General features: G+C 42.6%; 8 protein-coding genes across 19 annotated transcripts in view; 4 read left to right on the forward strand and 4 right to left on the reverse strand.

The window, feature by feature from the left end:
- Positions 1 to 10,515, forward strand: part of NKRF (NFKB repressing factor) — an 11,145-nt gene extending 630 nt beyond the window's left edge. The window contains exons 2-4 of one of the 2 annotated variants that reach the window (XM_032767032.2): positions 5,222 to 5,317; positions 5,679 to 5,815; positions 8,092 to 10,515. In XM_032767032.2, the coding sequence (XP_032622923.1) occupies positions 5,695 to 5,815; positions 8,092 to 10,073 (2,103 nt within the window). In that variant the 5' untranslated portion in view covers positions 5,222 to 5,317; positions 5,679 to 5,694 and the 3' untranslated portion in view covers positions 10,074 to 10,515. The remainder of the gene's footprint in view (positions 1 to 5,221; positions 5,318 to 5,678; positions 5,816 to 8,091) is intronic. The other variant, XM_032767034.2, reaches the window with a different exon arrangement.
- Positions 10,516 to 13,408: 2,893 nt separating this feature from the next.
- On the reverse strand, positions 13,409 to 24,825 carry UBE2A (ubiquitin conjugating enzyme E2 A). Its single transcript, XM_032767051.2, has 6 exons — positions 24,517 to 24,825; positions 24,109 to 24,189; positions 23,488 to 23,513; positions 17,376 to 17,465; positions 15,700 to 15,788; positions 13,409 to 14,794 (listed from the first exon to the last, which is right to left on the reverse strand). The coding sequence occupies exons 1-6, from the start codon at positions 24,558 to 24,560 to the stop codon at positions 14,666 to 14,668; spliced, it is 459 nt and encodes a 152-aa protein (XP_032622942.1). The 5' UTR covers positions 24,561 to 24,825; the 3' UTR covers positions 13,409 to 14,665.
- Positions 24,826 to 31,913: 7,088 nt separating this feature from the next.
- STEEP1 (STING1 ER exit protein 1) lies at positions 31,914 to 38,552 on the forward strand. Its single transcript, XM_032767047.2, has 7 exons — positions 31,914 to 32,086; positions 32,762 to 32,879; positions 34,306 to 34,347; positions 34,962 to 35,100; positions 35,640 to 35,729; positions 36,929 to 37,021; positions 38,044 to 38,552. Exons 1-7 carry the CDS (start codon positions 31,963 to 31,965, stop codon positions 38,104 to 38,106), a joined length of 669 nt encoding a protein of 222 aa, XP_032622938.1. The 5' UTR covers positions 31,914 to 31,962; the 3' UTR covers positions 38,107 to 38,552.
- A 25,679-nt stretch (positions 38,553 to 64,231) lies between these two features.
- On the reverse strand, positions 64,232 to 68,624 carry SLC25A5 (solute carrier family 25 member 5). The gene is made up of 4 exons (XM_032767046.1): positions 68,413 to 68,624; positions 65,735 to 66,221; positions 65,461 to 65,601; positions 64,232 to 64,637 (listed from the first exon to the last, which is right to left on the reverse strand). The coding sequence occupies exons 1-4, from the start codon at positions 68,521 to 68,523 to the stop codon at positions 64,480 to 64,482; spliced, it is 897 nt and encodes a 298-aa protein (XP_032622937.1). The 5' UTR covers positions 68,524 to 68,624; the 3' UTR covers positions 64,232 to 64,479.
- A 2,931-nt stretch (positions 68,625 to 71,555) lies between these two features.
- Positions 71,556 to 94,392, reverse strand: SLC25A43 (solute carrier family 25 member 43). The gene is made up of 5 exons (XM_032767045.2): positions 94,012 to 94,392; positions 90,276 to 90,517; positions 89,062 to 89,234; positions 73,465 to 73,599; positions 71,556 to 72,706 (listed from the first exon to the last, which is right to left on the reverse strand). The coding sequence occupies exons 1-5, from the start codon at positions 94,281 to 94,283 to the stop codon at positions 72,503 to 72,505; spliced, it is 1,026 nt and encodes a 341-aa protein (XP_032622936.1). The 5' UTR covers positions 94,284 to 94,392; the 3' UTR covers positions 71,556 to 72,502.
- A 9,644-nt stretch (positions 94,393 to 104,036) lies between these two features.
- LOC116817177 (A-kinase anchor protein 17B) lies at positions 104,037 to 128,274 on the forward strand. Its single transcript, XM_032767031.2, has 5 exons — positions 104,037 to 104,108; positions 115,524 to 116,304; positions 120,079 to 120,209; positions 121,877 to 122,114; positions 125,436 to 128,274. The coding sequence occupies exons 2-5, from the start codon at positions 115,537 to 115,539 to the stop codon at positions 126,957 to 126,959; spliced, it is 2,661 nt and encodes an 886-aa protein (XP_032622922.1). The 5' UTR covers positions 104,037 to 104,108; positions 115,524 to 115,536; the 3' UTR covers positions 126,960 to 128,274.
- A 7,861-nt stretch (positions 128,275 to 136,135) lies between these two features.
- Positions 136,136 to 145,982, reverse strand: PGRMC1 (progesterone receptor membrane component 1). Its single transcript, XM_075068423.1, is given in 5 exon segments — positions 136,136 to 139,136; positions 142,595 to 142,748; positions 145,351 to 145,587; positions 145,589 to 145,689; positions 145,949 to 145,982. Coding segments are annotated over 5 exon segments (630 nt in total). The 3' UTR covers positions 136,136 to 139,032.
- Positions 145,983 to 155,304: 9,322 nt separating this feature from the next.
- Positions 155,305 to 243,539, forward strand: KIAA1210 (KIAA1210 ortholog). Of its 11 annotated transcripts, none has more exons than XM_032767079.2 (13): positions 155,433 to 155,510; positions 174,228 to 174,296; positions 204,442 to 204,518; positions 212,218 to 212,386; positions 217,374 to 217,503; positions 221,534 to 221,692; positions 225,009 to 225,074; positions 231,214 to 231,423; positions 233,232 to 233,328; positions 234,583 to 236,184; positions 236,891 to 237,042; positions 237,939 to 238,044; positions 241,247 to 243,539. In XM_032767079.2, the coding sequence occupies exons 2-13, from the start codon at positions 174,250 to 174,252 to the stop codon at positions 241,294 to 241,296; spliced, it is 2,865 nt and encodes a 954-aa protein (XP_032622970.1). In that variant the 5' UTR covers positions 155,433 to 155,510; positions 174,228 to 174,249; the 3' UTR covers positions 241,297 to 243,539. The 11 variants fall into 11 exon arrangements, with proteins under 11 accessions (XP_074924952.1, XP_032622970.1, XP_032622962.1 ...); XM_032767071.2 differs by having other exon boundaries at positions 241,339 to 243,539; XM_075068849.1 differs by lacking the exon at positions 155,433 to 155,510 and adding an exon at positions 176,205 to 176,244 and having other exon boundaries at positions 174,224 to 174,296; positions 241,339 to 243,539.
- The last annotated feature ends 17,849 nt before the right edge of the window (positions 243,540 to 261,388 follow it).

Raw genomic sequence — 261,388 nt, forward strand, 5'->3', positions numbered from 1 at the left:
CTTAACCCGCTCTCAGACAATGGAGTTATATATACCCCTCTAGACATGAATGGAAAAGGCGGGGGTGGCTATGTTATTATTTTATAACACCCTTGCAAAGTAACTGCCCACTGGAAATTCTTCAGAGTCCATTGGGGAGAGTTTCTTGCAACATCAGCAATTCTGAGTAGAGCAAGCTAAGCTTCAAATATAAGAAGATGATGATGGACACGTTTTAAGGATGCCACCAACACGACTTCTAGGGCAAGTGATAATATGGACACCACCTGGAAAGAGAAAAAGAGAGCGACCTAGAGAAATGTTATACAGAAAAATAATATACAGAAAAATAAAGAAGTGAAATCCTTCAGCATGACACCCAGAAGCCTGGAAAGACCAGCACAGGACTGAAATTAATGATGGAAATTGGGAGATGCTCTATATACCTGAGGGTGCGGGAGAATAAAGAAAAATAAACGGATGAGGCACTCAGACAGAAGGAACTCTCATCATCTAAAGCCTTTTTCCTACTATGAGCACTGCATGGGTCCAGATCTCCACCTGAACAGAACTCGTAGCACAGACTGTGGGATATGAGCCACATGTGGCTCTTTTATGGTTAAAGTGCAGCTCACTGAGCTCCCCAGGCTGCTCCCCTCCCATTGTCTTCCTAGCAGACTGTGGGATTGGAGCACAGGACCTCTGCCTTGCAGGTGGATGGTGGGGTAGGGGCGTCTGCCCAGCGGGAGGGGAGACTTGGGGCTTCCATCCTGCTGGGCACACCTGCTGGGGCTTGGGGCTTCAGCAGGAGCAGGGCTGAAGCCGTGTCAGGTGCCTCTCTTGGGGCTGAGGCCCTGATCCCCAGCAGGTGTGCCTTGGTTCTTGAACTTCTGAAGATTGTCGTGTGTGGCTCAGAGGGCCAGTAATTTTGGCTGCCCTGTCATAGGAGGATGAGGGCTGAAATGGTCGACTTGATAGTGGAGATATAACGTACACCTGAGGCAACGGCATCGGTTGTAGATGCGCAATTACTCTCTTTGGGCAGACTTGGTGGTTCCTTGGTGGGTTATATAATTAGTGTGAACCCATTCATTTTTTGTAAGTGATGCTGCAGAAGTGCATTTTTAGGAGTGACGTTGAATGAGTGTGGAGCCCTCAGGAATAGATTTTGGAAGCGGCAAAGCCATAAGGGGCAGCACAGAAGAAGGCATGGAGAGATTTGTGAAAGTGTCATCAAGGTAACCATCATATGAAGAGCAGAAAGGAATTGGGGGAATGCAAAAGGAAATCATATCAGAAGAGTAGTTGGGGCCTGCGTAATGAAAGGCCTTGAAAGCAAAGAAGAGAAATTTAAATAGAACATAATAGGGAGGTAATACCAGTTGATTCCGAAGTCTGAATATTCCTCTCTTGACTATTAATTTACAGATGCTTTCTTTTTTAGTTATTCCTTTTGGTGCATCCCACTCTCCGGGCCCTAGCATAATGCTGCATACTTGAATGTAAATGCTAAGAGCAAACTGAATATTTCCTTGCTGTTTTTTTTATTGAATACTAAACAGAATCAGTTTTTAACACATCACCTCCCGCAATGTAGGAACTCAATGTAGTACAGTGTTTCTCAGCCTTTTTGATACCAAGTACCTGCTTTCTGCCTTCCTAATCTGTATCAGATCAATCTCAGGGACCGGCGCTGGTCCGCGGAGGGATGGTTAAGAAACATCAGTATAGTGAGAACCTGAAACTGACCTGAAAATAAAAGTGAAAATGGTCGATTTCCCTTGTTCAAGATGAGAAAAATGCAAAAAGTAAGCTATATAAATAGTGAAAAGTAAGCACCTAAAACTGAATTTTCTGGCTATGTTAAAACAGACTTCAGTAATGGAAGAGCTATGTAGTTGCTATCCCTAGACACAGCAATCATTAACTTGTGGAAACCACAATATAGTAACTAGGATCCTGTTTTAGATTTCCATATACCTGCTAGTCAGAATGAAAGGGCTGTTTTCCCTGTGTACTTTGACATTTCTAAAGTTAATGATTTTTTGGGGTGGGGGGTATAAAGAAATTAAAGAAAAACAGGAACTTGCTGATGACTTAAAAGTATAGTGACTAACTTCAGCGAGGCAGGTTAAGACTTAAGCAAAGCTCTGAAATACTAAAAGATAATTTAGACTTTAAAATTTAAGATTTGTTAAGTCTTCTTATGAGCAGGGGTGGCTCTAGCCATTTCGCTGCCTCAAGCACGGTGGCACGCTGCGGGGGGCGCTCTGCCGGTTGCTGGTCCCGCGGCTCCGGTGGACCTCCCGCAGGCGTGCCTGCGGAGGGTCCGCTGGAGCTGCCTGCTGCCCTCCCAGGGACTGGCAGAGCGCCCCCTGTGGCATGCCGCCCCAAGCACACACTTGGCGTGCTGGGGCCTGGAGCCGCCCCTGCTTATGAGCCCTGACTTTAGTAGACACTTCTCATAGTTTGTCTGAATTTCAATTAACCATCTTAGTTTGGATCTAAACATCCCCTGCAGTGTTCACAATCCAAATGTTTCATTGTGCTAGTGTGAGACAGCCAGAAAGTGAAACTGGTTACGGTTTTTATCATTTAATCCATGTGCAAATAACATGAATGGCACATTGTATTTTAATATTTAACACTTAGACTGGAAGCTCTTTGAGGCAGAGACTTTTTATTCTGTATCTGTACACCACCTAACATAAATGGAATCCTGATCCTTGACCGGGGACCCTACCACAGCACAAATAATCATAGCCTCACGCTGTGTTGACAGCAGATGTAAAGAAGCACTTCATAGTATATAAAAAAACCCATGGTATTTAATCTGATGGATGTCCCATTATAACCCATTTTCAACCGTGGTTGCATGTTCACCATCTCTTTAAAAACTGCTAGGCCTAAAGTTGCATATGGAGCTAGGGTACTGATTATTGTTATTAATGAAATGCATGCAGACTGACTCCTGCACTTGTATGGAACCCCGCTGTGATGCTGCTGCATGCAGGTGCAGGTCCATGGACGGATGGATGGTTAAGAAATATTGGTGTAGGGAGAACCTGAAACTGACCTGAAAACAAAAGTGAAACTGCATGCATCTCAATGCAGGGCACTATCTGTCATGTGACTGGTGCCAAAGAAAACCTAGTTACTGAGGAATTACTTGTGGATTACAGAATGGGCAACCTTTATTATTTCTTTGGCATTTTTACTGCCGTCTTACAAGGCGGAATAGGCATATTTAAATCAGTTACATGAGACTAAAATGTCCCCTGTCTGTACTGGAGATTTCTTTATTCATTTCTTCTACCTTGGCCCGACACAGGCATTAGGAAGGCTGTCATATCTTGAATAATGATGTTACTGAACTCTCTCAATGCGTAAACAGTGCTGCACAGAACCCACAAAAAATAGGGTTACTTTCCCTGCAGAGCTTACAAACTCACAGATGATGCGCAAGGGAATAGTTCAGACATGAAATGGTGCAGACACTGTCAGTCAAGAGATTTGTGCAGGAAGACTGTACTGTGGTGAGGTGCAAAATTAACATGCCATACAGTGGTTGAATGGACAGAGGAGGAGAATGGCATGTGACTCTATTATGAAATATAGCTGTATTTATGTGTTATGAAAAAAATTTCTAATCTAAAATGGTCTTTGCTGCCAGGCAAAGTGGAGGGGGAAGTTTGCTGTTTAAATTATATTAACTAATAATTTGTTCAAGCCCTGATTGTTAATGTTTCCCAGACACCTGCTAGTGAGAGGATTGACCCATTAGCTAGAAGTAGTTCTTGGACCCTTGTGGTTGGGTGCCATTTTCCATATCATCCTCTAGCTGAAAGGGGATAAAGTTTAAATTCCAACCCTCTCTTTGGTCCTGTTGGTAGAGAAAAAGGGCTTCCATTTTTCCACCTCCTGGCTGTTGTGGGGGCTCTGTGTCTCCCCCTGCTGCCATTTTTGGGTCCCTCTGTGCCTGCCATTGCTGCTGAGGCTGCTTCTAATTTTCTCAAGCAGCAGCATGAAATCGACCTGTTTCTTGACAGTTTTAATTGCTGCTCACAGGGTTCTGAATAGTAGCAGCTTGGAAGAGTGATGAGCAGCAGTGTAGGTATTGCAGTGTCTCTGCAGGCTCAGGAAGAAGTTACTGTCTCAGTTTGCATTCAGAGAGCTTGCTCTTAATATTCGTTACCTAATATTTAAACGCAAGCTTAAATTCTGGTTAGGTCTCCATCATTGCAAGGAAAGCTGCTCACATACCACCAGTGAGTAGACTTTCCATACACATGTAGCACCAGTTTTGAAAAGCTAATCAAAGGCAATTTGCTTATAAAAAGTACCTCTGGCTTTTGTTCTCAGAACCTAATTATAACTTTAGTTTTTGTCTGCCTTGATAGACATAAGATGCTGACTGAGCCTCTGCTTAATTTAAATACCATCCCTGTGGTAGAACAGTGTATCCTTTCTATACTGTGATGGAATATCTACAGCACACGGCTTTATGCAGTGTTTTCAGGCCATCATCCCTTGTTAGAGATTTTTTAGTTCAGCTTTTTTCATCTAAATATACTGAAAAGATTTAGTAAATTACAGGAGCTGGAATTCTGTAACACTGATGAATTCTGCTAGATTAGAACTGCAAATGATTTTTGCAGTTCTAATGCAACATTCTTTTGCAGCAGTAACCAGACTTCAAGTAATGCAGGACTCCTTATGAAATAACACTATCATACCATCACTTTTGTGGCAGTGGGATTTGAAATGTTACAGCGACATCAATGCTAATTTAGAAATAAAACTGTTGTTTAAAGTAATAATTGTTAGTAAAAAGCAGCTGAGTTCCTACAGTAAAAACTGAAGCGTTCCTTAGCTGCTGTCTGACATCAGTGATGGCAAATGTCTGGTGACATGTCACAGATTGTCACTAAGTTTTTTGTCTAGGCTAGCAGCAATGAGTCACTGTTTCAATACTGTTCTGACTCCACTAAATTAAAACCCAGTACATTAACCTATGTTTCTTTTCTACTGCCACTTATGTTTTCCTCGTTGCTGTATTAAGTGGTATGTTTCAATAGCAAATCCTACAAAGGGAGCTTCAGTTTACTAATTCAAAACTCCATTCATTTAATGACTTGCGATGAATGATTGGCAGAATATTTGATGCTAAGATATGTGAGTTTTGTTCAGAATCTGTATGAAAAGTAGTGACCTGTTGCCTTATTACAGATATCTTCCACAGGGCCCCAGTTCTGCAAGGAGAGCCACACAGAGAGTCTCCCAATTCTTTGGGGTTCCACACAGCCACATAAATCTGCCTGCATGGAACTGATGACAGGTTCAACATAAACTTTCACCATCATTTATTAGAGCCTGCTCCAATGCCAGTAAATGTTGACTTTAATGGGTATTGGATCAGGCCAGATTTGACCAGAGTTGTGCTTGTAATGTCACAGGCAGCTTTCTAGTCCCAATTTAACTTAATTAGGAAGTATCCACAAGCTACGCTATATTGTATAACATATTTCACACAGGCATATTTTTCCTTGTGTGAGATGGTGAGGTCTTGCTGTCTGCATGGTTGCAAATACTGAAATCTTGGTTGTAAAGACACCAGGAGTTTGGTACTGGAAGTGGGAGAGGTCTGATAAAAACCTGGCAGCATGTTCTAATGCGATCTGTCCTTGAATGAAACACAGGTATGGCTCACAAGTTATGGAGAAAGTCCTCAAGATGGCTGAAGGTATCGATATTGGGGAGATGCCATCATTCGAGCTGGTACCTCCTGCTAAGCCACCAAAAAGACCCTACTCTCCACCTTCCTGTCCTTATGCCAGTGAGTATATTTGCTTGCATAACAAAGGGGACCTCATTCTCTGTTGCTGCTTCAGATATGATTTTCAGATCACGGGAACTGCAACTGCAGAACAGACCAGTGTCTGCCTCTGACTGTAGCCAGTAGTGGATGCTTCAGGGGGGAGATGGCAGCAGGCCAGATAAGCAGTGGACAACTTAGTGCACAGAGGTACACCACAGGCAGGCTGGATTTCTCCTTCACCGCAGCTGGTGGCTGGCTTCTGGTAGAAGTAATCAGAGTTGTGGTGGCTGGGGAACTTGCAAAACTTTTAAAGCTTAAGGATCTGACTTAGATGTCAAGGTGTTTTTTCCACTGATCTCAGATGAACTGGGTTATGATAAATATGCTGCAACAGAGGTGTCTAGATGTACATGGCAGCCTGACCCATGTTAGCATGACAGGTTAGCATTGGATCAGATTGTTCTTTCTAAGTGCTTGAGATGGCCTTTTGCTTCACTGGTGAAGTCACAGGCCTGGGATTTGGGGCATGGGAGTTAAATCTTTTACAGTCGTTTGAACAGAATACCACTACTGGGGTGGAGAAAGGGTGCCCTTTTACTTACTATATTTATGCATCAGATATTTAATTCTTCAGATTAGTTATACAGTGATTGTCTTCACAGTATTTGTTTTTGTAAAATTTGTGTCTTGTTTCTAATCCAGACAAATTCAAATTAGAAACGAGGCACAAACTTTTAAAGTGAGGGTGAAGTGGTGGATTCTTCCTCTCTTGAAGTCTTCAGATCGAGACTTTTTGGAGGCTATGGTTCAATATCAATTATAGAGCACTTTTCACCAGATCTTTACAAAGGAGGTCAGTACCATTGTCCCCATTTTGCAGACAGTGAAACTGAAGCACAGAGAGGTGAAGTGAGTTGCCACAGTCACTGACAGAGCTGGGGATGGCATCCAAGTCTTCTGTGTCCCAGTCCAGTGCTCTATGCAATAGCAAACACTGCCTCCCAAAATTTAGTCTCACGAGTGATTGAGCAACAAAATGGCAGATGAAATTCAATGTTGATAAATGCAAAGTAATGCACACTGGAAAACATAATCCCAACTGCACATATAAGATGATGGGGGTCTAAATTAGCTGTTGCCACTCAAGAAAGATCTTGGAGTCATTGTGGATAGTTCTCTGAAAACATCCACTCAATGTGCAGCGGCAGTCAAAAACGCTAACAGAATGTCGGGAATCACTAAGAAAGGGATAGATAAAAAGACATAAAATATCATATTGCCTCTATATAAATCCATGGTACACCCACATATTGATTATTGTGTGCAGATGTAGTCACCCCATCTCAAAAAAGATATACTGGCACTGGAAAAGTTTCAGAAAAGGGCAACAGAAATTTAGGGATGTGGAATGGCTGCTGTATGAGGAGACATTAATAGGACTGAGGCTTTTTAGCTTGGAAAAGAGATGGCAAAGGGGGGATATGATAGAGGTCTATAAAATCATGAGTGGTGTGGAGAAAGTAAATAAGGAAGTGTTATTTACTTCTTGTAACACAAGAACTAGGGGTCGCCAAATGAAATTAATAGGCGGCAGGTTTAAAACGAACGAAAGGAAGTATTTCTTCACACAAGCACAGTCAGTCTGTGGAACTCTACCAGAGGGTGTTGTGAAGGTCAAGACTATAACAGGGTTCAAAAAAGAACTTGATAAACTCATGGAGGATAGGTGCATCAATGGCTATTAGCCAGGATGGGCAGGGATGATGTCCCTAGCCTCTGTTTGCCAGCACCTGGGAATGGGTGAGGGGATTAATCACTTGATGATTAGATTACCTGTTCTGTTCATTCCCTCTGAAGCACCTGGCATTGGCCACGGTCGAAAGAGAGGATACTGGACTAGATGGACCTTTGGTCTGACTCAGGATGGCCATTTTTATGTAAGTTACTGTGCTCAATATAGGAGTAACTGGAATTGTTTACTGAGTGTTATATGGGAGATCAGACTAAATGATCTGATGGTCTTAAAATCTGTGAACCCGAGTAGTATCAAAACCACCTTTTTACATAGCAGTAGGTGAAGTGGAAATACTTCTGCAGTATCTTGCCTAGGAATGAACATTCTACTTATCTATTGCATACATCTTCAAACAGAAAATCTTGGTATCTGTGATGTGGGGAGTGGGATTTCTGTACTCAAAAACTTAACTAGTTACTGCTGGTGATCGTACTGTACATACTCCCTCCATGTTGTAGAACTTACTTTTTTAATGCTGTAAATCTCACTCATTCCGTAGATCCAGAGCCTCCCAAAAAAGTCCTCCCCAGGTTCCGCGTGAGACCTCGTTTTGAGCCTGTACACTTTGTAGCCAGTAGTGAAAAAGATGAAAGAAAAGAAGATCCTTCAGACAACCAAACACAGGAGTCAAACAAGGATGCAAACACAAACAGCACTGCCCAGTCAGTCGAAAACTATGTGGATTTTGTTTTTAACAGTTTCAGTACCCAGGAAGCAGATCCCCAGTTCCCCAACTCAGTGGGTTTTGGTTATGCAAGTAGCCAGACAACCGCCACCAGTGTGGTTTTGAACAGCATGGACACTACCCAGAGTGGTGCTCCACAACTTTCTGCTTCCTCTTCAGTTCTCCAGTCTTCATCAGATACTTTCCCCCAGTCAGTTATCACAGCAAAGCAGTATTTTATTGACAAACTCTCAGCAGCAATCTGGAAGAATCTTGCTAACCCAGATGCTAACACTGGGACTGATAAAATTAACTATACGTATTTGTTGACTCGGTCAATTCAGGCATGTAAGACAAATCCTGAATATATTTATGCTCCTCTAAAAGAAATTGCCCCTGCCGACCTCCCAAAAAATAAGAAGCTTCCAACAGATGGCTTTGCTTGTGAAGTGAGATGCCAAAATGTCTACTTAACCACAGGTTATGCTGGCAGCAAAAATGGATCCAGGGATCGAGCCACAGAATTAGCAGTCAAGCTGTTGCAAAAGTCTGTGGAAGTTAAAGTTGCTCAGCGGAAGTTCAAACATACCTATCGAGAGGACTTAATAGTGTGTGAGTCTGGCACGTGCCCGCAGGAATTGCCTCCTGCTCTCAAACAGCTTGACGACTTTCTAGCTGCCAACAAAGATTTTTCATCTGGGCAGTCTGGTTCTGATCCCTTGCAAGGTTCTAGTAGTTCAACCAAACACTGGACTAATTTTGTCCTCACGGAAAATGCTAGCGATGCTATAGGGATACTAAACAACTCAGCTTCATTTAACAAAATGTCAGTTGAATACAAATATGACTTAATGTCAAACCGTTCATGGCGCTGTAGAGTGTATTTACAAGACCACTGCCTAGCCGAGGGATATGGCAGTAAGAAAACGAGCAAACATGCAGCTGCAGATGAGGCTTTGAAAATTCTTCAAAAGATGCAGTCCAATGTGTCACCCATCAAAACAACCCAGGTTCAGAAAGTGGGCTGTTCATCCCAGAGTTCTGGCAAAAAGAAAGACCTGAAGGATCTTGTTATCTACGAGAACTCTGAGAATCCCGTGTGCACACTGAACGACACTGCTCAGTTCAACAAGATGACAGTGGAGTATGTCTTCGAAAGGATGACAGGAATGCGGTGGAAGTGCAAGGTGATGCTAGAAAACGAGTTCATTGCTGAAGCAGTTGGGGTTAAGAAATCTGTGAAGCACGAGGCGGCGGAGGAAGCTGTGAAAATCCTCAAAAAGACACAGCCGACTGTCGTCAATAACTTGAAGAAGGGCACCATCGAAGACGTCATCTCAAGAAATGAGATTCGGGGCCGCTCAGCAGAAGAGGCTTTCAAACAGAAGATTAAAGAAGACAACATAGGGAATCAGATTTTAAGAAAAATGGGCTGGACAGGTGGTGGGTTAGGGAAAGATGGTGAAGGGATACGAGAGCCTATTGCAGTGAAGGAGCAATTTAAAAGGGAAGGACTCGGGCTTGATGTGGAAAGGGTGAACAAAATTGCTAAAAGAGATATTGAGCAGATCATTCGAAATTATGCGCGCTCAGATAGTCATGTTGACTTGACTTTTTCTACAGAACTTACCAATGACGAGCGGAAGCAGATACATCAAATTGCCCAAAAATATGGTCTTAAAAGTAAATCCCATGGCCAGGGCCATGATAGATTCTTGGTGGTAAGCAGAAAGAGACGTAAGGAAGATCTATTAGACCAACTGAAGCAAGAAGGCCATGTTGGACATTATGAACTTATTATGCCTCAAGCTAACTGAGCTTCATGGTGTCCAATTTCATTGGTGAATGCATAAAGAGATGGAGTTTCCTAGATCCCTAATTAAAGAAACAGATGCTGCATTTTCTTGTTGTGGGATATATTGTTTTACTTTGCTCATTTAATTTCTAAAACTTTATTAGAGAAAGAACTTACAAAGTTCTGTCCAATTGTATTAGCACAACCCAGCAGCCAATCGTGCAGTTACTGTATGTGTCTTTGATATTACTTGTTCCTTCACATTTTAATAGTTTTGTAATAGCAAAAACACATGTCCAACCACAAAAAAATGACACCATTTAAAAGTATAGTTCCGTTATTCTTTTTGTCCCAGGAAAGAAATTTTGCCTTTTTAAAAGCAGAGGAAATGCAGTTCAGAGGGAAAAAAAATGTAAAGTTGGTATTAACTACAATAAAAATAGTTTTATTTCCAGAAAAAAAAACAGGATTTGCCACATTTTGTATGTATCTTAAATTTTGTGTGAAACCTCAAGTCTAGAAGAGTTAGCAAAGTAAAATGTCTCTACCGTGTGTGTGTGTGTGTGGTTGTGTGTGTGTTTATGTATGTGGGGAAAAGTCTTTAACCAGCTGAACAATTCAACTTTCTTTATAAATAGTGTTCCAGTTTATTCATAAATTTTCTGCTATACTAAGAATTAATGAATGCACCCTAATCAACTTTGTACTAAACTGAGTTAATGCTGGAAGGATTTTTACCTAGAAGTACTGCTTGATATGTGTAAATGCCATGGTGGCATGTAAAAACCTATTTTTACTTTGACTCTGAGCTCTTAACCCTGAGCAAAATCAAATTGTGCTTCATTATTTCTATCCACTACATTAATGTATCTGTGCTTGTGTATGTCAAGGAGAGATTCACAAGTAAAAGTCTTGTGCTGCTCCAATACGTGGTTTGAGTGTGGAGTGTCTCCAGGACTGGCCTACCTGGGCTAGAAGAGCCCTCTGCCTGAAGAACAAATAGTTGGCTGCTACAAGACACCATTTTTGGGATGTGTCCTTCCACCATTGCTGAATTTTCAGGAACCTTCCAAAAACCAGTCCCTGAGTTATGCCTTGTAAAACAGATTAAAAATCAACCTCTGGGTGAGGCAAGTGTAAATTCTCTTTAGGTGCTGCTTGTTCAGATGGGACCTACTGTGTCTTTTCCAGCTTGAATATCTGATTCACTCAGCCAGCTATGATAGATATTCCTCAGTAGCCACTCTCCTGTTTGTCCCTGTGCTTCAGTTTATCATTCCTGCCTCCCATATCTGCCTCTCCATCTGTTTACATTGCCCTCTAGGTCAGTCCATCCTCCTGTGTTGCCTTTTATACCCTTGGCTTTGAGGAGAGGGGGAGTGGCCCCAACTGGCACTGCAGAAGATCCTGGTGGCTCATGGCACAGGCGGTTTGAATCTCACAGGTGTGAAAATAGAGGCTCATCTTGAAGAACTCATTACAGGTGAGTAGCATTCACTTAGGAATGAAGAAATGCCCCTGTGCCATCCATTTTCATGAGCACAACTCAGCCCATCATCCTGGGGCTTGTTCTGCTAGCATGAACAGGTCCCCTAACTCAGCAGTGGTTCTGCAAGCATGTTCTCTCTTCAGATTCATGCCACTTGCCCACTTTCTCCTCTCCCTCTGAATTCTACTCTCAAGGACTCAGGGTTTTGGGAATTGGTACTAAAGGGGTTGGGGACTGCATGGCATTTTATAATACCTCTAGTATTGGTGTCTCGCTCCCCTAACAGTGTCTTGGGAACCTGCTGGAAAAGCAGTAACTAACTGGGGAGTATGGCAGAGGCAACACTTGCAGAACCACAGTTTCTAGTGAGCAGCCCCTTTTCCTGGAAGGTTGTGGTAGGGGTAAAGGAAGCTGGCTAAATAGAAGGGTGTTTTCACAAAGTATACATTTGGTATAATGTGCTGGAAATATTTTATCCCTGAACTCTCTCAAGTATGAGCTTAGTGAACAGGGCAGTTGCTGGGATTTCAGTTGAAACTTCAGGAGAGAGAGTCATATCCTTGAGCTAAGGAATTGAGAGCCCCAAGCTTTTGCATAGCTGTATAGATTGTAAACGTTTTTTGGAGGGCAGGAACTATACATCTTATATTTGCCCAGAATCTGTGACATTATGGAAACTGCTTGACACTTTTCCTTCCTATTGCTGTTCACCTAGTAATTTATGGGGAAGCTCACTCCTTTCTAATTTAAACACCTGTTTTAAGCTGTGATGATACTGTAGGCCTGTCTGGATCACCTTTAATTTATTTTCAACAATGTGGGAGCTTCTGCACTAAAAATACTGAGGTGCTTCAGTGAAGACAGTACATATGCTGCAGGAGGGCTTCTGGTGGCATAGGTATTCCACTTCCTCAACAGGTGCTAACTAGGTGGACTGAGAATTCTCCCATCAACTTTGTGCTGTCTACACTGGGGGTTAGATCAGTTTAACTGAGCTGGCTTAGTTGTGTGGATTTTTCACACCCTTAAATAATGTAGTTTATATAGACCAGTTATATATAAACTGACTTTCTACCTAGCTTAGTTTCCATGATACTCTCCCAAGAATCAAAATGTGAATTAAAAATTCATTTGCCAAGAGGCTTGGACTTTGATCTGGTGCTGTTACAAAAAGCACCACAATAAATGTAGCTGTTTAGTGTATTTGTAGCATGATGTACTCATCCTGATCTTGTTCAACTGTTAGTGTACACAAAGCCTAAACTTGGTGATGCTGGTCTATTAAGTAGCTGTATAGTTTAAACCATTGTGACTTCTGCTGTAGGTAGAGCCCCAGCTATCCACAGACCATTGGGGGGGGCGGGGGAGGAGGGTGTCAGGGATTGATGTGGATCCAAATTTTATAGCTAGAGCCCTGTGCATATGCAAAATTTGTATCTATAGCTACAGGTGTTTATTTTAGGACTGAAAGCTTGAAACTGCGTTACATAGATCCAGCATGGGTGACCATGCACTAGTTTAAACTGTCATTTTCAATACTCTTCCTTGAAGCGTAGATGATGCTGCCACTCTGACCTACTCTTCCAGCATGTGTAATCAAGTACACAAAACTTGAACAGGTCTGCAAGATGAAGTAGCTGTATCCTTTTTGTGAACAGAGGCCTGGATAACTTAAACTGTCAAAGAGCTCTCCAGGTCTGTTTTCTCTTTTAGCCAGAGAAGTTAGTCTCTTATTTGACTATCACATGACCCACAGATGTATACTTAGCCTGTTGAACAACAAAACACCATCTACCTCCAGGGATTTAAGCCAATAAATGTTGGCTTCCATTACCCTTGTAAAATAGATCTCTTGCTTCTTTATACAATAAGGATATAAGGTTACACTTTTATTTACAAGTTTTGAAAAATGTACAGTTTCTTACATGGGTTACTTATGCAAAGTTATACTTCAACAGACCAATGTGCACATAAGACATGGGGACAGCAGACAAGAGTTATAGGTCTCATCCCACACTGCTGTTTAAAAAGGTACTGTGTCCAAAATTTACAAACTTAGCCTTGCAAAAGAATGTAAATCCAAAGTCACTATACCTTTTCAAACTTCAAAAGATATTTTCATTAAATTGGGTGGAAACAAACAGGCACATAGCTGTTGCTCACACACACAGTACCCCCACTAGTAATTTACAAAGAGCAGGAACTGCACAGCCTCAAGTGCCCCCTCTCACCATTCTTAACTCACTTTCCACTAGAGGGTTGTATGCTGGAAGTGTTTGAACTGTTGCAAAGGAATCAAGTACTAATGAACGTGATATCCCAGCTTTGAAGCATTTTGTTTTTTCCTACTTTTTTTTATACTCAAAATAGCAAAGTTAACAAGATAAGGTCAACAGCTCACTATGGGTATATCCAGTCAGTGCCTCACTAAAGTAACCTATTTCATCAATATCCTCATAGGCATATCCTTTAAAACCCTATTTTTGTAAATAAAAAGGAGGTACTTTGCATGTCACCTCAAGTACCATAACAGTAATCATACCTTCTCTTACACCTGAAGTGCAGAAGTAGCCACTATCTCCCATTTTCCACTATTTGATTAGTTGGATCAGAATCAGTTTTGTATTTCTAAACAGTTGACAACCCAGTAAGACCAGGGAAAAAAAAGTTAATTCTTCCTGCAGTACTTACAAATGCAGTGGGGTCTAAAACCAACAGAGGTAAGTGACCAGCCTGGACAGATCAGCACTCTAGTAATATCAGTTAAAAATGTATATAAACATCCCTTTTATCAAGCTACACATAAGCATCACTGTGTATAACACAATTACAATTAAAAGCTTAGTGTACACTACAGAAATGCACAATACTGCCCTACGACTGGAGAAGAGGGACCACAAAAAATGAATTCAGTAATTTTGCAAGTAACCCAAGTACAGTACATTTGACTTCAAAATGGGTGCTTTCTGATGTCCAAGGAAGGGAAGCTTCAGCAAGGGAGAGTGGCAACAGCACAACAGCTAGTTTGCGTTCAAAGTAAATGCAATGATGCTAGGAGGAAGATGACTCAGACACTTCATATATATTTTCCTCATCACCAGAGTGTTCATTTGCATCATCCAGGGTCAACAATCACGCCAACTCTGTTCTACTATTGCAGAAACCCGTTTTTCATATTCCCGCTTATTCTCTTGGTATAGTTGAGCTGCTTGACTGTTTGCTGGACTGTTGGGATTCGGCTCATCCAACAGAGACTATTAAAAAAACACACAACAGCCTGTCAGTTTTCTAGGTAAAACATTTGAAAACTTATTTCTAGTAATTAATTCAAAAAAAAAAAAATTGTCATGTGTTCCTCCTGCTCACTCTACTCCAGCAGTGTAACCACAAGATACTGCAGTGTATTCTGGGTTATTTGGTATTATTACAGATACACCTGTACCCTGATAACACAAATTCGGGTATAATGCAGTAAAGCAGCACTCAGAGGGGTGGGGCTGCGCACTCTAGCACATCAAAGAAAGTTCAATATAATGTGGTTTCACCTATAATGCGGTAAGATTTTTTGGTTCCTGAGAACAGCATTATATCAGGCTAGAGGTATATTAAATCCTCATCTTTCACATGAGACATTTGAAATATGTGACCAGTGTTCTGTTACCGTAACACCATTCCCATTATAGGTTCTAAAGTCTCTCCTGGTTTAACCTTCCCCAATTAGATCCAAATAACCAAGCACCTAGTATAAGACCTGATGAACATAACTTTGTCAGTTGGTACTTAACACTCTCTCCCTACCAGCCCTCCCTCAAAAGACTCCCTGTAACTGATCAGAATCATTAGCAAAGGTAATCAATTATTGTGTGTCAAGGTCCAGACTCCAGGGAAAATATAACACTAAGTAAATAATCTGACATACACTAGACTCAAAAGGATCTGGTGGTCTGGATTTGGCCCACACTCCACCTATTGCCTACCCCTGCATTAGACCGTTTAAGGTTGTTGCTTGTTCTTAACATAAAAAAAGCAGAATGGTGGTAATTTGTGGTGAAAACGTTAAACTGTGCTCATAAGCAGATTTCCACCATTAACTGAAATTTGTCACAGCAACTTTACATGCATGTCTAGGATTACAATAAATGCTGGGAAGTCATTTTACCTGTATGGATGTTAAGATGGAGGACACATCATAGGTAGGACTCCAACGATTCTGAAGAATATCCAGACATATACTACCATCTGCGTAGACTAGAAGAGGTGTTAAAAAAAAAAGAATTGTTGTATAACAGCAATACAAGGTGTAATAACATTGAGGATAGGGTTTAAAAAAAAAACAAACACAGAAGTGCCACACCAAATTTTTGCCAGCATTACTCAATCTTCAGAAGCCTAAATAGTGAAACGTACATTAGAATAAGTTAATGACAATCACAAGCCTTACAGAGTTGATGATATCTGTTAACAAAAATATGATCCCCATTCTCTTGGGGGGAAAAAAAAGTCAGACTTGTTGCTAAGGAGAGTTGCTTAGAAATTATGTAATATTTTTAAATATGTATTAAAAAAAAACAAAAAAAAACACACAACCAACCAAACACCACCAAACTTTCTTCCCCCTGACTTGTCCATTGTGACCTCACAAGGGGCTATGAAGAGGTCTCTACCACACTACTTCAAGCAAGGATTAAGTAACAGAAACAAGTTTACTTTGAAGCAACAATTGTTTTCATGCAGGTGACTCTAGAAACTAAACAAGGAACAGAGAAGCAAGAAATTGTTTAAGGTGTCTTTCCACTCACTAATTTAAGGAACCCCCACCACCAATAGTGCATTTGATCCACACCTTGTTAGCAACTAAACATGCAAGTTTTATGGTGGGTCTACTTTTATTCATGTACTCAGCAAGTGTTTAATGAAAAGCCTTTGGAATTAAGAGTTATGCAGGTCACAATGCCATATTGTTAGTCAGTAGCTACAGCTGGAAGCAAGCATAGATTAAGGAATGCAATCTGACATTGAATTGAAATATCCACTCCCGAAGGCAGCCACTGAAACAGAAAAAACGATCTAGCTAGCTTTGATTGTACAAGCCACATTTCTGAATGCATCTGATGTTATAAACCACCATGGTACTGAAGCATAGACAGAGCTGTTGAGAGACACACGTTTCACAGAAAAGGTCAAATTCAGTGAAAAGTGATCAATGTAAACTTAAGAGCAAAGTTATGCCTGTAAATGTTAACATGTATTTACAAAGATTATTTTGCATGAGGGCACAAAAGGACAAAAGAGGATCCCACTGAATTCTCTCCCCCCCCCCTTTCAAAAAGGGAAATCTGTGTAGCAAAGTCATAAAATGGAATGCTGTGACCTCAAGCATTTGTGTTTTTAAAACAAGGACAATGTTCATGTACGAGTCCACTCATTCTGGTTAACTGAATTAACCAGACTTTGTGTAAACGAATACGATTCTCTTCTCTCCCCATCTCTCAGTGTGGAAGGCCTCTTTGTCCTCAAAGCCAGAGGAATTCCCTGAGCAAAAGATGTTTAACCAGAAATACAGTAGCCAAATAAGATGGGAGCCTAAGGGATTCACATGCTCCATAAGAGTTGTGAATCAAGGGAGTGTACACACACACGATTCTGAGTACTACTTGAGACATGTCCAATCCCTGCTCCCTCCTATATCAGAATGAGAGCTAGTTCACTTGTTACATAAAAACAAAGATGTTTATAAAAAGACTACACTGTCTAATTAGCAAGCATTATCCCTTACTATAAGTGCTGTAATAAGCCAGAACCCACAGAATGATTGCATCTTATATGGGTACTTACCATTTGGATGAAACATTTTAGAGACAAATCTAACGGTAGGTGGCTTATTTGGATATTCTTCTGTGAATTCTATTGTAAGTTTGAAAGTTCCTGGAGTTGAAAGAGAAAATTATAAATAACTTTGTTCAAAGACATCCATATGCTTCACAAGGGATGGGCAAGTATCCTGCATTTATAGAGAGGTCCAATGTGTTATCCCAATGTCACACACAAAGTTGGAAATAGAATTCAAGCTGTTCCACTCCACCATTCCTCTGCTCTAAATCCTAGACAATGCCTCATTTTCAGCAGCCTCTCCCGATAAGAGAAGAATGTAATATTCACCATTATTCTCTTATGCAGAACTGTCCTAGTCAGATTATTCAGAAATTTTAGGTGAGGAAGTAAGTTCATCCTCAGTATCCTTCCAAAGATCTAGTTCTCTTTATAACAACTCTTAAACATCCGGATGCATAGAAAACGGTTGTTATGCAAGTCCAGAAGATTAGGAATCTGCTTTGCAGAGAAGAGCAATGTTTCATTCCCAACAAAACATAATTGGATTTTTTTTTTTTTTTTTTTTAAAGCTTGATGCTTGTAATAGTATTTTTAAGAAATCACATTTCTAGGAGCCTAATGCATTTGTGACTTCCCTTGGACATCAAGTTGTGTGGAACCTTTCTCCAATATTACCATGGATTCCGCAAATGGACAAACTGCCTTGAGGAGCCAATATGAAAAACTTTTGGAGAGTCAATTATCTGCTAGCCATTTGGTGCAATCAGAGCAACTCTGTATGGCTTGAGACTACCAAAACTTGTGCCCCTTAAAAACGTGTTAACATGAGCCACAAGAATTGAGATGGTTAGATCCTTTGAACCCAACCACCTTAACATAAACAAAAAATAGCTTCTGCTCATACAGGCTCTCCTCTAAAGCTATGACGACCTGGGGAAATAAGTCAGTCAGCTAAGCTGTGGACAAACACAGTCCTCACCTATTGTGAGTGCTAGCAAAAATTCAAATGGGACTGAGTGAGTGATGAACTCTAGGAATGCCAATCACTTGGAAGTAAATACAAGCCTTTTTTACAGTACTGTCCTTGGTCCACCAAATCAAAAAACAGACATTGTGTAGTATACACAAAGAGGTTAAAACAGCCAAAAACAACATATGAAGCTCTTTACAACTGAAGTCTCGTGTAACTGAGATATATCTTTGTACCATCTATCAGTGAAAGGTTAGCATGTACAACCAGTTGCCATGATTAAGGGAAACACTGCAATTTTACTTTTCTTGTAATGCACTTTCTTCCCAGCTCAATGATAATCTAGTTTAGATCCAGAGAGCTTTTAAAAAAAAATTCGTGTCTGGGAGTATACGTTATACTAGTAGTTACTAGTATTAATTTGTACACATTTAAATGGTATTTGCTAAGTGGGAAGAGTGTTTTTAGCCAAATGTTAGCTGTTCTAGAAATCTTCAAGCATCAAGGGAGAGCCAAGGAGTATTTTTATGTCAGCTCCTTTCCCTTCTGTCAGAGGTCAGCAGGACTAGCATGGTAGGATACCTGTACCTTTTTCCTATAAAACAGCAGCTTCAGAACAACAGTATTAGTTGTGTTTCTAATATGCAGGTGGAAAGTGCACAGAAACCCAAAACCCTTGAAGTGCAGTGATGGAGAGAGTAATTTCCTAATCTTGCACTTTCTGTACACAGGCTGGTTATAAAAAGCAGCATCATGATTCCAATGCCATTTATGAAGACACTGAAGCTCAGATGTTAGTATGACATGATGTATTTTTAGTTTATGGAATTACATATACATTTTTACAGTTACTGGGAATCTAGGCTATACTACACAAAACTGACATCATTAGGGAATCAATTCCAACATAACCCTGTCTAGCTGTTTAGATATTGCTCATCCTAGGAAAGGAAAGTAATGAAGTCTCATTTGTGTCCACAAGCAAAAGACAGACCTTGTTAAATGGCAACATCAACACACCATGCTTTTTAGGGCTGTTCTATTCTTCATGCTCTTGATTTGAGGTTTAGGAAGGAGAATCAAGCTGGACTGCCAACTCTACTACAAGCAACACTTCTTACAGACTGGGCAGCAAACAGACCACAAAATGGATAAGCATCTGGCTGAAAACTGAGCACAAGCTACCACAAATGGTGTGTCTATGACAAACATCAAGGGGTTCTCAAAATACATCTGTAAGAAATGACTAGAATTATTGCAGAACAGTGGCTAGAATGTAAAGAGGAGAGAGTGGAGATGCCAATCAGCCAAGAAGAAACAATATCAAAACCCATTTTAAACAGATCCTACTGCCAGGCTACTGAGGAAAAGAGGCACCCTGATGTCCTGCTTAACATAGTGAGTTTAGTTACTCAAACAAGCCTGTTGTAAATCAAAAATGCATTTATTTAGTTATTGTGGGCCTCTCTCAGTGCACTCATTTATCCATGGTTCTACCTGAAAATATTTTCATAGCCTCTCATAGAAGTCTCATTGTTTGGCCTCACTAAAGACACATTACCACTCTGAAGTTTTCATGACTCAGACTGCAAGTCACTCATATTTAAAGGCTACATGAACAAAATAAACGTGGTTCTGCAGACCATACTCTGAATAATAAGGGGAAGAAACATAAAAAGAATAAGATGGTGACTTATGCAACAGTCTTATAAACATATGGTAAGGCAGATGCATGGTCCTCTTTCAAGGGCCAACAACTTAATCTTCTGAGGCAAGCAATGGACAGTGCATTGCCTAGGATGAGACTACCTTGACATGACTTCCAAGTTCATGGGTGAACTAAGGGTGGCAAAGTCAGCTACAATAACGAGCAGTGCAGACCACCACTAAACATGGTTTGTATTACCCCACATGGCAACGGGACAAAAAAACTGGATGGACCTATAAGGTTCAGTGCACCTCACATAAGCCACCAAGGACCTTTGAAGTTGGGCATCCAGAGAAGGGCCTCACCAGAGGTATATAAACACAGGAAGGATGCAGGCAGGACAACAGATCCTGTAAATGGAATTCTCACTATATTGGATGAGATCTTCCAAGATTCTTGCAGCACCAATTTAATCCACCATGTACCAGATTCTACAGAGTTAGTCACTAAACCCCAAATCTCTTACTCTGTCAACTAACACTGTCACCATGAAGTGATTGACACCAAAAATCTTGGTCTTACAAATAGTGAGTGACCCAAAAGAAATGCATCAAATTTTGTCACAACCACATTAGTCCCAGACACTCTGGTTTTTAATACAGGATTTTTAAAAGTACCAACCCCTGCATGAGCTCAGAGGAAAAAGGCTGTGGAGACACTGATATACTTTTGACTAGTTCATGAATAGCTGCCAGACAAACCTGAAGAGTTATTCAATTACTCAGGACAGGCAAAGAAGAGAGTCAGGTACTTATGTGAAGTAAACTAGTCTACATGGGCCTGCTTCCACACTTGAAATCTTGTCAATGTACAAATAAGCCATCCTGACTTCTTGAAGCTCATGTAATTAGAGACCACATGCCTATAAAGCTTCTTCTAGACAGGACCCAAAAATTCAGGTGGAGCAGCTTAAGTCTGAACAGAGTGAGGTGGCCTGGTTCTGAGTGATCACTCCTGGCCAGATTCAGACTGATGGTATCTGTAGTATAGTTAAGAACTGTACCCATCTGAACCAGTACAAGATGAACCATTTGTCTCTCTCCTTAGCATGGCCAAGATTTTTGCTGTAAGGTTCCAACACAAAGTTAAACACTTCCCTCCCTAGCAAAATGAGAAGTCTCTGGCTCAACCAGTTTTTTTCTACAATTACCAGAGTCTGTAGTTTAGGTGAAAAAAAGACATCCATTAGTGTCCCCCACCTCTTTCCTCCTTGTGGATAGCGAGACAGTGCTGTCTTCTGGGAAAAATGCATTCCTAATGAGGCATCACGTACTCCAACCAAGACAAAAACATTCAGACTGGGTTGGTGCCTAAAATTAAGTGTGGCCGTCTGCTCCTGGTAAAAGAGGTGCTGCAATGAGCTGCTACACCACTAATAGTCCAGTATTACTGAAGAAAGCATTCTTAGAGTCAGGTCTTACTAAGCCAGAATGAGTGTAAGAAACTAAACACCACTACACTAACCTTAGGTGAGAGGTAGAACACAAGATAAAGGCACCACTAAGTTACCCTAGTAGTACCTAGAGATATCAGCACCAACATTTCTGTGCTGCAGGAAGTAAATATATGCTGGTGTGTCCCAAGATATTAAATTTAAAAAGAGTATTTCCCAAACGCTGCAGTCAGGAAAAATTAGTAAAGATGCTGTTACTCCTGAAGTATGAGATGGGAATCCCAGTGGGTACCAGTGCCAGAGTACCTTCCAAGGAACAATCCAGCAGGCACCAAGGTGAAGAGACGGTGCCAAGACTATATGCTCTGCTAAAGCTCCCAAAGTGCTAGGATATCAGCATGACACTTAAAAGCACACAGAGTGAATGAGCACCAGTCCCAAATAATGCCAGAACCCACTCAGCCCCAGGTCTAGATCCAAGCACAATACTTCCAAAAAGCTGTTCTACCACCTTCAACATACCAGTGGGAGTACTGATGCCAAAAGTCCTTAGCAACTAAACTTCTCAGTTACTCTAACACTGAGCCATAGAGCTAGGAGGAGACTCCAATGTTTCAATCTGCGGGAGATACAGAGGAGAGAAACCTCCAGGTATTAACCCATTCCATTAGAGACAGTGCACCAAGAACCTGGGCCTCTGAGCAGTTCTGGTAACATTAGCGTGCCAAGGTCAAGGAGGCAAAAGGGAATTTATCTGACCTTAAACAGTTTCATAAATTGAGAGGAGATCCCTAGCAACAAGCACTGCAGAAAAAGAAAAGAAAAAAGGATATCCACCCTCCAAACTAAGGCACAATTAAAACTGAGGCAGCTCCTGGGATGAGCTTCTTGACAGATCAAGGATAAAAAGGAAATGGCTGAAATACTGTTGGGGTCTGAGGTACTGGAAAGTTAAAGCATGCTCAGTAAGACAAAGCCTCAACCCAGCCTGCAAGGTGTCCTCAGAGAGTCAGAAGCATTAAGAGCCAGAGTTTGCCATAGGCTTTCAGCATGAGAACCAAGAATAATTAGAGTCCTGCACTGATGGTACTGTTAGAGTGCACCACTGTTTTCAGTTCATTTGCTTTGCTTATTTGACAGTATTTCATGTCTAGTGAGTTTCCACTACATGTACTGGTCTTTCATACAGCATCAGTGAAGTGAAAACATTTTCATAGATGATAACCTATGCCAATTTCTGTGGCTTTCGTAGGGGTAAGTTTATTATTTGAACCTACCTTAACTCTTAAAACTGACTAAATTTCAAGTTGGTGTCCTTTTAAGTTGACTAAAGCAAGGATATTTAAAGCAAAGGGCAGAGTAGCCATTTATGAATAAAAAGCCTAGCTTTTGCATATCATGGGATGTTAAAGATCACTTCATGTATTAAAGGCATTGTGATAGAAGATCCAGTGAAGCACTGTCCTGACATACACAAGTTTGAATTTTCCTAACACCCTATAAGCTTAGAAGAGCATCCAATATGTACCCTTTTTTGTTTAACACAAACTAGGTTGACCATTTACATTTCAACCATGAAAATCACCTGAAATAACCAACCCAGGGTATGATAGAAATGCTAACAAATTATAACAGTGCTGTGACTAGACTAAGGACAAAACACAGCTAAAGACTGCATGCTGATCTGCATTTGTTTTTGTACAATGAGATGGTAATTGGATTATACATTTTCAAAAAAGTTAAAGACTTTTTTGGAAAAGGAAAGGGAAGGAGGGAACATTCCAAGGGTCAGGGATGAAACAAAGCTAAATATCAATTTTAAGAGGAAAGTTCTGCTTTCAAACCTGCCAGGTGAATCTCAACTGATAGTATGTTCTCCTGACTTGTACAGAATTATCATTAGGAGAGCAAAATATCTTATCTAAGCCTGTTGCAAGGACCCAGGAGAGTAACATTTTGAAATTTTGTCAAACTTTCATAGTTTAATCCTTTACACACACACAGAGATAAGAACAGACAAGGGCAGAATTTTAACCATACTTACCATCTTCAAAGGGGGTCCCCTCAGGCCTGGAAAATAAATTAAAAAATAGTCACTACACCACACACACACCCTTTACTTTGGTCCCTCCCCACCACAGAAACAGGCTTTAAAGTGTTTCACAAACTTACAGACAAAAAAGTGCCCTAGTAAGTGCCCTGCTTCTAAATCTGTAACAGGGGTGGGGGGAAATTATGTGCATGGCTGCAAGGGATTTCAATCATAGGGAGAGAAGTGGACCTGGACCCTCCCAATTTGTATTCCCAAAGAGTGCATAGACGCAAACGGGGGGAAAAGGAGGCACACGTGTGTAGGAAGAGGTCTCCCTTTTCCTAAGGCTACTGGGGAGGGGATCAAAGGCCCCAGCTTAACATTCACAAGTGGGGGGCGCTCCTCCAGGTAACAGATCCCATGGCTATGCACGGAGACTGTCCTGACATTCGCAGGGGACAGATAGGCACAGACACAAAACTCCCTTTTGGCGGCCACATGAGGGGCTATGGTGGAAGTCTGGGGAGCTGTGGGGCATGCGGGTCCCGTCTGCCGGACGCTGGTTCGGCCCCAGCCCCACGCTTCCTCCCCGAGCGTGCGAGCCGCCACCCCCGCCCGGCTCCCCTGCCTCACCCGAAGATGACCGCGTTCCACACCATGATGTTGTTCTCGGAAGGGGCCCCGCTCACCCCGGCCGGGGGATCCTCCTGCAACCTGCAGGGCAGAGAGACAGATCATACGTGGGACACCGCTTCACTAACCCCGCCCACGGCTTCCCCCCGCCTCGGCGTAGCCCTCCCCTCCGCGAAGGACGCAAGTAGCGTAGCGAGCGAGCAACTCCCTTCCCCCTTCCCGGTGAGCTGCGCAATTGCCGTAGCCCAGCGGGTAGCTCCACTGTCGTGAGCAAGCCGCATAACCCGCAGCCAGACAGCGTGGCCCTGCGTTACGCAATCAGCGTAGCGCTCCCTATCCCGCCGCCATGTTAGCCTGCCCCCTCCTTTCCCGTAGAGGCGCGGGCCCCTTAGCCAGCGGGCTCGTTACCTCTTGAAGTCCCGCATGAGGCGCCTCCGGGCCGGAGTTGACATGGCGGACTCAGGATTATAAGTCACTCATACACTAGCCCGCGGAGGGGAGATACGGACGAGGCACCCACGGCAACAGCAGCTGGATCCGACTGAGGCGGCGGGGGCTGCCGACAAGCGAAACTGGCCTCTACCACTGTGCCGGAGACGCGGGGGAGGCTTGGGCGGCAGCTACTACCTCTTCCTGCGTCTGCGCCTGCTGCCGGGCGATACCATTCCCGCAGAAGGGAAAGGAGCCGGATGCAGCTGAGCCAAATCAGACTCTACCACCAGGGGTGGCGGAGCGGTGGGAGCGAGGCAAGGAACCAGGGGACTGTACCACTGACACGGAAGCAGGGGAGCAGGAAGTGCTGACGCGGAGGGAGGGAATCTGGCCTCCATAATTTCTGTCTGTTAGATCGGTTCTGTGTGAGGCTCCCCCGCGCCGGATCCTCCCCTGGGCCCTGCATGTGCGGGTGGGAGAGAAGCCAGGCGGAGGGCGCTCTGACTGCTGGGCGGGAACAGGGTAGCGAGGTCATTTGCTTTACTTATGGGGGGGAAGCAAAGCGGGGTTTCCGCTTGCCGGGGGAGGGAGCAGAAACACCGCTTAGGGATCCTAATTTGGTCAGGGGGAAATCTTCAAGCACCGATGGGGATAACAGGAGAGGGGGTAAGGGGCACAGCCTGGTCATTAGGAGCAAGGAACGGTTTTGGCTGGTTTCTAGAGCAGGCTAGGCTCCCTAGCTTTGTGAAGTACCACAATGCATCTTAAAGCCGCCCTACCTCCCGGGTGTGGGGGGTATATTGCTAAATACCACGCCTGGGTTGGCCCCACTAGGAACCCCAGGCACTGGTTACTTGAATAAATGCCAACCTTTTCTGGATCAGAGAGCCAGAGGTAATCATTGCACAGACATGAGTGTTCGCTGCCTTTTGTTCGATTTGTATGTGTCTGGTAAGCATGTGTCATAAGAGAATCTGATCCTTATACATAACAACATATTGGAGTCACTAAACGATTTTCTGTTTGTGTGATGATTTGCCTATCTCATTGTTCCCCTTATTTCCTTATACTCCACCTTAAAAATCAGTTACCCAGTGAGGCAGTCATTTTACTCTTACTGGGGAGCTGAGTTGCTGTAAATAAATCACACTAGATAGTTACACTGATTGATTCAAAGTAGCTATGCAGTAGTGCTGAACAGCTGAAAGAAAAGCCCATGCTACCTGTGATGTTTTTGGGAACATATTGCCACCTTTGTATGTGCTGTGAGATTGTTTTCTATTGCTTGTATTTCTTTGAAACCAGCATCCCATTAATTCCTTTTGCCACCAATAAATTGCTTTCTATACGTGTTTTGACATTAATTACACATTCTTGTCTCCCTTTGGTTTTTGGCAGAATGATTTGCATCTGGAAAAGCCTCATTTTTCTGTGTTGGTCCCTCATGCTTAGTGGTCACTTGTCTGCCATTTGCCATCACTAATATATTTTGTTTCTCCTCAGAGAAAAGTGCTCCATATGGGGGAAAGCTATCTGCCATGTCATTTATAGATTCCCAGGCTGGAAAGGACATTATAATAATCTAGTCGGTCCTCCTCTATAATACAGGCAATAGAACTTCCCTAAAATAATTCCTAGAGCAGATCTCTTAGGAAAAACTTCCAATTGTGATTTAAAAGTTGTCTGTGATGGAGACTCCACTATGACTATTGTTTCCCAACAGAAACAGGAGCCTCTTAAAATTTCCTCTTGGCCCATCTACAATCACATTGGCTGAATGGAATTTCCTAATATTGTCCAAGACAATCAGATTTCGCCTGTCTCTTGGGACAGGACTTCAGGAGCCCAATATGCTGAGAAGAGTCCATGTGCCAGGCTCCAACTGTCACTGAACCTTCTGATCTCAACATTCCATCTCTACTGATATTATTAAATACATTTCCAACTGCAATGGCACTCGCTGACTCCAACACTCCATCCCATCTGTTAAGGGGGCATGACATCTGCTTAAGGGGGAAGGTAATGAAGGAGTTCTTACTTATGAGACAGAAGGAGGTTTTGTCCTGCTTATGGGGTATCAGACTCCTTAACTGCTTATAAAGGGAATGGGCAGCTTCTTGCTTGCTTACAGAAAGGCAGTCCTTATAGCTAGGGTGGCTTCTTAATTTATGGATGTAAGAGGTTTCTTATCTGTTTATATGCGCACCAGTGGGCTTCTTAACTGTTCATCTGAGTTTTTACACCTGTTTATAGGTGTCCAGGTTGCTTCTTAATCTTCCAAAATGGCGAGTGGTTTCTTGTAATTTTCATTGAACCATAGAAATGTAGGGCTGGGAAAGACCATGAAAAGTCATCAAGTCCAGTCTCCTGCACTGTGGGAGGACCAGGTAAACCTAGACCCTCCCTGACAGGTGATTGTCCAACTTGTTTTTAAAAGCTTCCAATGATAGGGACTCCACAGCCTCCTCTGGAAGACCATTGCAGAGCTTAACTACCCTTATAGTTACAAAGTTTTTCCTAATATCTAACCTAACTCTTCCTTGCTGCAGATTAAGCCCATTTTGTGATAGAGCAGTGAATTTCTTACTTGCCTTTAGGGTGTGAGAAGGAACCCAGAACATCTGCTTCCTACACCGATGTCTGACTTTACAAATACTTCTATGTTAGTGAGATGAGCTGACCCAGGCTCACAGAAAATACATGAGAGAGAATAATAATAATAATAACTTTTTAAAGTGCCCCTTTGCGGTCATGCATGGTAGAGATGAATAGGAAACCTGTACTGAAAACAAATGCAGGTTTGTTACTTCTGTAGGGGGAGAAAAGAGAAGAGTAAACAGAATTATAAGGGCTATTTGCTGAACTTCATATAACCTGAGGCAGAAGTGCAGCCCCTTCAGTTCTACAATATGGCCTATAGCTTCTCTTATCTTTGTAATAAGGGTGCAGTCTAGGGAGACTGCAGGCCTCAATGTGCCATGTTCTATTTTGACCTGAATGGCCTCTGTTTGCATCAGAGCAGTGTATGGTATGCTGGGCCTATTATATGCCCTGCAGATGAGTGTGGCTGCAATCTGGTCAATTTATATAAATGTGGTGAGTCCCTTGGGCTCCTAGCAAATTGCCAAGGTGACCCTTGACTGGACAAAAGTATATGCTGTGCCTGCCTCATAATTACAAAAAACCAAAAACACCTTCACCATCATTTTGTAGCTTGTACAGAGTATTTGGAAGTGTTTTGTATCATCTATATAATAAGAGTCCAGGAATCTCACTCTGTGTTATCACTTAAAGCCTATTACGTCTATATAGTCAGTGCGAAGCAACAGAAACAGCTACAAGCATAGTTGAGGCTCTATTTGTCCAGAATATCACCAGGTTAAATCATCACTGGATTTTGAAGTCTGTTACAGTCCAACTTGTACATTCTCAGCCATTTTGACTTAATGAATTATACCTGTGCAATGTACAGCAGCTACAGTAGGGCATGCATCTATGCCATGCCAGAGCCTTAGACTATTGTGATAGCAGAGGTAACTCAACCAATCACCTTACTCTACAGCTTATTTGTATGCAACAGTTTCATTGGTCATATGAGGGAGACTGCACAGATGGTTGATACTTAGCCCAGCTGCTACAGTTCTTCAAAACCACCCACACCATAACACAACCAGCACACACAGTGACCCCAAATATGCATAGCCCATCATGCAGCAAATACCCCTTATTTGCCACCCGCACAAGTCTCCCAGGATTATCACTCGGTCTGTGTGTCATTCGGACACCTGCAATGTCTGTGGAGTCAGTATGAAGTGATGGAAACAGTTATATGTATGGTTGAGAGCTCTTTTTCCTCAGCATATGCACCAGGTTCAATCATCACTAGGCCTTTTGAGAATCAGATGGACTGTTGTAATCCAAAGATTCTGTGGCAGTTTGCATGCGACTTGTAACAGTTGATCAGAAGAGACAGGAATAACAGCTATGCGGGATAACAAAGAGGGGATTGTGCCTTCAGCAAGGGGGCAGCTCTGTGCATAAACTTTGGGGAATATGTACAAACAACAACATTGCTCGCTACAACACAGTGCATGGAAACAAAAGCCCCAAAATACTACCTACCTATGTGGCTTTACTGCTGCTGTATATAATTTCCTGTTCACAAATATACTGTGGGTGGTGTTAGCATGTTTACTGCTGGGGTGTCTTGTGATTATGTTTCCTGCTATGGCGTTCAGTGATATAGTACATATACTGCTAAAGTAACTCCTCACTTAACATTGTAATTACGTTCCTGAAAAATGCTACTTTAAGCCAAATGATGTTAAGCGAATCCAATTTCCCCATAAGAATTAATGTAAATAGGGAGGTTAGATTCCAGGGAAATGTTTTTTGCCAGACAAAAGAAAGGGACTCCACTCCATATCATATGCTCAGTTCAACTGCAAGAAATCAATGTGTCTCTCTGGATGTGGGAAAAGCCATAGACTGAGCTGAATGGAACTATTTGTTATTGAATCTAAAGGGAAATGGTTCTGGCTCCAATTTTTTTTCAATTGGACCAAATTTGGCATTTTGGGTCAAATTGAGACCCAGAATAAACAAAGTGCTTCTCCACTGATTGTAGTGAATTTGCATCTAGTAACACATGATATGAATTTGGTCTTTTATGAATCAATTTTTACATAAAATCTATGTAATTGTATTATGTCCTCTTGATGTTAGAAATAGGATCTGTTTATATAGTTACTTAAATGCACAGCCCATCACTATAGTATCTGAGTGTTTCCCAAGTTTATAACAACAGCAAGTACCACAATCAATAAAAATAACTAGCTGCAGCACTAGAGACAATGTATGAAAAGTAGTCTATCAGTCCCTCTGGAGTAATCCCATTCTGTAACACTACAAAGTTTAAAAACTGCTAGGCTAAACTATTAGATAATTTTAATAGGTTACATTCCCTGACACCCAGTTTGGGCTCAACCACTCCCAGGTGCTGAGTCCCCTCAACTCACATTTGATTTCAGTGTTCTTCACAGGATCTGGTCCATTAGTATTTCCAGATTCTTAGATATTTAACTTTTGCTTGAGTCCACATGGAAGATTATTATTAAGCTGTACGATAGCTCCATACTTAGAATGTTAGTTAGGAGTTTATAAACAGGTAGTACTTATGGGAAAACATTTCCACAATGCAGGGGGATAAAATATGTGTGAAACTGACAAAACATAAAGCTTTTTTCATACCTGGACTTTTCCAGCCAGGCACTAGATTAAATTGTTTCACCTGACAACTCAGACTTACTTTCTTTGCACTGTACTACTGTAGGTTTTGTTCATACATTACTACACAGAAGTTTGCACTGCATTTATATCTTGGAGAATATGTTGAACTTGCAGTGCCAAGAACTGCCTGTTCTATTCTGTGTGTACAGGATTTCTATTGCACACAGCAGATTTGTCTATCTGGAATAAATTTGTGAGTAGTTACAATTTTTTTCTGGGTTTATTTGTGCATTTTTATATACTGTTTGCTTTTAAAACCCAACAAGAGTTACTGACAAAACAGGAGATTCAGTTGTCTAAAACATCAAGCTTGGAAATATGAATACATTATAAATCCCTGTGAGTGTTATGTCTTTATAAGCAAAAAGTCACTTTCAAATCACTTGTATATAACATGGTGTATATTACAGACCTGTGACAAAAGATAGACATTATATAACCACCATATGCAAAGGAAACATAGGAACCAAACTTAATGCTAAGACCTGTCCTTGACTTGCATTAAATTAAGTGGAGCTCTTTGCAGGATCAGGACCTTACTTTCCTGCATGTATTTTAATTTTGCTTGGGCTGGATATATTATCTGCATCCAAAATAGATTCTGTAACATTGGACTCAAAGGACAGTCCTTAGCGAAAACAGGCTTCAATATTCTTAGTTTGCAGTTTCACTATATTTATTTCATAGTATTCTGAGCCACCATAAGAATCTCTAACATTTTTAATTAAATACCTGTTTCCCTTTGATTCTCGAACATTTTGCACTTGCAGTATACGTGAGGCTCATAGGAAATGTAGAAATTGTCATACTGGATCAGATCAGCAGTCCATCTGTCCCAAGATTTTATCTCTGACAGTGGCCAGAACCAGATGCTTCAGAGGATGGCATAAGAAGCCTGCAGTAAGCATATATGGGATAATCTGTTTTGCTCTCCCCACCTACATCTCATCCTGATCTCTAATAGAGATTGGTTTAAGACCTGCAATATAAGGCTTAATATGACTTCCAAAACTTTTATTGTCACTGCTTATAACTGGATTTTTTTTGATTGGCTATTCTTATGGCTAGCTCTTTTTTAATCTTAAATTATTTGGCTCCCAAGGTGCTTTATTAATATTAATTAAATTCACAATACCCTGTGAAGAAGACAGGCAAGTAGTCTAATTCCCATTTTACAGATGTGGAAACTTACATAGATGGGGGAGGTATTAGATGAGAAAGTAATTTTCAGCACTAAAATATATACTGCTTGTAGTACACAAACGTTACAATCTGGGTTAAACCGCTCATATGCAAGATGCAAGGCAGTCTTGGGATTTTCAAAGGACCATAAGGAGTCACATGCCCATTTCCCATTGAAAATAACTGGAGTTGGTTGCCTAGTTCCCATTAGTGCCTTTAAAAATCTCCTTTTCTACAAGTGTAGAACAGAGAACCTGCAGCATCCTTCCCTACATTGGCTATGTTAATACAGGCCAGAGAAATCCAAAATACTTATGCGGCATTACCACAAGTCAAAGCAAGCAACTCCTTTAATATTCAGCGTGCTATACCAGTGAGCTACTGCCAGTATAGCCATATGTCCCCCCTCTAATACACATCATGTAGTGCCCCTTCCTGGGTGCATGTCACAACATACAAACACCCCATTATGTCATGCCAGTTCAGTAAACAATCTATGCTACTGCAGTCCCCACATATAACCCAGGACAGCCTCCCCCCCAGTGTATTCCATTTCAGGGCAGCTCCCCCTGGTCCTAGTATATAGTATCCCAGGACAACAGCCCCCACCCCACCGAGTGTATAACCTCCTAGCGCAGCCCGTCCCCCCGGATGCATCATCCCAGAGCTGCGGCCACCCCAATATACACGACCCAGAGGCCCCCCCCAGCTCAACAAGGTCCCCCCGTGTAACCACACCAGGCCAACTCCACCCGTGTTTAGCCGCTCCCCCCACCCCAAGGCAACCCCTGCCCCAGCGTACCCGCAGCGGCGCTAAGCACCACCCCTGGGGCGGCCCTTCGGGGGGGCAGGCCGAGGCCCCCGCTCTAGGCCCAGCCCCTGAAGGGGCGGCCCGGCCCGACGCAGGCCGAGGGGCAGGGCTTCCGCGGGCTGCTCTCGCTCGGCGCCGCCATGCCCAAGGTGGTGTCCCGGTCCGTGGTCTGCTCCGACACCCGGGACCGCGAGGAGTACGATGATGGCGAGAAGCCGCTGCACGTTTACTACTGTCTGTGCGGCCAGATGGTGCTGGTGCTGGGTGAGCCGGGCAGGCCGCCCGCCGCGGAGCGGCTGGGCCCGGGACCCGTGGGGAGGGGGCGGCTGGGGCCTGGGGTCAGGGCCCCCCGGGCCGCGGGACCCACGGGGGAGGGGGCGGCTAGCCTGGTGGCAGGGCGGCCCGGGCCGGACCCGGGGGAGGGGCGGCTGGGCCCTGGGGCAGGGCCCGGCCTGGCGACCGGGGGAGGGGGCGGCTGGGGCCGGGGGCAGGGCCGGCCCGGACGGCCGACGGGGGAGGGGCGGCTGGGCGCTGGGGCGGGCCCGGGCACGGTGACCGGGGGGGAGGGCGGCTGGGCCCTGGGGGCCAGGGCCCGGGACGAGGAGGCGGCTGGGCCCTGGGGCAGGGACCGGGACCCGTGGGGAGGGGTAGCTGGGCCCTGGGGACAGGGAAATCTTGCAGAAATCTAACAGAGTGGATCAATGCTTTTGTGTGGCTGTTTTTCAGTGTGTGTAGGAGGTGGGAGAAGGAGATAAAGAGGTGTTTAAAGCAAATGTGTAATGAAGAAAGTTACTAGGTGTTCACCCAAAAGAAAAAAAAGGAGGCCCTTCAAAGTTTGCGTCTTCATCTCAGATGAACACTCTTGACAATCAGAACTCCCTCAGTTAGCAATGGATCTGAATCTGCATTCTATAACAGCTTCTCTCCTCACTTCTGCAGACTGTCAGCTGGAGAAACTGCCCATGAGGCCTAGAGACAGAGCTCGGGTGATTGATGCAGCCAAACATGCCCATAAATTCTGTAACACAGAGGAGGAGGAAAATGTTTATCTCAGAAGGTAGGAAACCTTCTCTTCCTCCTTTGGCTTCCTTGACAGTTGCTGTGATACTGTCACTCTTTGTGCTCCAAATTTTTGGATGAAAATAACTCCTAAAATTGGTAACCTGAGTACTGCTTAATCTAAAGTCGTTAACACTGTCATCAGCTCATTTGCTGGTATTAAAGAGACATGGTCAAATAGTTTAGGTCCCCCTTTGGGCTACGTCAATCATATGACAGAATGCCATATGAATGCTAATTCTCTTTCCTGTTTACCAGAGGAAAAATTACTATTGATGGTAAATTAAATTTGAAAAACCAAATCTGGCCCTTATTTCATAACCACAACAAAAGCAGACATGAAGCAAAACTATTTAATCTGAAGTGAGCAGTTACCAAGAAGCTTGTACTGCCAGCACCCCTGCTGTTGCATTTCTGATAAAAGGAGGTTATTGAGTGCCTATTGTAAATCACTTTTATAAACACATTGGCCACTACAATACAGAGTTGACAGGTTAAAGTGCAGCCTATTTGGGGATGGGGACCTTGTGCTTTGTTTTCCTTTTCTCCTGGATTTCAGGTAAATTACAGCACTCCGGCTTTCTAGTCTTGCTGTGACTTTTAACTCTGTTTGGGAATATTAATATTAAAAATCTCATACGCATTTACATGGCCCTTTACAACATACCATAGACTGAGACGCATTCTCTGACCCAAAGAATGTACAGTCTGAGACAGACGACTAGAGGCTTGTCTGTCTGGACAGTTAGGTTGTGTGTGAATCTATCCACAGTAGTCAGATGTTTGCAGATTGTCCATGTGGACCCTGCTGCCATGCACTGAAAGTTCTGTAGTGTGCTTGACTCTACTCTCCTTTCAGAATGGGACAGCAGGGTCCACAGAGTCAATTTGTGCACAGCAGGCTAGTAGGGGGTAGATTTAGACCCCAGTTTGCTGTGAATTAAGTGTTTATATAGACAAGCCCTAAGACAAAACAGACCAACAGCTCAAGTAAGGAAGGATGTTAAGATTTCATTAGGGATAAAGTCAAGATAGCAAGACTTCCTTGAAGAAAAAGGAGTTTAAAAGAAAAGATGTCTTTGCCCTGGGCCTACCACTGCTCCACTACAGTCTGTTGCTGTGATGTGTCTTCCTGCCTTCCCTCCTCCTCCAGCGATTCTAGTTTTATGCCCCATTCGTGATCTCTTTTCCTCATGTCTCTTTTAGTTGGTGTCCAGAATCAGACTACGTATTACCCCTTTATGGACACCTAATGAACTGTAGATCTGTTAGGTATACACAACACCCAAGACACTATCTCATTGCTCATTTGGAATTATTTCTGTTTACTCTTAGGTGTTTCTAATGCACTCTCCTCCTTAGTATCTAGACAGCAGTAGCTGATGCCTTTCCATTTTTCTGTAAATTCTCTCTTTCTCCCCCAGACCTGAAGGTATTGAGCGGCAGTACAGGAAGAAGTGTGGGAAGTAAGTGTCAGCAGAGCAAATCATTTCAGCATAAGAAATGCTTGTTTTTTGCTTTTCATCGTGTGTCACTCCTCCTTAGAAATAACATTTCTTCTTGTAAGAGTAGCTCCTGAAGACAGGAGATTTTTGACTGGTGTGATGTGATGGGGGTATTAACATTTTGTAATCCTGATCCTGGTCAAGTAGCTGGGGCCAGAATATAAAGACCAGCCTTTTACCAGCACTCCCATTTGTCACAATTTGATTGCACTTTTCATTTTTGTTGCATTTCTCAATTTGGCAGCTCAGGAAAGCAGGGAGAGAGTTGGGTACATATCACATAATGGGAAGACAGACAAGACAGGATTATAAAATAGGCTTTTGAGACAATCTGTGGCTCTTCACCTGTTGACGTTCTAATGTTTCGTCTATGATCTGTCTCCTCCTTTGATGATCGGTTACCTGAAAAGAAGTTCCAGCCTGTACAAAAAGGCTAATTAGCTACATGGTCACTGGACTAGTTTATGGTACAGGCTGTTTTTAAAGCCTGTTTGGTAAATAAAGTACAACCAAGGCCTCTGAGCATGAGACTGAGATCTGCACTATTTCAGCAGCAGATGTGTTGTTGTTTCCAGGTGTGGACTTCTGCTCTTCTACCAGCACCAACAGAAGAATGCCCCAGTTACTTTCATTGTCGATGGAGCTGTGGTCAAGTTTGGCCAAGGCTTTGGGAAAACAAATATATATACTCAGAAACAGGAGCCTCCCAAAAAGGTAAATAGGCTTAGATGAGTTACAAAGCTATCTTTGCCTTTCGAAAGGGTGTGGATAGACAAAATGACTTAATGAGTCTGGTTGTCTCTGCTAGAATACCTGGCCCCTGTGCCATGTCATTCGAATGATCCCTTCTAGTTTACCTGAAATAGTGGTGTTGACTGCATTCAACTTCTTCCAAGGAAGACTAACATGAAGTTTTTGAAACCGGAGGACAGAGTAATAAGGGTGGGAAGGGATCCCAACACCTGTTAGATCTTTGGCCTAAGCAACCTGGAAGATCAATTTGAAAGCATCTCAGACTTGTCACCTGAATATTATCTTCTCTCCAATTCTTGGTGTTGAGTACATTAATTCCAAGACCTGGCACTTCTTGGTACCAGCAAACCCATGTGGTTAATCTTACTGTGCCTCCCATAAAAGGCAATACTTAACAGTATGGATTTACAGAAAACCCTTCACAGCTATGGAGTAGCGAAAAGTTATTGGTAACACTAATGTGCACTGAACTAAAGTAAAATCTCTTGTTCATTTCCTAGGTGATGATGACCAAACGGACAAAAGACATGGGCAAGTTCAGTTCAGTCACGGTCTCCACCATTGATGAAGAGGAGGAAGAGATTGAAGCAGTGAGTTTTCTTTGCCCTGCTAATGCCAGCAAGATACCAAGTTACACAGGGGTTTTGTTGGGACACCAAATCTAACCTCTCCAGAAGTTTCTTGTCTGAATGGCAACACTTTCGATTTAATTCCATTTTAGCCTTTCAGTCTGATCCATACATAAGGGAAGTCCATTATTCATCAAATAGAAGATTTGAATTTCCCCATGGAAATTCAGTCGGACAGAATGCTCAGTTATCCATCTAAGTATTTATGTTGTGCTCTTCACCATAGTATCTGGCTACCTGAACATTTCTCTGGCTAATAAGATTCATGCCACAACCATGGATCACCCTACTAGTACTAGTGAGATGGGTATCTTCTAGGACAAACTAACAAATAATGCTAGTGAGTTACTATGCAGTAGACATCCTCTCTGCCTCTCTATTCTAGGAGGGCTCCTTAACTTACTTTTCCTTCTGTGCAGCAATTTGAGGGGAATTGTGACCTCATTCCTGCTTCTCCTTCCTTGTAATTCTCAATTTATTTTTCATTCTGCGATGTTCTTGGTTGAAATAAATGGATGCTCTCAAGTCAGGTGTATTCAGCTTGGTTAAGACTGCATATATAAGCAGGTATTTAATATATTTAACATGCAAGTGACAGTCTCCTCGTATGGTAATATTAATAGTCTTCCATTTGGTAACACAACTCCTTTAGCTGTTTTGATCTCCCCTGAACTGCCTCTGCCATGATGTTAATGAAGAGACCTGGTCCAGAGTACACATTACATATCAACCTTCCTTGATTGCATTTTGCGTGTACCAGCCAGAACATCATGGTGATGACTAAAACTGGCCAATGACTTGTGGCCCTGATTCTTTACTTCCTGTTCTAAGCTGTTGTTACCATGCACTTTAAACACCAGGCATGCTGCACCCTAGAGGTGACTGCATTTCAGTGGCAGGAGAAATTATCACTTTATAGTTTGCCTGCCAGTCTGAAACATTTTGAAATCTTTTGGGAGGACAGAATGCTGTATAGAGATATAGCAGCACAATGGAGATCTTTTCACAGGTGCAGGCCCCACACTAAAGATGGGTAGTGCTCACATTGTCTCTAACTTTATAGTCAGCTGGAAGTTGATCCTGCCCATGTCTCTTATGAGCTCAGTGAGGCAGTGCAGTTCTGGCCCACAGTATAACACAGTGACACTATATTTTTTCAGCGAGAGATTGCAGATTCCTATGCGCAGAATGCTAAAGTGATTGAAAAGCAGCTGGAACGCAAAGGCATGAGCAAAAGGAGGCTGCAGGAACTGGTAAGTAAGTCTGTTTTCTTTTCAGTGTATTGTTGCCACAACTGTATCTTTGCGGGATGTCCAATTCCCTGGGGTCTGGTGGCAGCATATCTTAATACCCTACAGTGGGTTTACAGAGTTCACATGCAGCTTTGGGGATGGGCGGTTGTTAAGCTTAGCAGTCCAAATTATTTATGCTTTGTATTTCTAACTTGCATTGAAAAAAATATTAAAGAATATAAAGAAAATCCACACAATTATTGTAGGTTTTCCCCCAGTGGTGTAAGCTCCTGTTGTTAGACATCTCCTCAGAGGACGGGTAGGAGAGGTAAAATATGGTGAAAACTTTACAGAAATTTTCTCTAGTCCTCTAAAATTAAAGATTATAGAAAAGTATATATATAGACCTACTCAAAAAGGGTAGTTTATAAGACACTGGTGCAATCAGGGCAGCCTCTGTAGCCAGTTAGCCCATGAATGGTCAGATCAGAGCTGGGGGAAATTTACCCCAGAACTTGAGCAACAGAATGTGCCTTACATTGTGGCCTCAAGCCTGCCACGCTCAGGCTTTAGCATAGGCTACAACAGGGAGTAAGTTACAGAAAGGAGGGCCTGCCAGTGCAGTAGGTCTGCTGCTGGTCCTGTAAAGGTCAACTTAGAAACCAACAGTAAGAACATGCTTGGTGATCTTAATATGGCGACAGGCTCATAGAAATTGGAGATGCGAAAGATTTACTAGATTGTCTTGCTCACCTTCCTGCCAGTGCAGGATATAAAGTGTGAAATGGCCTCTTATGTAACTAGTACCAGACCATTTGGGGCTTCAAAGACTGTAATCCACCTTCTGATTTGCACCCAGAAGCAAAGAGGGTAGTAAATGAAGAGACTTGAAGAGTTTTGTTCTTCACTTAGATGACAGGTTGCTGCATGCTGCATTAGTAATGCTCAGATCAGAAGATCATATCTCAGAGTGCTGGAGAGAAAGTTACTCATGATGTTGTTGTTGTATAGTGTTTTCATTCTGTCCCAATTTTTCTAAACAGGCTGAGCTCGAAGCCAAGAAAGCCAAGATGAAAGGAACCCTGATAGATAATCAGTTCAAATAAGAGGAATCCACATCAGATGTGGTCAGGCAGCTGAATATTTGGAGAGGGGGGAAGACCAACAGCAATTCCTGAGACTCCTGCAGAGAATTCAGGGAACCCTGTAGACCTTAAGTACAACTTTTAAGAGCTATGCATCGAAACCAGCTTGGAAGGTGACACTATCTCTGCTACAGACTGTACTTTGATCTCATGTATTTTAATACGCTGAAGGACTTCAAAGACTCTTTTTAAATTACACTTCTGTGCACACTTGAGTGGTTTGCCTGACTTTTTGGGGTAATATCTGTTCCGGAGGAAACCCTTCTGCCAGGTGTGTGCCTGGGATTAAGACACTGGTACAAAAGATCAGTGTGTTATTTTCAGATGTACATAAAATTCCAGTAAATACCTTAGATGTGTAGGTAAAGCAATAATCTATGTACAGCAAATAAATCCTTATAAAGTAAGTTGTCCATGTTCTTATTTAAAAAACAATTCTTCAAATCATGCAGTATATACAAAGGGAATTCTCACCCTAGCACAAACTGGAATGGTAATAATCTACGCAAATCTTCAACATGTTTACTTAACTGAAAATCTTCACTGAATAAACTTGAAACAAAGTCCCATGATGCAACACTATTGGTAAGCAGTGCATCTTTATAAACTCCCAGCTGAATGCTTTTAAGATCATAGGAATTTTCTGGGTTCCCAGCACTTTTGAAAACTAGCCCATTTGGGTGCCTGACTAAAGGTACTTAAAGAGTCCTTACTTTTGAAGATCGGAAAACAGTGGTGGTCAAAAAGTTTTTTTTAAATCCAATTGTAACAACAAAGCCCATGGTACAGGTGGGGCAGGGTGAAGTCTAAACCTACCTTAAATGACTGAAAACAAAAATTGGATCTACACCACCACCAATGCCTTCTTTAAACTAAGGAATGCAAATATAAATATCCTGGGACTAATAAATGAAATCCATTGACTACCAATTTAACTTGAATAACTTCTGTCTCTAAAACGTAAGCCATCTCTTGCCTAAAATGTCATCATTACTTAGACTTATAATGAAGAATAAATGGATAGGAAGGAAAGTTAGAATGTAATTACTATTAAATATGCACTGAAAAGACAATAAGTATTCATATATATTCAAGAGTTTCAGGCTAGAAGGAACCCCTGGATTATCTAGTCTAACCACCTGTATACCACAGGCCACCAAAGCCACAGGCCACACGCACTAAAGCCAACTACTGGAATTAGACCCAGGTATCAAAGTTCACAGGAGACTAAACTATTATGCACCACAGGGAGAGAATAGGAGGAACCAAGGTGCACCAATGCCAAAGCCCCTGCAATGTCAGGGAATTGATTAGGTGAGAGAGACCCACAAAAATCCTGGCAAGTGACCTCCACCCATATGCTGTGAGGAAGATGAAAACTCTCCAAGGTCATTGCCAGTCGGACCTGGAGGAAGAATTACCACCTGACCTCAAATAGGGAGATCTGTTAGACCCTGAGCATTTGGACAAGCACCAGAGAATGCTCAGTGCTGCCTCAGAGCCCTGGCCACCCAATCCAACGTGCCATCTCCAGCCATGGCCCCCTCTGATGTGAAGAGGAAGGAGACCAACAAAAACCCCTCTGCTGGTTAGAAATCTTCTAATTTTCAGCCTGAATTTGTTCATGGCCAGATTTGTGCCAACATTGTCCTATAGTTTAAATAACTCTTCACCCTCCCTCTTGTTTATCCTCAATGTAGTTATAGAAAGCAATCATATCCCCTCTGTCTTCTTTCTGCTAGACTAAACAAGCCAAGCACTTCCCATCTCCTCTCATTAGCTAGGCCCTCCATTCCCCCTGCCATCCCAGTAGCTCCTCTCTTCCCCTGTTCCTGTTTGAATTCATCTGGCAGAACATGAGTGAGTAGAATTGTACACACTATCCCAGATGAGGTCTTACCAGTGCCTTGAACAATGGTGTTAATACTTCTCCATCATTCTGGAAATGCTTTGCCTGATACATCCAAGGATTGTGTTTGCTTTTTCCCACAGCTGTACCACATTGGGACTCAGCCAGCTTGTGAAACCCCTAACTTGTAGCAGAAATTTGTATTAGCCCCAGTGGCATGCACCAGGTGGGGGCAAGTAGGGGTCTTCCCCCTCATAATCTGCAGGGGCACAGAACTCTGGCCAGTGGCTGCAGAGGGGAAATTGAGCTCCTCTGGCCCCAGCAGCAGGAACTGACAGCTCCTCTGGTCCTGGGGCTGCAGCCAGGGCACAGAACATGCCTCTCCAAAAGGACTCACATTTTCATTCCTGTGCACATCGCTGATCTGAAGCCTGTTTCAGAGGCTTATTAGTTAGAAAACAGCAGGGTTGTGTGTAATAGATGGAGAGGGCAACAGAAGTAGTGACTGGGTGGAGCTGTACTAAAGGACATTGGTTTTACAAAAGAGTCAGAGAACTTGTCTGATTGTGGTACCACAGTCCAACCAGCAGAGGGCCTCACTGGATAGAGACAGTAAAACTGAAAGAAGGGTGTCCTAGACTAGTGACGCTCAACCAGAGGTCTGCATACCCCGGGCGTACGCAGGGGTCTTTTGGGAGTACATCAACTCATCTAGCTCTTTGCCTAGTTTTACAATAGGCTACATAAAATGCACTAGCGAAGTCAGTACAAACTAAATTTTATACAGACAATGACTTGTTTATACTGCTTTATAGACTATAGGCTGAAATGTAAGTAAATATTTATATTCCTGTTGATTTATTATATAATTATATGGTGAAAGTGACCAATTTTTCAGTAACAGTGTGGTGTGACACTTTCGTATTTTTAAGTCTGATTTTGTAAGCAAGTAGTTTTTAAATGAGGTGAAACTTGGTGCGCAAGACAAATCAGACTCCTGAAAGGGGTGTGGTAGCCTGGAAAGATTGAGAGCCACTGTCCCAGACTTTTGGCTTTAGAGTCAGTGTCCTTTCCTGACCTCAACAAGATAGAAGAGTGCAGAGTCAGAATGTCACTTACTCAAAAGAGTTCTACTGAGATAAGGAAACACACAGTTCAGTCTTTGTCCTTTGAAGATGTCTTTTATCGCATTTCTCCACTGCAGGCCTGTCCCACTCCATGTTTGGACATAGGCTACTGAAAACCAGAGAACTTTTCTTCAGCGTAGGAGCCGGGGATCGGAAATTGCTTTTAAAACTAAAAATTGTTCTTATTCAATATGATTACAGTGTGGTCAATGATGTCAGCTGGGATGCTGAATTTAATTTAGTCTATGGTTGGCACTAAACATGGAGCCTGATCCTGCTCCCAATAAAGTCAGCTATAGCCAAAGCCCTGTTAAGCAAATACAAAGAAGGAGCTCATTTCAGGACCTTTCTCTGGAAGGACATAAAATTACCGCTTATTACTTCTCTGTGTGTGTGTATATGCATGCACTGTTGTATGCACAAGTTTTCACTAATTGCATTACATCAGCTAGAATAAATAAAGTTTTGAGAAAAGATAGTGGAGTTAAAAATCAGCTGCTATTAATAGTCACTTGTGACATTTTTTTATGCGTAATTAACTTCATTCTCAGACTCTCCAGCAATATTAGCAGCACAGTACAAAGAAATGGCCTTTTCTCCTAGGTTTGGCTTTCGGAGGACTAGCCTGTGCACAGTAGCAGGTCTGATTTCCTCTTGTGAATAAAGATCTGTCTAATAGTTCTGTGATGGATCGTTATAGCTGTAATTAAAATCTCTGCCCATGCTTCTGTAATCTCAGTAGAGCTCTGCCTGGATACAAGATTTGTATCCGCATCCGATCTGCACACATGGTCCATGAATAGCTGCAGATTTGCAGGGCTCTAACCCTAGACACAGCCAGACACTAGAAAGGGGATCAGGGTATGCATCACAAATTCTGAGCCTTGCATCAGTGCAGTTCACTGATACATTGTATGGATGAAGGCGACAGGCATTCTGTTATAATACACCTTTACACGTTTTGGGGTCAAATCCCATGGCTAATTAGGTCTACTCACCCCAGAAGGATTTAAATTACTTACTTTTTTCCAAGTCTAAATGCAATAAGATATCATGGTGATGTGATCCCTGTGTCAGGGGCAGGAAATCTTGTGTTCCAATCCCAAATCTAGCACTGAAATAAAAAGTTACTGACTGTTTCCATGGAACTTCTCAGGTTCCAATAACAGTTTTCTAACGCTCATCAATCCCAAGATATTCAAATAAACAAGAATTTATTTTTCTTTCAACATGCTTGTAAAGGCTAATTTTTGTTTATGTTACACGTAAAGCTCTGTGGAGGGTGCTGTAAAAAATTGACCCGGGAATGAGCTTACGCAGTGGGGATAATACATTGACCTTTCGCTCTTGGAAACCAGCGTCCATTGATTAAGAAGAGACCTGGAAGGCAGGAAAAGCAGATTCTGTTCCCACTTCCACTGCTGACTGGCCGTGAGATCCTGGGGAATTTTCTACACTTCTTTGTGCTGCAATGTCCTTATCTGTAAAATGCTTGCCCACCTTTGTAAAGTGCTTTAGTGCTCTCTATGTCCTGAGTATAATTTTTAGTGTTACATTCTGCCTTAGGGGGTGTCTGCACACACAAATTTTCTGTTTCACCTATACTGGTATAGTGTATACCCCATAGCATAGAGACAGTTATATTGGTAGGAAGGTGCTGTACCCTGGTATAGCTACTCCTACACAGGAAGGAAAGGCCTTGTCTACGCTAGGATTTATCTGGTATAGCTCATAGCATAACCTCCACAGCAGTGTAAGCAAAGTTATATCAGTATCACTGCGTCCCCACTAAGGGTTGTGGGAACGTAAGTGTGACGTTCCCCAGGCTAGTACAAAATGTGTGTATGGATCAAGGAGAATCTGCAGGGCGGGGAGCAGGATCTAAGCTTATGTACACATCACCAAACAACAGCACAGTCCCTCTCAATGAGCAGAGCCGCAGGGGACATTTCAGGTCAGGCGTGTGAAGGCAATGTCAGTGTAACTCCTCCTCCTGCCTGGCTAATCCAGTGACTTTCAGTGGAGGGGTTAAGGTTGTAATGCTGTTGAGAAGCCACTCCCCACTGGGGAGTCAGCATTCACAGCTGGGCGGAAGGAGAGGGTGCCACTCCCTCCTCTTGCGTATGCAGCTCTGTTAAGGCATGTGCTCAGAGGAAGGATTTTGCAATGGGTGTTTCAATGAGACATTTGAAATTTCCCTGGTTGTCTCCGGCTGACAAGCCTCCAATAAACCTCAGCTCAGACACAGGACAGCCACAGGGAGCCCTGATCTCAGTCAGGACAGCTGCAGGTGTCTGAGAAAACTGTGGCTGAGCAAACCAATGCTTCTCAAGCTTGCTAGTCTCTTTGTGCATGTTTGGGAGCCCCAGGGGTGTGGCATGTTACAACTCCCACAAGAGGTAAGCAAGCCTTGCAGACACTGGGACTGCGAGAAGTGGCTGAAATGACACACAGCTGAAGGTGGAGCCCTAGCTAATATAGTGAACACTTCCTCAATTCACATGTATCCCTAAAAGGAAATCGAGCTCTGCTAGCTCCCAGCTGTGACCTTCAATCAGGTGACTTAGTAAAGATTTTGCTTTGCCTTTCCTGAAGGTCATTTGCAGAACATACAAGACAAATATCTCCATTCAGCTATTGCAGTATCCTTGCTCTGCACCCTTGACACATAATCAGCTCCTTCTGTTGATAGAGTATATTTAGGGCCTTACCAAATTCACATTCCATTTTGGTCAATTTCACCGTCATAGGATTTTAAAAAATCATAAATGTCATGATTTCAGCTATTTGAACCTGAATTTTCATTGTGTTGTAATTGTTGGGGTCCTGACCCAAAAAGGAGTTGTAGGGGGGGTTGCAGGGTTATTGTCAAGGAGGGTTGTGGTACTGATACCCTTACTTCTGCGCTGCTGCTGGCTGTGGCGGTGCTGTCTTAAGAGCTGGGCAGCTGGAGAGCGGTGGCTGCCGGCCAGTCTCCCAGCTCTGAAGGCAGAGCCCCCGCCAGCAGCAGCGCAGAAGTAAGGATGAGATGGGTTGGTATTGCCACCCTTACTTCTGCGCTGCTATTGGCTGCCCAGCTCTGAAGGCAGCACAGCAGTAAGGGTGACAATACTGCAACCCCCCTAAAATAACTTTGTGACACCTCCCCTGCAACTCCCTTTTGGGTCAGGACTCCCCCCATTTGAGAAATGCTTGTTTCCTCCATGAAATCTATATAGTATAGGGTTAAAGCACACAAACGACCAGATTTCACAGTCCATGACGTGTTTTTCATGTCTGTTAATTGGTAGGGCCCTAAGTATATTGATAAATGCACTGTAACTCTTGGTGTATGCCAGTGTGAAAGGCTCTGAAGCCAAACTGGAGGCATCAGCATATCAGAAGTTACTTAATACTTTTTCCTCTAGAGAGACACACGCTTACTGTGTCATGATGTGGCTTTATGCATCCAGACCCCATTTTAACTTGGCCACAGGACCATGGGAAGTGCCCTATCAAATCGGACCAGTGGTCTGTTTAATCCAATACAATGGTCAGTAGTAGATGCCCCCCTTGAAGGTGAAAGTAACCTCAAAAATCATCAATTATGGAATAATCTGCCATAGTGCAAATTTACACACATACACACACTCTCTCTCTCTCTGGTTTAATTCCTGACGCTAGAGAGTTTGGCTTGTTAGCTCATAGACTCATAGACGCATAGGTCAGAAGGGACCAATATGATCATCTAGTCTGACCTCCTGCACAAGGCAGGCCACAAAACCCTACCCATACACATTTATAACAACCCCGAACCCATGACTGAGTTATTGAAATCCTCAAAATTGTGATTTGAAGACCTCAAGCTGCAGAGAATCCACCAGCAAGCGACCCATGCCCCACGCTGCAGAGGAAGGCGAAAAACCTCCAGGGCCTCTGCCAATCCGCCCTGGAGGAAAAATCCTTCCCGACCCCAAATATGGCGATCAGCTAAACCCTGAGCATGTGGGCAAGACTCACCAGCCAGCACCCAAGAAAGAATTCTCTGCAGTAACTCAGTTCCCATCCCATCCAACATCCCCTCACAGACCATTGAGCAGACTTATCTGCCGATAATCCAAAATCAATTGCCCAAATTAAACTATCCCATCATAACATCCCCTCCATATACTTATCAAGCTTAGTCTTAAAGCCAGATAAGTCTTTTGCCCCCACTACTTCCCTCGGAAGGCTGTTCCAGAACTTCACTCCCCTAATGGTTAGAAACCTTCGTCTAATTTCAAGTCTAAACTTCCTAATATCCAGTTTGTACCCATTCGTCCTCGTGCCTACATTAGTACTAAACTTAAATAATTCCTCTCCCTCCCTAACGTTAATCCCCCTGATATATTTATATAGAGCAAGCATATCCCCTCGGAGCCTTCTTTTGGCCAGGCTAAACAAGCCAAGCTCTTTGAGTCTCCTTTCATAAGGCAGATTTTCCATTCCTCGGATCATCCTAGTAGCCCGTCTCTGAACCTGTTCCAGTTTGAATTCATCCTTCTTAAACATGGGACACCAGAACTGCACACAATATTCCAGGTGGGGTCTCACCAGCGCCGTATATAACGGCACTAACACCTCCTTCTCCTTGCTGGAAATACCTCGCCTGATGCATCCTAAAACCGCATTTGCTTTTTTAACAGCCATATCACATTGGCGGCTCATAGTCATCCTGCTATCAACCAATACCCCAAGGTCCTTCTCCTCCTCCGTCGTTTCCAACTGATGCGTCCCCAACGTATATCTAAAATTCTTATTATTAATCCCTAAGTGCATGACCTTGCACTTTTCACTATTATATTTCATCCTATTACTATTACTCCAGTTTACAAGGTGGTCCAGATCTTCCTGAATAGTATCCCGGTCCTTCTCCGTGTTAGCAATACCCCCCAGCTTTGTGTCATCCGCAAACTTTATTAACACATTCCCGCTCTTTGTGCCAAGGTCAGTAATAAAAAGGTTAAATAAGATCGGTCCCAAAACCGATCCTTGAGGGACTCCGCTAGTAACCTCCTTCCAGCCTGACAGTTCACCCTTCAGTACGACCCGCTGGAGTCTCCCCTTTAACCAGTTCCTTATCCACCTTACAACTTTCATATTCATCCCCATCTTTTCCAATTTAACTAACAGTTCCCCATGCGGAACCGTGTCAAACGCCTTACTGAAATCGAGGTAAATTAGATCTACCGCATTTCCTTTGTCTAAGTAATCCGTCACCTTCTCAAAGAAGGAGATCAGGTTGGTTTGGCACGATCTACCTTTAGTAAATCCATGTTGCAATTCGTCCCAATTACCATTGACCTCAATGTCCTTAACTACTTTCTCCCTTAAAATTTTTTCCAAGACCTTACACACGACAGACGTCAAGCTAACAGGCCTATAATTACCCGGATCACTTTTATTCCCTTTCTTAAAAATAGGAACTACGTTAGCAATTCTCCAGTCATACGGCACAACCCCCGAGTTTACCGATCGTTTAAAAATTCTCGCTAACGGGCTCGCAATTTCACGCGCCAGTTCCTTTAATATCCTCGGGTGGAGATTGTCCGGTCCCTCCGATTTTGTCCCATTAAGCTGTTCAAGTTTGGCCTCTACCTCAGATGCGGTAATATCCACCTCCTAGCCTGACCTCCTAGCCTGACCTACCTAGCCATCTGTAGTTCTTACAGAAAGGCCTACATCCCTGTTGAAAGGTAGAGTGAGATTTTCAAAAGGGCTCAGCCTAGGTTTAACTCTGCTGTCCCTGAAACCAACACCAATTTTACCTTAACTTCAATGGAAGCACAGTTAGGCCCAGACTGAGCTCTTGAAAATTCCACTGCAATGTTCAGGTGTTCTTTAATGATTACCTTGTTCCTGGTAAGTTAAATCAGTCCTAGATTAAAAAAAAAAAAAAAAAAGTTATTTTAAAAACATGTACGTTTCAAAGGGTACTTTCCCCAAAATATTACTTTTAATGAATTTATATGATTTTAAAGCTCTTTAATAATAATTATTAAGGTCACTGTACTAGGCATTTCCCATTATCCCTCTACTTTGTAAATGATAGATAATAGCTATTATTCACTATTAACAATGTAAGTGTAGCCTCTGTTTAACGTCTGGATATGATTACATCCTACCCTGGAAAAGGAATACATTACATAACTGAATAGATCTTTTGAATCTCTAGCTGCTATAAATGAGCCTAATACTTTTAATTGAGATGCAACCAAAAATCTGTTTTCTGACAAATGTCTGAGTTCCTACATTTTTCTCAGAATGCAAAAATCAGTGTGTGTGTGTGTGTGTGTGTGAGACACACACACACACACACACACACACAGAGTCCAGCCCAGGAGATCATGTGCTTGCCTGATCGTTTATTTTAATTGTACCAATTTGTAGTTACACAAAGTATCACTTCTTTCTTATATCAAACAGGGTTGGATTGAGGATATACTGGTGATGTTACTTATTTTATCTTGTATTTCTGCATATCACTGCTACCAGGAGAAGGCAATATTTATTTAGGAGAATATGTAGCTCCCTCAATATTATATCTGGACCAAGGCATTTGGACAGAGATCACTTTCTTCTCTGCTGGAAAGCTGGAGTGCACTTTGGGTAATATATTATTTACAACTATGTGGCCTCATTAACTGAAGTAAGAGTTAATGCACTATAGACAGCACATTACTGCTTGTAAATCAAGAATGTTTGGACATAAGGTACTATGTAATTGGCTACCAAAGCTCTGAGGTTTGGTCCAAGGTAATAATGGCTATTCATATGATTTAAACAAAATAATGTATTGTAATAACTGGTGGTGCATGTATTCCACTGCCATCAACATGTTAGGCCCTTCCCTGCTAACATTATAAGAAGTCCCTTAGGGCCTTGTGTTTTAGGAACAGAAGAATCAGTGTTCCTTCCTGATTTTGTTGTGAAGCTCCAAGCAGAGTGGATTGATTTAAATCAAAGCAATTCAATCACCAATGTTATAATGATTTAAATCACCAAGTAGGAAACCTTGATTTTGAATCTTGTTTTGCCTTTGTACTTTTTAGTTATTTTCCTAAAGAAAGGTTGACTCTCATTAGTTTGTAACTATTAAAACGTGTCCTTTAAACTAAATATACCCCTTACAGTAAATCTGGTACTTCGGTTTTGCTAATCCGGAGAATACACCACATCAATACACATTTAAGTTATTATATAACTGACCTTACATTTATTCAGATTTTTAATTTACTAGTGATAGGTGCCAAGTTCTATCTGGACGAAAATTAAAATTAAATTTAAAAAGAGCATTTTACATTTTGTTTTATTTTAAATAGAATTACCTTGAATGTGCTGGATACATAAGAAAAAATTATCAAAAAGTTTATCAAAACATGTTTTACATTTAAAACTGATTTATTAAACACAAGTCACTAATACTTCCTCTGTTTAATAAATCAGTTTTAAATGTAAAACATGTTTTGATAAACTTTTTGATAATTTTTTCTTGTGTATCCAGCACATTCAAGGTAATTCTATTTAAAATAAAACAAAATGTAAAATGCTCTTTTTAAATTTAATTTTAATTTTCGTCCAGATAGAACTTGGCACCTATCACTAGTAAATTAAAAATCTGAATAAATGTAAGGTCAGTTATATAATAACTTAAATGTGTATTGATGTGGTGTATTTTCCGGATTAGCAAAAACAGAAGTACCAAATTTACTGTAAGGGGTATATTTAGTTTAAAGGACACATTTTAATAGTTTAAATAGTTTACAAGTATTAGTGACTTGTGAACTGACTGTTTCTGGTCACCACATTTGTCAGGATTTCAGAATTAGTAGATCTCATCCTCTCTTACCTCATTTCTGTTTATAAACTGGAAGAGGAAAACAAGCTTTACTGGTTTTTTAACACCCAATTGTTTTTTATTTTTAAACTCTGAATGAACTAGGCTTTGCACTGAACTAGCTGAATAAACTGAAAAGAAGAAAATACTCTTTCTGCACCTGCCTGAGCAGCTACTGCTGTGAAAATCTAGTTTAGCACATCAAACTCTGGTTCCAGTTGCTTAGCCAGTACTTTCAACCAGTTCAGTGGTTTGTTTTTCTTTAAAATGTGGCAGTGAACATGTATTACTTAATATTATTTTTTAATCAATGTAATTATTTTAAATAGATTATAGTAAATGTAGGACTTACTTTAGGTTTTTCATAATTTAAATTTTTAATTCTAAATACATTTATTTTAGAAAATAAACCTGTATTTAAATTCAATTTTAAAAATCCATTTTAATTAAAAAAAAAAAAACACACTACAATTTTTATCCATCCTGGTGTGATGTGCAACATAGGGATAAAATTGATGGCTATGGTTTGGTTACAATAACATTTGAACGTTAGGGTCAGAAGCTTTCTACCAATCACATAAGATCAGGAAAGGCTTTAGACTGACTTAATGTATTTGGTTTGAATTGTGTGTATCTATACAAAACAGCTCCAGCTTTTTCACAGTGAGCTATCTTCACTCACTGAGAGGTTTAAACATACACCAGTATCCTCTTGCACAGGAAGGACTCTTCATTGTCTATAGCACAAATATGCAACGTTTGCTAAATCTTTGGGAAGTTCACATCCTGCTCCAACACAAACAGTCATTTGGGGGAAAGCTCTGATCCTAAACAAAATCCCTGTGGATTAACCCTTTCTGGCAATATAGACATCTCCAGATTCCACTCCCAACCCCAAACACCCACACTTCCATCCATGCACTCCTCTGCCCTGACCACTGGAAATCATAAAGCTGAACCTGGTTTCCAGTTTAGGAATACAGGAATTCCCGGGCTGGATCTATCTAGGTGCATCCAGTCCGATACATGGTCTTTGGCAGTGACCGGCACCAGATGCTTCAGAGGAAAGTGTAAGTAACAACAGTAGCAGTTGTGGGGTAATCTGCCATCCACATTAGGTCGCACTCTGATCTCTAATAGTCTGATATTGGTGTAAATCTGAAACATGAGATTTCTATCATAATTAACTATAACTCCAGTGACTCTTTTTATCCTTATAAATGTCCAATCTCTTTCTGAATCTTGAAAAATTCTTGGCCACAAATTTCCTGTGGCAATGAGTTCCACAGTCTTAGGGTTTATCTACATAGGAAAATTGACCAAAATAGCTATTTCAGAATAGCTTCCAGCATGGACACTATTCCAGAGTAATTACCCCACTTTGGAAGTGCACTAATTATTCTGGAATAAGAGTGACTTTTATTGCAAAATAGGATGTCTACACAGGGAGCTATTTTGGAATAGATCATTCTATAATTGCTATTCTAGTTAATTTCCTAAGGTAGACAATCCTGGAGTCTTAGGGCTGGTCTATACAAACAGTTACTGCACGGTAAACTGGGGTGTAAATCTATAGCACAATAGCCTGCTGTGCACAGTCTGGCCGTGTGCACTCTGCTACCATGCACTAAAAGTTCCATAGCGCCCTGTGATCATCTCTGCTTTGAAACAGGAGTCGATCGAAACAAATCACAGAATTGTTAGAGCGCAGTAGCAGACTCAGTTACTGCACAATAGGCTACTGCACTTAGATTTGCTCCCCTCTACTGTGCACTAACTGCCCAAACCCTTAGCTTGCAGTACTTGTTTACATTTGTAACAAATAAAAGGGAGCCACATATGCTTAAGTGTTTGCACAGTCAGGGCCTATGTGTGAGTAACATGTGGAACAACTGTAGGTGTTTGATTGAGAGGGGATCTGATTACAACACAAAGAGAGGAGTGGGTCACAATTTCTCTCACGGATTTCGGATTTCCGAGAAACACAATGTTGACTGATTTCTCTTTGCCCAGCAGCATGGGAAATGCATCTAAAAGAATCTGACCAGATTTGATGCTGTAACCGCTTCCTCTTACACTTAATAGTGTCATATTTTAGATTGGCTACCTAAGGGGAAAAAAGCACCACTGTTAATATAGTAATCCAAAGGGAACCTAATTACAAACACAAGGACCTGATGATCCCTTTAAACTTCAACAGGAATCCTCAATGTTATGCAAATATGCCGACAACGTACAGGCAGCAGGGACAGGGTACAGGACTCCTGGCTGCTCAAGGACGTGGCACACCTGCTTTTTCTGGTCTAAACCTGCTGTGCAACCTGTAAACGAGGTGCTTTACAAGGCAGATTGCTCTAGCAAGTACAGGTGTCTCAGTGCCTGGATTGGTCTAAAGGGAATGAGGTCAGCCATGTCACTCAGGCACTCTACGTAAACCAACAGGGTGGATTTGGTTTAATAATAGAGCTTAGGACAGACTCTGGGTGTTTTTTAAAAATTCTCTCTTTTTCTAAATGCAGTCAGACCTCACTCATTCACACTAAAGTCCAGAAGACAAACTGTGGATTTCTGAATTAGAGAAACGATTGGGAATTCAATGATCCGGCCTCACATGCTGTGGCTCATTAACTGATCGGGAAAAGTATTATTTCCTTTTAGTTTTACATGCCTAACACAGCAGGGACTATTTTGTTCTCTAGGAAGGAGCCTTAGTAACATGAGGCCTTGTTGCTGCACTTGGGTATTTATCTTTGCTGAGAAGTAGAGGGGAAGTTGCTGGGTTTTTTGTTTGTGTTTTGGTGGGTACGAGTGGGTTTGTGGAATAGTTCCTTGAGAGTTAATGAAGCTCTGATTTAAGTACTTATGTGTTTACGTAGAACTTTAAGGATGTAATTTCTATTAATCAAAGGGTGGATTATTCACGGAGACAGATCCTACTCTGGGTGCTTAGATAGCACACTAGATGGCTTACACTGTGCATATTTATCTTCCGTTGTTCACAGTGAGGAGAGTCTTGCAGCTGAGGCACCGGACTGGGGCTCTGGAGACCTCCGGTCAGGCCTTGGCTCTACCACACACTTCCTGTGTGTGAACATGGATAAGTCGCTTAGGGTATGTCAACAGTGCTCCCTGCCAGGGTAGACAGACTATTGGTAACTAGTGTGGCTCCTGCGAGCATGCTCAAAATAGCTGCGTGGATGTTACGGTATAGACAGGCTCAGGCTAGCCACCTGAGCTCAGACACAGGGGCTAGGCTGGGCTTTAGCTCAGGAGCCTAGCCCAAGCCTCTGCCAGTGCCTCAATGTCCACACCATTCTTTTTAGTGCACTAGTGCGAGCCCCACTAGCGTGAGTCTGTCTTTGTGGGCTGGAAGGCTCATTCACACCTGCTGTGTAGACATACCCTTAGGCCCAGTGATATTTACCCTCCAAACTTCCATTGGTTTCAATGGAAATTAGGAACCTAAATAGCAATGAAGATCTGGGCCTTAATCTCTCTGTACCCCAGTTGCCCATTGGTAAAATGGGCATGATAATACCCTTTTCCCCACCATTTGTCTTGTCTGTTTAGACAGTAAACTTTTCTGGGCAAGGATTGTTTCTCCTTGTCTAGCATCTAACACAAAGGATCTTTGATCTCAGTGCAGGTTTCTCAGTGCTACTTTAATAATTATAACGAGCCTTGCTGAAGTTGGATGCAAACATCTCAGTTATTTCTTTGACTCCCTTGCAGGCCGAAAGTAGAATGGCTTTGATTTAATAGAGGAACAGAATCCTTCTGTCATACATCTCAGCTCTTACACTTTGTTGCACACTACAAGCCTGTTTGAAAGGGCAACATTTGATTGTGGGTTGTTTGATTTGATTGTTGATTCACTTGTGACAGTTCATGCACAAAGCACTTCACGTTAATTAGCTCTGATGGTTTTTGTTTTGCAGGCGGACTCAGTCACTGTCCTTTGTCAGAGTAATATCTGGCACAGCCACGCATTTTTAAAATGTATTTTCCCATTTTGTCTCTTGTCTATCAAGTTCCTGTCTTTCCTAGGAGCCTGCAGACTTGCTGCTAACTAGCAAACATTGTTCTGTGTCTCTAGCTACCTGCCAACGAATAAGTTCAAGGTTAGTATATCTCCAGTACAGCTGAGCTCACCAACACTTAAAGCAGAGAAGGGAGCTGCAGTGTTTGCATTGCTTGATGAATATAACTTTCGTGCACCAAACAACTGCAGAATTAGGTCTGCCACTGTGAGGTGCTGAGCACGGGAGCTCAGAGTGCTTGACACTGTGTAGAGCCCTTAGTGAGGCCTCCACCTGCAGGAGGTGAAGCACAGAATGAGCTTAGGCCTTGGCAAGTGCATAAAAGGAGAAATGGATATTCAGCTATGTTGTTTCAAAACATCTTCTCACTTTCAGCCTTTTATAAGGATATAATGTGAATATACAATAAAGGAAAACATCATGCTTTCAAAGGTCCGCCTCCAGCAGCCAGGATCTTCAGAACGTCATTCTCCTTCCCTACAGCTATAGCTATTCTAGTATCAAGTGCCTTTATACCAATATAACTGCATCCACACTGGGGGGATTGTACCCCTTTTACCATAGGGCTATAGTTAAAGCAGTGCAACTTGTGTGTGTAGCCAAGGCCTTAGAGACCGAAGCTCCATCCCAGAGCCATTCTATCTTTCCTAGAAAAGGTGTGGCCTGATCCAGAGGCCAGTGAACTCAGAGGGAGACTTTTCATCAACCTCAGCAGGCTTTGGATCAGGCCCTTGGTTCCTGAAAGGATTCCAGGTAAACAAATCTCAGACCAGCTTGAACACAGAAATCAATTCAAGTCAGTTTCAGTTATTTAGCCTAAGTGGCACTTTCAGGCTCTCAAGGGGGCCATGTTTGGGGTGCAAGCACCACATTTGTACTGGGTTTAGGCCTTGTGAAAACAGGGTGTTTACAAAATAAATTTTGAGCCAAAGCTGAGTGACAGTCTTCCCTGAGATGGTGTATGAAACACACACTCAAACTGTGTTTCACTGCCACCCAGTTCAATGGGTTTTTATTTTCAACCCAGAACTCCAGGGCTAGCTGAGGGTTCAACTCTGCCACCTTTACTCATGTCAAGTCTCAGAGTAGCAGCCGTGTTAGTCTGTATCCACAAAAAGAACAGCAGTACTTGTGGCACCTTATGCCTGGTCTACACTGAGGGTGGGGTGGCGTCAATGTAAGATACACAACTACAGCTACGGAAATAGTGTAGCTGAAGTCGACAAATCTTATTTCGACTTCCCATGCCATGAGGATGGGAGGTATCGATAGCCATGGCTCCCCCGTTGACTCCACTTCCGCCTCTCACCCTGGTGAAGTTCCGGAGTCGACGGGAGCGCATTCGGGGATTGATTTAGACAAGATGTGATAAAGACATGATAAATTGATCCCTGATAGCTCAATTGCTGATCCAGCTGGTAGTGTGGATGTACCCTTAGAGACTAACAAATTTATTTGAGCATAAGCTTTTGTGGGCTACAGCCCACTTCATTGGCTGCAGTCGAGTCATGTCAAGTCGTGTCTTATTCCATGAGTAGTATCAATGGCAATGACAAGGAATATCTCCGGCACAGAAAACTTGCCTGCTCCTAGGGCATATTAAGCCAGGGGCAGGAGGAACCATGGTTTGAGTATTCTTATGCCCAATATTTCCCAGCTGCTGCAAGGTCAAAAAGGGCCGTGGCAGCTGCAGCACACATTAGGATAGTCCCCAAGTGTGCCATAAGAACAGCCATACTGGGTCAGACCAATGATCCATCTAGCCCAGTATCCTATCTTCTGCCAGGGGCCAATGCTTCAGAGGGAATGAACAGAACAAGCAATAATACGGTGCAAATAAGCGATGGTCACATTAACACCACCCTATATCGAAAACCTACCTACCGCTATGCCTACCTTCATGCCTCCAGCTTCCATCCCAGGCAATCACACGATCCATTGTCTATAGCCAAGCACTGAGGTACAACTGCATCTGCTCTAACCCTCAGACAGAGACCAACACTACAAAATCCCACCAAGCATTCTCAAAACTACAATACCCGCATGAGGAATTGAAACAGATCAACAGAGCCAGACGTGTACCAGGACCTCCTACTGCAAGACAAACCCAAGAAAGAACACACAGGACTCCACTGGCCATCACATACAGCCCCAGCTAAAACCCCTCCAACGCATCATCAGATATCTACAACCCATCCTGGACGATGATCCCACACTTTCACGGTCTTGGGTGGCAGGCCAATCCTTGCCCACAGACAACCTGCCAACCTGAAACGTATTCTCACCAGCAACTGCACACCGTACCATAGTAACTCTACCTCAGGAACCAATCCATGCAACAAACCTCTATGCCAACTCTGCCCACATAGCTACACAGCGACACCATCACAGGACCTAACCAGATCAGCCATACCATCACTGATTCATTCACCTGCACGTCCACCAATGTAATATACGCCATCATATGCCAGCAATGCCCCTCTGCTATGTACATCGGCCAAACTGGACATTGCTACAGAAAAGGATAAATGGACACAATCAGATATCAGGAATGGCAATATACAAAAACCTGTAGGAGAGCACTTCAACCTCCCTGGCCACACTATAGCAGACCTTAAGGTGGCCATCCTGCAGCAAAAAACTTCAGGACCAGACTTCAAAGAGAAACTGCTGAGCTTCAGTTCATCTGCAAATTTGACACCATCAGCTCTGGACTAAACAAAGACTGTGAATGGCTTGCCAATTACAGAACCAGTTTCTCCTCCCTGGCTTTCACACCTCTACTGCTAGAACAGGGCCCCATCCTCCCTGATTGAACTAACCTCGTTATCTCTAGCTTGCTTGCTAGCATATATATACCTACCCCTGGAAATTTCCACTACCTGCGTCTGACAAAGGGGTATTCACCCACGAAAGCTCACGCTCCAAAACTTATGTTAGTCTATAAGGTGCCACAGGATTCTCTGCTGCTTAAGCAATAATAATGATCCATCCTCTGTAGTCCACTCCCAGCTTCTGGCAAAGAGAGGGTAGGGACACTTGGAGCATGGGGTTGCATCCCTGCCCATCCTGGCTAATAGTCATTGATGGACCTATCCTCCATGAACTTATCTAGTCCTTTTTTTGAATCCTGTTTTGGCCTTCACAACATCTCCTGGCAATGAGTTCTACAGGTTGACTGTGTGAAAAAGTACTTCCTGTTCTGTGTTTTAAACCTGCTGCCTATTCATTTCATTGGGTGACCCCAAGTTAGTGTGTTATGTGAAGGAGTAAATAACATTTCCTTATTCACTTTCTGCATACCAGTCAAGATTTTATAGACCTCTATTATATCCCCTCTTAGTCATCTCTTCTCCAAGGTGAAAAGTCCATCTTTTTAATCTCTCGCAGACAGAAGCTGTTCCATACCCTTAATAAATTTTTGTTGCCCTTCTTTGTACCTTTTCCAATTCTAATATATCTTTTTTGAGAAGGGGTGACCATATCTGTGCTGGTTCTGAACTAGCCCGAGGTCACTTCAAGATAGGCTCCCCTCTCCCTGTGCTGGGATGATCCAAGGGCATTTAAATGGGACAACTTGCAGAGTAAGGTAGTACTCTGCCAGAGTAAGGGAGACACAGTGGAGCCCTAGTGATGTCAATGAGATTACTCACAAGAGAAAGTTCTGAGTGCCCAGAGTCTGACCTTAACTGTTTGACATGAACAAGAATGTTGTATAATCAACCCTGGCAGTTGTGGAATGAGTGTAAATCTAACAACAATGTGCAGGTGGTTTTGACACATCCAACTTGCTGAGTGAGCTGCTTGAGTTTATGAGTATAGTGCTTGCCTGTTGTTTCTGTGCCCTGCGTTACTGCAAGCAATTACAGCTGAGAAGTAATGTGGTGCCAAACACCCAGAACAACTCCTCTACTGCTGGGGCGTGTCTATGTAGCTACACAAACTTATGAGCACTCATGGGGTAGAGGGGTTTCAGGGTGATGAAAAAAGGTTTTGTTTTTTACTTCTCCCCCTTCTCTTCCCTGCACCAGGTGGCTAGGCCCAGACAAGTCATTGGTTTGACCTCCCAGCAATTCCCAGTCAGGATGTGGGTGCCCGCTCTCTTAGCCTAAATTACTGAGATGGATCCCAACTGCAAAGCGTGATCCTACATCCAAACTTCCCCAAAGCTCAGGGTTTAGGCTCCTCTTTCACCACTTCTAGAAAGTCCTTGGCTCTTTCAGTCTGTCCAACTGGGTTTTACTTTCCCGGTCGCGCCCTGTCCTGCTTTGACAGTCACAATAACGTAAAGCAGCAAAGGTGAAAGAACACTTTTAACAATCCAGGTTGATACTATTTTTGACTGCTTGTGGTTTGTAACTTTTTTTTCATTCATTTGCTCAATTGTGTTTGCTCCTGGCCATTGCTGATCCCTAGTCTAACAGCAGGAGCAAAGCAGAAAGACTGAAAAAGGAAAGGTATGAAAATCTGCCACAAAATCTTAAGCCCTTTGCTTCAAAGCCCTTTTTTAAACAAGATGGTTTGAAATCTAGTTTACCTCAGCTGAATCTAAATGCTGACTGTTTCAAGTACAAATTTGCTGCATTTATAAAATCAGTTGTGTGAATACTGTACAAATAAGGGCAGCAGATGCGTCCCGGTGCAGATACTAAAGTGAGGAGAGCTATACAAATGCGAAGAAGAATTCTTAACACATTGGCGGGCAACACCTTTCACTTAGGAGAGACAGATGGTTTGATGCCTGATCCAAAGCCCAAGGAAGTCAATGGGAGTCATTCCATTGAGTTCAAAGGGTTTTGGATCAGGCCCTCAGTAGGCTACATGGCAGATGTGGCATAGATAAACTCCCTGGTTCAAAGTCCAAGAAAGCTGAATCAGCACTTCATCCTCCCAGGGTGGGAACATGAAGTGCCAAGAGGTGTGCTGTGTGGAAGGGCTCTTTTCGAAAAACCTCTTAAATCCCAAATCCTGTCTGAATGGACTTTAAAGATCTTTGGACTCTTCTTGTAAGAGTTAAGATTTTCCCAGGATACACCTACACTGTGATAACCTCCCTTTCCCAGGGGGTCTCAGGCAGATCCAGAGCGCCAGCCTGAGCCCAAATGTGCACGCTGCAATTTTATAGTCCCACAGGCCCCAGTCAGCTGACCTGGGTCTGCCACGGCCATGCCGCAGGTCTTTTATTGCAGTGTAGCTGTACCCTCAGTGTCTTTGTTAAAGAAATTCCCCTTTCCGTGGCACTATTGCGCAGTGTACTTCCTACTAGTATCTCCTACAGAGGCTGTGTTTCAGTGCTGAAGATGTACACTGCATAGTGTAGATATGATCCCTCACTTAGACCTGGACTGAACACTCTTGAATATTGGGAAAGTTCAGAGTTGGATCGGCACTTTGTAACTGGCCCAAATCTTTATAACGGGCCAAACCAAAACCCGGGGCCCAAACACCCTGCATTTTGGAAAAGTTTGGATTTGAACTGCGCAATTCAAGCATATGGCTAGTATAAAAGTGAAACACTTTAGGATCCTAGGGGCAATGCAAAGGTCATGCAATTTTAGCTAAAATCAGATCAGTAGATTATTTTCAGAGGATGAATTCTCTTGTGGATTGGGATTTAGGAGATGGTTCAATTCTTAGCTCTGCCGCAGACTCCCTAGGTGACCTTGGTCAAGACACAATCTCTGTGCCTCAGTTCCTCTTCTGTAAAACAGGGATAATAATCCCTCCTTTTTCCCACTCTTTTTCTGACTTCTCTATTTAGGCGGGAAACTCTTCAGTTTAGGGACCGTGCTTTTGTACAGCCCCTAGCACAATGGGGCCTTGATCTTGGGTGTTACATTTAGGCACGACTATAATACTACTAGTTATTCATTTTAATCACTCAAGCTTTAGCAACCTGGAGAAATGGTCTGCATCCTACCAAAGACAATCACCAATTGAAACGTTATGCTTGGGCCTCATTCCTGCTACAAGGCTGCCTGGGATAGGAGGCTGTTTTATCTTCTCTGCCAATGGGATTGTATCCCAGTATAAATAACCTTCCTGCTACCTGCAAAAGTAAAGACCTTGTAAGGGACCATGCCGTTAAAGAGCGGCCTGCTATGCACACGCACATGTTGGCTGCTCTCCAGCTTTCAGAATAAGCCAATGAATTCACAGAACTGAAACGTTCAGTCCTATCTGCTTCCCAGACGATGTCTCCTCATACGTAGCAGTACCTGCCAGTGACTCTGGGGGTGGGTGGTGAGGTGGGATATGGGGACCCAGAAACTGACCTCAATCTGTGAGCTGGTCTCCTATGAAATGTTGCAGCTCAACCCAACTGCAGAGAGGGGGATGGGGGACTGAGATTAGAGGCCTGCTGCCACGCAATTCATTCCATGTTATAGTATTGTCAGTCCAGTTACATGGGGCTGGATTCCCTTTGTCAATTCATGTCTTTAATTAGTGGCCTAAGCGCACTCACACTTACACTTCATTCATTCAGCCTTTACAAAGGGACAAGAACAGGCTTTCATGGAGATGGAGCGTTCTAGCCCTCAGGAAAGTGAGGAGCTGGCAGAACCTACTAGACACATTGCACTACACAAGTCGCCTTGTATTCCTGAGCCCCTAAGCAGACACTGCCAATCGCTCTAATTTCCAGAGTATCCACAGGGATCCAGACTGTGATCACTACATTCATTTCTTTATAGCTGAGGCCTGCTTGTCAAACCTGAAAAGAGAGTCGCTGTAGTTACAGTGGCACCTGGCCTCATCAGCAAAATTCCTGTTGCTAGGGATGAGACTGGCCAACTCAGTTCCCCTCATTAGTAGAGGGGGAATAATACCCCCCAACCTAGTGCACAGAGATGATGTGTGTACCACTGAGTCGTGCTGAATGGAGCTGCAAAACTGGAATTGTTTTTCAAACTTTTCCAATGTTCAAATCCAGTGTTCTACAGTTAAGGCCAAGTGCGAAGTTTTGGATCAGTCCATTCCCACTCTTTGGGGAACGTTGGGATCCACAGTCACGGTTCGGGCTGTTATAGAAAGAGGGGCCAGTTGTACAGAGGTCAGGTGCAGTTTTAGTCTTGAATCACTGCTCTCTATTGGTTAATATTTGTGAAGTGCGATAGCTATTGTGATTAGAAAGGGTCCCAAACAGAGGCAGTGCTAGCCCACTGGGAGCCCTAAACAGGAATATCCCCCCCCCTACTAAAAAAGCAAGTATCTCCCCACCCTACCTTCCCTTGAGATGTTCAGGGCCCTAAGCAATTGCTTAGTCTGCTTCTGCCTAGCACTGCTCTGGTCCCCAACCAGAGTGCTAAATCCAGCCCATCCCCTGGCGTCTGGGGGACTTTGGCCCTGACTCTGAACTTTGTGACTAAGGCCCATCTCCAGTGATCATGCTGGCAATGCACAGCCCTTTGCATTCCTACACCCTTCTGCTAGATGGACTTCAAACTAGCATCCCTGATGTGACACAAGTGTGGGGCTGGTAACACCTGGTTAAATGAGAAAGTAAAGTCCAACCACACTGACCTAGCACTGGAGGCAACGATGCCTGTACTAGCTGGGCTCCTCCAGGAGGAAAGCAAGATCTAACTGAAGTCTTAGGAAGGGCTGGCTCTCCTTTAGCTCACAGCTATTCCAAGCATTTAGCACCACTATCAGCCGCCCAGAGCCACGGGCAAATATTTAATATGATCCTGTGTGTAGCCTTTCTGCGTCAACAGGTCTTTAGCGGAGGATTTACAGCAGCTGGGCTGCCAGGGGGTTGTCTCCATGCCAGCGAGGAGGATGTTGAGTAACTGGTTGGCAATGTGCACAGGGAATCCTTAATGTCAAGCAGCAGCTGAGACTGGACCAGACAGAGCTGCCACAGACATGAGAGAGGAAATGACATTGTCAATATGCCTGAGATTTTATGTAAAAACCACCATCCTAACAGACACCCTTTAGGTAACGTGCCTTAGGGCATTAGTCTGGGACCCAGGAACCTAGGTTCAAATCCTGACTCCATCGCTAGGTTGCTCGTCACTTTGGGCAAGTCATTTCCCTTCCCTGAGGGTCTGTTTTCCCCATAATGACACTGACCTCCTCTGTGGCATGCTCGAGATCTCATGCTGAAAGTGCTTGCCAAGAACTAAGTATTACTAATGCCTAATTAATTCCAGCAAAGATGCCCATGACTGGAGCTTGATTCCCTCTCAGAGGGGATTCTCTCTCCCAGTTCAGGTTGAAGTATATGGGGAGAATGATGGAGGGAAACCTGCGATTCTGCTGCCTATGCTTTCCGTTGGTGAATAGAGAACATTTACATTGCTAATCTGGGCCATGTTCCACTGGGCGCCAACACTTGGAAACGGCATGTTACAGAAATGCCATGAAGCATGCACAAAGATTTCTATCATGTACCAAATGCTTTTAACTGGTGTTCTTGAGAGAGTTTTCTTAGCTTGATTAAATCTCCCACCACCACACAAACCAAGCTCATGGCATGGAATGGATTGCTCCATCCTGGAGTGGTTTGTGAAAGTGGAATGTGACTGCAAAAAAACAAAAAGATCAAATTCTCTTCTCCATTACACTGGTTCAACCTCACCAGACGGCCCATTCACCTCCATGGCAAATGTACCAACATTCTGATTTGTACAGTCAGCATTTCTTAGGACACAGCTCTTGAGCCAAGCCTGTTTAGTGGAGCCTAGCACAAGTCAGAGTCTAGGCACCATCCTGCTCTGAGAGAACCAGGCCCATCAGCAGATCTCACACAGCAATACCACTTGCAAAAGTAGATTCAGTACTCACTCTCATCCTGAGTCTGCACAACCTTCGCAGCTGTGATTTCACAGCCTCACGTTCCCACCTCTCCCGCTATAGGGGGCTATTGGGAGGAGAGAAGTACCAGTGGCATGGACTATGTAAGCCACATGCCAGCAGGAAACCCCTTGCAATTCAGGAGTGTCTAGCAACCAGCCCCTAATTATTGAATCCAGGTGTGGCACAAGGGTTCTCCACCCAAATATCTGACCTAGGGCTGCCTGATTGGGATGAAGCATTACCGTATGTTGAGGGAAAGAGAAATGCTGTCTCTCAGTGTAACTCATACCCCTACCAGCCACTTGACTTTTAAATACCAGGCCACAATAAGCACAAGTTGCTGAGTTACTCTGCTCCTGTGGGTGGACTGATTTGTAAACAGGGTGACCAGACAGCAAATGTGAAAAACTGGGACAGGAGGTGGAAGGTAATAGGAGCCTATATAAGAAAAAGGCCCAAAAATCAGGACCGTCCCTATAAAATCAGGACATCTAGTCATCCTATTTGTAAATGACCTTCAACTGTTATATACAGGTTGGGAGGGAGAGGGTCACAGTGAAAGAATAGAAAGGCTACATAAAAAACCCAGCAAAGGCTCTTGGGTAGGTAATCTGGGGAATGCAGAGGTGCCTGCTCCCTGGTGTCATTCTATTATCAATTACCTAAAGTTCATGCTGCACCACATTCTTTGACATTCAACAGGTCTTGCTGCACCTTCATATCACGGTACAGTCACTCAGAAGCATTACTGGAGGGTGGAAGCCCTGGCAAGTAATAGCAGGCTGGTAGGAGACAATATTCCAGGTGTGAATTCAGAGTGCCAGTCATGCACAGCCAAATATAGCTGTAATCAAAGGGCAGGCATTAATTAATGAGGCTATGCCCTCTATAATTCAGAATTAATTTTCAATAGTAAAAATGACCATTGGCACTTTGCAAGTGGCAGCTGTAGGGCTGTTTGCTTGAGTCACTCCACTTCAGCTTGATGATTGAGACAAAGGGCTCTAACAATTGATTGGATTAGAGACAGATGCTCAGAAGGGTGGTTTGGGAAAAGAGCCTGTAGTGACCTTCCCTCCTTGAAGTCAGATTTAATGATGGGAGAATTACGTTCCTGCCTTTGATCAGGATAGGCGCACCAAGCATCCCACTGCCCGATATTAATGTAAGCTACACCTGCACATCTGGGTGGGGCAATACCATAGCTGCATTTCCCTTGTGGTTGTAAGGGATGAGGTAGAGGTTTATGTAGTACCAAGCAAGGTCCAGGGGCTGTTGATTTTTAGTAGGCTATGTAATCCAAAGGAAGCGAGCTCATGTTTATGAGGGCTGGTCTTCATTGCAGTTAACCCAGACTGACCCCTAACCCAGCTCCCCTCCATGCACAAAAACCTCTCCCTCACACAGAGGGCTGCTTTCTACATAAACACAGTGCTCACACTTGGGGTGTGTCACTAGACCAACTCCCTTTTGTGGGCACAGCTCTCTATTGCCTTCCCATAACTCCTCCTGGTTCCCCACATTCTCCCCTAATTCACAGGGAATAAGAGTGGCTCATTTTACTGCAGCACTAAGCAGAGGATAGTCCCCCACAAGGCCTAGTGCCTCACCTGAGCCTGGATACACTTTAGTGGACACTTCCATAAAGCCTTGCTGAGTGGCTGCTCACAGCTGGGCAAGATGACCATCCTAGGTGCTCACAATCAGGTGTGAATCACTCAAGCTAACTCTGCAGGGAGGACATACCCATACCTGACTGTTTTGGTTTTGTTCTTAAATATGGAGTCAGTAGTTTTCAGCCACTTCCTTGAAATTCTTACTCAGAGACTAGTTTTCCAAGTGAGTTACTCCCTCATGCCATTGCATACCTGTCACTTGGAGTTCTCGCTCCATCAGACATGGGTTAAACCATTTCTGGCTCCTCTTATCTGCCTAGAGAGTGGCTAGTTTAAAGCTCAAGCCTTCACCAGCACCACTGGGCAGGGGGGCACAGCCAGGCACTGCTGGCTTCTTATCACTTAACAGCTACCTTATCTATACAGGCACTGGAGTGCCACAGAGATTTGAATTAAGATGCCAGTGCAGACAAGGCCTGTACATACTAGGGATTGTTCAGAAAGTTGTAGTTTTGAAGGAGATTGTGGCTTTAAAGGAAACAGTCATATTTAGGTAGCATCCCTTTCCATACCCTCTTCAGAGAGTACATCACAAGACATATGCCCTGTTTGTGGATTAGCCAGTTATTTCAACACTTTCCTAATAGCACAAGCATTAGAATTTAGATTTACCTGGACTATGACATCCCCTTAGACCCCCTCAAAGTGCTACTATGCTTCTTCCAGCATTTTCCTCACTGCAGCTGAAGCAGAGTTTACTGAGAAGAGGTAAAGCAAGTACAACACTAGTAGAGTTGGTTCTGGATTTTTTTTTTTTTTTATTTCCCTCAGACTTGTTATTTAAACAGGAGTGCCTGAAATAAAAACATTTGAGTCCCATCATCAGGGGAATGACTTGATAAAGACAGAGGTCAGGTGAGCATGACAGCTGCCCTTTGCCAAACAGTATGGATACCAGTTGTAATTGATAGAGTTTCGACAGTCCATGAATGGTCAGAGTAAGTTACATAATACAACATGCCGGTTCACACGAGGAAGTTACTTAAGTGTACTTCTTGATTTCATCGTACAATACTAAGACAAAAGCACCACCCATTCCTCTGAGTACATTGGACCATGCACCCTTGAAGAACGCCTTGGACCCTTCATCACGGGCAATTTTTCGCCAGCAGTCAATTGTACCAGAGTACATGATTTCAGCTGTGGAAAGTACAGAGATGGTTAGTGAGCAGTCACCCGGACGAGGATTTTGGCCATGACAGTAGTGGCTCAGCAAGGCTTCCAGCTTTGAAGGAATTACATTTCTGGACTTGTGCTCTAGTGTTATTAGGCATTTAATTGTTTACCAGCATGAATGATCTTTTACTACACTTGCACCACTAACGGCATCTCATGTCTATCCTGAGATGTAATAAGCAAGAATTTGAGTTTTACTGTCTGTAGCAACTGCACTAACATCTCAAGTGCTTGTGTTTAGTAGCTGCATAAAGGCAAGTCTTCACTGCAAGTCACCCCAGGAGATATGCTGCTCTCCCATCCTCATGGCTTATACTAGGAAGCACCACAATCTGCCGTGAGTTCTCCTCCAGCTTGTTTATATTCAACAAATAGAGTGTCTGGATGTATTCTAGCAAAAGGGCTCCTTGGTCTCATGGAACAAGGAACTCTAGCTCTAATCCTGGTCCAGCCACTGATTTGCAGCACATTCTGGGAAAGATGGACTATTCCTCCTATAAATGGAGAGCATATGTCTCGCCAGAGCACTGAGAGGACTTGTACTCTGAGTGGTACAACTGCAAAAGCAATAGACAATCTGGCTAGCCAGGGCATCAAATGAAACCAACATCCATTTACAAGATCCCACTTCTTAACCATGAAGTCCTGCCTGCCCAAACCCTTCTGATCCCATGGGCCATGGAACACAGACGTAGAGTCCTCTGCACCTATCTTGCATCTGTGGACAGAGATGTTTCTTTGGGAATGCCCACCCCCATTATGTTCTACATGGGCATTAGATACATACTTGCTTTACGCCCTGACTGCATCATCATACGACGGCGGACAGTATCAAATGGATAGGAGGTCAAACCAGCAACAGCAGTAACTGTCTGAGCAATCATCCAGCTGATAACGATGTGGGTGTTCTTTGGGTCAGGAAGCATTCCTATGGGAGGGAGGAGATGCTATAACACCAAAGTAAATCTGGTTTTGCATTAGAATCTACAGTTCCTTCTAAAAGCCTTAATATTATTGTCTAGCTTCCTATGCATTTTAAGACGTTAGTTCAAAGGACCTACCCTTTGCAGTGTCATAGATGCCAAAATATGCAGCTCTGTAGATAATGATACCCTGAACAGATACATTGAAGCCTTGGTACAGGCCCTTAAGACCATCAGACTTGAAGATCTTGACCAGGCAGTCACCAAGACCTTTGAATTCTCTGTCGGCTCCAGCTTTACCCACATCAGCTGCCAGACGGGTACGGGCAAAGTCAAGAGGGTACACAAAACACAGAGATGTAGCACCAGCAGCACCACCAGATGCCAGGTTACCAGCAAAGTAACGCCAGAACTGGGTTCTTTTATCAACACCACCCAGAAAGATCTGCTTGTATTTGTCTTTGAAAGCGAAGTTGAGGGCCTGAGTAGGGAAGTATCTGATCACATTAGCCAGGTTGCCACGCCAGAAGGACAGGGCACCCTGCTCTCTGGGGATACGGACAACACAGTCAATGATGCCCTTGTATTGCTGGTCTACTGCAATCTGCTTGCTTGCATGCTGCACCTGTAAAACAGTACATCAAGATGGATTAACATCATTGTGCTGATAAAATTACAAGCCTGACTATCTGGATTTATGACATTTCATTGTTTTCACTTGGTAGAAATGTTTGCTTTAATTTGCATTTAATAATTAGTATCTGATTCCAGGATCTGGATAGACCATCTTTCCCTACAGAGATGAAGTAAATTTGAAGGATATCTGTTTAGGCTAGAAATGCTGAAAGCTTGTTATGAAATGAAATAAGCCTGGTCCTATGAAGCTAAAGGAAATATAAATAAAAATGAGACAGATTTGGTAGTGGAAACATGAATTACTAGTACACAAGAATGAGGATAAGATTAAGTGTGGATCTCTTAAATTTGGTGAAGAAACAAAGCTAGAGTGAGAGTTATTGTTGAACTCTGCTCGTCATAACTAAGTGTGGAAGGATTATATTTGTAGCAGTAAATGATGATTTCACTTCACACACACAATTAACAATCACAACTTACAGATAAAGCAACATAAGAAAAATGCTGCTTGAGACCACAGTTTGTGTTAAGGATATTTACTCCATGATATCCTAACAGTTTGTGTTCATGGTTGTAAGGCTTTAACTTTTTGAATCTCATTGACTTCTGTCATTAAATAATTGTCTGACCTCCCATAATTTCCCTACAACTGTGAAAGGCATTTTTATCAATTTAAGATTAATATAATTGGTCAAAAATCATAAATAAAAATTAAGTTTGCCAAGCCTAATTACAGCAGAGTGTCATGAAAGTCTCAGGCTACTTCAGTGACAAGCTTTACTGTCCTCTAAGCAGATGTCAGTGCAATAAACTCCTGGAATGCAGAAATGGTAAGTGCTGAATTCCAAGGTTATCACCTGCCATTCACTTGACCCAGAAACAGGAAGTGCTATCGTCTTAAGGTGGCCTGGTAATAAAGACCTTTCTGGCTCCATTTAAAAGTGGTAGGATTTTCTAGAGCAGCCCTCCTCCATGCACTTGTCACATCATTCTAATGAAAGTTTCACACTAAGGAGGATTACCTAGTGGGGGACAGTCAGAAAGAGCATCCTGAGAGCAGAACTGCATGTGAATTTCTTTTCAACAGCAAAATATGCTTTGCTACACTGGATTTTTCCATATTACCTAAAAGACAGCAATTTACCGTGATCCAGCCCAGATCAGAGTTGCATATGCTGTCTACTCTGGAGACAAGCTAAGTTAGTAGCCTGACTTTTTCTTTTTGGGGAAGTGGGGTCGCGTGGCCTGGAAGGTCACCGGGCTTCTCTATGTACCAGCGTCTTTGCTTTCCTCACACTGGGTATCGTGCCTGCCCTTGGCTGTGCGCGCTGGTTTTACCGCATGATGCTTGGACGCGGAGAGTCAACAGAGGCTCACTCGGGGGTCTGAGTCCCCATGGCTGGGCCAGGGGGCGCAGCTGGGCCCAGAGCACGAGGAGGATGCAGCCTCCAGAAGCCTCCAGCCTGGAGGGAAGGAGCCGGGGCGGAGGCTGCGCTAACCCCCCCTCCGCGCGGAGCCGGCACCGATTGCATAAGCGGAACTAGCTGGCTCCGGCAGCCGATCGAGGCAGGCGGGTGGTTTCCGGCTCTGCCCGGCTTCTCCCCGCCTGGGAACCCCACACGGGCTGGGGAGGGAGAGGCCCCAGCTCGCGCGGAGCCCGGCACACCGGGCCCGATGGGGCCCGGCCGCCCGCAGCGCCAAGAAGACCGTCTCCTTGGGCAGGGCGAGGCCGGACGGAGGGCAGCGGAGCCTCGCCCCAGGCACAGACCGGGTGGCGGAGGTCGTGCTGGCAGCGGAGCCTCGCCCCAGGCACAGACCGGGTGGCGGAGGTCGTGCTGGCAGCGGAGCCTCGCCCCCCTCGCCCAAGCCGAGGCGGCTCCTGCCCCGGGATGCCCGGGCCTTCTCTCTCCTTGCGGCGACCTTGGAAAGCGGATGCGCCCCGGCATCTCCTTGGCTCGCGGATGCACCATGTGGCCGGCTCCAGACAAAGCCGCAGCCGGGTCCCGTCCACACACCCCGGCCCCGGTATTGCCCCGAGCCCAGGACACTCGGGGCCCGCCCACCTGCACTGAGCCCTGGCAGGAGCCGGGCTTGAGCCCATTCATCCCCAGGGGCGAGACCCCAGCGCCCCGCGCATGCAAGCGCTGCCGCCCCGGGGCACGTTCCCCCCCCAAACCCACCTGCAGAAGCAGCTTCACTCTCTCGATGGGGGCGACGGCTGTTTTGGAGATGGCAGCGGCCACTCCCCCGGCCAGGAAATCCTTGGCAAAGGACAGGGCGGCGTCGGCCATGGCGACGGGGACAGGTTAATAAATTAGAACCAGGGGACAAAAGGCGGCTGCTGGGGAACCCGCGGGCTCTGAGGCCGAGCCACTGAAATGGCTGGTTTATATACAACCCCCGAGCTCCAGCAAGCGGGGATGAGGCTCTCGGAGCGACGCACGGCACCTTCCCACCCCGCTGATTGGCTTGGAGCAGAAGGGCTGGGCCGGGGAGAGACTGGCTGAGAGTGGGGGGGCATTGGGTGTCACCTCCCCCCACGTGACACGGTGGGGCCTGTCAATAGCTCAGTGGGTCGGGGTGGGGTCTGCAACATCAGGGGCGTGGGGGGCCTGGCAGGGCAAGGCTGGGCTCTGTGCCCTGGGCAGGGTTTGCAGGGGAGGGTCTGCTCTGAGTTTCAGTGCGTGACGCCAAGCGAGAGACTGTTCCTAGGCAACCCCCGGGGAAGCACAGAGCGGAGTGTATCTGCCAACGCCTGCATCAGCCTCTGACACTGTCGCCATGGAAACAGGGTTGGGCCTGGGAGCACCCCCACAAAACCCAGCATCAGGCCTGAGTCACTGATCACGCTGCCTAGGGGGCAGAGAAGAGGGTTGGGCCCCGAGGTGCACATGGTGTGGGAGATGCTTCCCAGAATCATGGTCACCTCAGAGTTCTCCAATTCTGGGGGAGAGGGCAGAAGTATAACAGCCCACTTTAAATCTTAATCTCATCCAGGAACCTTCCAGTGAAGGTCTGTTCCCTGCATATTTTTTTCAGTGTCTTTGTCCAGTCCACTTTTTCTTACATCACACTCAAGCCATCAAACGTGGTACATGACTTTAATCTCCAGTTCTAAAAAAATGTAAAAAAAAAACCCCACCTCATAAACAGGAAATAATAGAAAGCTATGAATGAACAAGACCAGCAAATAATAGCATCAGTTCTTCCTTTCACAGCTGATCAGGAGAAACTTTAAGGCTTTACTCCACACACATGCATTATGGGAATGTACTAAGTGAGCTTTCATGTCTTTCATAAAACCATCATTTCTTGCCAGAAAGCTTGGGCAAAATCAGTTTTCCTAGGGTCACAGAGGCTTAGGTTACAGTGCCAGCTTAACTGTTCAGACAAGGGGTCCATGCCCAAAAGCCTGCCCGTGACTATACAATAAAACAAGTATCAGCCTTAGGACTCTCATTTAACTGAACAACTGACGGGGTAAAGAACAAAGATAAGTGTGCCTGTGGGGTGTGGGTGTGTGATTCCAATACGCAGTTAGTGGAGTGAGCAGTCAGTACGGGGAACTGAGTGGTCAGCAGCTGGGATGTTAATACAAAGGATCAAGATCTCAGTTTTAGATGTTCCCTGATATCTTTGTTAGTGTAGGATGCTAAAGCCTGGACCTCTATCCAAATTTCACCTCAGATACATTCTGCCTACCTGTTTCCTCTCCACTTTCATGGTATTCTTCATTTCTTATATGCCATTGGACATACTTAGACAGGTTTGGCATTCTATACAAGCAGTGTTTCATTTCATTGCTGTGTGAAATACTCCCGGCATAGTCTTTAGGGGTGGTGTATGGCTTAGTGTTTGGGGTCATACTTTATAAATTAACAAAATATAACTATGTTACAATATAGATGGTTATAAGCACATCAGGAGAAGGTGTTAAAAGATGGTTACAAGTAACTGATTGACTTGCTAGGCTATCAATTGATCATTTATGAAAACAATTAATCATTTATTAACCCTCTACATTTTGTTTAAAAATGGAACATTAATATAAAGGACAAGCCTATTGGTGACCTAAATAAGGATATTAAGAATCTGATTGCTCCCCCTGTCATCTACAAATGAATAAACCTGTAGGTAAGGCACAGTGTACAGCTTTGAGTTTTGCTGAAATTAATATAATTGTTTATGAAAGTGCTCCTACCTGAGGGGAAATAATCAGATCAAGATTATTCTAGGAAAATTAAATTGGGAGAAAGTACTAAGGTAGCAGAACCCATCAACAACAGTTAGGATGGAACAGTCCTAGGGCCTAGTCAAGTCTGCCAAGCACGTCAACCAGCTTTTCATAAAAAATATGAGATAGATTAGTCTACCTTGGTCAACATTGGGCAGCCTGTCTAGGCTCGGCTCTTAACACAGTCTGACTGTCTACTCCGCTTCTTCTGATACATCTCTTTATTAGCAACTGCATGCATAAAAGTATCAATATTAAAAATATTACCATTCTAAGCTAAGGGAATATAGTGTGCTGGATTCATCAGAGGATTGGGAAGAAAGAAAGGACAAATTCCAATCCCAGCTCTTCCAGTGTCCTGCTGTGTGGTCTTTGGTAAAGTCCTGAACCTTTCTCGATCAAATTCAGCTCTGGAATAATTGGAAATAACTGCAGTTGAAAGCACTAGCGTATAGCAGGGCTGAACTTGACAAAGAAGACAAGGGAGACCCATTTGTTAGTTAAAGGGGGCCATTAATACATACAGGGTGGCTGTAAGACTTTACTCAGCATTGTAAAGTGTTCTGCTCTCAAGGGCTTTATTCCTTACATCTACGATTGAATTTAACCACCACCTTCTACCCATTGCTTCTTTACAATTCCCCAGGTGAGCAAAGGTTTACTTCTCTGTCAGAGCATAGCTCAGTGCCACTAGCTACCCTTTGCCTCACAGAGTCTGAGTGATATACATTGCAATGAGGGCACCTGGAATCAGGGATGCTGTGCCAGATGCAACTGGGTGTCACAATGCTGGATAGAGAAATTTTATACTTTCCCTGGAAGAATCAGGATCCCAGCAACCATTTGTTACTGATCTGAGGGCTGGCCCCTGAATGACACTTATCTGAGCTGGGAATAAACTAGTCCTCATGCTGTAGCATTCCATAGTGTTTTATATCTCTGAGGTCCCCTCCTCAGAAAAGCATGACAATACATTGACTTACAGGTCACAGCAGGTAAAGGGGACCACTCCTGTTTGTGTCTGTAAAGAGATGGTGAGGTTAAATACTGAATAGTAGTGTTCAAAGCTCGGACCATAAAACTGTCATCTCTGAAAATTAATTTAATATAAAATACACCTTTAAAAATATTGACAAACATAAAAGGGTGTTAACACTAAATTATCTAACGTGTTTGGTATCTGTATTTTTCACACAGTAGTAGGTAGAGTTAGTCATAACAAAATGAACACAGAATATAAACAGTCTTGTTTTTCCCGCAAAGCAGAAATAATTCAGATACTTGCAGAAATATAGTAGGGTAGGGAAAGATATCTCAGCTTGCATTTAGGACTGTTAGATCATTTCAGCGCTGTTTCACATATTACTATTCTTTCTCAGCAAAAGTATCTGTCTTTGCAACTGAGGACACAGAAGATTATTCAGTTCTCAAATAAGTTTTACAAAAGCTGAAAACAAGAATTAGGAGGACAACAATGTGAATTATGTGGGGACAAATATTGCACATCCAGATTGCCAAGTCTATATTGTATCAGTAACAGACAGATTTCAGTAGAAATGCGTACACAGTATACTGTATATTTTTTTTCTATTTTTAACCATATATCTATTCTGAATGCTATGTGTTCAGTGCTTTCAGGTGTTACAGATGTTTTTAAACTTCCCTAATATTTTTAAATAAATCATAATTCATGATCATGGCTCATATCACTTATTCTCTGCAAGTGGTTTTAGCATTAAAAAGCTATTCAGCACTGAAAAATCCCCAGATGAGTAGATTTCAAGTTCCAGTACTGTAGTAGTTTCAAAATGTGTGTCCTTCAGATAAGCTTGAATTGATTGTATCAATTCACTAATGGAGTTACAAGGTTTATTCATGTTTGACATGGGGGTTTCAATCCCAAGGAAGGCCATACAGTAAACTGAGGTGTTGCTACCTCTAGTGCAATGTGTCTTCCTTTTTGCTACGTTTTCTTCAGGTTGTGGAGTTGGCCGAGAATGACTGCAACATATATTTGTTCAATAGACTTTCCAGTGTCAATTTTCAAGAGTTGGCTTTGGTGGCTCAAAATTTCCTCTTTGGAGAAACTTTAATTCTTGCAACTCTTGTGGTTGTAAACTCTGGTCCACTCCAGGAATTAGCTTGTAGCTTAAGGGAGATTCAATATAACCATTTCTGTAGAGACAGACCCGCTTGCAGAACTCAAAAGTGCTAAACATAACACCATAGTATGGGACAATCTGTGAGGAAAAAAAAAAGATTGAAATCAGTTATTAATTTGGAGTCACTATCAATATTCTCTACGCAGTTACAAAGCTAGGATTTATAGGACTTCATTGTTGATTTGGCCTCATGAGGCCAATTGAGAATTTGACCCTAAATTAGTTGTGTCATTCTACAGGTATCAGATTGAGTTAAGACTTGGTTTATTATATGCACAACCCAATTATAGCAAATTATTGTGAGGAAATAGGCTTGTGCTGAACTTTAAAACACCACAATGTTTAAAACAGTTAAGATTTGTTTGAACAGGAAATTGGGGATACATTTTGTACGTGGCAGAAATGCATCCTCTCTTTTGTCCCAAGCAGAGTCAATGAAGTTGTGCTGACTTACAATAGCTGAAATTCTGGCTCTTTATGTTTAGCCATTTTCCCTGCTCTCTCTCTCTGTTATTTCCCAAGTGTGTTTGAATAAACTTCCATCAAAAGGCTCTCCCACTTCCTCGAATACTTTTGATGAGGATGGTGTTATATGGAAGTCAGCAACTTGCAGATGGCCATTAAGACCAAACTAATATAGCTCAAACAGTTATACTGTAACCCGAGTACGGGCAAATCTCTACCGTTGCTGTCACAAACTGTCTAATCAACACACTGTTCATAAGGCAAGGAGAAGAGGGACATCATGTGTGTTACAGTCCCAACCACCAATTAGTTGGTCACGTGTCTCAGATCGTATTTAAATACAGACTGATCAGAATGGAGGAAATTCGCACCTTGAGCAGATTGGCTGTGAGTCCACACCAGAGTCCGAACACACCCTTGGTCTTCACAGTTTGCCTAAAACAGTCAACCATGCCAGTAAACTGGACATCAACCCCTCCATAATGGGGAAGGCAAGGACTCTGAGCCTGTTCAAACAGAAACCACAATAGGTTAATTATTTTTAATTGAGTTGATTTGTTTGTTTAATTCCTTCACTTCTATAGGTGTTCAGCACTTAAATGCTGAAGCAGGAGGCCTGTGTCTATTTACCATGCTTTAGCCAATTATATTTCAAAGAATTAACAATTCTGCCTGAGGTCTTATTGAAAGGCAACCAGTTGTGTGGGGTGGGGGAGGGGAGATATATGAAATGTAGGGTATAGGAGAAGTCTACTATTAATTCCATGCTGCATTGTACATGGCGTCACTTGACTAACGCATCCAAGTCACCCCCAAACACAGTAAGATTTAAACCATCAAAATGCAAAGTCACATGAGCACATGATATTATGTCATAATCTACCGGATCAGTGTGCACTTAGTTCACATGGAACAAAAGTGCAATGGGTCATTCTGAGCAGCAAAATCCTTTCACCATTAATCTCTCACTGTGTTAGAACAGTTAGGATGGCCTAATCTTCAGTAATCTGATCCTCATCCATCTGTATGGACACAGATAGAAGTCTGCTTTGCATGTGCAAATCAGGGATCTGTTCATACATATGACAAGACAGACTCTTTTCCAGACAAGTGATTCAGGCATGTGATTGCACATGCCGGTCTGATCACTGAAGATCAGTAATTTTATATTAGTGGCAGTGATCTTATATTAGTGGGAGTTTAACTGTTAATTTATTGGTGAATATTGATATAATTCTCTTACATTTCCCCAGTGAATCCATAACAGCAAGTGGTGTAATACTCCTCCTTAGTTTGGCTAAAAAACCCACAGCTTCCTCAAGGTGATAAGCCTGTAACAACCTTCTCTATTAAACTGACAACTGGCCATGATTTCTAGATGTATCTGCTCTAGAATGTCAATCGTTTGGCAGCCCTGGCCTAGCTGGTAAAAAATGGAAACATACTGAAGACTAAAATAATTCTTGCTGTAAGTGGGTGTGGCTAAATTGGTTTTAACAGAGTTGTGTCCCCTAATGCCATAGATGAATTTCATCCTAACAGTTTAGAAGACAGAAAAAATACTCAGCATATTTTTGTCCGTATTTTGGTGGTGGTGGGTGTGGGGGGATTAAACTCTGATCTCCTAGAACTCACGTGTGTTCTAACCATTAGGCTAAAAGTTATGAGGTGGACGGGGGGAGCAGCAGCTCCTCTCTGGACGTTTTGTGTAGAGCGAGGCAGATGCCTAACTCATTCCCACAGGAATGCCTTAGGTGTCTAAACCAGGTGACTCAGGCAGCTGATTCCCATTTGTGGCTAGGTGCCTAAGTCTGGGGTGCAGGGAGGCACCTGTCTCCATGACAGGGACAGGGTTGAGCACCTCCTTCCCCTCGTTGTTGATATCTTCCTTGGCTCGCTTCATTGGCTCCCTGCCTAGCGCACTGGCTTTTGTGGGTCACATTCTAAGGCTCCAGTCTCCCCCCATTCATTGTACAGGAGCACAGGCACCTAACTAACCCCAGTCACTAAAAACCCGGGATGGATTTGACACATACTTCTGCTTTTCAAAGTGACAGGGATACTTTGAAACAGATTCCAAAAGCCCTGGAAACTGTGGACAAGTAGTGGAAAAGGGACAACTAGTTAAAATACTTGAGGAAGATGACAATACTGCTAAACATATGCATCCTTTCCTTTCTTTCCTTCTCAGTGTGCAGAGGCAGACTTCCAAGAATTAAGTGCATTAGTTCAGCTTAATCACTTCAGCCATTATGTACACTGCAAAGGCACATATCAAAGGGTGGCACTTTTGTGTACGATATAAATGTAGAGTATGATGTACTTCAGGTTTAAATAAGATTTGGTAAGCAGCAAAACTACTCTGGCGAATGTTAAAGAATGGTATGTCTCAAAGAACCAGATTTCTAATTTGTCTACAGACTCTGATCTCTAAAGTGATTTATTGAGAGATTATTTATAGTAACATTCACCATTGTAAAAACCATTATCAAGATTTTTAACTGTGGTGCACAGTTCATACTCCCACCTTTCTGCTTATCAGAGCCATAAAAACAGTTCTTCAAGCCCTTCGCCACAGTACTTGAGAACCAAAAGAATCTCAAAGGAAGTGTCAGCCTAAAAACAATGACACAACTTAAATCAAAGTTATCTTATCCAGTAGTTCAAGGTACAAAAATTAGGTTTTGAAAAAGGATTTTACAAAGCTAGAAAATATTATTAAAGAAAATTTCAGTTAACACTATTTTTAATGAATCTGTGAACTCAGGAGTTGTAACCCATGACTGGAGAATTGCAAATACAGTACCTGCTTTTAACAAAGGAAAAGAAAGTGATCTGGGCAACTACTGGGCTGTTAGTTTGACCTCACTGTAGGCAAGATCTTAGAACAAATTTTGAAAGAGAAAGTAATTAAGGACAGAGGTAAAGAGTTCCTCAGTGACCACTCTTAGGACCAATCTTATTTAACATTTTCATTAATGTCCTTGGCACAAAAAGTGGGAGTATGCTAATAAAATCTGCAGCTGACAAAAAGTTGGGAGGTATGGTCAATACGCACGAGGACTGGAATATCATACAAGAAGATTTGGATGACGTTGAAAACTGTAGTAATAGAAATGGGATGACAGTGCAAAGTTCAAGGTCATGCATTTAGGGACTAACAACAAGAACTTTTGCTATAAGCTGGGGACACAGTTGGAAGTAGCAGGAAGAGAAGACAGATATGGGTGGATTGGCTGATCACAGGATGACTCTGAGCCATCAGTGTGAGGTGGCCATGAAAAAGGCTAATGCAATCCTAGGATGCATCAGGCGAGGTATTTCCAGTAGAGATAGGGAAGTGTTACTACAATTATACAAGGCACTGGTGAGACCTCATCTGCAATATTGTGTGCAATTCTGGTCCCCCATGTTTAAGAAAAGATAAATTCAAACTGGAATAGGTGCAGAGAAGGGCTATTAGGATAATCACAGGAATGGAGAACCTACCTTACAAGAGGAGACTTTAGGAGCTTGGCTTGTTTAGCCTAATAAAATGAAGGATGAGGGGAGCTATGATCACTCCTCTCCCTCCTTCTATCAGAGGGATAAACAACAGGGAGGGAGAGGAGTTATTTAAGTTAAGGGCCAATAGTGGCACAAGAACAAATAGATATAAACTGGCCAATAGTAAGGTTAGGCTTGAAATTAGACAAAGGTTTCTAACCATTAGAGGAGTGAAATTCTGGAACAGCCTTCCAAAGGGAACAGTGGGGGCAAACAAACCTAACCTGGTTCAAGCCTGAGCATGACAAGTTTATGGTATGGTGAGATTGGCAACAATGGCATATGGCCCATCGGCAACGGCTATTAGCAAATATCTCCAATGGCTGGAGACATGACACTAGATGGGGAGGGCTCTCAGTTACTACAGAGAATTCTTTCCCAGATGTCTGGCTGGTGGGTCTCACTCACATGCTTAGAGTCTAACTGATCAGCATATTTGGGGGTCGAGGAGGAATTTTCTTCCAGATCAGATTGGCAGAGATCCTGGGGTGGTGGTGTTTTTTTTTTGCCTTCCTCTGCATCATGGGTCACTTGCTGGGTTGAACTAGTGTAAATGGTGGATTCTCTGTAACTTGAAGTCTTTAAATCAGGGTTTGAGGACTTCAGTAACTCAGCCACAGGTTATGGGTCTATTACAGGAGTGGGTGGGTGAGGTTCTGTGGACGGCAATGTGAAAGAGGTCAGACTAGATGACCAGGATAGTCTCTTCGGCCTTAAAGTCTATGAACTTAAATGAAAATTTTGGTTTGGTTATCAGATGATGCTGGAGGATTTACACATCCCTGCAATACTGTAATCCCTACAACTGCACTACAGCAGGAGAGCTAAAAGTGAAACTAACTGAACAGCTCAGACTAGTTTCACTGGCCAAGCTCTGCAGAAACCTAACCTGGTTTATATAACGGGGAGAAGTGGTTAATTACTTATTCAAAAGAACATATCACCAGAGTATACTTTTTATGGGTAGCATAATACTTCACAAAGCAACTTCTACTCCTGTCTTTTGATAGAGCTTGGGTCTTTAGGTTGTTGAACTGATACCCATTTGGAACAGACCAAAGGAGCAAGGCCTTCCTACTAGCTGAATCGACAGCCAATTGCGACCGGACATCATCATCACCAATAAGGACCAGATCATCAAAGTGGATGTCACAGTGCCCTTCAAGAACAGGACCCCAGCCTACCTGTCCCATGGTAACCCTTAGCTCTCAAAGTGTCGGTAGAGAAATATGCCCCTCTGGCTGATACCTGGAGAGCTAAGGGACCAGGTACAGACAGATGCGCTGATCATAGGAGCCCTGGGCACATGGGACCCCAGTAACAAGCGAGTGTTGCGGGGTTGTGGAATTGGCCAATGCTACACTCAGCTGATGCAGCAACTCATGGTGTTGGATGCCATCAGGTGGTTGAAGGACATCTACACAGGACATGTCACTGGACATCAGCAACACCAGGAGGGATGAGCTGGTGTACCGATGAGAAGTGCAGTGGGGAAAGTAACTGAAATATTTTCTGTGACATGTCATTCCATACTCATTATAAAAATATGCTTATGATATAAATAGGACATAACTAAGACATACTTTATGCAAGATGGCTCATGTGAGATATCATTGGAAAGGTTAGGATTTATTGAATGAAATTATCCAGTTTGTATGCCTGTATCATTTCTGTATCTGAAATTAGGAATATGGACTATGTATCTGTATTTCAACTATGCTACTTTGGGTGATGCCTACTGTGAACACTTCAGGTTCAACAATGGAAAAGCCAGACAGCGTGGATGGCCCATCAGCAAAGACAATGGACTGTGAAAAGCTTGGCCTTCCTATGAACTCTCTATATTGCCACTGACTCATGGATGCTACAGAGTCAGGTGGTCTTATTCACCCGATACTAAAACATTACCTGGGACTTCTTGTAACTTTCCACTGTGAGGGAAGGGGGATGGGGTTAAGTTTGGGAAACAAACTAATCCCGCCTTATGTAAATCCTGTTTAAGGGTGGGGAGGAAGGCAAACAGGACTTCTCCTCTCCCTGGCCTCTTTGTCCAAAAAGAAAGACTGCAAAAGGGAAGGCAAGGGGGGAGTCCAGACTGAGGCAGGGGTCCAGTTTGAAAAGGAATAGAACTGGAACTCTGAACCACAGAAGCTTTGCAAACTGCCCGCAAGACTATCTAGGGTGACAAATACTATTTGTAACTAATTTCTTTAGTGAAACCAGCTTAGCTTGTGTGTTTGATTTCATTTGCTTAGTGATCAGCTTTGTTCTGTTTGTTACCTTTTACCACTTAACATCTGCCCTTTACAGTTAATAAAATTTGTTTTATTATTAAACCCAGTTTCTGTAATTTCTAACTGGGGGGGAAGGGGAGGAGAGAAGAGAGGGGGAAGAAGTGTGCACACCTCTCTCCACATTGAGGGAGGGGGAAAATTTCATAATATATCTTCTTGTCTGCACTCCAAAGGAGGTGGACATCTGAGTGCTGGAGCGTGTGCGCGTGTAGAGCCTGGCTCTGCAAGACAGGGTAAAGGGAGAGCCTGGCTTTGCAAGACAGGGTAAAGGGGGCCCGTGCTGGCAGAACAAGAACTCAGTGGCATCTCAGCACATCAGGTGGCTTCACAAAGGGTCCAACCTGTCACACTTTCCTCATGGATTGTATTTTCCAAATGGACAACCTACCATACAGTCTCAGTTACTGAGGGACAATCTTCACTCATTGATATATTTTGCTTTCCACAACCAACTCTGTACAACTTTTCCTGAGTGAGGTACCCAAGTATTCGGATTCTAAATATCTAAACTGTATCGTTAAACTTATTCACCTAAATTTGGGCTAGTGCTGATTATATACTATATGTATCGTATGACTTTAAAAACAAACTGTATTTGTGGATAATCTAAGCATTATACCCAGATATATAGACACTCTTTTCTTAACCTCTGTACTATATAATTTTTTTTAACAGTAGCTTTAATACATTTTTTTAAATCTATTCTACTTATGTATGTATTCTTCTTTATGTTGCTGTGAAAGAAGAGGTATTATATGGAAGGGGCTGTGCTGATGATAAAGAACGAAATTCAAGTTGCTAATCTGCATTCCTTAGGTTTGTGATGGATGCCGTGGGTACTTTCAGTGTTAAATCTATTAGTCAGTAGAACCAGTCTTGCATTTATCTCCCAAGTACAAAACAATCTTTTAGTCTCCAGCAGGCTTTGAGTCACTCACTCACCAAAGCGCAGACTCAGCTCAAACTACCCTAAATTTGATAGTCTAAGACCAGGAGACCACAAGATTTATTTTTTAAAGGTGAAGTATCATGGCAAAATTCTTCCCCAACAGAGTACAGTAATGTGCTGTTTGCAGACCCTACCAACACCATCCCACCTATGGCCTGTAATGCCAGGCTAAGGTCAAAACCATATGATGCAACTTTAGGGAGTGATTTTGCAGACCTTACAAGACAAAATGCTTAATTATTTCTCTGTTCCCCCAGCCCGGCGTTTCTCATCCCCTGGGACCACGACCTGCGGTTCACACACTGATTTCAATGGGAATTCTGCTTAAGGATAGACAGATTGAGCCTTTCAAGAGTAAATCATGTTATCACAAGGGACAAGGATGAGACCTTTTAGACCAGATTACCTCACAAGGTAGCACAGCCTCTGGTTTTTGCACCTGCAATTTTGCAGGCAAACAACTGCATACAATTTTGCACCAGCCATTTAGGACATGTAGATTTCCACGTAGCTGATTTGCTGGTGTTATCAGATCTTTAAGTGACATACACTGCATCTATGAATTTTTATACCCACAAACTACAGGCACAAGATGGATGCCATCTTGAAAATATGGCCCTAAATACAGGCTCTTCTTCCTTTCCTAGGAGATAAAATGTATGTTAGTATGAAACTCTGTTTTGGAGGCACTTTACCTTCTAGGGGTGTGGTATGAATAACCCAGGAAGGGTGAAAGATCAGCTAACAATATATTCCTGTAATAATGGGGGATTTAGGATTTTGATCACTAAATATAGTAATCTTTCTTATTGATACAAATGTATACACATTCAAAAGATCACCACTAAAAAAAAAAAACAACAACAACTCAGCAGTGAAGGAAAGCAACTTATGATAAAGCTCAGCAGTTCATTTCACTTAATCCGGAATCTAAAAGAAGAACAGTGAAGTCTTTTAAGGCTGGGTTAATAAAGACACTCGCTGCAGCAGGATGCAATCATAGTTGAAAGGAAACGGATGGACAAATCTTGCAGTCCCCACACAGGCAATACTCTCATCAAAGTCAATGGAAATTTTCATTCAATGCGGACTAAATGATTTGAGCCTGAAAGAATATTTTGTTACCCAGAGATGGCAAACAATTTCAAAATGCAAATAAAGAACCAGTACTAAGAACATGTGAACCATTTTACACAGCAGGGACTAAATTACAACCTACAATATTGCAGACAGATTAACCATGGATCAGAATATACAATAAGCCCACACAGGGCATTCAGACATGTGGAAAGGTAATCTGCTGTGAGGTAACAGCAGTCAATTGTCTCCAGAGCAATAGATGAGAACAGCTGACCTTCAGCTAGCTGCCTGCACTCTAGGAACACTTTGTCCTCTTCTCCCTAGGTAGAGGAAAAAAATCCTGATTTGCGGTCAAACTCTGCCTCTCTTGCTGAAATCACCGGGGCAGCTCCAGTGAGCAAAGCAAGCAAAATTTGGCCTCTAGCACAGCATTAAATAGGTTAGGATGATGGCTTTTGTATTCCGTGGCTTCTGCCTTTGCCATGGAATGCACCCCTTGCTGCTGAGCCTAAGTGTTCATTAAAAAGAGAGTTTGCGTTTGCTTCTATGCTCATGAAGATACCCTTGAAATGCGGATGGAGGCCTTGCCTACAGAGTCAGTGCAATCCCCTTGTATACACACTCATTTTGGTTTTGGAGTGCCTTATATTGACTTAGCTCAAAGTGGTAAGAAATGGACACAAGCTAAAGCATTGTTTGCATGCAAAAGTTGCACTGGTTTATTTAAAACTGGTGCAAAACCCTGTGCAGACAATCTTGGGCCCAAATCCTGCAAACATGCATGGTTAGCTTCACGTATGGTGACTTGTCCCATTGGTTTCAGTTGGGCTACTCTCTGTATGCAAAAGTAAATATTTGCATAAGTCTTTTGACAGGCTGGGGCATTATTTTGGTTTCAGAGGGGCAGGAGCTTATTGCAGTTTAGTTTATGGTCATTAGCAACAGACTGAAGCTAAAGTGAAAGAGAAGGTTTAAACCAATAGAAGAGTGTGTCCACACAGCCTTTTGTACAATTATCAGTTTAAAATTACACATTAAATTATAGCAGTGCAACTCTGTGTATAGATAAACCTATGATTGATATAAGGCTCTCTTAAACGATTTAACAGTGTACACACACACACACACACACACACTACTGATTTCATTACTTCAGTTTCCAAACAGTCTCTCTCTTAACCATCTCTCTTGGTTAAATTCCAGCACAGGTAAACACATTCTATTCATTCTGTCTCCTGCAGTTTCAATCAGATACAATAAGTTTAATTTCCTTTCCCAAAAAAACTATGGAGCAGTGCTGCTGAATGACAAACAAACAGCTGCCTCAGTACACCTCAGAGATGGCTGAATTTCACTGGTGGGTAAGCCAGACCTATAAATGCCTCCCCTTCCACAAAGAGATGTTTATTTAGCTTAATTTGCTAAGCAGTTTGAGATCCTTATTACTCCTAGCATCCTGCCTCCTTGGAGAAAAGAGGGTACAGAAAAGCAAAGTAGTAGTAGTTATTACCAACCAGATCAGGACTATTAAATCTGCTCAGTTCCAGGGAAGGCTTCACAGGGCTGAGGAAGGGTCAGCAATGACCAGTCCTACTGCTAATTATTTTTATTGCCTTTTCATGCAAGGGGAAAAACAAACAAACAAAAAAAACCAACCCTCAAATCAACAACAAAACCTACTGTACTACAAAATGTTAACACCACAGTTTTATGAGGACAACCACATGGATAGCCTGTCTCCCGGCGTCTCTCCTCTGCTTTGAGGTTTCTGAGAAAAATGCCTCAAGTGGTTGGGCCAGAGAAAAGCCAACTAGAGCTTTGGCAGAAGGAAAGTCTCACATTTCACTGAGGCAAGAATTGCACCCCAACTGGCCAACGATGCTCCAGGGACTGTAGTTCCTAAGGCAATAGGGCTCATGTATCTTGCTCTTTACAACTTCAGAGACTGAGCTGTATCAAGTATGTTAATTGCCAAATAAATAAAAAGTTGACATGGCCAGTCTCTGGAAGTGATTGCAAAGAAAAAGCCCGAAGGAAACAAACGGATTCTGATGACCCATTTGGCAACACTCCCCTCAGGCTAATCATGAGTTCATGTCTCATTCCAGGACTTGGGCTCACGTCTAATGCTAACACTACAGTACCATGAGGAGAGAGGGAGTTTGGGATGGTGAAAGGAATCAGAAGTTAGAAAATACAAGTTAGTTGATTAGTCCCATTGCTTTGCAAACATACAAGTGTAGGGAAGAAGAGAAAAGCTGCATTGATGGAGATATTGTCTTTCTCATGAAATAAAACAACAAATATGTTCCTGATGCACTGAAATCATCTGATCTACACTCAGGGTGAGTGTGGCCTTTTAAGCACAGATTCTTTCTGCCTGTCCGGAAATGACAGGTAATGTTGGAAGATCTCAAGGCACTTTTGAATCTCTCTCCTCATCTATGCAGAAGCAGAACACCACACTTTGATGCCAATTAAAAAAAATATATAAACAGATTAACCACCCAAATCTGCATAGTTTATACAAATAAATAGTTGTGGGGTTGAATTCATGACAAATAGAGACACAGTCCGTTTCACAATAAAACCCAGAGTATTAAAAATGTATTGTGTACTAATAATGGATGCCCATTATACAAAGTATCTATGTTTTTTAAAAATCATTATTGCTCTTTATTATCTACACTGTAATATACCACTCTACTCATTCAAATAGTTTCATCTTGAAAAGGTTCCAAGCCACCAGCACATAAGGAGTTAAATAATAAACAGCTTTTATGCAAAAGGTCCTAAAGCACGTATGCTCTTTAGATGTCATGTGAACCACATGACCCAGAAGTTTTTTAAATAAATTGGCTCATGACTTAAATAACTTTCATATTCCCAGCTGGCAGGAAAACCAAATCTTGTAAATAGCAGGGATGCTATAGTACAAGTGCACTCAGAGACTGGCCTTAAAGCACTGGGAAACATCCCACTGCCTAAGCGCTCTCTGTACAACAATTACTCACACTTAGGTGGTATTGGAATGTAATTATCTGACAAACTCTCATTTCAATGGCTCACATGGAAAATGCTTTTTATTATAAAAGATTATTGGATTCCATTTCCTTGTTCAGGCTTTGCTTATAACCCAGCTTTAAGAGTTGTTGTGTTAGGGTCTTGTGTGCTAAATGTCAGCCTAACTAGGGAGCTATTTTAACAACAACAACAACAACAACATTATATGTAAGCTCATTATTGACTTCAGATTGATTGTGTGCTCCATGGGCTCTAAATTGGGTTTAATGAGTGGTCAGCCATTCCTATAATGCAGTATGGCCCTTACTAAAGGTTTCAAAATCTGCTACTGCAAATTCACAGTAATTAATCACTTTTTATTAATAAAAAAATACATTTGCATAGCACCTATTGTCTCAAAGAATCCCAAAGCACTTTACGAACTGATACAGGGCACTGGAACAATTTGTATAGTGGGTGTGCTGAGAGCCATTGATTCAAACTGTAAACTCTGTATATGATGGAAACCACTTCAAACCAGGGGGTGCTGCCACATCCAATCACCCCTAGTTCCAGCACCTATGAACGGATATATAAACTACACCCAATATTAACGCAATTCCCCACTGAAAAGCAGCCACTTCCAGGATGAGGTGCGACAACAGCCCACAGCAACCCTGCACAACTGTTTAGGACGGGAAGTGAAGAACATCATATCCATTTGTTTTTGACTGCTCCAAAAAGGACAGTTACAGTCCACTGAATACATAACCTGGTGTTAAAATGGTATGGAAGCATCTTCACATGATGCACTCCAACACGCTATATTCCTGTGAGCATTTTCTTCATAACACATGGAATGGTGTGCAATCAATGCCAAACATATACACACTGAATCCTGTAATAGCTGTAAGGAGCTGAATTGTGTGAGCCTTAGTCTACACTAGAAAAGGTTTGCTGGTCCAGCTATATCAGCAAACCCTCCTATCTGGCTGAAGATAACAGCAGAAAGAGATCATCTGGAATTCACTTTAATGAAGGGGCAAGGTCCTCTGGTATTAGATGTTCATCTGGGAAATTGGATGTTGGTTTAAATAACTCCTCAATATCTTTCATGCTACTGATGGAAGATGAGAGTATCAGTAATTGGCAGTTTTTATTTGGGTTTGAATTAGCTTAGAACTGTTAAGAGAGTCCTAAGGAAGCAATTAAAAAAATCCTCAACAGTCCTTCTCCTCCCCCACATTTGTTTTTAAATATTTGCAAACAAACATTGCATCATTGTGCTAGTGCATGACATCCTAATAAAGACATTAATTAGAAACTGACTACAAATAAAAATGAAACTGATTAGACTATTTTCATTATTCAAACCGAGTGAAATACAAAAAGTAAGTGAAAAAAGAAAAATAAAATTTTGAGGATTAATATCTATGGTGTTACATGTAACATACAAATGTATTTAATATATATAATTTTTAACCTAAAGTGACCCCTATAATATCAATGGAACACAAATCAGTTATGCAAAATTTCATTAAAATTTAACGTGAACATTTTAATGAGGTTTTCAGCAAATTCTTGGATTCAAACAAAGATTTCACAGTACATGTTAAAAATGTCAACTCATCACCCCCTATGTTTTTCTTCTAAACTTTGAATAAAAAAGTAATCCAGCTATTTCCTTTTTTAGTCATTAGGTTTGTATCCTGCCTTCCAATACCTTGGGCACTATGATAGGCTATGAAAAAGGGCATCTCATATTGGAGGAAAGGCTCTAGTCTTCAGTAAATTATTGCTTAGGTGAAAGAGAACCTATTTCTTCTAAAAGTTGATAACACAGGAAGTGTTACTAATAGTCCCCTCTGACTAACCCCATCCTCTAGATTCACAATATAAGCCATATGTTCCATGCCAAAACATGCATACTGTACCTCTCAATTCTCTAACATGCCATTCAGGAGCAAAATGAAAAAAGGAAGACAAAGGGATAAAATTAGGATAATCACAATAGAAAGAGAGGGCTCACACATTCAAAATGACTAATTAGAATTAGTTTTTAATTTAAAAAAAATAAAGCATTTGACTATATTTAACATCAAATATAGCAACTTTTTAAAAAATGCTAAACATGGTAACTATAACACTGAAGGTAAAGTGGGGAACGGGAGAGCCATTGTTACAGGAACAAGTCTGACAGAGTAAATCACCACCAAAATATAAAATAATGGAGAGTCCAATCCTGTTCTATTGAAGTCAGTGACAAAACTCCTGCTGACATCAGTGAGGCTGTAGATATATAACATTGGAAAGGATGGATCAAGGTGAGTGTGATAAATGTTATTAGTACTTAGTTCTTACATAGTAGTATTTCTCTTCACAGCACTGTGCAGGAGGTCCACCAAAGCCGAGGGACCAGCGGACCCTCCGCAGGCACGCCTGCGGGAGGTCCACCGGAGCCGCCGGCTGCCCTCCCGGCGACTGGCAGAGCGCCCCCCATGGCATGCCGCCTTGCTTGGGGTAGCGAAATGTCTAGAGCCGCCCCTGCTAGTAAATCAGTTACAGAGCTGGGATTAAAACTCAAGTGTTCCTCAATCCCAGTCCTATTCTCACTTTCTTGGATCAGTGCTGCAGTACCAGACCACTGCTATATTAGTGGGGTCTAGGTTTTCTTCCTGATGGCTGTCCAGTTCTCTCTCTCAGGGGGATCTGAGAGAGCCTTGAGACTCCCCAATTGCCACTGCCCAACACCAATATTGAGCCACTGGACCTCCTTCTGCAGGAAGGCTGGTGAGACTCCTTTGGCAGCCTGCTAATTTCATTTCTTAAGTCTGCCCTAGAGCTCTCAGCTCCTCTTCACCCAGTAAGCAAGAGCCCAGGTCTGTGAAATGAACGAGAGTTTCCCTTGTACCACTGCGGAGCACTCATGATAGCCTACTGGGGTAGCTAAACATTTCAGTACATCACATGTTTCTTTTCCCCAGTGAACAGGCTCACCAGATGGAAACAGATCAGAAGAGACAGTTGAGACAGAATCATGGTTACGAAAGGTATTGGCGCCTCCCCCGATTTGCTTCAGGCCCTCAGCAGGTGAGATCAGTGTGGAACTGATCCCCCACAAGGCTGAGCAACATGCTTATGTTAACTTTTAGAAACAACTTCACAGACCGCTTCGACCCAGCTTCAGCCAGTCCCCAGTGTCAGCCAGGCTTTATACTTGGCAGTTTGAGCAAGTTCAACCACTCCTACTTAAAAAAACAAATCAGGATTGACTGAATTTTTATGTATCCTCCTGCCTTCCCCACAGCTTGTTAGTAAAGTGCTATGGGGAGCTGGGGGTCTTTAAGCTCAAAAAAGCACCTTAAGACTGTAAGGCACTTGACAAGTATATAAACTGCAGCAAAGTTCAAAACAAATCACTGTAGACAAAGAAGATACTTATATTTTTGATCAATTTCTTCTTTTCGGTCATTTCTTTCTCTCTCTCTCTCTTTTTTTAAAATACCTTTATTTGCTCGAAGTGTAGGACAGCTCTCTACAGAGATAGGGCTAGGGTGACCACACAGCAAATGTGAAAAATCAGGACAGGAGGTGGGGCGGGGGGTAAATAGGAGCCTATATAAGAAAAAGACCCCAAAATCGGGACTGTCCTTATAAAAATCGGGACATCTGGTCACCCTAGATTGGGCAATAAACCCAGAGTTTCTGTACATTCTATACAGAAGTACCCAACAGAGAGCAGCTGGCATTTATCTATAAAAAACTGGTGAAACAGCACAACCTAGTGGCTGAAAAAAAATAATTTGTTTGCTTCCCCAACTGTACTGCTTCAGAGGAGCAAGCTATTAATTGTCCTTTTTAACACAAGACCAGAAGTCTGTGAATTTTCCTTCTCACTAGCTATGAAAACTTAATGCACAAATTATTGGTGCACTGAAATGTAGGTGTTTATGGCTAATGAGAAATGCATGAGAATATGACCTGGTCCCTGCCTAATTCTCTATAGACTGTGCTAGCTATAAACGTATGTGGAATGTATGTAGGAACTCCAACACAGGAAACAATACAAGCAACTCAAGTGGTGAAACAAGCCAACCGTTTCACATGAATATGGGGGGTTCGGGGGTAGGGGAAGAGCAAAGCTCTGGATTCAGGACAGAATGGAAGGGAAAAATCAGATTTCACACTATTTTGGGGAACTGTGTTACAACTGTCCTAAAAACAATAAAGTAATTTAAATCCCAATTACTATTAGTAGTAGCTATTCCAACTACTGAACGATCATCATACTAGTCCCAAAGTTTGTGCTCATGTAGGGTATCAGACACAGGGTGCATCTACACTGCAAAAAAACCCTGCAGCAGCGAGTCTCAGAGCCCAGGTTAACAGACTTGTCTAATGCAGCCTGCACTACAGGGCTTAAAAGTGGGGTTACAGAGCCGGGCTCCAGCCCAACCAGAGAATGTCTACAGTGCTATTTTTAGCCCCATAGCAGGAGCTGGAGTCAGCTGATGTAGGCTCTGAGACTCGGCACTGTGGGTCTTTTTTACAATGTTCAAGTATACTGGGAGCCTTAGAAATAAGCCCCATGTTTACTTGTTGAACAGAGAAGCAGTGAACACTTCCACTTCAAAAGGCCTGAACCCTGACTCAAAGGGGCCTCCCCAGGTAGTCTCCATCCCTTATATTTGACTTCCATCCTGAGACTGTCAATAAGGCCGCCAGTTATGATGGGAGCATTTATGATGTGGATACCTGCACACCAAGAGCAGGATATCAGCTCATTTGACATAGGCCAAGCAGCCACCAGATGATGACATGTCTTTGGTACTCTGATGATGGTGATGAAGTTTTAATGAAAATAAGGGAATATCAAGAAATATTGTTGATCTCATGATACCACTTAAACTGGTCTTAACAAAACCTAAGCCAAAAATTCTCAGCCTTTAATGCCAGGAATAATTAAATCCCTCTAAGGATTCACTCTTGGTAAAAAAGAATCACAATCAACTGGCTAATGCCTGGCCTCAAACTCCTGAAACTAACACTGACAATATGACCACCACCAAAATGGTAACAATAACGATGCTCTGTACCTGCATTTTCCTCTTTACGGTCTCAAAGGGGAAGGAGAGTGTCTGTGCTACCCCAGCTGCTAGGCAGCCATTTATGAAGTTCTGAAGAGGAGAGAAGTGAAAGCTGGGCTCATGCCATATTTTATTCAGATTGATGTAAACAAAGAACGAGCCAGCAGAAAACGGGATTGCGCCTATAAAGCAAACCAGACACAAAAGATTCATGTAAGCACATAACCCAATATAATGAGAACTACATGCTTCCTCCTAGGCTTGTATAAATGCCAGGGACTGTAAACCAGTTTAAACCCTGCTTTGCTCACTTAGATCAGACTTAAATATCTAAAAACCTTTACTTGTTAGATATTCATTTATCAAGGGGATGTCTTGCTTATTTAAATCTCTGGTATTAGGGTCCAAATATGGCATTAGGTATTTACGTTTACAACGGGGCTAGTCTATTGCGTTGGTGTCTCTTACTGTTCTGATCTCATGAAAGGTCAATCTTTTGTTCCACTCCTCACACAACTGGGTTGAACTTTAGCCCAAATTACTGAGTGACATTCTTCTCTCTTGCCTGGCATACGATTTCTGTTTTCCGCTGTCACTAATTTTAAGTTTTGCTTGTAAGCTGTTAGTGCTCATTGTTTTTTGTCAGAATCAATTTATGTAACCAGTTACAGTATCTTAAAATGTGGTATTCTGCAAAGCTACAGAGTAGAGAGAGAGTCAATAAATATTTTACAAAATAAATACAAATGCCACATCTGCCTCAAGTAACGAGGAATGCCACTGCTTTGACTCCCCTTTCAGGAGTACCATATTACACCCACAGTGCACTGTGGGTACACATCATTTGTCTTAAGTTAAGTGAAGGAGGAATAGGCTGCCTCTAAATGCAACCAGGTAATCCCGAAAAGCTAGGCAAGTGTATCTTCTCGCATTCTCTTAGCCACACCCATTAAAGATAAAACTGGAAGCACTTGCTCATAGAGACAACTCAGCTACAGCAGAAATAATCAACTTGTGATGCAAGTTGTGAGCTATAGTGCTTTATATATCCAGCACTACAGTCCTCTATATATATCCAGTCCTCTACAGAGTCATTTTACTACTTGCACATTTAAAATGAACTGGGAAAACTTACAGGTGCGTCACACTGATGTTTCAATACATAATGTAAAGCTTAAAACAAACCAACAAAAACCCCCCACTCTTTCCCATTACTAGCTTACCTAATACAGTCAGTGAAACACCGCGATAAAGTGCAGGGAATCCTTCTTGATGATAAATTGTGTAAAAAGCATGAAGAATCCCTTTGTAAGATGGCTCCAACCGGTTCTGCACTATGAGTCGCGTTTTTACCACATCGGTAGGGTAAGTCACTATTGTTGCAACCGTGCCAGCCAAGCTTCCGGCCATGATGGCACTCCACTGGGAAATGTGGCCCAAGTCATCCATAAAGAGCACGACAAACCTAGAAGAGACAGATAAAAGAGGAACTGTTAATTAGGACTCAATAAAAATCAGGCATAAAAATGAAGATATCTCTTGACATAACTGTTCTCCTGCCCATCAGCTTATTTGATAAACAATACTTAGAATTTCAATTATGCATTTCATCCAAGGGTCTCAAAGCACATTACAAATCCTGAGCAAGCCTCAAAACCTCCATGAAGCAGGTAACAATTGTAAACAGGGGGTAACCATGACACAGAGGTCAGAATGACTTGCCCTAAGGTCACAAAGCAATTCAGCGACTGACTAACCACTAACCAATACCCTCTCCATTTTCTTGGATATGAAGCACCAGACCAAGGAAAACTATGAAAACTGTTAAGGGATGTCATATTGTAGTAGTTCAAAGGACCACTGGTTTGCTTTTCAAAAGAATTTTGGTTTAAACACAGATCAGTAAATGAGAACCCTAATGAGCAGCAGTACCTCAGTCCCTCCTAGTTTCTGCCAGTGGCACATAATACTTTAGTCTCTTGTGGGCTGTAATACTGTGGTTTAATTTTGGTGGTTGGGTTTAGTGTGCAGGTGCTGGGTGGTGTTTAGTGGCCTGTGATATCCTGGAGGTCAGACTAGATAATCTGGTGATCCTTTCTGGCCTTAAATCCTAGGGCTCTGTATTTACACCTACCAAGATGAGTTACTGCAACTCAGAACACTACTGCACAGACTAAATATGCTAAAGGAGTCGACTGACTCACTGTTTCAGTTATCAACAGGAGATCCGAGATGTGACTACTTCTCTCTATCAGTGTTTCCAATATACTGGCTACTCCAGTAGAAGTTATAGAAAAAATATGTAGAAATCTTCTTTACAATCCTGAGAGCAGCAGAACATTCCTTGTTTCATTGTCTCAGTGTTAGAAGGGCTTCTCTTCTCATGGGGAAGACTCACACTCAGGAACTACATTGTGTCAAGGATTCAGTCTAGGTTTGAGTTTGCTATTAAAACATCAACACTGGCATGTTTTGTATTTTTCCCAACTCACTGATAGTGTCCTGGAGTCTTCAAGGGTAGTCTGTGATTCTGGCATTTGTGATTCAGAGGACAGACTAAGGACTTACTCCAGTGCACACAGTACTCAAGTCAAATTAGAAATGAGCATGATGGATATCATGCAAGCAGCAGGAAATGAGCAAAGGAGAAGTCAGAGGGGAGTCAGAGCCTAGGGAGCAGCTCAGAAGCACAGGGTGTGTGTGTGTGTAATGAAATTCCATCCTTTCCCATCAAGTCACCGTTCCCTGGCTCAAAACAGTCAATAACTTTCTACCCAGACCATGTCCTTTACGGGGGTTTGCATTATCATTAACTAAATATTATTAGTGTTTCTCTCTGTCTGCTGTTGTGTCTGTGCATGGTATTCCCCTCCTAGGAATCTCATAAATAAACCACAAGCAGCTTAATGCATTAGAGTGGGAGCGTGCAAGTAATTGTACTTGTTTTTGCCTAGCAGCTCCTCTTCACCCATAGCAATTGACAAGGATCTGCTGGGCAAATGAGAAGAGAAAGAAAACTGTCCATCCTCTCCTCTGAGCAGCTTACTAACCCAGCAAATAGTGGGCACATTGTTTCAAGTAACATTCAGTCAGTCCATCTAAGATTCACAGAATTGTTACAAAGCAGGAGGACCAAATAGAGCTGCTTGAGTGGAAATCTTGGTGCTCCACTAACCAATCTTCATCATGAACTGCACACCCAGAGCAATGATGATTCACTCACTGCTGGGTGAAGAACAAGCCCATTACAAACAGTGGATGGCGTCAGTGTGGGTCGAGTCCCCTGCGGCGTGCCTGATTGGACAGCAGGAAAGTGAGCCCACTCTTTTTCCTTCCCCTCCCATCCAGTTTGGGAACTGGAATAACCCCATCCTCCCAAACATACAGAAGTATCAAGCATACATCCTGCACCCAGCTGACCTCAATAAACCAACTGGCAAAAAAACCCAAACAAGAACAGCAACAACAAAAAAAACCCCAACCTTCAAACAAACAGGCCCACCGCTTCAGAGACAACTGGAGCCTTTGCAACAAACAACTGACTGCAAACTGCCTGACAGAAAAGGAAATCCTAATAAATCATGCATTTCTGCTGAGTAATGTTTACAGAACTACTTCATATTGGAAAACACTCCTCTCTCTCTGCAGCATTATTTCCTCTAGTGGCTGTTTCTTATTAAAAAAGGGAGTTTTAACATGTAATGTTATACAGTAGTTTTAAAGACTGTGCATAAAGATTAGAGATCACCATTAAGCTAGCATTACAGCTATAAAAATGAAGGCTCTTAGTTATGAGTCTGGTAAAATTAAAAAGATTGTTCTTATTCATTTTTGTATATAGGCTCATTTAATAGAGATTTGTGAAAAACTAAAACGAAATACAACTAATAGTGCTTAAGGAACAGATGTTAGCTCCAACCTACTGTGACTTTAATTAAAAAAAAAAAAATCCCAGTAAATCACATACTGAATGTAACATTTACAGGACTGTCAAACTGTGATAATTTGAAAGATAGACTTTGTACATGTTTGTATGGGAACACTAAAAGCTACTGCAGTAATTGAAACATAATAATTGAAAGAGCAAGATCATCACAAGAAGGAGAAACTTTGAACTTCCTTAAAGGTACACAGTCAATTTGAAATCTAGCCAACTAAAAACAAACGTTAAAAACAAACAGCCTATGGTTTGTTTTGTTTTACAGTCATAGTTTCCCCTTTAAAAAAAAAAATGTGTATCCTTTCCCTGCTGCTGTACTAGAGACAATCACAAACAGGGGAAATGGACTACAACATTGAGGCCTAGAGTTAGGAGTATATGGGGAACAGAGAAACTGACAACACACCAAGCACTGTCCAACCAAGTAAACTGAAATAAATAAATAAAATAAAGTGAAGCCACATCTTTTTTCCTAATCTCTTTCAATTGGAGGAAATTTAGGTGTTACTGAGTGCACTTAGCCACATATTTTCAAGCAGAAATGGGAGTTTTAACATGAGGGGTCTCTGATGTTAATCTAAAACGAGAAAAATCTCCTTTCCAAATGAGATCTGGCAGGTCAGCACATTTTAAATTGTAGAAAAGCGCAAGGAAACAGGTTTCATATTAAGTCAAACTGCTGATTTGGGAGACGTGAGGTTTCTTTTCGCAAATACTCATGATCATATTCATCGTAAAGGGTGGGCCCGTCTGGATGGGTAAATTTCCCGATGATTTAAATCTGGATCTCAACTCGGTCAGCAGAGTAAACACGGCATGAGGTTCTAGTCCTCAGCCTCCGGAATGGGTACTCTGAGCCGTAACAGGGCAACTGTCTGCTTCCTGTACCCTGGGAAACCCCTTTGCGGTAGCAGAGCAGATCCTGGCAGCGCCCACAGCCCCCCACCCCGCTGGGGCAGCCTGGCACTGCCCACCCCAATGGCCCCGAGGCGCCTTGGGAGCGGGCGGGCCGCGCTTACCTGCGGTAGGAGGCGAGCTGCAGGGCGCTGCAGGGGAAGAGGCGCAGGCAGGCGGTGAGGTTCCCCTTCCACAGGGCCCCGATGCCCTCGGCCTGGCAGACGCTGCGGCCCGCCTGCCAGAGCCCACGCCAGGGCGGGGAGGTGCCCACCTGGGCCAGAACGGTGAGCAGCTCCAGCGGGGCGGTCAGGCTGAGGCTCAGCACCCCGGCCAGCCCCGCGCAGCCCAGCCGCTGGCAGCCGGTCACCCGGCCGTCCCGCTTCCAGGTGGCCATGGCCCCCCGCGGGCTGCCCCTACTGCCTGCCCGGCTGCATGGTGCCCAGGCCGGGCAGCTGCGGACTCCCTCCGCCTCCTCCAGGGACTGGCAGCCAGATCGGCGCGCAGCGCCCTGCCCCTGTGCAGGCTCCGGGAGGCGCCGCCCCACTGGCGGGCGGGGCCGTCCCTACACCGGGGTGGGCAGGCCCGGAGCTGCCAGCCGCATCGTCCCGGCCCCCAGCGCTTCCTCTTGCCCTTTATTGTTACCGAGGGGCCCCGAGGCTCCTGCCCGCAGCACGCAGGGAGCCCCCGGCAGGCCTGGGTAACGCGGGAGCCAGAACCGGACAAGCAGGTGGCGATTTAGAGTTTGAGGCCAGGCTTAGGGGAGAGTTTTAGCTGGTGTGTGAACTCACCCAACCGTCTGCTCAAATCCAGCCTACTGGCTCTGTTATTAATGGGACTTTATGCGGGGTCTGTATTCTGTGCTGTACCCGCCCTGTCAATACCGCCTCCCTCCGATAAGGATCTCGTTTGCAGCCAGGGTAGGAGGCGATGCTGGCCAGACCGGATGGAGGGGGAGGATGCAGTGGTACCCGGCCTGCAGAGGGAAGACGGTAGTTCTAGCAAAGCTATTCTTAGCTCTGCCCCACTGCCTTTACTTTTAACAGAAACATCCCTCCTTCACTGGTCTTTGTAGGGCACAGCCGAGGGGGGGTCCACTGCTATGATCTTTGCTATGAATATATCATTACTTCTCATCCCAGCTGAGGTGTCCCCTCTTCTGCTCTGGTTTTGGCTCTGGGGTTTCCCTTATCCTGCAGCTTTATGAGGTTTGCCTCTATCTGATCAATAGATCACTGCTTTGGATCTCTCCTAACACCTTAGCATAGTGATTTCCTGCCATTGCTTCATTGTGTCTCTTTAGGCTTATTTCTTGTCACTGGGTTTATTTTGCATGGGATAGCAGGGAGTATAGAAGCAGGCAAGGCCATTGCTGTGACTGTGATAGGAAGGACAGATGAAACTGAGTTACCATCACCATTTAATCCCCAGATTAGTTCCTTTTAAAACAAAATGCCCTTGTCCTTTATCTGATGAGTCAGGGACACAGGAGTTTGTTATATAAATCAGATTATTCTGAATCTAGAAAATCTGCCACTGTATAAAAATCATTTGCATAAGATGTGGAAAATTGTATTTAGGGACAGATTCAGGCTAACTGAGGACTGGATTGCTCCAGACAACACGGCCCCAAATTTGTCCACGTACTTCCAGAAGTGGGGTTGGAACACTGGGCTGGATCAGCCTATCCACTCAATCTGCTCATAGTCTGCTATTGCTTGTATTTAATGTTAGGTTATGTAATGTTAAGGTATTTGCATTTATATGACACTTTACAAAGATTTGTTAATTAAGCCTCACAATGTCTCCAAGTTGTTATTAAATTGGTTTATTCACTTACATAGCTGTGTTTAGCACTCATCTCCATGGCATCTGGACATCTTACCTTATTCAAACATATCTCTACAATTAAACAATACCTTCTACATACAGTAGCAAATGCCCAGAGGCTACACTGGTAACCCAAATGATATCTCTTCAAGGACCTTTTAAAAGGTTCAATTAGCCTGCATAAGAAAATGCACCTTACAGAGCATGCTGAAGCTTTCCAATCACTGGCTCTGGGTGAACTGTGAAAAAATGCAAGCTCAGCATGTGAGGGTCTCTTCTAAGAAAGCTTTGGTGCTGGGCCTAGAGACTATTATCCAGAAATTGACAGAAGAAAAATAGGAGTAGAAATTATTTCTTGAATAATTGGGTTCCAACAATGTGTATATATCTTAACCAAAACCCTGGATGTTACTCAGAAGGAAATGGCTACCCGATGCAGAGCTCTGAGCACAGATGTACATTCCTTGCAAATGTGTAAGAATCAAACAGCAACATTCTGTAAGGAATCTGAACTTCCAAAGGGTATTTCTGTGATGTAGTCACATGTTGGGTCTGGTACAAATATGTCCTGTTCTGAGTTTTGCCTTTCTTGTTAACTTGTCCACCAAGAAACATAAACTTCAGCTTAAGATTTTTCCTGAAAACAGTTTTTTTTTCCTGAAAACCTAGGGGTTTTCTATTAAAAACAAAAATAAAAAAAACCCCAACCAACCAAAAAACCCCCCACACAACCCCGCCCCCCAACCATTCTGTCACCCATCCCAAGTTCCTTCAGACAGGGAGAGAACTGAAACCCTTTTGTCTTGAGACTTCTATACACCTGTTCTGGCTGCACGGGAAAGTCAGCAGAAGACCTCTGCCTTTGTATGCAGCTTGCTAGCATCTGGCAACCTGTTACATGTGATCTGCATGCAGCCAAAGGTATGAATAACTGTGTCAAAGACCACATCAGAGAGTTGCAAAGGGCAGATGCAGCACCATCCATCCATACAAATGTAATCCCAACCCAACTAGCATTAATTCTGTTTTGTCTAGATTGTCTGAAAGCAAATAGCTAAAACTGAATCTAACTCATTCTTTGGGAAATTAGAGAAACTATGAAATCTGGATCTGCTGTGAGGAAAATGTGGAGTGGAGTATCATTAGAACTAGCACATACATATTGATATAGCAAACTACTGATCAGAGCTTTGCGTGGCCCCAGGTGTGACAACAGTGGATGAGCAGTTATTCATACAACCCAGTGGGATCTCTCACCAAGAGAAAAAAGGAGCCACTGCAAATCAGTTCAGTCTACCTTCTAGGGAAGATATGGTTAAAGAGAATTTGTCTGGTCTTTTTTCTCTTGTATGCATATAAAGGGACTGTAGAAATAAAAGTAATATTTTTAAAATGGCCTTACCTGGGTGTCGCTAACAATATCTGAGGTTATTGAACCTGAGCAAATTTTAAAAATTGAATTTAGCTTTCACCATTCTGCAGTTTCAGCTTGAACAATGAAGCGACACTAATCCATTTCATGTTACGTTCATATCCATTTTGACACCTTTCACAGGCTAGCATAGTACTGTGATGACTGTGGTTTCAACACTACAGTGATCTTTACAATCAGAAGGGAGTGGTTTCTTTCTATTTCCTAACATTATGAAGTATCAGTATTCATATCAGAACTCTAAAAAAATAATCTCTAAACTACTTGATAACGTTATCTTCAAAAAAACTTTAGAAATACTCAGTTGAGCAATAAGTAAAAACTCTATTGACAATAGCTTTTCCATGTTACGGCACAAAGCCTGTATTTCTCTTTTTACTTTGTTTTGTATTATATAAAACAATGTGTGTTATTTATTAAATGTATCTCTTGCGACACCTCCCAAGGGTATGCAGGGTTGTGAGGCACATCACCACCACCTACCTTTAGCATAAGGAAGTCTTATCTGTACCTACTGTGGGTCAGCTCACTGAAACCACCAACCTCTGGCACCACAAACACTATTTCTAAGGCCTCTACAGGCCTTAGTTCCTTTTGTACAAGTTAGCCACAGGCACACAGCAATGGCACAATCCGAGTGTTCTCTGTACCATTCGGACTTCTATCCATTGAACTCTCATAGATTAACCAGGCCTGCTGTTCCCAAAAGAACAATATACACCAGATTGTAAGATTCAACTCAGAACGACCACTGTACTTAATACAATGCATGCGCACACACACATCATCATCAAAGAACAGAGAGACAGAGAGTAAGAATATAGGAAACAAATGGTTACATCAAATACAAAATCATAATACACTTTCTAGAGACTAAATGTAACGAACAAGTTAAGTTTCTTTAGACAGGAGATTAACACACCCAAAGTTCTTTCCAGTGTTTTCAGCCTGCCTGATTCAGACCTTTCTTTCATGGACCAAGCTTGCTGTCCATTTTCTTCCTGGGTGAGGGAAGCCAGGGTGTCTTATACTACAGCAAACCTTTGATATGCACCTCAAGATAGGGGCCTCCCTCTATTTCCTGTTTTCTTCTTCCTGTTACTTTTCTCCTTCTGAAGTTTTTACAATCCTTCATTAGCATTTGGTTTAGACTATTTAGACCTACTCTGAACCACACAATACTTAATATACATGTAAACAGACAGATAAATATTTCTTGCCTGACAGAAAACCTGTTTTTCACCTTTTCTGGTGTTCAGTCCCTAGACGCAGACCTTAAGAACATAATTTTCAATATATATGCATAACTCCTTACACAACATCTGGACATGCATTTTACAATGATATTTATGACCAGCATGATGCTGGCTTTCATCTGAAACTTCACATGACATGACACTCTTTGGTGAACAAGAATGTAAATACCAGACCCAGAAGTTCACTGTAGCTTTTACGCACTCCATCTGTACCTTTGCCAGCTGGTCTATCAGGTTCCTGGATCACAGTTCTGGAATAGCTTTTGATGCACCCCATAGAATCTCTCATCATCATTATATAAGCACCATTTAAATCAATCAGTGTATGTAAATACTATACAAATCTGCAACATGTTACTCTTCAGAGAAAAGTGAAAGGCTTAGTTCTGACATCACACAGATTTTGTCTGGGAGTAACTGAATTAAAATCAGTGGATTTACTCCTGGGTTATAGTAGTTAAGGACAGAATCAGGCCCTAAATCTGAAGTCTGTGATGTTGTGATTTCATTAGGTGACAGTGAAATCAGATGCAATCTTTGAAAACAAAAATACTTTCTATTTACATGCTTCCTTCCACAGGAGGTGCTCAAGAGACATACATGTGAAGTTTCACAAGATGACTGTGAGTGGGGAGAGGCAGGGCCGACAGGAAACCCAAATCTCTGTCTGGCCTCATCCCCAGGTGCAGGATAGAATAGGTATAAACTTACAGCAGCCCTAAACTTTTCAGTGGGCTGTGATCCCCTTACAGCCATAGATTAGCCGAGGATAGCTGGAATGTATCATGCTTCTTACCCCTGCATCAGAGGCTGTGAAGAGACCTCACAGCTGGCTCAGGGTGCCCACATGGCTCCTGAATATTCCCACTCCCCTGGCATCTTGGCTCACTATTATTATTCATGCTGAGGTACAGAAGAGTTTAATGACTTTCCTATGCTCATGCAAGGAATCTATCACTGGGCAGGAAACAGAACCCCAGTCTCCCAACGCCTTCTTCTGTGCGTTATTTACCAAGCCACCTTTCCTCAGTATGAGCTATTAACAAGGCCTGCCGGCACTGTCATTTGCAAAAGAGAGGTCAAAAAAACCAAGAATCTTCTTAGGCAAGTGTCTCTAATAACAACACCTAACGCTAGAATTTACATTATCGATACAAACTCTCAGTTTAGCTCAGGAATTATGTTGTTATCCAGAATAAGAATGATTATAGCATTCTGGAGTTTAAGTGCAAATAATCATGTTTCTCTGTGTTAGACAGATTTGATTTGTGAAGGCTAATCTTTCTACAGCCACTTCCTTTCTACTTTACAGAGCTAGATCAAGAGAGGAAGATTTTCCCATAGCAAAACTCACCTACCAAAATAATTCTGATCTTGTTGTAGATTCAACCTGAATCTTTTGTGGTCCATTCAGCATAGAAAGCCCGCTCAAGTGGATATTTTAATCACTAAAATTCAGTATCTGATTCCCACATGGAGTATTTTTAACTGCACTAATAGTTTGCCTGAAAATCTATCAGTGCTTCTAACCAGAAGGGGGCAGTATTCATTTCAACATTCAATTGCTTCTGTAAATAAAACTATTTGTTATAGGTGTCCTGCTTCCCACTCATAATCACTAAAAAGTAAAATCAATATCTATTTGGCAAGGAAGTTTAAGCCAATCCACAAGTCAGTAGAATGTACAGCGCAAGAGTCAAATTTACAGTCAGGATCACCTCAAATAAGCAAGGTCTCCAATGCCATTATTTATAGGCCATCATTAACTAGGCCACTGATTTTTGTGGAGTGGCCAGGTAGTACAAGTTTCACTGGGCTTTCAAAATTAAACAAAATTGTTAGGAAATACAGAAGAAAGAGCATTCTGACATCAAAAACCAGGAGGGTGGAGCTTGGGTGCTTTGTGTAGTGTGCACAGCATCAAGATGGGAGGATAGTCCCATAATTCAGAATGATCATTTTTAATTTAATATGATAGTAATTCTTAGCATATATACAACGCATTACAACTTCAGAGCACGTAGATCCATGTCTCAGATTCATGGCCTCTCAGAATTGAAGCCTTTCTCACTCATAGCCTTGTTCTTTCTCAAAGCTCCTGTTATAGGCTTCAGCCCAGATTTTTAAAGGCATTTAGTACCTAAAGATGCAGATAGGGACCTCATGGGATTTTCAAAAGTGCCCGGGGCTGAACTCACTGAAATCAAGAGGAGTTATGTGCTCAGATGTTTTTGAAAATTCTATTAGTTGCCTATCCACATCTTTAGGCACCTAAAGGCTTTAAAAAATCTGGTCCCTCTGCTTCTTCATCTTTCTCCGCTGCCTTTCCTCTAACCTTCTACAGAAGGCTTGGGCCTTGTGTACATGCACAAGTTGCCTCCCTTAAACTTACATTGATTTTAAACTAATTTAGTTAAACCGGTGCAAACCTCTGTGTAGACACTCTTATTTTCATTTAACAGTGGTTTATTGGGTTTTAAACTGTTCCTAATTGATGTAAGCTAAACTAAAAGAAGACTGGACCTAAACTGAAGTAGGTGTGTCTACACGGGCTTCTGCACTAGTTTAACTAAACTGATTTAAAATCACATCTTACATTAAACTGGTGTGATTTTCTCATGTAGAATCTCATCTTTTACATTTTAGGAGCATAAGAATTATCAAACTGGATCAGCTCTGAAGTCCATCTAGCCTAGTGCCCTGTCTCTAACTGTGCCCAATATTATACACTAAAGAAGAAAGTGCAAGAACACTGGAATAGGCAGATATAAAATAATCTGAACCCCATATTAGGTCCCATCCTGATCTCTAGTAGTCAGATATTGGCTTAAACCAGAGGTAATCAATTATTTTTTGTCAAGGTCCAAATTTCTTGATCAAGGTCCAGACTCCAGAGAAAATAATAAAATAATAAGTAAATAAAAAGATGTCAAGGTCCATTCAAAAGTGTAGGGCAGTTGAGATTCGGCCCACAGGCCACCCATTGACTACCCATGGGTTAAACCCTGAAGTTAAATATCTCTTTCAAAATTATTGGCAATAATGATTATATGGTGATAACAAGAATATCGAGTTATATGTTCAATCCTTTTCTGAATCCTACTAAATTCTTGACCTCAGCAATTTTCTGTGGCAGTGAGTTTTGCACTCTTATTATGCATTGTGTGAAAAAGTATTTTCTTTTATCAGTGTTGAATTTGCCACTTTTGCACTTAATTTATTGGCCCCTTGTTCTCATGAGACTGCTGCCAGAATACCTCCCTCTGCCATTCCAGTAGGTCTATGTCTACCTTTGCCAAAGTAGCTATGTCTTAAAATTATGGTAGTTCATTCACCATCATTGGAATAACTTTGCCATCCTGCTTCTGCAATATGACTAGCCCTGGGAGGAAGTACATCCTGCAACTGCAAGGAGACTGCAATTCCCAGTAGCATACTCAGTGGAACATGTGGCTTAAAATTTATGTAGTTTTCATGAAATTACGTGTGTGAGAGCCTGTTCTGACGTTTTCAGGGGACTCTGTGTGAACATTCTCAGCCCTGTCAACCTCTGGTAGAGGTGATCTTTAATATCACTTTTTTCTGGCATGGATTTCTTTGTGCTAAACAAGTCAGAACTTTTATGTCAAGCACCACTCTAGAAAAATATATTCTCAGCCACACTATGCTCCTATAATAGTGGACCACTTTGATCTGGAGACAAGAAAAGCACAGGTATTAGTGGCAAAGAGTTCAGTTGTGTTAAAGGCAAAATAATCAGGATGAAAACCTCTATTTACTATTGGTTGATTAATTATTACAAAATTGTTGTAGTAGTGAGAGAAAAAGTAAAATTGTTACACCCTACATGAAATTCCCAGAGTCTGAAAAGCTAATATTAGCATCATTTTCTTACCTCCTTCTCACACTGTAGTCTCTGGGTTTGTTAAGAAATATTTTTGTAAAATGGCAAAAACCATTTTCTTTCTCCATTGGTCAAAACATCAGAACTTCTTGGATTGTTACACTGTGTTCAGAGAAGCAGCAGGTTCTGAACCAATTAATTTAAATGAAAACAACCCCATACATCTGCAATGTATTATTAAGTTCTAGCCTTCCAGTGTTTTTGGAATACTATAAAATATGAAGGAAAGAGTCTGAACAAGAAGCTTGGAAATTCTGCCCTTGAAATTTAATCTGTTTTAACATCAAAATGTAATAATTATTTTTTCATTTTTAATTGTGCAATACATACCCCTAAAAAGTCTTGCATATAATAGTGAGACCGTGACTGCAGAGAAGAGAAATAGTATCTCCCATTAGGAGTGGGAGGAAAACAAGAATGTTTGCAACTATTAACTATCCATATAATATATTTTAGTGATTGGGTTTTGAAGAGCAGAAGAAATATAGTGAAAACAGTCTTCAGCATCCACTCAAAGGCTCTACTAAATTCACTTGCCTCATAGACTTTTAAAAGATAAACAGAACTGTACTGGAAAATTTGGGGAATACTTTAAACTGTTCATTTAAGAAAAGGAGGCATCTGTTGGAGGTGTTCCTTTGTGCAGGTTTCACTGTATAGTACTTTATGAGTACATGCAGGTAGCATGTTTTACCTGAGTATATCTGTAACTTGGATTCACTAGTGCCTAAAAATAAGTGAGATAAAAAAAGCATATATTAATCCTTGCATATACATTGTTTAGACTAAACCACTGTATTCTTACAAACCACTCTTTGTCACAAGGAAAAAAAATATTGATTTCACATTATTGAAACCCTGTAATCCTGTAATTGAGCATTCAGGAAGAACATATATATTTTTTGTCTTTTATAAGAAATGTACTTGATATTCATAGAGTGAACAAATGAAAGAAGATCACCTGAGCAGGAATGGGACAGGAACAGAAGAGGTGGCAAGTAGTGTTTGGCTGCAATTACATTGCAGGAGAAGAGCAACAAACTAAGAATGGGTAGATGTGACCGGACCCGAAAAATCAGTTATTTCCTTTTATTTTTACAACAGGGTAAGCCTCCGAAGAATTTAACAATGGTAAGAACGATTATACTGCTCCTTTCCACTTCTATAGCACCTTCTGGTTGAAAATATCAACACATTTGAAAAAGCATAAAGGAAATTAGCCTCCCACTGCCTGGGTGAGGTAGGAAATGATTATCTTTCAGAGATGAGGCGCACAGCCTCAACTTTTACCCTAACTTGCATCCCTGTGGGATTCACAAACCAGGCCAGAATTTGACCCATGGGCAGTAACTGACATCACTGGAGAGATGCATGGGGCCTTCCCTCACTTGCCCAAGGCCCCCCCCGAGACCTAGGGCCCAGTCAGATTAGAAGGCCGGAAAGGCCACTAGCTCATCTAGTCTGACCACGGGTGTCACACAGGCCAGGGGATTTGTTCCAGCTCGCCCGGGCTATGACCCCGCGGCTCAGTCCCGGCGGGTCTCCACGGCTCCCGCTGCTCCTCGCGCCTGACCACCCTGTGCCCTTATTTCACTGGCGTCGGCGGGCAGCCAGCAGCCCGGCACGGACTCCCCTTTCCTGGGGACCCCGGAGCCCCCCGCTTAGTGGCGGACGCGGCAGCTCCGGCCCGCGGGCCCTCTCGGCGGCTGGCTCCGGCGTGCGCCACGCTCCGCCCCGACCGGGGGGCGAACCCGGAAGTGCATGTGGCCGATGGGGGCAGGCGGAGCGGCGGCCTGAGGGGTAAGAGCGACCGCTCCGGGGGCACTGGGCCGCCGCTTCCCGCCCGACCTGAGCGCGGCGCGGTTGGGCCCGGTGGGGCGGGGCCGCCAACTGTGGCAGGCGCTGGGCGACTACGGGGCTGGGGGCGAAAGGGGTCAAGGGAGCTGGGCGGCTGGGGTGAAGGGGGACTGGCTGGATCTGGGGGCGAAAGGGGTCAGGGAGCTGGCTGGGGGGCTGGGGTGAAAGGGGGAACTTGGGGGGCAGGAACTGGTGGAGCTGGGCGAAAAGGGAGTCAGCGAGCTGCTGGGGTTCGGTGGGATGGAAGGGGAATGGCTGAGCTGGGGTGAAAGGGGGTCAGGAGCTGGCTGGGGGGGCTGGGGTGAAGGACCTGGGTCAAAAGGGGGTCAGGGAGGTGGTTGGGGGCAGGCTGGGGTGAAGGGGGAACTGGGGGGTCAGGGAGCTGGCTGGGGTGAAGTGGGAACTGGCTGGAGCTGGGGGTGAAAGGGGGTCAGGGAGCTAGCTGGTGTGAAGTGGGGGCTGGGGGTTAGGGAGCTGGCTGGGGTTGAAAGGGGGTCAGGGAGCTGGCTGGGGGCAGGCTGGGGTGAAGAGGGAACTGCGGGGGCAGGAAGCTGGCTGGAGCTGGGGGTGAAAGGGGGTCAGGGAGCTGGCTGGAGGTGGGTTGGAGTGAAGGGGGCTGGGGGTTAGGGAGCTGGCTGGGGGCGAAAGGGGGTCAGGGAGCTGGCTCGGGGCAGGTTGGGATGAAGGTGGGGGCTGGGGGTCAGGGAGCTGGCTAGGGTGAGGGCCAGGTGGGTGGTTGGGGGATGCACTCATCAGGCATTAATGGAGATAAGGGACTAACTCTGGAAGAGTTAAGGACAGAAACTGCTGAGTCAAAGGTGTGCTTTGGGCTGTCTGGAGCAGGACACGTTTCCCAACCCGGTTAAGTGAACTGGGTGGGGAGCGTTCCTGTGGACAGGCATCTGGTTGCAGACACCATTTTCAACTCCATGTGGTGGAGGCATGCTTGGTTAGATCAGCAGTATTTGAGGATGTGGTGCTGAAATCAGTGTCTGTTGCAAGCAGTCCATCTCTACTAACACTTCCAGTGCAGCTTCATTAAAAACAGAGCTAGCAGTGGTGGGAAACAGGCCAACAAACTCCAAGGAATATAGGGCTGGATCCTGCTGCCACTGACTCAGTGAGAATCCTGCCCATGACTTCAGGTGGAGTAATAATAGACCCATAAATGGCTAGAAAATGATCCCCTGTACAACATAATGTTCAGTGGTAGTTTGACTCTAGCAGATAATCTCCCTTCTCTGCCCTTTGGCCACTAGCTCAGTGTCTGCTCTGGTGATGATCTCTTGATAGGCATTTGTCTTCAGAAACTGAAAGACAAGGGTAGGTGTCTAGTGAAAGCAGAGGTAGTCCCTATATTCTGTGAGCTATCCTTATGGTAACTTTTTATTCTTGTTTGCCTTAGTTTTTTTTTTTTTAATTTTTGCTTGTGAAATGTTCTGGTGTGATGGCGCTGGGTTGTGAAACCCACAATTACTCACAGGCCACGTAGAGCAAGCTGCTTACCGATCTCCCTGTCCAGGAGGGACCACCTGTGGGACAAGTCTCCATGACCCATTCTGTCCCTGATGTCTCTGCTGAGCTTACCATAAATGGCACCCTAGAGGTATCTGTTGTGACACTTGTCTAATAGCTGCAAACTGTGACAATTGAATTAATTTCACATATTACCAACGGTCAGGAGTCTGACTTCTATTCCCTGCTAACCCGAGCTGGATTTGAACAAGTGTCTTGTTGGATCAAGGTATTGTTGTTATCTTGTGACAGTTCCAGTTAATGGGATCTATTTTTTCTAGGGCTGTCAAGTGATTAAAAAAATTAATCACTCTGTTAATAATAGAATGCCATTTATTTAATTTTTTTAAAATTTTGTTCTACATTTTCAAATATATTGATTTCAATTACAATACAGAATACAAAATGTACAGTGCTCACTTCATATTTATTTTTGATAACAAGTATTTGCACTGTAAAAGAACAAATGGTATTTTTCAATTCACCTAATACAAGTACTGCAGTGCAATCTCTTTATCATGAAAGTTGAACTTATAAATGTAGAATTATACACAAAAAAACTGCATTCAAAAATAAAACAGTGTAAAACTTTAGAGCCTGCAAGTCTACTCAGTCCTACTTCTTGTTCAGCCAGTTGCTCAGACAAACAGGTTTGTTTACCTTTGCAGGAGATAATGCTGCCTGCTTCTTTTTTACTGTGTCACCTGAAAGTGAGAACCAGGGGCTGCTCTAGCTTTTTTGCTGCCCCAAGCACGGCAGGCAGTCTGCCTTCGGCAGTGCACCTCTGGGAGGTCCCCAGTCCCGCGGATTTGGTGTACTGGCCGCTGAATCCATGGGACTGGTGGACCTCCCGCAGGTAAGCCGCCGAAGGCTGCCTGACTGCCACCCTTGCAGGCACTGGCAGGGTTCCCCCTGCGGCTTGCCGTCCCAGGCACGTGCTTGGAGCGCTGGTCCCTGGAGCCGCTGCTGGTGAGAACAGGTGTTGTCATGGCCATGGCTTGTAGCAAGCGTCACAAGATTTTATATGCCAGATACGCTAAGATTCATATGTCCTTTCATGCTTCAAGCCCCTATTCCAGGACATGCATCCATGCTGATGACGAGTTCTTCTCATAAGAATCAAAGCATCAGATCGACGCATGTTCATTTTCTACTTCGAGTTTACATGCCTCCAGGCAGAAGGTTGATTTTCTGTTTTGGTAGTTTGGGTATCTGTGGTTCGGCACGGGGGTGCTGCTCTTTGGATTCTGACAGCATACTCCGCCCATGTCTCCTCATCAGATTTTGGGAAGACTTTAGATTCTTAGAACTTGGCTGAGTTGCTATTTGCATTCTTTAGAAATCTACTAGTACCTTCTTTGTGTTTTGTCAAATCTGTTAGTGCTGGGTCTCATCTTGGACTGCTAACATGAAATCAATGGTAGCAATGATGGATAAACAGCAGGGGACATCAATTCTCCTTCAAGGAGTCAGTCACAAATTAATTAACACATGATTGTTTAATGAGTGTCATCAGCTGGAAGCCTGTCTCTGGCATGGTTGGGCCGAAGCATGAAGTGCATCGAATGGTTTAGCATCTCTGGGCATGTGAAATACCCTGCAATGCAGCCTACAAAGATTGCCATGTAAATGCTTGTTTCTCACTTTCTGGTGGACATTGTAAATACAGTAAGAGGCGACTATTATCTCCTGTAATGTAAATAGACTCTTTGTCTTAGGCCATGACTACATTGGCACTTTACAGCGCTGCAACTTTCGCGCTCAGGGGTGTGAAAAAACACCCCCCTGAGCGCTGCAAGATACAGCGCTGTAAAGTGTCAGTGTAATCAGGGTGGCAGCGCTGGGAGCACGGCTCCCAGCGCTGCACGCTACACCCGTAAGGGATGTGGTTTACGTGCAGCATTGGGAGAGCTCTCTCCCAGCGCTGCCGCTCTGACTACACTCACACTTCCAAGCGCTGCCGCGACAGCGCTCCGAAATTTCTAGTGTAGCCAAGCCCTTAGTGATTGGAGTTGTAACCTCTGAAGTTCTACATTTTTGTTTTTTGAGTGCAGTTATGTAACAACAACAAATGTAGATTTGTAAGTTGCACTTTCATGACAAAGACAAATTGTACCACAGTACTTGTATGAGCTGAATTGAAAAATATCATTTTTTATCATTTTTGCACCTCAAATATTTGTAATATTTGATTTCAATTACAACACAGAATATAACATACACCTCTATCCTGATATAACGCTGCCCTCGGGAGCCAAAAAATCTTACCCCATTATAGGTGAAGCTGCGTTATATTGAACTTGCTTTGATCCGCCAGAGCGCGCAGCCCCGCCCCGCCGGAGTGCTGCTTTACTGTGTTCTATGCGAATTTGTATTATATCGGGTCGTGTTATATCGGGGTAGAGGTGTATGTGAAAATGTAGAAAAACATAAAAAAATATTTAATTTCAATTGATATTCTATCATTTAACAGTGCAATTAAAACTGCAATTAATCATGATTAATTCTTAATCACAATTAATTTGAGTTAATCGCGTGAGTTAACTGCGATTAATCAACAGCCCTCCTTTTTTTCCTATCCAATAATGTCCAACATTAAGTGCCTTTAGTGGAATACTCATCAGTCATGTGGACAGAAGTAATTTTAGCCACCGGTACTGTTTACAATTATCTAACTTTTCTTAGAGCAAATTGTATGGACTGTCCCTGTTTCTGGAAACTCTGTCATCGAGACCTCTTGTCTAAAACAGTTCATTAAATGAATGCTCCTGGCAACTCCAATGCCCTAGATGAACTCCTTGTGCTGTTGGAGGAGGGAATTATTTTGACTTGTGCCATGACTGCCACTTATTAAATGTAGTTTTCTTGTAGTACCCATCTCCATAGTATCTAAACCATATCTAAAAACATGACTTACTATTAAAAACAACCCCATCAGCTGGGAGTCTATATGCACTAATAACAACCTGGAACATTTTAGGTATATACTAAAAAAACACATTGAAAGTTGAAGTCATAATCTTTGAGACTCTATTTTTGCCACTCCTTGTGGTCGAATGGCTTTCCCCATTCCTCTTCAAGATTGCACTTTTTAGCAGCTTTCTCAATGGTGTGCTCTAGAATAGGTATTGATTTCTCCCCAGTCATCTCTCAAAAGAGGTCAGAAGACTCTTTCCTGAATCGACACACCACAATGACCTTGCCTCACAACCATCTGAAATTCAAACAGTCTCATTAAGAATACAGAGATAAATCAAACTAAAACCAAGGAGACAGCACATGTAACGCATCTGGCCCTGTACAAAGCAAGAATTAAGCTCACTAGGTACAATTCGTGCTGCTACAGTGAAATATATAAGAACTTATATTTCTAGGCTGTGCATCCTTCTCCTTATTGCAAGGGCAGCCTGTGGGCGAGGCAGCTTCTCCCTCTCTCAAGGGCTGCCTTCTTCCTCTTGTCCTTTAAGATCCACGAAGATACTTAGGTGTTTAAAGAACAGGAGTACTTGTGGCACCTTAGAGACTAACAAATTTATTACAGCATAAGCTTTCGTGGGCTACAACTCACTTCTTCGGATGCATAGAATGGAACACACAGACAAGAGATATTTGTACATACAGAGAACATGAAAAGGTGGAAGTATGCATACCAACAGGAAGAGTCTAATCGAGATGAGCTATCATCAGGAGGAGAAAAAAAACTTTTAGGCACTTAAGTCCCTGTTTTGGCTCCAGCATGACCCACAAAATTCATGCCAAACCCTGTAGGCGCCTAAACTCACCCAGCGCTGAAATTGTCAAGGTTAAAGTTCCCTAGGCACCAAGTTTCTGCTTCTGTGTATCCACTCTGCTGCCTCCCTCTAGGCAACCAGACCTGTCTTCTGCCTAAACCCCACAGTGATTCACAAACCAGGGGAAGATAGGTGACCGAATGCTTAAATCATGTGCAAGGCCTGGTCCAGTCAGTGTACTTGGAGGCCTCCTTCTGAACCGGATCCTCTTCAGTGGAGGTGGTGCTGCTGCTACCCACCTTATTAGGTTGAGCCTAGTGGTTAGAGCATTCACTGGCGATGTGGGAGACTGAGGTTCAATTCCCTCCTCTCTACCAGAGGAGGAGAAAGAATTCGAACAGGGTCTCACACCTCTCAGAAGAATGCTTGATCCACTTGTCTATGGGATATTCTGATGTGGGCGTTCTCCTGTTGAATCTATTCCACTGCGGTTAAATAATGAAAGCATGGCGAGGCCAAAGGAAACGGATCTTGCGTCTTCCACCTCCCAGATGGATGCCCTAACCACCAAACTGCAAGTTCATTTTCACTCTGTCCCAGTGACTGTTTAAGTCAAATAAGCATCAGAATATCCCATAGCTCAGTGGTTAGACCACTCAGAGGTGAGAGCCAGATATATAAAAACCTTATTTTGTGTTGTGTCAGAAAGGGCAACATAGCATCACCTCCTAGGTCTTGCTTAGCACTTTTCATCAAAGCACCTTACAAAGGTGAGGAAGTATCATTCTCTCTCCCCCCATGGATGAAGCAGCTTACCCTGCAGCAAAACTAGGAGTAGAACCCAGGTCAACTGAGGCTCAGTGTAGTGTGGCCCAAAGGCTAGAGCACTATTTTCCTGCAGCAGTGTTTTGTAGTTGGTATTGGTGTGGGCTAGGACCCTGACGGAAGAACCAGGCTTGTTTGTCCATTGGTATATGTGGATGATTATCCAAAAGTGATATAGTTTTTCTCTACTACCTAAAAGAAATAGTATTAGACCTGATTTACAGAGGTACTGAGAACTCAACTCCCAGTAAAACATGGAGACCTGGGAGATGGGTTGGAAACAAGAGGGAGCGTGGGCTATAATGGCAGAGAGAAAGGAGGGTCAGGGCAAAACTGGGAGGCAAGATCAAACCAGTATCTTAGATGCCTGTATATAAATGTGAGAAGTATGGGTAATAAGCAGGAAGAACTGGAAGTGCTAATAAATACATACAACTATGACATTGTTGGGATCACTGAAACTTGGTGGGATAATACACATGATTGAAATGTTGGTGTGGATGGGTACAGCTTGCTCAGGAAGGATAGACGGGAAAAAGGCAGGAGGTGTTGCTTATATATTAAAAATGTACACACTTGGACTGAGGTGGAGATGACGTAGGAGACAGAAGTGTTGAGACTCTCTGGGTTAGGCTAAAAGGGGTAAAAAAAGGTGAATGTCGTGCTAGGAGTCTACTACAGGTCATCTAACCAGGTGGATGAGGCTTTTTAAACAACTAACAAAATCATCAAAGCCCAAGATTGGTGGTGATGGGGACTTCAACTATCAGATATATGTTGGGAAAATAACACCGTGGTGCACAGACTATCCAATATTTTGGACTGCATTGCAGACAACTTTTTATTTCAGAAGGTTGAAAAAGCTACTGAGGCTGTCTAGACTTGATTTTAACAAATGGGAGGAACTCATTGAGAATTTGAAAGTAGAAGGCAGCTTGGTTAGATGCCTGCAAGTCACCAGGCCTGATGAAGCATCTAGAATACTCAAGGAGCTAATAGAGAGGTATCTGAGCTCTAGCTATTATCTTTGGAAAATCATGGGAGACAGGAGAGATTCAGAAGACTGGAAAAGGGCAAAATAGTGCCCATCTATAAAAAGGGAAAGAAAAACACCCAGGAAACTACAGACCAGTTAGTTTAACTTCTGTGCCAGGGAAGATAATGGAGCAAGTAATTAAGGAAATCATCTGCAACAGTTGGAAGGTGGTAAGGTGATAGGGAATAGCCAGCATAGATTGTAAGAACAAGTCGGTTCAAACCAATCTGATAGCTTTCTTTGAAGGATACGAATTTGTGGATAAGGAGAAGTGGTAGATGTTGGTATACCTAGACTTGTAAGGCATTGATATGATCTCGCATGATATTCTTATCGATAAACTAGGCAAATACAATTTAGATGGGGCTACTATAAGGTGGGTGCATAACTGGCTGGATAACCGTACTCAGAGAGTGTTATTAATGCTTCTCAATCCTGCTGGAAAGGTATAACAAGTGGGGTTCTGCAGGGTCTGTTTGGACGGCTGTGTTCAATATCTTCATCACGACTTGATGTTGGCATAGAAGTACGCTATTAAGTACAGACTGATACCAAACTGGGAGGATTGCAACTGCTTTGGAGGACAGGGTCATAATTCAAATGATTGGACAAATTGGAGAAATGGTCCTGAGGTAAACTGGATGAAGTTAATAAAAACAAATGCAAAGTGCTCCACTTAGGAAGGACAATCAGTTTCACACATAGAGAATGGAAGAAACTGTCTAGGAAGGAGTACGGCAGAAAGGGATCTAGGGGTATAGTGGACAACAAGCTAAATATGGTCAACAATGTATGCGTTGCGGAAAAGCAAACGTGATTCTGGGATGCATTAACAGTGTGTTGTGAGCAGACACAAAAGTCATTCTTCTGCTCTACTCTGCGCTGGTTAGGCCTCAGCTGGAGTATTGTGTCAGTTCTGGGCCCACATTTCAAGAAAGATGTGGAGAAATTGGAGAGGGTCCAGAGAAGAGCAACAAGAATCATTAAAGGCTTGAGAACATGACCTACGAAGGAAGGCTGAAAGAATTGGGTTTGTTTAGTTTGAAAAGAGAAGACGAGAGGGACATATAGCAGTTTTCAGGTATCTAAAAGGGTGTTCATCAGGAGGAGGGAGAAAACTGTTCACCTTAGCCTCTAATGATAGAACAAGAGCAATGGCTTAAACTGCACCAAGAGAGATTTAGGTTGACATTAAGAAAAAGTCCTAACTGTCAGGGTGGTTAAACAGTGGAATAAATTGCCTAGGGAGGTTGTGGAATCTCCATCTCTGGAGATATTTAAGAGTAGATTAGATAAATGTCTGTCAGGGATGGTCTAGACAGTATTTGGTCCTGCCATGAGGGCAGGGGACTGGACTCGATGACCTCTCGAGATCCCTTCCAGTCGTAGAGTCTATGAAAAAAACCCCAACAGAAAATAGTAGTTTATCTCAAAGAACATTGGACCAATATAGCTGTGAACAGCATCAGCAGTGTTTGCTTTTTGCAGTAGTTGTGATTTTCGCAATAAATACCTTGGCTCTTCTAACAAGAATGGGATTCACCCTTGTCCAATGTATATACATGTATATACCAAAATTATATACATTTTTAATTTCAGAGATGAATTCCAATACAGTCAACTTTGCCTGACAAAGCTTTGGTCAGTTCTGATCTGGTGCAGTTCCTCAATAGCAGCAATGCAGTGCTCCAGCCTCTGTTCTAGCTGTTGCTCTATGAGAATATTGATCTTTTTACCTGCAAGATCAGGCCCTCATACAAACTTCTGGTCTACACTGGGGGGCAGGATCGATGTAAGATACTTAACTTCAGCTACGAGAATAGCGTAGCTGAAGTCGACGTATCTAGATGAGATGCGATAAATCGATACCCAATAGATAGATTGCTACCCGCCAATCCGACGGGTAGTGTGGACGTACCCTAAGAGAGCACACAAGACCTGTTTCTTGTTGGTACTCTGATTCACTAGGCCGTTTCTTGCACTGAAGTCCACATCATCTTCAAAATATACACACACTGACTGGAGGCAGAGGCATTCCAAGAATAATGGCTGTATGGAAGTGCTCTGCTCTCTTTTGGGTGTTTTGAATGTTGTTTAAACTGTACAGTCTCTTGAGCCCCTCTGGGTGTATATCTTTTCTTGGTTTGAGCTGTATCTCTGATAGGATAATAGCTGAGGAAAAAAAATTGTTTTCCAACTGCAGCAAGACCTATGGACCTGTATATGTGATCAGGTGCTGGCATTTGTTGTAAGGCAGTATTTCCCAAACTCGGGATGCTGCTTGTGTAGGGAAAGCCCCTGACAGGCCAGGCCTGTTTGTTTACCTGCTGCGTCCGCAGGTCTGGCCGATCACAGCTCTCACTGGCTGCGGTTCGCTGCTTCAGGCCAATGGGAGCTGCTGGAAGTGGCAGTCAGTACGTCCCTCGGTAGTGATGCATGATTTCTTCACATTTGCCACAGTTATGGACATGTCTTAAAACATCATTCCTCAGAGTCCAATCCAACCTTTCCTGTTTACATTAACCTCGTTCTGAGATCCAAGGTTAATTTTTTATCAACAGTGGCCCCAGCCTTGAGCCCACCGTATTAATGATTTCTGCATCAGTCTCTTCACTTCAGGCAGTGTTTTGTTGTTAAGGGGTGCTTTTGATTTGCTTCAAGCCTAATCTTCTAAACTGGCTAAGATTGTGTGGTTATCTGGTAAATTTGGTTGGGTTAAGATCTAGAGCTTGAGTAACAGCATTTCTTTCTTCTCATAGATAGGTTCTATCAATATTACATTTCCTAAGTTAGGAATATTCTGTAAAAATCCATCTGCATGTAAGTGTCCGGTCTCCAGAATACTCTCATTAATTCAATTAGGATAACATTTTGTGCTGTTAATATTGATGTGTGGATTCATCCACATAGGTGATTTTATATATTCATACAAGCTAAATTGCAAGCATTTCGATAATATGAGATCGATTTTCCTTGTGTGAATAGATTGTATTACAGTGTATTGAGCTGAGAGCTACCTCTAATGGTACAGGTTTTAGACATTTCTTCTCAGTCCTTAACCAACCACACATTTCATTGGTATTATTTCTTAGCGAATATAAGGTTTGTGTGTTAGTATAAGCATTGTGATATATGTCATTAGGGAAAAATATCTTTTCCTCACTTCCTGCTTCAAGATGTTTATATAGTTGTAAAGAGATAATTAGCATTTCCAGTTTTATTTTTAAGATAAATTATAGATTAAAAAAAAGTTTTAGGCTGATTTAGTGGTTGGTTTAACCAGCAGTAAATTAACCTATTTTTTCCCCTTTGTGAAAAGAGAAGATCCAGTTAAATAAGGAAAGAACTGAAAACAAACTAATCTGTACAAACATGTCAGAACCCCGGCCTTGGTGGCATCTTGATGGAATTCCACAAAGGTTTCAAGAACAGTTAATAACCAGTTATTATACATTTATGAATTAGCAGTGAATGATAATTTATTAGTACAGAGTGTAAGAACTCATCTTGTCTCACTGATTCTGGTGCTTGAAAGGGATGCTGAATGATGGATGAACGATCATCTGACTTCCCTGATAAAGATTGCAAAATCCTAGCTGAGGTGCTTGCTAACATATTTCAGTCAAATCTGGTAAAACTTGTCCATTGGAAACAAGGCCATTTAAGAACAGGCTATCCAGCAATTGTGTCAGATTACTCTTAGATTGATTAATTTATACATGGCCATAATATATAGAGCAAATTATTATTTAGTAATTTATCTAACCTAGTACAAGTAATGACTGCATTTTTCTTTTAATTGGAAAAGAATATTGGTGTTAGGAACGTATTTAACTTCATTTTTGTTTGGTTACTGTTTTTAATCATTCCTATGCCGTTGGTACACAGATGTGGGGGAATGTATTCCAAGGGTTTTGCCTTGACTTACTGATCTCTCTTGAGGCTATGACAGGCATGTTGCAGTAGAATGTAGACTCTTATTTTTATATTAGTTTGATGATAGAAAATATGGAGTTAGCATCTTTAGATGAAACATCTTACTAGGTATATTTATCCAAACAATTTATTTGCATTATAATTTAAATTATAGACTAGTAAAAATTTACAGTATAATTTTTCTTAATAATTTCAGCTGAATGTTAAATGAAATTATATCCCAAGATAGTCACTTAAATTTTGCACTAGAGGATATTTTTACCCTTTTTACTCCATGTCTTTTAGCTTAACATGGTTTTAATTATTTTTCTAAAGGGTATTGGACACAATGACAATCACTGTAGTGTATGATAACTCTGAAGCTATGGAGCTCTGTGCTTCTCAGCATCTGTATCTTAAACCAGTAGCAAAACTGACTATCAGTGTGATGTTTCCAGAACACACAGAATCTACCCGATCTTTCTCTAAATGGGAAGTGATGGACAAGCTGAAGAACATGATTTGTCCAGACCAATTTACTACTGTTAGGGTTTCAAAGAGCACTAAGGATTTCATTCGATTTGAGGGAGAGGCAGAAACTAAAAGGTTGATCCTCACACTTAAGGAAAAACTGCATGGAAAGGTAATAAAACTGAATGGTTTTAAAGATGACTTGAAGGTGATGGCCACCGAGGCACATGCTGACTTTCCAACTCCACAAGAGTGGGCATCTTACCTGAATAAAAGAGAGATTACGAATGAAGACCTTACTGAGCAAACCGCTGATATTCCTGATTGCATCTATTTTGAAGGTTTGCCATGCAAATGGTTTGCACTAAAGGGCTCAAATAGTGAAAAGCCGAGTGAAGATGTTTTAAGAGTGGTGTTCGAAAGCTTTGGAAAGATCAAGAACATAGATATCCCTATGCTTGACCCTTATAGAGAAGAAATGGTGGGAGGAAATTTAAATAACTTCCTTTTTGGAGGTCTACAGACATTTGAAGCTTTTGTCCAGTACCAAGAGTACACGGCTTTTGTGAAAGCTATGGAGTCACTTAGGGGAATGAAGCTGATGTTTAAAGGGGATGATGGAAAAGCTCTGGCATGTAACATGAAGGTAAGCATTACTGGCTATATCTTTTGATACTGCCAATGCTATATTTGCCCAAATACACTACCATAAAGACTTCTATAGTAGACAAATACCAGAAATGGTAGAGCAGAAAAGTATAAAATTCCCTGGCCCAACCAAGATTTATTGCAGAGACTGCCATGAAGGTCATTACTGCTATTTGAAATCTTAATTAAAAAAAAAAAAAAGACAAATTGGGAGCTGTTTGCTAGCCAATGTAAACATTTAAGTGATGGATACTTGAGGTGGGAATTTAGACCTGGAGCACTGCTGTTTAGGAGAGGGAATAGATAGATGGCTCTCACAGCTATTCATCCTCATAGATCCCCCCCAACAAATAAAGCTGTGGCTTTTTTGGTGAGCTATTCTCACTGAGTTAAGGCTCACAGATGAGCCATCCACAAGGCTGTCTCTTCAGAAGCAGCATTCACTCTGGTTTGTTTGCATAAAGATTTTGTATGGATTTGCTGCTTGGTTGAGTATTGTTGACCTCAATCCAGATTTTAGTGAAGATTTTAATCCCTTAGTATGACTGACCTGGGAAAAGTATTTGCTTGTTGATTTCCTGAAACCTTTTTCTCCACTGGTAAAATAAAAGTGAAAAGTTATTAAGTTTATGAATCAACTGGATGAGCAGTGGAGCTGAGAGGGATGCAGTCAAGGCCTGGAGGAGCTGTTCTGAAGACATTGTCTTCTGCATTGGTAAACCCCAAGCAGTGTCAGTAATAGTCTTCCTTTCTGCCTTTTTTACAAAAAATGTTCATAGTCACTTTGAACCTGTACTAGCAGGATGTATCCTTGCTTCTCATGGCACTGTGCTTTGATTAAGGTGGATATAGTGAACAATGTTGGAGGACGGATTTGTTTGGGGCATGGTCTGTGTTATGCTGTGAAAGGAAATTGGAGAGCTGCATGCCTACAAAAGCTCATAGCTGCTTAGCAGCATTCATCTAAAAGTCAGATTTAGTCATTGAGATAAGCCTGGTTCTAAGTATTTTGCTCAGCACAACGCATGTAAATTATCTATGATTCTTGAATATGTAGCAGTCATTACACAATGGTTTAGAAATCATGCTCCAAATGACTTGGTTTCCCAGTTTGGCTAAAGCGCTGTTTGTATGGATGTTGTCTTTTAATGTGCCCACAGCATCACATTGAGTTAAACAGTTCTCAACAGACAGCCTCCCCTGCTGTATCAACCAGCCAACTGTAATCCACTGATTGCCTGTAGTCAGGCAAATGCTTGACCAAGATGTGGCTCACGCAGTGCACTGAAAATAAGTAAACTCAGGCTCTGGCAGTCTGTCAGAGAGAGGGAATTCCACAGCTAGGGACTCTCCACTGAAAATGCCCTGCCTCCAATCCCCAAAACTGAACATCTACAGGCTGTCAAAGGCATATTGTCACAGGTTATGAGCCTCTAATGGCAAAGGGTAAGGTGAGATTTGGAGTAATGCTTATAGTAATATTTGAGAACAGGAGATAGCTATTAGTGTGAATTCTGTAAGTCATAATCCAGTCTGCTCAGCTAAAAACCGGCAGAAGGAAACACTCATGTTTCAAATATAATTATGCAGAAATAGATTAGAGACTTTCTAAGGTGTATAGGCTGTTTGTGTTTTATTTGTGTAAATAAGAGGACCCAGCAGATTGACAAGTTTGTCGTCTTTTTTAGGGCTGTTGATTAATCACAGTTAACTCATGTGATTAACTCAAAAAAAATTAATTGTGATTAAAAAAATTAATTGCTATTAATTGCTGTTTTAATCACACTGTTAAACAATAGAATACCAATTGAAATTTATTAAATATTTTGGATGTTTTTCTACATTTTCATATGTATTGTATTCTGTGTTGTAATTGAAATCAGTATATTATTTTTGATTCCAAATATTTGCACTGTAAAAATGATAAAAGAAATAGTATTTTTCAATTCACCTCATACAAGTACTATAGTGCAATCTCTTTGTTGTGAAAGTGCAATTTACAAATGTACACTTTTTTTGTTACATAACTGCACTCAAAAACAAAACAATGTAAAACTTTAGCGCCTACAAGTCCACTCAGTCCTACTTCTTGTTCAGCCAATCGCTAAGACAAGCAAGTTTGTTTACATTTACAGGAGATAATGCTGCCCTCTTCTTATTTACGTCACCAGAAAATGAGAATAGGTATTTGCATGGCACTTTAGTAGCTGGCATTGCAAGATATTTACGTGCCAGATCTGCTAAACATTCGTATGCCACTTCATGCTTTGGTCACCATTCCAGAGGACATACTTCCATGCTGATGACGCTCGTTAAAAAAATAATGCGTTAATTAAATTTGTGACTGAACTCCTTGAGGGAGAATTGTATGTCCCCTGCTCTGTTTTACCCACATTCTGCTATATATTTCATATTATAGCAGTCTCGGATGATCAGCCAGCACGTGTTGCTCATTTTAAGAACACTCTCACTGCAGATTTGATAAAACACAAAGAAGATACCAATGTGAGATTTCTAAAGATAGCTACAGCACTTGATGCAAAGTTTAAGACTCTAAAGTGCCTTCTAAAATCTGAGAGGGACAAGGTGTGGAGCATGCTTTCAGAAGTCTTAAATGACCAACACTCCTATACAGAAACTACAGAACCCGAACTACCAAAAAACAAATGAACATGCGTCGGTTGCACTGCTTTGGATTGTTATCGAGCAGAACCAGCAGTGCAAGTAGGCCGGTACGCTGTACTGGCAAACTATTTATAGTCAGTACAGCGTACCCGAAAAAACCCAGCAGCAGGAAAGGGCTGGGGGGCAGGGTTGGGGGTTCTGCTCCTTTCCTCGCTGGGAGGGGCAGCAGTGGGGAAAGGAGCAGAACACCAGCTCTACTGCCGGCCCCCAGCTTTGCTCCCTCTCCCCGTCCTCCCCCAGCCCTGTCTCTGGCGCAGCAGGAGGAGGACAGATGCCCCCGCCTCTGCTCCAGGAAACAGGGGATGGGGATGTGGGGAGGGGACGGGGAAAGCGTGGGGGGCCCCGGGCCGGGAGGAGTCACATGGAGGGTTGCATGGGGAGGTCACGTGCCCCCCTTAGCTGGTGCAGCCCCCCCCGTACTGATAAGACGTGGATTTTACTTGCACCACTGAGGAGAATCCATCATCAGCATGGACACATGTTCCCTGGAATGGTGGCTGAAGCGTGAAGAGACATATGAATCTTTAGCGCATCTGGCATGTAAATATCCTGTGACACCAGCTATAACAGTGCCTAGTCTCACTTTCAGATGACAACATAAACAAGAAGCGGGCAGCATTATCTCCTGCAAATATAAACAAACTTATTTGTCTGAGCGATTGACTGAACAAGAAGTAGGACTGAGTGGACTTGCAGGGTCTAAAATTTTACAGTTTTATTTTTGAATGCAGTTTTTTTTTTACATAATTCTACATTTGTAAGTTCAAGTTCATGATAAAGAGATTGCACTGCAGTACATGTATTTGGTGAATTGAAAAATACTATTTCTTTTGTTTTTTTTTTACAGTGCAAATACTTGTAATCAAATATAAAGTGAGCACTGTACACTTTGTATTCTGTGTTATAATTGAAATCAATATATTTGAAAAGGCTAAAACATCCAAAAATATTTAAATAAATGATATTCTGTTAAACAGTGTGATTATTCGCACGATTAATCGTAATTAATTTTTTTAATCACTTGACAGCTAGTCTCTTTATAATTCATGAACAATGCTGTCTTCTGATTTGGTTTCTTCTGGAACAGGTGACTTTTGATACAACCAAACATTTCAGCAAAGGAGCTATCAAAAAGAGAAGGCTGGAAAGACAAAAGCTGCAAGAGCTAGAGCAAGAAAGAAAAAGGGAAAAAAAGAGAGAGGAAGAGGAGGCTGCAAGGTGAGAAACTTGTTTTGAATGAGTGTTCTACTTTCTTTAAATTTACACTCATGTCTTGCTCCCAACAAAATCTCAAGAGAGGAGCACCCAACGTAATACCCCCAAACCTAGATAATGTTAAGGGTTAGATAATGTTAAAAGGAAAGATGAATATTGTCTAATTCATATGGTTTAACAAAAGGAAAAAAAGCAGAGTATCTTCAATTATGTAGATGTCACACAAAGGGAACTAGATTAAGAAAGGAGTAGTAGACCTACAGAATGTATAGAAAAAGGGGATTGTGATTGGAGAAGTGGTCTGGAGCTGTCTAGACATCTGCCGGACTCTCTCAATTAAAAACACTATGTGCCCTTGTTGCTCCCTCCCCTGTACCTCTCCTCTTACAGATCCAAGATTTCTTTTTCTTTCAGTCACTCTAGTAATCTATCAAACTCCATTTAAAAGTTTGTTTTAAACTGTGTGAAGGCCTAAGGAGTCTTTTCTGCAGTGGAACTGTAGATCAGTAAATAGCTGAGACAAGATCAGCCCAGGAAGGTGGCAAATCATCCTTCTGGCCATGTTTCCAGTGGCTGAACATATGGTTACAGAAATGTATTGACTGCTCAAAGATTAAAGGTAAACCTTAGATCAGTTGTATTACTCAAAGTGGTCCTCACCAGATCACTGATAATGTATGCTGTAGTTGGAAGGGGCAGCAAAACAGCATATTTTAACAGTTTTAACAGAGAGGGTAGCCTATAGTCAATTTGGATATGTGCTTAATCATAGACTCCTAGATATGTAGGGCTGGAAGGAACCTGAGGAAACCTAGGAAGCCTGGTAGCTTAAGATCTTGTTTGTAGTAGTATTTCATAATTGCTGTAACACCACAAAGTAGTAATATGCAGCCTATCTGTGTCCTGAAGTAAAATTAATATACAGTATAGAACACGTGACAGGATTCCTCATGCTTCAGTATTGACTGGAGAGTCCCAGTGTGTAAGCGATCTCCCATCATTGCTATTATCTTGAAGGCAATGTTGTCAGATGTATCGGAACAACTGTCACACTGCATTAAGTTCCTACTTCTATAGGGAGTGTTTCAGATCCACCCTATCTGCCACTGGACATTATTCCATGAATATATCCATTGATGTAGGAACGAGAGTCGAAATGCTAAATCTAGCAACTCTGATGCAATATCTCTAAATCTGTCACCAAATTTAATATCCGTATTATTTGAATTTTTCTTTAAAATATTTAATTTTTATACATTGACTTCTAGGAGAGTTTTGCCTGCATAAGGAATGCAGGATTAGGTCCAAAAGTTTGTGAACCTTAGTTGTTCGTTTTAACTGAAAGTGAAGGAGAAGGGGGCAAATCATTCTCAAGCAGTGACCTGGAAGAGACTATAATATGAACAACCTGTATATTCTTTAGCGAGAGAGAGATTATTATTAGAAGAGTTTTAAGATTACAAGAGAAACTCAAACTGTCCTAAATCTTTGCATGCCATTGACTTTAAAACATGCTACCCTAGGTACAAGGATTTCTTGATTGTAACAGCAAATCGTTCCTAGCATTGAGTCACTTGCTCTTAGCACACTAAAATCCTACTTTTCACCCTCCAGGGGTTAACATGTAAAATGAGTGTCATCTAAATTGTCCCATATTAATAATTACCTAGAAAAAGACGTGATGATGAAAAAATTGCTCGAGAAAGAAAAAGGAAGGCTAAGCTCAAGAGGAGAGAACACAGGCAGATAGATCGGGATGAGAAACGCCCAAGAAAGCAACAGAAGGTAACAGCTGAAGAAGAGCAGTGGCCAGAGAATATGCCTGAATGGGAAGAGAGGAAATATCTGCTAGCTCAGAGAAGAGTGGAGTCTATAAGGCTGCTTACAGTGCTGTTAAGCCGAGTAAAAGTAAGAATATTTTTTAAAAATATTCTGTTTTAAAGGATGTTTAGTAGAGCGTGAAAAATTTACCAGATAGCTGATGGCCAGAGGCTGATGAGAAGGATGACGTGGAGTTGGGGAAATGCTAGCAAGGCCTAATAGCAAGCCCCTAGTGTTAATCTATCCCTTTTTCATAGAGTCATAGACTTTAAAGTCAGAAGGTACCATTATGATCGTCTAGTCTGACGTGCACAACACAGGCCACAGAATCTCACCCGCCCACTCCCGCAACAAACCCCTAACTTATGTCTGAGCCATTGAAGTCCTCAAATAATGGTTTAAAGACTTCAAGGTGCAGAGAATCCTACAGCAAGTGACCCGTGCCCCATGCTGCGGAGGAAGATGAAAACCCCCCAGGGCCTCTGCCAATCTGCCCTGGAGGAAAATTCCTTCCCAACCCCAAGAATGCCGATCAGCTAAACCCTAAGCATGTGGGCAAGACTCTCCAGCCAGACACTCGGGAAATAATTCTCTGTACTAACTCAGATCCCACCCCATCTAACATCCCATCACAGGCCATTGGGCATATTTACCGCTAATAGTCAAGATCAGTTACTTGCCAGAATTAGGCTATCCCATTATACCATCCCCTCCATAAACTTATCAAGCTTAGTCTTGAAGCCAGATATGTCTTTTGCCCCCACTGCTCCCCTTGGAAAGTTGTTCCAGAACTTCACTGCTCTGATGGTTAGAAACCTTTGTCTAATTTCAAGTCTAAACTTCCTGATGGCCAGTTTATATCCATTTGTTCTTGTGTCCACATTGGTACTCATCTTAAATAATTCCTCTCCCTCTCTGGTATTTATCCGTCTAATATATTTATAGAGAGCAATCATATCTCCCCTCAGCCTTCTTTTGGTTAGACTAAACAAGCCAAGCTCTTTGAGTCTCCTTTCATAAGACAGGTTTTATGTTCTTCAGATTATCTTAGAAGCCCTTCTCTGCACCTGTTACAGTTTGAATTCATCCTTCTTAAACATGGGAGACCAGAACTGCACACAGTATTCCAGATGAGGTCTCACCAGTGCCTTGTATAACGGTACTTACACCTCCCTATCTCTACTGGAAATACCTCGCCTGATGCATCCCAAGACTGCCTTAGCTTTTTTCACGGCCATATCACATTGGCAGCTCATAGTCATCCTATGATCAACCAATACTCCGAGGTCCTTCTCTTCTGTTACTTCCAACTGATGAGTCCCCAACTTACAACAAAAATTCTTGTTATTAATTCCTAAATGCATGACCTTGCACTTTTCACTATTAAATTTCATCCTATTTCTATTACTTCAGTTTACAAGTTCATCCAGATCTTCCTGTATGATATCCCCGTCCTTCTCTGTATTGGCAATACCTCCCAGCTTTGTAGGTTGAGATCTAATCTTTACATTGGATTTCTAAGTGGATTTGATAATCAGTTCAACACAGGGAATGTCTATTGGCTGAGATTAGGAAAAGATGGAGTTATCATTATTATGAAACTGAAAGGTGGGAAAGGTAACTGTGTACAAGGAGACTACAATGGGGTCATAATAGAACTAGTGAACGTGGTCAGCCTGCAGGAGGTTACTAGTGAGAAGTCTCAGGAGATCGGTTTTGTGACAATCCTTATATTAATCTTTTGTATTCTGACCTTTGGCACAAAAGTGAGAAGTAGTCTAATAAAGTGCTGAGGGAACGCAAGGTGTTTCCTTTGTCTAAAAAAATCTGTTATCTTCTCAAAGAAGGAGATCAGGTTGGTTTGGCACAATCTACCTTTTGTAAAACCATGTTGTATTTTGTCCCAATTACCATTGACCTCAATGTCCTTAATTATTTTCTCCTTCAAATTTTTTTCCAAGACCTTGCATACTACAGATGTCAAACTGACAGGCCTGTAGTTACCCAGATCAGTTGTTTTTCCTTTCTTAAAAATAGGAACTATGTTAGCAATTCTCCAGTCATATGGTACAACACTGGAGTTTACAGATTCATTTGCATGTGGACATAAGGGAAAATGTTGGGATTCTGTCCCTGCTTGAGACTTCATCTTTTGTATCAGTCTCTGTCCAGTAGGTATCTGGTAAATTGAATCAGTTCCCTGGTTCTCATGACCATGCCGAAAACATGAAGGGCTATTTCTAATATAATCCTGCCCCAGCCTCCTGTGAGACAGTCTCTGCAGTTTTTGGGCCTTCTTGTCCCATAAATAGCTCCATTATTGCCTCTGCTGCTCACAGCTGCCCCAACAGCAGAGTAAAATTGATATGAATCCTGTAAGTTTCACTGCTGCCCAGGGAATACAGCATATCCAACACACCTTTTGTTAGTTTCACTCTGCTGATGCTTTGGGAAAATCAGAGCAGGAGAAGCAGTATTGGAAGTATTTGTCTACATGCTCACTATGTTGATTTGCATTTGAAGGATTCTGTTCTTAGCTACATGGACTAGAAACTTTTTAAAATGAAAGCTTAAATACTGCAGTAAATAAGATAGGCACCATCACTTGCCAGGGAAAGCTGACTACTGGCCACTGGCAAGTGGATTTTTTTCAACCCCTGATGTTTAATATTACTTACAGTAATTAGGAACCCCCATCAACAAGCACCAGCCAGAGGCTGCACCAGCCAATCTGTGTGAGTTAGTACTCTTCAAAACTAACTGGCAGCAGAACATTTTAAATTCTGCAGAAGGTGGGGGTGTCTTAAACAAACCTGTTTTAAAGGGTGAGGAACCAGACAGAAAAGATTTGGAGAGAGATGTAGGGCCTTTTAATCCTTTGGTGTCATCACCTGTAAAGTTTGATATTAGTTATCATATTTGCAGCTGTTACAAAATAGGGTAATTTAAAGCAGTTTGTCTAATAATTCTTAGATAAGATATTCAATTTACAAAAGTGCAACACTTTACTTTAACAGAATTAGCGAAGTTAGTGCAATGCTATAGTCAAAGTGGGTGACTAAAATGATTTTTGTAGTGGATGCAAATCAGGTAAAAGCAGCAACGTTAGCTCAGTATAGCCAATGACTTCTATTGAAAGGGCAAATATTCTAGCTAATTAAGGACCCAATCCTGTGACACAGTGAATACCCTCAACTTTCACAGGTGAGCTGCAGAAGCTGGTCTGACCATGGCCTGAATTAGATACAGTAGGTCAAATTCTACCCTCATTTATACCTGGAGAGCTGCCCTGACTTGAGCAAACTTGCACTGCTTGTAGGTTAGTTCACAATTTAGTTTGGTATAGTTTCTCTGTACAAATTTTGTCTGTTACATTCACGTTGTAATTTTCTCTGATTTTATTTGAAGGATTTTGCACAGTTGACCAGCCAAAAAGTGGAGCCCTTGCTGTACCCTGAAGAGATAAGAAAGGATTGCTTTCCTGAGACAGAGTTACGAAATGCACAGACAGAGCAGAGAGAATCCCGTTATCTTCTACACAAAGAACTGAAGGATAAGAAAAAATTTAGCAATCAGTTCTTCCAAACGGGTAACACCTCTTTTAGTGAGGAAGAGGTGCCAAGTAATCTAACTGCATCACCTTGTCATCTTGTGAGAACGATCTTAAATGATCCAACTGCAGCAAGCACTGGTAAATTAACTGGCAGGGATGCGTACAGTTCCTCTGGCTGTGAGTCTTTACAGATTACAGTTACTCAAGACTGCAAGCTTATAGAATCCCGCGAGAGAGAAGACTGTCCTCCTTTTAAGACAGTGCACTCTGGAAAAGTGTCTGGTACAGGGTACTGCAAAAAGCAAAAGATTTATGAAACTGACGAGTTTATACATTATTTATTAAACTATTATCAAACTCCAAGCTACGCACGTGTCTGCCTAGAGCCAAAAAGCACTGTTAGCAAGTCTTGGTGGCAGAGGATAGTGTCTGATAATGGGAATGGCTTTCAGATCAACTTGAAGAACAAATATGGGCGACGCTTTACAGAAGTGAGTTTTGTACAAAACCCTGACAAGGGAAATTGTAGTGGGGATGATAATTACAGATGGGAGATCATGATTCGGAAATCTGAGCCTACAGAGAATGTGTCAAAAAACAAGGCGTATGCTGGAGGGTTTACAACAAAATTCCAAGTACAGTGGAATGATTCACTTGATATCGCTAATTTACCATATGCTGAATTTAATAATTCTTCTTTTGGAGGCACTAATACTAGTCATGATAAAGAATCCAAAGACGACAATAACAGAAGAGAAGTTGCCCCACCATACACGTACAAATTCAGGGATTTAATGGAAGAGATCAGTAGTGATTCTGAGTATTTTAGTGAGGCAAAGAGAACAGAAAGACGATATAAAGATGTTTACAGTGATGGCAATAAAGCATGGTCCCTCCCAAGAGAGATGGAGAGAAAATTCTTTGTCTGTGTCAAAAACGTAGGTCAAAATTATCCAGAAGATGAATCCAGCAAATGTAGTTTCTGTTCAAATTCTACCCCTAGTGGTTTGACAAAGCAGTGTAGACATAAGCTTAAAAAATCGTACAAGAGGTGCAGTAGTAAATTGAGACACGAAGGGCGAAAAAGTGAGTGTAAATCCAATGAAGAAGCGATAAATACCCACAAAAAGAAGAAAAAGAGAAAAAAGCCCTCCTCTAACATTTTACCTGATGAACATGGCTTCTCTGAAATGGAGAGTTGGAGACAGTTGGAATCTCTAAAAAAGATACAGAGAAAATGTAGCAAAATGTTCCACCATAAGATGAAATTCAAAACACTTCATGTGATGGCAGCAGCTTCAAAGGATGCCATCCATGCTGATGCCTCTCTGCTTCAGAGATCTCGCCAAAGGGCAGGTGAGGTGGGGGAAGTGAAATAGAACCAAGATGACACTCCTCAGTTTGACAGGTTTAAGGATTCTGTGCAGAATTATGGTTACTGACACAATCACTCTGGCAGTCAAGCTCACCTAACTGTTGAAAGTAGTTTAGAAGGAGGAGACGCTGATTCCTCTGACACCTAAAGGGCTTGACAGTCGTTTAGTGCAGCAGCAGCACTCTTTGGGGTGGGAGACAGACCACAGCACCATGCCTAGTCCCTGCAGGATGCCTGTTTGCATTTGGGTGGCTGTGATGCTGTAGCTACACCCCTGCTCTTTATGCACCTACGCAGCCAGGTTAGAAGTGGCCTGGAAATGATACCTTTGTCTGGGTGCTGCTTCTCCTGGTGGCAGAAGCCACCGTCATTCTTCTTTATCCTGGACTTGGGAACCTAAGAAATCCTGCTGCTGAAGTGGAGCAAGAAGAGGCTCCCAAGGATCTGGGCTAAGGTTTAAATTAATAAAAGGGGAGAGCAAGGGACCAATCAGCTCCCCTCCTTCTCTGGCTGGCCAATGGATGAGAGCTCTGGAGGAGGGGTCATCCTGCATTCCTCCAGCATCTGCTCCCCCCTGTCTTCTGGGGCTGTCCCAATCACTGCCATCAAGTTTCCACCTGTTGAGCTGGGTCTTCTCTAGGGAGTGCAAGATTTGCAAAGAACAATGTAAAAGCTGAAAAGTAGTATCCTTGTCCACCTAATTGGATGGCGATGTATCTGTCTCGAATCCATGCACAATAGCAAATATATGGCCATCCTGTTATGCTTGTTAAGATTTAGTGGGGATAAGTAGTGCACACTCACCAGCTCATCACATTTTGGAAGGCGAATATGTGCAATTCTGAAGATCAGTAAAATAATGTAGTGGCTAAAACTATACTTCTAGAGACATATTACTGTGGAAAAATTAACTGGGAAAGAACAGTGTACAGCACTGTTTGAACTGACTGAGGCACTATACATTTGGCTTTCTGATCTCCCAACAGGAGTGAAATAATTCTCCTATTTGGCTTTCCCCTTTTAATCTTGATTCAGTCTATTATGCTTTAGCTACATGGCTGCATCACTCCAGCATCTTTTTCTGGGAAAATCTCCTTCAAATAACTCGTTTTTTCTCCTTATCTACAGGAGATGAGAGGAAATTAACACTGAGGAAAGAGATGGATGCAGATGTTGGAGAATGCCCTGTTTCCTGTTGAGTTAATTTAGACAAATCCATGCTCTGATGCTGTCTGTGGAGCAGAACCCAAAAGAGAATGCTGAATAGTTGCTAGCTAATGGCAATGGGGTCTTGAAGCTGCTCACAAAAGCCCCCCCCCTCAAAACAAACAAACAAAACTCTTTTATATGGCTCTAAGAAGTGAACTGTAAGGCCAGGTTTTTAGTGCAATGGTTCCCAAACTTGTTCCACCACTTGTGCAGGGAAAGTCCTTCGGCCTGCACCGCTTCCAGCAGCTCCCATTGGCCCGGAGCAGCGAACCGCAGCCTCTGGGAGCTGCAATCGGCCAAACTTGCAGATGCAGCAGGTAAACAAACCAGCCTGGCCCGCCAGGGGGCTTTCCCTACACAAGTGGCGGAACAAGTTTGGGAACCACTGGTTTAGTGATTATAGGCAGTCTAAAATAGTCTTGTTTTGATTAGACTCCTTTAATGCATGCTGGAGTGGTAGGAGAGTGAAACAATCTAGTTAGTACAAGCTACAAAAATAGAATCTATGGATTTGATACTGCTATGAAAAAAGACCAAAAAGTTACCCAAGTGCATGACACAAGCTATTGTGAATCAATTGCTGAGAGTTTTGAAGCTTAATGGGTTGAAACCTCTGAGTGGCCACCCAGCCAAGTCCAGGGGAGCCATAAAACATTTGCATTCTGGTATCTAGTAATTATTATAGTTGAATTGATTGCACAAAACCACCTATACATAGATGGGATAAATCTTTAAGTAACCATTATTCAGAGTGCCTCCTCAGTCATATTGTTAATATGATGGGATGGCAAAAGGGTGGGGTATGGCAACCTTGCAATTCAGTTGTCAGAAAAAAAGAAAAAAAAAAGAAAAAAAGGTGAAAACTTGCAGTAAGTTTCTAAATTAGAGAAAATACACCCTAGGACATGTTAACCTTCTCCGAGCAGCTACACTGGGAAAGTTCCTCAGCATTCAGTTAAAATTCTAGGAATGAGCCAGAAAACTTGACATTTTCTTGGGCTGATCTAAATCATTACACTGCCACTAGATTTAGCATTCCTGAGATGTTGAGGGAGGATATTCCAAACCTCCCATGATGAACAATGAAAGGGGATGATTTCAGCATATTGACCATCAGCATGAAAGGTTACCTTCAATAGAGAGTGAAAATTGCTTGCAGGATTTCTAAGACGCGCCTTTCTGGAGGCACAAGCAGTGAGACAGCTACTTAGTTCAAGGTAGCTTACAGATAATTCCCAGAGAAGACTTCATTTTCAAAATGTTGCTAACTTCTATAAATCTCTGCTGCAAGGAGACATAATGTGAAAATGCAGACTAGAAGCTTGGACTAATATCTACATTTATTCAGTTCTCTCTATTTAGAAGATAGTCACAGCTGCTTTTGGACAAAGTCCCTCATGAAGATGTAGATGGAAATGGAACAGATTCTGGTCTGAATTTAGACCAACATACTTACTGCTTTAGGTTTCATTTTAGTGTGCTTTATTTATTACATGTCAAGATACTAAATGTGATGTCGCTCCCTTCCTTAAATAGCATATCATTCACATCTGTACCCTCTGCTCTAATAAAGTAGTAGTAAAAATGTTTGTAGTTCTCATTCATGTTATATTGCGTGTCCCACCGCATCGTTCAGTAATGGTGACTTCTACAGCCTTCTAAGCCAGGTTTTACCCCAGTCTATTCTTATTGTTAAAAACATGTTCATATGTCGAGTGCCTTTTTCAGGTTCCCAGTAATCAATGACAAATGGTTGCTACTCAAAGTACTGTTATGTATGACACCTTTTTGTCTGAAGACAGCTTCTTGCTGAGACTATTGTCTATATACTTTGGAAAACTTATGCCCCCTGTCTGTCTTGCTTTTTATATAGTTGTAATGAAGACCAACTATTGCAATTGTTTACCATGTAAATATCTCTGTTCCACTGTAGTGACATAAGTGTTTTTCCTCAATGCAATATTTACAGCCACAAAAAGCAAACTTTTTCCCCACTGATCCTGAAATGGCTATTTATGTGCATAGGCTTATGCATATTGCATTATACAATTCACACACTTACAGGTAAGGAAGTGACTTTATCTAGAACTGGAACTAAATATTTCTTTAAGTATAATTTGCTGATGGTTTTGCACCAGGCTGTCATCCCACTTGAAAGCAAATAAATGTACTGATTCTTTTCTTGCTTCTTGCATCACCTCGATTCATTTACAAACAAGCCAATCCTGAATTTGAAATTTTCCATTTAGATAATAACACAAATAAAGTGAATAAAATGTAATATGTGCACTTTAAAATGAAAAATGCCAATCTGATTGGTTTTACTTCATCATATTAAGATATGAAATAACTTTAGACATAATTTCAGCAAACTCTTTCCTTAGTAGTTTATAGATTGCATTGTTTAGATCCTACCCCATGTATTTTTTATTATTAATTTCCTTACCTTTCGTCCCCAACACACACTACCTGAGCCCCTGTAGTTCCGTATTTTGGACTGTTCAGCATGATGTGTTTTATAGCTCTATATTCATTTACATGGCTTTTGTAAAAAATAACTACAGAATCTTTTAAGAATTTGCTTTAAACTTAAAAAAAAGTTTTTCTGGTTAAACTTATATATTGATGTTGCTCAGGAATAAGATGTAATACCTTAATTATGAAAGTTAAAATAAAAATACATTTTATTCTTTATGTAAATCTCTTAAATGTTAATGTATAATATATTAAACTATGAAAAGTAACTTTCAGGTGGCTAGTGATCAGGCATGCACTGCAGTTGTTTACATAATTCCAGTTAGTTCCGTTAGTTATTTGTATTGCATTGGTACCTATCTATACTAAGACCCCAATCTGTTAGGCGCTATACAGAACAAAAAGATGGAACCTGTCCCCAAAGAGCTTACAATCTCAGTAAGATACTTGCATGAAGTAGTTAGAATACTTCTACTCCTGTTATAAAATGGGCATTAAGGACTAGATGCTGAGGGTTGCCACTCACCGTTGGAGTCAGGTGGAGTTTCCACTATTCAGCACTTCCCTAAGCTGCCTAAAATGCGTTTGCTAGGTCGTAACCCAGTTTAAGGCTAATACACCATGTTACACAATAACTGGGTAGTGCATTGTGCCTCAGGTGTGCTTAAGGTCAAATCCTGAAAGGGTAAAGTCAGTGGGGATTGTCGATCAGGCCCTTTTTAGAAGTGGAAATGAACCAAGCCCATTACACACTTGCCCAGGTTGCTTTGAAATAAAGCTAGTCACGTACCAAAACCACCACGTGTTTGATACGTAAATAATGTGATTTGGGATAGGGAGTTCAATAAACCTGAAGGACAAAAATGCTTAGTGTGATTCTGCCAAACACCTGCAAAGCTGTGACTGGAGCACTCAGGGACCAAGCGGATAGCTGCTCTCCACCTGTACTGTAACCTCTTTGCAGGACTCAGCTCCTCAGCTGGAGAGCTGCTGTTCAGCTACACGCTAAGTGAGGAGAAGTGACAGAACCTGTCTTCTGCAAACCCCCACTTACCACTCTTGGACAGCTCTACTTGAATTATCAGTTTAAATTTCCAGCAGTTGCTGCATATTATGGTACAGCAAGGCAGCAGGTGAAACAGAGACAATTAAAATTGGTTTTTAAAATGCATTTGGGTGGGTGAAGGAATATTTTTTATTGGACCAATTTTTGTTGGCAAGAGAGAGACACTTTCGCATTTACATGGAATTTGTCTTCATGTCTGGGAACCTAGCTCAAAGCGTCACTGCTAAATCTGCTCCACCTTGTATTTACCTGGGACACTCAGGTAGGCCTAGTCTATGCTAGGGGGCAGGGGTGATGTAAGATACGCAACTTCAGCTACGTCAGGCCTGCACAACATGTGGCCTGCGGGGGTTCACTGTACGGCCCGTGGGGGGTGAGTAGGTGTGCTCACTGTGTGGCCCATGGGGGTGAGTAGGCAGGTGGGGGGGAGGCTGAAGAGGCGGGTGGGCAGTGGCAGACGGTGAAGAGGCAAGTGGACGGGCAGTGGCAGCAAGCGGGCGGGTAATGGGGGCTGAGGAGGCGAGCCGGGAGGGTAGGGGGCTGAGGAGGGGAGCGAGGAGTGAGTGACTGACCTGTTCACCTGATCTGGTCTGGCTCCCATCCCCTCGCCAAGGGTTGCAGCTGTCTGGACGTGGTGCATTCCATGCCTTCCTCAGTCATGCCTCATTCATTCACCAGGGCAATTGATTACAAAGTTGAGACGCGATATATCGATACCCAATAAACCACTCACTACCTGCCAATCCGGCGGGTAGTGTAAACATACCCTTAATTTCCTAGCCATGAAGAAGAGCTCTGTGGAAATTCAAAACCTTTGTCACCCGCACCAACAAAAGTTGATCAGGCAGAAGCTGTTGCCTCACCTAGCTTGTCTGTCTACTGCCCTAGGACTGATAAAGCTGCAAGACACCACTGTCTATTTTAAAACCAAGAAATATGAACTAAGAATAGTGTTATTTTTACTCCATTTCTGCTCTCCTTTAACTTTTGTACTAGCTCTGATAGGATGTAACATGGCTCAAAGATATGTGAATCCATAGAGAATTTAACCTTTACCTTCATTTTTCCCAGTAAAGTGATCATGTCCCCCTTGTGGGGAGTGGCCTAGGTATTGAACAAAAATGTGAAAGCAAGGAGGCCTAGAGGTGTGAAAAAGCACCAAGGTGCCACTTGTTTGAAAAAGGGAAAACTTAGTCATATCTAGGAAGTGAGGTTAACAATGGCTGTGGCATTTGTTCTCATTTAGCACCCATTTACAAGCCAAAACTTTACATAAATTTCCCCACTTGTCTCTAAATGACTAATGTAAAAATGACTGGCAAGATTTCTTTATCAATGATTTAACAATCACGCTCTGGGTTGGCTTAGGCTTAGTAGAAACGAGGGAAGGCCTAATCCAGGTCCTCTCCACATGACTGACCATTTGACAAACATTTGCCTTGCATTCAGACTGCCACTTTCTGTTGATTTAACAAACAAACTGGTATCAAATTGTGCGTACAGAGTACAAGAGCATGTGGGGCAAAATGCTGAAGGGTAGCAGGTTACAAACTGAATTCATAGCACACAATGTACTGGAAGATCTAGTAAATTTAAGGATTCAGATATAAATCCCCGTTCATTGTATAGATTTTTTTTTTAAAAAAGCCAAACAATGCATAAACATGGAGACTTTCAGCCCCACCTCAGTCTTGTGTGACTGCTTACATAATGTTTGCTGTGACCATTCATTACTGAAGCATACCTTCTTACATAATTAGAGAACTTAAAGTAATCCCTACTTACAGCTAATTAGTTAAGGCGTAGATTCAAAGCCTTTGGAGGCTTATGGCCCTTACAGAGCAGCTGCTAGTGAACCAAGGCTGCTTGGAGATGAGAATAGGTAGGTTTTTCTTTTTCCAGAATTCTACAGCTCTCTGTGTATTATACATGCCCACAGCAATTCTGTCCCCGTTCCCTGACAGTTCAGACAGGTGATCATTGGAAAGACTCCACAACTGCTAATCTGCACTTGATGCTCTGTTAATCTGAAATCTGTTCAACTACCGAGTGTGCTTCTTAGTGCTTAGTCACAGTAGTTGGTGATAGTTGGAAAAGGGGATTAAGCCACAGCCAATGCAGATATAGTTTGTCCATCTCCCCTAGCCCTGTGTTTATCAAGAGAAAACATCAGCCATTTTATGAAGCAATTCTCCCGTCCCTCCTCTCCCCTACCCTGCCAAAATTTTAGACCATCCCTTTATTTCTTACAACAGGCATCGGCTTTACTAGAAGTGGTACCTGACCCCTAGCACACTGTATATTTTTTTCCTTCTGTTGAATTGCCTTCATTTTGCAGATCAGTTCTTACTTAAATAAGAGCTTATGTCCTCAAAGCACTTTACAGAGTGAGGGTATCAGCTCCATTTTATAGACATGACAACTGAAGCACAAGTGTTACGTGACTTGTGGAAGGATCTAAAGAGAGTCAGTAAGTCAGGTCTCTGCATCCAGTCCTAGACCAAACTGCTGTTCACAGACAGTATATTACATTCCTAGGATGCTAGTCACAAAGCTTGTTCTCATGTATGTCACCATTCAGAAGGTTTTATAATTTTGTTGCAGATACTCCCATGCTGGGATTTTGGCACATGTGAATTGACACATGTAGAATGTTTTTCTGTTTAACGTACACAATTTAGGAATATTACTCAAAAGGGTCTTACATGCAGCCACGGGTTGAACTCAAAGGTTCTCCCATACAAGAAATAATGGAGCAAAGATGGGGAGTTAATTTTGGAGGTGCAATATATTAAAGCCAAAATAATGTTTTTTGCATTTGAACTCTAAAAAGGGTGAAGTTCAAATTGAGGAAATTAATAGGCCCAGTGCAGCTTCTGAGCTGGGCAAGCACTGATGCCAGAGCAGGGAGTTACACACATCAATCCTGTCAGCTCTGCCTAAAGTTTATATTAACCAGACAGCCTAGAACTGGAAACTCATCTTTACAGGTGAGCCAGCCTGAGATGTTGGCACAGCTGTGAAGAGGCTTGTTAACAGCTGCTGAGAGCCCAGATCAGGGAAAAATCAGTGGTTTTGGGGGGAGGAGGTATACATGTACATTGTGTTTGCAATGTTTATTCTGATTTTTGGTGGTTTAGTTAAATTGTTGCTATTTTCCTTGAGTTTCACATAAAACTTGCCTACCCCTCCCTGCTGTGGAAGAGCCCCCAATGCCCCTGAAGGTTTTTTAGGGGCTGTCAGGCAATTTTTAACATTCTAAAACCCACTTTGGGCAGTGGCCACTGTCTTGTATTTGATAACAGGTTTTTATTTTTGCTTTAACCTATACACAAGTCAAGTGTATAACCTGGTCTACACTGCAGTTAGGTCAACATAAGGCAGTTTCTGTAGACCTAAGTCAGCGTACACACCTACAGCCTTGCTTCCACTGCTGTAAGTGCCTACCCCAAAGGAACTCCATGAGAGGCATAACTGGAGCCATGAAATTGACAAGAATTCTCCCCAGCTTGGAGGTGCAATATATTAAAGCCAGCTCCCCAGCTTGGCTGACCCCCAGACTCACTGCTGGGAGCTCTGCTACCCCCTGGGGTCCTGGCTCCCCCCTCTTAGCAGGTAGGGACGCTGCCCGGGGCTCCCAGCTTGGAGCCTGGCTCCCCCTGCAGGCTCTTGATTCCCTGCTGGAAGCATGGCAGCCGACTGGACTCCGGGCCTGGATCTCCCCCCTGGAAGTGAGAAACCCCAGCTGGGAGCAGGAAGGCAAGAAGCCCAGGGAGCACCTGGGCTCCTGGCAGGGATTTGGGTGGAGCTGAGAGTACTGGCTTTCAGTCTCCCACACTGCCCCTCTTCCGCTGATGAAAGTGCTCCTGATGAGTACACGTACCACCGACTGAAGGAGGGTAGGGTGGACATCAGCCACTGCTGTTATTACTAACTTACGTTAACTTAAGATTATAGTGTGGACACGCCCCTGGTTTACTAATATCTTAGCAATAGCATAAGAAGCACATTAGATCACTTGGAAACAAATTGTTGATCTCATTAAGCTCATTTGAAGGCATCCAAACCTTCAACTTCTATGTTTTTTTCGCAATACACTGTTAAAGCTTACTTGAGCTTTTTTGGTGCACAACTGTAGATCTGCAACAGCAAAGCAGGTTTTATAGCCGTGCTGGAGTACAATCTTGTTAACTGCACATTCAGTAATCAAATGTTCAGTTAAAATTAGTATGTTTCAAACCCCATCCAGAGGCATTCAGCTGAGACTGGCTAAGGTTGAATATGGAGTGTCCAAAGTGGAGACTGTATATTAAGCATTGTCCCTGTTCAGATGAGACTGGAAATAATATCTAAATAAATACCTGAAATTCAGAATGCTAGGGACTAGAAAGTTGTATTTGGTTCCTTTAGATAAAATAAAGAAATACCACCACTATGTAAGAATTTTATTGTCTGCCTGTAACAAGTAAAAGCACTTTTCTGATTTGAGGTAAAACCATTAGAAGTAGTCTACAAGGAGTATAAAGGGCTTAAAAAAGCAACACAAACCCATAACTAGTTTTACATTAGCCTAGCCCCTCCCTACATGGTTCATATAATAATATTTTAGCAAGCTACCTGTGCTAACAATTGCACTCTTTGTTTTAAGGCCTAGTGTTACAAAAAGACAAATGCAATCAGAGTGGTTCCCAGAGTATGGATTGAAAACAGTCATTCTGAACACATGCGATCTCAGGTATTTTTACACATGCACTAGGTGGTGTTTACAAAAGCTGCTACACCTCATGGAACACTTTCTATTTAAGAACAATTTTGCTTCGTTGAGGAAGAGTTTCTCTTTTTGTTTGGTGTAAGCAGCTACGCTCTGTCTGCTCCTCTGCCTAAAGTTTTCTGTCTAAGTTTTATAGAACAATGGGCTGCTCTGGCAAATAGGATCATCGGCAACAAAGAATTTTGTAGGAGGCTTGAGCTCTCATGGAGCTGGTTTTCATTCAAAGTACACTGTAGCAGCACCACACATCACGCTGTTCATGATTAAAAAAAAGCCACACTGAAAAAAAACTACATAACACTTTGCCTTTCTATAGCACTTTCCAGAGGATCTCTAAGCACTTTACATGAAAGAACCGAGGCTCAATCCCCTGTGAAGCAGGTATCAGCCTCCTTTACCAATGGAGACACTAGAGCACATAGAGTTAAAGTGATCTGGCTAAGATTACAGAGCAAGTCTAACTCTAGACCTGTGCTTAAGCCACCAGATCACTATTAACTTTTCAGTACAGGAATGTGCCTATGGTAGATTTGCAATGTTGTCTTGAAAGTTTACTGGCCTAGGTATAAAACTCACTTAACCACCCTTTGCCCTGGTACTAATGAAGAGTTAAAACATTACTTTTGCTTAAAATATATATTACATACATATGGCAGGCAAGTGGGCAAGAGTTCTGCAAGGTCAGCCTACTGCAAACTCATATTCAATCTGGTTTAAAACCAACTAAGGTAAAAAAAACATTTAACAAAACAACTAAAAATGCCTCTCTTGTAGCACAGCCTTAAGTAAATAGGTAACCTGAAACCTGAAGGCCAATGAACTCAGGGTCTATTGGACTCAGAAGGGAAACAAGCTAAAAATCAAGGACCTATGCGGACTTGCTTAATTGAATCCAATGGCAGGATCTGACAGAGAGGGAACGATGGAGAACTACAGAGCACACACAACACTCAAGCAAAAGTGTTTTGACAAGGAATGCATTCCATGAAAGATCAGTGGGTCATTAACTTCTTGAAATTTCCACTAACAATCTGAAATATTTCTTAAGTGTCCTAACAGTATGTTGACCCTCCTCCCTGGGCAAAGACATTCTCAATTCCCCTTTTTGGTATGCAACTTGATTACTCAGTAAGGAAGAACCTGCTAAAAAAACAACCCTGGACGTGAGTTATGAGACAAAGTAACACACTAAAAAACAATTCTAGAGCCAGCTCCACCCTAGAAACTTGCTGGTATAGTAACGTCAGTTAGGGGTGTCGTATAGAATGACACTTCTATACCAGCAAAAGCATGTGTAGGTGCAGTTGCACTGGCAATGAAGTGCTTTTGCTGGTATAACTTATTTTGTTCTGGGAACTGAGATGAACTGTACCAGCTTTAGTACTCTTTTGCTGGCATAAACTGTGTCCACATTAGGAGGTTTGCCAATAAAAAAAAAAATTCATCTAGATTAAGTTTTGGAGTCAGTCCCTAGAATAAGTTTTGCTAAGAGGAAAAGTGAACGAACAGTAGTCATAGCTGAGTCATGCCCCTCTCTAGGTGGGAGGTCTAACTTATAATCAATATCAAAAAACTTTTGTAACATTTCAGATATGCTTTAGAGGTAAACACAACAAATATCATTAATCCAGTTACATGGCTGTCAATAAACATGGGGTGTGTCTTCGCTGTCACTGGGTGTATTTCTGTGCCAGGTAGAGACATACATGGGAGCTTGGATCAAGCTAGCATGCTAAAATAACATGGCTGCCATGGCATGGAGAGCGACTGAGGCTAGCTACTCAAATACATACCTAGGATCTTTGATGGGGTTGTCCTCAGATGGCAAGCCTGAGCCACTGTGGCCACACTGCTATTTTTAAACACACGTGTCTACACGAGTTGGGAATTAGCTTAGCCGTTCATCAATCCTTGAAGAATGATATGAGTACCTAAAAATCATATAGCCTCTCTGAACAAAAGAGGATTTTTTTAAAAAGCATTCATGTTCAGTGATTCCCCTATAGGCTTGTGGGGAATCTTTTTAAAATGTCAGTTTTATCTACCTTTAAATTATTTATATAGCACCATAGATAGGTATGATGCTTTATGGACATGGTCCCTGCCTCAGAGAAATTATAATCTAAAGCCCAGATCCTGCAAACTCTTCCATTGAATTCAGTGTAGAATAACTACTCAAATGTGTAAAGTTACTCTTATGCTTAAGTTTTGCAGGATTGGGGCCTTAGCCATTAAATAAAAGATTTTTTTTTATTTCAACCTACTCTGATGAAAGAAAAACAGAAATAACTTCTTAGTACAAAGTTGCAGTTCATTTTTGCACTGTCCTGGTGCTTTTGGTCCTACAGAATGTTAGGTCATGCAGTTTTTATGGAAGAAATTTAATCTTGTTTATGTTACCGGTAAATTTAGATTAAGAAAGGTTTTAAAAGCAATCCAATTCACAGCAAGTCTGTACCTTTTCTAACTACTGTTGATGTTACAACTTGTAAAACAGAACTGGAATGTTACAAATGGTCTTTTTAGATACAAAAATATTGTTCCTCACTGCATTCTCTAGTCTTTCTTTTGATCTTTAGCATCTTCTTTGTCTTCTTCATCTGAGTATACAGTGGGTTCCTCTCCTTCCTTCAGCAGTTTGCCAACGTAGTGATACTTAACTGTAAATTGAGAAAAAGCACAGAATACAGATCATTCCTTTACCTTGTTCAACCTAATGTTTTCACTAAAGAAGCAACAGTGGTTAACATAGCATTAACATTAAAAATCAAGAACCACGAATTCTACATTTGTTTTGCACACTGACGAAAGTGACTGACTTGCCAAACTATTACTACTGTCATAACAGGTGGTATTTATGTGAGAAATGGAAAAAAATAAATGCAAACCATACAATTCTCCTTTTGCCAAAACCAGGAGTGACATTCATGGACACTTTTGTTACCCATGGCGTTCTCAGTTTCAAGGTCTCATGTTCAAAGGGAGCCAACTAAAACAGTGAAGAAATTAAACCACCACTTGGGGGGGGGGGGGCGTGAGTGGGAAAGAACAGCCCCCCTGCAATTACACTTGTGTATGCAGTTCTGGAAGCTAGCATCCTGAGAGTGTTCTTAGAGAACGTCAAGAAAACCTTGAAGGGTTTATATTTTCAGAGATTCATGGTGTGAACAGGCACTGGGAAACAGGAAAAATGTTCTTCCCACCTGCATTAGAGATGGCACTATAGGAATTCTCCTACTATGCACCCAGACAAGCCTTATTCCTGTTAGATATTTCCTTGTGAAACATTTAAAGTAGTAAGACATATGCATAAGGAGGAAGGTTATGAAGCACAGCTCTTCAGATCAGCAAAGCCCTTTAGCAAGTGAAGAGAAATCTCTTACAATACTCCCTGCTATATTATATTTTAAAATTATATGCATTTAAAGGCAAATATTTGCATAATCTGCTAGAAGTTTGGGAACTACAGTGCAGTTGTTAAAGTACTAACACTTCACTCCTGGAAAGACTGATTTAAATGCTGCTTTTTGGTCACACATATGGTAGCGTAATTCTGGTGTCTATGACACACTTCTAAAACCACCATTCAATGTGGCATGATTAACAGCTTTATTCAAGACAGCACGAGAGTCAAAACAGCAGCTGCGTCTACATGAGGAGGTTTCCCAAAATAGCAAGTTAGGAGCAAAAAAAAACAATAGCATTATCTGGGGAAAACTTAGCTCTTCATGTTGGGCACTCAATTAAAAAAACAAAAACAAGCCCACTTTTAATTCCCATTGCACAAAAAAATACATTTCTGTATAATAATAATAATAATTTATTATAATAAATAATATCGATTATTTGTGACTAGGGGAAATGATACTATGGAAAAAGATCCTTGTCTACATTTATTTTAATTCCAATTAAAGGTTTTTACCCCAAGAGGATTATTTCCTTTTCAACTCTTTCTTTTAAAAAGGACTTCATTACATTTAGGCACACTAAATAGCGTATTTTCACATGTACTCTTTAGAAAGCCCCTTGACAGAAACACGATATACGCAACATACAACAGGAACATATGAAAGTTATTGACTTCACAAGTTGATCATGATGAAAATGTCTTGTCTACGTCTGACCCCAGACTGACTGCTTAACGTAAAGTTTGTATAGTTCTCTGGTGTGAAGACCATGCTATCAATGAGCATGTCAGAAACCACAGCTGTGAAAGAAAAGCCAAATCGCACTTCAAATTGTCTGAATGTAGGTATCTTAAGACTTAAGGGTTATATGCCACATTCATTTGTTAAGTACTGTATGTTATACCAGTGTAATAGGAGGAACACTGAATCAGTTGAAGTTCTAGACTTCATGCAGCCAAACTTCTAGTAAACTTTAATGGTCATATTATCTAGACCAAGAGTATATGGGATTTCCATTATATATGTTTCTTACTGAAATGCTTGTTATATAAATAACATTTACAGTCTGTTTTATGTAAATGAAAACAACAACAACCAACAATAGCATTTTCCTGGTCTAGAAACCCAGGTTAAGTGTTGTGCAGTTAATATTCTTCATCATTATATAATATCAAACTCATGGGAATAAGAAGCTAGCTGCGCAGTTTCCAACCTACAAAGTTTCATTTTTTCTTTTTAAATAGTAAACAAAAACCTGGACCACAGAGCAGCTATATTTACACTGGAAACTTTTAAAATAAAGAGCTGCAAAACAAAATATAAGCACAGCAGTACTGGATCAGACCAAAGGTCCATCTCCCCTAGTGTCCTGTCTTCTGACAGTGGCCAGTGCCAGGTGCCCCAGAGGGAATGAACAGAACAGGTAATAATTAAGTGACCCATTCCTGGTCGCACATTCCCAGCTGCTGGCAAACAGAGGCTAGGAACACCATTCCTGCCCAGCCTGGCTAATACCCATTGATGGACTTATCCTCCATGAACTTATCTAGTTCTTTTTGGAACCCTCTTATAGTCTTGACCTTCACAACACCCTCTGGCAAAGGTGAACTGTGCGTTGTATGTAGAAATACTTCCTTTTGTTTTAAACCTGCTGCCAATTCATTTCATTTGGTGACCCCTAGTTCAAAACAGAAGAGAGAATATTGCCCAGATTTTTTAGATCATTGTATATTTATATCCAAGCCTGAATAGACAAGAAAAGCGAATGGCCACAAAATACGTTTAAAGCAGCTAAGTCTCCAGATGTGAGCATAGGGCAGTCCATCTCCCCAAATTCTGGGGCTGCTATTCCTGAGTAATGCTGCATAGTTAATTTGACATATACAGAATTTATTAATTTCACTCAGTATTCAAAAGGCGCTTAAATTTTTTTTTGAAAACACAACATAGGCTTCTGCAGGTCGCTTAGAAGCTTCTGAAAATTTTACTTCTCCGAACCTTGTTTTGTAAATGCTTAAATAAGAATAGGAGAAACAAGGAGTACCAAGGGGAAAACATCCAGTTTTCCTGAAGTAAGCTTCCTTAATTCTTCAGGATGTTAGAAAAACAGAATGCTGCCATACAGCGTCAACTAAATTTAACTGCCTTACAGGAACACCCTCTATATGCAACCAGGTTAATTAAGAAGTTAAAAGCTGTTTCATTCCCTGCCAATTTGTTTTTGGTAGTTTTACAGTCACATTTTACTATTTGAAAAAGTGGTTTAATCTCTTCTCTCTCTCTCTGCAAAAAACCAAAACCAGATAAAAAGCTACCACTCAAATTGAGGAAACTGACTTTTTTCCTCTAATCTTTCAGTATTAGAAAACTTAAGTGTTACAACAAACAGTACAATATTTTCAAATAGAAGTTTGTTTGCAGCCAGGATATTAGAGACACAAGATGGATGAGGCAGTATCTTCTATTGGATCAACTTCTGTTAGTGAGAGACCTTTTGAGCTTACACAACTCTTCTTTAGGTGTGGGCCAGACCTTAAGAAGAAGGCCTCTTCCTAAGTTTATGTCTTTCCCCATCAGAAGTTGGTGTAACAAATAATATTAACCTCACCCACTTTGTCTCTTAGACATTTGATACAGCCTATTGAACGTCTTCCACCATTAGACACAGAAGCTAGAGCTACTTCACTGAGAGTGTATTTGAAATTGCTTACAAGTGAACTGCGACTCCCAGTCTCTCAGGGTCTCTTGCTGCGTAGCGTTGAGATCAGACAGGTCATCATATTCATCCTTCAGAGCCTCCTTATCCAGACAGAATGTGGCAAGACCTCTGGATGCATCCCTTCCAGCAAAAATTCCATATGGGCCCTCTTTACAATAAAAAATGTTGGGGTAATTATTACATTGCTGTTTCTTTGGGGACCACGTACCAAGAACCAAATAACATGCTGATCTCCTGACTTGAACCTTATGTAGAAATCCCCAAATAAGGTTTGTATTGTAAAATTTGTCCTATCTTGTAATAGCGAGCCAGATATTTTCTAGTACCTACACACCCAAAACCCCCAGAAAACAAAAATAAGAAATGCTACAAGAAAACAGAATCACTAAAGCAGATACTGAGCATGCTGGGACATTAGGAAGAGGAGACAACTGCTGGTGTGCAGAGGGCATAGCGAAAGGGAGCTATCCAGAAGGAGATGACAAGAAGCAAATGGCTTTCCTGGAGCAAACCTGAGGCATATGGGTGGCACCTGTAAAGACAGCTAACAGGAGTTAGTTATGTGAAAGGAGGAAGGATTCAGAAGTCTGAGGAGATGGAGTGCCAGGCAAGGGTATGGCTTTCTGACAAATCCTTCTGGCTAAGAGAGTTGACCCATGAAAGAAGAAGGACCTGAAAGATGATTAGTTGGCTTGAGATATGGAGGAGAATCTTGACTGACACTACTCCAAGGATAGTGATCAGGCTGGAATTGGGTGCCTAGTAAAGATAAAAAAATTTACACAAAATGCACGTTTCATAATAATCCCAAGGGACCGATGTGTACCTGTCACAGTGGGTCAGAAGTATCTTATCAAGAGGGAGTGCTGGTAAACTTCCTCAATCATTAACTTATTTGCAATAGTAAGCAGAATGTTTTATCTGTACAGAAGTAACAGAAAATTTGAGATAGCACATGTTCCAATGATACATTAATGCCTCTTAAGAGAGCTGAAACACCAAAATCTGGTTACTTTAGAGGCTGTGCCCACCTGCACTGGGGAGAAGAAGCCTTTTCAGAGTTCCACTAAATGGAATCACTTTCCTTTTCATACAGAGACCCAATTTCATGACTACATTAATAAATTAGACATGGTATACAGCCTCTCATGTTCCAAGATGTAACTCACAAGTAGGTTTTTTATAGCTCTATGCTGATAGAGAACCACACATCCAAATCAATCATTATCTTACCTGACTGTTCCAGAACTTAAAACCCTACTCATCTTTACACACACACACACCCACCCACCCTATGGGGCACGGATCATCTTTGCATGTGTCTGAACAGCACAAGTGGGGCTGTCATTGGGATTGGAAACAACTATCAAAAAAATAACTCTAACTTCTGTTACTATATTATAAATACTAAATAATAATAGAACTATTTCCACCAAAAAGGGAATGTAATGATGAAATCAACAAAAGATTTCATGGGCTGCCATCTATGGCTTTACAAAGGAAATCTTGTGCCAGGTGAACAAAACTGCCTGCTCTATCAGTATCATCATTTAAAGATTACTGTAAATGTGCATGGATCTTGACAAAAAAAGATCAAAATAAAGTGAAAGAAGCAGATATACTCTGAGTGTACGCAACAAAAAGGCTTGGTTCTGTACCCTGATGATACAAGTAAACCTTTACTCACAGGAGGAGCCCTGAGTATGCCAATTAGTTTAGGTGAGTAGGAGCTGCAGGACTAGCTCCCAACTTGAGTTGTACTGGTATGCCTCCAATTAAGCATAAATTCACCAATTTTAAAGACAACCCAAGCCCAGAGCCGCTCAGAAGCAAAAGTGTTTTTCAAATAGGAGACTAGAGAGATTAAGTATTAATAAAGAGCATTCCCCCCACCACCCTAAATGTGTTGTGCAGGGAATCCAGTTCTAAATTGATAGCTGCCCGAAGTCCAGCAGACAGCATATGTTGCAAAGCCCTGGGGTGGGGTACTTTCCCCCTTAGAGACCACCACTGCCTTTTATTTTGGCCCGTGGGGGCCCCCATAACAGTAGTTTTGTCTTGTTATCTAGGAGTCTCCTGTGCTCTGGGAAGAGGCACTGAGCGTTGTGTAATTTACTACACCCACTGCAACTGCAGAGGAAGGCAGTGATCTGGGTTGTGTTCAGTCAGGCCCTGGGAATTGGGTGAGGGGCTGGGCTTCTAAACTCCAGACAGAGCACAGATGGGCCTCTCCCCCTCTCAGTATAATCCCCTGCACAGACCGGATCTGCCAGTTACACAGGGAAACAACAAACAAGCAGCAGCAGCAGGGAGGAAGGGTTGGGGATGTCGGCTAGGGAGATGGGAACATACGGTGAGAGACAGAGTCCAACACTGCAACCACATCCAAGGCCTCTCCCCCACACTGCTGCCCAGAGCCTCTCCTCACCCCCACTGCACCTCCACCTCTCCTCCACTGCACCCCTCTCCCCCACACTACACACGAGCACCCCTCCTGGTCCCCCCTGCACCCCAGCTCGTCCCGACAACAACCTCCCCCTCACACTACACCCCAGCTCGTCCCCTGGTCCCCCCTGCACCCCAGCTCGTACCCTGGTCCCCATTGCACTCCCCCACACACTACATCCCAGCACCTTCCCTGGTCCCCCACTGCACCCCAGCTTGTCTCCACATCCTCCTCCGCCTCCGCCGCACAGCTCCTTCCCCCCAATTGCCCCTAGGTCACCTTCCCCCCGCCCCCCAGCCAGCCACCGGGCCCACGTAGAACTCCTGGCGCGGCTCAACGTCGAAGACTTTGCTCGTTGATGGCCATGAGGATGCGGTCCTGCACCCCGCGTCGTAGGGCCGCAGCTGCGCCAAAGGGTGAAGTCGCGGCGCTGAGCTTGGGCGGCGGCGGCGCTCGGCGTCGTCGGGCTGGGCTGCGGGGGCCGCTCGCCCGCAGAATTGGTAGAAGCAGGAGAGGCAGAGGCCCAGCAGGCTCAGGTTGAAGCGGCGAGCTTCAAAGGATCTCCAGCAGGAGCCCGCCGCTCTCCGCTTCCTCCTCTGGGCCATGGGCTCGGCTGGTTCCGCGGCTCGCCGGGCTGCCTCCTGAGCGGCCGGCGGGGACGGGGCGGAGCAGCGCCAGCGGGGGCGCCCCGCCCCGCCAAGGGAGGAGGGACCTGCGGCTTCAGCGCCCGAGGCGGCCGGCGCGCCGGGGGCCCTGAGCTAGCCAGGCGCCAGACGCTCCGGGTTGGCCAGGGGCTGGGCTGGAGGCATACAGGCGGAATTTTCGGCACTCGCCTGCTCGGGCCACTAAAGCCCAGCAGCTGGCCTGGCTTTCGGGGTTTTGTCTTATAGAGGCGCCTACTCGTCCTCCCACCACCACTGTCTGCTCGCCCCATGGCCAGCCTCAGGGCCAAATGCCACCCTGGGCTGCTGAGCAATGCTGGCTCCTGGTGTCGTTCTGCCCCCTTCCCCCCGCAGTGGGCTGCTCTGTGGTAGGGGGACCAGAATTCCCGATTTTATAGGGATAGTCCTGCTGTTTGGGGCTAGTTCTTAAAAGGCACCTATTTTACACACACATCCTAGACATTGTGGTGACCTACGCAGCCCCAGGCCTCCACGGGGCGGTGGGGCTGTGCCCAAGGTCTGTGGAGGGAAGGAGCAGGCGGGGGTGGGGAGAAAACCATTCCCCATCACTCACCGGTGGAGCAGGCTGGGACCAGGTGGCACCACTTCCCACCACCCGGTGAGGGCAGGGCACACCCTACCCCGGCTACCTTCCCCGAAGTCGTAGCTCAGGAGAAGGGGTGGAGTGGGGGCAGGACTGGGGCAGAGCAGGGATGGGAAGATGTGGGGCAGGGGCTCTAGGTGCTACTGCAATGTAGGTAATTACACACCAAAAACTATATTAAGGTTACAAAGCCAAGCACTCAGAGAATGCCAGACTTAAGGTTGTCATTGGGCTACTCAGTAGTAAAGTTAAGCATATATGGGTTTGCAGGATCAGAGTTTACAATCTTTACTACAAGATGATTTTTATTCATTTTATCTTTTTTCATTTTAGTGTCCTTAAGCAACGGATCAATTATTTTTCTTGCTAGTTTCTTCAATCCTCCCCCTCCCTCCTGCTTTTTCTACAACATTCCTGCTTCTAGCAGAGGACAACAATCCCTTGAACACATTCAAAACTTCTCCCCCATATTATTTTAGTATCTGCCAATAAAACATAAGAGGCACATCCCAAATTGGATATATAGTTAATTAGGATATTTGCAGTCAAAGGAACTTTCATGTTTGAGGGTAGCTGAAAACATTGTGTTGAACTTTGCCATACACTAAAGTGTCAATATCTCCAATAACTGTACCATACTTTTTAAAAGACGTGATGTAATTGCCCCACCACAATGCTATTCATGTCATATCATCACTTCAGATGTTGAGGTTTATTTTGCTCTTAGCAATGATGGGAAAGAGAAGCAGGAAGAGGGGTTGAGATTGGGCCTAGACTAGAGGGATTTTTTAGCTACATTACCAAAAATGAACACTAGATGGTGTTGTGAGCACACTAATGTTTTCTGCATAGCTCATGCTGTATTTTAGAACATCACCTTAGTCTCTAGCCATAATGAATAAATTAGATTTCATAGATGCTCACAATTAGAGTTTCATCAGAGAGCCCTGTAATATGATTTAGCAGCCATCAAATTGCAATTGCTTCACAAAACAATGCAAAATATCTGCTCATTCTTTTCAAATTGAATTGGTGAAGTGGAAAGGCACTTTGTATGTCTGCTGTTGTGCGCACTGAAATACAGAAATGTGACCTTACATACAGAGTAACCACAAGTGGAGCATGGATTGTTTTATTACAACCCATCATGAAGCTCCATAGTTAGTCTATTAGTAAGACTCAGAGATTATTTCTATACATTTCCTAGCATTTAATCTGATAGAAGAGCTTTTTTTCCACTGGCTTAAGCTTGGGCATGTGCATTTTTGATCATCTGCTTGAAAAATGAATGATCTGAATAGTATTTACTAAAGAGAATCCAAATACACCTGCATACCCGCTTCTATGTGGGGTTGGTCCCATGTGTTCACCCTTTTGTTATATGAAAGAACAATGCACAAGTGATAGTTCTGAGGGTGCATTTTACAAGCTGTTCAGCAACAGAGAACTAGCCTCATACTAGGGGGTCTAATCTTGGAATTCCTTACTCAGTTTTGATTGCAACAGGACTTTGGACTAAGTAAGGACTTCAAGATGGGGCCCAGTGAGGGTAACACAGAGAGGCTCCTGATGTTACCAGTTCTGATTCTTTAAAATTGTGTGCTCTTTCCTTCTGTGGTATTCCATCTATTTCTACTCATGACAGTGCTCTTAAGAAGGAAGTACTGGAGTCTAGACAGTGATTGTGCACTACTAACTGCCTATGTCACCAGAGAACTGAGGGAGGGGGGAAAACGTACTTACCAAGGGGCTTGAATTTTCATCTCCTAGCACCTGGTGGTGTATTTTAATACCTATGCTAAATGAGTGTAAAATGCTACCAAATCAGAGTGGTAACACTACAATCTCTCTTTGCACAGCTGAGTAGCACCACACAAGGTGCAAAGAAGCCAAAAATCAGGCTGAAGTATGAAACTTGGTCATATACTCTACAGAGGAACTTGGTTTGAGTTAATAGTGATCACACAGTTATATGCATCAAATCTTACCATACTTTTCAAAAGCCAGTTACCATTGGTGACAGTGTATTTACTTTTCCTTATGCTGATCGTTGTGGCATTTAGTTAAAAGTTGGGATGGGAAGTAGTTGGTTTGATTTTCTTTATAATTTTCAATGATAGGAAAGAACAAGGGTGCCCCTAGAAATTTTTCACAGGGTATGTACAACTTAACTACAAAAGGATCTCTCAAAACTGGGTAACTGGGCAACAAAATGGCAGATGAAATTCAATGCTGATAAATGCAAAATAGTGCACAATGGAAAACATAATCCCAACTATACAAATAAAATGATGGGGTCTAAATTGGCTGATACCACACAAGAAAGAGATCTTGGAGTCATTGTGGATAGTTCACTGAAAACATCAACTCAATGTGCAGCGGCAGTCAAAAAAGCTAACAGAATGTTGGGAATCATTATGATAGGGATAGATAATAAGACAGAACATATCATATTGCTGCTATATAAATCCATGGTACGCCCACATCTTGAATACTGCATGCAGATGTGGTTGCCCTATCTCAAAAACAGATATATTGGAATTGGAAAAGGTTCCAAAAAGGACAACAAAAATTATTAGGGGTCTGGAATGGCTGCCGTATGAGGAGAAATTAATAAGACGGGGACTTTTCAGCTTGGAAAAGAGATGACTAAGGGGGGATATAATAGAGACCTAAGAAATCATGAGTGGTGTGGAGAAAGTAAATAAGGAAGTGTTATTAACTCCTCATAACACAAGAACTAGGGGTCACCAAATGAAATGAATAGGCAGCAGGTTTAAAACAAACAAAATGAAATAATTTTTCAGACAACGCACAGTCAACCTGTGGAACTCCTTGCCAGAAGATGTTGTGAAGAAGGTCAAGACTATAAAAGGGTTAAAAAAAGAACTAGATAAGTTCATGGAGGATAGGTCCATCAATGGCTATTTGCCAGGATGGACAGGGATGGTGTCCCTAGCCTCTGTTTGCCAGAAGTTGGGAATGGGTGATGGGATGGATCACTTGATTACCTGTTCTGTTCATTCCCTCTGGGGCACCTGGCATTGGCCACTGTCGGAAGACAGGACACTGGGCTAGATGGATATTTGGCCTGATGCAGCATGGCCGTTCTTATGATTGTTCTCTTTAGTGTGTAGATGATTGGAACCAAAGTTCTTTTCATAATGGGCTCAGAATTTTTTTAGCTCCAGTTACATTTAAGCACAGTTGTTGCTAGCAGCATTCTAGCAGTTTCTCTTACTAATCTAGGGATGAGGGCCCAGATCCTTAAAGGTATTTAGGTGCCTAACTCCCATTGAATGAGGGGATTTGTGAGTTTGAGTTAGTAAAATCCGGGCAGCAGGTAAACCGTGGGCTTGGGGACACTAGCCCCAGCTTGGCCCACCCCTCTTCCCCCGCAGGAGCCCAGAGGCTCCCTGCCAGTGGCTGCCAGCCTCACCCCACCCCACCCCACCCCACTCCTGGGCCGCCCAAATGCCCCCAGCACTGGACGGATGGGTGGTGCACGGCCCCCAGCCCCAGAGTGCCAGGTGCCAAAGCCCCACTGCTGGGTGGTCCAAGCACTGGGCGGGCAGCCCCTAGCCTGGGGTGCTGTGACCCCAACCCCAGCCCCTTCCCACTGAGCACAGGCTGGGTAACCTCAGTGCTGCCAGTACTGCCAGGCACCGTGGCCCCAGCGTCCCCAGCCCTGGAGCACCGGGTGCCACAGCCCCAGCCTGAACATCCCCCAGCACTGGGCAGTCCCAGACACCCCAAGTCTTGGCTGCAGGGTGGCTGTGGCCACCCCAGCCCCAGCACACTCCCAGGAAGAGGAGCAGCCTGCCTGGGCTAGGGCCAAGGGGGAAGCGGCAAGTTGGAGGGGACCTCGGAGCTGAGTGTGGGCAGGGCCATGTGAGGCTGTTTGTGGAGGCAAAGCCTCCTCCAGCCTACAATACGCATCACCCATGCAGTAAAGTACCATATAAGCAGGTATCAGAGGGGTAGCCATGTTAGTTTGGATCTGTAACAAGTGACAAAGATCCTGTGGCACCTTATAGACTAACAGACATATTGGAGCATAAGCTTTCGTGGGTGAATACCCACATCATAAGATGCATATAAGCAGGGGTGTTGGAACTGTGCAGCTGTGCAGAGAAGAGCCCAATCTCCCTGTCTGGCAATAATTTCTCCAAGCATAGATACGATTTCTGGGAAAGCCATATAATAAAAAAACCTAATTCATCTCATGTTTAGATCTCCAAGTGCCTTATAAAAGGAGATCAGTATCATTATTTTACAAATGGGGAAACTGAGGTACCAGGAGACTTGCCCAAAGTCATCCAGCAGACCAGTGGCAGAGTTGGGAATTGAACTCAGGCCTCCTTAGTTTGCCCTGTCTAGTTCCCTATCTACTAGGGCATGGTGCCTCCAGCCCCTACTTAACTCACTCACAAGGAACATAAATGATGCAGAAGCTCTGCTCTCACTTTTCCAAAGTCACTACTGCCTACATAGGCTAAGAAAACAGGGTCCTACCTAGTGTTGCAAAGCTTCAGTAGGTGGGATTTATTAAAAGGGTCCTGAGCAGCCTTCATATTGTGCTGTACTCAGTGGGTGAATTTCACCCTGGTGCAGAAGGCCTGCAGCAAGCCTGTGCAACACTTAAGTCCCATTTAAGCACTATTTTGAAGTCTTAAGTGGTGGATTATCCCTGTGTCGGCCCACTGCACAGGGATCAGTGTCATCCCATATTCTTGGACCCATCCCAGCTGCTTATTGTGCAGCAGCATCCTCTGTCTTTCTCTCTCTATTAAACTATTAATTCAAATGAACTCGATGGTGAACTATGTTCCTCAGTGTTCACCAGGGAGAAGGGAATGTGATGGTGATAGGTGCCAGAAAGAGCGAACTCTCCCAAAGTGAAGAATACGACATACCGATGGCTATCAGGATGATGTCAGTACTGGAGACTGATTAATCAGAACATCTGCAGCCTAAGAAAGCTCCAGATGGAACTCATTACAGAATTCTGGAAAACGTGTCAGAGATAGGGGGCAGACTGGTTAGCTGGAGCAGCTTGACAATGTGCTATTGAATTTCCTTTCAGAGAAACATATTGGTGGAAGCTTGCTACTCAGTCTGATTTTCAAACTGTTTCCTTACTGCAGTTATCAGTCATGCTGCCAGATCTGCTGCTTCTGAATTGGTCCTGCCAAATAGGTCCCTTTGTTCGTCACTGTGACAGGAAAGCTGCTGAGCTAGGACCAACTACAATAAGGAGTTTTTTAGGGCCAGGTCAGTGACTTTTAGGTAATCACTAGAGATCCAGATATGAATTTCAGATATGGACTCTTTCCCTTGGAGGCAGCACATGCCAGAAGCATTCGGCAGGAGATACTTCTGGAAGGCTTAGCATGGGGCAGGGAGTGGGGAAAAGGAATATATAAAATCTATGTCTGATTCCTAGTCCCAACATCCCCAATGATCCTAGGAGAACATTCACAGTGATGTTAGGGGAAGAGTAAATACAATCCCTGCTCTTCCTATGAAGTAACTCCTGGGATTTGATTGGAGTTGGGATGCACCAGGAAGGTTTTCCTTAAAGTGGAAAGTAATTGGAAAACTCTACATGAAAGAGACTGAACTAACACACGCACCTAGAGAAGATACTGTTGCACATGGTGTGAAATGCTAACAACTCAATTCCATTAGTGCTGTATTGGGGGGCAGGGAAGAGACTACACAATGCATTTAAATGTGTTATGGGTTGTAGTCTTCAGAAGGACCAATTCCTACTGATGTCAAAGTTATTTACCTTGTCCTAAAATTTCATAATGCAGTTGCTGTCTGTACTAGTGCCATTGTGCCGTCCCCACCCCCAAAAGGACACGTTATATCAGAGCCCTTGTTTTTGTGTGCATCTCTATCATTATATTAATCTGCCCCAGGAGTGAAAGAGGATTCAGGGAAGAAAAAGAAAGTAGGATAGAGGAGTTGTCTTTACACAAACTTGAACCAGTTTAGTTGAACTGATGTAACAGGCAGTGTAGAGACTCCTATTTCAGATGAGTGACTTCTTTCTGTTTAGCTACATCTGTTCCTAATCTATTTAAGATAAAGCAAAACAAGCCACTCTTAACCAAAATAAGTGTGCCTTTTGCATTGGTTTAACCAGCTCAGTTTAAAATAACTTTTAGTTAACCTGTATAGCTGTGTGTGTAGACAAGTCCAGATATCACCATAGAGAAGACAGAATGATGGCCAAGTTGAAAGCCAAAAGGAGAAGGCGGCAGTGGCCGCCGGAGAGGGAAAACAACAGCAGAAAGAGACATGTGGAAGGCATATCTTTCACTCTAGTCTCCTAAATCATCTCAAAGTCTAGTTCAACAAAACAAAAACCAGTTTTGATTTGACACACTTCTAGGTGCAAGCCAAATTCTTGTCTCATTCCACAAGTGGTTCCTTTTATCATCAGCTTTCTGATTTTATCCATCATTTTAAGACGGTTAGGTCATGTTTGGTTTTGACACAAGGTTAAACTGCTAAGTAGTGGTCTGGGAGTTAGTTTTCAATGCACATCAAGAGAAGAATCTGGTACTTTCCCCTTTCTATTCACTTACAGCTGCTCTGGTTATGGGACATCCTCACAGGGAAATTCTTTCAGATCCTTAAGGTCATCATCATTCATTTCTGGTAGGTTGCATGGGAAATGCTACAGAAGTTACAAATATGTAGAAGAAGCCTTCCTCCATGCCCCAAATCCTCAGTACTTTAAAATATACAAAGCTTATAATTAAAAAAGAAAGCCAGGCTTAATAGTTACCAGAGTAGCTTGGAGGTTGGGGGAGATGGTGGACAGGGGAAGAATGAGACCAAAGAAATAAAAAAGAAGTTACCACCAGCTAATCACAAACACAACATCATAACTTTGTCAGGTGTGAAAAACTTTTGTTCCTCCTGAATACTTACTGGCCAGATCTTCCTCTGAACCCAGCAGGGGAGCTCTCAAGGAATCACTATTGGTCCCCAAGTCTCTGCCCCACCCTCACCACAGACTAGAGCAGCCTGGGGGGCTGCTCTAAATTGCCAGCTGGGAATAGTGAGTATGTTTTAGCTGCTTCCCACCTGCATTGCCATGCAGCCTATACAAAGATCCAGGGGAAGGAGGCATAGAAGCAGCAATGCTAGCACTACACCTGCTGGGGAATCCACTCCCTTTGTGCTGCCTGAGAGGGGCTGATGGAGCAGAGACTTTGTATTACAATATTCAGATGTATTAATTATACTTTAAAATGTTTTTGGGGGAACATATTTCCTTTTCCAACGCTTTGGTTTTGCTTTATTTTAGGGGCACTGTATCTTGGGAACTCCTTGCTCCACTGACATCAAATATGTACTTCTAACTCTACCCTGAACCCCAACAAGGTACAGCAATGCTAAAAACAATCTGAGAGCCTGTCTTCATGCACAGTGCTACAATGGTACAGCTGTAGCACATTAGTGAAGATGCTACTATGTTGATGGAAGAACTTCTCCTGTCAGGTGGGCATAATTAATCTACCTCCCTGAGATCCAGTAGCTATGTTGAGGGGAGGTGCTCTCCCCTCGACACAGCACTATCTATTTGGTGGGTTAGATCAATATAACTACATAACTCGGGAGGAGGGGGCTGAATTTTTGTTATACCAGTATAGGTCTGTTGTGTAGACCTGACCTGACTATATATTTTGATTTTAAAGCACTTAGAAAAACCAGCTGTTAGAAAGTGAGCTCTTCTCAAACTTAACTCTAATGGTGCTACTACAGTAACAGATTAAACCAAGTTAAAACAAATCAACCCTCTGGAAAGTCTAGCCTGAAAAAGAGAGAAAATGAGCTCACATCACACTAGAATATCAATCCATCAAAATTTACAACGAGGCCCAAAGAGCACAGATGCAGTTGATGTGGCCAAGTTATCCCATATAAAAGCACTTGTGGGTTCAGGCCTTTAATTTCAAGTTCCTTGCTAGAGTTCTTCAAAATAGTTATTGTACCACATGATGAAACAGTACATATAAGAATCAAGATCTCAAGTTTATATTATCACAAGGACACACATGCTCTAGGTGAGGTGACAAACACAGGAAAAGTTATTATAAGAGGGAGGTTATTGTACATTTGCAAAGTGAAGAATTCAGAAAGAACCACTACCCAGGACCTTTGCTTAAGGTCCCAAGCAATACTGACTTCCATGGAGCGTGTCCGGCTTTTGGATAGGTGTTTAAAATCAAGTTTCTGGGTAAGCATGAAAGAGCCCATGGTACTGTTGGTCAGAGGGCTTTTCCTTGTATTCTTAGCCAAAATTGCACACACACACACACACCCCCTGCTGTTGTACATTGTTTTTGTGCTCCGATTTCCTAACTGCCACCCCAGAAGTGGCTGCATTTCAGTTGCAGATATCTATATATCAAAATCCATGGGAGACATTCTAGATGACATGCACTATAGACATGAAATTATTCCATGCTCCCAAGGAGCTCACAGCTTATTGCTTGAGAGGACTTTCCCCACCACCTCTTAGGATGTGTTCTGTCAAGACTAATCAACACCAGTCTGGCTGCAAGTCCCACTCAAAACAAGCAAATCTGTATAACCCAGGTCTCAGAGGTACCTGGGGGTGGGATTCCTGTTCGCTTTTCTCACCTCACTGGCAGTTTTGCAGGGGAGTCAGGCTCTAGTGGTCCGATCAGTGGCCTGGGAATCAGGACTCCTGGATTTTAGCCCCTCCAGTCTCCCATCACTCATAGTCATTCACCTCTCTGTGCTCCAGTGTTACCCCACTGGTAAAAGGGGGAAATAATAAATACACTGGCGGCTATCCAGACCCCCTGCCCAGGGGCTGCTGCGGGGAGAAGGGAGGATTCAGAGCCAGAGGCTGGAGCCATCAGCGAGCGGAAGCAAGGCTGGGGTGGAGCGCAGGGCTGCAGGCAATGCGGGGACCGACGGAATCGGGCGTCTCAGAACTTGACTCCACCCGGAGCTGGGAGCCAGCAAGCGCCCGGCTCCGCACATGGGCCTGTACGGGGATCTTCCCGGCAGCGGTCCGCTCTCCAGACGCTGCCCCGCCCGCTCGGCTGGGGAGGCCACTGGGCGGCGACTGGCCGCTCCGGCGGCGCGGAGCGCACTGAGTCCCGGCAGAGGGAAGCGCAGGACGCGCCTGGGGTCCCCGCCGGTGAGTAGCGGCTGCGAGTCCCGGCGGGGCGCTCACCTGCTGCGGCCGGTACGGGCTGAGCACGGGAGCCCTGCGGAGGGACCGTGCCCCAGCCTGAGCTCTGCCCGCCCCGGCTTCGGGGTGTGGCGCCGGGGGCAGCCGGGCGGTCCCGCCCAGGGAGAGACAGGCGCCTCTGAGCCTGTGCTGGCTTCGGGTCGGGTCTTGGGGGGGGCCCCCGCCAGGCCAGAGGTGAGGAGCCCGGCGCATGTGCAGCCCCCAGCTGGGGGCTTGGGAACCGGGGGGGGGCACTGGGAGTCGGGGGTCTCCCAGCTCGGGGGCAGGAGGCAGGCGCTGGGGTGAACCTGTGAGGGGCACGATGGACTCTCCGTTGCCAGCTGGGTCGCAGGTTCTTTCCTCAGCCCGGTGCCGTTTGTATTTAATCGTTGCTGCCAGGGTTAACGCAGCCGGTGCTGCCAGTGCTCAGGATGTCAAACGGCTCCGTAGGTCTATTTTAAGCGTCTAGGGAGGCGGAGAGATTAGAGCTGGAGGCCACTGACGCCGAAGGGCTCGGTGCCATTCGCCCTCTGATTTCCTAGTGGAGCTGAATGTCTGTGAGTGCATCCCACTGCGCCTCTCTGCGGGATAAACTCCTAATTTTTAAGCACTCTTTCTTTGAGCCAAGAAACATCTGTAGCCACCTGAAACCCATGGTACAGGCTCAGCAAATCTGTTCAGTAACAAGCTGTCCCAGAGGACAACAAACCTCACTACTCAGACCAAAGGAGCAGAGAACAATGGAGAAAAAAGTTCCCAATATTCTAGATGAATAGCTCTCGTTTCCTTCTCTAGCCCTCCTGGTCCAATGTATTTAGGAAAGGCTAAATGGCTGTGCCTTTGTTATCTCCCCGCACCTCCTCCTCCAGGTCTCTGTTTAGCGCTTTAGTTTCCCAGTCTCCGAACAACCTCTGTGCAGACAGGATCTAGCCCTTAGAGTTTTCAAATGTGGATGTATAGGTGCGGTGTGTGTGTCAAGCGATATAATATTATATCAAAAAGTTATTCCCCACCGCACTCGAAACCCCTGTACTATGTGGACATAAACGGCTCATGTTCATTTTCAGCCTGCAGGTGTCTATGCACTAGTTCTATCTAGTCACTATTAAGTTGTCTGTATGCCACATACCTGCACACACTTATGCATGTGCTTAATTTTACATGTGAGAGTAATCGGTTGAAGTCAATGGAATTACTCACATGTGTCAAGTTACTTTCAGACAGATGTGTCCGCAGAATTGGGGTAGAGTTTGGTTCTAAAGTTGGCATATCCATAGTATTTAGGAAAAAAAATAGTATTTTACTAAATTTGAAGGAAAAAATGTTAAATAAATATTAAAAAGTCTTGATGAGTGAAATTGGGCAAGTTGCATGTATGTTACACTTAGCTTGCATGTGTGGGTTACTTTCCTTACTAATTCAGAGCCCAATTCTGCAGCTTGTAGAGAATGGCTGCAATATCAGACCTGTGAGCGAACACCAAAATGAATTCACCGATGCACACCTTATAATACCCACATGAAATCAGACAGTCTTGCAACTCACGCAAGGAAATTGGTGGGCTTGCTGTACCCACTTCTTAGCAAAGAGTTAACAGTAGGTCACTGTAGTGAGGCTTCTGATAAGCCTGTTCTACTAAAATTTTACTTTGTTAATTTATACTACAGAACACTAAAGTCTAAATGCGATGAAGTAAAATAAATAATTAAAACTGAATGACATTTTGTCAAATCAGTAACCAAGTACATCTTGTGAGGCACTATCCTTGGTTATATTCATTGCTCGGCACTATCCTTGGTTATATTCATTGCTCATGTACTGTATTTGTTAGTGTCTTCCTGTCATTCATGTGAATTACTGAGGTTCTATCATATGTAAAACTGGTACCATCTTTCTCAGAATATTGTTTCATGTGTCTTTGAGTCAGCCCTTTGTACTTTATGCCCCAAACCAGTGTTTAACTTATGTTAGCCCAGCAGGACCAACATGCTTACTGCTGAATGAACTGGATTTTATTCTGCCTCATGCATCATCAATAATACTGTCCATTAAATCCCAGGCATGTAATCTTTAATACTGTGCTATAGTACACCGAAGGAACTCGACTTTCACATCTCAGGATGGGTTTGCCACACAGACATTAAGAAAAATCATATCATCTTGTAAACTGAACAAATGATCTATAATCACAATTGCTATGGAACCACATCTACTGTGTCATTCACTTAACCATCACTTTTCTGATGAGATCCCCAGTTTAAGAGCTTGCTAACCACCCATCCTGTTAGTCCTTATTCACTTAAATAGTTTTATTGATTTCAATTGGGAATGCTTGTGTGAATAAGAATTACTCATGTGAGACAGATTTCTTAGGAGCATGCCCTAATCGTGCACCATGTGCATGTACCTGGGTAGCAAGGTGCACACAGATCTTCTTCAGTATGGCCCTACTTCACCCAACAAATCATTCGCTGTACGTAATCCTGTGCAGTCACACCATTTTCCTTAAACATAGGCCTTGAACGAGTCCAACAGTTCTGACAGCCATTATGGTGAGCCCCAATGTTGCTTAGGTCCTGATCCTTTAAAGACTGGGTGTGGGTGAACCCCTATATACCCACATGGAGTGCCATGCAGACAATGGAGTTCTGCATTAGCTCATTGCAGAACTGGGGCCTTATTAGTTTTGAAGGTGGTACACAGCTTTGGAGTGTGGGAGGGAGGAAACTTATTTACATAAACTGCTCACCCTGGGCAGCCCTGCAGTTCCCTGTCCTAGCTTTTGTTGCTTTCTTTTTGATCTTTGATATCTGCGTACTAAGGCCTTGGCATGTGAAGGTTCTATAGTTTGCATGTCTTAGAAGCAGCAGGTTCTACTAGATGGGGGCTTTTATATAATGGCATTGAAATTACTTTTCTGATATTTGTATTGGCAGCTTCAGATACTCCTCATTTCCACTCTCTCCACTGCAGCAGCAGCCCCCCAGAAAGCATGTAATAATACCTTTGTATGCTTCGAAGTGACATGTTACATTATAGGAAATGTGAATATATAGATGCTGTATTGCTGCAAAATGAATACAATGAAAAACAAATGGTCATACATGACTGAAACCACTTTCTAGGAGTTGGTGTTTCTGTCAGCAAGATGCTGGTTGATTATTTTTTTGCATAACACTATACAATGTGCACTGTTGGGACTATTGTTGAACCAAATACCTTACTTTGAGCTTGATCCTGAAAGGTGCTGAGTACATGAGTAGTTCCGTTGACTTCAATGAAATTGCTCACATGCCTAAAGTTAAGTACATTTTTAATGCTGTGCAACATCAGGTCAGAGTCCTCAGCTCTTTGCAAGATTGAGCCCCTAAATACTTGATCAAAAAAACCACATCCTCACAGACTGGGTATGAAGTTAAATCCTGGTGTAGGATTTGAACCCATAACTCTCTATCCTAACAGTCAGATGAGCCCAAATCTGTGAAATCCTGAGTGCCCTCAATTCTTATTAACTTAGGTGGGAGTTGCTCAGCACCTCCTTAACTTAGGCTTTATATATGCATAACGTAAATATATGTACAATACAGATATATTAACAATACAATGCAGATTGCACTCTGATTTCCACTATGTAACTAAACTTTAATCGGATGCTCCAGAGGCAGAGACTAAATATCTTCATGTGTTTAGTATCAGAGGGGTAGCCGTGTTAGTGTGGATCTGTAAAAGCAGAAAGAATCCCGTGGCACCTTATAGACTAACAGATGTTTTGAAGCATGAGCTTTCGTGGGTGAATACCCACTTCGTCAGGATGTTGCACCCGACGAAGTGGGTATTCACCCACGAAAGCTCATGCTCCAAAATATCTATTAGTCTATAAGATGCCACAGGGTTCCTTCATGTGTTTATCACTATACTGGTTGAAAATGAGATGTTTTTCTCCACTGTTGTTTGCTTGAGTTCTCATTCTAATGCTCAGAGAAATTTTTCTTAAAACCAAATGTCTAAGATTCCTAGATGCCCAGTGCAGATTTGATTACGTAAACATTACTTGTAATTTGGGACCTATAATACAGTCTTTTCAGCCATTTCTACATATTGTGCAATCAATATCCACTCTTCCCACTCTCTCTGGGATCCAGTAGTCATGATAAATTAATTTTGCTGTCTTAGTGTAAGCCTTCAGAAGAGTTACCACAGACTTCAGTTTCACAATTATTGTTTGTCTGTTCTCCAAATTTGTCTTAATTTATCAGTTGGTGTATTCGCTGAAGACAAAGTATAGCTACAGAAAGGCTGTTTTACCTTTTCACTTACCAAGAAGAGGGTGGGGTGATGGGGAGAAAAGAAATGAAGAAATGTTTCTGCATTTAGAACCCCTGTTGATTGATAGAAGAAAAGTCCGCTTATTTGGAATGTTTCATGATTAGATGATGCTGACAAATGAAAATGTCAAAGATCATGAATAACTGTTGGGGAAAGGTTTAGAATGTTACTTAATTCTGAACAATTGAGAAAATGAAGATGCACAGAACAATATTTGTCTGGTTCTCATTAGATGATTATTCTGGATGGTTTCTATGGGAGAAAGTATAATATGTTTGGTGCTAACAAATAAACATTCTTGCATCTTTAATCAATATTGCCTAATCTTTGCTGTAATTCCTATAAGCCTTCCGGTCAGGATTTTTCATCTGTATTGCTGAATCATTTTTAAATGGTTTTAAAATGAAACTAAAGAAAATGAACAGTGGCCCAGCGAGCCCGCTAGAGTGTTTTTCTGAGGATTTTCATTAATCTTTGGCTTTATACTACAGCCTGTGTTCACCATGTGGTTGGTTTCAAAATCTTTAGTTATGTAATGTGAACATCAGGCTGTGTAACGACAAATCAAACACAGAACACATAGCAGTGTGACTAGGCCCTATTGTGCACATTAGGCCATTGGTGTTACCATGAATCATGCATGCACAGACTCGTTAAATCTGAAATAATTTTAAAAAGCAATGCCAATGACATAAGCATAGACCTCATTTGAAACTGATCAGTGACTTCAAAACTAATTAGAACGATTTGCATAAGGGTTCGTTACTTACCATCTGTTTTAATTGGAAAGCAGTTTTTCCAATAAGACTAACAAGTTACTGTATCTTATTTAAGACCAATCTACAGTGAAATTTAAACAGAGAGGCAGATAAGTTTGTCTTGATCTGGGAAGGTTTATCACCACACCTTTTGCTGATAACTTCTACATGCAATAGAATGAGTGCTACAGGTTACAACTGGAAAATACCTCCTCACATAGCTGCAGATGAGCTCTGTAATTAACTCCAATAGCAGGAACCATTTAAAACAATATTACTCAGTGTTGCCAATGCCTGCAATGTTATCACGTGTCTCATGATAATTGGTGTTTTTCTTAAAGCCTCAGCTCTTGGAGTCAAGGGATTATATGACAATCAGATCTTTTACTGAAAACAAAAATATCTAAATTTCTACCTTTGTGGAGAAAGATTTGAAAATGTGAACAGAATGTACCCTCCCAAAGGCTCAGAAACTAGAAGACAAATACCACCCTCATATTATTTTTGGGTTTAAAAATCATGAGTTTTTTTTTTTATCTCATGATTTTCATGAAGCCTGATTCATGATTTTTAAAGGTTTAGGGTTGGCAGTAATGCTCCCTAGTGCTTTGGGAGTTTACAGTAACGTGGAGCTAATTTCACAGCCTCTTCATAAGAAGCTCCTTAACCCTTCAAAAGCAAAATGGAAGCTAATGCAGGTGGGTTTATTTTTCTGATGGCTTTGATCCCAGCCCCAAATGTGACCTCATCTGTGCTATTTACTATTGTGTTATACAACCAGCAGTGCTCTCACAAAGCCATTTTCTGTAACTACCAGATTTGCACATCTGGCTCTGTTCATTATTTCTCTCTACTGCAATATATATCATTTCAGCTTAATTAAAACTTACTGATAAATGGAGGCTACTGTAATTCATAGGAGTTGGTTGGATATTTTTGCCTATGTTTGCTGGAAAATTTGACATAGTATTGGTTGAAAGTAGCCTATGTCCTTAAAATCAATTTTGCCGCTGTAGTTGGCCTTTATGGGAATGTCTTGATGTTCCATTGATTTAAATACCTGCCAGCAGTGAAGGGGTTAATCCTGTTGTCTAACTCTGCTGTCATTTATTTTACCAGTTTGTGCTCTATTGAATGACTATGCAGCTTTTAAAAGATTTTCAGCTTCCCTAAGAGAGTTAGATGCAGCCCCTTCTGTGTAAGCAGGGAGCTCTGTCTAGTGTTACACCATGGGACTAGAAATCAAACAATCTGGCCTCTTTTCCCAGCTCTGCTGTTGACTTGCTGTGTGACTTTAAGCAAATCACACAGGGCCTGCTACTTTTCCCAGTGACATCTGTCAGGTACTGATTGTACCCGGTAGGTTGCAGGTCAGGCTCTTTCCCAGATGTGGACTCCTGTCATAGCTTTTCTACTCAGATCAGAACCTTAGAGTTCAGAAAATAAGATGCTAGTATGAAACCTCCAAGCTTAATTACCAGCTTAGATATGATAGCGCTGCCACCAGCCAGATTCAAGTGTCTGACACACTCTGGTCTCCCCAAAACCTTCCCTGGGGGACCCCAAGACTCAGATGCCCTGAGTCTACAACAAAGGGAAATAACCCCCTCCCCTTGTCTCCTCTTAATTTCCTCCCAGGCTTTCCCTCCCTGGATGGCCCTGGACGATCACCCTGTTTCAAGTCCTTGAAATGCAAACACAGAGAGATCAAGTTTCTTTCACCCTCAGTCAGAGTCCCTGCAAAGGTAAGCTTTGCAACTCTGACACAAAGAGATTTTCCCTTCCCCCCTGTTTCCTTCCTCCCCACCAATTCCCTGGTGAGTTCTAACTAGGAAAAAATCCAACAGGTCTTAAAAAGAAAGCTTTATATAAAAAGAAAGAAAAAGACATAAAAATGATCTCTGTATCAAGTTGACAATATACAGGGTATATGGCTTAAAGAAAAATGAATAAACAGCCTTATCCAAAAAGAAATACAATTTAAAACATTCTAGCAAACTACACACATGTAAATACAAAAACAATATAAAAACCTATTGTCTTCTACCTTTGTACTTACACTTGGAAACAGAAGATTAGAAAGCTTGGAGAGAGACAGTTCACTCTCAGAGCCGAGAGCAACAGAGAGAGAAAGACCCACACCCAGAAGTTCCCTCCCTTGAGATTTGAAAAATCTTGTTTCCTGATTGGTCCTCTGGTCAGGTGTTTGGTTACCCCTTTGCAGGTGAAATAGACATTAACCCTTAGCTATCTGTTTATGACAACTCCCCACAGAGCTTCTATTCCAGAGAGATGCATGAGATGTTCACTCTAAGATCCTTAATGCGCTGCCCAGGTATGGCAGCTCTAATCTCAGATAAGGTAAATTACACACTGCACCAGGTAGCAGCTGAACAGTATCATACAGTTTAGCATTTAATTACAAAGTCAGTGGCAGTTTTACCTCTGTGATTTAGGATTAGAGCTGAGTGAAGAATGATTTTTCAATTTGGTAGCCAAACTAAATTGGGGGAAAAAATTGTTGTAGGTGTACCAGAAATGGAATATTTTTGGCTTTTCTCACGGAAATAAAAAAACAGAAAAAGCCCTGTTTCCATCCCAAACAAAATTTTTAGTTCTAACCAAAATGAAAACATTTTGTTTGTCTGAAAAGATATTATGAGTTTAGTTTGGTTTCCAGTGTTTTTTTCTTTTTTGTTGTTTTGAAATAATCTAAGCAGTTTTCTAATGTAACCCTGCAATTTGAAAAGAGAGTTGAAATGTTTCATTTAGAAAAGGCTGAATTAAAGTGTTTTGACTTCTTAAAAATAATTCATTGTTTTTCAGTGAATAAACTATCTGTTTGCAAAGCTTTGCCCAGCTCCCCTTAGAATACCCATCTGTAAGCCCAGAGACACCACCAGTGCCTGAGAGGCTTAAGGGGGACATGTTCTCCAACCCCTGTTTTTACTAAGCACTTTGACCTTCTCAAAGTAGAGGCAGGTGTTAGGTATTCCCAAGTTGGATCCTACCCCATGCCCACATCTTGTCTTTTTTAGGGGGGATGTAAGGTCCCCTACCACACGGGGAGGAGGGGTTCAGTGTTGTTGTTGTAGCTGTGTTGGTCCCGGGATATTAGAGGGACAAGGTGGGTGAGGTAATATCTTTTACTGGCCCCACTTCTGTTGGTGAAAAAGACAAGCTTTCAAGGTACATATAGCTCTTCTTCTGGGTGGTTGTGTGGCTTCCTTAGTGTTTGTGAAGTGCTCTGAGAGCTGCCTTTTAATGGAGCTCTAGTAGTGCAAAGTTATGAATATAATTATCCAGGAACATATACCAAACTGGGGAACGGATGGTGCTTTCTTGATTTCATTTTTGGTTCTCTAGCTATATGTTATATTCAAGTCTGGCATGAAATGATTTAACAGGTTATGGCACCACATGGGAAGCTGTGGATTTGTTTAGCTCCGTGGTTCCCAGACTTGTTCCGCCACTTGTACAGGCAAAGCCCCTGGCGGGCCAGGCCAGTTTGTGTACCTGCCGTATCCGCAGGTTCGGCCAATTGTGGCTCCCAGTGGCTGCGGTTTGTTGCTCCAGGTGAAAAAAAAAAGCACAGGGTGGCTGCACCCTAGGCAAAGCACCTCCCCCCCAAAACCCTGAGTGCAGGGCGGCCAGACCTGGAGGCAAAGCAAAAAAAAAACCCCCAAAACCCTGGGTGCAGCATGGCGGCTGGACCCAGAGGCAAAGCAAAATAATGATAAAAAAAAAAAAAAAGGGAGCTGTGCCGCCCTAGGATTGGCCGGAATGCCGCCCCCTAGAACCTGCCGCCCCAAGCATGAGCTTGCTTGGCTTCCCTATAACTGCCCCCAGTGTTTGGTCCTTCTTTTTGAAAATGACATAGCAACTCAACAGTGGAGACTGGAATTGAAAATCTCAGCATAACATGTTGGCCAACTGCACCGTGTTCCTCTTCTCCTCTGTGTTTCTTCAGCATAGGAACAATAATTATACAAGAAGGAGAGGAATGTTAAACCATTTATACATGTATTACTAACTGCCAGCATATGTTTCTTTAAGGCTTTATGTTTCAGTACCAATTTCCTTTGTTGAAATTCATCTTTTGTGTTTTCTTACCTTATCATTGTGATGACTGAAGAGTGGATTTAATGAATGTTAGACCCCTAAGGCTGCTGGCTAGTGGGTTCTTCAGTAATTAAAAATGATAGCTTATTAGAGAAGAAAATACATTAAAAATGTTAAGGTTTTTATTGTAAATCAGCTTAAAGCAAGGGAAATCTGAGTTTTATCTCAGAAATTCTTGCGTTAGCTGATTTGTCAAGTCTGTAGAATTAAGTTAATCTAATTAAAAAGATAATATAAAAATATAAGCACTGTAACAGCCATCTTAATTAGAGAGATGATGAGAGAGAAAAAGAGCAAGTCTGCCATTGCTATAGTAATGGGTTATCTGCGTTAGAAGTTATACCACCCCCGGCTTTTGTGCATGTGACTGGGGTTAGGAAAGTGACTAATGAAAAACAGCATACGCAGAGGGGGTTGATCTGGTGAGTGAGAGTATTCGATTTATATCTGCTGACTTTTTACTTGTGCTATCAGAAAAATCTCAGTTTGACTTTTAGTTAACACGGCTATCAGCAGATAGGCGGGAAAGCATTTTTACATATATAAAGAGTAAATTAGAAAGACAATAAACTGCAATTTTTAACACTTTAGCAAGGTCGTTTTTTCAGAGTTGAATCAAACTTTAGCTTTGTAAGAACTCAGACCATGTTGTCATTTTACGTGGCATGCAGCATTCTTAGTCTGCAGCACTCTTCTATTGTATTCCCCTGGGGCGACTGTAATAATGTTTTATGTTATATTTGGCAATAGTGTATCATCAATTCATAGTGACAACACTATACACAGTCCTGGGAAAAAGCTGGTATTGTTGCTCATTAATTTTAATACTTAGTTCCATTTGTCTCAGTGAAACCTTGAACCTTACCTATTATGTGCAAATAGTACAATGTAGAATATTGTGATACCAAATGTAACAAACAATAAAAGTCCTTCCATAATTTAACTCAGCAGTTGTATTTTTTGGTTGCTCTAAAATACTAGAAGGGCCTTGAATTCAAATGATATGTTAAAGGCCTTTAAAACATTAGGGACTGTCTAAGAATTTTCCTGGCATGGAGGGAACTCTCAGCTGGGGCAGAGCCAGTACACCAGGTTCTTGCACCACTCCCCATATCATGACTTTGCTCTGGCTTATCCCTAGGTAGTATATAGTTCCTCAAGGACCATTGCCAGATGGCACAAATTACAGCAGCTCCCAGGCTACTCTAACCAATGCAGCAAAGATTTGCTTTGAGAATATGATCCCCTCTCTCAGCTATACCAAGTGGAAAATTCTTGTGAGAGAGAATCTGGGCCTGCTTGCTTTAATGGAAGCTAATAACCTGAAGGAGACAGAGGAAGACTCTCTAGCTAAATAGGATGACACTAAAAACTCCTCTTATTCTAACTTTCCTGTTACTCTAAGTTTATGGTTGACAGGTATCTCTCTGTATGGAACTTACTTTATTAAATCTAGTAGCAGAAAAGAATCTGTAGCTACAATCAGTGTATCTGCATCAAAAGTTAATCATATTACGAGGACTAACAAAGTCAAGCTGAGTCCTGTGCATGCAGGGTGAAATTCACTCCAAGAGAGCTTCAGCAAGGCTCTAAGCATCAATTAAGCCCCACATTAAGACACTGAGGGTATGTCCACACTACCCGCCAGATCGGCGGGCAGTGATCGGTCCAGAGGGGGTCAATTTATCACATCTAGTCTAGATGTGATAAATCAACCCCCAAGCGCTCTCCCGTCGACTCCTGTACTCCATCTCCGCGAGAGGCGCAGGCAGAGTTGATGGGGGAGCGGCAGCGGTTGACTCACCACGGTAAGTCAATTAAGTACATTGACTTCAGCTGCGTTATTCACTTTTCCCCTGCCCCTCCAGTGTAGACCAGGTCTAAGATACTAAAGTAATGGGCACCTAATTAGAGTGATTTTGATTGCAGTCCTCTACATGCACCACCACTTCTCTGGTCAATAGCTGGGATCTCATTTCAGCAAGGTACTTAACCACATGCCTAGCGCCAGCATATGTAGCCCTATTGAAATTGGGATACTGCCCACATGTGTAACTTTAGGGATGTGCTTGAGTACCTTGCTGAATGGGTGCCCAAATTTGCTAAATAGTTCTAGGCTTTAAAATACTCCTGAAGTTTGCATCTTTCCTGCAGCTGGAAGTGTAGTAGATTGTTTTGTCTTCCCTTTACTGTGGGAACAATGCCAACATCTTTAAGAGATGGTTGGGAACAAACTGCTGATCTTTCAGGATTCCCAGAAATGGAATCTGACTATCCAGTGTACTGCTGTCTGAGAACCTGCATGAAGTTGTTTCTGTACAGGGTATGTTTTATTATATGATGACTTTAGAAGTCTGGACTCAAGGGGATACATGCTCAGATAAAGTAAATTGGTGCAGCCTCATTGACTAATTTAACTCAGCAATTTGGTTGACTTCATTGGCATTATCACACTTCTTCTTTTGTATGGCTGGCATAGTGCAGCAACTGCAATTTCACCTGAAGTTGATCGAGCCAAATGGCTACATCAGAATTTATTGCAGTAAATGCCTCCTTCATATTTATAAATTGGGCAGTAAATAGTGATATGTTCAATGGTCTGTCATGGGGAACCATACTTGCATACCGGGGAATCTTTGATTTTCCATTTGTGCATTAGATATCTGCATCTACCAGGGTTGGTTTGAATTTGGTTCCGAGTTGACCAAGATGACCATGGAAGGTCAAACCCAGAAACCTTCTGTGTGAGATCTGGCACAAGGTGCTTATTTTTTAAGTCTTGTTTAGCTCAATCTGCTTTCCAAGCCTCCTTCATAGCCTGATTGCATGAAGCTAAATGAATGTTCCCAGAAAGGCTTGCAGGACGTACGATGTTGGGGGTGAAGGTGGGGGATGCATTGTCATGGTCTTGGTGAATAGGAAGACCTCTGTTTTCACAGGTTGGCTGAGCTTCGTGGAATGTTGCAGCAGTTCGGCGTATTGGTGGGGGAGCGATGTTGTATAGGACAGGTAGCCATAGTGTTGGAGTCAACATAAGGGTTCCCGTGATGCACCACATCACGGTATTCATCTGGGTATCCACAAGTTGTGTGTGGCTGCATCTGCTCCATACCGGTGCACAATATTCAGCTACTGAATATACAAGTGCTATTGTAGATGTTCGCAACTCTGATGCACCCCAGGTTGTACCTGCTAGTTTCTGGATTGTGTTGGCTTTCTTATCTTTCCAGCTACCTTCTCAAGATGATCATAGAAGGAGAGGGTGTAGTCGAGTTTCACTCTGAGATATGTTGGAGTGTAATTGTGTCGCACATCTTTAGCACAGAAAGCTCTTTCAGTGTGGTTTTGGCACTCTTATTATCAAGATGAAATGTGCTTACTATTGTTTTTCCAGGGTTTGGTTTGAGCCTCCATGTCTGGAAATATTGTTCCATCTTTTGGAGGTCCTCAGTTAATGCTTTCTCAGGGTCATGGAGGTTTGATGCTTGGACTGTGGCAGGTTCATCTGCATATCCAAATTTTCAGGATTTAGTTGGAGCCATGTCACCTATGTAAATATTAAAAAGGGTTGACGCAAGTACGGAGCCTTGTGGTAGCTTGTTGTTTATGATATGGGCTACCACATCGCATATTGCTCAGTGATTTCCTGGTCATCAGAGCAGCAACTCAACAAATTATCACACTTTCACTAGCTGAAGATCTGGCCCATGGACATACATCTTTCTATCTTAGGTATCCGTAGAGTGCTCATTTTTATAGCATCTCAGTGGTACATAGACCTTTCTGATTGACTGTTTTTATAGATGTAGGCATAACAGAAGGAGAGGGTGAGAGACAGCTGTGGTCTGAGCACAGAGCTGGAAATCAGGAATTCCTTACCATTCCCTTTCTCAAACAGATGTTGGGAAAGTCACTGAATTACTTTTCCTCAGTTTCCCCATCTATAACAGTGGTGAGGGGTAACCATATACACCCCATGGTGGTTGTGGAAATTAAATGCTTCTAAAACACTTAGAAGGTATAAAATGCTGCATCAGTGCTAGGTACTATTATTACCCTGTACACTTTCTTTATTTTGCAATTTATAATATGAGCCAAATGCTACATCTCTGAGCATGTCCCGAAGAAGTGAAATAAAGAAAGCAAGATATTGACCAACATCAGCTAATTTGATTTCAATTTCAAGTAGATGCAAAGGTTTGATTTTTATTTCTCTGTTTGCTTCCTTTTCTCGCAGCAATAAAGCCTGACAGAGTAGACTTTCTGGGAGTTTATTGCTCTTCTGAGGAGGTCAATGCTTACTTTATATTCAGTCTTGTGTTTGCAGGCACTAGAGTTCGACAGCCTTTCCCCAGAACTGCACTTCCCTGCCTTCCTGTATTATGGCTTAAATCAATGGCCAGTGAGGCGTTACTTGAGACATGACTTTCACCTTTGAATTTGTTTTTTTCTTCAGTCCAGTTAATATCCAGGGTGTTGGTGGTTATAAGGAAATTCCAGACACATGAGCGGTGACGGGGATTGTCCTGTTACTCAGACTGGTGCAAATCAAGAGTAATTCCACTGAAGTCAAAGGGGCTATATTGGTCAGAAACTACTGTGAGAGAAGCATGCCCATCAAGCTTCAGATGGCCTTTTATAGTATTCCTAAAACTTGCACAAGCATTAGCAGCATTAAGGGCCTGATCCAACTCCCAGTGGGCATTGGATCTGCCCCTAGAAGTGGAATGGAGAAGAAAGGGGTACATAGAAAACTTACCTTATTCACACCCTTACCAACAGAGTGGAGCCAGGTTAACCCTCAGTGTAGACAGCAATAGGTCAGCGGAAGAATTCTTCCATCGATGTAGCTACCATCTCTCAGAGAGGTGAATTACCTATGATGACAGGAGAACCCTTCCCGTTGCTGTAGTAAACATCTACACTAAAGCACTCAGGTAGAGGCATTTGGACCATGCCACCAACCTATTGAGTTCTCACATTTTCTTGCAGATGAGCTTAAATTGTGTTTGACTGAACATCAAGGAAAGTGAGTCATGTTGTTACAACTAAGGGTATGTCTACACTACCCGCTGGGTCGGCGGGCAGTGATCAATTTATCGTGTCTACACTAGACGTGATAAATTGATCCCCAAGTGCTCTCCCATCGACTTCTGTACTCCAGTGCTGTGAGAGGTGCCAGCAGAGTCAGTGGGGGAGCGGCAGCAGTCGACTCACCACAGTGAAGACACCACTGTAAGTCGATCTATGTACATCGACTTCAGCCACATTATTCACGTAGCTGAAGCTGCATAACTTAGATCGATGTCTCCCTCCCCCCCTCCGCAGTGTAGACGAGGGCTTAGTGGTTTTTTTAACATATTTTCTTAAATGAGTGTTATAGGTGTAGAAATAAAGCTGCTTTGTTCAGATTCTGCCTTACATATCTTTAAACAAAAGAACCATAGTTTCCTAATGTATAAAATAGTGACCGTGCTAGTATTTTTACAGGAAATACCAGTCTCTTATACTGTCTCAAAAAGTAATTCACTTTTCATCATGACCCATTAAAATATTGCATTTTTGGACTTAAAATCTTGTGTGAAAAAATAGCATTTCCTCATACTAGGACCTTAGTATTTTCCCCAGAAATAAATCATATTTTTATACATGAATGAATATTACATACTTTATCCTTGTAAATTAATAAAATCCTAATGAATCTACTATATACAGCGCACACACACACATATATTGTATGGAGATTAATGCAGTGTGACACCGAGATCCAAAGCTATGTGTCTGATCGGGTTGCAAATCTAAGGGAAATTACTTGTTGAATGACACATGGCATGACCTTTAACTCCGAATGCTCCAGGAAGAGTTCATGTCTGACTGCTCATGCATTGAGGAGACCCAGAAGACACAGGATAGATTCAGTATGTTCTCTAATATATTTTAACAATCAATGATAACCTGGATAGGACATACTGAACTTTATCTCAAATTCCTTGATGGAAGTAGTGTATTCTATGGTATGTTCTGTAGCCAGCCATAGGAGATGACTCATGCTTGGAAATATCAACTCCTGGCATCAAATAATATTTTCCCTTTTTCTTTTTTTTTTTTAAATATCCTTGGTATTGAAGGAGCTTGTCTTACACAGACTCCTGCAACAGGGGAGTAACTGAAAAGACATCTTGCACAGATAGTAAAAAGTAATGCAATTAGATCAACAGACTCCGAAGTAAGTAGCCTAAAAAATCCCCCAGGCTCATATACATGAATAAAGAGCTGATACAGATACACAATCTAAGAGACTCAGTTCTGTATTTTCAGGGACAGGATTTGATTGTTTTTTTTCCTAAAATTAAGCACAGATGAATGTCTTAGTGTGTAAACTATGAAAGGCAGAAATCCTCTTATCGCCACTTGTTTGTTCTTGTTTATTTTCCCTAGAACATTGTACCTTATTCCAACCCTGTTTCTTTAAAGCTCTGTAAAAGTAATGCCTACTCAGCCATCTCTGTAGTAATGAAGGGCTTTCACTGAAAACTCCTAAGCCAAGCTCCTTTGGCAGCAAGGGAATCTCATTGTTGGATCTGTTCCTACTTCAAGAAGATGTTTCCTGAGTTCTGTTTATGTGACCATACAGCTAAACAATCCAGGCTGCAAATGCAAAGAGAACAGTGGCATGATTTATGGAAAAAGCGATTTCCAAGGTTAGATTTAGGTTTTTGCACAAGTTTTATTACATTATATTGGAACGGATATTCTATATGCAACTCAACTGGAAAGTCACATTTTAATAAATATTTTGGTAAGACCAAGAGCATGGTGAAATCCTGCCTGAGTGTAAGGAGGATCTCCCTTCTGCGAGTAGAAGATATGATAATACTCAATTAATGGAGTTTGGATTGCCTTGTGGTTAAGGTACAGGATGAGAAGTTAGGGGACTTGGATTCAAGAAAGACCTTGCTCTTCCATAAATGCCGCATTGGCAAGTCACTTATGATTTTTCAGAGATGTTAAAGTTGATGGAAACAGCAGATGTTCAACACCTTTGAAAACCAAGCCATTGTGCCTCATTTTGCAGATCTCTAAAAAGTGATGGTATAGAGCTAAATTATCTGAAGTTTATAAAGCACTTTGAGATCCTTAGCTGGAAGGTGCGATAGAAGTGTGAAATGTTATTTAGTGCTCAGATATTATGGTGATGCAGACATTAGAAATGCATATAGTTTTCATTTATATTGATGCTAATATTTTTGCTGCTGTATTCTTAAAACAGAAAAACTTAACAAAGAAAAAAAGTCACAATATGATTTCTTTATTTTTCTTGACCCCGGGGGGCGCGGGGATTGGAAATGCAAGAGGGGAGAGAGAACTAAGTAGTAAAGAATGTTCACCCCAAGGACTGTATAGGTACCTATAGCAATCAAACCCTGCACAGATCTTGGCAGAAGAGAGGTTAAGGCTAAAAATGAGAGAGACCAAAAGTCTGCCCTTTTAATGAGAAGCCATTCCAGAGATCCTAAAATATACTTAAAAGCAGAAATGTTAAGCCCCAAGGATGAATGCTGGTTTGTTATAAGATTTCTGTTCCTCCCCCAGAATTGCTCAATGTAAAATTCACGTGACATTTTGGCCCTCTGTACCAGGAAGCCCACTCCCTCCCCCTAAAAAAAACCCCAAAAAACCCAATGTTTAAAATGTGTATGAAACATGGTTGTGGCCCAGCTGTGTTTGGAATATGGTATCTTCTTGTGAAACATTTTTTTTTAAAGTTCTAACTATGTGAAGGATTTTTTTTTTTTTAAATCTTGGTTCAACAGAGACTGGGTTGCCCGGGCGCTGCTAAAACTGCAGTACTTAAGTTGGATGTGAAACATATTTCTGATTCTTGGCTGTATTTGCAGCTTCTAACACCTCTGCTGTAGAGTTTAGGCGGATGCACTGGGTGGGAGTTGACTGTGGAACTATGCCAGTGCGTCTAGCTCTTTTTGGGTTCCCCTACTGCATTTCCTATTGCTGTGTGATCTCTGACTTCTAAGAGGCTTCTGCTGTGTATACACTGATGTGTACAGATGTTTGGAAAAAATCTCTGATTTCAGACGTTATTTTTTAATACAAAACATTTCTCTATAATCCCAGATGAGAAAGATGGCCTGGTGAGTAACTGGGCTCTGCCTGGACATGCCTCATTCCCTGTGGGTTAGTGCAGAAGTTAAGAAATTCCTGAGTAAACTTTACCTTTGATTCCCCAATGATGCTCCCCCGTGCTGAAGTAACACCTTTCTTTAAATGAGCTGTGACACAGCAACTTGCCACTTGGAATCCTTGCTCTGCTTTCACATGCAGGGAAACAATGCACTGATAGATGTGGGCGCCCAGTGACTGTCTCAGCTCAGCACCGGCTCAGAGTGATGCTTTGGTGTCAGGCCAGAGAGGAGCAGCAGCAGTGAATGTGAGCCATGTCAGTTGTTACTTTAATTAAACACAGTGCACGCGAACTACCTTGAGATGATGGGAGGGGAAGGGTTATACTTGAGTCAGCAAAGCCAAGGTAGTTCAGAGTCGAGTGGAGTTCGAATGAACCTGCGCTGGAACACTGCAGCTAAACCCAACCCCCAAACCTTGGGGAAATGCAGATTTGAGTCTTAATCCTAAAACTGGGTACCTCCCCACTGCCCCGCCAGCTTTCATAGACCCTGTCAGCACTGCAAAGATCTGCATGCTGCTGTCGTTTGGCTAGTACAGTGCTCTCATGTGGCCAAGTGCTGAGATTTTGTGTGTCCCCCAGATGTGTATTAAGACTTGTTTAATTACTGGAGGGTGAGTGATCCATTGGTAGGGTACCCAACAATAAGTCAAGTGGTCTAACCTCAGCTCTCCCACTGCCTTGCCATGTGGCCTTCGGCAAGTAACTTAACCTCTCTGTGCCTCAGTTTCCCCATTTTAGAATAGGAATGATTATGTTTACCAGTATTTGTAAAGTGCTTTCATATCAACTGCTGAAAAACTTAATATGGGGGTCTCTAGGTGCTACTCAGTACAAATGATAACGAATAATAGCAGTAAGTAGTGAGTACTGTTTAAAAAGAATAGGGTTTTACAACATTGATCCATATATGAGTATAAAATGTCACCTTTTGGAAACTGGACTATATTTTGCCTAAATAAAAACCAGCAAATGCAGATTTTTGTATTAAAATAAGTAACTTCAGGGCAACAACAGAAGTATAGAAACATATTTTCCTGAGGGAAAAGCTCACATCTTGGGAGAAAACGTGAGAGGGAATGTACTTCACATTAACAAAGAGTCTGATCCACTGAGGATTATCAGCCCAATTCTGTACCTACTAAATGAATGGGCTTTTGCTGTTGAGATCACTAGGAGCAGAGTTGGGCCCTGCTGCTGTGTTTTGTCACTTTTTTTTTGAACTGCAATTCAAATTTCTGATGGAGTTTCCTTCTTTTCTTCTTATAAATATTGCAGTTGGCAGCCTCTCCAGAACTGAATGCCAGACAGATTTCGGACCAGATCCTACTTCCAAGGCTTCATAGGGTAAACGAATCATAAAGTTTCATAGTAATCTCTGGGAATTCCTTTTTGGGTGGTTGCTACTCAATAGCCGGAGTTTAGATTTCAGCGTTCTTTCAGTTGACTTTCTATGCTGGGTGGAGACTCTCTGTTTCTAGCCAACTCTTGTTTGTTTGAAGTAGGAGTTCAACATGGAGTCATCTTGACAAATGCACTAATTCAGTACAATAGAACTCATTAGGTTACAAATGTAAGTGGTAGAGTGTGTGTGTGTGTGTGTACATTCTGCTTCTTAGCATCCTCCCAATGACTGGAAGCTTCCATCTGCTGAGCTTGGGTTTGATTTTCAATTCTGTTATGAATAATACTGAATTCTGCTGTAGGTAGCATCTTTCCCTGTTCTCGTAAATGGATTTTATGTGTGTGTGTGATTTTATGATTCGGTTCCTATAGTGATGTATGTTCGTTTATTATTATTGTTATTTAACATTTGTATACAATGCCTTTGTCCCGGAGAAGAAATGGGCACCACCAGGAAACTATGCCCCTGTGATCGAGTCGGTCATGGGATACATGCATATATACCCTTTACATGGTGCATGGTGCTTTACAGAGAATGAAGATATGGGGTTTGATTCCTAAATCCATTCAATGGAGTTGCACCATCATTAAACTGGTGTAACAGAGTGGGATCTGTAAAAGCAGCAAAGAGTCCTGTGGCACCTTATAGATTAATACGTCTGTTAGTCTATAAGGTGCCACAGGATTCTCTGCTGCTTTCACAGATCCAGACTAACACGGCTACCCCTCTGATACTTGACAGAGTGGGATATTGGGCCCATGGCCCCTATCCTAATGGACTTCCAACCTGGATATATTTGTCAGCTGTCTTAAATTTGAGGGTGTGTCCGTCCCCTTGTCTCCCAGTGTCAAAATAAATTTTGCTTCTCTCCACTTCAGTGTTTACCCTTTCCAAAGAGACTGGTCCATTCTAGATCTATTCTTGCCTGGCACTATTCTCAAGGAAAATGCTTAGGGGAATCCTGTCTTACAGCACTGCTACCCTCAAGCAAACACCACAAATCAGTCCTCTAAAAATCACAAGTGAGGAAAAAAATAGATGTGCCGTTCTTTATTTGCTTTCTGGCTTTTGAACCTTTAGTTGTATTTTAAATCTTTTCTGTGCAACCATGAGAGCTACTAATTTATTGTAATAAATTAAAAGGACAAAACAAAGATTCTCTCCTAATCCTATGATTCCAGGACCTGGGTCTTTAGGAAAAACATCATCTATCGTGAGATTTGTGATAAAATTGCAAGAGTCATCAACATTGCTCTTCTAATAAAAATATGCACCATGTGAAGGTTGTCATATATGTTACCCAGTTCTGCCCTCAGAAACACTCCTGTTAACTTCATTGGCATTGGGCAAGTATAACTCAGGGAGGAATTTAGCCCACACATGGTTGATGTTTGTGATAAGTCACCACAACAACACCCTTTATGTCCATTCTTTTGAGGTTGAAGTCCTAGCTCTGCTGAAATGAATGACAAAACTCCCATTGACTTTAACCGATCCAGACTTTCTCCTTTGTTCTGTGGCTGGCTGCTGAGATTCCCCAAGCATGGGAATTTTAGGAGGTGATATGCTTAGGCTATACTTGCCCTTTGATCTCTCTTCACCTGCTCTTTCATCAACATCTGGGTGCACCCAATCTTAGCAAATGGAGGGAATATTAGCAACTTTTCAAGACTCTGAGAGACCTGCCTAATTTGCATATAAATCTAAATACTATTTAATGTAAGAAATAGGGTAGCTGTATGCATTTATCTGCTTGAATCTGTCTCATCCCTGATGGATGAAACTGCTTGTTGTTTGAGTTCTCTGGCAATAAAAGGTAGTCATTACTAAACTTTGTCTTCCTCCTAGAGTGAAGGAGGAGGATGACCCTTGGCTATGTTTTAGGACTTGGTAGATTGCAATTTGTTTATTTATATCTTCAGGTTTCTAACATGGACACTCTAGGGCCTTTCCTCTGCTCAAGGTATCTATCCCAGAAATTAAAATCACGACATAAATAAAGGACTGCTCATGAATATATCTACCTCAGCCCCCTCCTCCTCAGAAGCACCGGGGAAGAGAGAAAAAGACAGGCTTTGAGTTGTGCCTGAAAAGTTAACAAATGTGGGGAAGTGATGGAGGGAACATGTTCCAAAACTGAGGACCAATCAGAGAGAAGGCCGTCATTTATACTGATAGAGCTCCAGCTTGAGCAGTCCTGCTGATCTCCACTGCATCAGTATGGAAGCTGGGACAGAAGTGTCTCTCAAGCATCCAGGTCTCAGACAGTCACAGTGTAGAGCTTTATAGCTAAAAACCAACTATCTGAATTCCAGCTGGAAGCTTATTGGGAGCCAGTGCAGATCATGTAGCACTGGCCTAATGTGTTTCCAATACACAACTCTACCTATTCTCCACCTATTAAGCAGGCTGCTGCATTCTGCACCAACTGCAGGTTCTCAGTGGTCCCAAGGTATACTTCTGTATAGATCACGATATACCAGTCTATATGTGAGGTGACAAAGATATGGGTAATCAAGGCAAGGCCCACATTGGAAGAGATGGTCGCACTTGTTTTGCCATGCACGGATGGCGGGGAAAGTGGCGGTTGCCACAACCACCACCTGGACTCCATGACAAGCCCAAGACCCATTGGCACGCTCCAGCTGTGGCCCTGTCTTACTAATGGCGGACACGCTCCTTTAGTGAGGGGTAGGGATATAACTTTTGCCCATTCTTCCACTTGCTTCTCATAGCCCAACAACATCTGAGTCTTGCCAGGACTGAATAACAGCCAGCCAGCTCTCATCCAAATCCCAAATTAATCCAAGCACTGGATAGTTAAATTAATTGCTCTGGCTGGGTCAGGTATGATGGAGACATCGAACTGAATGTTGTCAGCATGCTGCAGCCTATGTAACCACCCTAGCAACCACGTGGAGCAAAAGAGGTGGTAGTATGGATCCCTGTGGGCCCCAGAGCAGAGGAGCAATTGTCCACAGCTACCTTTTGGGTTCTCTCAGAAAGACAGGAATAGAGCCACGCAAGAGCAGCTTAATTCACCCTGCTAGTGTCTGCAATTGAATCTCATGGTCAGCGGTACCTAAGGCTGCTGACAGATCTAACAGAATCCATTTAGACCGTTTTGGGCATTACTGTTCTACAGTTAGCCTTGCAGAAAGATAGAAACTTGGAACCCAATAAAACAGGTCTCTCTAATACAGGAGTCGGCAACCTTTCAGAGGTGATGTGCCGAGTCTTCATTTATTCACTCTAATTTAAGGTTTTGTGTGCCACTAATACATTTTAATGTTTGTAGAAGGTCTCTTTCTATAAGTCTACACTATATAACTAAACTATTGTTGTATGTAAAGTAAATAAGGTTTTTAAAATGTTTAAGAAGCATCACTTAAATTAAAGTAAAATGCAGACCCCTCTGGACTGGTGGGCAGGACCCAGGCAGTGTGAGTGCCACTGAAAATCAGCTTGAGTGCCGCCTTTGGCACCCATGCCATAGGTTGTCTACCCCTGCTCTAATATAATGCAGATGGGACAGAAAGCGAGACATCTTTCTGGATCACATGATCACAGTTAGTACTGCATTTTGCATCTATACAGTGACTTTCGTAATCAAAAAACTTCTGAAAGTTTTAGAGACAGAGAGATTTAGTCTGAGCACAGGACTGGAAATAGTGAACTCTGGAGTTCTATATTCCAGCTGTGTCTGAGTTTGGGCAAGTCGCTTAACCTCTGCATTTCAGCTTCCCAGTTTGAATACTGGGGAAAATGAGAATATTAATACTTTTATTACCTCTCTTTGTAGTGTCAGTTGATTAGTGACTCCGCAAACACCCCATATTAGTGGTGGTAAGTATAAATGGTACGTTTCTTTTTAGCACAATATAGCGTAGTAGTGGCGAGATCCAGTACAAATATGACTGTCTTAAAAGGACATTTGTCAGGTAATCGTTTTCTAATGGGTTGATTAGATACTTTAAACTCCAAGCAAATTCTGTTAATATGCAAAAGTAAACTTTTGGGGTGAGTTTACAGTAGTTGCATGGGATTTCATCATCATGGTAGTGCACAAAGCAGCTTGTTGGAATAGAGATATTTTATACTGAGGCAGCATAATGCCTGTTTTTGTAGCATAGATGGCATGTCTGAAAGGATCCTTTCTTAACTGCTGGAAAGTGGCTTTCTTTTTTTTAAATATCATTGCTGTTTCAAAGCTCTTGACACTGTTTTCTGTTTGCCTTTCTCTGATAAAAACCACTGTTATCTCCTCAGGGCTTCTTCACATCCTAATTACAACCCAGTCCCTTATTAGCCCTGTAGGGAGACAGAGTCAAACAACATATGGTATTTTTCACTTAGGATGCTGGTTACCAAAAGTTGGAGAGAGACAGGAAAAGGGGGAGTTAACATTTCATAACCATTTATGGAACAAGCACAACCCTCCTTGGACCCAGTTCAGCAGAGACTGTGGGCCTCAGATCAGGAACTTTATCTGGCTAGTAATTGCATCGGCGTGCTGGCTTTCTTGTGTATGTGTGTGGGCATTTGGGGAGCAGGATTCTAAGCTGCAGAACCTTTGTGCTGGCATCCACATGTGAGTATGAATTAAGCATATCTCACTTGAAGGACCATGGCTGGATTCTACAATTGCCTGAAAAGTAAAAAGTAAGTGATGTTCTAACCCTTCCCCCTCTACCTTTTCTAAAGTTAGTTGATTCTAGTGGATACTTTAAAATTATGTCTCTGATATACTGCATAAGAAATATAGCACCGAATAAAATATCCATGCTCTCAACCTGAAGTGCCATTCTTAATAACAAAGTGCAGAATAGCCGTTATGACTGCTATATTAGACTAATGAGAATTGGAAATATTTTTTCTTTAGTGGACTAAATGTAGCTGTAAACACTTACTATCCTGAAAAAGATTTTTGTCCAATTACACTGAAAGAAGAAGAAAAATCTTTCTTCCAGATTACCTAAATTGGTTGTACAATCATGAATAAAAAGTAAGAGAAACAGAAAAATGCACACTAGTTTCAAAGAGCTGTATTAATTCAGCTAGAGTCATAGCATTAGATGCTACTTTAGAAATTCGTGTGCACAGCTTTTGAACATAAAGGCTGAAAGTGTTTTTCATTCTTCCTCTCCATTGTCCAATTGCCCTCAATTTTATTTAAAATATATAATTTTGGTTTCTACACTGTTACGGTCTGTGGGGTCAGCTGTGAAGGGAGAATAAAACTGAACACTGCATGATTATGTTTGTGCTTTAGAGATTTATGAAGACACCTTCGTTTTTCCACTGATACTCTCCCTGCTAAGGAATGGAACAAAATATTCTGTTGTAAAAGCTGAGCAGTGGTTCTGAGACTGATACTTTAAGTGAGCAGACTGTAGAGGGCGCTATGCTTGTAATACAGTACAAGATACACTGGAAGGAAAATAGCAGTAAAAGGCTAACAGTTACATCTTGAAGCTTAAGATATGAACTCATGATCCTTCTGTCATGCAGCACTGTTAAATATGTGAGTGAAATCCTACTAATGGGTAACCTCCAATTGACTTCAATGAGGCCAGGATTTCACCCTCTGTTCCCCCCAGATTATATACTACAGTCCAGGAGCCTGTTGCACTGATTCCTTTGATGGAGACTCAGAAATTCAAAGGGCACCCAACTCCATTGTATTTCAGCGAGGGTTTCCATTGGATTTTAACTCCCTTAGGTGCCTCTGAATATCTCAGCCACAATCTATAAAAAGGTTTTAAATATTTAGAAGAGAAAGTAATACCCACACAAAGAGAGAGAATGTGTCCATAGCTAACAAAATAAGCCAAGAGGGAGAGTTGGTGAGGAGATAGATGTTTCCACTTGCATTTGTGAGAAAGCCACCTCATGTTGTCTTCAGTTAAGAAGCCAAGAAAATCTGATTTTTCATGGCTAATATAATTGTTTACTTCCATTATTAAAACACTACGCCCCATACTTAGGAGAGCCAGTGATATTTGTTTCATTTCTGCTCAAATGTTTTTCTTAGGAATCATTCAGCATCTGGTGTGGCTGAGGCAAAAATGGATCCTGTAGCCAGATGAGGCTTCAGTGAAATAGATTTTGATTACGTCTGTATGTTTCCCATTGAATCTCTATCTTTGTAATGTGCAGTAACAGACGGTTTGCATTTGTTTCCTTAAAAAATCCTGACTTCCTTTATTTTGGGTGCTGCACTGGGTTTATGTTTTGACTCCATTTCATGAGCTGTCATCTTAGTCTTGTGATCAGTTCCTGGGTGGATTAGTGCAATTATTAGCACTTTGCGACCTTCACTTTTGATGTTCATATTCTACTTTGATCTTAGCTATTGCCAATTAAAACTAGTATTTACAAAACCCCATTGTGATACAGTTTGGAGCACAAGATTAAGTTTTTATGTGGTTTGTTAGGAATTTGACCTTAAGGGCTTGTCTACATGGGGCAATGGAGCAGAATAGCTATTGCTGTTAGGAACAATATATATCGCTTTCCATGTGTCCCCAGTGCAGACACTCTACTCCAGAATAAATGTCACTCTCTTCTGGAACAGAATGTCTACACGGGGAGTTATGCTGGAATAGCAATTGTGGAATAGTTAATCTCTGTGTAGATTAAGACTGGAATAGTCTATAGTCTTTACTGCTCTACCTCCAGTTCTGTGCTTATTTACATCTGTCCCAGTGCAGTGACTTGCACAATTACTGCACTTCCTTCCCCAGTAGTTAGACTGAATGCACCAGTACGTGTGTATGTATATCTGTTGGGATGGTAAAATGCTGTGAGAGTATCTACGATGAAGAATGACCATTATGTATTCAGAATTCTGCTATCTTGTTACCTCCAGCTGGGAGAAGAGCTAATTAAAGGTAACTTTCTGGAACCACTCTAAAGCTGTGTTGCCTGTGTGGCCTAGCTGGAACCAGATGAACCAATATCTTATCTTCTCCAGGTCTCTTTATCATTCATCATAAGAGGATTTTTGAATCATGCTGACACAGACAAATTCATAAAAAAACACAATTGGAGATATCAGGGCGTCTCATTAGCGGTGGAATGATCTATTGAGATGATTCTTGTTTAATTCCACTGCAGCAGACCACTCCTCTCCACATTATTTTCAGCACAATAGCGCCCTGGAATCCCATAGTGTGACGTATTGTACAAACACAGAGAGACACAGACAGTTCCTGCCTTGAACAGTTTACAAGCTAAATAGGCTAGATGAAGAGTGGATGCAGAAACAGAGATAGAGGTAAGTGTCTTGCCTAAGAGGGCAGAACTGGGAACAGAACTGGGGTCTCATGGGACCCAGAGCATTGCCCTGTTCACTGAATCATGCTAGAATTGCTGATGTGTTGCCCTGATTATAAAGACTCCTGGAGCCATGACTATTCCTGAATGGATTCTGTTAGACTATCTTTGTTATCATCTTATTGAGTGCATATAATACCGTAATGAGGTTGCACAGTGAGAGAGGAAGAAAATGGTGGCAGGTTAAAATCTTTTATTGCTGAATGCTTTATCTGAAAAGCCAGTGTGAAATCCATAGTAATGAGCTTGACATTGAGTCAGAAGCCTCTTATGTTTTTGAGGCCAAACCCAAGGACACACAGTGCTTGTATGACGGGACTCTTAGGAACTTTTTCCCCAACATTTTGAGTTCACATGACGTGTCAGTCTTGGAAATTTGTAAATGTACGTGAAATAGAGCTCTGCAGTTTTGTCAATGTACATGACAAGAGGAGTTTGCTTTGAGTAAAGCAAGCCAATGTACAAGATGTATGGAACTTTAATATTTGTTATCATGCAAGTAACTCCTGAGCCATGGCAAACAGCTTCCCTAAATGTAAACCTTCACATTGATACTGCTGCAGTAATCAAGCCAGGCACTGTGGAAGGCAATGGGCCAGATTCATTCCTGGCGTAACTAAGTTTACTTCACTGGAATTAAGCCATGGATAGATCTAAAGTATCAATTTTGTTTGGGGTCCTGCTCCTGATCTTACAGACTCCAGGTGGACTCCTCACTCCTGTTCTGACACCTTCATGTTGGGGATAAGGGCCAGAGCAGCATAAAGGGGCCCTGAAAGGCCTGGATCTGTATCTGGAAGGATTCTCCTGGGGCAGGCGCTGTGGTAGAGAGCCTCTTGAGGATCCCCTTGCAAGTCCTGGAGTACATAGTGTAGAGGGGCAGGCGGGGAGAGGAATGACTTGGGAGCTGCAGTACACAGCACTGCAGCTATTCAAAGCAGGACTGTAGCCCCTAGAGCGTCCCCAAGAGGCTCCCGTAACTAAGGCCAGGTCTGCACTCTGAGTTACTGAGCAGGAAACCAGGGTGCAAACCTGCTGCACAGTAATGTCCCATGTCGACACTCCCACAGCCCTGTAGCAGTGTCTATACAGAATGTTGCTGCGTGCGAGCTGGTGCGCTGCAGATTCACACCTTGGCATGCCAAGCCATAACTCACCATGCGGAGAAGCCCTTAGACAATGGGAATTTTGACACTTGACTTCAGCAGGGTTAGGATTTCGCCTTCTGAATATCCATATGATATGGCAGTTTTCAACTACAACCAGAGGAAATGTCAGGTAATTAGCTTTATCTGGATGGGGATTTACTGCTGAACAATGCCCAGCATTACTAATTACTAATGTTTGCAAAGAAAGCTAAGAGTGTGCACCGCTCCCAGAGTCACTGTGGTTTACTACACACTCACATGATACTGTGACTGGCCGGCTGCCACATAATCCAAGCAAATTTTAGTAATCTAAGAGACCTACTTGGTAAAAATCAATTGCTTGCAGCAGTTCTAACAATGAAGTATTAGGTCAGCTAATACATTATGGCTCAAAAGAATTTGTAAAAGAATACCCTTGCTGCCAAAGCCTGTCTCACTCTTAAAAGTCTTGATGTAACTCAAGTAGCTTCATTCTCCCTGCAGAGCTGGCCAGCAAGAATTAGAGCTTGCAGGGAAAACACCCATTCTGCTGAATTCAGCAGTCTGAGAGTTCAAAAGGTAAAAATGTGCAGCTTCCCACCAGAAATAAACTGTGAAACTGGTTCAGAAAAGTGTGATTGCAGCTGGCAATTAAGCCCAACAGCCAGCACCTTGCTGGAAAGCAGCATGGCTGGGGCCCAAGGTCAGGGTCAGGGAATGGAAACTCTTGACAATCGGGGAAGGGGAGACAGCAGCCATTTATTGCAAATATTCACCATAATATATTTTATGCCATGAGGGTCTTTTTACACCGCAGGACAGAGAACTTTTTTTAAAATAAAGACAATCCTGAACAGTTGGCTCCCATTATTCCTGTGTGAAACCCAGATGCCTGGGTTCACCGGGCTCCATGAAAACTTTGTGCCTGGACTCATTTTCCATGGCCCTGAGTTTCTTTTTAGTATAACCCACACACCTGCTGGGTGTGGTGCTGTGTCCCATTGAGTGCCAATGAGACCACTAAGAGAAAGATTAATGAGTTTTCTCTACAGCCTTAGCTACCTGCCATATTTTGCTTATGCAGTAGAGGCTCATGCACTAAGCTCCAGAGGTCCCAGGTTCAGTCCCGCCCGCCCGCCGATGACTGGGATCTGTCAGCGTTACATTAGCATGAACTCCAACAACAAAGGGTGAAATCCCTGCCCCATGGAAGTCAATGGTGGCGTAGCCACTGACTTCTGTAGGGCCAGGATTTCACCCACAGTGTGTGGTGTTATGCTGTTGGTTTATGCCTGAGGAGCACTGTTAGAATCTCATGCTTTCAAGCACCAAAGAAGTGCCTTGTCATCAGTAGTTGAGAAGTGCAGTGACTTATTGCTATCGTTAGAATCTGGCTCATTAATTTTATTCATTATTTTAAAAATATACTTTAAAGATCATTTTTGCAGTTATTTATGTAGTGTCTTCTTCTACTACAAAAAGTAGCTCCTAGTAACAGAATGCCACAGTCCACTCCTGAGGAACATTTTAAGGAAGTGTTTCCTCAGAAGTAGGTGCTGATGTGGATGGGAAATGGATAAGTGGGTTGGGCTGGCTGGTGGGTTTGGACTCCGTGCAAATGTAAGGGAGAGAGGAGGGGTTCCCTATGGAGAGAGGATCTAGAGTGTGGACTGAGCAAGTCCTGTTCTTTACACAGGAAATGTAGTATGAAGGAACCACATTGGCACAGTGGGGTCCAAATAACTGTTCTCTAGCTATACACGATATGCAAAGCTTAGTTTTTTACTTACACACACACACACACACACACATACACACACAGAGGCATGGAACACAGAGTGCCACCAGAGAGCTCAGAAACTATTTAAAGGGATACTACCCAATTCCTATATACTACACCTTCCCGCACACACACACACACTTCATTCTCTTCCCACTAGGATGCCTTACTGAGGTAGTGCTTTCCCATCAACATTTCCACATACACTGAACATAAAAGCCCAAAGGATTGGTTGTATGCATCTCGCTGAAGAGACCCCAGCTGTGCACAGGGAGTCAGTGCACAGCTGTGGCAACCTCAGAAAGGCCCAGCTGACTGAACAGAATGGGGCTTTTGCAATCAATGTTCCCAGCAATACTCTTTACTGGAATTAAACTACATATTCTGATGAACTTTGCATGGTCTTTCTGACATTAATTTGAATGGGTAATGAGATGCAGTAACATGCCACAACCCCTAGCACAAATTGGAAACAAATTTTACCAAATGTCATAGTTAGAGCCTTATGGTTTTTACAAATCTGAAATAACACAAAATAAAACGAAAAACTTTACTCAGCAGCAGTGGCTCCTGCTGCTCCTGTTCCAGAGAGCTGGGCTCAGTTCCCCACACTGGGCATTGCAACCTGGAGTACAAGAGTGCAGCACCCCTGACTCAGATTTGGCCATCAGGATGGAGGGCCAGGTAGGCCAGACCTGAGCAGCACTGCAACTCCATACTCCAGGTCGCAACACATGGAGCAGAGAGCCTGGCCCAGGCCTGCAGGACAGGACCTGCCACCACAAGGTGAGTGCAGGGCAGGCTTGCTCTGCAATTTCCTGCTCCCACCAGAGGCAGGACCTGATCCCCCCCGCCCCCCAAGAGCCCCATGGATAAAATAGATAAAATGAAATAACATGAAATTCCCTCAAAATAAAAAAAAAATTATAAAAAATTTCACTGGCTCTCATCCTAGTTGTGTTATCTTTAAAATACTTTTCCTCCAAAGGATTCAAAGTACTGTAAAAACCATTATGAGCAATCTCTTAATCAATTTCTCTGCTGTCTTCTGCAAAGGCAGCATCCAGGTAATAATACAAACACCCCTTCGCGACAATTTTGAACCCTGAGAGTAATGCTGCAGTAGCCCACTGAAAGTGCAGGAGAATTGAGGAAGGCAAAATATGCTTGCCCAAAATGGATTTTGGGCCAGGACATGGGGGTTAACACCCACACTCTTGTACTCTTGGAAGGCACCATGAAATCTTTAGTGACCACATTAACTGTGGACCAGTTAAGTGTGCTTAATTGTAGTATATTATAGAAATACTTTCTGAGCTGGCATGTGGAACTTTCAGCCAAGTATTTCAAGTCACTTCTAACACACTATATTTGTCTTTGAAAATTAGCAGTTTGCACTGAGCATCAGGGAACGTTACTATTCAAGTAACTAAATTATAGCATGTTTAGCATTACAAACTATATATTTAGTAGTACTGAAAACTCAAAGGCCAGAGATATGAACCAGTACCCAACCCGGGATTTACAGAACATAGTCCCATTTGGCCCAGGGTTGTGATTCCTTATGGCACAAGGCTCAGGCCTGCTACAATGAGACTGCTAAATGAGGATGATTAGCTAGAAGCCTTTTAGGAAGAGGAACTGTATAAAGAAATTCAGGCCGCATATACTCACCCCACTAAAAAGAAACATTGTTACTGAGATGAAACAGAATTGTTGACAGTAGAAATCATGAGCCTGACTGTGCAGACAATTACTAGTGGGCATTGTACCACTGGAGATGTTTACCAGGAACAGTGCTCATTTCTGTGAATAAGTGTTTACAGGACCAGGCCCTGTTGTCTTACGTAAGTATTAAAAGAGAGTGCATGGGATAAGAGGGAAGGTCCTTTCCTGGATCAGTAACTGGGTAAAAGTTAGGAAATAAAGGGTAGGAATAAATGCTCAGTTTTCAGAATGAGATACATAAATAGCAGTGTCACCCAAGGAGCCATACTGGGACCAGTGCTGTTCAACATATTCATAAAGGATTTGGAAAAGGGAGTAAATGGTGAAGTGGAAAAATTTGCAGATGATACAAAACTATTCAAGATGGTTAAATCCAAAGCTGACTGCAAAGAATTACAAAAGGTACTCACAAAACTGGGTGATTGGGAAAAGAAATGGCAGATGAAATTCAGTGTTAATAAATGCAAAGTAATGCACATGGGAAAACATAATCCGAACTATACATTTAGGATGATGGGGTCTAAATTAGCTGTTACCACTTAAAAAAGAGATCTTGGAGTCATCATGGATAGTTCTCTGAAAACATCCACTCAGTGTGCAGGGACAGTCAAAAAAAGCTAACAAAACGTTAGGAACCATTAGGAAAGGGGTAGATAATAAGAAAGTAAATATCATAATACCACTATAGAAATCCATGGCACACCCACATCTTAAATACTGCGTGCAGTTCTAGTTCCCCCATCTCAAAAATGGTGTATTAGAATTGGAAAAAGTACAGAGAAGGGCAACAAAATTCTTAGTGGTGTGGAACACCTTTCATATGAGGAGAGTTTAAAAAGACTGGGACTGGCCATTTTACGAAGAGAAGACTGAGGGACGATATGATAGAGGTCTATAAATCATGACTGGTGTGGAGAAAGCAACTAAGGACGTGTTATTTACCCTCTTCATTTTGCACAAGTACCAGGGATCACCCAATGTCATTAATAGGCAGCACGTTTAAAACAAACGTAAGGAAGTATTTCTTCACACAATGCACAGTCCATCTGTGGAATCATTACCAGGGGATGTTGTGAAGGCCAAAAGTATAACTGGATTAAAAAAAGAGTTAGGCAAGTTCATGGAGGACAGGTCCATCAATGTCTATTAGTCAAGATGGTCAGGGGATACATCTTGGGTGTTCCTAAACCTCTGACTGCCAGAAGCTGGGACTGGGCGACCAGGAGGGATCACTTGATAATTGCCCTGTTTTGTTCATTCCCTCTGAATGGGTGCACTGGCCACTGTAAGAAGACAGGATACTAGGTTAGATGGACTGTTGGTCTGACCTGATATGGCCATTCTTATGTTCTTATTTTAGCAAATGTAGCTGTAAGGGAAATGGCAGAGTTGTGGCACTGTAGATGATTAGCTGCAGTTGGTACAAAACATACCATTTAAAAAAAAATTAGATCATTGATTTACTTTTAGTCATTTCATCCCATTTGGATCATACTACCATAGAAAGTTCAGTTGTTAATCTAATGCAGGTAGTGAGTCACTCCATCTCTCCTAATTTTTATTCTGTTATCCCTCATTTCTGTGGATGGTATTTGTTTTTGCAGATATATTTATTGGCTGCAGTCACAAAACTTCTAAATGGGTATTTGTCGTTGTTCCATTTCAGCAAATAAGGACATTTTCCTAGCGGCAAATTAATGGGAATTTGGGGGACACACAACTGAAAATTCTTTCCCCATTTTTTTTAATCAAACAGAACCCTTTCAGGTAGACATAATCCCAAAAGATGTGAAGGTGATTCCCTGTTCCGTGGCATCCTTTCTAGCATTTTACTGTGAATTCTGTGTTTGTTATTTTAGAAAACTAAAGTGAAAATATTTAATCATAGTTTTCCATTGTGTCATGTTCATAGAGGGGAACTTGAATTGCTCAAAGGGTGTATCTATACTACAGTTGGAGGTGTGCTTACATCTTGAGTAGGTGTACCCCTGCTAGCTTTAATCTATCTAGCACAGCTAAAAATAGCAGTGAAGATGATGTGGCATGGATTAGCAATGTGAGTACATATTCAAGGCTCCAAGTGGACTGTCTAACCTATGCCAGGGTCCATACCGCCACTCTTCACTGCTATTTTTAGCTGTGTGAGCTAGATTAAAGCTATCATGGGTAAACCTTCCTGAGCTGCAAGCACACCTCTAGTTGCAGTGTAGACAAAACTAAAGTATCTGGCTTTGTAACCCTCCAACCATCTGGAGAGATTTGCCGGTAATTTCCTTGTCATACATAGAGCCCCCAAGAGTTTAAAATCTCCAATATGGTCTAGATTTGGCTTTAAAAGTTGAAACCTTGCTACAGCTGCTTACAGCAAAACGTTTATTAGGTCCGATTTCCACGTCAAAGGCAGGACTTAACTGAATTGGTATAGTGAGATCTACAGCCAAATGCCGCCCTGCTTTCTCTGATACCAGAGTGAATCTATCACTGGGGAAAAGGAAAAACAGTCCCCCTGGCATAATATGGGGGAAGCTATAATTCTGAAAGTTGGTGCTCAAAGTAGTGTTGTAAGAAAATAGATAAGCAGAAGACGCACAAAGCTCTATCTGATATTGGACAACCTTTCAGTCCTGAATCAAATCACTTCCAGTTCACATTTCAAGCCTGGTAAAACAATAATCAAGGAGCTTTACTAAATAAAATATTAGAAACAAATTAATTGCAGGCCTGTTGGCTCTTCCCAGCTCTTATCTTCCTCATTTTATTTTCATTAATCATTGTTATTGGGGTAGCACCTAGTCCTGGACCAGGGCCTTACTGTGCTAAGCAGCGTGGAAACATGCAGAAATACAGTCACTTACAGTTTTATCTGATTTTGCCTTTGCTATTTACAAACTCTAAGCAGTGATTGCTGATTTAGTATATTTGTAATCAGGACTGCACCAGCACTTCAGCTTTTCCAGAATGATAGAGATTAGAAAACAGAGGCATGATCTACACAGAACTTTTATGCTAGTTACGAGGTTTTCTTTAACCTAATAGTTATACTGCGACAACCTCTAGTGTGGTGAGCCAGTATAGTTTAAGCCAGTGGCTCTCAAACTTTTTTACTGGTGACACCTTTCACATAGCAAGTTTCTGAGTGCAACCCTCCTTATAAATTAAAAACACTTTTTAATATATTTAACACTATTATAAATGCTGGAGGCAAAGCGAGGTTTAGGGTGGAGGTTGACAGCTCGCAGCCCCCCATGTAATAACCTTGCGACCCCCTGAGGGGGTTCCAACCCCCAGTTTGAGAACTCCTGGTTTAAGCAGTATAATGTTGGTATATAGACAAGCCATGAGTTAGCTTTGGCATGACTGGTTAAAGAACAAAGAGGGTGCTCCAACTTACAGTTTTTGTTGGGGCTGTTTCTCTTGGCCTTGTAACTCCAGAAGTCTGGTGATAATTAAGTGAATCATACTCTTTGACTCTTATTCATAAAGAATTCACTAACGCTTATTCATTCTGAGAAATATCCAGCTATGTGTTTGCCAGACAACGAATGTATGACTCTTGTCCAACTGTGGAGTTCTTGAGTCACACAGTCACTCAAATTCAAGTGGGATGTATTTTGAGAAATATGTAGCTCTGAGGAAAATGCTCATGCTGCCTTTGGTGTAATTCTGTTTACCATCAAACTATGTAACTGGAGCAACATGTCAGTGGCTAGAAACCTGACTGGGATGTGGAGTTATTTTGCTGATTCACTTTGGCAACCAGACAAGGTTGCTTCTGTTTGTTACAAAAAGGGTTAAAATATCTTCCTTTGAGCTGGAGAGAAACTGAGAGTGGTGGGTGGGTGTCCTGGTTGGTTCTCATGCTGTTGCTTGTATAGCATAAAGGTGGGTATCCTGGAGGGAAAAATTCCTAGAAACAGCCAAGCTCATTGAGGGAAAAAAGTCTGAGGGTTATGATTTGTGGTTATGTTTGTTAACAAGGTGAAATTCAGAAAGTGGGTACGTCTTTGTATCACACTCAAGATATCCGTGAACAGGGGATGCTGTCATTCCACCTACAGGTCCTATCTACCCCCACTAGAGTCCCCTGGGCTGCTTGATAGATGAATAGAGATGTCTTGTGAGCTATTGCATCCTTCCAGTTAGTGGCCTGGTTATTGTCATGAAGCGGTGTCACTATGGGTTTCAGCAAACACCTTTTCTGCCTTCAGCTTTGGGCATTTGCCAGCAGGATTCTTCATTGGCTACACCTCTACAGAGAAATAGCATTGGGTGTAGCTGTGGAAATACAGGGAAGATGTTACAATTCTCTTTTCTGTGTACTGCACCTTTAAATGACTTTCTAAAAGATGTGATCTTCTTGAGCAAGTTACTGGGCTTGATACAGGAATTACTTGGTGCATTTCTGTGGCTTGAGTTATGCAGAAACTCAGATGAGATGATTCTGGTAGTCCATTCTGCCATTATAATCTATGTAAGGAGTTTGCCTGCCTGTGCTGAGTGGCAGTCCTCTGAGTTGAGTCAGTATGAGTACCAGAGAGAGAGAGTGTGTGTCTATATCTATATCTATATCTATCTATCTATCTGGTGACAAGGGCTATATATGTACCTAGATAGACATCTGTATAGACTGACTTTCTTTCATTGGTAGGAAACAGATCTCCCAGGATGAAAATACATGGTTGTCTTTTTGCTTGTAAGCAAAAAACACAAAGGAAATTTTATGCAGCCTTATTCCTCGTTTTGTTTCAGTCTGATTGATTTTGAGTTAGTGGATAAGACTAAAAGGATGGCTGACATGACTGATCAGTCACTAGACCATTTGACTAGCTTGATCTTAAAATTAACTTCAACCCACTTGCAGGGCATGACAGGCAGGCTATGTGCCATCATTATAGCAAAGTTTAGTCCATATCGCTACTACATCGCCTAAGTGTTTGACATCATAGGGATGTGTGTGACCTCAGACGCTTGTTTAAATCCAGTTGGAGCTAATTCCGTGAGGCTTACATTGGCCAGGTCAGGCTCCGGGGACTTGTTCACACTAGCAAGAGTATGAAAGGCAAACAGCAGGAAAACGCAGCCAGAGCTCATTGAGTAATCACCATGATTAAAAATACCTGCCTCCATTCACATCAGCAGTTTGGATTAAATCTTGTGTGCACCCCCAGTAGATCAAGAAGGGGAAAATAATTGAAGGTAAAAAGCTGGCTTTCTGTTTCTGACTCTTACTGGGATGAACAAGTTGGACAACTTTCTCCTGTTTCCCTGCAGATAAGAGTTGGTCTGTTTTTGTGGTTTAGGTTTTACATTTTAGAGTAGGAATGATCAAAGAAAGGGCTGTGATAAGAAACAGCTCTCTGCTCTTTTAGTAATTCTAAAAATACCCCATAGATCAAGTGCATGTCCTCCTTCCCTAGGCTGAGAGCTAGTGTTTGTTTAACAATGGGAATTTACTAGATTTGTATTTAAATAACGCCCTAATTAATGGTACTAAAAGCCCTATCGTCACAAGAATAACCCGCCAGTGGAATCCCTCTTGCTTTTTAAAAAAATACAAATTGTATCTTTGCTCTGCTCCTTCTTAATTCCTTCTGTGCAGCTCATGGCCTGACCCCAAAGACCCTAAATAATTCTGCCTCCCCCAACCCTTCTTTTTCTAATGCTATTTATTTTCCATTCTTATTTTCTCCAACTCCTCCTTCTCTATGTTGGTCCCTTCAGCCCCTTCTCCCAATATTTGCTTTGCATTTTCTTTGATGCACCATCTACAGACTCTCTTGTTTTCTTCCAGTGTGTCATGTGCTTCTCCACCTTCAAAACACAAGGGGCTGGATTCTCAGCTGGTGTAAATCAGCAATGGTTCTATTGATTTACCCCTGCTGAGGATCTCGTCCCATTGTGCGTATGAAGTGTGGCATTCCTGCTTTAACTTCCTCACTGGCCATCCTCCCATTGCCATTTACAGGGTGAGGTGATTTTTGGATCCCACAGAAGGAGCTCGATTTCTCCTCCCATCACCAAATAGTTCCTGTTCCCACACCGAGCCCCCATCCTATTAATTCTGACCCCCTCTGCCCCTCCAGAGGTTATCCACTCTCCCAGGCCTGGGAGCACTGCAGTAAGAATCCTTCTCTCCCTTCCAGGCTGGGGGCCAGCTCCAGGAGCTCTTCACTCCCCACCCGGCTCCTTCCCAGGCCAGGTACTGCTGAGGGAGGGAGGAGAAGCTGGGGTCCCCTAGTGCCTGTTGCCCCCAGGAGGGGATGGGGAAGGGGAACCGCCCTGAGCCGCTGGGCTCTTTAGCTCTTTCCTGTGTGACTGGCTTTAGGCTGTGGAGGCGAAGGGGAGTGGGACAGAGCTTTTTCCAATAGCAGCTCTGATTGGTTGGTCAGCCCCAAGAGGAAGGCAGTTGGGGTAAGCAGCCAATCTGAGGGGAGTTCTCTCCCCAGGAAAGGCTTAAATTCATTAGAGGGCTGCAGAGTCTCTGTCCTCCTGAGGCTGGTCTCTGGCCCCTGCCAAAATCCTGTCATAGTGAAAACATCACGAAAATGGGCCACATTGAGAACTTGCAGTAGATGTTACCACCAGCTGGATTGTGGGACGGCAGATGAAGAGAGGTTTCCCGAGTTTACTGCCAAGAGCAGACTATTAAGCCTGCATATTATTTGCATTCTCACAACCTAAAGAGGATTGACTGTTTTTACTAAAGTGAATTCTTATGGCACAGCTAAACCTCTGAAAGTTTCTGCCAGCATCTACTTTCCTCCATGCACTTTGAATTCCTGGGCCACTAAATATCTGTATTAAATCCTCTTGGATTCCAATTTGCCCAGGGAAATTCAATCTATGTGAAGTGGTTTTCCCCCGCCCCCCGCTACTTTGTAACCTGCCAACTGAGGGGTAATTGGCTGTTTTGGAGAGGATCTAAAAAAAGGTTTAGACACATCCTTAATATCACATGTCTTAAAACTGGCATTCAATTCATTGTTGTTTTAGTCCATTTTCCTCACCATTGTTAGCGTTTATGAAGTATAACTCATTATTAAAAAGACTCCAGAATCTCTCATTTTTGGGCCACGTCCTTTCGATTTTGTTACCTACAATAAGATTGTGCCTTTCAATAAGATAAATGTGAGACTCAGACATGTAGCTGCGGCAAGGATGTAGACCAGCAATGTTACTGCTGTTTCCATTTATAACTTGTATTGTGGTAAAATGCAAGAAACCCCAGTCAGGGGCTGGAAGACCATTGTACTAGGCACTGTAATTATAGCAACAATACCTAGCTCCTACATAGTGCTTTTCATCCTTTGATCTCAAAGTGCTTGCGGTATCATTATCCCCATTTTACAAATGGAGAAATTGAGGCACGGGGTGATGCAGCTCACCCAGTATCCAGTGGCGGAGATGGAAATAGCACCCATGTCTTCTGAGTCCTGGTCCAGTGCTCTATCCACTAAGCTATTGTATAAAAGACAATCTGTGACCGAAAGAGTTTAAGGTCTAAACATAGGATGAGATGCAAGATGTGGAGCTAAACAGTTTAGGGTGGAGAGGACCAGGTAATGGTGGAAGGATTGTATTTAGTACAGTAAACAGCAGTTCCAGCATGCCCATTGCCTAGCTATTTTTGAATAATTTTTGTTTTGTTTTTAAGCATGTGGAGTGACAGAGAGAGTCACAGTGTTGGTTTCGTCCTGATGCCAGAGTCTCTTGCATTTTGACTCCGCTTGCATGAGGAATGTCTGCTGTTTAGTGATAGTGGCTTGACATTTCCTATTGCTGACCTCTTGCAACATCTCCATGGGCAGCAAGGCTTTCTGGATGTGTCCACTCTCCAAATGGTGAAGTCAGCGTTCTGCAGCATCTTCAAGGATCTTAAATGTATGTTTTCCAAACCACTCCCAAATTTCTCAGGGTCATGAAGCTTTGAAAAGGTCACATAAGGCCAACAATGCACTTGAGTCTCCCAGTGCAGTTGCTGGATAACGATGTTGATTCCCATCTTAAAATAATGGATGTTCAGTGTGGAAGAGCAAGACATCTGGGAGTGGGCCGCCTCATTCCAACTGTCTCCTAAAAGTTTCCTGGTGGTGGTTTAAAAAGGATGAATTGCTGTGTTGGGAAAAAGTTTTGACCGATTTCTAATAAGGTGCAAATCAATACAGTATAGCTCTATTGAGGTCACTGAATCTATGCTGCTTTACAACAGGAAAGGATTTGTCTGTCCCATAATATTGGCTAAAATCCTGTCCACTCTGAGGTCCTAACTGTATGTGCTTCAGTCCTTTATAATATGGTTTCACCATACTTTTCCCGACTTATGTGGACAGGATATTTTTTCCTGCTAAATGTTTTGGAGAAAACATGCTATAGATCATTATGCAGGAGGTTTGGCTAATCCGGTTGCAACTGGCACAATCTTAGTGTAGAAAGGCTAGCATTGAAATCAGTGGAAGTTAGGTGCGTCAATACTTTTGAGGATCTGGGCCTGAGTCTCATGACTGTAGAGAGGGGAATGAACTGATTGAGATATTGCACCATACAACATAAAGAGGCGTTAGTGTTCCTCGTTCCAGTGTTGTTAACTCCGGTTTGTTTTTCCACCTAGTTTGGAAGGGTAGCTTATGAATGTTTTTTGTCTCATTTTGCCCTTCCCCCTTCTGATCCCTTTGGCTTTTCACACAATTACAGACTGAGTCTGTGTGGCTGTATGAAAGGCATTTCCTCCTGTTGCATTTAAAAAATAAATAAATCCTAGAATTCAGCTCAGCAGCTGCTTTCCATTAGTGCTACATACACGCACGCTAGGAGGGCAGAGTGTGATGCTTCGGACACTGCTGGGTAGCAGAAATCCTTCAGAAACTCTGTCAGGAAAAGCCTCTGGAATGCAAACTGTGGAGGAAAAGAACTCAGTGGCTTTGGGCCCTGCTTTCTACTCAGGCAAACCGCCTCAAGAAAGTGATGAATAGGGCCTTTTCTACGAACTGTTCCTTGCTCTAGAGATCTCTGTAGGGCATGGAGTCAAGCGCTGTCTCAGGCGTCAGGGAATTTTGACCCCTTGTTGATCCTCAGAGAGAATTTTAATTGATATTAAATATCGTCTTGCTGCTTATCCAGCCTTTCTGGTGGCAATTAATACTGTGTTATTTGTGATCCTTGGGAAAAGGCCTTTAACCTTTCTTAAGTTTCAGGGTGAAAACTCTCTTTGCATGCAAATTAGTCTTTATTAAGATCCTATCACTCATCAGCTTCACTGTCACTAGAGGGGTTTTTTCTTTCTCAAATTTCTCTCTCTCTCACTATGACCAGTGCTAATCACAATGAGAGTGTTTTAACTACCATGCTGTTATGCCTACCATGGCTTAGAGCAGCCAGGGGCCTGTCTCCATTAGCGCTCTCATTAGTGATGGTAGCAACAGTGGCAAATTTTTAAGACCAGCCTAGTGCAGAAGAGGCTGTGGATCCTTTTTTGATATCCGGTAAGTCAGGGTCAGGTTTGGATCCCCTGACTTGTACTAGCAGCTGCCTTCAGTAGGACTATTTGTGGAGTAAGATACTACTCAACATGAGTAAGGGGATCAGAATCTGGCCCGCAAAGTGCAGTTTTGCTGTGCTCGTCATACAAAGAGCATGGTGAGGTTCCACATTTGTAGTGTTTCAATAGCTTTCAGCTCTAATTTTCTCAGGGGATCTGAAAGTTGAGCAGTACTCTTACTGGCTTCACTATGATCAACTCTAGAATCTTTTTCAGGGAGGCTGGACAGGGGAAACTGAGGGCAGAATTTGGCCCTGTCAGTGGAATTTAGTAAACAATTATGTTGATGGTGCGTGAGCAAGAACAGAACCCAGTTTGCTGCCCTGTGTTTACTCTGGTGGGCTAACTGGAGGTGCGTCCTGCAGGATGAATGACTCAAATTCAACCCTTAGAGACATATGGGGAGATAATGTTTGTGTATTGACATAGTGGTCAACAGTCTAATCAACAGTCCCCGTCTATGCTGTATTCTGTTATGCTGTATTCTGTTAATTCAGAGAAGAAGATCCTAGCATTTAAATGAACTGTAAACATAGGATATTGCTGTGTTCATCTCTCTTTGACATGTGTAGCCAATCAGCTGTGAATGGTGGAAAAACAGGCAATTGCCTTATGTTAATTCCTGTAGCTATGTCCTGGTGATGGACCTACTTCAAAGTTGCCCTGATTGCCTATTATAAACCAAGGGACTCCAACTTGTCAAAGAAGGCCTGAAATTGTGTAAAAGATCCTTGGGTCCTGATCCTGTCTTCTCAGATTTGCTTAAGCTCCACTAGAGGAAGTTTGAGTCGCACGATTGTGGTCCCAGTTAAGCTGGAACACCCTGAATATGATGATGGACGTTGGACTATAACCTATGCGCTAAATTCTAAAAGAACTCTTTGCAACTACAAAGCTCACCATCTCTGCTATGAATCTGAACCTCAAGAATTAAGCTCCACTGTCTCATGTCTCAGAGTATTGAAAATGTTGCTGCGAATGGCCATGCCTTCATTTGACCTGATATTTTTATCAGCAGAAATCAATATACATATTGCATTTTTGAAAAGCCCTTGCCTAATGGCTTAGTGCCATGGGGAAGTTCGCATGTTGCACATGGTTAGTACAGCTGATTGAAAGACTGGCCAGGATACATCCGCTGTATTGATACACCAGCCGCAGCAGTGTGTCTGTCAGCTCTCATTACACTTTAGAAATGGTGAAGTTCCAAGGATTCAATCAATTAATGCCTCACATGCCTTGCTATTGATAGTTTGTCATTTTCTCTCTCTACATTACCATGACAGACACCCATAGTCCAGGGCATATTATCCATAATCTTTGACGTCTGTTCTTTCTGAAGTTATGAGTAATTTACAACATAGCCAGTGGACTACAACCCTGCTTGACTTAGGTTCTTAAATTCTGAGTCTGTTTAAAATATTTCAACAAATATTTTTCTGGTACAGCTCGTTGTTTTTAAATTTGAATATTTGTTCATTGAAAGCTTGGGAAAACTTTGTTATGCTTCCTCTCCCTCCCAAATCACTGTTTCATACTTAAGACAATAATAGCGATGTGATCTAGTGCTAGATGTAGATTCTTTGTGTGCCCTTAAATAAGTCGCTTTACCTACATATGCCTCAGTCAGTCCAGCTGTAAAATTGGGTAAATGCAGGAGCTAATTTGACTGCAGATGCTGCCCGTCAACTGAATCATCACTGTACATTTAAAAAAAATTACCAAATTGAAAAAAATGGTTACATTTAGAAGCATGACTGTCAAAATTTAATCAAGTTCTAGCAAGACTCTTGGTGAGCAGATGAGATTATAAAGTGATAATATAAATGTATAACAGATGAAAACAAAGCAAGGAAAGCTAGCCAGCATGAAATCAACATTGCACCAAATTCTGATCTCATTTGTAGTGGTGTAAATTACTCAGAATCTGAACCATCCTGTAAAAATGAGTAGAGATCTGGGGATCTCAAATTTGTCAATTTTAGTTTATTGAACACTTTCATGACACTTAATTTCAAATAGATGTCCCCCTACTTGAAAGAAAATTGAATGCAATAAACATTTACAATATATAAGGAGCAATGAAAAAAACGAGACAAAACTTCCTATTGATCACCACTTTAGCCAGAATACATGGGAAAGATAGACATTACAGAAGAAAGACCATGACAAAACATTAGGAAAAAGAAAGAGAAGAGATGATCTGAAAGGTATAATGCCTCTCCATGACTGCAAAGAAAAAATCATAGCAGACAGATATGCCTTGCAGAAGAGAAGAATGAGGGGGGATTTGATAACTGCTTTCAACTACCTGAAAGGGGGTTCCAAAGAGGATGGATCTAGACTGTTCTCAGTGGTAACAGATGACAGAGAGCATAAATTCGGTCTCCGTTGCCGTGGCGGGAGTATGGTTAGGTATTAGGAAACTATTTCACTAGGAGGGTGGTGAAAGCCACTGGAATGGGTTACCTAGGGAGGTGGTAGAATCTCTCTTAGAGTTTTTAAGTAGGCTTGAAGCCCTGGCTGGGATGATTTTTTGGGGATTGGTCTGCTTTGAGCGGGGTGGACTTAGATACTCCTGAGTCTCTTCACCTCTGATATTCTATGATTAGCATTCAATTATTATTATTGTCTAACAGTTATTTGAAGATACCTTCAAACCAGCTGTATTTTAAAAAGGTTGAATTCAATCAGTGTCTAATGCAGGGCTTTTCTATTCACCAGTGGACTGGTGCTCTCACTATAGGTTCTCATACTTTTGGGGCTAAATTACATTAGTTTACCCATCTGTAAAGCTGGTATAAAAATTCTCCCCTCATGTGATGTTGAAAGTCTTAACTAATAAATATTGGCAAAACACTTTGAGTCAGAAAATGGCCAAATAAAGACCAGATTAAAGTCTATTGGAGCAGGTTTTGCATTTAAATTGATATTATTTATTAATAAAATCTTTTTGCTCCTTAAATTCTGGCATATTATATCATTTATCTTCCACAACAAAGGACAAGATTTTTTTTTATTGTAGAGCTGTCTTGCTAAAACTGTCATATTTCCATTGTTGCTTGACATTTGAACTGTCACTTTTGTGGTCTGCTGCTTTAATTCTTTTGTATCTGAAGGAGTACTGGAAAATACAAACTGGAGCCACTTAACTTTGTATGATCTTGAAAACTAGATTTAACTTTTGTTTTAGTCAAGGGGGGAAATGATGCTCTCCGCTAACGACTGATCAATAGACCTATTTGCAATAGGGTTTTGAAGCTTGTGGCCAAAAGCTGATTGCACTAAATCCAAAATAGATTTGATCTAACAGATGAACTCAGCTTCCACATGTGTAGCATAGCCCAGGATACCGGTTCAATGCAAATACTTAATTCTTTTTTAATAATACTGACAGGGTAGCACAGTGACTGCTGTAGGGAGACACCATAGGACAGACAGGAGCAGTGCCAGGGTTTCTGGTGCCCTAGGCAGAATTTGGGGGGCGGCATTTTGTGCGCTCCCCATAGGGTGCGCGGGAGCTTCCAGTTCTGCTCTCGTCGCACTGCCGAAGAAGGACCCTCCGCCGAAATGCCGCAGGCGACAGCGGCGGTCATAGAGCTGCTCAATTGCCTGCTGCTGTTTTCCACGGCACGTTGGCAGAAGGTCCTTCTTCGGGGGTACGGGAGCAGAACCGGAAGCTCCCGTGCGCCCCGTGGGGAGCACACAAAATGCTGCCCCCTGAATCCTGGCGCGCTAGGCAACCGCCTAGAGTCGCCTAATAGAAGCGCCGTCCCTGAGGACAGAACATGTGAATTCTCAGCAGCTCATCTCTCTTACTGAAGTTGTGTTTGGACTTCAAAAAATAAATAAATAAAAATTTAAAAAAAAAAAGCCAGATTGGTCCTTTTTGCATGATTTTGACAGGATTTTGCAGTAGCATGGATGGAGCTGTGTCTGTTTAGTAAATAGCAATTGTAAAGATTCAGTATTCTGAGGATGGGACATGTTACTCTTAGTTGAGCATATTTAATGGATTCTTTCCTTTAATGTAAACTTTGATCCTGACTTCCTGAAAAGAGGGCTGTGCTGTGGAGAAGCAATGCTGCTTTGTTAGTTTTGGGGCGGGAAGGAGAAAGAGGGTTGTTACTGAAAAGTGAAGAAAAGACTTGTGGTTGAAGTAAGTGGGGTGCTGTGGGCAGCTTCATTTTCGGGACCCCTCCCTCAGGACCCAGCCAAGAAAAAGAACATTCTATCTTATCTCCCTTTCCCACCTCCATCCCCCGTTTTTATTCTTTTTTTCTTCATCCTCCTCCTATATTATAAATAACAGGAAGTAAATGAGAATAAAGTGAGGTACCTTGATTGTTTTTGTAGTCAAACTTTTTTTTCCACAGGTCACTTGAAAATTGCGGAGGGTCTCGGTGGACCACTTAGCTGACTATTGTAAAGTGCTTTGGATAAGAGCGCTTTATTAAAAAAAACTTAATAACCTTTCCTTGGCCCACCTGAATGGAGTTCTGAGACCACAGTTTGAGAACTTCTGGCCTAGATGAAAGCTTGTATTTGCATTACGCTAACGTGAAAAATGTGTGAAAATAAAAAGTATAGATGATGCATGAATGGAAAGTAAAAGTTAACTTCCTCTGAAGAAACATATTAAATTTGGAAAAAAAATATATGTATTCAGATAGCTTTTTTTTTTTTTACACTTTTTTTCTTTACAAAATCAACCTCATTGTTTTTGATAAAATGAATTAAATGTTTCACTTCATCTTCAAAAATATTTGTGTCTATGTCCTCTCGGTAGAATTCACTTAATTTCTTACTGTAGTGGCTTTTAGCATTTTCGTCCATTCTTCTGTCAAAAAAACACGCAAAATAAATCAACAGTTTTCTTTAGAGATTCACCTCTACCCTGCAATTACACTGTTATTGTGTCACAAATAACATTGATGGTCTTAATGATGATCTTCTCTTTCCCTTTTAAATTGATTACATTGTCTCTAGTTTCATTGAAAAATAACTTCCTGCTTTTTTTACACTTCTCATCAGATATATCAGAGGAACCTATATTTTCTGTTAATGATAGTACCTGCCTCTGCTTTCTCTGAGCTATAGTCATTTTGAACTTCCATGACAAAACTTTTAACTGAGGCTAACAATTGTGCAACTTTCAAAAAATTTGTATCAACCTTTTGCAGCAATTTGCTGACAGCATTAATTCTTTGAAGTAAATGGTCCCACAAAAGAGTAAAAACAGCAACATCATACGTATCAAACGTTTCTGCTAATGATTTTGCTTCAGTTTTCGCACGTAGTTTTTCAGAATTTGATGTGGCTATGTCTAATAAGGTTTTCTTTATATCATTATAGCTCATTTTCAAAGCCAAAACAATTTCTGCATGAACAGATCACCTGGTGTCACAAATTCTTTTGACTGTCAAATGTTTTTCATTTGCCTGCTTGAAGTGTGATTGTAGCATACTCCACTGATGCGTGGAAACCAAAAAAAGATATTCACATTTTGAACAAAGTCAAAAAAAAGTGTAGCTCCCTCACAAGATTCGGCTGCAGCTTAATTTTAAGAAATGGCGGGAACATGGTATGACTAAGGCCTTGGCTACACTGGTGCTTTACAGTGCTGCAACTTTCTTGCTCAGGGTTGTGAAAAAATACCCCCCTGAGCGCAGCAAGTTACAGCACTGTAAAGCGCCAGTGTGAACACTGCCCCAGCGCTGGGAGAGCGGTTCCCAGCGCTGTAAGCTAATCCCCACAGGGAGGTGGAGTACCTGCAGCGCTGGGAGAGCTAGCCCCCAGCGCTGGCACCGTGACCACACTCGCACTTCAAAGCACTGCCACGGGAGCGCTCCTGCGGCAGCGCTATCCAGCTGCAAGTGTAGCCATACCCTGAGGGCTTGCATTGTTCAGTGTTGCCTGTAGACCTGAATATTTTCCTGCCATATTTGGAGCATTATCAAAACTCTGCTCATGAAAAAATTTCGTGTCCAAACCTAAATTTGAAGTGTTTTTTTCTAAAATAGTTGTCTCTAGACATTCAGAAGTGTGGGATTTTAGCGGGACAAAACAAAGAAATAGCTCTATAACTTCACCATTGCCAGTCACATATCTTAAAATTAATGTTAATTAGGCTACATGACTCACATCTGGTGTTGAATAGACTATTTGGAATAGTATTTGGCATCCTTTACTTCATCAGTGAATTAGTTCCTGAGGCTCTCTGCCATTATAGTGATGAATTCATTGTAGGTTTGGTGTGTTAAAAAGTTAGTGTTCCCTGAGCCACAATACTGATAATTTTTCAAATGTTCTTTGAGAAAATTGTCAAATTCACTAAGATATTCAAAACAGGTTAAAAAAATTATCTTTTTGATTTGACATTGAGGACTCATCATGTCATCTTAGAGCAGGGGTTGGCAAACAACGGCCTGCGGGCCGGATCCGGCCTCTCAGGACTTTGGATCCAGCCTGCGGGATTGCCCCCCATGGTGCCGTGGGCCCCGTGCCACTCTCAGAAGCGGCCGGCACCACTTCCCTGCAGCCCCGGGCAGGGGGGCAGAGGATTCCGTGGATTGTCTTTGTCTCCAGGCGCTGCCTCATGCAGCCTCCATTGGTCAGGAACGGGGAACCGCAGTCAATGGGAGCTTCGGGGGAGGTATCTGGAGGCACAGCAAGGGCAGCGCACATGGAGCCCTCTGCCCCACCTCCCCCAGGGGCCTCAGAACTTTCTAGAGCAGCGCGGGGCCGGGGCCAGGGCAGGCATGCAGGGAGCCTGCCTTGGCCCTGGTGCGCGCTGCTGCCACCCCGGAGCCGCTTTAGGTAAGCGGCACTGGGCCGGAGCCCGAACCCAGCCTGCACCCCTCTTAAACCCCAACTGCCTGCCCTGAGCCCCCTTGTACACCTGCACCCCAACCCCCTGCCCAGAGCCCCCTCATATGCCCCGCACCCCTCCTCTGCCCCAATCCCTTGCCTGAGCCCCTACAGCACACCGCACCCCCTCCCACACCCCGCACTCCCTCCGGCACCTCAACCCCCTTCCCTGGCCCTGCATACAATTTCCCCACCCAGATGTGGCCCTCGGCCCAAAAAGTTTGCCCACTCCTGTCTTAGATGCAGTCCCAAAGAAGACAGCAGTTTGATCGAGGCAACAACACGTCTCAGCACTTTTCTCCAATAAGAACACTCCTTTTCAAACTGAGCTGATAAGTCAGAATCAATACTTCCAGATAATTTACACTGTTGAATGAACTTACACATAGCATTAATATGTTTTAGAAGTTTCGTGATCAGCAATATGTCTTGCAAAGTTTCTCCAATTAGAGTGCCCATTGATGAGTGTTTATTTTCCTTTATGGTCAGGGAATAATTTGCAAACAATAACAGTAGACGGCCTTAGTGGTTTCCGAAAAAATCAGCCAAATTCTCATTTCTGTCATGCCGTTTTTTTCATCCTCAGAAAATGGGACTCATGAAGACCTCTAAATTGCTTTAGTCCTGCAACCTCATACTCTTTTCTCAAATTTTCCATATTACCTATGTTTTTCAGTTTATTTACTAAGAAATATTCTATCATATCAAATTTAACAGATTTTGACCATAATGCAATGTCTTCAGGGTAAGTTTCTTCCCTTACTTTGACAAAATTACCAATATTTTGTAGTTCGATTGTCACTTTTGAGTCCACTTGTTCAACTTTTGCAGTTGTTGTGGTATCCCCACAACTTAGCAAGTGATCAGATACTTCAGATGTTTCCTCGCCCATACTTTCTGATGAATGTCAACTATTCAGTACTTCAAGCTTTTTAAAATACGATGACAAACTCTCTTTTTGCTTAGCTTCGTCTTCTTGCATTGCTTTCATTTTTTGCATTTTTGACTACCAGACTCATAGCGTCGCTTCATTATTGCTAAAAAAACTGATCTTGATTTTAGGCAAAATCTAAAAGAGCAGGGGCATAGCCATGGGTGGGCCTGGATGGGCCATGGACCACTCAGTTAGGTTTAATGCAGTTAATCCCGCATTTTTATCAGACTCTGTAAAAATGGGATTTTGAACCATTACATACTTGTGGCAAATCACAGGCATTATTGCAAAGTGCGGGGGAGGGTGCTTTTGTTCAGTTCGATAATTGATCAAGCAGACAGACTTTGATTGGCAAATGACAGTTTTCTTAGTTGTTGTTATGCTATTGCTGAGACAGCGAAAAAACGGCAAAGCAAAATTCTTTGCTAGACTACTTCAAAAAAACCACGTTTAGATCACAGTTCTCGGAATAAGTTTGTAGAAAGCCTGGACTGTTTTGCGACTTGCAATGCTTATTAAATTCAGTCATTCGTCAGATTTGTCCTGCATTTGGGGCCCCCTGTCGTTGGGGCCCCCGTGCCACCACATGGTTTGTTTCACGGTAAATCCACCACTGGTGGAGTGCAAAATATCTGTGCAAGCCCTTTTTTGTGACTAGTGTCTGGGAACATTCAGCAATGTTCAGTTTCCTTGCTAGGTAGAATGAATCTGTCTCTCTAACATTGTTGAGTGCATTGACTAAAAACTAACACACTGTTTTTATCTTTTATTTCAGTGACTACATCATGGCTACAGGGCCAACAGATGTCATACAGCCACCAGAGGCCAGGGAGATAACTGAGGAATGTGCAGGTAAACGGCTGCTCTTCACATGTGTAGTTAATTTGGCAAGCTGTTGGAAAGCAGGATTCGTTTCTTTAAAAGGAAGCCATGACTGAACTGTTCTTTGGAGTCTCATGAGGTCTTGTAATGGAAAGAAAGAGCCATGCCTTGTATGCAGGGGAATCTTGTTGGGGAAACCAATGTGAAGTCCTGGAGAGTCATAAATTTGTGCAGAATATTTATCTCAAATTCTAATGTTGAATGCCTAGCAAACAGGGCTGTGTAGTCTGCAGAACTGGCTGCTGTGCGTACCTTGCCTGGATCTTATCTTAGAATCCAGCCCTGAGTGTGTGTTGCAGTGGTAACTCCTGTGTAGGGAAGAGGTGATGGACCGTGTCACCACTGTAGCACTTCTTCATGGTTGATGAGCATCCGTGTTTGCTACAGATGTCCACCCATTTGCTTATCCTTCAGTCTGGTGGCCTGGATTGGCACCCTGTCAGCCCCACGAATGAGAGCGACAGTCTAGGGAGAAAAGAGAATGTCTTGTCCAGTCAGAAGATCTGTCTGTCTTCAAAACAAAAAGCTTTTTGCCACTATTCAAGCTGTTCCTCAGTATCAGCAGCAGTAGGATGGGCTGAGGTAGCTCAGGAGCAGTTGTAATATCATCTATTGATGGAGCGTTTGGTTCAGTACTTCAGATGATAACGATCATCTTGCTTATGTGTAAATGCATCTATACTCATCAGTATAGACCAAACCCTGTGCTGCTGAGTGCTCTCAGAGACCTGTATGCACATAGGCCATTCCCCTGCTAGCTGTCAGAGTAAGGAGTGGCAATGTAGCACTGTGAAGGCTGCAGATAGGTGCAGCTAAGCACAGCAGTTATGCTGGGAGTCTAGACAGCTTGGAAATGGGACTACATAAAGAAGCAAATTTTAGAATAGTAGAAGTCTGTTAATTGAACTATGAATGGGTGATGGGAGTAAGATAAAGGAATGAGGATGGAGAATAAGGATGGATGCTTAACCAATAACATACTTTTTAGTATATAAATCTACTTTGTGCAAACCATCACAGGTTCCTCATAATACACAGTGTGCAAGCTAGTGAAACTTTATCATCTGCATGACACCTACTGCATGGACGGACTAAGTTCCTTCCAGTTAGTTTTGGTCATAAATACACATCTCATGAGAGAAAGCCTGGACCTGGTGAAGCCTGTAAGAATTTTGTCATTGATTGCAATGAGGTCAGGATTTGGCCCAGTAACTGCAGCTGAATTGAGCCTACATATACATTTGGGTCTGAAAAAACATAAGAATTTTTTTGTTTCTAACTTAATCCAGCTCTAAAAAGGTTCGGGGTTGCTGTAGCTAATATTGAATTGTTTAATGAAACTGGCACTGAACAGAGCTATCCCAGTCCTTTGGTTTTTTCAAAAGACCCTTCCTTCCTTAGCTCCCTACAAAGTGTAGCATTACATCAAATCCTCCTCTTTATAGCTTTAATTGGGGTGGATTTCAAAAACCTTGGAGACTGAGATTCCCAGCGTTTATGCTCCAGTCAATTGGATTACTGTACAGATTTTGGATTTTTTCCTATAGGTAGCAGAGCATTTTCAGTATGTGCTGTTCCCTGTTGATGGCTGGGATCACAGAGAGAAGCCAGACAAGCTTGACTCTCTGACCACCTTAACTCACAATCTTAGCATTTCCTACTCTTGCAAGTCTGGCAGTATTTGGTATTTTTCATCAAGTCTCAGCTCCTGGAGTCATGGTATTTCATGAGACTCTTGGCTTAATATTTTTAATAAGAAGTTTCTAACCCTCATGGCTGGAGAGAAAAGCTTGCAAATATGACCTTAGTGCACTTTAAAGTCCTCAAACCCAGAAGGCAAATAAAAAGCACCTAAAATTTATTATGATTGGTTTACATTTCATGATTTTTTTAAGCCAGTCTAAAGATTTTAGGGTGCCTGATTCATGATTTTTTAAACATTTGACGTTGGTGATACTGATAGTTTCAGGGTTACTCCTACCCCTTTATCTTCCTAGCAATTTTTGTCATTTTACAATCACGTTTTCTTATTCTGAAAAATATTTTTCTTTCCCCTGTTGCTGTATAAAAGAATCACACAAACAACAAGGGGACACTGTTTAACAAACTGACCAGAGAGGGAAGAAAAATGAAACTGGCTACATGCAAAGAGCTGTGAAATGCACAAAGTAAACGAACTTGAAAAAAACAGAACAAAATATGTTTTCTTGTCTTTCAGTTACAGTAGTTACTTGTAATTACAACAGCCCATACATTTTCAGATAGCAGTGTGATTTTTTTAAAGTTGACAATAGCCCTTTAAATTTTATCTGGAAAACATACATCTTCAATTGCGGTATTGCCAATCCCAAGCATTCAAATCGTGAGTCATCATTCATAAACTGTTTGATGAATGGTTTTATACACAGTTGCGTTAACTTGGGATTCCTCTCTGTCTCTGTCTCTCTCTCTCTCTTTGCTGGATTTTTAATTTATCTGGTTAAGTTTTCCTTTTTAATTTATTATTTGAATTACTGCAGTTCTTAGAAGCCCTAATCATGGGCCAGGACCTTATTGTGCTGGGACCTGTATACACACAGATTATCTTGCCCATAGGTAGCTCAAGTATCACAAAACCTAGTGAAATATTTGGTTACTTCACCTAGTACTGAAATGCCTCGTAGGTGAAACATGGTAACTTTTGAACAGCATACCAGACCGATGCACAACAGTTCACAACATGAAGCTAAAGTGAATACCATTATTGTGAATTATGTCTTAAGTGCCAAATGCTCTCCAAACTCAATACAAGAACACAGACATGGTGCCCCAAAGGGCTCATCATCTAAATACACAGATCACACAGGAAAGGGCTATTCTGAAGTGGTTTTTTGATGTAATGGTTGGGACTGCTAGTTTCTGTGAGCTTCAGGGAAGAGCCTTCTTTTTCTCATTTAGTTTAAACAGCTGGAGGAATTCAATTAGGTCAGAACGTAACTGTGTTAGTATTGCTATTTGAGATGATGTGCAAGGCACTGTCAACATTAAAATGATGGTTAAGGAACAGATTGCGGTTTCTGAGTTTTAAACTGTATTAGAGTAGTGTGTATCGTTCATGTAACGACTGAGGTTTACTCATTGTCTGATGCTGACGAACTACTTCCATGGCCTCCATCTTGAAATTCGTTACTATAATGATAAAAAAAAACCAGGGAAGAAATTGTCTGGTTTTATCCTTTGCAGTAACAGTCACGGCAACTTTCTTTGTTTGCGTTGTTTCACTCCTGGTTTTATTATTTATGTATGAACAACTAGCTCGGGGAACTGACCCTCCCCCAATCCTGTAGCTTCTGATTTATGCTAGTGCAAATGCCATTAGTGAACCTAAACTAACTAGGTGACCCTGCCTGTTCATATCACCATTGGTGTCTGGTATGTATGCATAGTGATGTAATTGTAATGCCTTTGTTTTCTGCATACGATGCCTTTAAATTTCTAAACAGTTTCCTGCAGTGGTTTGACATTTTGTTCTTTGAGCAGCTGAAGCCTGTTAGAGGATGAACTGATGGGGACAGATGGATGTGTGCATACACACTCACGCTCTCTCTCTCTCTCTCCTCTCTTCAGAGACTTTACTTTTATCTTTTCATGCTCTTTACCTTATCTAGAATAAGCCATTTTAGACCGATGGTATACAGTTGCTTTTTGGAATATTATACAGAGACCTAATAGGCTGTATAGATATCTACAGGATTGTTGGGAGACACACATCTAGCATGTTAATTACTCATATGAGCACTGGTGGTGGGGTGAAGATAGTATAAGAACCACTTGACTTCTCTATTGTTTGAGAGGTAATGGGGTCTAATGGCTACCGCATGACCTGTCTTCTGTTACCAACTCTGCCAGTGGCTGTTTATGGGCCTGGTCCAAAGCCAACTGGAGTCAACAGGAATCGCTACTGACTTCAGTGGGCTTTGGCTTGGGCTTTGTGTGATCTTGCACAAGTAAAATGAGGATAATATAACTTACTCATCTCTTACAGTGCTTTGAAGTCTTCAGCTGAAAGCCATGGCAGGAAAGTGCTGTGTATTATTATTATGGTGAGAGTCGCTAGGTGGTGCTGTTACACAGTCTGACAAGCTCTTTCTCTTTGTTCTTGAGTGGTGTACAGCCTCTGAAGAAACACTTGTGTTTTTGTTAGATTTGTGATGTTGCTTCTTTTTCGGGGAGCTGTAGCAAGCGGCAAGAGAGGCTCTTTAACTAGAGTCAATTCCTGGGACACAGTTGCTCCCTGGGAACCAGGCATTAGTATTTTGATTGAGAGTCCTGAAAAAGGGGTTGCCTGTGTGCTGTTGGTGACCGCCTCTATTCTGGAATTGGTGTATGAAGGAAGGTACCATCCCATGGCAACCCGTTGGGATCTAGGATGGCCCTGTGGACACTCTGCCTCAGTTTCCCTCTGAATTCCCAGAATAATCCAGTCACAGCCAAGGTCTTTGAAACAATATTCCGCCTCTCCTGATGTCTAATTTATTAAATATTATTCAGCTCCCAAAAGACCCCTTTCCAGTCAGCCCTCAAATTTAGAGTCTCATAGTTGTCCTTCTTGGGACTGTTTCCAGTCCTGGTCTCACCAGCCTGTAGATTATCCCTTCAGGTTCAGGGCTTTCGCCTCCCTCCTTCCCGGGGCTGTGTCCTGGCTGAGTTTTCCCCCTCTCCAGCTTCTCTCCCCCTGACAGGCCTTGGAGCCTCCTTTTGAATTACCTGCCCCATCAACTAATGAGTCTCTTGAGTCTCCCCAGGGGAGTCTAATAACCTCAACACCTGTTTGTGCGCGTTGGGAGGGAGGGAAGCCTGGTCCCAGGCCCTTAAAGCAGCAGTGGTCTGAGATGCAGTGTGCCCGTGTATTTAAATACATTTGTACCCAAGTAGGTACTTGGCTGTTTTGAAGCACTCTCCATACTTGTATGCAAGTGCTTTAAATAGTCTGTGTTTATGTACAATTTAAAAGGTATTTAATGCTTAAAGCCTTTTTTTTTGAAATCTGCAAGTAATTTTTCAAAGCAGTTTTTTTTAAACAATCAGATCCCTCCCAACTGTCCCAGATGCTGGTTGGCCCGCAGAGCTCACTGACCCTGCTTGGAAGATTGAGACGCTGAGGTCTGGCCACCAGGGCATTTTTCTATTGGCACTGCTGTTGCAACAGTCAAGGAAGATGGCGGCCCAGCCCTCTTTGCTCTTGGTTGGTCACTAAACCTGCCATGAGGAGCCTCACTGCCCAGCCCAGTGGCTGCATCCCCTGTAGGGTGGGGTGGAAAATGCCTACTAGCCACTGGGCACAGTCCAATGCTGAAGGAGCTGTTGGGAATATGGGAATTGAAAGTACTGGCACTTGTACTTTTCCTTATAAATGTATAGGTACTATTTCCGCAGCATACTCATACTTATAAATATAAATATGTAATGGTGCACTTGGCACTTAAGTCCTTTTTATCAGTACTTATAGTAACACTGATTTTTGGCCTATATCTTCCTTGTCCCAGACACTAACTACTCCCAGGGGCTGTCTTCCTCCCTCCCAGTGACTGCTTCCTTTGCTTCCCTGGACACATGGAATGGGGTAACAACCTCCTCTGTCCTTAAAGGGCTAGTACCTTTGTGGGGCCCTGAGCCAGAGCAAGTGGGGACCCCTCCCCACCCCTTCTGCCTGCAGTCCCCCCAGACTCTTGCCCAGCACTCCTGCCAGGGAGCGAGGTTGGGACACGAGGGCTTCCCTTGCTCCCCAGCAGGAACACTGGATGGGCAGAGCGAGGCAAGCTCCTATGGCCCAATCCCATTCCCCAGGAGGGTGGGCAGAGAAGGTCAGGGTGTGGGGGGTGCCCATTTTTCTGGGGGGCCCCCAATTGGCTTTGGCCCCCGGGCACAGGACCCGTTCGCCCAGTGGCTAATCCGCCACTGAGTACCCTGTTTCAGTGTAAATAAATCAAGTTATACTAGCAGAATACTGTGGAAACAGGGAAAGAAAGAGAGGGTTTAAGTGCAGCCATTTAAGTGTCAGAGACAGAGCAACTGTTCTGTCAAGTGTTAGCCTAATATCGCAAGACCTGTAGAAGCAGGGCTCAGGTCAGAAACGAGTGGAAAACAGCAAAATAGTCAGTGTGACTCAGCCTTAAAATAACAATGTTTAAAAAAAAAAAAGTAAAAAAAATACTAAAATAAATAGCAAATAATCTAAATAAAGTGCAGATGTTTTTAATTAATGCACGTCACAAAGAGGTATAAATGCTTGTATAATTTTACTTATACTTAAAAAAAAACTAAGGCAAAAATGCTCTCTGTCAGCTGTATCCTTCCCTTGCAATTGCATGTTCTAAATAAAGCTGTCTCTACCCAGACTCCAAGTCACTGATTTCTCCTCCAGCAGAAACTAACCTGCAAGCCCCCAACACCTGCTACAACTCAGTAGGGAGTGACAATATTGTTATTTGCTACTGCATTGCGTAGAGCCTGGAGTCATTGTGTATTTCTCAAAATGACTATTGTCTGAGGCAAGATGCAGCTGGATGGTGGCATTGCTTCAGCTCGGATAATGCCTCTGGCATAAATTACCGTGCATGCAGGGCACAAGCTGAGACAAAGCGTTGCTGACTAACTTATTCCTGGGAGAAGACAAATAATTGTACTGAAATAATGCCTTGTTTGTGAAGAAATCCTCCAGCTGTGTATTACCCCAGCTACCCTGGAATATGAATTGAACAATGGTCTGTGCTCCAGTACCTTGCACTGTTTTTGCATTCTAACTATGTCACAGTCAAGTCTGAGGGTACTTAGTACAATAGGTTTTGACCAAAGAACCCCAAACTGTCATTAAAGGGACCCTGTCAATTTAAAGGTCAATAATGAAGTACTAGCTAAACAAACAAAACTATATCACCCTAAAATACTTTGGATTAGTATAAGTGAAGGATTTTTTAAAAAATCTATTATGCTTCTTAGTGCTTATGCTCTTTGATACTTAGTGTATTTCTGAGTTTGGATGAAAAAACCCAGTGAAGTCTTTTGTTTGTAGCCAGTTTCACTGTTGAATATTTGGTGCACCAATGTTTTGGGGTGTCAGATGCTGCAGGAGAGTGTTATGTGTTTAAAAGCAACTATCTTCATTGAAATGTGTATATATATTTTTAATTGAAGACTTTTTCTTTTGATTTTAGGATTTATAAAAGCTTTACATTTTTGGCCAAATTTAGTCTGTCCCCCTTTAAATGTTATCTTTATTTTTTTACAAAATTGACTGAAAAGTCTAGGGCTAAATTAAGCTAATTGAAGACCTTACGAGTTAAGTAAAGACATTAGAACATCTAAAATGTACTTTATCCTTCATGGTAAACCAAACTCGATTTACATAGCCAATGTGAGGCTCAGTGGTATATGTTATATATAAGCTGTGTTCCTAAATGGAAACCATCTGCTTATTGTAGTGATATTTCATAGGCAGCCCAACTAAGAATTACAGCTTTGTATTTCACAGGACTCCACCACTGAATTATTTACAAAGTTGTTCAGTTAAATGAATGGGTTACTGTGGCTTGCAGCTCTCCAAAGGATCCCTCTGCAGTTTTGGATGGAACGTTGTCCGTAGTAACCTCTGCCTGCACCCTTTGTAAAGTTTTGTTCTCTTACCTTGCAGGAAAGAAAAAATCCAAATTTCAGACTTTCAAGAACTTTTTTGCTAAGAAGAAAAGGAAAGAATCTCCAGCTCCTAGGGGGGAGAGTAATTTAAAACCAAGCCAGTCCAGCAGCGATGTCAGCATTCCTGTGTTTGATACTATTGCTCTTCATTCACCAACTGAGCCTGGGTAAGCTTGCAGTGAAACACAAAAATTACCAGGTTGTTGCAGACATTTTACAGCAATAGAATGAAAGCATGAGCTGGCCCCTAAGGAGAAACCTCTGTCCAAGTTTGTGCAAAAGAAGTCCTAATGCTGCTGATGGAATTTCAGGAATTTCCTTTTTCCTTTGAAACGGGCTCCAAAAATCAGCATAAGAGGAAAAAAATATCCAACTGTTTAGCCTGTAAAACTGCAGATAGACCAGAATTTATTGTTTGGCATTTGAAATCCACCCTGGGAAGTCACTAGCAGTGACTTTAGAGTAAGTGGTGATCTGAGTACTGCTGAGACAGAGAATGTACATGAAATCAAATGGCTGTTTCTTAGCATCAATGGAGCCTGTGTGGATTAACCTGCCTCATGACTGGGGCAAAGAAAAATAATTTAGCAGCAGAATCTCTGCCTTAGAGAACCACTTAGTTAATTTTCTTATGACAAAGCTGATAATTAGGGCTACATTTTTTTTTAAAAGGCCTCTAATTTTGCACCTGCAACCACAGGCACATAGTGTGGCAAAGGAGACACTACACATCTGTGCTGGGTACCCCTTGCTTTGAATTTGATTCTGAATATTATGTCCCTTCCCAAAAGAGTTGCTGTTTCTTAGTTAAGGAGACATGCACAAACCTATTACAGATACCAGTGTCCTCAGGGGCAGGTATTGCCACAACATCAGCAAGTCATACAGTAGAACCTAACCATTAACAAACCAGCAAGAAATTTGAAAATTCTTTTAAAAAACAAACAAACCTGCAAAAATATTCAAATCAATGTGCCCCCCCCCCATTTCAATATAAGTATTTGATCAGGTCTCTGTTGAAACAATGTAACTGTTTGCTTTCAAACCCAGTCTGGAACAGATTAGTTAAAAAATGCCTGTTTAGGAGGACTGATGAGTTATATGGGTGCGCACTGCATACTGGGCAGTAGGCAGGAATTTGGGGATCTGACAGGCCTTGGCTTGTTAGCATGGCAATGACAGAGGAAGTGATCATATATGGGGTGAGAGGCATTATACCCACACAACTACCCTATCAGTCTTTGTTAGCTGATGCACAGATTGGAAATGGTGCATATTCATAAGAATGTTACTGTTTGCTCCAAGTGCAAAAGCGAAGAAGAGATTTCTCTCTTGCAGTTAATCGAGCACACCATATCCAAGTGCTCTTTATCTCAGCATTCTCATCCACAGATTATAAACTGAAATTAATATTGTGCAAAACTAGAGCTTAGGAAGTGGGTAAAACTCTGTTGTTATAAGAAATAAAATTGAGTTGATTTTTATAAAAAAGAAATCCATTTTTTGTGCTGTTCAAAAACCTGTTCATGCCCAGATATGACACTGAGTTGGGTGCTTTATAAATACCTAGAGAAACTAAACAAGCTAATTCTTTAACGGGTCTGTTCTTGAACATGCAAGGGACTCTACTGAAGCTAAAGGGAATTTTGCATGTGGAAGATTTGCAGAACTGGGCCCCGAGCTTTGTAATTCCTGGTATGTAGAATACCAAAACAATTCTGGAGCTGTGGTTTTGGTGCTGGTGGTTGTGGCAAATTTACCATGACATCTTTTTTTATAATTTAATTAAAAATAACAGCTATGGGCCAGACCCTCAGAGGTGTCGAGTTCTTCCCATACAAGCCAGTGGAACGGTAAGGGGATTTCTGTCAGCAGACCTTCTACAGAAACCCAACTGTCCCTGAGTTGGTGGGAATTAGTGAGTCTGGCTGGCAGTGGGGGCCAAGGGCAGGGGTGCTGGAACAAATTTTATAGTGGGGAAGCTGAGAGCCTTTGAACTAAACTGTAAACCCTGTATATCATGGAAACTACTTCAAGCCAGGAGATATGGCAGCACCCCTAGTTCGAGTACCTATGGCCAAGGGGCCTCTGTGTGGTTGCCCCTTGAATTCTGAGGTCCATGGGATGAAGATATGGGATGGGAACTCCTCCTTGATGACTAGAATTGCCAGTTTTGGTTGGATGAAGGTTTAATCACCTGACATAATCTTTAATTAAAAATTAATCTTTAATTCCTGGCTTGTCAACCCGAGACAGTCCCAATTCTAAACCTGTCACCCCTCCCATATATCCCCTTAATATCACCCCCTTTTTGTTTCGTGCCTTCTTCTCCCACTTCCTTTTGCAGCTCCACCCCCTCCTTCTTGTGGGCCACTCTCTCCTCATTCCAACCACTGTTCAAATATGCTGCTTTCATAAAAGCATCCATCAATCACCCACCCGAGAGTATGCATTATACACACACACCCCATGCTGAGATTAGACCACCAGCTCATACTTAAAAGACCTTCCTGCTCAGTGGATTTCATTTGGAGAAGGATTATTTAGGACCAAGTACTCCCCTCGGTTGATTTTACCCACTTAGTGGAGCAGAAATTAAGCAAACTCCAACTCATGGAGTTTCCTTTTAAATTCTGTCTTCATGTTGTAACAGCATCTTGGTGGGAATGCATGTGGCTGACTCATATATTTATATAGGGAAACTGGGGTAGAAGTATAATGGCTAAAACATCTGTTTTCTCTTTTTATTGGCTAACAATGCAGCTTTAGATTTGGATGCAAATATAAATACACTGCATGGGATTGCACTGTGAATATACTGTACGTAGCAAAGTGTGTCCTACACTCATCTCTCCTAGACCTGCAATTCATTCTGAAGTTACTTTTATGCTCCTATTGTCACTGCCAAAAGAAAATGTAGAAAGTCTTCTGCAATTACATATATATGTGTGTATAAATGTATTTTTTAAACATCTAACTAGTGCTGGCGGCAGCACAGTCTCCAGAACAAGCAAACATCTGCCGCTCTTCCTAAAGGACTCCAAATAAGTACAGTAAGAACATCACTGTTTTAAAAAGAGATTAATACATGGTCAGACACAGGATCAGTTCTAAATAAATCAATAAACAACAACGAGCATCAGTATTAATTTAAATTAATTAAAAAAATAATTGACACCATCTTTCTAGCCACAGCATAATAGCTTCAGTAATTATCTTGCCTGAGTATAGTCCATTCATCCAGAAGGGGCTTGTATAAAAATTGATACACAATATGTAAAAACGTAGGGATTACCAGAGGTTGAAGGCAGGCAAGGGTTTATCAGTGCACTGCAACTCTATGCAACAGCTCAAGATAAACATTAGCAAGCTGATGATGCTAAAGGAGAGGGGAAGAACATGAGCTCTGGCCCCGGTTTTTAGTGTAAGAGCACAGATTAGTTCTGGATAGGACAGTAACGTGCAGCAAGATTGCTGCACATGCCCTGCGGGAATGCTTTCAGACTCAGCCTAAACATATGGTTGGCTACATCTCAAATCGCAAAGTGAAGTTAGCCAAGCAGGCACTGCAGGTGTCATTCCCCAGTGATTGTGAGAAGATGGTTTTGCTGTAGGGCAGGAGCAGAAAGGATTTTTTTAAATTGCATATTCCTTTATGAAAAGCCCCCTCTCTCTGTCCCAGAGTTTGTTTTGGAGGTAAAGAGGGAATTTTAGGTTATGAGATTAATGGAAGAGACCCCCCCGCCATTCCATCTGGAATCCCCATATAAAGCAAATGTTGGATCGAGTAGGAAATTTTCCCGAACAGTTTTGTGGGTAGGGATCATCCCTCATCACTTCCATTTACCCTGAGTCAATCTGCTAAATGCAATTTACGTTGCCTGAAAGGCAGCTGGGCCAAGGGGTTTAGACCTGGGTTACAGGTCTGGCCGCAGGAAAGACTCTGTGTGTCTAGCTAGGTGCTGGTGTGAAATTTTGATGCAACCCATGTTTGTTGCCTTTTAGACAGGGAATGTACAACTATAGCCTATCTGTACAGCATCTATAACTGAGGGGCCTGGTTACAGCTCAGTTAATAGCTGTAGCATAGACAGGAGCTAATCATCTCCCTTAGCCAAGCTAAACCTCTGGAGAACTATATTTGTGGTCCAGTCATGTTATAACAGTTTTTCTTTGCCTATGTGGACAGAAAAAAAAACTCGTTGGTGACCCATATTTAACCTTGACGTGTGCCAGGGTTTGAACTTGATTTGTGTGTGTGCTTCCCTCTGCCTGTTAACCGGGGCTGATCTGACCCACAACCAGCTGTGAAGGCCCAAAGGGGATGTTCCAGTAACCAAGAATAGTTGAACAGAGGGATGCCCTCAATCTCCTGCAAGGGTATGGTGTGGAGCTGCTACAATGGCTGCATGCCACTCAGCGATTCCTCCTGCACTGGAGGATTTCCCAATGACTGTATTAGTCATTACTCTCTGCTTGGATGATGTGGCATAAAAGGAGTCTTATTAGAATTGAGAATTGGATTCAGATCCTGCTGTTCTGCCAGATTATAAACCGTGTAACCCTGGACTCTGGGGGGAAGCCTTGCATTAAAGGACAGGGGTTTCTCTAACAATAGTGTAAAATGTACCTTTCCCCTAAGCTAGAGGAGCAGGGCCATACGTGGAGTTGCATGAAGAAAACAAAAGAGCAAATGGCAGTAAGAAGGGAGGGGAGAATTGCACAGGGGACTTCTCCCTGTGACATGCTTGTCTTTGAAGCCTTGCTGGAAAGGGCCAAAGTGTGAGTCAAGGAGTTTTTTATTATTATTATTAATTACTTCTATTATGGTAGCACCTAGAGGCCTCAGCTGAGACCAGAGCTTTATTTGTGGTAGGGACTACACAGACACAGAGTGATACAGTCCCTGCCCCTAAGAGCTTACACTCTAACTAGACAAGACCCGCAAAAGGTTGGAGGGAAAATGGATGCACAGAGAATGACTTGCCTAGTGTCACCCAACAGGTCAGTGGCAAAGGTAGGAATAGAACCCACCTCTCTGGATTCCTAGTTAAACGTCCTGATGGCTCTGCCCCTTAAGGTGTCTGAATACAGGAATGATACAACATTTTGGAGATGGAGATAACGGGCTCAAAGATCTTCCCTCCTTTTCAGATCCAAAGGAAGCATGGGAAACAAAGCCTTGTCACATGACAGTGTCTTTATTTTTGAATCTGCGCCAGAAAACACAACTGGTGACATGTCCTCTCAGGAAAACATACCTGGGAAAGTGAAAACATTGCAGGTAAGAGCACGTTCTGTGTTCACAAGGCTGCATAATTTACTGCTTGTCGGCTGCCATGCTGAACACTTGCTTGGATCCTCTCTCCGGCTGATTACTCAAGGCCTATGTCAAAGAGTTGGGAAATAGACGTGCTGTTATTTGAATCTGTTCTGCTGCTTAGAAACACAGGTGTGTGTATATATATATTTACTGAGCAGCACCAGTGTGCTCAGAATGGTGCTGGTTACTCAGGTGACAACCCCTGCCCCCAAGACTTCATAACTTATATTCTTCCCGAGGTGAGCAGTTCCTCTTCTCAAGGACCTTCCATTCTTTATTTCATAGCATCTGCCTTTTGGTTAAGGCTATTTGTTTATATTGAAATGTATCCCTTACACTGAGGCTGGGAATGGGGGCCGGGGTGGATCACTTGATGATTACTTGTTCTGTACATTCCCTCTAGGGCACCTGGCAGTGGCCACTGTCGGAAGACAGGATACTGGGCAAGATGGACCGTTGGTCTGACCTAGTATGGCCGTTCTTATGTTCACTGGTATTATTTTAAAGGCATCCCGCTGCCACAGTTCTGCCCTGAGATGTTTTTTAAATGGTTTTTATTGTATTGTCCAGCACTACTGTGTGTGCATGAATGTGTTGTGGAATGACAGATGTGTCAGGGCATTTGTAATAGCAGCTTTATTTATATCATTATTCTTCCTATCGCTGTCAGCTGAGGACGCTCTGTTCTCCTAGGTCATTTCCTTCTCCCAAAGCACATGCTGAACCCTCCTTGGCAACCTCCTTATCAATCCTTGGTTATTGCACTCTGATAGCTGCCAGAGGTAAACCACAAAGATAAAAGTTTAAGGTTTTCCTGGGGATTGAAGCAAACTGTTGATAATGCAGTTCAAGGCCGCCTGTAGGCCTTCATTGGTCAGCATGAACCACTGTTACAAAACAAGGTTGCATCACATGTTAAATAGCAGGAGATATGCAGAGGGACCTCTTCACGAAAATACAGATGAGGCCAAGTTTCAGTTCAAGATATTACTTGCAAAACAGTGGGGTGAGGGGCAGGGGAGGGGGAAATAATAATTTCATAAGGCAGGACCTTTGGGGGGCAAAAGCTCTTTTCCATTTGTTTAATCTGATTCTGTTATCTCCATCCCCTTGACTCCTCTTCCCTCAACTATCCACTACGCTGCATAGTAACAGAGTGCTGCCAGGGATGTTTTTATAGTCAAAGGGGAGAGTCTGTTTCCTTTAACTTAACTCTCATTTGGGTAAAAAAGCTGCACACCAATAAAACCAGATAGTTCTTAGTAACAGTAGATTAACTTTTGCCAGCACAAGAGGGATCATACGTTTGCCATTTCTCCTGTAATGTCTTGCCCTCTGCATTTAATAAATAGTGGTGGGCAAGGTTTGTAAAATATTAGGGAAGCAGATTTTACTCCCACTTAGGGAGTAGATGTGCAGATGTGTTGTGGGTCTCATTTGCTTGCTGCATTCATTGCATTCTTTGAGCCGCTTGTCATCTGTCTAGCGTTTGCAGATTGCCTTGCTTCTATTTCTCTGATTGGTTTGGGATAAATTTGTGGGATGCTTGGGCAGATGTGGGAGAATCTGAAAAAGGAGGTTGTAGAGCAGAGGCTTGACCAGGAGTAGATTTACCACGGGGCCCACAATGACAGGGGGTCCCCACCCCGGGCAGCACAGGGAGACCCGCTGTCTCCCAAGAGACCCACACAGAGACTAAGCAGGGCTAAGACGACTCCCTCCCCCTGTGTCGCTCTGCTCCGGAAGTGGCCAGCCTGTCCCTGTGTCACCACATATTGCCCCTACCCTGAGCGCTGACTCTGCAGCTCCCATTGGCTAGGAACTGTGGCTGCAGGAGAGCCCTGGTGCCCCCCTGCCTAGGATCCGCTGCCAAAGGGGTGTGCCGGTTGCTTTGGGAGCCACGCTGCCTGAGGTAAGTGCTGCCCCCTTCCCGCACCCCAGCCCAGAACCCACACCCTGCACCCAAACTTCCTCTCAGAGCCCCCATCACTCACCCCCTCCTATACCCCAACCCCCTGCCCCAGCCCAGAGTCCACATCCAGTACCCAAACTCACTCCCAGAGCCTGACCCCCTTGCCCCACCCCAGAGCCTGCACCCAAATTTCCTCCCACAGCCCTCACCACCTCCTGCACTCCAACCCTCTCCCCCAATCAAGGTATCTCATTTTATTTTCATTTACTTCCTATTACTTACAATATAGGAGGAGGAGGGAGAAAAAAAGAATGAAAAATGAGGGGAGATATGAGAATGTATTTTTTCTTGGCTGGGTCCAGAGGGGCCCCCCAGAAATGAAGCTGCGCACAGGGCCCCTCTAACTCTAAATCCACCCCTGGGCTGGGCTAGACTCCCTGTTCCTCATTCACCCTCATACATATGAGAGCAATGCAGGTGTAAAATGCTACCACATCAGAATAGTAGCATTTTACGTCCATTTTGCAGAGGTATAAAGACCACATAGCATGAGGGGCAACAGAGAATCGGCCCCTAGGTCTTTGAAAACTCCCCAACCAGTGGTTTAATAAGCAAATTACCATAGGTCCTGGTCTCTGTCAGGGGTACTTAAATGAGCCATTTTTAGTTGAAGGACAAAAGTTCTCTGCAGACCTTGTCTGTGTTCCAGCCCTGACATAGCTGACTCCAAGAGCTTCAGAACTGGTGTTTCCTGAGATTTGTGTTTCTGTTGTGTGTTTTAAGAGGGAACATCTGTCCACTTGGGAGGTTGCAGAATTTTTTTTTTTCCTTGCTCCCTGCTCCCCCCCCAGTCAGACTTGTCCTTTTTTTGGGCAGCCTTGTAAAATAATTCACGCCCTCTCTGACAAACATCAGAGATTCCTGTCAGCCATGATCACTCCTCATGTCCTGAGGCTTTGGGGGAGAGTTAGTGAGATGATCCTTTGGGATGCACCACAAATTTTAAAGAACTCCCTTTGTATAAAAATATCTGTGTGAGAGCAATTCTTCCTGCCAATGCCTTCCTTCTTGGCAGGGCTGTCTGGGGCGGGCGGGGCAGGGGGGGACTGGAGCAATTTGCCCTGGGCCCCGCAGAGGACCCTTGAGCCCTGGTCCGGCGGTGGTCCAGGTCTTGGGTGGCAGGGAGCCCTTCAGTTGCTCTGGGTCTTCAGCAGCATTTCGCCGGTGGGCGGCCCTTCAGTGCTGCCCAAGATACGGAGCGACTGAAGGGCCCCCTGCCACCGAAATGCCGCCGAAGACCCGGACTGCTGCCGGGTGAGTACAAGCACCACAGCTTCTCCGCTTTGCCCCAGGCTCCTTGAATCCTCTGGGCAGCCCTGTTTGTTGGTGCAAAAGTGGGGCCCAGCTGCTTGTCGGAGATTGGGGCATAGCAGTCACTTTTTTTGCAAAGGAATTTTATGCAAAGGACAATAAAGATAAAGCCAGGCTTCTAGGAGCTACCAGCCCTTCAAACTCTGGAGGATTCTGTGTGCATTCTGGTAAATGCCATCACTTGTAATTCTTTACCAACACTAGCTAATTAACCATCACAACACCTTGGTAAAATGGGCAACTGTTACTTTTAGTGATGAAGAAAGATTAAGTGACTTGACCAAACCCACAGAGTTAGATCTGAGTGTGGGCAGATGGTGGAGATTGACTAGGGGTTAAGGTATAAACTGAGAATTCGAAATGGTTTGGGGATATATAGCATGAACACCGTGTGTTATAATAATCTGGCTATGGTTCTGCTGGGGATGGTGAGATGTCAGTCTGTAATAATCTGCTGAATTAAATTGTTTTTTTCAATATTTCATGTAGCAGCCAGTGTTCATGGAAGGTCCTGGGAGAATGTAACTAAATACAACTTCACTCTTTATTAAGCTTTCTGGATGGCCCTTTCCTTTGTATACTTCTCTTCACTAAAAGCTTCTGTCTGGTAGCTGATGTATCTTGGGTAGAATTGTACATAATGAAGGTTTCTTCCATATAGTTAAAGCCATTTTAAGATTGTGTATTATGTTTCCCTTCACCCCACAGCTTCAGTTACAACAGAACATCAGACTTGGGTCTTCTCCTCTTGTTATAACTGGCAGGAAATTGGAAGATACAGGTGCTATTTCAGAAGATGATGGATTACCTAAAAGCCCTCCAGAAATCTCCACTCTTCATGAAGTTCTAACATGTTCACCAAGCAAGGTATGTTCATCATGTCATTTCAGTACTAGAGGGATAGATGGAATTGCCTGTGTAGAATAATGTTTTTTTTAAAAGTCTGCAGTCAATAAAATGGTTTACTATAAATCATTATTCTTATTTCTATGCCATCTTTTATGTGCGTTCATTTGTACAAAACCTGCGGTTCTCTGATTTATCATACATGGTGGTCTCCCTCTTTCAAATTCAATACCAGAATGAGAAACCAACAAAAAACTTTTTTTTAAATTTGCAAGTCAATGGAAGAGGAGGTTATTAAAAAATAGTTTACAGAAGTTGAGTTATTTCTGGAAGTATAACACACACACACACACAGCTATAGATACATCAAAAAAAAAAGATCAAATCTGCTGTAAATTAAATCGAAAGTGAGTAGAGTTGGTGCACAGAATTTTTTTTAAACTGACAGTCCTACAATTCTAGGTCAACAGTGGCCCCTTATATAGATATGTATCTAACTGAAAACCCATCACTAAGTTAAAGACAGGAACGCTCAAGGTCCACTGTTGGGAAAGAGGTTTGGGCAGTCACCGGGTGTTTAAAGGCTATTTTGTGTTTGCGTGTAATTAAAACAATCCAATTGTCAAACATACCTAAAGAAAAGCAGGCATTCTGGGGTACTTATGGATCTGTACCTGCACCATATTTAAATCCTGATCCATCTCTGTATATTGCTATAAAAGATATTAGTAATTGAGAGGATGTTCCTGATTCAATTTAAAATGTAAAAGATTCAGGCTTTAAAAATCCTTTCTTTCCACAAAATACTATAATAATAACCATCTACATCTCCAAATGTGGAAGGATGGACAAACAGTCTTCAGAAAATACCAACCATGTAATAGCTATCCCTGAAATACACAAAAAGTTAGTGGTCTGTGCTTATCTCTTAAAGAATTTTACAAAATCGTTAAGGATCAAGTTAGAACAAACTGTGCTTTTAATAGTCTTGAAAACCAGTAGAAACATTGAAAGGTGAAACCCTGCTGGGAAAGATTAAGGCAGTTGGCAGATTTATATAAAAATCATAAAGACAACAAAAAAGTAAATTCATACTTCAACGCTGAGTTAAATTAAGGCTGAAGGGAAGAACCAGGTAAAGGGATTTATGCAGCTGATGAAAACAGAATCATAGCCTTTAATAAAAAAAGACTTCTAGCTGGCTTGAAAACCTATCTAACAAAAGATGGCACTATCTGAAAACCCCTGAGGTGGTTGCTGCAACACACGAGGGGCCAAATTCAGATCAGTTGTTATAACACAGTTGAAACAAATGGAGTTCTATCTGTTTATGTCCAGTCTGAACTTGGCCAGAGATCCCTAACTGCTCCAAGGTTCTGGAGCAAAGATGTCTCTCTCAGTGGAAAGCAAGGCAATATTCATCTTTGACAAGCCTAAGTAGAGGCTACTTGGAACATAGATGTGCCATCCCAGAATGGGCTAACAGGCCAAATCTGAGATCCTCTGGCAGTGGCCTACAATGTGTCTGCTGCATCAGAGGAAGGTGAAAAAAATCCAGAATATTCTCATACAGTTGTGCAGTGCTCAATGTACGCATGGTAACTTCAGCAAAAAGGCAGAGCAGGGAGAAAGTGTGTCTGGATTTGCATTGAGAGAGAGAGAGAAAACCAGGAGGATTTAAAAATGTTTTAAGGAACTCAAGTAACAATGGATAGCTCAGGTTGCAAGACATGGAAATACCATACATCTGGAAGAGGACTTGGTCCCAATGGCAGGTGGGAGTAGCAAGGACCATTGGCTGCAAAGAGTTGTTGTTAACAGAACATTTGTGTGTACCCAAGAGAGAAGCTTGGGAGCATCATGGTGAACCTTTTCTATAGCAGTAGAGAGTATGGTTTGAAGATGCAGGGGAAGCATGCCAGTATTTTGTTTCAGCACTGGGACTATGATGAGTGGATGTCTAAGTAAGACCTGGAAATCATGTGTTTAAAGATGGAGAAAAGCACATTAGCATGAAGCAGAGTTCAGTTTGAAAAGGACAGGTTGAAAAGGGGGCTGTTGTAGTAAAGTCTTGGTAGTAAACAATTTCCTTTATGGGAGAGATGGAGGAGGAAAGCATGCATTTATCTAGGGGTTCTGCAAATAATAAAATACTTTGGAGCACTTTCACTCTTTAAAACTGATCTGTTAATAAGGTCTCTAGAGCCATCTGCCTAGTTCCACAGTAAGTTGAACAGTAAATTGATATCTGGACTCTGGTTTTTTTTAAGTAGTTTATAGAATGCTGTAGCAGCAGAATGTTAGCATATAAGGATTATCCACTGATCAGAGAAGTACATTTAAGTCAAATCTCTTTGCAAACTTTGGACAGAATGATTGATCTGCTGTTGGAGAAATAAACATCATTCTTACTTTGGTTCATTATAGTCTTATTGTTTCCACAAGTGAAAATGTCTTAAGGTTTTAAACTGTTGCCTTCTAGAAGTTTGTCAGTTGTGTGGAATGTGCAGTGGTTGTTCTTATGTCAGGTCATATACAGAGAGGAAGAATGATCCAGTGGTTAGGGTTCTAACGTGGGATTTGGGAGACCTGTGCTCAATTTTCTTGATCATACAGCCTTCCTGTGTGACCAGGAAATAGTCACTTAGCTTCTCTGTGCCTCTTCCTCTGTAAAATGTGAATAATAGAACTTCCGTACCAGAGGATAAATATATTCAAGATTGTGAGATTCTCAGCTGCTTCTGTAATGGAGACCATAATAATAACTGACATTGAAACAGCACAGGAATGAGGGACATTGGCAATTTGACTGAACCCATATGTGAAGCAGACATAACATCTAAATCAATCTGATTCAAAGGAGCAGGGTCTTTTTCAAGAACTTTCTTACTACTTTAAAAATGTTTCAACAATATTTTTTTGGGGGAGCGAGGCATTTGAGTGAATCTAACCACAGTATTAAATCTGAATATCTAACAGTGGCAGAAGGTCAAAATAACTTTTAAAACACTATAGGCTCGATTCCCCACTAAGGTGTATGTCCTCTTACTGCATATATATCTAGGCACTGTGCTTTTGTACACTGTCCTGTCTACACGATATGAATCTGATAGCAGGATACAAGTATAAATGTATGTAGTTTCTGTCCCTTGTGTCTGATCACTGATGAGGAATGAATGAATGACCGAGAGGCTAGGCTATGACTTAGGAATCCTGCAATGACCCCTCCTAAGTTTTCCTTTTGTATTTTCTCATAATTTATGCTTTTGTATTCAGTCCCAGATAACTGTATGTAATGCTTCCCTTGACTTACCCTTTTCCTTATTTTATCCCACAGTCCTCCAACCCTGTTCAGCGCCATAGCTCTTTGAGTTTAGGTGGGACAGACAGTGAAGATGAACAGGTAAATAGTCGCTCTTCCTGTTACTAAAGTTTTCTGAGAAAGTGCATACAGGGTCTGTATGAAGCCAAATATGCACCACATAATACTGCTAGATCTCTTCTGGGTAAAAAAGGCTGCAAGCTTTTCGGGCAGCGCAGCTGCAGAGCCCGGCCTGACCCTGTTCTCTGTGCTGTGTGGTAGCGTGGCTGGCTCCAGCCGGGTGGCATGGCAGTAGTGCCGCCAACCATCGGTGCTCCAGGCAGCGCAGTATGGGGGCAGAGAGCAGGGGGGTTAGATAGAGGACAGAGGAGTTTGGGGTGGTGGTCAGGGGGTGGGGGTGTGGACAGGAGTTGGGGCGGTCAGAGAGTGGGGAGTGGGGGGGTTGAATGGGGGCAGAGGTCCCCATGGGGCAGTCAGGAACAACGGGGGATTGGATGAGGTGGCAGGAGGCAGTCAGGAACAGGGGTTTTGGGGGCAGTCAGGGGACAGAGAGAAGGGGTGGTTGGATCGGGGCAGGGATTCAGGGGGGCAGTCAGGAGTGAGTGCAGGGGTTGGATGGGGCGGTGGAGGGGCAGTCAGGGGCAGGGGTTCTGGGGGCAGTCAGGGGACAGGCAGGAGCAGCGCCAGGGTTTTTGGCGCCCTAGGCGGGGGTCCTTCCGCGCTCCCAGTCGGCGGCAATTCTGCGGCGTGGGGTCTTTCCGCACTCCCGGTCGTTGGTGGCAATTCTGCAGCGAGGGAGGTCCTTCCACACTCCCGGTCTTCGGGGCACTTCAGCAGCGGGTCCTGGAGCGAGTGAAGGACCTGCTGCAGAATTGCCACCGAAGACCCGGAACGCGGAAGGACCCCCAGCTGCCGAATTGCTGCCGAGGGCAGCAAAATGCTCCCCCCCCCCCAAATCCTGGCACCCTAGGTGACCGCCTAGGTTGTATAAATGGAAGCGCCGGCCCTGGGGACAAGGAATGGGGAGAGGGGGTTAGGTGGGACAGGAGTCCCAGGGGGTTGTCAGGGGGTGAGAAGCAGGAGTGGTCAGATAAGAGGCGGGGCCCAGGCCACTCCTGACTGTTTGGGGAGGCACAGCCTCCCCTAACCGGCCTTCCATACAATTTTTGAAACCCAGTGCGGCCCTCAGGCCAAAAAGTTTGCCTGCCCCTGTACTACATACTCTGTTGTGTAACTTAAGGTATTGGTCAAATTAACAGGCACAATATAATATTGCAAAACAATTCACTCCCCTGTATACACCACAAAGTCCTAACAGTAGCAACTGCTCAGTGAGTCCTGTCTGTCACCAGAAGATTGTTGGGGACACTCTACTCCTCTCTCGGACAGATGAGAATGGCTAGAGGATCGGCACGTGAAAAGCTCTTGGCCCTGGCTAAACCCTGGGTGTCCTGGGGAAAAGGGACTGAGCTAAGCTGCAGCCTGAGTTTAGTATGTAACTGATAACCAGGAGCTGTTGGTCTTGCAGTTAGCCCAGCACAACCTATCCCTGACCTGGGAAGAGGAAGGCTTAAGCCAGCTCTCCTCACGAGTATATGTGCTCAAAGAACAGGCCCAGGTGACTCCCCCCAGGCTATCCCTGCTGACTACAGAGCAAGAGAGCACGTTTCCACCAACAGTAGCCTACTTTAGCCATGGAAGGCAGACTTCCTGGTGCAGATTTGCTTTTCCAGCCACCCACTCTCCGGCAGCTAATAAAGTGGCTGGGAAACGATCTGACCCTCCCCAGGTGACCTCTGACCTCAAATACTGGTTACAAGAGTGGCCATCACCTATAAATAGGGCTGCAGAGGTGCTTGCCTACCCCATGAAATAGTCACTGCCTAGTGGGAGGGCTCTTCCTACTCCCTGGCTAACCCCTAGCACCAGACATCTCCATGCCAGCCTGATGGAGAAGAAAGGGAAGGGGTGTCTCATGGGGTCACAACAAATGCTGATCTGGCTGGAGTGGAGTACTGCCCGCCCTATATGGGAAAACTGCCAAAAAAATAAATAAAAATTAACTCTTCAACTATCTAGTAGGAACTGCAAGTAAGGCCAAGGCTGCATGGTGGCAGAAGACTGTGTAAAGCCCCATGCACCCTCCTGAGGGGGCTCCACTCACAGGGCTGTACTCAGGCAGAGCAGCATCTCTAAGGCCAAACCCTCAGCCTCTAATCAAACTGCTCAGGAGGCCTTACACCCTCTCCTGCCAGCCTCTGAGAAGGATGGGAAAGGAAGGTGTTTTCCCAAGTCAGACCCTACTCTTCTGCCTTTGGTTGAGAGCAAGTACTGCCTCCCCTGGTAATTTCTGGCTTTATCGCTTTCTGGAATGGGAGGGGATGCAAGGCTCTTTAAGAATGGCAGGCCTCTGCTCTCTCCCTGAGACCGCCTTCCCTTTCCCTCCAATTGCTGCTCCACCCAGAAAGTTCATCTCCTAGTGGGTCACAAACTGGACTGGGCAAATAATTCTAAAGTCAACGTGATCCAAGTAATTTGCACTTGTTTAAAAAAAAATAAATCTCATTATGTGTATTGAATCCATGTTTCAACTAATGTTCTACCAGTTCTAGTCAAAATCAGTCCCTTTGCCCATTTATATTAGCCAGACTCTCCTTTCCGTAGGCTGGCTACTGGTGGCTCCTTTTAATTTTTCCATGGAAAATATCTGCTTTCTGCTGACCATGATTTCCTTCCCTCCTACTTTGCCTGTTTCATGGCCTGGTCTTCTGTGCAGCAAGGGGGGAAGCAGGGAAGAAGAGAAATAACTTTCTGTGGTGCACAGAGTTCCACTGTTTGTCAGCTCCTGCTTTTTTCCTCCAATTGCCGGGAAGCTGTATAGGCTTTTTCTCCTTCTTCACAGTGCAGCATCTGTCCCTTCTCCCAAATTTTCTCAACAGCGTAGCTTGATGTTGTATTTACATTTATCTAAAATTAAAATGCCTTCCCTTAAACAATCATCAATCGTGCAGTAACATTTGTACCCTTTGCTTTAATATCAAGCTCTGAATTAGTAGAGCATGAACCAGTAAACTGAACAGAACAGCAATTATAAATCCGTAGCTAGTTGTTCTGTTTAACAGAATTCCCTTTGCTTCATGCTAAGTAAAGGACAAGTGGCCTTGAGCACAGTCCCGACTTAAGTGGATTTCACGCAGTGTAATGGTTTGATTTTAGCAGTCTGCTGTGTTTGCTGAAATGGATGGGTAACGTGACATCAAGGCCTCCACTGGCTTCCTGGATTCTCTCAGTGCTTCTGCTGCTGTCTTCATCTTTAGAAAGCTCTCAGGGAGCATGTGTGAGACTCCCATTAGTGGCCTAAGTATTTATAAATGTACGCTTCCTGACTGTTTAAAAGATAAGGATGGGCTGTTACTCCAAAAACATCACAGCAAATCTTTTTCTCGCCATTCCCTCTTCCAGAGCTTTCACCCAGGGCTAAACTCTGCCAAATGGCTGTTACAGCAATCTAACTTTCCTGTTGACTGCTTTAACTCTAATTAATTAAACAGCAAAGCGAAGTCCAACACACAAGGAAAGTTTCCTGGCCCAAACACTTCTCAAGGAAAATCCTCTCTAGTTGCAACATTTTCCTTCTGCTTGAATTCCAGTTATAGCACAGATGTCTTCCCTAATAATCTAACCCAAACTTCCCCCTTTTACCTTAAAACAAAGCACTAAGGAGACAGCTTTCTATTTACTATTCTTTAAGCTGCTCCAGAGAAGAAGAAATCACCATCCAATCAATGCTGGGGGTGAGGGAGAGGGGAGGAAACATCCACTGAGAAAGCAATACAGCACTTAATGTCCATTAAAGACGAGGTTTATCATCCCTAGAGGAAGATCTTCCACTGGTGTAAATTGTCATAGCTCTGGAGTTCCTGTGAAGACCTCCTCTAGCCTCAGGTTTCAGTAAAAGTTGATAGCCTATGAAAAGAAGATGGGTCACTGTGTCTTACAGGACAAAAATAAGCAAGTACTATTAATTGTTTTGTCCACAGATAAACTAGAGTTTGAGTTTGTGCCTCTTGAATATGTGGCGATGCAACACATGTCTTGTAAAATCAGGTACTGGTGCACAGATAAGCCCAGCAGCTGATTTTGCTGTATAAAACAGCCTGTGTCTGACTACAGGATCTGGCCTTTCATACATGGATTCAGAGTGCCACAGTCATTTAAAAACTGTTAGAGGAAAGAACTTGTATGAGGGAAATGGGCAACAGTTACTGTTTTCTTTTTCTAAGATTTGCTGAACCTATTATAATAATTCTACAGGACCAATAATAGTTTGCTGCTTTACTTCTTTTAACTTCTCCTGAATTGACACTGTGAAAAAGAGAACCCAAAACTAAATTAATAAATTCAGTGTTGACTTTGTTTTAGCTCCATGAACTTAAAAAGTCAACAGTGATTAAGAAAATGGGAGTTACATGCTTTTCATTTTAAGCAAAAGAAAAGTAATGTATATTCCTAGACTTATACTGCAGATTAGACGGGGGAAGCCTTTTACAGCACAGCTCCAGTTCCAATCTTGCATTTAAAAACCTAGCTGAGAATGAGTACTTTCCTACAATCAAAGTTAAAGGATTTTTAAAACATTTTAGGCAACCAGATGCAGCCTGATGGTTTGAATTAAATCTGACAGGCCTTGGCCCAGGCCAAGATTGAGAGCAGATACTTTCTTAAAGTGACCATACTATGTACTGTTGGAGGATCTTGTAGATTGTGATTCTTCTTTAATGCACAATACTGTATTTCATCATGGTAACCAATATTTTCATCTTAAGTCTGTAACTTTGAGCCCAGCAAATCTAAAATATTCACTTATTAAATACTTGCCCAGGGGTCTTTACAATGGAATCTGCATCTGAATGAAGCTATGTAGAATCCTTATAAGGCAATTTCCCCATGTATTCTCACTGTCTGATGTATGCATGCCGACCCTGAGACTGAAACTGTGTAATAAGACATTATAACTTGCCACATTATAAATAATGTGGGGACCTCTGCACATTCCCTTCAGAGAGGTTTGTAGGAACATCTTATTTCATCAGCATAGATTACTCCTTCTTGACCCTGTTTTAAGTTCAAATAAACCCAAAGAGGAGAATGCCAAACTCAATTCAAACTGGGATGTTTCTCTGGGTCTTATGGTGGAACCATGGAAAACGGCAGATTTTTCACTCCAATAAAGCTTGCTTGAAGTGTCTCTGCAGCTTTGCGAACCTTCCAGCAAACCGGGTCTGAGTTTCAAGTTTGCAACAAAACCAGACTAACTTTGCATGGTTTTGGGTTTCACCGCACACATTTCCCCCAACTTACTTTATAATAGCATCATTTCTTGCTAAGACGACAAATATTTAATTCCCAAGGACGGCAGTGTTGCGGAGCTGTCCTGTGTGTAGCATATTTATCTCAAAAATACACCTCTACCCCAATATAACACACCCGATATAACACGAATTCGGATATAACGCGGTAAAGCAGTGCTCCAGGGTGGGGTGGGGCTGCACGCTCCGGCGGATCAAATCAAGTTCAATATAACGCGGTTTCACCTATAATGCAGTAAGATATTTTGACTCCCGAGGACAGCCTTATATTAAGGTAGAGGTGTAGTACAGGACTGCTAGATGGAAAGGGACACACAAAATTTGTTGTGAGTTTGAGGGAGAGGAAAGAGTGAAAGAACAAATTAATCAATAATAACTTTCTTAGAGCTGGTGGGGAACAGAGAGTGGTCATTCTTTTGTGACCGTCAGCAATCACACTGCTGCAGGGTATCTGCTTGCTCTGGTGAGGAAAAGTAAAAAGACCTTGTTATAAAAACAGCAGCAGTGTCTCCTGCTGGTACAAGAAGATACTGCTAACTGCTCATTCAAATAAGAATTGGGAGAAGAATGTTACTGTGTGTGTCTCACTTGTGTTACAGTGCCATTGATCAGACAAAACTAAGCGTAAACGTTAATTGCAAGTAGAAGCCAATAGAAGAATGGACACATCCTGGAAGAGGGTGTGTTTTATGCAACAACAACAAAAAAATTCAGCTGTTTAAATATTTTTATAGATCTGATTTTGAGTATATTTGCTTCTAAACCAATCTGGTGAGCTAGGCAATGGGAACCAGGATCAGATGCACAGAAAATCTGAGCAAAATAAATAGCGATGTGTTCGTGTTTTCCAGGTACCTTCTGATGCTTCCTCTAGACCTGTCAGCCCTTTGTCCTCTATGGTGCTTGTGATTTCAGCCACACAAGCCAGCAGCTTGCTTCCCGTTGACTTCAACACCCCTGCCAGTCCTGTGGGCTGCCTGGATACCTCCGCAGCTAGGCACAGGATAGCAATAAACCCGCGGAAACAGAGAGTTTTTACCAGTAAGAACCAGCAAACCCCTGTAAGTCTTTTCTGGAAGATGAGTGCAAAGCAAAGGGAGACAGATGCAAGTGTGTGCAGCCTTTGCTGTTCTTCCCCCACTCTGGGGTTCATGAATATGTTAAACAGGAGGATAAGTGATTAAAGCCAGTGGGAATCTTCCCATTGGCTTTAATAGAGACAGGAACAGACACCTAGTCCTGTTTTGGCCTTAAAACTCTGACTGAATGGCCAGTGAGGGGGAGAATTTGCTACAGTGAGAATTAAACTGTGGAAGTAGAATTCTACATGGGAATAATCAATAGAATAGAGAACTCTGTAGCTGTCTCAAAGCCAGTCAAAAATGGACTTCTTTTCCAAGGAAATTTTTGAATGAAACTAAAATTTTGTTTGGTTTGGAATTTTTCACTGAAATGATTTCACAATTAATTTGTTTTGTTGCTGTCGTTCAAATTGAAATGAATTTTTCTTTTTTTTGTTCCCTCCCCTCATTTCTCTGTCCCACTTCCCTTTTTCCACTGGAAGGAAAAGAAAGGGGGGAACCTCAAAACCAGACTTGTTTTCAGTCCTATTTGACTTGAATAAAATGAAAGGGGTTTTTAGTTTCTAATTGTTTAATTAAAAACTTCACATTAAACTTTTTCTTAAAAAAAATAAAATTGTATTATTTGAAAATCCAATTTACTTAGAAAAAACTATACCTCTACCCTGATATTATGCTGTCCTCGGGAGCCAAAAAATCGTATTGCATTATAGCTGAAACAGTGTTATATTGAACTTACTTTGATTCACCGGAGTGCGCAGCCCTGCCCCCCAGAGCACTGCTTTACCACATTATATCTGAATTCGTGTTATGTCAGGGTAGAGGTGTATTAAACAATCTCAGCCCAGCCTTATCTGTAACCTTTTGCATCCCAAGGAGGCAGAGTAGTTGAGCTACTTTAACCAGTCTTGGGCTGAATGTCAGTCCTAGCAGCTCCATAAATCTGGGAACCGATTGCTCAGACAGATGGATCCATGGAACACATAGCCTTGCACTGTCTTCCACTTCCACTAGCAGAGAGAAGTAAAAGTGGGTGGCACTGGGGTAGGGAATCTGAGGGGAAGAGCAGTGTATCCTCCTCTGCCTCCTGGGAATCTACACTACAGAGCCTTGGGAAACATATTGTGGGACTGGGGCCCATAGGCTAGGAAGAGAGTGATGGGGCAGAGTGTGGCAGAAATGGAGAGGAACTGCTCTATGCAAGATGCTCCCTTCTGCACCAGGAGCATTTCCTCTGGAAAATCTGTTCTGGATTTACTGCTGCTAGGAGGAGTACGAATTCCCAAGGGTGGCTCTCTGCCCCCTTGGAGACATGAACTCTTGCCCTGCCATATGGTTAGGCTTCAGTGGCAGCACAGCTCTTACAGAATCTTTATTTGATGCTCTTTGCACTGCAGCAGATAAAAACTACAACACTGGAGGAGAACAGCGAATTCTCTTGTGGCATTTCTATGATCTGAACTGATGATGACATCTCTGACTTGTTCTGTTCCATACACCCATGTAGCTTTTTGATGTCTTGAAAACACTCCCTCTCAAAATGTATCTGTCTTAGAATGTTTCTGGTACTCACCAAAAACTGAACTACTGCATTTGTAGTTTTAAAGCTTTGATGTCTTGCTACGTAATTCATTGGAGTAGCAACATTCATTCATCGTATTGTTGAATTTACAATACAGGAATTTTTTTCTTGTGTATGTTTTTCAAAATTAAGTTACATACAGTGTAAGTTTTGTGCAAAAGTCTTTACTTTGAACCAACCCAAGTGTCTTTTTGAATCTTATTAGCTGGAACAACTGGAAAAGGAGCAGAGTCTTCCTGTAACTGCAGAAAAGAAAAGTACAACAAAATTCCTTGATGCTGACCAGTATGAAAATTGGGCAGGTAAGGCATAATTCTGAAGGCTAAATTGTTAAGTCTGTTAACAGAATTCTATTACTAAAACCAGGCAGCTTTTACTTTTTTTTTTAAATCCCAAATTCCATCCCCTCTGTCTGAGAGCTGGCAGACTGTGCTTGAAAGTGAGAAAAGAATGATGTGCTCTGCTAAACAGGGTGATGATGAACTCTGTGGAAGGCATTAAAACAGATATCACACTAGGCGTAACATTTTTCCAAAGCACCTATATCACATGGGAGTCTAAATCTCATTGATTATGCTTCTAAGTAACCTAGGCACTATTGAAAATTTTATCCTACATCTGTATATATTGCCTGAGCATTATACATTTGGAACAAACCATCTTGTGAGACAGTGTGTATTGTGATTTTAAATAGCTTTTGTACAAGCAGGTCCATTTTTCCTCTACTATTTTGGCTGATAATTGATTCTCACTGCAATAGTAAAATCAGCTGACATTTCTCCCAAACAGTCCATTTTTAGAATCCCTGATTTTAATCAGCGTGTTATAAATGCATTGATTGATTGTAACATTGTCAGTGTTTTGTTAAACCAAATTCAAGGCCTGATTCTGCAGGATGCTAAGTGTTGCCTATGAAGTGCTTAGTGCCTGCAAGCCATGTTGAAGTGAAAAGGGCTTGAGGGTTCTTAACAGCTCAGAGCTCTGTGTGGTATATAGTTGGGCATCTCTTTCCACTATTTCTGGTGTATTTGACTCTTTGCACTATTTCTGGTGAATTCAGAGTTTGTGAAAGGGCGCAGTTCTAGAGGTCGAGCTTCCAAAGCCAAAGAACAGGAACAGGGCAGATATCAGTGGGGTGAGCGTCCCCATTTCAGATATTGCATCTCTGAGACTACCAGTAATAGTGCCAATAGTTATGATGATTTCACTGATGTAGATACTGTCACACTAAGATCTGAACTGAAAGCAACAATGCATTTGATACATCAGCTGCTGAGCAGGCACCTGGTGACAGCAGCTTTCAACTATTACTAGCCTTGGCTATATTCCAACGGAAGCCAATGTATTTCATTACCAGTCTCCTGAGCCAGCCAGTCCATCCCCCATTTTTAAGTATGTTTGTCAGCCTTGGGTATCTAGTAAATGGTATCCAGATATTGGGAAACTATTAGCAAATGACCACAGTACCTACTGTGAATTACAGTGGCAGGTTGAGGAGTGCAGGAGTCTTCATTCTAACCATCAAGCATAGATTTGTTTTCTTTTGTTCAACACAGGTTCATTGGTCTTGGAGGAGAATAATGGAAAAGGAGGTGGTGCTAAGGAGACACAGGCCATAACAAAGACTGACAATTCCACAAGTAGCCCTCGGAATTCTGTATCCCCTGCGGATGTAGTTTGTACTTTGATAGAAGTTGATGCATGCTCTATAGAAACAGATCATCAATCTAAAGTAACAGTGTCCTTTCCAAATGTGCAGTCTGCTCTAGCAAAGTCTGAGGAGGAGAACAAGGCAGAGGAAGTACTGGTACCTTACTGCTCTGATGACTCTATTGGTGAATTCAAACTACTTCTGCAAAATACTAGTGAAGTAATTGAACTTTCTGAATCTCTGCAGACTGAACCAGAAGCAATTGTATTTCAGGACACGTTAGCATCTGACTCGTATGGCATTTCCTTGGAAAAGGAGGACATAAATAGTTTGGCAGATGCCACAAAGGTATCCTTAAAACAACCTGTAGACCAAAGTGACAAAGAGCCTGGAGACGGGGGTGTGGCACTTGTAGGAAAAGTGGAAGAACAGCCTTGTACCAATGAGAACAACTTCATCTGGCCTGATTCAGATCCTGCAGTGTGTGCTTCACAGGTTCTTTTAGCCACTTTGGAGATGTCCTCTGAAGCAGACTGGATGGCTGTTTCAGTGCCTGAAAATACCCCAGCAGCAAAAGATGATAAAGAAATGTGCAAAGTTACAGAACTTCAGCCATCCAAAGACCATGTAGATTCAAAAACATCCCTACAAAAAGACTCAGTTGTGTCTATGTCAGATATAGATTGCATGCTGCCTCAGAGCAAAATGAACAAGGAGCTACATTTTAAACCAGAAATGCATTGTCCTGTTTCAAAGGCTAGCCAAAGCAATCAGGAGACAGAGGCATTCAACAACTTGGAAAAACATTCCATCAGATGCCTTGCCTCCTCCAGTTTGGCTGGCTTCAAGAGTTGTATCCCTCTTAGTGGTGATAGTCAGCAGAACCTGTTAGGCGGTGTAACTTCTCAAGAGAAAACAAGGAAAGAAAGCAAATCTCCAGAGGAAAATGTAAAGACTCCATTGAAATCTGCTGCTACAAAACCAGTTCGATTTACTATTGCTCCTGCCTGGCAAAGATCTCTTTCGGGGGGTTCAAATTCCAAGGAAGATTCCTGTGCTAGAAGCTCCCCATCCTCTCCCATAAGACCAGAGTTGTTTGAAGGAACAGCTCACTTAGATACCACCAGGCAAGAGTCTACAAAAAACAACACTGAAGGGTTTGAGGGGGATAATGAGAGCAACAAGGCCAGTTTGAATTCTTCCTTGGAGGGGGCTGAGCATGAAACACAGAATGCTGAAAACCCATTTGGGATCAGACTGAGAAGAACATCCTCTTTGCTAAAGTACCACAGTGAATCTCCAAAGCAGATTCCATTAGCTGTTCACACCACCTCTTCTGGTTCAGTCAAGGAGAATCAAAAATCAGTAGCCACTGGGAGGCCACTTCACGGCCTTCCAGGCAACCAGAAAGTGTTAGCTAAAAAATCAGCTGTCGTGGAAGAGAAAAATGCTCCCAAAACAAAACCTGAAGAAGTCTCAAAGAAGCAACACTCTAACAAACTTTCAGGTAATTACACTATGCTTGTATCCAAAGACTGTTGAGAACAATGGCTGTGCGAGGCCATTACAAAGAGCGGCAAGCCAGGGATATGGAAAGAGTAAAAATGTTCTTTAATAGACTTGACCCTGAAATACAGGACCCTATTCAGCTCTGCTGTAACTCAGCTGATGTCAGTTTGGACTTGTATCTTGGGTTTAGGCTATTCAAGAAAATTCTTAGGTTCCACCATACAGTATATTCAAGCTAGAATAGTAACAGGGCATCAGAAATATAAAATGGGCCATTTTTGCCCAGTTTTTGTGGAATTTGTAGAATTTGTTTTCAGCTAATTGTCAGGCCAATGCAATTTAGAACTTAACCAGGTATCACATTAGTTGTGATTTTTTTATTCTAAAAAATTTGGGAAACAAAAAGGCAGCTTGTCTCTAACTGGATTACATAACAGAGCAATGGTCATCACTCTACATTTAGCCTGTACTGTCAGCCTGTTGTTTTGAGAGCTGAATCCTGCCCCGATTGACTTTAAAGACTGCAGTAGATAAAAAGGACAAGCATCCTTGCCGAGGAACAAAGACAAAATCAGCAAGGAAATTGATGTTATCTTCACCCTTTTCAAAGAGTATTCACTGAAGGATTTAAAACACAAAACTGTTTAGGTTTTGATAGACTTGCCCTAAATCCCTTTTTTACTTCCAAAATGCTTCTTTTATAGAAAAAGTCCCTAGTCCGCATTTGGAAACTGTTACCTCTGAACCAGCTTGGGTCTCCATGGCAAAACTAAAGCAGAAAGGTTTCCAAGGTCATCCTCTTGCCAAAGGACATAAAAGGGAGGACAAATCGTTGACCAAAATGGATCAAGAGGAGGTATGGTACCTAGTGGCTGGTAGACTAGAACCATTGTGAATACTGTGACAGTCTGATGGGATACCTGTACACAATACTGAATTTGATGTTCTTGGATAGCAGGTTTTTAGTAATGTTTATGACCAAATTTTCAAAACCAATTTCTAATGTTGTGTCCACAGACAATTGTTGATGCAAATGAATAGATGTGTATTTGGCCATATACGCAGCTCAGGTCCTTGGAATTTTGGGATCAGACTCTGCAACACACCTTTCCTGCCATAGTCATCTTTGCACCTCTTATATTCTGAACCCCGCAAGGGGTCTGCCAAATGCCCAGCACAATTTAAAGCAGCCACAAAAAGCTGCTCTAAGTTACAGCAGTTTTCCACAGCCCCTGCTGTGCTGCTAAGAACTGGTTCTGGCACAGGACTTGGAGACAAAAGGTTCATCCACAGATTTCCTTTGTGACCTTGGGCAAGTCATGTGACCTGTGTCTCACTGTCTTAATCTGTAAAATGGGGATAATTGTCCTCTTTGCAGGGCTGTTGGGAAGTTTAATTCAGTAACATTTGTAAAGGACTTTGTGATCCTTGGATAGAGGATGCCAAGGAAGGACAAAGCAGTGTTGTTGTTTCAGTGATCATAAGTGTATTACAGACTTAATGGTAAGTGGATACGATATCACAAGTAGTGATTGTTAAACATGCCATTAAAAAGCTGTGTAAAGAGAGAAGCACCTGGCCTGCCTTGGTATATTCCCCAAAGGACCTGTGCCCTGTTTCTGTTTCTGTTTCTCTTCTGGTGAATTCTCAAAGTCCACCTCTGATCGAACCTTAAAGGGGAACTGCTTTGTGTGTGTAATTATTTACACTTTCTGGTTTCCTTATTTGCATTCTTTGTTTTTTTCCTTAAAGCAAGTGACCTGTGCTAGTGAGAATGTATTGGGGAAGAACGTAACTCCCATCCTGTGCGCTCAGGAGAAGAAATCACAAATGAAGATCACTATGTCTGCTACAGCAGGTATTTCTTTTTAAAGTGTGTGTGTCTGACTCACTCACAGTAATGGCCAAGATTTTCACTAGTGACTTTTTGGGTGTGTCCATTTTTGGCTGCCCAGCCTGAGAAACCTTTAAATGGGCATAATCTTCAGAGGGTGGATGCTCAGCATTTTCACCCACTAGGCTGCGTCCAGACATGTCGATAATGCTACTCCCCTGCTTATTCCATCCCCAGAGCAGGTGGGTGGGGGGTGAACGGAGAAAAGTTCCATCCTCAGCCCGCTTGCCACAGTTCCTGACTCAGGGTGTGGAAGGGGGTGGTTGGTGATGTAGTGACTCACTGCGACTAGAGGCCAGTAGTAAATTACAACCAGCAGGGAGTAACCGTGGCTCAAAGAGGTGTGTGCCCCATGGTGCTTTCTGAGGAGATTGATGCAGTGTATGCCCCAGCCCTTGTTCAGGGCTGTGCCTAAAATCAGAGTTGAGCTGGAACCGTTTGCAGATAACATGACTGAAACTTGCAGCTAAGAATATATTTTACTGAATGAAATCTATTAACTTCAAAGCTTTCTTGTAAGTAAGTGAATAGACTTTCTCGCCTTCCTCCCCATCCTGGGTCGCTGACATAGCAATGGATGACTGGCTGAGGAATCACATGAAACAGAAATGTTAGCTGCCAGCTCAACAGTATATGATTGAGCTATGATCCATTTTTTTTTAAGGATTCCATTATGTGCCAGCTTCATTCTCAGACTTGGTAAACTTGGCCCAAAGCTAGACAATGGTGAGCAGGTAGGAAGTTTGAGACGTCTCCTTTTGGAGTACAGTCAGGGCTGGCCTGAAAATTCCTCCCATGCCTCTGCCGGAGATACCTGGATTTTCACTTTGGCTGAAATTCATGCCACCCATGAAAGTTGCAGCAGCATTAAACCTTTCTTTGCATTGTCTTGCTCCATGGATCATCCTGGTATACAATGTCTTTCCCTCACAGTGGTAGCAGCTGTGGTCACTCAATTCTTTCACCTCTTGAAAATTGACTATCTCTGACTAATGTTGATGTTCTCAAGAAAGTCACCATTACCCAAAAGTTCAGAAAAACACCACACCTGCTGCCAGCATTCTCCCCACATGACCAACAAAACAGGGAAACTTTCAAAACTTAGACTCCCCTTGTTTACTCATATTAAAGGAGCCAATAATTTGACTTGGCTAAGGGGCGAGGAGTGTATATAACTTCCAGAGCAAGTGGTAACCTTGAACACACTTTTGACTCATAAATGGGTGTTACAAAAGTTTTCTTTGTACACTTGATAAGTGATTGCAGCTTGTGTGTATGATACATGTCCTGTACAGATCGGCAGGTGTGTCTTGGTGCATGTCTAGCACAAGGTAAAATGTGATGATTAGGATAGAGCTCTGAGAAACCAGATCCTGCATTACTCCTCTCTTGGAGCAAATGTCAGGCCAGAAAGGGGATTCCTTATTTAGACCCCCTATTAGCATGTCCTTAAGCCCATGTCACCTCAGATTCACCCATTCTCTGTCTACACTGCACTCCCACTTTTTAAACCTATGCTCTTGAGACTGTCCAAGACACTTGAGACTGACTTACCCATATTCCTCTGTATTGAGTGAATGATCTTAATAAGTGTCCAAGTCCCTTTTTTCAAAAGTGACTTAGGGACTTGGGAGCCTAACACCCTTTGAGACTGGAGGCCTAGATTTTAAAAAGGTATTTAAGCCTTGCTGGCGCCTAAGTATCATCAACTGTCAATGGGATTTTGGCTCCTAAGTGTCTACTTCCCTTTTGAAAAATGAGATATAGGCTCCTAAATCAGTTAGGTGTGGCACTGCTGAGTGCAGCAATGCCTGAGCACCTTTAAAAATCTGGGCCTAAGTCCCTATATTAAGTAAGCACTGTTGAAAAAGTGATCCTATATCTGGAGCTTGACCTGCTCTTATTAAGGGAGCATTGTCCCTTCTGCTATAGTCTGCCCCCTGCAGGGCACAGCCAAGGCTATCCTAGGCTGAGGCCCAGGGTCCTACTGAGCTGATTCTAGGGGCAGGCTTTACCAACAGGTGTTATCGGGGTGAATGGGCATTTTTTCACTGATCTCAGTGCATGCAGGATCAAGGCCCCTTGTGCTTAACTTTGCCTGTACCCATAAATAGCTTCCATTCATGCTTGCCTTATCCCCCTTCCTGCATGTCACACAAAGACTTGTAGATATTAATTAAACATAAGAGAAAGTTTGGCTTTTTCAGGCCCTGATTTATACTTCCAAATGAAATACAATCTGTTGAAGTGGAAGGAATGTGCTGAATGTCAAATGGCTTGTGAACTGTCCCTTGAGATATTTCAGTTGTTTATGTGTAAGGCTGCATTCTGTCCAGTGCCGTGCAACCTGTTGGAAGACATCAGTCTTCGATATTTTCTATAAGATCGATAAATTAGGCATTTTTTTAAATAGTAGCTCAGAGCCTTACCAGCAACAGTATCAACATTCCTTAGTCTTTGCAGATGCCACCAGGCTTGTGATAGGCTGCAGATTTCAAAAGCTTTATTTGAAAAGAATATCTAGTCACATTATCCTATCAACTTCCCTCCCCTCTGGCTAACATGTCCAAGAAAATGTAGTATAGGTTTAACGCATATTTGTTTCCTAATAGCATTTTTATAGTACAAGTATTTTTGTTGGCAATAAAGACTGGAAGGTAAATCTCTAGACCACTCAGAGTTGGAGATGCCTGTCGTTCTCTGCTAGCCCAAGGTAAACTTGGAGTGATTCTTCCCATGCAGCACATGATCATATGGGGTTGACTCCTCGAGCCACTTGTGCGTTACACAATGCAAAATTAACCTGTGGAATTCCCTGCCACAAGCTATACTTGTGACCAAGAGTTTTTAGCAGGATCCAGAAAGCAATTGGATATTTATATGAACAACAAGATAAAAATCCCTCAGGAATTTTGGAAAAATTTACTCATGCTTCAGGGCTTAAGCCTTCCTTTAAATATTGGGAGTTAGGAGAAAGCTTTCACTGGAGACAGGCTAAGTGCCTACTACAGAGTTTCTGACACCTTTGTCTGAAGCAGCTGGTACTGGCCATTGTCACAGACTGGGCACTGGTCCCTGGACAACTGGTCAGATCTAGTCTGGCAATTCCTCCTCTTATCTCTGTTGCTTTGTGAAATTGTCACTTTTGGTTTTGTTTCACCTCTAGGTGACGTCACTTTAAAGAGCAGGAAAAAAGTTAGCGTAAGTTCTGTCTAACTCTCCTGTGTTCTGATGACTGATTGGCATTGTTCTCTGCAGTTACACTTGGACCTATGGCTCAGGAAGCGTCTGTGGTTCCCACCACTGAAAAGGAAACGAGACAATCCTGTAATCTGCCAATGACACCGTGCAGCTCTGCTGAACCACCCTGGCTGTCCCTGGCCAAGAAAAAAGCCAAAGCTTGGAGTGAAATGCCTCAGATTGTTCAATAGCAAATGACAGAAGTGTCCTCCTCTGTACTGCCAATAACTGTATTAACTCCATATATTAACTTCTTCGCTGGGACCATTTTGGGGGGGGATAAGATAAAAGCCTTAGAACTTTCAGCACAGACTGTAGCTGTGAATATGTGAAGATGCAATGCCACTGACGGGTTAACCTGCAGTAACCACCAGCATTAGGAAACTGAGCATTTTCCATGACAAAATACTATGAAATTCCAATTGACCAATTCATACTGACCACATGTTTGACAAAAAGACAGTGGTGCTCTAGGAGGAGGCACTTCATGCCTTTGAAGCATTTCCTTTCTAAAAGGGGAGGTTAAAATACCCTGCACACAATACAGTATTCTGCATGATTTCACTTTGAGCATTGAATTTGTTTGGTGTCACAGAATGGTTTTAGAGCTCTGCACTGGAGCATCCAGACTGGCTGTCACTGATGTAGTAGCATTTATGTCTCTAAAGCTTGGCCTAGGTTCTGACTGTGGTTCTGATTTTTAACATATCTGTTTCATAAATGAAACAAGACACAAGCAACAATGCAGAGTCAGGGGATTCTCATTTCCTAGGTAGTTGAGTCACTCTGCCTTGGGCCTCATGCCTTACATTATACCATCTACTAGAAAGGCCCAGAACTGTAACTGCCTTTGTGTTCTACTGCTAATGTATTTTTTAAAAAAATCAGTACCTTCTAAGGACTAAATTCTGGTCAGTTACCTCTATAAATCTGGAATAACTCCACTGACCTTAATGTAGTTTGGAGATGCTGAATTTGGTCCTTATACTTAAGCTAAAGTCTTTTATATTTAATTTCTAGCATAAAGCAATTTCTCTTCGTAAGCCTCTTTAGTGAAATATTCCTGCTAAAGGCAGAGGTGGGGAAGGTTTGACCCACTCTTGTTTTCTGTATAGAAGGATACCTGTTTGCCATGAACAGCATCCCACGTCCATATTCACCACACTATGATTTTTAGACTATTTCCTTTACAGTTTAGGAGGGGAAAAAAGATGCACTCAACATCCACCCTTACCCATCAATACATAACTGAAAGCTGAAGCTGAGCATCTATCTAAAGACACATAGCTGGCAAACGGCTGCTCTTTTAGGGTCAATTCTGCTGTCACTGAAGTCTGTAGGAGTCTTGCCACTAACTTTTATGGGAGCAGAATCAGATCCTTTAAAAATAAACTTTGTAAAATGACTTAGTGACATCAGTGTCATGACAACCAAACTGCACCTGCCTGTATATTGCACATTTGCAAAACATTTTCTCTATACAGCCAATGAAAACATTGAAGTCTGATGTGTCTAACAGATTGTCTTTCGCAAACAAGTTGGGTAGCATCTTTAAGAAAAATGGTGCGTGGCAAGAGGTCTAAATATGAAACAACATGTTTGACCTTGGAGTAACTCATCATCTGGACTCCCACCTGTTGGTTCTGGCCTGAATTTAAGTATGTTACTACTTCTGAAATCTGTATCCATTGCTAATGAAGATTGTGCAACTCTTATTCATGTGGCTGAACAACTTACTTGCGCAAATAGTCCCACCTAAGTTAATGGGTTTGCTCTTATGAGTCAGTTCTAATCAGAAAGAGTAAAGGTTACAGGCCTGTTTTACTTCTTGTTAGTATCTTCTCCTGCAATGTACTGAAGCACTTGTATTTCTCTAAAGTTTGAGAGTATTATGTAAAAGAACAAATTAAACATTGTCTACTATGGTTTTCTACAGCTGATATCACATACATGCGTTTACTGACCCTCTGCTTAAAATGTGCACTTTCCTATATATTGCTATTTCTCTCCTCTTCTTTGCCAGTCTGGATTGCAACCCCACACCTAAACTACTGCAAATGATAACAGCATTTATCTATTCCCTTGTTGCTTTTGTTCTTGATATTGTGTCTCATTGTATGGTATGTATATACATTTTTGTAATCCTCACCTTGAAGGACTCCCTTTTGTATTCTATTCCCATATTTGGTTTACTATTAAACGCTATTGTCATGATGGAATTTTTCAGGGTTTGGATGGGTTGTGATTCCGGAGGGGTGGACTGGCATTAGGGAAACAGTCCTTGAAGAACTGTTTGTGTTGGATGGGTTGATATACTGTATAGATTCCAGGTTGGGGAAAACTCTACCTACAGGGCTTTGAACTGAGCATCACAGAGGTGAGAGACTGTATTTAGTCTTCTTTGAAGTCGTGGGACAATTGATGCAGTCTCTCTTGCAGTGTGGGGTTCTTTCAACAATTCTGAAAGAAATCTCTGTGTTGTGCTTTGCTTTGTGGACCTTGAAGTCAAGGGGCTGGTGCAGTAGCATTGATGAGAGGAATGGAGCCTAAGCTCTTGATGAACTGGAATATCAGTAATTGTTTTTTTAAATTAGTTGTCCAGAAGAATTTGGTGACCAGACGAGACGTTCCCTACTCCTTGCAGCAGAACTGCTGCTGTCTGGACAGGATGCTACTCTAGAAATCCTTATTATCTATATTTTGCTGACTCTGTAATAAGCAGAATTCTGTAAACTTCTGTAGTATATTTGTTTATAGAAACTGAGCAATAGGTTGCCCCAACAAAATCAAAATGTATGGGCCTTACGTTAGGCCTACCAGCCTCAATTAACATTTCCTAATAACAGCCCATTTAAACATCCAGCTGGTCATGCCTCATGCTGCATTTTGGGGTACAGCCATGGAGCAGGTACCTTTGGCTGTCAGGCCAGGGAATAGAAACGCTATATAATGTTTATCCAATATATAAATTTGCAGCATCACTGGCACCTATCTTACATGCATCACTGAGTAAAGATAGGAATACTAAACATACCATCTGCCTTGGCTCCAACCTTCAGTGATTGTTTTGCTTCATCTTTTATGTTAAATAGGGGGGAGGGATAGCTCAGTGGTTTGAGCATTGGCCTGCTAAACCCGGGGTTGTGAGTTCAGTCCTTCAGGGGACCACTTAGGGATCTGGGGCAAAAATTAGTCCTCCTAGTGAAGGCAGGGGGCTGGACTTGATGACCTCTTAAGGTCCTTTCCAGTTCTAGGAGATTGGTATATCTCCAATTATTATAAAATAAGCAAATCACTGAATAGCATAGTCTACTGCTGCTTTTGGAGGGGAGCTGGTTCAGTAGCAAACTGCATGAATGTTTTTATTCTCAGTTTAGTGTATATCAGCAGATCAGGGCTACAGTCTTTCAAAAATAGCATAGTCTCATTGACTCCAGTAGGCCTACATGCATGCTTAAAGTTGAGCACAGGTAGAAGTGTTTGCAGGATCCAGGGGTAGACTGGCTATGCTGTACTGCCTGCTCCACCACGATTTTGTGAATTTGGTCCTGCTGCTTCCATATCTCAGAACTGGAAGGACCCTGAAAGGCCATTGGAGTCCAGCCCTCTGCCTTCACTAGCAGGACCAAGTACTGAGTTTGCCCTAGATCCTCCTAAGTGGCCCCCTGAAGGATTGAACTCAAACCACTGAGCTATCCCTCCCCCAATCTTCTCAGGGTCAAGAGTCCCCATGGCCTTGGTTGAACTAGACCATATTTAGCCTAAATGTGTCTTCTCATTTACATGAAAGTTCCTATGCACTAAGCTTTGCACGCAGCTGATAATGTAGTATCAGCTGAACAAGGCAGTCTGTGTTAATCTAATATCTATTATCTCTAGAGTAGATTTTTTCATAGTGAGACATGATGGTGCCTTATGAACCTTCATACTGCTAGGCAGATCAAATGGAGTTTCCTTTCTGAACCTCTTTAGGTTCTCCTGCTGATGGATACAATCCTTTCCTCACTCTCCAAAACTCAAGCACCCTGAAATTAGAGCTTATCAAAAACTGAAAAATTAGTTTTCTGAAGCATTACAAAATTTCAGAGTTTTGATCCAAAGGGTTTGAAATGGATCTCTGTTTTCCCCAACACTTAATTGAAAAATTGATCTAAGATGTTCTAGACATGGTTACCATTTCAGTGAGAATTTTGAAAAATATTTTTAACTGCTTTGAAAAAAAGTTAGGAAAAGTCATTTTTTTGAAAAATAAAATATTTGAACAGTTCGAGAAATCTGGGGGGGAAAATAATTTCAATGAAAGATAAGATGATTTAAACTTCTGGCTAGTTCTACCTAAAACATACCAGAGTGAATCTGTAGAAAGTGGCAAAGAATAAATGCGAGCATGAGCAGTTATAAGGGGAAAAAAATAAGTTTTTTCCAATGTCAGTTTTAGTTAGTTATACTGGCCCTAGATTTGTGCACCATTTGTGAAAACTCTCAGATCTCCTAACAATGGTAGAAGCAGAAACAAGGCCTAAAGGCATATTGATTTGTCTCCAAATTCTGACAGTGTTAGTAAGTGGAAAATATGGTTGCTAATCCATTTAAAAGATCTACCATATAGACAGTTTCCAAGAGCAGCAAGATATCAGCAACACCAATTCAATGACATTTCATTTTGGTGACTGAGGCGTTCGGAGGGATAGATGTGCGTTGTCACTTCTCAGGGCATTAGAGAACTGTTGGCCCTGCCCGTTTACATGGCATGCTTGTTTGAGGCAGTCATTCAAATGACTGGAAGGGCACAGCGTGCTGTGTGAAGCTGAAAAGCTGCATATTGCCATGGTTCAGGATTGAACTATTGCCATAGAAGTATTTAATTCATATATAACTTGAGAGAAATCATTTAACATGTTACTATAAGTGATCTATGCGCTAACAATCTCCAGTAGGTCAAACATCCCCAAATGTCCTTTTCAGGCTGGTGCAACCATTTAGGCGACCTAGTCGGTCGCCTAGGGTGCTGGCATGTGGGGGGCACTATTTTCTTCAGCAGCGACCGGGGCAGCCGGATCTTTGGCTACCCCAGTTGGCACCGGTATTTAGGCGGAGGGAGCTGGGCAGGGAAGCACGTCAGAACTCCCTGCCCCAGCTCACCCCTGCCCAGCTGCCTAAGCTGATTGGTGCCACAAGCCTGGGAGGCAGGACAAGTGAAGCGGCCATGGCAGGGGTGAGCTGCTTCACTTCTCTCTCCTCCCAGGTTTGTGGCGCCAGTCATTTTAGGCGCCACAAGCCTGGGAAGCAGGAGAAATGAGGTAGCGATGGAGTGCTCGTGCGTGGAGCAGGGGTGAGCTGGGGTGGGGGGGCTGCTTCAGGGCGGAGGGTGGGGGTTGGGGAGCTGCTGCAAGGGGTGTGCCTCAGGGCAGAGGGGGGAAGCTGCTCAGGGTGGGGGCACAGGGGTGGGTGGGCACAAGTGAAACTTTCACCTAGGACTGAGGAGCTCTCTTGAACTGGTTCAGGGGTTTCCTTAGCACAACCTCAGATTCAGAGAACTGGAGACTCATGCATTCCTCCTGTGAACGGGAATTTGGAAATAGGGTGAAACTAGAAGTGATGAGGAAGAATTTAAATATTTCCAGAGCCAGCTTTATTGATTGGCTGGAAACAAAATCAATAAACTGGATATGTTCAAGGCAGTATTTGATTTTTACTTCTAAAAGCAAAATATATGCCAGGATGGATAGAAGGAATTATACAGCTCTTCCTTTGAGGTTAGGTGAACCTTTGCAAGACTCCCATGGCCCTTTATCACAGTACCTTATTCCCCATTAGGAAATTCCTTTAAGAATCTCCTCATTCATCTCTTACCATGGAGTTATTGCTTTTCTACTGATACTGATGATGACCTTTAAGTATATTCCTTCAAATCCCTCTTGCTTATGATGCTGGAGATGACAGGCTCATGCTTCAAATCAAGCAGATAGTACAATAAATTGATCACATAGACAAAACAATTAGATTACAAATCAGTGCATGCCTAGATCAAGGCATCTAAACATGGTTCAGTAAAAAAAAAAAATGCAAAAGGTTCTAAATGAGAAGGTCCAGGAAAACCCAGCCCACAGCAACAATGATAGATACAACAGCCAACAAGCAAAACTCTTCCCTGCGCCTAGATCAGTTCCCAGTTAGTGGGAGGACTGGGGGAGACCAAAAAGTAGCCAGTGGGGGAAAAAATCAAGGTGTGGAGGCCTCCAAAAAGCAGTAAAAATTAGAACAATGGCGATAAGACAGACACCCAGTGAGAGACAGCAGAGACCCTCCTTTGCAGGGATGTGGCCAAAAAAGAAACTATCCTCATTATACGTAGGGACCAAGTACAGACACACCCTATCTGGCTAAGTGCCAGCTAGGAGTAGAGACAATCACTTTCATATTTAGTACCTAAATTATGAAAGCTTTACATAATACATCAGAGGTTCCCACACTTTCCCTCAGGGCTTTTATTATTACAGAAAGATTGCCTCTGGGACCACCTTTCCCCCTGTTTGTGATCAGATAGGCCACCTTCCCCTGGCACTACAGCAATCGCTTACATGGAAAAAAAATAATAGGATACTGGCATATTTCAATTGTCTTCGTGCAAATGAGCAAGTGGAAATGAGGAGTCAACATCATATGACCAGCACATGGTTCATGGAGTACAGTTTTTGAGCCAATATATACTAACCCTGGCTGTGATTACTGCACACAGGGGAACTGAGCAACTACTGCAAAAACAGCATTCACCAAAGCTGCTTGGATTGAAAGCCAGGACTGTGCACCAGTAGTGCTCACAGCACTCTTAATGAGGCTTCTACCAGTATTTGTGCCAGTGGTCCTCTGGTCCTGGGAAGCCTTGCAAAAACTTGTGAGAGTGGACTTCAGTATTGCCAATGCCACACATTTAAAAAAAAAATCATAGGATTAAGAAAATACATCTGGGGTTCCTTTTATTTGTTTTCTGGATTTTGAGGTGCACATTTTTCAAGCTTTTCTCTGCAACAGTGAAGGCTAGAAGCTTACTTTTAAAAAAGTTGAGCGTCTTAGTGTAATCACTTGACTCCAGGAGCGACAGCTTTAAAAAAAAAATCACCACATGTCATGAGATTTGTGATAAAGCCATGAGAGCTGGCTATGTTCCTGGGAGTGGATCTTTGATTTTCCATTTTCTGTGCCCAGAACATTCCTGACTGGATTTTTGGGCCCTACATCGCTAAAAATAATACATACCCAAGTAAGCTTCTTGTGTTATTTTTAAAATTTTAAGATTACTTTTCAAAGACTGTAATTTTAAATAAACTGCAGAGAGGTGCAGAGAGTATGTAACGTTATGGGTAATTAGGGCTGGAGTTTTTACTGATGGAACTGGAAACCGGTCACTGAAACTCCATGTATATGGCACAGGCATCTGACTTTAGGCTTCCTGCTATGCTGCCGTATGGCAGCAGAGGGTACTCAAACCTGCCCCAAAGAGCAAGGAAGCATTCCAATGACTACGAGCAGTAGATTCATTTAAAAACGTGGTTGCGTTTCTCACAATAAGGAGGCTTTTGTCAATGCAAAGGAAAGGTGGGTCCAAGAAAGGGGAGGGGCATTTCTGTTTTTAACTCTGTGTTTATTTACTAAGCTACATAGAAAGTGTGATGAAAGCTACAGCTGCTAGAAAGACACTGCATCCCCTGGTGCTGCTGCAGTTAGAAGCCATTGGGACCAGAGGAGGATTGCTGTGTGAGTAAACCGTCATGCAGAATATACAGGAAGTTATATAGGCAAGTTATGTAAAGAGGGATATAATCAATTGTTAAACTGGTACATAAATCAGTCTGTCAACAAGCTGACACACAGGTAACCTGGCCAGTCTATATACAGAACATGTTAAAGTCATGAAATCGGTTTTTATAAGACAAGAGTAAGCTGAATGGGGAATGGCTGGATCAACCGCCTGTCCCGATTTCCTGAAGACTGCACCTCACATATTGCAAGGACACCGCTACACGGAATGTCAAACAAAGTCTCTGTTTAATAGCTGAGGGTTTGGCAGCATAGTGTCATGCTGGGAGGCTACTGATCTGTAGGGACAAATCCTGAAACATACGGGGTGGGGGGACTCACTCAAAGGGAAGGAAATAGAGTTGTTCCTGAGCAGTGGTAGACAAGGCCACAATGTCCTCGTCTGCACTAGAAAATTGCACTGCTTTAAAGATACCAGTATAGCTGAAGCAGTAAAACCCCCTTAGTATGGACACAGTTATACAGATACAAAGGTGCTTTATACTGGTATCTCCCATATTAGAAGGAAAATAAGCTATGTCAGTATAAGGCATGTTTATACCAGTATAACTGCTTCTAAATGAGAGATTCTATTGGTGTAACTATATGGGTATTAAATCATACCCCTAACTGACATAGTTAGACCAGTTCAAAGTTTGTGTTTAGACCGGGCCTTACTGAAAATAATTATTTGTCTATTCAGTTTATTGAAGATAAATGTTCTTTGCATTCTTACATCATATAAAAATCTTTAAATTACATTTAAACAGAAAATGGCAACTTACCTTTAACAGACTATACTAGTGCAACAGCAATTGCTTGCAAATATTCTGTATTTAAAAAAATATCATTTGCAACATGACTCTCAAAGTAGATTCTCCCTTTTGATCCATTTCAGAATGTATTTGTTAATACTACTTAGCTCTTTCATAACACTTTTCGTCTGTGGTTTTCAAAGCACTTTACAAAAGAAACTAAATATAGTCAGTCTTATTTTACAGAGATCTGAGGCACAGAAAGGTAAAGTGACTTACCCAAGGTCACACAACAGGTCAGTGGCAGAGCCCAGATCTCCTGGGTCCCAGGTCAGTGCCCTATGCACTAGATCACATTGTCCAGTTAGATCATCATCTAAATTGAGCTAATGAATTCAGATGTGTTCTACAGAGGCTTCTTTCCAGAATAGAAGAGTGAGGCTGATTGTGTACCAGAGCACTGTGGAAAGCTTCTAAATTTAAACATTTATACAGCATTTAAGTAACTCTCTCCAATTTACAAAATAACGACAGCAGCAACCTGTGGGAAAGGTGCCAAGTCATGGGGAATCTTGTTTGTTTTAATTGTTTGCAGCGACAGCTCTCTGCTGGTTACGTCACCAAGCCGAGCTCTGATCTGACATTTTGGAAGAGAAGTTTATTGTCTGAACTGCAGTGAGCAGAGTTATTCCTACTGTTTTGGATACATGCTCTGCTGCTGATGAAGCGAATACTTTGAACAGCCATGACAAGCTGCAGCATATGTAGTCACAAGCAATGGGCAAGTGAATGTGTTTTCTGGACATGTCTTCCAAGGGGGCAGCATTTTACAGGTCAAACTTGGCAGGGTAAAACCATATCAGTTGGCATCGTTAACTGCAGAGATACCATGTTTTATTAGTAGAAAGGAGTAAAAAAGTTACTTGTGTCTCAGCTGGATATAAAAGTGCAGGGGACTAGGCTAGCTAACCTCAAGGTTCCTTCCAGTCCTATGAAAGCCTAGGATGCTTCCACACTGCACTTTAAATACACGTAAAGACAGTAGAGTCTTTTCTCCATTTGAATCATGGCTATTCGAGACCCCTAATGTACTACAGATTTTAAATTAGAATTGTCCAGTGAAATCAATTAGAAGTTCTCATTTTAAATAAAAAGTGGCATGATCTGTACCTATGTTAATGGAAGTAATCGGTAGCTGAGAGTAGACACTCAGTGTGCTTTTTTTCAGTCTGAGAAAGTATTTTAGTGTGTAAACATCCCTAAGTTTATTAGCAGGATGGACATAAATGTGATTTTTGTAGCAGTATCTCCTTACTGCATGACAGTCCTAAAACAACAATTCTGGTTGTAAGGAATATTGTTTGCTGTGATGGAATGATACAACAGAAAGGTAAGTACAGAATAATTAAACTGACAAAGGAAAAAGGTACTTTAACTACTCGTAACAGTTTAATATTTTCTTAAAATACCTTCCCCCTACTACCAACAAGATCCTGGTTCAGCAAAGCACTTAAGCCCAAGCCAAGGTGAGTAGTCTTATTGGCTGCAATGGGACTAGACACATGGTTAAAGTTAGCCCTGTGTTTAATTATGTTGCTGAATTGGGGCCTGTGGGCCTAGTCCTGCTAACACAGAAGCTAAGGCAAAACATCCAGTGACTTCGGTGGGAGCAGAATTGGGCCCATAGAAAGGACAGGTTAACAAAATAGATTTTCAGAAATAATGGTTGCATTAGTTAATCTGGTAATGCAGTTAAGAGCGTTACTGAGAATGAAGCATAAAGAAAAACTGTTACTCTAAATATTCAGTAACGTTTGAAGCTCAGAAGCTGACAGTCCTGAACTGGTGGGTACAGCTATATGATTTTCTTTTCCACTTGATCCTGTATATAGTGTCTCCTTCCAGCTGCATGGTTTACCTTGATTCTTATTGCAAATCATCCTTTAATTCCTAAACCCGGTCTTCTGGAAGGGACACTTAAGTTGTATTATCTCAACATAAGACCTTTCTTAAAAATAGGTGTTGTACAGATTACTTTTGTAAGTAATTGGGCTTATTCCCCACTACCATCTCCATTATGATGCACTCTCCTACTAATGTGAATCTGTTTCATATAGTTTTCAAGGAGACTCAAAGGTGCATGTCTTCCCGCTCCTCCGAGTGCACGACTCTGCAGGGACATGGCTTATATAGCATGCAATCAAATCAATCTAGCATGGAGGTTACAAACTCAAGAATAACTGTAACAAGGTTCATAGTTGCAGCCATTACTCCAGCCATAAATGAAAGATGTTACATGCGACCACTGGCTCCTGGGAATCCTGGAGTGGTGATGGCTCCAATATGGCTCTGAAACTGACTTGCACTTGAACAGGTCACTCATACCTCCAACAGAATGTACTGTTAAAGCCCTGGCCTACTCCCCAACTATTTTCTCTTGCAGCATTTTAAAGTCATGGCTCTCACTGTCTGTCCTTTTTCTTGGGTAGGGAAAAGGCATCCTATTTTAATGATTTGTTAACGCCAACCTGGAGTTTTGACAACTATGACTTCAGCAACGGACTTGATGGGATAAGTATTGTTTCTTTAAGTGCAAGTGAAAAAACAGCTAGCCAGAACAACACTGTTGCATCCATGCCAGTAAGAATCTTGAAAACTGTATGTTTAGCTTCACAGGCAGGCAGCCAGATGTTCCATACTGCCACAGAAAGTGGAAGAAATGTTTATGCAGCTTCACTTCTCAGAGTTTCATGAGGGAGTTGCTACTGCCAGTAACTATCCCTCTGTGCTCCCTGGTGTCTTGTAGCATGGTCAATTTATTTACCAGGTTATAAAAGAAGAAGACTATAGGCTACCAGGCTTGTACATGAGCTAAATGTGAGGAGCTCAATCTACCTTGGTGTAAATCCATTGAAATCTATGGAATTATACCAGATGTGAATTTGGCCCTTTAATCCCGCCACCTTCTCTCTCCATTTGACATTTTTCTCCATAATCTTTCATGTAGATTTCTCCTTTTGATGAATGTGTGCTAGTGACAATGTAGGTGGTGGAGGTGTATTGCCATTGCTGGCTTCTCGTCAGACAGCATCCTCAAACATTTTTCATGTAAAGCTGAAGTGCTAGGCACCAGTGGAGCATGTTTGCTCCGAAAGCTTTAAAATCAAAAACAAAAAACCCCACACCGTACTTATTAGGATTTGCTGACATCTACAGGTTTCACAGTGAGAGCTTCTGCATCGGGCCAGCTAGGTTGAAATAGCTACACAGCTGGAGCCTTTGAAGGTCCTTGAAGTTCATTTTGTACAGCAGTGCTGCTGTTCCACTGCTTTAGAGGCACTGTGCGCCAAGTAGGGAGGCAGTGTTGCCTAATGCATGGATCACTGGACTGGGACTTGGAAGACCAGGTAAGATTTGGTTCTTGGCTTTGACCTGCTGTGAGACTTTAGGCAACTCACAATTCCCCTCTCCCACCTTTCACCTTTTGTCTTGTCTATTTAGATAAGTAGTTATTTGGGGTAAAGACTGTCTTACTATATGTCCATACAGCACCTACCACAAGTTCTTCAATTTGGTACTGCTGTAATAATCCTTTTCTGAGAGAGAAACATTTTTGAGTTATGATAAGCTCCAAACAGGACACACTGTACATTCTATATAAACGTAGCAAAGCAAATGGCTGGGTGATTTACCAAGCTCCCAATATAGTGAATTAAAATATAAGATCCATAATGTAAAGGTGCTGCTCTACGAGGGATAATGGGCCAGATTCACAGCTGGTGTAACTCCACTGATTTATTCCAGCTGAGAATCAGGCTCCACTATGTTGAACAAAATAAAAGGAAAAAAAATTCTCAAACACGAACAACTCCCCTGAAAAGTAAAAGTTTGTCTTCACTGCAATTTCTGTTGCTCCTAACTTGAGTCCCATCCACACACAAAAACCCTTCACTCAAGTGTGGGGGTGATTTCACTCAAGTGGGCTGGCCCATCTGGGGAACAGGCTCACCCTTGTGTTAGCAGCTGATGAATGACGCTAACTCAACTACTCTTTGTAGCCTTAAGTGTTATTTTTGCAGTCTGGCCACTCTTACTTGAGCTAGACTAACTCTAGAGGCGTTAACGGCCATGAAGCCACATGCTAACTCATTTTCCTTACTAAAAAAAGTCAACTTTGAACCTGTTTTGCCTTCATCACAAATCCATAAAAATGCACACATGACCAGCGAGGAAGCAGGATTCCCTGGCACAGCCAGTTCCAGTCCCACTCGCTGAACTGCCAGCAGTCTGTTGTGAGGGGGCCCAACCACCGAATTCCACAGGCTGTTAACCAACCTGGCTCTGAGTAGTGACTGATCACTGTTCTTAGCTCTCCGTCACTCAGGCACAGGCCCCAGATGCAGACACTCTGACGCCTCTTTTTGGATTGTGAGTCCCAAAGTCCAGCCACCTAGACCCTGGAACCAGTGCCACAGCCCTCTTGACCTCACTCCATCAGTTGCTTAGACCCATTCCCTCCAGCATCCATGTGGCTGGCTGAGCTCTGGTTTCTTCATTTACACCCTTCTGGGACCCCAGGACAGTTAAAGCAAGGAACCTAGGTTTTGTAAAGGAATTTCTGAGCACACACACTTTATACACCTCTACCTCAATATAATGCTGTCCTCGGGAGCCAAAAAATCTTACCACCTTATAAGTGAAACCGCATTATATTGAACTTGCTTTGATCCGCCAGAGCATGCAACCCCGCCCCCCCAGAGTGCTGCTTTACTGCATTATATCCGAATTCATGTTATATTGGGTCATGTTATATCGGGGTAGAGGTGTACTTCATAAGCACAGCAGAATGACAGATTTATGGGGAAAAAAATGCTTGTAGGAGTGTTGACTCACCACCGGGGTGGCAGGGCATGACACAGCAGCTCTTTCCACCTCATCATCTAGCACTCCCCGCTGATGATTACTTCAGTCTGCCAGTTGTTTGCCTCTTCCAGTGATTCTGCCCTCCAGCCTGGTCACATTTTAGTTCCATAGCCCTTCAGGGTACTCCACTCCCAAGGCCCCATAAAACTATATCCAAAGTTCCAGTCTCTTAAGCCCCTTTTCATGGTGGTTACTAAGATCCACATGTCCTACCTGGTATCTTCAAATATAGACTACTCAAGGAACTCCCACTTCAAATGCTTCTACTCCTACTCAGCTCCCAGTACTTTACCCGTCCTTGTCTTGAGCTTGCCATCCTTGTCATCTCCTGCCAGCTTGGTACTCCTTTGGTCTCAGCTCCATATTGAGCCCTCTTCCAGGATGACGAGAGCAAATCATCATTTCCTGTAGCCTTTGCCTTTTAGTGCCAATACTGAGGGTTTTTCCTGTCTCTAGCAGCCTTCCGTGACACACTCAGCTTCCTGGGCTTCCTTTCCAGGTCCCCCACCTTCCTTCATCATGGCTTCTTGTCAGGGCTCAGCTTAATATCAACAGAGTTCTTTCTTTCACAGCAGAGCCTCCCAGGCTGTCTCTTGGCTCAGCCCCCCAACCTGTTCTGAATCCAAGCTTCAGGCCTCCCTGGCTTCTCTGAACCTTTAGCCTAAGAGAGAAAGATCCTAGTTACTTCTCACATGGATCTCCTCTCTAGCCTCATTTTCCCCTGCCCTCTGCTCCTTCTTTTATGAAGGCTCAACTCCTCCCCAACTGGGTTTAATAACCAATTATGAATAGGTGCTGACTTTTGTTTTTGCCCATGGGTGCTTTTGAAGAAGAGGTGTATATGTTTGGGGGAGGCACTCTGCTAGTTTTGGGGGGAGGCTATTATCAGCATATTTATACACTTATTTCATATTCTAGTTATTGAATATGTTTCTATCATTGGTATCTTTACTATTTTAGTGATGCAATTGTTATGAACTACGTAATTACATTCTCATGAATTACAGTACATTAAAATCATTGCAATCACCTAAAAGCGGTCTTCACTAATGTCCCAGTTTAAAGACATTATGACTGACTAGCTTTCTGGATGAAAACTGTCAGCAATCTTATTTACATCTAGGTTCCCTGGTATTGTTTTTATGCAAATTAGAGACAGCTACATTATTCAGTTGCATCTGTCCCATTGATAACTGGAGATAATTTTTAAGTCTTCTGAAGCTGGAGAATGAGTTCAGGATAATACAGGTACAGTGAAGGATTTATAAATTTGTAGTATTCTGGAAACTAGAGTATTGTAAATGACTTCAGGATCTCGTTCTTGCTAGAGAACAGCTAATTTAGGCACCATTATTTTGTATGCATAGTTGGGATTATATTTTGCCATGTGCATTACTTTACATTTAACATTGAATTTCATCTGCCATTTTGTTGCCAAGTCACCCAGTTTTGAGAGACCCCTTTGTAACTCTTTGCAGTTTGTTTTGGACTTAACTATCTTGAATAGTTTTGTATCATCTGCAAACTTTGCCACCTCTCTGTTTACTCATTTTTTTCTCCAGATCATATATGAATATGTTGAACAGCATTGGTCCCAGACCAGTACAAGCTCCTCAGGGACACCACTTTACTTCTCTCCATTCTGAAAATGGACCATTTATTTCTACCCCTTTTTCCTGTCTTTAACTGGAGTGCCTAGGAATGCTTTCAGGATCATCTAATGATTCTTAATTTAAGATAATGACAAGCCTATTGTTATCTTAATCATCCTGCCTCTGTTTATAAACAAACTCCCTGCCTGAAGGGCAGAAGTTGTTAGCAGCACAGAACTCATTAGATTCCATACTCAAGGTCTGATTCCTGGGTGCTGAGCACCCACTGTTTTTTTTTCTTTTCTGTGGGTGCTTGATCCCCTGAGCCAGGGGCGGCTCCAGGCCCCAGCATGCCAAGCGCGTGCTTGGGGTGGCAAGCCGCGGGGGGCACTCTGCCCGTGCCGCGAGGGCGGCAGGCAGGGTGCCTTTGGCGGCTTGCCTGTGGAGGGTCCGCTGGTCCTGCCTGCGGGAGGTCCTCCGAAGCCGCGGGACCAGTGGACCCTCAGCAAGCAAACCGCCAGAGGCAGCCTGCCTGCCGTGCTTGGGGCAGCAAAAAGCCTAGAGCCGCCCCTGCCCTGAGCACCCACAGAGTCAGCACCAATGAAATTATGCCTTAGACCCACTGGATGCTACACAATGGCCTAATTGGGCTCAGGCTCCTATTAACCCAGAGTTAACTAGTGTGGGATTTATACACCCCATTACACATCTGCACGCAATTCACACCCTCAGCTTCCTCACTGCTCCTAAGAGTCTTTGGCTTTTGATGAGTTCCTTCAGGGAGGCCAAGTCGTTCCTGCTTCTACTCCACTCACGAGTCTTCTGGTTCTGGCAGTGGTCTGATCCTCCTTGCTAGAGAACAGCTGGACACCTCTTCCTGCTTTTTTTAGTCTAGAATTTTCCATCCTCCTGTGGATGGCTGGTCCAAGAGGGTCATTCACACTCATTAGTTCTGCCAGTGGCCCCTACATCCCACCAGCATAGGGCTATTTAACATTGATGACTCCCTGTAGGCCCTGTTTCAGTTTCCCAGACTCAGGGCTTGTCTGCATGGTGCCACAGACCAGATTATGAGGGCACAAATTGTAGAGTGCTCTAACTGCCCCATATAGAACCCAATGGTGCAAACTAAAAGGTACCTAGGCCACCCTGATGTAGTCTTTCCTCAGGAGAGAGTTTATCCATAGAAAGGCTTGTTGAAACCACTGTGAATGAACCCACAGCAAGTCAGAAAGGCTTCCCAAAGATTCCCATTATTTTAGGTGACAGGGCAGCCGCTGTCTCAGGCACCCCCCCTGCAGCCATCTTCAGCACAACCAGTGCACCTTCCTCAGTTTCCCCTTCACTCACCCATTAAAAGGAAAGCAGTCTCTCAGTGTCCTTTCAAAGTCCCACACAAATTTATTCACAGACACAAAATAATCTACAGAACCCTCATCATAAAACCATTCTGCCTGACGCACAGCAGAAGCACAGCTGCTTCTCATGCCCCCCTCAGGGGATCATTTCCAGCTCACATCCATTAGAGGCCATCTCCAGCCTATTCCAAGTCTCTTTTGGGGGGTCTTTTTCCTGGGCTCCACTCCCCAGGCCAGCCACCTGAGAGTGCCCAGAATGACTTCTTTTCCACAGCTCTTCTCCAGGGGGCTCAAATCAGGTATGCCACTAGAGTGTTCCACTCACCCAGGCCCAGGGGCGGCTCTGGGCATTTTGCCATCCCAAGCACGGCAGGCAGGCTGCCTTCGGCGGCTTGCCTGCGGTGGGTCCACTGGTCCCGCGGCTTCGGCAGACCTCCCACAGGCCTGCGGCAGGTCCGCTGAAGCTGCGGGACCAGCGGACCGTCCGCAGGCATGCTGCTGAAGGCAGACTGCCTGCCGCCCTCGTGGCAAGCGGCAGAGCGCCCCCAGTGGCTTGCCACTCCAAGCACGCGCTTGGCGTGCTGGGGCCTGGAGCCCCCCTGCTCAGGCCTCCCTCCCTGTAACTTGCACCACTGCTTCTGGGATCTACCCTCAGGCTTGGCTTCCTTTAACGAAGCTGGTTCTTGCCCTTTTTTCTAGGAGCCTCTTCACAAGCTTTCCTGTAACTCAGCAGGGTTCGTCAGCTCTAGTCAGCCTTCACCACTTGTTCTGCCCAACATTTCTCTAGTCCAGTGTGGTGATAACAACCACTACTTTCTTCCTGGGGCAACTCTTACCTGCCTGCTACCCTTTTTATATACCTCAGGTCGGTGCCTTTCTTAACCCAATTGGGAAGCAGTTGAAGAGTCACAGGTGCACTGGAAACCTCCCTGCTCTCATCCTCTCACTCCTTCTTAAAGGGGCCAGTCACCCTGTGACAGGGTCTATATATCATCCGGCACCCTGCATCTAGGTTAGATTCAGTCTTGGAGAAAAGGCTTTTCCCCTTTTTCCCCAGAGAGTGCCTCAGTGGCAGTGTCTGAAGGATATTGCTTCAGTGTATAGCCCAAGATAAAGGCAGAACACCTGGTTGTTTTGGTTAAGACTTCCCAGTTTCATTGGCACTTGTAACTTCTTTGAGGCCAGCATGGTTTATTTTTCATCTTGTAGATATGTAAACATGTTATTAATTTTCAATATGCACACTCTGGTATCTGAGGTAGTATGCTTAACAAGAAATCAGTGTTAGGTTTGACCATATTAATTCACTCCCTGTAGGGGAAACTGAAGCAATTTTCATATCTCTGCATTAATCTTAGATCACCACAGGAAAATTCACTTCATCAGAATGTGAAAATTAGAAAAGGAAATTCTGTTCTGACACCTAGACAGTCTGTGTCCCAAAGAAATGACAGTCTTCTTACTTGTCCGTACAGTGCCGAGCGCAATGGGGCTCTGATCCTTGACTGGGTTCCTAAGCCTGTCTCTAATAATAACAATAATTAATAAATAATGCAAAGCAGTATTTAAAAATGTTTCAAAATTTCCAGTGATATCTGCCAAGCAGCCATTATAGTGATAACTCCAACAAACCAAGCATCCTAGTAACATGTATCAAGTCAGGAAGATGAGCATGTCAGCTAGAAACACAGGGGACAGCCAGAAATTTCCAAGTTCGTTTAGGTACATTCTGTATATTTCTGATTAGGTTTAGTGGGTGGAAATCTGGCATTCTCTGTGTCTCTGGCTCCAGCACTGATCTTCCTCTCTTGATGCAGTCTTGTCAGGGTGACAGAATGGTTTCTTCCTGTTTCATTAGTTCATATTCAAATTGTTTATAAACAAAAGAAAACTTTGAAGAGACAATTAGTAGAGCTTTAACCCTGCTTACATTGGATTCAGGGACGGGACAATATTTTTTTTTTGACTTCATGGCAGGTTTCCTGCAGTGCAATATAAAATATGGGAGAAGAACAAGGACAAAAGAATAGCAAGTTGGAAAGGACTAGTAACCTTCCATGGCGTAGCTAGCTTGTAGCATAGCACAAAAGGTTTTGGTCATAGACATCATTTCATTGGGGGTGGGGGCAGAGAGGGGCATCTCCCCACCCAACCAACTTTCCACTGGGGAGGATTATTAATAGATTTCTCCTCACCAACTTTTCGCCCCCACCTGGAGGGAGGGAGCAGGAGAGAGACAGCCCTCAGCACTCTCTCTCCCTCTCGCCTTCCCCTATGATCAGTAACTAGTTGGGCGAGTTGGAGGAAGCTGCTTCAGCTACTAGGGGCTGCTATGTCTCTCCTGGCTGCTCTCAGCCCTGCCAGCACCTCCGCAGACCCGAGTGCAAAGTGAGGGAACCACTCTGGGAAGGCAGGGGGCTGGCTGGCTCCAGAGGAAAGAGCCCTGGTGAGTTCTGCGAGGCCTGGTAGCTTCTTTCAGCCAAAGAAGATTCAGGTATGGGAGAGGAGACCTGGGAGGACCCAGGATCGAGGGGGGCCTTGGGAGAGAAGAGCTGAAGGGAAACCTAGTCACAGGGGTGGAAGTTTTTTTGGGGGGGCAACACTGGCTCTTCGGCGGGGGGCCTCAGAGTGGAGACACATTTTGGGGGAAGGGAAGGGCCCTGTGGAGGATTGCTGAGGGGCCATCTCTCAGGCATGTGGTGCCAGCTCCTGCGACTTTGTCATGAGTGTCACAAAAAAAGACGGTTACTCACCTTTGTAACTGTTGTTCTTCGAGATGTGTTGCTCATATTCATTCCAAGTAGGTGTGCGCGCGCCACGTGCACGTTCGTCGGAAGAATTTTCCCCTAGCAACACCCGGCAGGTCGGCAGGCGCCCCCTGGCGTGGCGCCTTTGCGGCACCGTATATATGGAATATATGTCCCGTGCCGACCGGTCCGCCTCCTCAGTTTCCTTCTGGTCCGCTACTTCCGACAAGTGGGGAAGAGGGCTGGGTGTGGAAGAATATGAAGCCAACACTATCTCGGAAGAAACACAGTTATCAAAGGTGAGTAACCCGCGTTTCTCTCGAGTGCGTGCCAATCTTATTTCCAAAGAAGGTGAATCCCAAGCTTACCCTTAGGCGGTGGGTCGGAGTTGGGACTGTTGAATGCAGAAAACAGCAAGCCAAGAGCCGCATCGCCCGGGACTCGCCTGCAACCAAGGCGTAATGGGACAGAAAAAAGTTGTGCGAACTGACGACCACTTTGGCTGCACGACAATATGTTCTTGTATAGCACAGCGGTTCGATGGAAGGCCACATCGAGGACGCTGCGCTCTCAGTGGAATGTGCGGTAACCGCCGGAGAAGGTGTGAGCGCAAGCAAGCATGTTTGATGGCAGGCCGTATCACCAGGATGATAATTGTTTGCTGATAGACAGAGTAGATCCCTTCATCCTGTGACGAGCGGCAACGCAATAGTTGGGAGGTCTTTTCGGAAGGTCGGAGTGGCGGTCAATGTAAAACTCAGCGCGCCGACGAACCGAGTGAATGCAAGCTCTGCTCTCCTGCAGAACGCATGAAAAGGTTTGGTAAAACACTGGAAAGAAATGTCCTGGTTAGAGTGGAATGGGCGAGACACCATGAGCAGAAAGGCCGGATGCGA

Source organism: Chelonoidis abingdonii, chromosome 8, assembly GCF_003597395.2.
Source record: "Chelonoidis abingdonii isolate Lonesome George chromosome 8, CheloAbing_2.0, whole genome shotgun sequence".
Taxonomy (NCBI): domain Eukaryota; kingdom Metazoa; phylum Chordata; order Testudines; family Testudinidae; genus Chelonoidis; species Chelonoidis abingdonii.

Excerpts from the sequence above, each read along its gene's own strand:
- UBE2A (XM_032767051.2), bottom strand. The coding sequence starts at position 24,560 with ATGTCAACTCCGGCCCGGAGGCGCCTCATGCGGGACTTCAAGAG. Across the intron at positions 17,466-23,487 it reads GGGGACCCCCTTTGAAGATG|GAACTTTCAAACTTACAATA; the intron begins GTAAGTATGGTT and ends TTTCAACTCCAG. Across the intron at positions 14,795-15,699 it reads CCATCTTAACATCCATACAG|TCTCTGTTGGATGAGCCGAA; the intron begins GTAAAATGACTT and ends TTTTTTTAATAG.
- STEEP1 (XM_032767047.2), top strand. The coding sequence starts at position 31,963 with ATGCCCAAGGTGGTGTCCCGGTCCGTGGTCTGCTCCGACACCCGGGAC. Across the intron at positions 32,087-32,761 it reads CCAGATGGTGCTGGTGCTGG|ACTGTCAGCTGGAGAAACTG; the intron begins GTGAGCCGGGCA and ends TCACTTCTGCAG. Across the intron at positions 32,880-34,305 it reads GAAAATGTTTATCTCAGAAG|ACCTGAAGGTATTGAGCGGC; the intron begins GTAGGAAACCTT and ends TTTCTCCCCCAG.
- SLC25A5 (XM_032767046.1), bottom strand. The coding sequence starts at position 68,523 with ATGGCCGACGCCGCCCTGTCCTTTGCCAAGGATTTCCTGGCCGGGGGA. Across the intron at positions 66,222-68,412 it reads GAGTGAAGCTGCTTCTGCAG|GTGCAGCATGCAAGCAAGCA; the intron begins GTGGGTTTGGGG and ends ACTGTTTTACAG. Across the intron at positions 65,602-65,734 it reads CATCTATGACACTGCAAAGG|GAATGCTTCCTGACCCAAAG; the intron begins GTAGGTCCTTTG and ends TCCCTCCCATAG.
- SLC25A43 (XM_032767045.2), bottom strand. The coding sequence starts at position 94,283 with ATGGCCACCTGGAAGCGGGACGGCCGGGTGACCGGCTGCCAGCGGCTG. Across the intron at positions 73,600-89,061 it reads CCGTAAAGAGGAAAATGCAG|GCTCAGAGTCCTTGCCTTCC; the intron begins GTACAGAGCATC and ends CTGTTTGAACAG. Across the intron at positions 72,707-73,464 it reads TCACAGCCAATCTGCTCAAG|ATTGTCCCATACTATGGTGT; the intron begins GTGCGAATTTCC and ends TTTTCCTCACAG.
- LOC116817177 (XM_032767031.2), top strand. The coding sequence starts at position 115,537 with ATGACAATCACTGTAGTGTATGATAACTCTGAAGCTATGGAGCTCTGT. Across the intron at positions 116,305-120,078 it reads CTCTGGCATGTAACATGAAG|GTGACTTTTGATACAACCAA; the intron begins GTAAGCATTACT and ends CTTCTGGAACAG. Across the intron at positions 122,115-125,435 it reads TGCTGTTAAGCCGAGTAAAA|GATTTTGCACAGTTGACCAG; the intron begins GTAAGAATATTT and ends TTTTATTTGAAG.
- KIAA1210 (XM_032767071.2), top strand. The coding sequence starts at position 174,250 with ATGCCAGACAGATTTCGGACCAGATCCTACTTCCAAGGCTTCATAGG. Across the intron at positions 233,329-234,582 it reads CCAGTATGAAAATTGGGCAG|GTTCATTGGTCTTGGAGGAG; the intron begins GTAAGGCATAAT and ends TGTTCAACACAG. Across the intron at positions 238,045-241,338 it reads CACTATGTCTGCTACAGCAG|TTACACTTGGACCTATGGCT; the intron begins GTATTTCTTTTT and ends TGTTCTCTGCAG.